Below are 277,966 nucleotides of genomic sequence, written 5' to 3' on the forward strand. Positions count from 1 at the left end.
ATTTCCGCCAGATTCCAGTGGAAGAATGTGAAAAATCAGCACTTTTCAGTGCTTTTTTTTGGGAGTGGGCGTTTGAACACGGTGTAAAAAATAGAAGGTCATTTTCTCGTGCGGTTTTTACGGTGGAAAGTCGATTTTTCTGGTAAATGAGTTGCCATTTAGACCTTTTTAACAATTCCTAAAGCGAGTGGAACTCATATAAATGATACTGCTGTGAGAAATGCGAGGGTTGTAATATGTGATGAAAAATTTCGGGTGGGGCGATTTATATGAGACTTAATAGTAGGTGGAAAGCGGAATGAGGGAAGGAAGTCGATTATTAAAAATACATTTATTTAAACAAACATACACTAGAAGCAGCGTAGGTAAAGTACATCGATGATTGGCTGTCGCAAACGAAATTTTACAGGTATGCTTGCTGCTGAAAAATATGCCCATATCGCATAATTTTCCGCAGCATTTATAATCCGCTATTGAACCCTTGGATGTACGTGGCAACTCCCTTTTCCACCTACATTCAGGAGTTTCGAAATTTTCCGCTCCCTCGGACAAAACAAACGAACAAACAAACAAGATTTGGCACATAAAAATCATAACTCGTTTTGTCCGAAAGTTTTGATCTTAATATTACGACAACTAGAGATTATTCTAAGGCATGTTGGTCCTTGTCATGAAAGCGATTAAGGCAATACCGTCTGTGTCTCTGATCACTTGGGTCATTCATCCCAAAGACATTGCTGTTTTTGCGACACGTAATACGCGAATAAATGACACTTTCTGCACGTTTTAATACCACAACGATACGTCATGACAGAGTTTTTAGATTGACCTTTACCCTTGCAATATTTTAACCCGCAAGGGTACCAACCTATGCACAGTTCTAAATGGCACTGACAAGGCGACCGCATTTTCTTCATGTTGGTGCAACTGGCCACACTTGGACGGTCGTTATCCACACTGTTGCTTAAGAAGTGGTTCACTGACGATGGAAACTTCTTCAACGCTGTGAGATACGTCGTTTCCGGGATGCCTGCAAAAAATCCAAAATTACTCCCTCATCAAATCAATCAATTAAATTCCCTTCGATGGGACTAATTATATGATTTACGACCGCTCTGAGCTTTGAACCCTAAATATGCAAAACTCTCATAAATAATAAGGATCAGCGCCAGTGGGAAATTTATCGCTTAGACAGCCCCTTTAGTGGGACATTTTTGCTTCTCCTAGGCCACACAATAGCTCCGCAAAGTTTAAATATCGCGTGGCATATTGATCGAAACGGCCAAATCTGGTCAAGCGCGAAAATTAATGAGCAGCACATTTCATTTTAATGGCGGGGCCACAAGTGCACCTCGTAAATTTTTAAAGAGGGATGCTTTTCATTTAACGGTTGGATGTAACGTAAACAATTTGTATATCGAGCTTAATTGGGACGAATGGAGAGAGACGAATGAGATATTTTTAAAAGAAAATTGGAAAGAGGGAAATTTCAGTTCGAATCAAAGAGGAAAATCGGATTGGGAAAACTGTGCAACGCACATAAAAACGCCGCAAATTAGTATTTATGATATGGGGGCGCGTTTTTTATGTTCAACTGATTTTTTACAGGGCTTTTATGAATGTAGTCACACTAAATAAATGATGGCCTTGGAGTCGATACCGACAAAATTTCAAAAAATCCGGTGATATACATAAGCTCGGTTTTTCCGGGTTTGTTCAATGTGTTTCTATTAAATTAATATTTATTTTTCATCAGACGCAATTTGATATGCTGGTGATTTTCGTGTAAAATTATACATGGCATTGTATGTTTTATGCCTGATAGAACAACTTCAGTGCGATTTTTCATTACAATTGACAGTTCAAAACGACAATAAAATAGGAATTTCATCTAGAGAATAATAAATATAGTAGATAAAAAATCTCTGGTTTATGGCTAATTTTCCGGGATATTTAATAGTTAAAGTCAAGATTTAGTTCATCATGACGTTAAAAATGCTAGCTATCGATACTCAAAATGGAAAACACGTCTACATTCGAGCTTTCTCCATCCTGTTTAAAAATTCAGAAAAGCTCCTGAAGGATATTACTCCAATCTCTTTCAGACGGTAGCTCAAAAAAGAGAGGGCCCCCAAGACGTACTTATTCTTATAATAATATTGTTTCAACATCGGAAATGCCGGAATGTTTCCAAACCAAAGTTGTAAGACATTACAGGTAAAATCTGATATAACAGAGAACCCTTTCTGTTCTTTTACAAATGGTTCTCAGCACAGGGACTTAAAACGTTTACAAGTGGGGGAAGTAAAGACCGGAGTTCTGCTACAAGTTTGAATTTGTCTCATAAAGAAAAATAATTGGGGGAAAAATTGAAACAAAATAAATAAAATAGTAACTTTGACAATGCGTAATCATAATTTAAAAATAAAGACAAAAGTTTAGGAAGAGATGTTTCTTGTAAATATTCAGATTTTATTGGCTCTTTGGAATTTATAATGAACAATATCTTTGTGGTCGCAAATATTTTTATTTCTCTAAAATCCATCGCGTATTAAAAAACTGTTTGAAGCTTTTTTTTCAAAGCTAGCAATCGCGTGTTTGTGATAAAGCAGGTTTCATTAGAAAAACGAGAATCGCCCCCAGTTTATCATTTTTTTATATTCAGCGAATCAAACGAGTTTATTACTGATACCTGTACAGATTCCACGAGTATAGAAAATAAAGTATCTTAGCATTTATTGGCTTTCATTTGAACCGAAGACAAGAAGATGCCTGGCGATAGCCCCGTCGAAACCGGGCTTTATTTTTTGGCGCTTTCGATAAGACCAAGCGTTGGCCGAGCAATTTCCCCGAATCTCTACATCAGAGAGGATTTATCCCAGATCCAAAGTTTGATGGATAGACGTTCCCGAGCATGTCATTCGCATAGGAATGAGAATCAGAGAGCAATGTTAACATGTTTCAAATGATTGATGTTTGCATTAGCGTGGGTCGCTACCACCCTTGACCAACACGTACGTTTTCCATGTCCCGGAAGGCATTAAAAAGACACGTGTTGATATAATAAATTATCCCAAAAGTATAGCCTGCCATGGTCTCGTGGATCATTTTAACGGTACCGGTCGTAAATTTTACAGCTTACGACGTCATCCCAACGAACTCTTCAAATATTAAAAAGTTCCAGGAGGAAGAGGACGAAGCAAGCTACTGCATTAAATGGAGCTTTAAACCCTCTGCTCCCGCCAATTTGACATGAAAACCGCAGCGATTAGAAAATGTAAAACGGCGAACGCCAGGACGAGAAGTTGGATTACGTTTCTACGACGCCGGCTCAAACTTGATTTTAATTAAAAATTAATGCAAGGATTAATCGCGACAAGTGTCGCCTTCCGTTTCCGGAAGCAACGACAAAAAAGGAGCGGCTATAAAAAATAAATAAATATTACGACTCCCATGCTACTGTCGTTTTGTAAGCTGGAGAAAATATTTACCATGGTGGGGAAGGTGCTTTTCCGGTTGAGAAAACTTTAATTTCTTTCTAACCGAAGCCGAACTGAATTCATATTCCGTTAAAAGCACGCCAGCATTCGAAATGTTATGAGTTTGTGTTCAAAGCCACTTATATTTTATTCCGACAGTTTCGACACAATGTATTGAAAACGTCCATTACGGAGGTTTAGTGTTACCGGAAATGGAACTTCAGATTCCCATTCTGACGTTAATTTCCGCTCAGCATGTAGCATAGCGAGGTAAGGGGAAATCTTTTCAGATTTCACATCCATTAGACACGATGTAGCGTTTGTTTCGCTAATTTTTGCAGAACCGTGCATAGGGAAATTCCGAGCTTTCATTAAGACAATTAAAGAAGCACAAGCTCATGAAATTTCGCACTTAGCTAGAGTGTTTTATTGCTAGATTTTAAACACACAACGTAACTCCCCAAAGATGTCACCATTTTGCAAATGCCGCCATTTTCTTGAATTAAACCTTCCTCAAATTGAAAGTATCTACCGCTCCCTTTCGCGATAACTCCACATCCAGCATTGTTTTATTTGGCGATATTTTGCAAATTCGACCATTTGTATTCACTGCCGCATTTCGCGCGAAGAACAGGAAGGAGTATGTGAAATAAATGGACCCTTTCTGTGTTTATACATAAATGCTGTCTTGTTCACAACGTCTGGACATGAGAGCAACATTCGTTGGGAAGAAAAATATCTTATAAATGAGAGCTGTTGAGAATTGCGGTAAAAGGCAGCAACCGAACGAAGAATGTGGGGGAGGCTTAAACCCCGAAAACTGAGAAATTCGTCTCTCTTATATACCGTCACGTTCTTTCTTACATTTAACGCGATTATCAGACTTCCACACACGTAGATGGCCACATACCGGTAATTATAACAAATTGGATACGTGACAAATAACAATAAATCGATTACAGGCGATATACCGCCCCTAGGGATGTTCCGGAAGCCACGGAAAGGAAAATGTAGTGTGCGTATAATTGGCTAAAGTCCTCTGGAACGACCTGTATGGAAATTACACTGTCGCATTACTCTACATCCGCGCTAATTACAACAAAGTAATCGATTTCTATTAATAAATTAAAACTTTATGCAAAGTTAACGAAACAGTGTATCAGTATTCCAACATTCGTGTTAATAATTTTAGGGCTGCCGCTTCCAAAAACTTTAACGTGGGTGGTAGATGTAGGTTGATTTTTTATCAGAATCCATACAAGTTTAATGAAAACCAATAAAGTTAGAGGTAAGCTCAAAAGCGAAAGTTTCAATTTTTTTTGAAAATTCTATCTGCTTTAACCGTAACGATAAGCTTCCCGAGAATCCACAAAACCGAGGATACTAAAAAAGACATTTAAATTTGATTTGCGCCTAATTCTTTGGAAATTGAATTTGCTTGAATATCAACAATTTCAGGTTTTATTAATCTCGGTATCAAAACCCATTTTGTATTTAATTCGAGATTTTAAATATAAAGTTATAATAAATATTGTGTTTGTAAGCAAATTCCGACTTTACATTCTTGATTAAATAACGTCCCAGTCACCCATAACTGACACTGATCTCATTAATTATCTCCTGATGTGTTTTTCACTCAATTTTAATTAGCATTAACAGGTCGATTGGAAACTTCGTGACATTGAACGAATTGCAGTAACGTCTTGAAGTTAATTGAAAATGTCTTCATTTGTGGTGGGGAGAGTGAAAGAACAAAAATGAAACAAATTAGAACCGGCCCGAATAAACTTAACTCATTTGATAAAATCGTCAGACTGAAATGAACTAAACGGAACTAAAATCGATAATTTAATCTGTCTTTGTAAATCAAATTAGTAACTTTGACATTTTAGAATATAAAAATATACAAATGTCTTTTCCTTTACCCCACATGTTGATGTTAATAAAATTATATTTTAATTTGTCGTGAAATTTAATTCTTCGAGTTTAATTACCGTTTTACTAATCTGCAGATTTTCAAGTGTTATTTCTTTTGTCTAAGCTTATAGCCGTACATTTTGCACTTTATTCCAACGTAAATGTCATCATCATAAAGTTAAATTTTTCTCGCTAATAAAATTTAAATTTTTATTACGCTGGATTTGTTGCATAAGTTTTTAATAGTTAGATGTGAAACTGTTTAAGATTTATGTTAATTCTGGTCCAAATCGACAGCATTTCCTACATTTAAAATTAAAATGGTGGATGCGCCTAAATCCTTGTTGCTGCATTTTTCTTTAAAGTGCCCGCGTCTTTAATTTAGCACTTTGTTTCACGACTGCAGAATAGTCACCGTAAACTGGAAAGTTTTATTCGATAATAAAATTTATTTCAAAGCTTTTTCGGCGTAAGTGCGGCGGTTTTCCACAACCAAGCAATCGGAAAAATGAAAAATAGCTTCTTAATATCCCGTACACTAATTGACCAGCACCCGTTTCAGCCCGAATTAGTTCCTGGAACGGATCTGCAATCTGTTAAGCGTCCCGTTTTGTGCTTTTTCGTGTTAACTAAAATTTCAGCGACAGGATCCGTCTAAACCATCATTTTCAGATGGTGCAGGAATCCTTTTGAAACAGACCCTTCCTTTTGTTCACGAAAGCGGAAATTCTTTAACAAGTTTGACGTTTTGAGAAGTGACGAAAAATGGTGAACATCCGACGGCGATGCTCTCTAATAGTCGTAGGTGTGTAAATAAATAAACGTTGGAATTCCGAGAATGTGAAAATGTTATGCGAAGGGAGACAAGTCTACTGTTACATTTAAATTAGTGGTCAGTTCTGAAGGACGAAAATATCCTGCCGTATCTGTTTGTACAAGTCGCATTATCCTTTCATATCCCGACGCTTTGTTACTTTCTTTTACATTGTTAAAGAACTTTATTATGAAACGGATGAAAAATCGTTATACGGTTATAATTCCAGCGCGGACGTGTAATCTCGTGAAATGTTTAGAAGAAACTTACAATTATGTTCGTTAAGTCTCTCATCTGAACGTCATTTTATAGATAAAAGAACAAAAAAAGGAAGAACCAAATAAGCGTCTCCATCGAAAATTATCTTCATTAAATTTAACGAACCTGAAGAAAGGATATGCAAGGCTCATTTAACGCTGAAAAATATTACTTCAACCATTCCGGCTTCGAAATAGTCGTTAAAAATGTGTTTTAATTTGTGAAAGACATGATGTGGCACAAACAAATTCTCTCAACTTAGCCACGACGACTTTCTTTGTTTGCAATAACCGTCAAATTCATATTTTTATCCCGGTTTTCGTGCGCATTTCCATTTTATAACGAACAGTTTATTGTTCCCGTTTGATGCATGTTTAAAGTTTCGTCGTATAATAACGACGCCCGGATTAACGGCGCCCATGCATAATTTAATCCTTTTTGCGTGTAAACAAGGACTTTATGGTTCGAACACATTCCGAAAAGGGGGAGAAAAAAAAACGTAAATCGAGCAAAGGTGATGTCTTTTGTGTGATCTTTTAAAAATAATCCAAGCGTTGCAAGTTTGGTGCATCTTATACTTCAAGCTGCTTTCGTCAATAAAATGAAATGATAATGGAGTGTACGTACCTGAGAAACTGTTTTATTTTTATGCAGATGTCTTTCGCTTGAAGCATTAACCACGCTATCTCGAATTGTTTCATCTAACTTATATCTTGTGTACTCTGTGACTTGATTGTCAGATTGCAATTTCAATTTCAAGGAAAGAGTCTTAGGATGGAGTTGTTTTGCTACAATGCCAAGTCGAGGAAAGCTTTGCGAAAAAATCTCAATTTTTACAACGTTCTGAAATTCCATTTCGTTGTTTAACGACGTGAGTTTTAAAGCAAAATTTTCCTCGACTTTTTTGATTTGTAATCAGCTTATTTGAATTTAAACAGTGGAACCTAGCACAAAATTAAAAATGAGAGCCCCGCGTTTTTAATTAACGGTAGAAACTAAAATATTGCTAAAAAAAGTTCGTAATAGTGAAATCCCACATTCGCTCTTTTAAAAACCCAACCTATGAATAGTCCTGGCGCGTTAATTCCCAGCGAATTAACGACGATTATTTTGCAAAACGAAACAAACGGAAAGTCCCGTCCCTCCGGAAATACGACCCATGCTTCCGGTTGGCGACCGCAGCGTCTTCCGGACCGTCGCTCTAATGCGCCTCTCCTTTCCTAAATAACGAAATTCTCGATCTTTCTTTGTTCGTAGTTAACAAACCGATCATTCCCAGCCAAAACATTTTTTTGAAAAATAAGAAAAAACGATAACGGCAGTGCTTGGAAATCCGGGATCTGAATCGGTAAATGAGGGTTATTTGCTCGACGTTAAAGGTACAGTCGTTCCGTAAATAAATCAGGCTCAGCTGATCCGTTCCGTAAATAGTGGAGAGCGGAAGGTGGAATTGACGGATGGTTCGGCCACTTGCTATTCAATGCCTGGATCGTCCATCCAGGACCTGTTTTGCATACATGCGATATGGATCTCGCGTCGAGTGATTTATGGACCACGTCACTCCCTGTTTGATTACCTGTATTAATATTAATGTCGTGTTTGTCACGTGCTTGACATAGGGCCGTAATAAGAGAATTCGCGACCGCGGAAAAATGACTAAATTACGGCGACGTGGAACGTATTTATTATGGCAGCAGACGGTGCATGGACGACACCCTGGAAAATATTCCAGAATGCATGTATGTGCAAGACATCTTAAATATTATCGACGTAGAAATGAAAATAGACGACCGACTCCCAGTGCTAAATTATTCATAATTAGAAGCATTTTACTATGCGTTGAAGAAATTTTTAGGTCAGACTGATATCGCAAAACAACGCGAGGAATTAATTTCATTCCAGGGAGTATTCGTGTTCATTCAAACCCTGAGGATGGTATGTACATGCCTGAATTTATCGTATTTAATTTAATATCTTTCATAACTGAATGCTGAAGAGGAGAAAAAAAATCTGAGCGAAATGGGTAAAGTAATGTGAAAACTAAATTACACGTCCCGACGAAAAAAATATTCATTTAGATGTAATATAAAATCTGTTCGCCGTAAAACTACTTGTGCTTCATTTCTGCTTTTGCCATTTTATTGCCTTTGAATATTACAGAGAATCCATCTATATTGACAAATCGAAAATGTTAATTTGTCAGCAATCAATATCAAACAACCAAAACAATATTCAATGCTTTTATGCATTAATAAAGATATGCGTCCTTTTGATATTTTGTACTGATAAGTGTATGATAATGAATATTGGGAGTATTAAAGCGTCAGTTATGAAATTTTTTCGGTGAATTCGTGACGTCAGTAATCGCTAACGGTTTGTCAACTTTGTGAAATTGGTGACAATTTAATTAATGTTTAATGAATTTATCAAAATAAATAGATATAAAAACTCGGCGCATTCGCCATTTTTGCACCGATATATAAACTTTTTGTTGTTCTGACAAAGTCGCAATCTCAGCTCGACGCGACGCACATTCGCGCCCGTTGGTGCGAAACATCAGCAAGCTGAAGAAGCTGACAACCTGATCTCGCTGACAATCCAAAACCAGATGATTAATGAAAGGAGACCGCACCAACTACGTCTTTACCGTCATCTGAGTCTCGCAAAGACATCCGGAGATTATTCTGCCGGACCGTTCATCCGTCTGATTTATTAACGCATTTCTCGTTTAACCGTGGATCATTGAACATTTACATACCGAACGATAATCAATATTTCATGGCAGATGGGAGAATAACTAGAACTGTTACATTATCGTTATCGGGGCCTATCGGATCTGTTACTATCGACAAAAAGGGTTCATTCATTTTTCATCTTAATAATTCGATTCTGTGAATTTCTATACTAATTCAAAATCGATGGAAGCACGTTTTCATTCCCACCAACCTTCTTGATTTTGTAATTAAAAGGGTATTATAGTTAAATCTGCAAAAACGAATTCGGCCTTGTGCCGTCCCTTCAAGCAAACAAAAACAACGATTTACGGCGTTCTCCACAATCCTGTTCAACTTTCCAGACTAGTTTTTACGAATTAACATTTTTGCCGACCACGAAAGGGAATGAAAAGTAACGTACTTTGAGTGAGAATTGGTTTTTCATTTAATGCCCAAAATTTACTTTCTACAAGAAGTTAGGACTCTCCTTTCTCGTATTTTTGTTTAATTAATTATATTAAAATGTTATTTGGAAATTACTGAGACGAATTTTCAGTTTTAATTTATTTTTCACGAAAAAACCTTAATTAACCGTCTGCACGTTACAACCAGCTTCCATTAAATTGTTCCTTCTAACATTAAAGTCAACGAGTCCTTTGTGCCTCGACTGTATGTGCATGAAGTACAATTGTACCAATGTTTTCGAAAAGGTCCACGTATTGAATTTAGCTTACATTGTTTGAAAGCTTAAATTGATTCTAATTTAGGCACTAAAAAGAGCTTTAAAACACAATCGATTGTGTCCACGATTCGGATCATAAATCCCGGTTGAAATAAATTTTGCATTCGGATGCGCCGTCCCTCCGTAATTTGGCCTTTGGGAAGTCGATTTGCTTTCACTAAAACCGATTTGTGATCACTTAACATCCTTTCGTCACAGAATCATAAGCAAAACGCTCGCCTTCTAAGTAGCAATTCGCATTTATGGTAGTCTCTGTGCTCGCAACTTGCTCCAAGTGGAGTATTTAAAATGATTATTAAGCGAGTGGTGGCCGTGTAGGGTTTTTGTGCATTCGTATAATTACTTCCTTTCATGTACTTGAGATTTATTAAGTCGTAAGTGCAGGAACTTCTTGCGGAAGTTTTTGGCTCCTGAGGTGAACGAAAGTGAAAGAAAATTAGTCTACCAAATTACCACAAAAATTTACTTTATTTTCAGTGATCTGTTTTGAGTTTCTAAACAAACAATGATTTAAATATGTGATGTGCTTATATTCACTCAGAGATGGTATATGAAAGTTTTGTTGATTTTATGAATGTTTACACAAGATAATTGGAGTTACTGACTTCTATAATTTCGGATAATTTAATTTGTATTGGCTTAGTTATGTTAGTTATGCAGCATCAAACTGTGGAATTATTCTGACTACACATCGAAAATTTCAGTTCCAATAACAGAATTGTATAGTTCGTACAGTGAGAGTTTGAATGACAGAAAAGTCACTAAATCTACGCAATAAAGAGTGTGACCATACGCGCGAAATTTAAAATAACAAAATAACCTCAGTTACTGACAACCCTGTCCACAAATTTTGCGTAAGAATTTAGTTTTTTTAGTGTATTTTGTAGCATAATTTGCTGCCAACCTATATGTCAACTGTCGAAATCTCCCAATCTCTCACCGAATATACTATATCAATTTAATTATTTTTCGTTTAGCCCTGAAGGTCGATGCACAAAGTAGTTTATTGATTTCCAATGTAAGTTAAAGACCTTGACGTTGTGCAAACCACATTTTCATAAGAATATGCCTGGAATGTGGAACTAACGTCTGATGTTATGTAAATCAATCGAAGGCGAGCCACGAAGTAATTCCAGTCGGTCATTTATATTCCATTACATCTAAACGTTCTCAACCCGATATGATCCCAAATAAAATAACAAAAGACCGAAAACTATACCTTGTTTTATTTATCGTGCGTTGTTTTGATACAGAGCTTAATTATTTCAGGCTGCGTTGTTTATACATCCTGTCCAAACAGAGATGTGTAAATATGAGAATTCTGACAAGGTATATTAAAATTGTAACCTCTGAAACAACCAAGAAAGTTATGGTTGTGTCTCCGCCCTCTGACCTGGTCCTTTGATTAATCCTGTTGACCTCTGAAAAGGGTCTCAGAAATAATTTCTCTTCAAGTGTCCGTCCAAGGGGTCGACGTCTTGGCCAATTTATATGCAAATGCGGCTCTTCCTTCTCTCAAGGTGCAAAGATGGTCGTCCGTTCGGGATTATCATCAAACGCGTGTCAACCACGACGATCAAGTCACGCACAACGTAGATTACATGGCGACTCCTTGGTTAGGATAACATGTTGATGTATTATCATAATCCTGTACGCGACGTATCTCCTGTTCGTTATAGCCTCCACAACCTAGTTAATTAGCTGCACATTGTATAGAATATATACGTGTTCATGCACCGAGGAATATATTTGTATGCAAATTGCTTCCCTGCTAAATTTGCTTGATGTGTGTTTAGAGAGGCAAGGAAGCTAAACCCCACGCAAGGTCGCAGTCAAACGAAAATATTATTTCTTAGCGAAATTTAATTATCTTGTTTAAATATACCAGTGAATTCGAGAATTTAATTTGGGGTTGTTGCTTACATGAACGTGCATGGAAATTCGCAGATTTGACGCGCGTCGCCAGTTATTAAATTAATGCTCAAAATGGAAAAAATGTACACCCAAATATGATTGAAATGTTAATCAAAACGCCCCCAATTTCACAGTTTGTTTATGTCTCTTTGACCCAGTGAAGTCAACAAAGCGAAGAACCGTGTTGGCTCATAATTAAGGGCTGCATCGATTGCTTTTTATCCCGCAAAATAATCGTAGGTGCGGCAATATCCTTATCTTTCAAAACATAAAATATAGCGTCTTCCTACCCTCGCCCCCTTTTTCATTTTATTTGTTTCTGGTATTCATCCCCGATCGCTTAACAGATAACGCGACATGGATTAGCAACAGTAATGAAGCTAAAGCAAACTGAAATGTAGGAATGAAAGCGTCATAGCAAACATATTAAATTAGTCGTACGAAGCAAGAGAATGAGGGTGTAGGAGGAGGCGAGAGAGAGTTTTGCCGCTAATTAATTACAGACACATATCTCCAGAGGAACGGTATTAGTACCTGCAGATAAGAGAACGAGCGACGAAAACGTTTATGCCCGTCACAAAAGGACTAATCTGAATGAATTAAATTCATCGGTTCAAGAGTTAAATGGAGTTGTGTTTTTTGTTTAGAGAATGGCCGAAGTTTTCCGGACATTTTGAAGGCGTTTTAGGCGACCGTCCGGCCTAATTGAGTTTTATAAGTCCTCCAAGATTGCCAGAAGGAACCATTAAATGATATAATACAGTGTAAGGATTATTTAGTAAGCCTCTGTCTCGGAGGAATGCGCCTCCGAAGTGATTTATCGTCCACTAGCTGAGGTTAGGCGTCGACTCGTATTCATCATCTGTCTAATTTTCTAGACTATTGCGGCGGGCTCGCGGCTTAACCAGACGAAATATGAAGTGCGAAACAGACGAAGAGACAAAAGAAAGGATATGCAAACGGCGGAGTTTAATTTCACGTAAACAAAATTTTTGATATAATGCTCGGACGCGGGAAAGGACCCCAAGACCTTTCTTTCATAGCAGGTACAAATTAGCCCATAATAAGAGCATTGTCTTTAAAGTTGGTACAATCAAATTAACAAATTACTAAATTATATCGAGGTTTTGACCTCAATTCCAAGTTTGGAGTACTAAAACTAAACTAACAAAGTTTTTCAGTGCAACTCAAATTTTGGTAATAACTCGTACCTGTCAACACAAAACTGATTAACTTCATGACCCCTCCTAAATTTCATGTTGTGCAAAAAGTAGTAAACCCCTTTTTATATTATTTTATACCCTAGAAAACGCCCTCTTATTATTTTTTCAAGTTGCTGAAGTCATAAATTCGCCAATCTTAGCATTGATCTTTACGTTCTGCTTTGCAGATTAGTTTTTTACGATCGAGTATATAATATTTATTCTCGAAAGCGAAAATTACCATGGAAAAGGTCGCTGTATCAGCGCGACATTAGCCTATTCCGAAACCAATAACGTTGACGATTAATGATCAAACCCGATGACGAGGAAATAACAAGGGTGGAAAAACATAAGCAGCAATTTCAGCCTCTGAGGTGATACGGGTATCAGCTTGATAATTTTAATCGTGACCGGGATATTTTCCCTGTAAAGTTTTTTTGTAATTTAGTTATTACGACTGTAGAACGTGTCGCGGAAACTATTCCCATTTCAAATAAATAAGTTTATTTAAATTTCCAGTAGGAATTCGATTTAGTGCGTTCTATCGCATACGAAGAGCTCATTAAAACGGGGACTTTGCGGCGGCCGGAGCAATTTGCGCATGTGTGCTCTATTAATCCCTGCGGTTGCATTACCGTTACATCCCTCAGTTATTGCCACATTACGACCTAATGCTAAATGTTTTAGATACCTACCGACTATCTGTAAGCTGAGTGCGAAATTATGTAGGAAATCTCGGTGTGTACGTGCCAGTGAAATCGGCTCAAATTTCAGAGGTCTTCCGCAAAATAAATATCCAGAGGCTCTACCGCACTGTTACTACCAACACTTCTTTCCAATAAGTTTAATTTGGAGGGAAATATTCTTCAAAAAGCAAAGGGAGACGGTAATTGATCCGATTTGAGAAACCAGCCCGTTGAGAATTTATTATTTAGTATCCAAAAATGATTAAGAAGATAAAGGCGAAATCCTTCGATTCTGCTTCCATTTTAAGCCCTTCAAAAGGAATCGTTATTAATGACGATCTGAAACGATTTCTTGATTTTATAATGAAGCTACATAAAAAGCTTCAAAGCTTTTATTCTGCGTTTTCTTATTAATTTTTCACATTTCCAAAGTTTTTGCACCAAAGCTTTTCAAATTTCATGAGATTCTAGGTGCGTCAGAAAACATTATTTTTATTCAAAATTCATTTTAAGCAGCCCATTTACCTCTTTTCCCGATAATACCTCGCCAGCATACTTTCTAATGAATAATGCAAACAAATAATGGGGAAAGTACAACACCATATTTGCATATAAATTTTCGCCTATGCAAGTTACTTTATTTTGCCCCTCGTATCCAAACCCAGCCCTCGCACTAGTTACAGTTTTACAAGCTGATCCATAATTCACCTGTGGAGTTTCAGGTGGTGAAAATTATTGCGACTACGATAAGATACCGCTTTCAATACCAGCAGACGTCAAATTGAGGTAACAATGTGCCCGTAATGATACTTAAATGACTTTTTAACTTCCAATAAATCACAACGATGCATCTGTTCCGTCTGGCACTAGGCGAAATTGAATTCGAATGCGCTTGGGCAGGGGAGGATTCGGGGTTTTAGCCGTAAAATAGTACTCAAACGGGGTGAAGTGCTGACCTCATCAAATCGAGATGAATGAGATGAAATTTGCGGCAGAAAGCAAAAGCTACATCGACCGCCATAATTACAAAAAAGTTCAAAAAAGCGAAACACTTTTGTAAAATCTAAGAAAGTTCTGAAGCAAGTTCTGGAGAAACATAACAATTGTAACTGCGTGCATATCTGGCATTCATTTGACCGTTATTAAGAAGTTACAACCCTCATTGCGAGAAACGTCACTAAGAGCGAACTCGGCGCATACTTTTCCTAATTGGATTGTTTGTCGTACAGTTTCGAGCAGACCGGGGGAACTAATCCGGGTTATGTTTCCCGGATTCGGTTTGATAACTAAAACCCTCTCCGATGCGTTACGTCAATGTTATCTGGATGCACTTTACGTTCGAGTTTCGCCTCAAGATCGTCGTAGCGGAAACTCCGATGCTTCCCGAAATTGTTGCATAGTTCCGGGTAATTTCATTTAAAATTTAGCGGAATGCTCCGGGTTAACGCTGTCGAATCCTCGTCGGACATTAGCAGATCCTTTTAAACTTCGCCAAAGTTTAACTGAAAAAATAAATTTGCCCCAACGAAGAGATTAATGCAAGCGAAGAGGGGGAAAAAAACGCCCGGAGCCGGACTCGGACCCGGATTCGGTCAGCTTCTCCGACAAGTTTAAAATTAGGATAGAGGCAAGGGATTGGGTTTAATGTGTCGGATGATTAGCCATTGACATTTATATTAAATTACATTAAAACTTTACGTGGAAGGCAATTAATTTTAATTAGGTTTGTGACGAAATGTAGGTAATTACAATTTCTAATTATGTTTACGGAATAATTAATACGGCACTAGCTGTTATTCGACAAGTGCGAACAGGTCCCTCGAGTCATACAAGCTAGAGATTATTTTTTATTAAAAAAAGAGATAACCGCCATTTTCCCAGCTGAAAATTGAACATCCTGCCTCGACGCAATTAGGAACCCACTTCATTAAGTCGCTAATTTTGACATTAGAGAAGTCTTGGAAGCCATTTGCGCCAGAAGGAGCTCTGTACGCAACCGACGGGAATTAACATTTTTTCCACAAAGAGGAATTCAATGAAATATTCAACGGCTATCTTTAAAATTAATTTAGGCTTTTCCGGTTTTCTTGTTGCCTCATAATTGTATAGAGCTATAAAAATAAAAACACTGGGCCAAACTCGTTCATTTTAAAATATTCCCTCCATCATAAGTTCGAAAACATAACTATAACATGCACAAAGTCATAGCGTAATAAAAATGCATTTTTATACTGCAACACAGCTTTTCCAACATTTTTACTCAGCAGCTGCATTTTTATTTAATAATTTGCCCGACTTCTCAAAAAGATAAGCTCGTATTTATAAGAAAATATGATGCTCAACTGAGAGAAATGAGACCTTTCTCAAATATATTTTCCAATGCAGTTGACACAGTTTCCGGATTTGTTATGCAGTTCCTCCACCGGATTTGTTTAACAAAAAAGCGAAATTCTAAATTGAGTAGATTTAGCGAATCGTACCGCGTTGGTCGGATTTGTGTTGCTTTTAACCATTTTATTCGCGACAAATTGCAAACATGTTGCTAAATTAAAGTTTTGTGGAACGTTTTAGTCCGATTTGAGCCTCAGGTAACGTATATTTTTTATTCCAGAATCTCGGTCGTGCGATTGATTTATATAAGTACTGTTTGCTTTAGAACTCCGATTAATCTTGAACCGCTAGTTTCATTAAATTTCTTGCAGTCACACGATAATTTTAGTGTAAATACCGGTAGCTTCTGCAATTATCTTCACGTTACTGCGACTTTTTCGCGAGTTGAAGAGTTTGCGTGATTACTTGAGTAGTGCAACTTTGATTAAATGTGTTACGTCAATATTATTTTATTCACTATGTAAGCTTGAAGTTTGCCCTAAGCTTGTCGTCTCCAGCAGTGTGATGGCACTAAAGTGTTCGAAATTGTTGAATAGTTTAGAGCAATCTGGTTTCAATCCATAGGAAATCTTGGCAGCCATCGAGCAAAACTGTTCTCTTTTGAATGAGGAATATTATCATTGCATATTAAAGCAACGCTCGAAACATTTAACAAATTCATGATGCCGCAGACCACATAGCCCATTTGCATACCGGTGTCATTTTCTAGTTGAATAATTTCAATAAGAATGTAATTAGTTCTGACCACGACTGCTCATCTGTTTAATTCCCGTGGAGTGAGAGAATAGTTAAAATACGAAGTGAGAACTCGGAATAATGTATGCGCAAACAAGCTGACAAGAAATAAAACAAAAGGAAAATAAAGGCAGTCGCTTTTTGGTGGAGGCGCCGGGACGGCCAACACGAAAAAAACATGACTATAAATTTTAGTTGAACGATTTCACCAATTGTGGGGAACTTCTAGCCGAAAAACCCATTCGGCAGGACTTAATACGCTTTCGGCACCGAATCGATGTTTAATTTCTGGACTGGAGGTTTAAAAAATGATCACACGTTGCGAGTTTCACAGGGTGAAAGAAAAACGTGATAATGTATATTTCAACGGTCAAAAAATGATAATGCAACCGTTTGTAGCTAATGAATGTAATTACGGTTAATTTTAGATGCTTGTGTTCCCCTTATTGACATTGATTTTCAAAGTGGAAAACTGCGATAACGCGCTGTGTTTATACCAAACAATCCCCAAATTCGGGCTCTCACCTCTGAAATGGAACGCTAATATTTGCCCCTCGCCCCAATATAGACATCATACATCACTTCGAAACACAACGTTGACACTTCTCTGGTGATAAGTTAAAACAGATGCCGAAACCGCGACGTTTCCTTCAACTTCTCCCAAACACACATATTTCATACTACACTCGGCGAAATGATGGATTTTTCCTGATTTACACTTTCCTCCAACTCCGGGTATAATTTTATAACGAAAATGATTTATGTTCTGGTAAAACCACTTACCTTGAGCAGCTGCCCATAATACCAGATCCGCGTGTCTTGTATATGTAGCTTCACCTGCTTCGGCACAAAGCTCACTTATGAACGGAGATATTAACCCGGAATGAGGTAAAACAACCGTATAGTCCATGGTATAGTTCGTCCGGCCGAGATCCTCTTCCGGAGTTCGGATCGTACTCGGATTTTTCTGACGGAGTTTGGACATGGCGTCGGACGAGATGAAGGAGTCTTTGTCGAAGTGGAAAATGAAACAAACGACTTGGTATTGGCTCTGACCCCGCTCTTCTTCGCCGAGAATAAGAGCTTTGAGGATCTGGACTTCCTGGAAAAGAAAACGGATTCTGCAGTTTATTGATTGGGTGACAAAAGCAGGTTTGCCTAAGAAAAGTTTCAGTGCCCTAGCTTACAGGAAACAAAGTAAAAAATTTATATATTTAAGGTTTATCCGTATCTGTTCTCGAATTTTGTGTGTTCGACACACTGATTAAACCAACCTATTAGTTCACTTAAAACAAAGCTGTGCACAACTCTTTGATGTTCTCTATTAGTTAATTGAAGCGTCTTTTTCCCTGGAGGCCAACAAAATTAACACGCATTGTACGTACAGACCCCAACAATAAAACTCATTACTATGGTGAGGATTTAACCTTGGTGCGACCACACAATACCGGCTCTATTAAGAATGTGTTTTCGAAACGTTCTCGCTTGGAGGGATTAGAGGCACTCTGCGTTGGGCAAAATCGGGCTCAACGGCCAGAAGTGCTTCTCTCTATTAATCCTACTTCTGTTACTTCGAATCCCTAGAATTATGGCGTGTTCGGTCCGACGGCCATCTTCACAATAGAACTGATGTGAATGCAAATACTAGGGTTCAACGTATCAGGTATTACAGAAGCATTTTTCCAGAGCAGGAAACAACAATAAATCACGACTGACTTGTTGCAATAAAAACAAAAAGACGATGGAATTGTCGTGTAGTTGAATATAAAAACTGCGATTCGATAGCTCGAGGTAATTATCCTGCATACATCAATTCCTGCAACTAATCATAGACACAATAGCACGCTACTGCTACTGTAACATCTACCCCTTGAATCAATACACGTTCGTGAATATTTGATAAATAAAGCAGGATAATTGCGAAGGCTGATTTCAGGCTTTCGGCGCTAGACACGACGGAGGAAGTTTATTACGTCATTAAGTCATTGGAAGTGGATTCTGAAACGGTTTCACTAACCCTGAGAATATGCTTGTTACAACGAGGGAGTATTGTATCCATTGTGTTCACGTGAAATCTCTAATAATATGGTAGTAAGCTAGGCGGTTCGAAATTTACTGTCGTCAAACGAAATTCGGTGTCTCGCACACCAGGATGATTGTTTCCTTGACGACTAATAATCGAATCCAAAGTACTCGTCCTTTATCCCTGATAATTACAATCATCCGTTATCGTGGAGATATTATTCCTGCCGTGCGTTTAATCACGTATTATATTGTGAATTAATCCAATTTCGGTAATTAAGTGCACCAGGGTACCGGTTTCACATTGTCTAACCTGCGGCAGTGCGAAGACCAAAAAGGATAACACAAGTGCAGGTGACATTTCCAAAATACTCGTGTACAATATTACCAAATGAAGGAAAGAAAAGCACAGAAATACTTTAAAAGATTTCTTAAAATTGCCAGTACGAGACTTGAATAAATCCCAATGAGAAGTTCTTCAGTGACTGACCAACAAGGTGGTGATATCACAACCAGTCGATACAGAGTTGTCACAAAGGCCATGAGAATTGATATTCTAAAAACGATTCAAGAGGAAGCTTCTAGAATAGTCGGAAATCCATGTTTGTTGATAAACCACTTGCAAATATGTTCTACCTGAATGAAATAGTGCCTCATATTTGAGATTGGTTGCGAAAGTTCGTTTCAACCCCTCACCGATTATGCGATCAAACATTTGAAATGAAGAGCACGTCCCCACTAATTTCAAAAAACCCTCACTCTAATCCAAAGAAAATATTTTCTAATTTTCTTTATTCTGCGCTTCGTTATATCAACGCATAAAATTCAACTACAAATTTCCATTTTCCGTGTAAAGTGTGTTACAATTTTCGCATCAAAAGAACTTGATTTCCCTGTGACTAATCCTAAAAGCGCCATCGCCATTTTTTCTCAAATATAAAAGCGACAAAGTAACCCCCAACCCGTCACGAAAATGTTTTCTACTCTTTTCACTTTTATAAACGTGTTCGTACCTTCTTTATCCGAATCAAATCTGATGAACGTTACACATGCATACACAGCGAGTGAACGAAGGACAAGAAAAAAGAAGAACAGGCGCTTTTTCAAAGTTGCTACTGCCATGTCCGTATGTAAATTCTTACTTTGTGAAGAATATTCGATGCGTGTGTGTACATGACATCGATTCACGATAGACATGCCTCACTGGAACTCTAAAGTGACAGGGCACGAAAAAGTTCACAATTCGGGAAGTTACGTTCCATCCGAAATTCTCATAAATTATAGACGAAACGGAGATCGTACAACTGACGCTTTAATTACAACGATTCGAAAAGTTGAAAAGTGAGAAGTTAACAATGACAGGTAGATAAAGATGGCGACCACGCAATTGATATAAAATTGCACGTGATAAGAAAATGGATCGAAAGCCACATCTCAGAAAGAAATTGCCCCAAGAAAAGATTACTGATGTCAAACGAGCTTTTGCCACGGCTGACAAACCACCGGCCATGTCGAATTTAAGGTATTATTTCCTGAGGGTTTTTAAAGATTGCCCAAACACGTAAAAGGAAAAATTAAATCAATATCAGAATGGTGGATGCGCCGGGAAATTTTAAAAGGGTAGCAATAAAAGAATCTTAATTATGCGAAATCATTACTATAAAACGTCGAGGATTATCAACAGACTTAATGTTCGGACCGATATCGCCGTATCTGACCCAAAAATATAGTAATTGATAACACATAAATATATTTCTGTCTGTCGTTCTAGTTTAATGTAATATGACGTTGTCATTTAGGGAAATTTCCAACAAATGAGTCGATTTATGTGTCCATAAAATAAAGTAGTTCTTGTTTATTTTGAATGTGACCGCTTAAGATTCCTTTAATTTTCCTGTTTTAATTTATTCATGTACTACCGATCACGCTTAAAATAATAGAAAGACTTTACAAGAAACTTTGTTAATTTACTCTGAAAACAGCAACAAACATTAATTTAACTACCTGAAATAAAAAAGTCCCGTTATTTCAAAAACGAGTAATTTATTATCGAATCGTCTTTTTACACCAAATAAAAAATAGTATATTATGAAACGCGTTTCATAATGAACATTTTGCCGCACGCACGTTTTTAGGACACGACGAGCGCAGCGAGTGCGGCAAAATGCATTATGAACAAGTATCATACGCTATTTTTTCTATTTCGCCTTATTTTAAACGAAAAAACTTGATTTCGAAATCTAGGGAATTTTAGGGTAGTTGGCATTTGCAAAATGTTCGGGAAAAAATTCGAAGTAGCCAAATTAAATTTCAGTCAGTTTGACAGGTGTGACGTTTTGAGGTTACCGGAGCCCAAGGGAGCCAAGAGAGCAAAGATGTTGATCATGATCATGATGGTTCTCTTGCAACCAAAGAGTTTTTCTCCGATGAATTACTAAGCCAAGTACAACAAGAAATAATAGTGTATTGATCGATTTATCATGGTTTTTCAAAACCAAAATCTAAATTGTCAACGTTGACGGCAGGTTGACGGTTTGTCTGCTGCAAACCTAAGAAAAATATAAGTTCCTGGAAATATTGGCACGGGATTGGTTCATTACGATACCGAAATACGCTCAAACGCGTATCGAAATATCTTCATTATGAACGCGAAATAAAAAAAAATTGTTTCGCAATTTGGTTGAGCTTCGCATGTAGATGAAAGGCGTCTGATTCGCTTCTAAGTTTTCCTGACCGCAATATAGTGATGTCCTGACACTAATCCTTTTAACGTAGAATTTCATTTCAGAGTAAATAATGACGAGGCCTGCGTTTACCCCAATATAGTAAGTGAATTGATGAATAATTTATTTTTCTTAATAAAATTTCGACCGGAAACTTTCTCCCGACCGTAATATAATCTCCCTGTAGGTTATGTAACGATTATTGCGAGTGGAACTGTAATATTTGCCTGCCACCTCCGAAGGCTGCAATAAAATTTTATATCATCATAGTTATGAAAAATTCCACGATCGATGGATATCCACTTGGAAAACGTTTTGTCCACATTTATTTCATGCATTTTACACGGTTTTAAGCCAGGATAAACCCGTGATAGTCCTGTTAAATTGTACTAAATACTACATAGTTTTCACTACGATATTACATGCCGTCTCAGGTTTATTGCAAAAGTTTAATTACACCCGAATTGTTCAACCGCATTTACATCCACAGTGTTGAATCCATCACATAAAATTTATATCTACTGCAGGTGCAGCTTCGTTCCTGCAACCGCATCGCCATCAGCTGAGAAAGATCATTATTTTTAACAAATTCCTGGTCCAATTCGCCCCAGACTTGGAAAACCGGTGAAGCGGAATAGTTACAAGTTTTAATTTATCTTCAACGGATGACCCTTTCATCTTGTATTATTGCCGCTCCAGGTGGGGGCGCTCGTAATTCCGAGTGAAATAATCACGGTGAGGTTTTGACAAAGATGATATTAAAATTTATTCGAGATTCTTGTTTTAGTCTAGCGGAATATATGACCTGAAGTGTTATTGTTCAAAGAGAGATATTGTTCATACTTGACATTTAAAGGAGAAATATTTCATTTAATAGAGGATTACACAGTTTCGAGCTATTTATTTGACTTATCAAACTTTAGAGCAGACATGCTGGAAGTGAGGGGTTGTAGCTTTTATTTGAAATTACACTGCGAAACTTGGGAATTAAATCGAGTCCGCTTGATCACGGGATAACGTTTTTATTACCGATTTCAAAGAGTTCACCTTGAAATATAAACGTTTTAATAAACGAAAATTCATCAGCTCTTGGATGTTGTACAAACATTAATTCAGTTCGCTGAGCTGAACAAAGTGGAAAAAAAATCGTTCTCTCATATCAAACATCGAATCACTTCGAATTAAAAATAATATAAAAAACGAATAATAATGTATTACAACGGTGACAACAGCACGCAACAATCCAGCAATAAATTTCCATGTGTCACATTTCGAGTAAGTAATTTGACAGCTCCGACAATTTATTCCCATATCTCTGCATTAAATTCCGGATTTGCAACGTCAAAAGTTTCGTTTTGCCTTAAAGCTTTCGAAAAAATTGGATATTTGACTGTATTACATATTTCAGTTGCATAATAGCGACCGGTATTGCAACAGAGTCGGTGGCAATGAAACTTCCGTTTGGGAGTTGCTTTTCGAACGGCAAATATCGTTCCGTTGTAAATTCAGTTAGAGTTTCAGTTGATTTGATAAGCTGGGTTTGCCGGAAGGGAACAACACATTGAATTGACGGACCCAGTCAGTATACGCCAACCGATGATTATGCGACAGATAGGTTTGTGCTAGATAAAGCAATTTGGTCCGAGATTCTAACCGGGATTAAGTCTAGAAAGCACGCGAATTTGCAATAATAACACTGATTGCTCCAAACTTGAGACAACACGAGGGATAATTGGCGAAAATGCTAAATAGTTGGGAGGTCCAGGTTTTGAATCAAGAGGGAATATCCCGGCGCATCCACCATTTGTGGAGGAATATTCTAATCTCGTAATTTATCATTAGATTTGACTTGTTATGATAAACTAGGTTTCTTGGGATGGTGCAAAACCAGTTCATGTGTGTTGTCTCAACACACCCAACTAATTTATTTATCCCATCTCAGTTTTCTCCTTCGCTTGCAACTTTATTTTGTCTTTATGTTTCTGCCGGGTATTAAAATCCTTTTTGGGCCTTTATTTTACCCCTGTCGTCGATTACATCCGTCCATCAGCACAGAACCCATGGAAATTATCTTCCCTGACCCGAATTGTAATGTTTATTGCGAGTCTAGGTTTTTGTGGGGTTCGCGTGATAGTCCAATGCCGGGTGTTTTCGAATCGCAATTACCTTGAAAGGCCGGAAATACAGGCCACTAATGTGTGTATGGGAAATTGATTTAACCACACGTTTCAACTCCGAGTTCGCCATCGTGTTAATTTAACAGATGAGCTTTTGATATTTAACTAGATTCATTAATTTCGTTGCTTGTTTGCCAACAAAGAACAGTAATTGCTTACACTTTCGAAAAGTCTAAAACGAAACATGTTGCCAAATGAAAAATTAGCTGCGACTCTAGGGATGAAATCACGGGAGTTTTTTAAAGCGCTTTATATTCATCACACTTGCATTGTGCTATATATTTTATCGGTAATTACGTTACTTAACAAAGCTAGACACGTTCACAAACTATTCGTGTTAAGAAACAATCCAGTTGCGACGATTTATCACCACCTGAATTTATATTATTTGTTCGTGTCCCTGAAAGTTAGACTAGAATTGGCCAATTCGGTTTATTTTATGAACACGCTATTATCATAAACTAGTTCCGCTATTTCCCATTTTAGAAGAAAAAATAATTGTCAGGCACACGACTTGACATGTTCATTATATTAACGTCTTTCAGCAGCGACACGCAAAGTGCACGGAAACTGCACCATTGAAAAAAAAAGCGGAAAATTATAATCACAAGACTTATCCTCTTACCCACAAAAAAACGTTAATGAAAATGTTATAAGTACCGGATTTTTAAAGCATCGTTAAAGAAAATAGTTTTAAATTATACTTTACAAAGAAGAGAATTTTCTCCTTAACAAACTTCTCTGAAACTAAATCAACTCAACTAGAAGGACTAAAACTTAAATACTTAAAAATTAAGTTGCCACTAGCAGTTTCGGAGATTCGGGGCGATTACAGCCGCTTTTTCGATTAATACTACCTCTTTTATACCTTTGAAATTTGTTGCGAATATATTCAAAGCAGTTGTAAAATGATAGCGTTCACTGATGTACAATGAAAAATCCAGCCTCTCCATTTCTTATTTTCCGCGAAAAGAAAATGCTTCCCCTTTGGTGTTGCAGCCCTAATAAATCATCTTTTCGTCAGATTTCGCAAAATTCCTCGGTTTCGTATGCTCGAGCACCATCTCGGTGATTTTAGCTCCCATACCTGTTGGTTCTCGAGTGTCACTCGACGTTTAATCATTCTTATCGTCCCTCTAAAGCTATATTTATTGACAGTGGAAATCCGATATGAATCGCGTCACAATAAAGCAGCAAGATGAGTTTACAAAAGAGACGTGAAAGCGTCAACGAGAGAATGTGCAATCTTCCGAAGACAGAAATTCGAGAAGAGGGATCAACATAATCCGACAAAACTATGAAGTATCGTAATAACGTGCAGTACATCATCAGAGGTGCCAACGAATGATAAATTTTGAAGGGGAGAATACAAAGAGAAAGTTTCCGCAATTCGTTCGCTGAACACAAACATTGTTTTATCGCTTTAGCATATATAAAAATAAAATATTGAATTTGAATATTATACGCGGTAATGCTGAAAGGCGAACACGTCTCGACACAGTCGGGAAAAAGTTTTCATTGCGAGCGTTTTATTTGTCTACCATACACAACAAAACTATGTTACGGCATTATATGAACAGAAAACTTTCCGCTCGGTTTCATCTTCCTTTTTATTGCGTTGTTATTATCTTATTTATTTCACGCAGTTCTTATCACGAAATGACCGAACTGCGATTAAGTTTACGACACAGGCGAGATTCCCTTAAATATTTTTTATCTAACACAAATTATCGACGCCGAGGGGGTCGTTCACCCACGGATTTGAACCTTGATCTACGTCGATGGCTGAAGATTAACACGCGAATGGCCCCTTTGTGCAGTTTGCTCAACACGTCTTGGAGACGCGCTCTCCTTTCGGGGAAGAGCGTTCATCGCTGCCGTTTGAGGTGAGGAGTAATTGGAGCTTTAGTATGTGCTCGGGAATAACTGCATAACAAAATCGAGGAAAGGTGAGATCAGCGCTCAAGTTGCGAATTGTGAGGCAGGATTTGATTTCCACGGTCTAGTTCCAGGAATTTAATATCCACAGTGCGGCAAAAATTCAAAGTCTGATCGCTGGCAGTTGCCAAACAAATTTGGGCTATGGAAAACAAAATACCCATAATATCAATAAAATATGTATTAGTATAAATAATAAAGAAAACGTGAAAAATCCAAAAAACTTGAAAATGTGCGAACCTGAATATAAAGCCAAAATGGCGAAAATGAAAATCTGAGACAATCCAACGCCCTTGGAAGATTCAGAATCCAATTACTCAAGAACTTGAGAATCCGAGAGACTGCAAACGTCCTTGTGGAAGCAGTTAAATTTTTCAGCTATTTTATCTGAATAAGTTGTAGATCAATATTTTAGTCGTAATGTATGTTTTGAGAACTCCAGAAATCCAACATTTCCGCTCTAAATTTAAAACGTGTATTTACTCATTCTCAATGGAACTTCTTGGGAAACAGAATTTTAGAATAGCTAAAAATGGCGGATGCACCAAGTAAATAGACTAATCGAAGACAAAATATAGTTTCCAGAAAATATCAAAGTTTCTGGAACTCGAGCTCGCTACTTTATTCCCTTCCTTTGATGTCTTTCCTTTTTAAAAATAATATTTTTTGAGAGCATTCTTTAGGTGGTGCGATTCTACGGAATAATTAAAAGCCTCTTTCCCCTGTTTTACCTCGTGATCCAATTTTTCCCTTCCCAAAGAATTAATGATTGATGAGAGAGGATCACGAAGTGGTAGCGGCATTGTTTGATCTAGTTTACTTTTTCCAGGCAAGTTCCGTCGAACCGGAAGGGTCCTGTATAAACCTGGCACATCCTCCATAATTCCCCCAATATGTTTAATATAAACACAGGTTCTCCTCAGGCTTTCATATCTTCGGGATCACCCCACATCCGTTCGCATATGAGAGCATGTTTCCTTCAACCCAACTTTCGTAATGAAAAACTCTGCATTTTTATACTTTAATCGTGACTTAAGACAACATATGCACTAGATGTTAACTATCGATTCTGGAGATAATATAGTCAAACATGACCGACATGTGTTTCCAAGTTAAAAGCGTTGTTTTATCGAAAAAGAGTTGAGTGATGGTCTCTCGATCGTATCTGTGTCAATAATCGTAGTAAAACGAAGAGTTGATTCCTTGCATGAAAGAGATTTGATTTGATTTTCGCTACAACGGGTGCAACGCGAATGCAAAGCAACTTTTCAATCTTCGATGCTTCGTTTTGCTTTCGTCACTTTGAATATTGTAAACTTGACGTAGCGGAGAAAAATAGAAAAATGTTGCTCTTATCCACTCAAGTGGTTAGAAAAGATTGCGTTTCTTCGAGCGTCGATCTTCGACTAAACGGCCGGCGATAAAAACTACACAATATTCAACTGTGTTGTGCTGAAAATAGTAATAAAATCCGTGCACTCTAATAATTTCGATGCGCATCCACCATTTTTAACGATATTGGCTTCGATATTGCGTTGTAATAAACTTCAATTATGTGAACCAGTTTTTCGCTCGTAAATTCATGTGGGCATTGCAATTTCATTTCTGTTTAAAATTTCGGTCAATTTTAGATGTGGAGCATGTTTTTAAAGTTTTGTTATACAGTAGTCACAAAATGACTATTAGTCTACGCTTGAATAAACCCAATTGAAAGAAAACTAACTTTATCCAGGTAAAAGTTTTATCGACTTTCATGTAAGCGCCACCACTGCTTTGATGTCGCCCCTGACTCGATAGAGACATAAATGACACTCTTATCAAAACGAACATTGCGAACAATTTCCGCTAAAATAAAAAAGCAACCAACTATAATCATTTATCTCGAGCTTGGGTAAACCCTTCTTTTCAATAATCCGCGCTGTCAATATTGGAGTTATTTCCGTTGAAATGCATGGAAAATACAACGCAAATGTAACGTGCTCTTTGCACAAATAAATTTAAACGTTAGAAGAGATGTATGAATGTCTAGGGACGACATTTCTACACTTTTCCCGAATGCATAATAATGAGTGAATGAGGAGAGCTTTTTTTCTTTACGTGCAGCTTTATTCGACAACAACGGGTGGTGCCTGGGGATGGATTAATCAAGCTCAACGTGATACACCGGTGGATGATGGAAAAATCCGAAAATATGACGGTATTTGTTGTCCCACGTGGGGAACGAGATCAAAGAAATGGGACAGCTTTAAGCTCAGATAATTGCTCGTGCTTTTTTATTTTCTTTTTCCATATATCACAGCACAAAATATTGCGTTCGGTAAAAACTCCAATAAACAAGTTATCCAAAATAGCTCCAAGTTATTGTATTATTTTACTGACTTCGTTCCTCCACTTTCCGATCACGTTCCACGCGGAATCTTCCGCGATGGCAATGTTCAAGTGTTGAGACCATCTGTCGTCGGCCATATTGGCGTAGTTATGCTTGTTCGACGTCGAAAATCGTTGATATTTCAAAGTAGTTGTCTGGGTATGGCATGCATCGATGAAAATGCGGCTTCGCCTCTTATTAAATTACCTTTCTTATTGGATGGAAAATGCTCCGACTTGTCACGTCGTCCGAGGAATCGATTCGGAGTTCCGGTCGAGATGTTAATTTTGATTTTGAGTTTATACTAAAAGTGGTGTAAAGTCTGGCGATATTTTAAAAGAATCTGATTTGGAACAAAGTAGAGAAGCTAAGGCAACGGCGACCACTTGTTGCCCTTAACCGCTAAAGTATGACATCAGTTTGCGACTGAAACTATAAGCTCAACCTACATTAAGCTGTGGAGCTTTTATTAACTTCAATCCGGTTTAGAAGAGAGATTTGAGAGTGGAAAATGGACCGTTGGGCGGGAGGTACAATTTTACGAAAATGGAAACAAAAACAAAAACATGTGTACAAAACGTATTTATTCTTTTGTATCTCTTGCTAAATGTAAATATTTATAAACATGTCCATCAATGTGAACAATGTCTGCTCTTCATTAGCCGGCGACATGTTGAATAATCATTAAATACAAATATGCTGAACATGGCAGTTGCAGATTAGAGCGAAAATTATTATATTGAACTGGGTCTCGTTTAATCCAATATTTTGTATTAGTAATAATAGATATGCATATACATCGCAACTGTAAACAGGGATAAATGAATAATCTAACTCTAAGTCATATATAATAGCTTTCAATTTGATGCATTATCATAAAAGCTTTGTTGGGACAATTTGACCTGTCCATAGCAAAACTGTTGTGAGCAATTAATCATTGCTTTTACGTAAATATAGACAGAAGGTTTTTCCACAAAACAAAACTTTAATCACAATTTCAGTCCATTAAATAGAATAAATACATCCTTCAAAGTACACCTGAACAAAATACCCACATATAATAATATAATGAAAATTCATACTTCGCATGACTCATATCTTCCACCGGCGAACGAGTTTAATTATAATTAAAAAGTTTGCATAATTTTTACTTTAAACTGGTATAAAAGCAGCCACGAAATTAGTTAATTAACGTCAATCCATAATAATTTGTTTAGCTTGTTCGTTTTGACTACTTTTCTGAAGATTACGTACACGATTATTTTTTTCCTAGTTCATTTCTCTTGGTATGAAACTATTATTACAACACGTAAAACGCGCCGTTTTTTCGACTTAATTTCGCGGTCTACATTATCGAGTTGTTTTTTCTTCGCCGAAACGACCCCTCTTAAAAAAGATCCAGTCCCAAGGGTTTCATCTTCCATTATTAATAATACCACAAACCCGTCTCTACTTTTTCGTTCCTCGGTGGCCATTTCCATCCTCGTCCCATAAATTTTTCACAAAACAACCTTCACGTTTACGAAATACTGCTAAATTAGTATAAATAACGATCGTTCGATGATACACAAAGCCCCTTCGCGTGCGTAAGTGTAAGCTGTTTTTTATGTGCGCCATTTTAGATCCTTGCAATCCTAAAAATGGCCAATAACTTTTTTATTATGGACGCCGCCGTAATGAAATTCGATGTTATGACGTTCCTCTGGGCAAAATTCAAATATGTTTTATGCCTGCATAATAAACTCGTGATAATGAAAGTTAACATGACCGTGATGCAGTGGGACGGATTCTGTTTTCTGCGGAACCAATTACGAAATGGTGCTTCCTCTCTGCTGCTGCAACAGTGGACAATAACGCATATACCGGTTTTCAATTATATCCCCTGCGAATGTTTGCGCTGATAAATGGTTATGCGGATTTGAAGGGATTTCAATTCGAATTACCAAATCGAGCAGCACAGCCGGCGATTATGGAGCTCTAACAGCCCTATCAGGAATAAACAAGTGTTGGTTAACGGAACGAGCCGACCAAAAAACTGCGCAGAAATGTGATGAATCGATCAGGTTTGATTTAATTAAAATATGGCGAAAACATGATAAAAGTTGCGGTGATATTTTAAGTGAATTTCGATGAGACGCTTCAGACGTGAATCGATGAAAAACCACTCGCGTGCTCACTTCCACCATTGAAAGTTTACAAAATACGCTATTCAGATATTCGATAAGAACTTTGAATTGATTTATGGATGCTATGATTTATAATATTTGCAGGTACCTGTATGTTTAACTTTCAGACTACTTCTGCATAAATTTTACAGCGTGCATAATGGAATGTTTGACTTTCTTGTCGTCGATATCCGAGTTTTACATAAATCCCAACCCCATAATTCACAAAGCGCCGAAATCTATAGTACTATATTTTTCCAAGTCTATCTAAATTTATTGCTTGATTAAAACTCGACAACTTTCAGCTGATTGATACTGCAAAAACTCTCACAAACTAAGATAAACTTGACGAACTTACTACGATAAATAACAACAAAACATTTTTTTGTTCAGTTCGGAAACTCAGATCGACCAAATTAATGTATTTGTTCCCAATATTGACGTTTGGTAGTTCCTTCCTGTTTATTTTTGAATAGAACGGTTTGGGAATACCTACCGAGTTTATTCAACGTAAGTGCGCGTCTCTAATTACACAGTTTGTTTCCCGGAATCGACATTTCTAACGACTATTTTTTTTTCAGTCCAACGGTTTATTTGCGTACTACTTTTTTATTTAAATCCTCGCCGACCGTTTCAGTGAAGGAAATTACATCTTTTTTGAACAAACAACGTTGAGATTGTTAATTCTCCAAGTTTACATTCGAATGTAAAATCGAATGGATCCCTGTTTAAAGAAAAAAGAAATTCAATAATGTCTGCCACAAGAAAAAAGAAATGTTTATTCAGGAAAAATTACGAGACTAGGGATCTATTTATCATCGGCTGATGGATAGGTCTTACGATTCCGTGCTGTTTTCATTAGTTTAATGCGTTCAGTTTGAATCTGGAGAATTTCTGTGTAATGTATGATGAGATGAAAGAAACCTGCTGTTCCCGGGAATATTGAAAGCAAAAATGGAATTTCACGAAAAATGTGCATTATATTGGATGTTACACAGTACATTTTTTGCGAGATTAATGTAATAATAATCAATCATGTCCATTATTGATAAAACAGAAACTTTGACAGTATCATTGGTCATCCAACTTTGAAAAATCGCCTCCTGCATCATTAACGGATATTAATACTCCATACGTTTCGCGCCTGTAGACACCACCATCAAAATTTCGTGATTCTCACAATAAACCAGCGCAACAAAACCCCATCGGTATAAAATTATAATCGATTCGTTCCGCTCTAGTTGCCACACATTAGATATTTTTTGAAATGCAAATTAACGCTTTTATTGCGCTCGAAAAACGTTTTTATACGCCTATTTTTTCCGACGCGATCGACATATTTATTTTTTCGGTAAATTGCCAAAGAGCCATCTTTTTTGTATAAAGCTCGTGTTTTAACATCATTAAAATGGAATCGCTTTGTTTGCAATTATTCAGGTCTACCCGTCTCTTTTTTTTGTGTCAAAGATTCGCTGGCACAGAGATATTCTGTTTGTATTCGATTTAATAATTGCGAAACGTCATTATACAGGTAAACAACAAAGAGAGCTTCGTGCGTGGAAAAGATGTTATTTTTAGTAAGGACGGGGAAAACCTCGAATTACATTTTAAATTGGAATAATTAGCTTTTTCGCTCGTTCGTTCTCACTAATCAACCGAATCATGGGTCGTTCGCGAAAATGAGGGTGTGCTTTTAAGGGGACGCAAAGCTCTGATGAAACAAAAGAAAAAATGGAGAGCGACGTAAAAATGCTATTTTGAAGGGTTTCTTTGAACCTGAAAAAATCCAAATCTGCAAGCAAAAGAAACGTAACTCGTTTTATATTTCACTTTTGAGTTGCCTCTAAAAGGATAATGAACCAACGCAAATCCTATCGCAAAAATTGCGCCTTTGTTGTGACTTTCAATTTTTGTAAAATCCAGTCTAAACCAGAGTAGAGTACGTGTCACTTTTCAGGGTAAAAATTTCCGTATTCCTTTACGGCATTCGATAAATTGGCTGCGCTTATCATCCCTGCTGTATTTAGAGAGAATTTTTTAAATGGCAGCTTGCATCTAGATGAATTGCACTTTAGATGATTTGCCCCATTTCAGACTTTGATCTAATTCTGTGAAACGTTTGCGTTGAAAGTCGGGCTAATTTACGAAACACATCGAGGGGACTGGGAAAAATGTGTATTTCGCCTTTCCACGTTTTATTACGGTTTTAGTGTGATGAAAACTAAGAAAATGGGGCTTGTCGTTACCCAAAATTCAAGAACTTCAATCATAAGTAATCTTAAATAATGAAAGAAGGTTTGGTGTATTTTCAGCTCGTTGGCTCCAATTTTTAAGTGTCTCATTTGCATAGTAATTTCAACCTTCGTTATCTTGTACCGGGCGACTTTAGCAATTGCTTTAATACTAGGTAATGCTTGTTTTTAATCTACTTTTTACAAAGTTTTATTAATAAGAGGCGATAAAATTAATTGATTCCGGTCGCTTTGAAATTCGTGCTTCGTCCCGCTAATTCCCAAGTTAGTTGTCGGTTAATCTTACGTACATGTGAGTCAAAATACACTTGGCAAAGTTTGCGACGAACTGTTCATAACTAATCGTCCACAAGCTCTCTCGAGTTACTTTGAGTCATTTGCTTTAGATCCTAGCGCTGAGAGTTTCCGAAGTTGCGACATTTTCGATATACGTTTTGGTAAAGCCTTTTGTAATTTATTTAAATAGAAAAATTTCCTCGCGTTGAAAAAAGCAACTCGAACTTTGTCTTTTTCCGAAGCAATTAAAAGCTGCATAATTAACGAGTGTAATTTAAAGTCCGCTCTAGTATAGTAGATCCCGCAGGATGTACTGTTCAATATTACAAGAAGGTTATCTGCGAACGTGCTCTGAGTTCTTTATCTTACTTGTTTTAATTACCCCCGTTACAACTATTAAAACGGGTTATTCTGATTGCTGATGAAAAATTCAACAAGGGAGGATTTTCCCCGGACCATAAAACATTTCAGGACGACCTGAAACGTTATCCGCATCCATGTCAAGTCATGCGAAAAGTCTAAGTCTTATAGTTCAGACTTATGCAGGATCATTTATTTATTGCCCATATAAAGAAACGGATTTTCAAAGAACTAAGACGAATGGCTTGATCTACATACTCTGACTTTTCCATTGGCTGCGAGTTTCTTTAAATTGGAAAGCGACTTTGTGCGTCGACAAACAATTTTTACAACGACTATGGGGAGAATTACAGACAAGTCGCCAGGCTTGCCTAAAATTGCCTCCGACTTCTATTCGCTGCAGAGCGGCAGTGTCAATTCCCGCCCTTTTCATCCACATATTTTTGGGATAGATAGTTTCGTATTCAATATAATAAATTTTGTGCTCTATATAAAAGGCTATTTAAAATTCATAACCACGCCGATAAAAATGCATTTAAATAATTCCCATTTCTATAAAAGCATCCACATAACATCATTACCCATGTAAATCACTGGGATTAACTGAAAATTCATAAACGAAGCTCAGTTATTGGTTGAATGACCAGATAAAATATGACAACTGTAAAAATTTATTGACCATTTTCAATTTTATGTCTAAATATTACTGGATTGCAATGAAATTTTAAGCTCTGATTTTTCAACCGCGCTCGTGAATCCAAAATCAGAGCTTGTCCGTTATTTGAGACGCAGTCGTCCCTGTATAATTTCATCAGTATATTTCATCCTTGTATCTCGCTGTTTTGGGGATCTAATTTTATGAAAGGGGTATTATCACCCGATGTTGAATAAAGATAACCATCTAATTCGTCAATTATCCTTCTTCCCTTCGGAAACTTTTTACGATCCAATAAACCGTGCTACACGCATCAGAGCTTTAATCATTCTCTATCCCAACCGTGATGAGAGCTAATTTAAGGTGCACCTCTCGAAAAATTATTTATCGTCAAGTCGATTTTCGCGCAGACACACACGGGAAAGAGACAAAGGAAAACCGAGAAGGCCATTAAGCCCAAACAGCTAAATCGTGCCAGCAATTGGCAAAACGTAATCCTCTAACACGGGTAAAATGTAGAAACCCGAACTTTTACAAACGCGCTCCGGATTAGAGTTATATGTTGACGAACATTTCTCGAACTCTCCTCGTTCTCTTGGAGTAATTGCCAGAAATCTAAAGCAATCGCAAAAATCCTCTCCTAGTAAACCGGATCACGCGCGGGAATTAGCGTCCCGCGATTAAAACCACATAGAAAAACGCAAAGAAGCTGATGTTTATCTTAAGGAGGATCTCTTGAGTGCGATTTTTGAAACCCACTTTATTTTCTTTGCTTTGTCGCGAACAAAGAACGAATCAAAATAAAACGCGAGAATCCTCGACAACTCTATCAAAGTACGAATTGCACTTAAACCGGTTCCTGACCCTCAACAATAATTATGTTCGTCGTGTTTAATTAAAAATTTGTTGATTGCTTACCTTGCACTCAAAACAAAACAAACAAACTTCGATCAAAGCATCTGAGGCTGCAATAATGAAAAGCGATTACTAAACAGTTTTCTTGTTTTTGCGAATTTGCAAACAGGACATAAATGAAAGTGACTAGCAATAAATAAATTGAAGACCTGTATTAACTCGTCTGTCGGCTGGATTTAATCAAATCTGACATTAGCATTATCAGGATCAAGTCATTGTTTGTACTAAATACGTGATTTTATTAAAAGATGTATTTCAAATTGCGAATTCTTTGTGTTTCTGTGTCTGGAAAAAGCTCTTTTATTGTTCCAATTAAAATCGCAGAAGAAGACCGCAATAATGTTTAATGAAAATGTGATGCGTTATACATTTAACACTAGTCTTGCGCATCCACCAATTTCAACTAATACTGCAATTTCGTCGGAAAATACACAAGGAATATGTCGTACTGCCATAATTAAAAGAGCTCTATAATTAACAACTCGTTATTTTTCTCCACAACTCGAAAAATTGGAATTTAAACAAAATAGTCGCTTCGCTCCCTAAAAATTAATTACAACATGCCTGGAGACTAATTGAATTAATTTGTTCTATGTAAAATTTTCAAAAAACTAACTTTCGCAAATTAATTAAAATTGATTAAAAAGTAAACAAGATCGATAAAGTCGCCTTCACCTGTTCGCAGACAATTCCCCCTCATTGGCTTCTGTGAAGAAAAAAAGCAATCGATGGGAACACGACTCACAATCCACCAGCTAATAATTTCGCTTTTCCTCTTCGTTAACTCTGACATAATGATTACCTTCACAAGTAATTTGGTGTTTGAATAATAAATAGGGCTGTTTCATGGACAATATAATAAACAGCGATAGGGTCGTGGAAATATTATGAGAAAGAAGTGACTCGAAGCAATTCCCCAATACTTAATTTGTTCCTTTCAATTACTCCGGCAAGTTCTGGAATCGATACGAACCGGTGCAATGTGTTTTATGTGGCGCATAAATATAGTAAAGGTAGTTGCAAGATTAATGTTGCTGTCATTTCCGCTTAACTTGAAACTACAGAGAACTTTGTCAGTGTTTATTATTTTTTAAAACGCAACAGCAGTTTGAATGGCAATGAGAGAGTGTTTCGAACAAAGTTGTACACAAGTGAACAATGACAGGGAAACTGTACATGCACTGGTCGTAGTTAATCATTTTTAAAATATGCCACATTGTAGAGTCGTGTTTGGATCTAAATGACATGTAAAAATACGTATCCACTGCCACCATTCGGTGAGAAAATTCCTTTGATCTGTAAATCCGCGCTAATCCCACCCTCTCTATAAAAGTTATGAAAGCGTTCGTTTTTATTTTCGCTCTTTGTCGTTGCATGCAAATTCGCAAAGTTACGATTCAGGTACTTCGGAATTACAGAAAGGCTAAGAAGTGAGAGGGTGACATTTATTAGTGGAGCCTATGGGGGCAGACGGTCGCAGAGAACGACGTCGTAGGACATAAGCTCACTTGTCGTCGGTTCCTGAGGGATCTGTCATCATCCTGGATGGGATCCGGGCCAACCGACCAGAATATTAAAGCAGTTTAAGCGCTTTATCACTTTAACGTTCTAGTTGAAGTTTACTTTATTGATTCAGTTTTTCTCTTCTTTATTTTCCAAAGTTCGGAGTACGAGATTTTGTGACAGCAACTTGTTTCGCTAATATAATTGGGGATTAAGTCTTAGTTTCGCTAATTCTCCCGCTTGTTTCTTTTATTTCTTGACTGTCCAAGCGCAATTGCTTTAAAACAAAATCAACAGACGCGAGATTGTGTTTTATTGTTTTCGACTCTCCGCTAATCTTCGCGGAATAAAGTTAATCCTTCATTTGGGTCGTGGCGATTATATCGTCATTGATTCCATTAATGGAGAGGAAAAATCCGGCGGCTTAATTATTATCGAGGAAGACAATAATTTATAACAGGCGACCGAGTGTAAATGCTTGATTAATTTGTTGTCAAGTCTCTCGTGTTTTAGGTTTCGGACAATTTCAAACTTGTTTGTTGTACTTGTTCAATGTGGAATTAAATCAGAATCGTTAACTCGAGTAAGCTCTACATCCCTCTCAATAATTGCAGTGAGATTGAACTATTAATTGACTTGAAATAGTTTAAGCGTAGAGAACCGGTAATTGTGTTCTCCTAATCTGCTCCAATTATTGTTCCAATCGGATTGAGTAGTGTCCCAGGTAATTCGATTATGTGATGGGATATAAACCAAAAACATGTTTTCCCACAATTTTTAAATCCCTACTCCGTTTTAAAGGAAATGTGAGCACAAAGGAAACTGAAAATCCTATTATCTCGGTGGCAACATACTGATATAACACCGACTGACAGATTATTGGAGGTTGTTAGTACACATGATTCATGTGCTTTGTATCTGCCTTCGTTCAACTCAGGTTGAATCATACACTGTTCTCCTTAATATTATCTTTTGTTGTCTGCTTGCACATGAAAGTAGTGATTCTATAAAAGTTCCACCAGAAAATATCCTCCGGCCATAATTCAATAAACTAGGTAGGTCTGATGAAAGTATGAAACTAGACAAAAATAAATCCACCAAAACCATTCGCTAGGTAGAAAATGAATCTTGAGGGAAAACAAATTAAGTAAGTAGATATAAAATACCTTCGAGACATTCCGAAGTTTTGAAAAATAAGGATAACGAAGTAAATAGAACTAAATTGACTAGTCTTTTTTACCTATTTACGAATTTGAATTCGAGTAGCTACTCATTTTGTACGGGTAAAACATGACTGCAATACTGTATAAATCGAATAGATTCCATTTTATTACAGAAGCTGGTGTATCGCTTTAAAGTGTTTTCTCTATTATTCACAGAACTACATAACACAAAAGAGTTATATTAAATACGTAGAACGGGGACAGCACAAACAAAGGTGGCGAATGCGCCGGATGAAATATTAAAAGTTTTTTGGGGCCACTGCACAACGTAGAAAAGCTCCACTTCACTAGATTCCAAATTAATGGTGCAATTAAAGGACAAACTGAACCTTTGAGAATTTAATGACATGAATTTAAAAACTTGACACTGACAGACAGACTGAAAAGATTTTAAGGATTTACATCTGAGAATTCGTCATTTATAAGCTTTCAGGATTTTAAAATTTGATTCTAAATAAGAGCCCTAGTTTTAACAAATTCAATGTTCGCACACCCGGCAACAACATTTCTTTTTCATAAAATCGTTCCTAACAATTCCACTGTATTATTTGTGAAATGGAGAATAGAGCCCTCGAATTTTCAATACACCTTAAGACCATTTCCCTAAATAATTTTTACTCTTTTTCCATTTTCGACTCGAGCAATTTCCGTGCTCCAAATTTTCTTCTTGTAAAGATAATGTGTTTGCGACCCACTTTTTCTTGTTTGTCCATTCTAGCGCGTCCAACAGAGCAGTTATTTCGGTTCCACAATCCCGGTAAAATCCCCTGATATGAAACAAAATGGCGTTTTTTTATCCCGATCAAAGATCAAATAGGACCTGTGTGTGCCATATCTCTCCAGCAACGTCAATCTTATCGTTTTACGCACCCTCCGGAAGACTCGAAATTTCTCTCATGAATTAGCTAGTTCTGGTTTTCCAAATTAATTAGATATAATAATTTCCCAGTGTGTAAAGGATGTAAAATATGTATAGCTATAACAGCTGGTAGCGGTAAGTCTAATTTATGAGAGACCAGTCTCACGAGGGAATACACACGGGGCAGCTCACTAAATAATGGGAAAATATATGCCCCCAGCGATGACGGTGGTGGAGAAAACCTCGATAGCCGGAGTGAGAACGGTAGGCGAGAATTAGGACGGTTGCGTAAAACACAAATTAAATATTGACCAACGCGTTTAGCGAGCTTCACTTAAAGGAAATTAAAAACTAATAGTTCGAACCCTTGGGAAAACTCTGATTAAAATATTCTCGCGTAATTGAGTTAGTCCCCCAAAATTTTCTTCAAGTATTTAAAATTAATTCCCAGTTTCATCCCCCTCGTTCGATTCGTCAAATTCTGGCAGCCGATCGAATTTTTCGGTTGATTTGTGCTTCTTTATTTGATTTGTAACTGGATCCGAAATTAATTATCTTTTATTTAATTAACTATGTTTTGTTATAGCTCGCCCGGAAATAATCCGGTTTAGTTGAATTGTTTTAAAGCAAAATTGGTTTATTTTCTGATGTAAATTATGACGCTCTGTTTATAATTTTATCAATTCCGATATTTCCCATGCGCCATGTAATTTCAATGCACCAAACATTTGCCAATGATTCAAATTTAAATAATCGGTAGAGGTAAAACTTTACGGAATAAAAATAAGCAAATAAACGTTTCCAAAACTAACAAAGCCTACGTTTGTTTAAAGTTTTGTTGTTCCAAAAACCGCCAGCTGTATTTTGATTTTCGATTTTATTTTAAATTAATCGTAAATAGCACACATTGTTTTTTTCATTGGAATGCAACTAAAACTGAAATTTATTGCGAGGAAAATCTGATGTTTGGGGTGATGTAAATATAAATGCAAATGAGTACGAGTCAAATTTTATTTTTAATTGGACATTCAAATCTCCGAACTAAAATTGAAAAATTGGAAATAGTGTACCAAAAACACAAGAACTATGGAATCTCTAAGTGCCAAACAGTGTTCATCTTAATCGTGGTGTGAGTTTAGTTTAGTATGAATTTGGACTTTGACAGTTTGCCTAATGTTCCGACTAGCACTTGATTGCGCGGACACAATGGTCGTTGTAACTTTAAAGTACACACTATAACAAAATTAATGTCTCGTTTGCACAAAAGCCGCTGCAATTAGTCGCTTTTTCGCTAGTTACATCTGACATCGCGCACTACTATTATGTTAACAGATCGATTTTTAAACTAGCAGACACAAAAAGAAGCGTTTGATGTCGAGAAATGTTAGTTCAAAAGACTTTACATATTACTTAGTGTTTATGAACGTTATGTTGGCACTTTGAGTGTACACGCCAACTCGCCATAATTATTATACACAGGAAAGCCATTGTGGCGCACTGAAATCGATAAAATGAGACGCAATTAGCACATGATATAATTTAACGTAATTTTCTTGGCAGCTCTGCGGTTTTTGCTTATAATAAAATCACACCCACGCAAACCACTTGAAGGTATTTTTGAATATAATGGAAAATTCACAGCGTCTGTTGTCGCAAATTACGCTCACTTACATCGTCGCAATTCCGTGATTAAAAACCGTGCAATTAGTGTGAAGCTAGCACAATAAGATAATTTCAACGGTAGAGAACTGCTAAATATATTCTCCTAATTGTCTAAAAAAAGGCAAGAGCACGAGATTGTTTAAATGATTGTTTAAATCACAATGTTGTTAAAGCTGTAGCTACCTTTAATATAATATTAAAACCTAACTACTTCATGAGCTGAAAACAGAAATAAAGTTTGCAATATCATCCACGTATCGTTTTTAGTACGAATATTCGTGTACTTACTAATTATTCAAACTTGAATAATTGAAATCAAAAATGACAGGCGAACTCAAAGCTAAAATTTGATCTCGATTTGATGGATTCTTTGTTTCCCCAATAATATTCAAATGAACCTACTCTAGATAAATGCTTATAAATCAAACGGATAAATATATGATGTTATATTTGTTAAATAAATTAAAACCGTTATTAAATTGGGCGTCAGTTCGAAAACTGCCTCAATTATATCAACCCCTGAAGGATAAAATACAACTTGGAATCTCAAAAGACGTGCTATTTTCGTAAAACAACATCGCTTTATGTAGATTTGCGAAGTAATTTGAATAAAGTTTCCAGCAATTTTACATTTATTTATTTTCCACTTTTTTCATTAAAACTCCCAAAAGGATTGTGTGAATGCAGTGTTTACGTAAAACTTCCAACGTAGTTTAATTTCATATTATTACAAATAATTCTAGATAACAATCCTCGTCGAAAGAGTAATTTTTGTAGTATTTGAATGAACAAAAATAAACACAGTAGCCATACATTTCAGTTCTGTTTGAAAGCAGAAAGCGCTTTCAAAAACCGATACAACATCCCCGTTTTTCCGGTCCTAAATTAATAAACACGTCAAAATGCATCTCCGATAAATATTCGCCATCGACATTCTAATCCTTTTAGCGTGACGTTTTTGTTGGGAAACAACGGAACTTTTATTAAGTTACAAGTGTTCGTTCGTTGGACAAATACAAAGTCTCTGAATAAACAGGTACGTGGGTATTACGTATGGAAAGTGCAAAATCACCAATCGATTTCTTTTGTAGAAAGAAATAACTGGAATCAAACCCCAGACGACAAAGTCTCTCCGGAGGACTATAGAGAAGTTAAGAAGTTCGTCGATTGAAAAAAAAAACGTGGGAGTTTTTTTTTATGTTTGGAATATAAGATTTTAATACTGCAAATGGTTCGCAAATTGGATACAAATAAATGAAAGTCTCAATTCGAGTTGACAATGGCGTCAAGAACAATAATCTGAGAAGAATGATATATCATGGATTTTCTTCGTACTTACGTTTCTGAAGTCTATAACTTGAGTAATTAGGGTTCCGTCTGACCTTTGAAACTCCAAGCTGACAGTGTCGTCGCTGACATTAGCGAAAATGTTTTCTTGGACGACGTCTCCTCCCTGCAACAAAAACCATCCAATTACAAATAGAGCAAAAGGGAAGTTGTATCGATTAAGCAATATATAAGAAGAAAATCCCTCTTGAGAGTTAAAAACTTTCAAAGTTTTTAGGGGCGCCAATTACCCTTAACACTTGTTTGATAGTGTTTCATTTTATCAAATAACAACTTCTTAAGTAGACTTTTATATTGCTTTAACACATTATCAGCGACTTACAGACTCCTGGCTTTAATAGACAAATTCGCAACTCTTCGCACGTTATAAATTTTTCGCTTTCCCGTCTGTCAGAAGATACTTAATTACGACCAAGTTGAAGAGGGTTCACTTTTCCATAAGTCACCTTCACAGCATCCATCAGCTCGGGCGAAAATGAACACTGAATAATTTAAACAGATTGTATTATTGAAATCATTCCAAAACTCAATAATTTGCAACAAATTGTAATGAATGCGGACAAAATGCGAGAGGAAACACGAACAAACTGCTCTAAATTACAACCGGCCGCTGGCTGACCGCAAAATAATAGTTCACTAACTAACAATTCTGGTTTGCGTCAAAACTGGGCGTCATTTTGTTGGGATAACGAAGAAATCAATAATGGTTCGAAATTCAAAGCAATTAACATCGACGCTTCAACGTTAGCGCTATTTGCAAACAAGGTTTCAATGATGGAATTGTGTCCTGGATTCCCGGAATTTATTAATTCATTTTACTCCCGTTGGTGCCTCCCCAAAATCCCGAAACCCTTTTTGTCATTTGACGCCGTAATTGAACAAAGATGCCGACGAGATATAAATTCCTCTTTTAAATTTGATTAAACTGTAATTCAATTGGATTTATTTAAGCGCCGTGAACAAGATGAGAATTTTTGATTGTTGACTGCGAATGCTAGCAGGCGTGACAAAAGGCTTCATTATTGCACCGAATACAAATTAAAGAAGCGCTTCCAGCCGCAAAAAGGCTGCTAGATGCGATGCGTCGCGACGCATCAAAAACATACAATGGGTGAAAGAATTCGCGCGAAAATTTCCAATTACTCCAGGCAAAATCGCACACAAATGTGACCAAATTTCATTTATTGCGACGCGCAAATTTATGTAGAGTTTTAAAACAACATGAAATTGCTTTCAAAGGGCGATCGACGCATTTTGTCAATATTCTGCAAATCCATCGATTAATAAATATTTCCTCAGTAGAAAATAACTGCCAATTTTATGTACTCATGTTCTGTCAATTTGTTAATCCTTTCGACTAAATTAATTCTTTCTGTTGAAGTTTGTTTTATATTACATAAAATGCTGACAATTTAATATGTGTCATTTGAAAATTACCCCCGTTTACGTAATCAATCTCAAGAATTACAGTTTTTAATAAATGAAAAATTGCTTTATTAAGTACTAATTTGGAATTTAGGTGTTTCCTACTAACCAATCAATATTAATCCCCCTGAATGGTCGGCGCTTCTGCATAGTTAATTCTATTTAAGAATTAAAGGTTTAATTCCTTTGACCGCGAATCAAAGCAGATCGATCGCTCGCTGCTTATTGAACTAGAAAGCAAACAATCTAATTATTTCGGTTCATTTCTTTATAGAAACAGGTAAAGACTTGCCAGGAATAATTTCACGGAATGATGTGTTTGCTTTGAGAGATCGGATTTAAATATTTAAGTGAAAGCTTTTTCGCTGACGAAGTTCGCACCTTCGCAACCGTGACCTTTATACAAGCGTCGTGAAACATTTTGACGCTTCCATCTTCAAAAATGATCAAGAAAAATCGTCTGATATTTGGATCTTGTGCTGTAGAATTAGAATTTCATGCTTGGATTAAAAAGCTCTTCAAAAAGAGTGCACGTATTAATCACGCTGACGCGATATAACGCGTTCATCCCGAGAAACTCCTCGAAACAAAAGCTTTTTGTTGGAGAGAAAAAAACTGCCAAAAGATGCATTCGTAGTTTTTGCACATTTTGTATTGTACTTTTTCTCGATATCTTCGCCCTATTTCCATCACGCGGAAATTAAACAGTTCTGACAGGAGATTCGGTGAAATTTTTTGATGGATTTCACGCCTCCACCTCTCGACTCAATCCGAGCTTTGTTTCTTCTGTCTCAACCACCAATCGATTTTGAATTGGGGTTGTTATTCCTTGTCGCCTGTGTGCCTTCATCGCACGTTGCCTGTTTCTTGATAACGACTCTATAGTTTGCCTACAATGGCTTCAAAGACGTCTCCTCGGGTCGTGCCAACCCCAAACATTTCGTCTTGCGATAAGTAGCTTTGCACCGTGATTCTATCGAGCCAACTAAATTAATTTGGGGGCGATTAATTGAGGGCTGACTTGATGAAAAACAACACTAAAAACAACACGGAATGAATTATTCAGAGCTGAGAAAGGAGCTTTCGGGTGGTAATTGTTCAAGATGGACTGAGCCGCAGAACTACAATCGATTCGATAAATCTTCTGGACCGACAGTTTGATGCAAACTAAAAGTTTTACTCCATAAATTACGAGAATTTTACAAAAAGTTCAGACCTCATGTCGGAAATACGAAAGAATAACATTCAAGGTACCAATGAAATTTGTAACACATAGTTCCTTGAAAACAAACACAGGAAGTTGAGGAAACTACAAATTTTAATTGCAAGAACATCCTTTCAGAGAAAATTTCTCTGAAAACTGCGAAAAACTATCAGCAACATATCACTGAACCTGAACAATGAACATAAATTAATGTTGCCTGCTGTAATAGAATGTTTGGAATGAATTGCGTCGCTCCTATCGATATTCTAGAATTCCAAATGGAAACATGGTTGTGACGACACATAATTTATTAGAGTTAAAAATGACGATAAACTGTAGAAGCGGTATTATACCGCGATAATAATGGAAGTCGTTATAAATATTAATGGTGAAACGTACAGGAACAAATTATAGGTCGTTCCACTAATCCATTACAACATATAAAGAGTGAATTTCATTCCGAAAGAGTTTGCTTCATTTTAAACATGGTGGATGCCCTGAAACCCTCTTCTAATTTAGCAAGAATTCCTCACGACAATAAAATAATTAGCCCAAATAATATCCCCTTTCATTGTGAATTCTAGCTTTTTACCACAACCGCAATACATCCGAGCCAGGAAATCTCATCTCCGACAACAACTCAATTAAGTTCGGTCTGTTTTGACCTTTTGATATACGTTATAATTTCATAGCGTTTAAGTTTGTTTTGGGTTGGGATTCACTATTGTAAATCGTTGGTTCGCATTAATTTCGTTTCATTACGCCGAAATCTGACCCATCTGCACCGCAATTTTCTAGTCTGTTGTGCCGACTGAAGCGAGAGGGCGAAGAGATGACTTAGGATTGAATTCCGACGACCAATGTTGAGAGTAATTGGTTTTTAGGGGGTGGCACAGGTGTCGGTGTCAATTTGCATTTTTCACGGGAACTTCTTGAATTGGATTAAAAATGTTAAACGACGAACAGGTGTATTTATTTCAAGGAAAAGAAACAAGACCAAATTCGATTCCGGAACCAATATAAATGTCCAGTTTCGGTCCAAGTTTTATGGAGTCGTTTGAAATTATTTTGCGACGATTCCGGTGACCCCGGAGGTATAAATCCAGGTTAAATCAGCATTAAAAATTCTTCATGCGGTAAGCGCGCTTAACCCTTTTATCCTGTAGCATGTGTAGAAACTTTGAAATTAATTACAGTATCGAGTTTTAGTTGTTATTAGGTTATCCGGATAGAGCGCGCCACTTGCATTTTCCAATAGTGTACCGGAAAGCGCCCCCACAGAAAAAAGTTTATTCGAATCGCCAGATTTTCGCATTAATTTGTTATGCAAATATGTTTTTTTTCCGTCTCGCGTCGACGTAATTAACTTTTTCCTTGGTTTAATAACGCATTTACACGTTATCAGCCCTTGTACATCCTCTCTCTTCTTGTCATATTATGCAAATTTTTCTCCAGAATTTGTCTTCGTTCAACACGCAGTTTTTATATCAAGGCGAGTCAAACTCGGAACGAAACTAAAATTAGGAAAGTTCCGCCCTTTCCAATTTCCATTTGTTTTTGAAGAATTTATTATCAAAGACAAGTGTTGGCCGGATTTTTCCGTGTGAAAAGTTCAGAAGTTTCATTGCGCATTCAGTATGGAAAATGCGAACACAGATGAAACGTTCCGACGATAAAACCCTGAATAGATGGTTTTAACTACTGCGTGTAATAATCCCTCAAAATTTAGTGACTAAAATAAACGATATAATTGTGCACCTAAACACGTTCCCTGAATTATTAACTTTTCCTGCTAGAAAGTTCCGACAGGTCGGGCCTTCACAGATGGATATCAACTTCAAACCTTAATGTATTAAAGATTAACAGAGTTCATCACGTCTGTCTCGTTTCGGAACACATGACGTGTCTTGGTTGCACAAAAAGGCACCGAAGATCCATTTTAAAACAGACCAAGGATAAATAATTTGATCACAGAACGAAAAAACTACAAAAATATGCCCGAAACAATTATTAACCAACATAAATATAAAACATATCAATTTTAATAAACACCAGTTTTCGAGGGAATGTTAAAATAAATATTAACGAACTGTTAAATTGAAACACAAAGAGACTGGGCCCCATTGTCGCTTATTCTACATTAATAATGAAACTCGTTTATGCATGCTATTTTTAAAAATAGCGCTTGTTTGCACAATTTTATTTAAAATTCATGGAGGATGTAATGAAATGTTTGAAAATGGAGTGGGATTTACAATTATTAAAATAAATAAAAAGGCAACAAGCAAGAATAATGTGCTCACAAAAAAGAAAGAACCAAAATGGTGGATGCGCCGGGCAATATTTTCTTACCTTGATATGTTTTAACATTTTTATATTCTCTATTTACCTTTGAAATAAAATAAAATTTACAACAGAGATTTTGAAGATTTAAAATTATTAAAATCACAATAGAATTAGCAAACTAATTAATTCTGCCCTATGCGGGCCAAATTTTGAAAAGAGCGTTTTTGCTTTTTGTTCAGTGGCGGAACAGAAAGGAGTCGTTAAAGTGAACACAATAGTTTCCAGTTCGCATTTTATACCAGTCACGTGCTTGCAACCAATAAGTGCAATAACATGAAAGAGTTTGACGTGCGCCACAGGGTGCATCCTTTAACCAGTCATGTTATAATACTCGGAAATTAGTTTCGCTACAACCTGGAATCTATATTATCCACCTGCGGGGGAATAAACTGTTATCTAAAATTTACAGCCGTATTATGTGAAAAATCGTGATTGTTCGAGTTTTTAATACCATAAAAATGATTTAGGAAAGTCATATATTGCGCATCGAAAACGATAATATCTGCAAGTGTGGTGTATTCAAAATGAAAATTTCAAAACGGGTTCAATAATAAATACGCGAGCCGTTACGTGGGACCCTCGAGTCGATTACTGCATGAATGATTTACCAATGCACTTTTGAAGTGACGAAGATCGAAAAGCACGTACTTTTGAAAAAAACATTAATAAGAAATGCTAACGTGGACATTATTAAACGTGCCCTATCGTCGAACCTCTGTTTGTCTTGTTATACTTCCCGGAAAATCCTTACTAATCAAATAAAATTTTCCTCCTGAAAACACGCACAAAATTCAATTCTCAACGAAACCCATTCCCGCTTTTATTTTCGGAGAGATCCACTCGGAAACGTGAAAGCATCTTTAATCAGATCTAGCAAAGATTTTATCTAAGACACCGTTTAGAGTTCCCACCACTTTACATAATTATACACGAATTAAAAAAGCGTCGGTATCAAAGTGTGAAGAAACTCCTAAGCCTTCAGAACTAATTTGGGCTTCGCTACATTGAGTTGGACCTTTAAACACGACCACCAGGATTTTCGTTTCTCTCATTCGGGCGCGTCAAAGGGAAATTTACACTTGGTTAAAGTTTCACCGGCATAACTGAAGGAAAATTGCCACTATCCGTGACGGAAAAAAAGCCTCCCAAGGGATGGAAATGTTTTAGGCAGCTCACGGATAAGCCGGCCTGTGGTGGATTAAATGACGCAGACTTGACACTACGCAACACCAAACATAATGGGACCGATGTTGCGTTCTAATTAAATTATTCGATAAGGGCGCGCGAAAGTTACAACGACGTAATGAGCTGACGCTCTGTTCGCAGTATGCCAACGGAAAAAATTAATCCAAAACTAATTGCAGCAAATTTCTTTGTGCAGCACCAATAACATTCGATGGAATTTTCCCGTCTTTGTACAGCATGCATTCCGAAACAAGCCATACAAAATGCGAGCTTTATTATTCAGCTAACACATCACAAAATTCACATGTGGCACACAAGTTACGAGTCGATTCGTGAAAATAAATGCGATTGGATCCGCTCTGCGTGTCAATTATCAGTAAAATTCAGTTTTGACACAGTCTTTCATCAAAAACGAGCCAAATAAAGCCTCACGAAAATTTAATGTAACTGGAGATAATCAGCGGCGGTCCGCGTTAAATGCTGAATGTTTAATACACTTTTGGTCGAGCTTTACAAATTTATTAGGTTGGTGTGTAAGATTAATCGTATCTGCAATATCACGAATTTTAGTTGGGATTGTGTTCGAATGTCCACCTGTCACAGCATCGGGTTAATTTCTGCATTAACAAGGCGAAGAAGAGAGCTCGTTACGGCAATAAGTCACATGTTGAGAGCTTTGTTGCTCATGGCGGCCCATTGATCTAACACAATAGCCACCAATCTCGATCAAACCGCCGCCGACGGATCCTATATATCACCTCGTGCCTGTAGGACAGTCAAGTTTCTGCTGTAAACCACGGCACCATTCCGCACTGTGCTTTTCATTCTGTCACGGACCTTTTAGCGACATCCGTCGTGGAAATAAACGAGCTTAAAATCTTTTCATTCAGTTCCCGCACATTAGTTCACGATAATTAAAATTGCTACTTTCAACCGATGAATTTTCCATGGCGCCATATTTGCGACACTTCTTATCGTCTTGAACTTGCCCAAGCAGAAGATATAAGACTACTTTTACTTGTTGGGAACTTGAGTCCGCGTAGTAACTTGCTTTGTTGTAACTTATAATAATCACAAATACCCCCTGGATTTCGCACGAAACTTTCCTCCGGGAAATTAAAACAACACTTCAAATTTCCTCGGTAATTGCTAATTTTTCCTTACAACACCACAGATCCGAAAGTAAACTCAGTCGATAATTTTTTGATGGAATCTTACGAAACGTGATAACGAGCAAGTCGGAAAAAATTTATGACGAAAATGAAACGTTAAGTTACTGAAACGCCAGTTTGGCTCAAACATTCCATTTTCACAATCCCGAAATTCCTAAGGCTTCGCTCGTAAAAAACTCACGAAACGACCCGATTCGATTTTAATTTAAACATATTTAGGGTTGCTTCATGCGGCCAGGCAAAAATGGCTTTCGAAGAGTTCATCCGGCCTAGTCTAAACATATTTCGTTAATTAAAAGTGGCGTTTTTAAAGCCAGCGTGACATTCCTTCTTATTTCTTGAAGAAGAATTTTTAATCAAACTTATTTATTAAAAATGGTGGATGCGCCGGGAATAGGATATTACCCAACAAGAATGGTAAGTAGCCAATGTTTATGTTTAACACCTAATTATCACTAGAGTTACGGAATATTGGAAAAGCGATAGAATTTTATTGTAGTCTAATTAGTTGATCAAAACGTAGCAGAGCGTAGAGGTGTGTTCATAAAGTGAGACGTCTGTTGGAGCGTGTGACGTCAGAGTGATGTGATTAACACTCTGAGATTCGCCAGAGTGTTGTTGCGTTTATGAACGGTTTCCGTGGTTATTTAAATGTTCGACAAATAGGTACATCACCTACATACAAAGCGCAATTTTCGCAAAAATTCATGACATAAACTATACCAAACTTCTGATATCGACATCTCGCTTTTTTTTCGAGTAAACTTAAGTTATTATCCATCACTGTACGCAGAATTTTCCGCAGATTCGAAATCTAGGATTTAAATTCAAATCCGACAACAAACAACTGAGTTACGGCCGATCAAAGTTTCGGAAAGTTGATTTTCATTTTTCCTCATTTTTCGTAATTTTTAAAGTTAAATATCTCGGAAACTATTTGAGATATTGAGATGCGGTTTACGCCATCGTTTTTCTCGAAATTTTTTACATAAGAAATAGTTCTTTGATTTTTTTACAGTCGATATTTGCAAATTTTCGCAAAAATTCATGACCAAAACTATGCCAAATTTTTGATATCGATATCTCACTTATTTTTTAGAGTAAACTTAAGTTATTATACATCAGTGTACGCAGAATTTTCCGCAGATTCCAAATCTGGGATTTAAATTCAGATCCGACAACAAATAACTGTGTTATGGCCGATGAAAGTTTCGGAAAGTTGATTTTCATTTTTCCTTATTTTTCGTAATTTTTAAAGTTAAATATCTCGGAAACTGTTTGAGATATTGAGATGCGGTTTGCGCCATTCTTTTTCTCAGCTCATTTTACGTTAGAAAATGTTAGCAAAAGCCCAAAATTCGATAGTCGATTTTTCGCGAAAAAAAATTCCGACTCAAACGATGAAAATTTTTCATTTTTTTTATTTTTGGCCATAGCTTGTAAACTATTTGTCCGATCGATCTCAAATTTAGCCACTAGATAGATTTCGAGCTCCTCTTTCGACTGATGTATAATTCAAAGCTATTAAACGTCGTTTTCATTTTGAAAACATTGATTGAAAATCACCCTAAAATTACGTTTTCAAAACAGTTTTTGACCAATGCCTCGTTTATTTATTTAGTAAACTCAACAAATTTGGGTCTCATTTTACGCAGAATGTCACGCTGAATCCAAAAACATAAGAATTTTCAATTTTCGTCAACAAATAACTGAGTTATGGTCGTTTGAATTTTTGGGTTGTCGCCAGAGGGCCAAATTTTTGAAGGTTCGAAACAATTCGTGCTCGATATCTCGGAAACTATTTCAGATATTGAGATGCGGTTTACGCCATCGTTTTTCTCGAAATTTTTTACATAAGAAATAGTTCTTTGATTTTTTTACAGTCGAAATTTGCAAATTTTCGCAAAAATTCATGACCAAAACTATGCCAAATTTTTGATATCGATATCTCACTTATTTTTTTAGAGTAAACTTAAGTTATTATACATCAGTGTACGCAGAATTTTCCGCAGATTCCAAATCTGGAATTTAAATTCAGATCCGACAACAAATAACTGTGTTATGGCCGATGAAAGTTTCGGAAAGTTGATTTTCATTTTTCCTTATTTTTCGTAATTTTTACAGTTAAATATCTCGGAAACTGTTTGAGATATTGAGATGCGGTTTACGCCATTCTTTTTCTCAGCTCATTTTACGTTAGAAAATGTTAGCAAAAGCCCAAAATTCGATAGTCGATTTTTCGCGAAAAAAAATTCCGACTCAAACGATGAAAATTTTTCATTTTTTTTATTTTTGGCCATAGCTTGTAAACTATTTGTCCGATCGATCTCAAATTTAGCCACTAGATAGATTTCGAGCTCCTCTTTCGACTGATGTATAATTCAAAGCTATTAAACGTCGTTTTCATTTTGAAAACATTGATTGAAAATCACCCTAAAATTACGTTTTCAAAACAGTTTTTGACCAATGCCTCGTTTATTTATTTAGTAAACTCAACAAATTTGGGTCTCATTTCACGCAGAATGTCACGCTGAATCCAAAAACATAATAATTTTCAATTTTCGTCAACAAATAACTGAGTTATGGTCGTTTGAATTTTTGGGTTGTCGCCAGAGGGCCAAATTTTTGAAGGTTCGAAACAATTCGTGCTCGATATCTCAGAAACTATCGTGTGATTCATTAAATTTCCATTCTAGGTAGGCCGTGTATTTTGGACGTGCGTTGACTTCTTGTTCGATAACTAGCAAATCTCGCAAATATTAAGTCGAAACTACTGTAATGGTGTTAGTTACGACATGATTTTTTTTTCAAAGCCAACTGCGAATGGAGATTTACGGAATCACACAATATTTCAGATATTAATATGCGATTTATGCCATCATTTTTCTCGCGATTTTTTACATAAGAAATAGTTCTTTGATTTTTCTGCAGTCGAAATTTCCAAATTTTCGCAAAAATTCATGACTAAAACTATGCCAAACTTCTTTTCTTTCTTCTCCCTAGTCCTTACGCACGGCTGTGCTTAATGACACACTTACAAGACAAGTAGTCTGTGCAAAGATGCCTACTTACGCTAGTATGAGTAGAAAAACTTTTTTCTATGTTAGTCCAAAGGCAGTTAATGTGTCCGGAAAAGTATTATGTCTGCGAATGACGCCCTTCTCTCTTACCTTAATTTGTTCTTCGTTTAAAAGGGAGAATAATTCGATTTCCTTTTCTGCAAACGCCATGTCCAGTGCGTTTGATCTCCTTTGAGACAAAGAACGTTTACATTGAAATTAGTAAAGTGCTTCTTTAATTATATTTCTTGTTGTCTGCTGTAGAGCAGTGTATTAGTTAAAAAGGGAGCACAAGCAAGATAAATTATTTAACACTACCATATTTGTCTGGATATTTTAAGCAAGTCTGGTATATAAATCAGGCGAATTTATGGAGTCTGTACGTACGAAGGCAACGATAATTTATTACAAGGCGTGTGTTGATTTCGATTTAGAAACCTCCAGTATAACAGTACGAATGTCTCGAGAGACTAACAAGTTAATAATTGGGGTTATCGTTTTATTGCCAAGATTCAAAGTTCTAGCAGCGATTAGTTACTAAGTTCGCTTTGTTGCTACTTCTGTAATACATGCGTGCGGTTTTTTGGTTAAGGGGAGTTCACGTTGGCGTTAATTTCGCCCGTTAAAACGCATTAGAGAAACAAACAGGATCAAAGAAAGTAAATTTCAAGGATCAAAGTAAGTCGTCTGCAAACTAAATCGCTTACTCTAAATCCGAACGGTGAAGCGGTCGTCGTTCTAAAAATAAAACTACGCGACAAAGCGAGAAGTATCAAACGTCTCTTTGAAAAATCCGAGGCATTTGTATGCGAGGATCATTAACCTGCAATTATCTAAGTGGAAACCCTTATAACGTATTAACTGCGGCGCATGCAACCTAATAAATATTCCGTCTGTGTTCAAGTGGTCTAGAGCCAGCTATTTGCCATCCATACGACCACCTAGGGATGTCGTTTTATGACCAGGAATCGTAAAAACATGAGATAAGATAACGGGGGCTTTCGCAGGACATGTGTTACATTAAATCAGCAGTGAACTTACGGGTACGGACCCTTCTAATGATTAAACTAGGAAAAAAGAAGCAAAATTCGATCCTGCCAGGATTCGAACCTGGAATCTTCTGATCCGTAGTCAGACGCGTTATCCGTTGCGCCACAGGACCGGACTGTTGGTTTAAGAATAGCGAAAGTCACTTTCGATTTTTGACCTGCTTTTAGAGCCCCCAAGGAACAAACACGTGCATACGACAGAACTCGTTTTGGGACAATTGAGAACACAGTTGAGTCAATATGTTTAAATTAATGAAATCGGATTTTTAGGACAGGACGCTGCCGATGGAAATTTGAAACCACTGACGTTGGATTCGATCACGTTTTCAATCCGCGATTTTCACGCTTTTTGGTGTTTTACGCGGGATTATTTCGCCATCTATGGGGCTTGTAATTTAACCAATAACGGTTATAATCATTTTATCGCTTCAGGCGATAACGACATAGAGTGCAGTTACAGATAATAACTTTAGCGTCGTTATTGCTCAAGGATCATTTTGTCCTTTAGAGACTATTCTGTTGCTACATACAAAACATAGATAGAACTGGAAAGAGAATCAATTCAACAGAGTATTATTTAATCACAACAATACGGATAATGTGTTTTGCGATTATTACCATTCAAAATTTTTAATTAAAAGCTTTTTCCCCGCGTTCCGTTTTAATTTTATTTGCAAATTTACTGTATTTGTTAATTTTGATCAGTACAATTTATACACAATATAATATAATTATGATCTGACTGAAAATGATGTAAACAAACGTACTCGAAAAATAAACTTTATATTTAATATGTTTTATAGCTATTTGGGTTTCAGAATGGCTCACATTACATGCTGGTTTTATCCTATAAAAAATCTCCTTATCTTTAAACTGAAATATGGACTAAATATTTGACGAATTTTCGAGAACTAATTGAAGACATAAATACAAATTATCAGCACAAAGCACGTAGAACAAAAAAAGTACCAAACATGGTGAGGGTGTTAACCGAATCAATTTTCAAGCTTTTGTCACAAACGTTGGAGATGCATTTTGCCTTTGTAAATTTAATATCAATAGTAAAACCGATGAAACGTAAAAAACCGCAATTCCAGGCCCAATAAAAATAGTAAATGCATGCATCATTTATGGAATATAAAAATCACATTCCAATCATTGCAAAAACGCGCTTTAAATTTCAAACTTTCAATATTAAATTTCCACATTCATTTACCCCAGTCCTGTAACGAAAGGTCATTAAACTAAGCACATACTGAAATCTTAGAAATCTCATAATTGCGGTGTCGGAAATACAAAACCAAAGCTGCATGCGCTTCTAAACAAATTCGTTACGAAACAAGAACCTGACACTTGCAGCTTTCCTTAGCACGCTCCCAATTTAACCCTTTTAGAGATGATAATTAATATTTCATGTGTTACACGTCAACATGACGCGGAAGAAGGTTCTGTTTCCATGTAAATTTCACGCGTATTATCAAATTCTAGTATCAATGGCACCAATTAGTTCCCACATGGTGGTGGTAGTCGTCTCGTGTTCATTTCACAGCTATACATAATTTACGCCTACACGTTTACGCTCTTGAAAAAATCCTCCGGGAATTGTTTAATGTTCCTGGAGATTTATGGAATACTGCTTTGACGTCATTGTTTTTACGACCGTGTCCCGTAATATCGAGATTAATGTGAGTTAATTTCCTTTCGGTGAAATTTGGACGGAATCGTTCGGATAAATCCGTCGTGTTTGGGGCCGACGTCTTATAAATCGTGGTTGCTAGACTAGACGACGGCGGACGTCGAGGCGCCTTCATATCGACGCCACTTTTTACTTCGCGATGTATGATTCCGCGGACGTAAACGACGGTAAATCTGACCTCTTACTCGAAATTTAATTTCGTCCTTTATTGGATTTGCTTGCTCTGGTAAGATGGTTTTATAATTTCGTAATCCTGTTATAGCTTCAAAGGTTTACAACTTGTTTACACAAGGTTTTATGATCGAGCTTTCGGAAAACAAGTTTACACAGATAAAAAAAAGCTACACTTTCGAGATTCTATAAAATGTGATCTAGTAATCAGAGAAGAACTGTCCTTCGTGTGGTTTAAACGCTTGACGAAATCTCGAATTCCGACGAGAATCTTAACACAACTAAGGGTTCAAATATCAATTAAAAGGACAAAAGATTGCTGCAGCTTATCGGACTAGGACCAGAGACAAAGCTCGGAGAATTTCACGACGTAATTAAAACTTTCCTATAAAGTTATTAATGACTTCAATTTACGATCATTAAATATTTATCAACAATCATTATCTTGCTTACAACTATCCCGAACATTGAAAAAATTCAAGGGAGAAGGAACGCATGCGGATCCTCCATAAATATTAATGGGCTCTATTAAGATTTCATCTAACCACCTGCAGCGCTCTAAAGCTAGACTAAAACGCTGCACATCCTTTGAAAATTAATTTCACCAAGTTTTAGAAACTGGGGACCCACAATGTTCCATAATTTAATCTCATGGGAAGAAAGTCAATAATTAACACGCCGGAGAATGCAGGGTTTCATCGACAATTCCAAAAGATAAGGAAATTCCAACGCTCACACTCTAATAAGAGATCCAAAATTCGGGAATTTGGGATAAGAATACATTCCGTGCAGTCTCGTATTAATACACCACGAGAATAATTAATATTCGCCGTTTAATTTAGGCTTCAGGACCAAATGTGGTCTCCCTCGAAGCATTTCAAATATCCACTTTTGTTTAATAGAAATTACAGTACACAATGAGATTTTTATCAGGCGCACTTTGTTGTCGTGTGGTATTTATTACCCAAAGGTCAGATATTCGAAGGTGTTCCCAATTTGTTTGTACAGGGAATAAATCTCCGCTCGCGCGGAATTTTTTTATATCTCAATTTGGCGGAGGTGCCGGTAACAGATACCGTTAATAATTCAAATCAATTGAAAAAAAATCCGAACAAATCGGCAATATTTCACAGAGGGCGAACCCTTTTCGTTCCATCTCGTTTATAAATACTAATTGCCTTAATAAACCGCTTCCGAGTAATAACGGCAACTCTTAGCGGCAACAATACACCATTTCTAACAGGAGTTGTGGCCATTAGGCATTCAGGATGTACCTATTTGAACATGGAGATCCTCGCCACAATTGTCTTAGGGTTGTTTTATGATAGAACGGGGCAGTAGCCGAGACGCTGGACAATAAAAAGCTCTTTCTGCTGTATTAAATCCATGATACAATAGTCTCTCGAGTTTTTTCCTGCGACGCTTTTTTACGACTCATTAAAATTTTTACGAAAGGACGAAAACCGTCATTTTCCCAGGTATAAAAATTATGTGAAATATAACGCGGAGCAAGCATCAGAGAAAAGATTTTTTTTAATTAGTGTCGTCCGCCAAGCGCCAAAGAAATGCTCAAAGTTTTTTCATAATCAACGCCCTAAAACAAAACTTGAAAATTGTTCTCTTATCGATTCAGGTGACGTCAACGAGTACCTTTTACTCGGAAAATTCCAGTATTTGTCTTGAATTGATGTTAAATAAAAATGGATCCAAACCCACGTCAAGTGTGACAGCATTTTACAAATAATACAACAAATACTTCACGTTCGCATGGCAGGAGGTCAATAATAAACCCTCCATCACGAACGGACGGCTCTTTATTTCTCCTATTACAATCTCCAAACTCTGAAATATAAAGCGGTTCGGATATTTCAAACTCCTCAAATTAAAAAGAGGTTGGCAAGAAAACTAAATGGAAATTCAACCCGGCGCATCCACCATTTCTAACAAACCCAAAACTAATATACTAACTAAACAGATAAAGATCACGAAATCAATTCCTTCAATTACCCTTAATAACTTTGTATCCACAAATGGCTCTTTCGTGTACTTGTTATCGCAATGGGAATAACCACATGTTTACTGTGTACCTCGTAAATCACTCACTTTATTTAGTTTATTTTATAGTAAAGAAAATTAAAATATTTATCAGCACCCTCGTTTAAAGCACGCAAAAAATGCCACTGAATAATAAACGATTTCAAGATCATATCTTCGAGTACTTGCTTTAAATCACTTGGGTTTCTAGCGAAATATTACATGTAAATATAACCGGAAATATAATTCAATCCACTTGCGCTACTTCTGGGCCGCATTTTAAAAATTCCATTTCATCGATAATACTCTATCTTTTGTTTTATCGCAAGATATAAATCGAAACATTCCACAACAAACAACGTTCTATAATCTCGTGTTTCCATCTTTTCCATCATTCTGGGAATATAAAATCCGCTGAATTAGTTGTTCCACAATGCATCCTTTTATATTCTTTTATTAATAGAAGAAAAAAAAACGGTCCGTAATCCACCCCCCGTATAAATAAAATAGAAAAACCGTGTTTTAAGAGAGTTTTATTTCCCCATGAAAACAGATAGGAATTGTATTTATAGACTCATAACAAACTCCCCGACGCTATCCTGGCTTCTGCCAGGACACTTTTAAGACCAAGACAGATCTCTTGATCCCGTTATAGATGGCACCACAATATCAATTTAACTAAATACACGAGAAGCTAAAAAGAAGTTTTATTTGACTTGCTGATAAGCCAACATCTGCGAATAAAGACAAAAGGTTAATTTTACTAGTAGAATGAACGTTGAAGTACGAGACAATACCAACTGAAACTATTTTAAATTGAAATGGAACGAGATAGTGAGGGGAAATTACTTGAATGAAAAGAAGTAAAATAAATAATCGTGCATTCAGAGACTAGCTGAGGAAATGGAATTTTGGTACGTTTTTTTCTCTAAAGGCTGTTATTTTTATTTCCGACTGAATAAAGTCTGTTATTTATAGGACTCAATAAATAAAACTCGTAAAAAATTATCCTGTTCTAAAGTTCATGACTGTAGGTAATTGTTTTGTCGATATTTCTTCGAAGTTTCTTTTCCCAACTCAAATTACTGTCTTCAGTTATTAAAAATCTAATTATTTAGTCACAAAGGTTAAGAGCATCAGATTATCTGTTTTTTTTGACCGGAAAAGTAAGCAAAACTTCTAGAAGTCAAATCATGAACATGTGCTGTGTAGTGAGCACTAAATTTTAGGTATCATTTTAATGTCACACACCGGAGAAAGCGGCGCTATTTAAACTATATATCATCTTGATTGACGTTTATATTTGAATTTTAAATTTTCATACAGACAAACATTAAAATTATGAAATGTGAGGCTACTTTTACATGAAAAGGATTTTAAAACCTCCATTAACAAAATGTTATAATCGCTGTCTGAAATTCAGCGCTACAACAGTATTCAACCTCTAACTGAAATATTGTATTTATTGAACTACAGCGAATAAAAATATAAAATTTCGAATTGAATAATTAGTTACATTTTTTTTGGTCGAAGATTTACAGACTTCAAAATATATATATATCCCGGCGCATCCACCATTTTAGCTAATGTCAAAATGCAATAAAAAAAATGAAAATGTTCTCTTTCCCCGATAAAAATTGATAGGTAAAATAGAAAGACCGATTAAATATGTTAAGCATCTTAATAGCAACATTACAAAGCGAGGAACAATCATTGAGAGAATTAGCAAACCTGAAATACGAGAATTTCATTTGACAAGTTAGTGAAAATGTTAATTGTCACATTTGAAGTTTACAACATCTAACTTTGCAGTGGCGTACGTAAAGCAGTTAAATACGATTTACTTTACCCAAGTCTTCAACGTTTCAGAGTTCTTTGAACAATGATTGATTTTCAAATATTGACACACCACTGGAGAGATTATACTCAATGTTTGTTAATAAAGTTGAAATTGAAAGTACCCAATTGCATCAAGAAATGAAAAATTGAATAGTTTCACGACAAAATTAGTTGGTTTGAAATAATGTAAATGTCAAGTATAAAAATGAATCAGAAAATATAATGCAGCAAACCGCATTTTACCAATAACAGCAGTAATATTCTGCCTGACAGTTATTGATTACAATGCCATTTAATATATCAATTTTGTTAATAATAAAACCTTTGTACGAGCACAAATATAATAATAAAAACACAATGACCGCATCAATCAACATCACACAAAACCCACTAAGTTTTTCCCCGAAAATGTATCAAATAAAATATTTCTTAACAAACCCACGCCTTGTGGCCCCCCAAAAAAACCCGTGTAAACACCACGACAAAAATTCTGATTTAGGTTAAAGCATGCCCACTCAAACTAACCTGATTTCTGACGTTGATCACCAGCTGTGTATCACTGAAATCGATAACGAGACACAAGACGATGACGAAGAAGTCGATGGAACATCGCCATTTCGTGATTTTCGTCATTTTTAGCGTGTTTTTTTCACAATTTTGACAGTTTCAAAACAACACCAACCATCACGTCAACTGTCAAACGTGCAATGCGGTGTGATAGGCAACACGCGTTTCATTTAAGAGTCGCGAGGTGGCTGTGGTGCGCACGATCCATACCATGAGACTATCGATTCGTGAAACTCCGGCTCTAATCGGAGGTAAATTTAATCGAGTTTATGAGGGAAGAACAAACAAGATTTAACATTTAGCGGAATGAAGCCAGAGGGACAAGAATTTAAATTTTAAATCGGGGATTTAAAGTTATTAGGAACGACATGATTAAAAAAAATGTGTTTAGATGTGTGTTGGCAACATTGACCAAACTGACAGAAACTCACTTTGTGAAGACAAAAAGTTTTTGCCGCTTGCATGCAGAAACAGGGGGTTTCTAAGGATAAATTTTTAAATAAATTACCACTGGAATTTAAAACTCTACAACTCCGCTCTTATTAAATAAAAATAATTGTCCCGGAAAGTTTCGTAATGTTGTTCTTTGAGAGTTTTGAACGCACAAGCTTTGAAATGTTTTGATGTATTTTACTTGGGAGGTAAAGGTTTTACCTTCCATCCAAAACTGTCATGTTCAGGTTTAGTAATTAATGCAGAAAAGATAAAGGGGAAATTTAGGAAAGAATATTTGAAAATGTGGCCCATATGAACTTATTAAATTTAAATTAACAAAGAATGTTTTGTTACGAGCGCTCTAGCGAGCAATTAGAGGATGGCGCTGAGATTAAAAAAGAGTAAATTCTAGTAATTGGATTTTGCTCAGATGTCTAATTAAAGCCTGGAAATTGCTATATAAAATATGTACAGGTCCTTGCAAATGGAACGTTGTCCGACTGTGCACTATTTATTCCGTGTACTTTGGGTTTAATTATTCACGGCAAAATCCTGAAGCGAACTATAACTATCTTCTCTTGCGACATCAAAAGAGGCTATTTTACTTAAAGCTGTACAAAAAATTATCAATTGTAAACTATACTTAATTATTATTCCAATTAAATGAGATTTTCATGACACCAAACTGTATTTTTTGAGATTAATTATTTCAGAACAACTCCGGTTTATAAATTCACGAGTTTGTGTCCAAAATACCTCGTAAAATATTCAATCCTCGAAGCTTCGGACCACTTCACTTTTCCCGAGTTTCATAAATTTTTTTGAATTAAAACACAGAGTCAGACCTTTGGCTTTATTATCATGATATGTACATCCATAACGTTCGTTCCAGTGTGTCCCGTTTTGACATGATGTTCCCCGTTTTTATACATGTCAAAAAAAGAATAGGAATCGTTGCTATTTAAATAATGTTCCGGTTTAATATTCTCCGCGAGACTATTATTAACTAAATCTGAAGTTCCAATTGCCCCTGCTGCGTCAGTTGGGCCGTCTATTCCATCTGTTCCAGCGCTCAGAAATGAAATATCAGCCGATTTTATGTTAAGCTTATTAAGTCGAACCGAAAGCTCTAAAGCTAATTGTTGGTTACGTCCTCCTCTTCCTTTACCATTGACCACAACCGTCGGCTCACCGGCGGCAATTACGCACGTTTCTTTGTTGAAATCAAAGTTAGACAATGTTTCCTCAAAGTCGGGGGAGATTTGTAAGTCGCAAGTTCTAAGGAAATCTTTTACGGCTTGTTTACTCGATGAATTGCAAATAGCGGAAGCCATATTGCGTGCCAAATCGGCATAAATTTGACTTATCTTTTCCACGTTGCCCTCCACCATCGTTGATAATATTGCTGATTGAAAACCTAAAGAAGATGCGTGATGGCATGCTGCTTCCGCCGCGATTCGATTGTTTCCGATTATGAAGTTGTCGACGTGTTCGTATTTCGAGTCTTTAATTGGCGGAAGAGAGTCCTTTTTGTGTTCGAGGATGGTTTTTATCGACGTAGGAAGAGTGTCATAACACTTATATTTCTGGATGACGGCGGTTGCAGAAGCGGTATTATCACGAGTGGGAGTTGTTGGACCACTCGCGATAAAATCCAAAGGGTCTCCAACGATGTCCGACAACACCAAAGATATCACTCTCGCAGGATAAGCTAGTTCTGCCAAACCGCCCCCTTTTAACACCGATATTTGCTTACGGACACAATTAAGTTCTAATATGTCCGCACCCCGACTCGATAATTCCTTAATCAAATTCTGCTTTTCCTCTAAAGTAATCGGAGCTTTGGGCAGTGGCAATAAAGCTGACCCTCCGCCGGACATCACCACCAACAGCAAATCATCGACCCCCAGTCCCTCTACCAACCCTTTAATCTCCAGGGCTCCGGCGAGAGCCTCCTCATCCGGAATGTTGTTTGTAGCCCCTTCGATAAACTTAATTTTCGAATTTACTTTGAACTTTGCGAGAATTCCCTTTGGGACTGTAACTACCCCCATCTTTAGTTTTTCTTTGAGTTGAGTTTCCAATTCTAGAGCCATGTCGAGGACCGCTTTGCCGAAGCCAACTACATAACAGGGTTTTTGGAGAGGGTAAGTTCGGCCCTGGATTGATAGATGGCCAGCGCTCACTTTCACTTGTTCTTGGATTAAGCGACGTGGTTGCACTGATTCTACAGATTTTATGAAGATGTCTTTTAGGACTTCAAGTGACATTTTTCTATAGTTTGACGGAGTTTTTAGTGACTTGAACTTGAAGTGAAACATGTCATGCCACTGCTAACTACACACTAACTTATCTGCGGGCACTGATAAGAGAGGGCCCCAAATAGCGAGCGCGTTTTAGCATCGTGGAGACATCTGGCGAAGTGTTTTATTTGGGATCAGAGAAAACTGTTTCGGCCCATTCCAACATTATAATGATTACCTATAAATCAGTGGAAGAAATTATGCCTGTTAATTACTTAGAATCAGCTGGATTATAATGTCAGAGTTGAATGAAAACCACATGCAAATCAGAATCGGAAACAAATTATCCAATTATGGTAAACTCAGCTTAACCTGAAAAATTCTTGGGAAAGTTGACTCAGATCACACTAATTACAAAAATTCTTAAGTGAATCGGAAGTAAATTGGAGGCAAATTAGAGCTAGACAAGTCAATGTCAACCTAATTAACTTTTACAGTTGATTATTTCTAGAGTGATATGTGTAGCTATATTTAAATGAACTTGCCAGGCAAATATTTGCATTTTATATTGTATTATTTGCATTTCTAGATATTTTAATATTTCAAAAAGGTCACTTGTAGGCTTTACTGCAAAAATTAAAATATCTTAAATAATAACAAATATAATCTTAAATGTCTCAAATTCATTTATTTTATTTTGAAATGTTTGAGCATAAAGCACTCTTCTCCGATAAAAAATTAAAGATATAAATAAAAAATTTCTTTAATTTATAACAAGGTATTTAAAATTTTAGTATCCATTATAATCTAGATTATAATTTAAATCGCTTTAAACTTTCGTTCAAAGGATTAAGGGATTAAGGTCAAACAAAAATAATTACATCTTAATTATTAAGTTAGGCATCAGTTTGTCAAAGAAGATTAGAAATTAAAAAAAAACTTTAAATTCCACGTCTTTGTCCTAAACTTTTAAGGGCAGAGTTTCCAATACTTTTAAGAGCAATTTTTTAAATAAATCGATCAGAATTATGTTAGTAGTGCAACGGCCTGTTAATTAATAATTTTATTAGTATTTTGAATTATTCTCAAATTTCTAGGATCTCTAATTCTTTAAAACTTGGATTCTTTGACTTTTTGAGCTTCTCTGATTTTAGACCCCAAGTTCTTGAATTTTTAAATATTTAGTACAATTTCAGACTCTCAATACAAAGCTAAGACCTCAGGTTTTCAGTTTTATTTTTGCAGATCTTCAAAATCTGTAGTTTCAGGATTATTTATAATTTTCTTCGCTTCATAAGTTTTTAGGTATTCAGTAATTTACAATGTAATCAAAAAAAAATTTGGAAGCCTATAAAATTAAAAACCTAAAACTTAAGTCAAAAAATTCAACAATCCAATACCTAGAAATCTTACAATTCTGAATTTAATTACAAAATAAAAATCTCAAATTGCTGTTTACTTGTAGACCAACAACTTTCAGCATTATTGATCTGTTCAGGAACCTATGGAAAGAGAATTTTATTAATAAGAAATGACAAGACTCCTATAATTTCTTCAGCTAGTCCGAAACGAATTTATTTAACAATTCTTACCCAAGACAACATTCTTGCTTCAATTACAATAATTTTGCGTTTAATTTTACGTTTACGTAATTGCGAAACGCAGAAACCTACCCAAAAAGTATCACTAATTACTATACTTTATATAATAGTGATACATAAACACATGTCATGTAATTCAGCAATTTCCAACAATTCCTGTTGTTCTTTGATAGTTAATTGAAATTTCCCAACTTCCTCTCTATCATCCATTGCAAAATTCCAACAAAAAAGTGTCGTTAAAAGCTGATTTTCTTGAGTATCGAAGCCGGAAGCCTCACATCCGCAAAAGACATCCATTATAAACAATACTCATGTTTGCGATATTAGCACCTCCACTCTTATGCAATAAAAAAATCCCCAAGTGTTATCAGAAATCCCCAAGTGAGAGTCACGATATAGAGGAGGTTGTAAAAGTGAAGGTACTTTTCATATCACGATGCATACAGCAATTGACCATCGAAGTCGCATGATCGACTTTCACTACTTGTGTTGTTAAAACAAGAAAGACGGCCAATGTTAAGATGATCGGACGAAGGCACTCGCCGGAATTTGTGGCAGTGAAACGGGAAAGTGTAGTGTTTATTGTTCTTTGTTATTATCTACTTTTCTTTGCAATTAGCGGTAAGTGAAAAATGGAAAAATGTGGGTGTGGAGGTTTCAATAGAATTGAAACGTTGCCGGTAGGTGAAGGTTAAGGTTGCCGCAATCAAAACACCACTGATCAGAATTAATTAAGTGGAGCGATGTGAACGGAATTTTGCATCTGCGGTGTCACTGTCATTACATGTCAAGGTATTTCCAAAAATCTTCAATTTCTCTTTTTGAATTTAACGTTGACGATAAATTTCGTAACTGAAGACAATAGAACCATTATATCCGTGATGGTTCTTAATATTGGCATCTTAGACTTTTTTTGCGACTTTCACTGAACACATACTGACACTTTTATCCGTTTGTATTACATTTCGGTTTCTAATTCGTCGCCAGAGAAGCGGTTTCACTTTTGTTTGTTTACAATTAAAACGTATCTATTTTTTTTTTGAGATGATAATAATATGTTACACGCACGTGTTACAATAATTGCGTAGAAATGTTACTATTCATAGATTTATGTAACACTTTTCCGTAAGATAATAATGACACTTGCCATTGTAAGAACCTGGAAGTTTAAAAGACGCAACAAAGTAACTATTGTTAGAGCTGACAAAAAGAAATTAAAATCAATTAACTATTTTTTATAATTATTATTGTCTTCAGTTTTCACGTAAGACATAAGATTGTAGGTAATCTGAGAATAAGGTTAACCATTATTGTTATTTCTTGGAATTTTCTTTTATACCTACACCGGTCTACTGTCTTGTGGGTGTCCATAACATTATTATTAATGCAACTTTCTACTGTCCGAGCAGTGGATTTACGTTCCTTTTTTAAAATAGTTCGCTAGGTTTCTTTATCCGGTATTTATATAGTCCAAAGTTCTTTTTGATTCTTTTAAGCTACGCACTTTCTATTCTAGGTGTTAAATTAATTGTTTACACGTTGCACAGTAATTTACGAGCCGTCTTTGAAAACACAGTGAAATTTTATTTAGTATTAGGAAAATTTCTGAAAATTTGAAACACGAAAAACTGCGACTTTCTCTTTCTCTTTCTGTGGTCCATGTTTTAGATTCTACATCGAGATTGAAGGTCATTGTCAGATGGGTGTTTAACAAAAATAGATTTAGTTCTCAAAGAGCAATAAATTATAATTTTTAACCTCTTATAATATTAAGAAAAAAAGTTGTATTGCCCTTTTTTTTTCTGCCTGTGAATAATGATAATTTGTATTATTATTTGATGCTTTCTGTGATTAAATTTAAATTTTCAGATAATTATTATTAAGTGATAATTAAGCAATTAGGAATTCTTTTACATCTTCTAAATTTACAGTCATTGAATTCAAATTTTGTCTTACATATTTGGAATTTGATGAATAAAATCTTGGTTTTTTATATTTTAAAATCTTAACATAAAACTTTTTCATTAATTTTATTTTTAGAAGTCCCATTAAATGCTGCGAGATGATTATTTTTTAATTTTATGCATCTTTTTATAGCTTTCAACCTTCATATGCCAATTTCTAAATTTCAGTGTTTTTTTTAGTTCCTTTGGATGCATCAGACCCTAGAATTTTTGTAAGCTCGTTTAACCATTTGTGGGTTCTTCTTTTTCTCTTTAAAAAAAATCTAAAAATTATTCCTAAATTATATTAGATGTGAAGGCATTTTTTCAAATAGCTTTTTTCAAATTACTTTTAAACGTTGCTAATTAAAGCAATTGACTTCAAAACACAAGTGCTAAATTAATTAAATATAATTAAAGCCAACACGACCTATGAACTTCCATCATGAACTCGCTCTAGTTAACTTGAAACTGAGTAATTACGTCTGACAACTGAAAAAGCATTAGTACATTACATTTGCATTTATTCTCTATTGTTTCGGTAGCATAAAATTTAAATAACTAACAAGAAGTAAATTTAAACAATTACCTATCTTACATAATATTACATAATTAGATACAAGTAGAACAGCATTCGCGCATTAATTGTAAGCAAACTTTATTCAATGACATCTGAATAAGTAATGTTATATTTAGGTATCAACAGCCAAAAAACTAAAGAAAAGAAACCGGAAACAGTTCAAGACCTCTTCAACACTTCTTCGTGCATCCCCAGACCATACAGATGCCCGCATAGACAAATCCAGTTTTACTTGTACACGAGGTAAGACTTGCGTCAAACCAATTTCTAATAAATCGAAAGTGTGTTTAATCATACACTTGAAATCATGGGACATCCGATGACAACGACAAACATTTTAACGTCCTATTAAGCCGAAATTACTGCTTTTAACTCGGCGTGTCTTCGCAATAAATCTGGTGAAATTGTTGTAGACGAACTCAAAAAACCCCCGACCTGTTGGATACCACCAAAGATGAATCTTTGTATAATAGTCAGTTCAACCGGAATTATCCGACGAAAATCGTCGTCCACGGCTTCGGAGGCGGAAGGAACTTGGCTCCAAGCACAGACATGAGAGATGCGTATTTTTATCAAGGGAACTACAATATAATTATCGTGGACTACGGAACGTTGGTTCGAGAACCATGTCTGAAGGTACGTTGGAAAGTTCTGGAAATGTCACTGTTACGATTTCTACACTTTCAGCAAATGGAGTGGGCCCCGAGATTCTGTGCCAAATGTATCGCCCAACTTGTTACCTACCTCACTCGTCATCCCAGGGGTGTCCGCGCCCACGATCTCCACCTCATTGGGTACAGTATCGGCGCCCATATTTCTGGTCTTGTAGCGAACTATCTTGACCCCGTGCAACACGGTAAACTAGGACGCATTACAGGTGGGAAAAATCCACACTTTCACATTCATTACTGTTGAGTTCCAGGTCTGGATCCCACTATCGTTTTCTACATGGGTACAAATCGATCACGAGATTTAGATCACACTGATGCCCATTTTGTTGATGTTTTACACACGGGTGCTGGGATTTTAGGGCAGTGGGGCCCCACTGGACACGCTGATTTTTATATAAATGGGGGCTCGAGCCAGCCGGGGTGCGGAAGCGACACTGTTTTCAGTAATTCTCTCACATTTCCTTGTATTATTGATTATTCAATCGTATTGTAGAAACATTGGCCTGTGATCATACTAAAGTGACGCCATATTTTATAGAGTCCATTGTCACAAAAAAGGGGTTTTGGGCTTACCCTTGTCCGACGTTGTTGAGTTTCATGGTAGGCTGGTGCGCTCCAGAGAACAACGAGTATGTTCTCATGGGAGAACACGTGGATACTAAAAAGTATTTAGAATTAGAGTAAAATTGTTGGTTTAATTTAATTTTTAGGGCTCGTGGTAGTTACTACGTTGCCACAAATGCTGATCCTCCGTATGCCCAAGGCCCTCCGAATGCCCAAAGAGGGAGAGGACTTTTCAACAGGTTCCAATAAGTTACCTTTTACCAGATCATAATACCAGTAGATTTGCTAGTATTATTAGAACTTTACCAACTAGACTTTAATAATTTATTGTAGATTAGATTAATATTAATAAAACCGCGAAACGAAAGGATTATCTTAATCCTATTTTCGGTCTTAATATAAAATCTTTTTGATGCCTTGTAACAGAATTTATTATACGTGTTTTCAGATTCTTACATAGACCTGTAAACGATCACATTTTCAAAATTCAACACATATGATATCCACTAATTCAACAAAAATAGGATGTTCAACATTATACCAGTTTTCTGTAGCATGCATTTTTAAATATTACGTTTTATTTGTCTTAGATTCTATTAAAACACATAGATATGCAAGGTTTTTAAAAAACACTAAATTTAACATGAATATTTGCATTATTTATTGCCTCTACACTACTGCTCTCGGCCCGAATCAAGTTTATTAAAACTAAATCGGTTAACAAACTTGATGCACGCTAAGAATGGTACGAATGGAAAACCAAAAGCCTAAAAGCAGGTATTGCTCGTTTTCAAAAGAAAAAACAGTAACATACTGCAGTTTTCCAATGAAAACCGACAGCCACGCAAACAAGAATACATTTTATACATTTACGCAATTATTGACAAGTTAGAGAGAGACAGTGAAGAAGTGGAAAGAACATAGAAAACATCTAACATTTACATTGCACAGTCTCACAAGATGGTTGCTGAACTAAACAAAAATATAATAGTCAGATTTCATCTAGGACTATTTACAAACCAATAAGCTTTCATTTATTGTCGGGATAGACAATCCAAAATACACATCAAGTTGTACGTTGCCGACTATGAGCAACACAATTTTATTTTGATAACGCGCCCTCGATCCGTTTTGTACTTTTTCAAGACTTCTCTGGTTCCTTTATACCATCCCGTTCATTCATACTTTAACCTAATTATTATCTCCATTATTATCAACGATTTGGTGGGAGTCCCACCGTTTTATTGTCAACACAGCCTTGAGGGTAAGTCCTCAAATACTTAACATTCTAAATATACTCAAAGTAATATAGACATGATTATATACAACTTATTATAGAATCTCGGAGAGAAAATTTCGGAGAAATTTTGAAATTCTAACTTTGGTGTATAGACCGGCGGAACTACTTCTACGCACTGTTTGTTGAAGCGGCGGAGGTTTTCTCCGAGAGTTTCTCAAACAGAGGAAACAATTTTAAATTATCTTAGAATGAAACATAACAATATTTATCTGTTGTAGTTTACTTCTAGCACAGTGCCAAGATAAATATTTTACTTATATTTAGTTTAAGTATCATACAGAAACAAATGAAATCTCTAGGAATATTTCTTCACCTAGTTAGTTGCTTTGTGATGGTAACAAAGTTCTATACAAATTGACAATTTTTTTTCTATCTATCTAAATATAAAGGGTAAGTTTTTAAAAAAAGTGCCTCGTCTAACAATTGCAGATTTTTACAAAATATGTTCCAAAAATCTTCTCGTTTCAATATTTTTTTCGCGCAAATCATTCGTAAATTTCTGTACAATAGTAAGTAGTTTCTCTTACGACATGTCCACAGTGCCAGCACGTGCAGATCATTATTAAAACTATTAATTCGTTTACACGAATAACTGAAAAAATGTGAACATGACGCTTTATCTACAGTTACCTAACAATTTATTACTTCTGGGAAAAGAAGAAGTTACAAAGTTCCCAACAAAAAACCGAGCTGAAGTTTGTTTTTCTATAGTTTCTCAATTAACGACTAAAGTAATAAATTATGCAATTTGAGTTTGTACCTTCTAATTTTCCTCCCTCTCTCCTAATCTACCCTAATAAGTGCGATCAAAAACAGTACCGTGCATGTAAGTATCCTGAGCTTGTGGTTGTACTTGCTCCTGCCTGAACGGATTATTTCCCGATAGGAACGGATTTCCCACCGGTACATAAGGTGCCGATGGCGGCGGTTGTGTCGGCGGTGGAGCGTCTTGTGGATTCCAACTCGCGGAAGGCGGTTGGGGTCTTTGTGGCGGCGCCGGCTGGCCCACAGATCCGTAATTACCTGTGCCACTAAGTTGCCGTTGCAACAAGCCGTTGTTCTGGTTCTGGAAAACGAATGGAAATGTCATGCAAATGGAGACTTTAATGATGGTGTGGCGACGTACCGGTGCCTTCACAGGCATTGCTTCGTTCATCTGGTTCCACTGCTTTTCTTCTTCGACGCGAGGATCGGCCCAGTCTTGCAATTCGCCAGACGCGAAAAAGCCGTAGAAGATTATGCCGGCGTAATGGATCATGGCGGAGAGGATGAAGACGTAGCGCCATTGCTCGCGAGTCTAAAATTAGAACACATTTTTTTCAAAAGTGTTACTCCTAATTGGTTTAATATCAAGAAACGCTTTAAAATCAATTAAATTGTGTGATTCTTAATTATGTAATTTAAGTAATTTATAATAAATTAATGTCATAATTAATTAGTATAAAGTAGTTATAGATTTTTCGAATTTTTCGGGTTCTTTTGGGCTCTCCGTTGCTGGCAATATAAACGCAGAATCGGGCGGAACATGAAAGCAAAATCAAAGTTGGCGTATACATCATCCCTATATCATATTGCAGCCACCCTTCCTTTTCACGCACGGCTGCCTCGATCGTCGCCGCTAAAATGAACCCTCTGCTTGCATGTCATTTCGCCCTTCATATTTCCAGATATGATACCATTGTTACAAAATTCAGAGGCGTTCGTGCGAAAAGCTACTGTAGGCCATGTCTACGCACCTGATTATTTTCTGTGATCAGATGGACAACATAGGGACAGATACAGCCAGCAATTGTTCCAATCCCATTGGAAATGCCCATGAGGATGCTGGCATATCTGGGTGCAATATCCAAGTGGTTAACATTGAAGCCAGAAATGGCGAACCCGCTGAATGCCACGGCGATGGTTAGAGCGGTCATACCCTGCATGGTGGTGTCGGAATAGGCCATGACGATGAAGAAGGTGGCTTCCATGCCAAAACCGCCGCAGTTGAAAAGTTTGCGGACTTGGGTGGTGTTGAGAAGGCCTTTTTTGCGAAGACGGTCAGCGAGGATGCCGCCGCTGGGGACGATGATGGTCATGAGGAGATGAGGCAGCGCCCCCATAAATCCATTCTACAAGTGAAGATCATTTGGAGCTTTTTTTAGTGTTGGTACTCACCTCTTCTATGTCGACGTGGTACGCGTTTGTGAAGTACGTAGCTTGGAACAGAACTAGAAGGTAGAAATTCCATGATCTGCAGAAATTCGCTACAAAAATGGCAATACATGGCATGGAAGTGAAAAAGGTCTTCCATGGAGTGTTGGATATATTTGGTGACACGTAGTTCTGGTTAGCACTCCCTAAAGAAGTCTCAATGTAGTGCAGCTCCTTCCTGTCGATGGTTGGATGGTACGCAGGTTTCTCAAATACCAACCACAACCATGCCGCGTACCATATTAAGCCCACGATTCCGTAGAAATAAAAAGGTGAAAAAGATCCTAACCTTTTGACGAGTTCGCTGGATATGGGCATCGAAAACATAACACCTGCATAACAACCACTAAATGCTAACGTTGCTAAACGGGAACGTTCTAAAGGGGGTGCCCAGTATCTCATTATACCATGGCATGCTGGATATGTCACTCCCTGAAAAAAAAGGTTTTTACATCGTTCACCAGAAGCCAACAAAATGTCGTACTTCTACAAGGCCTTGAAGAACTTTTACTACGATAAGAGCTTGAGGATGCTCATAAATTGCTGCCACGAACAAATTCAGGAACGAGGATGCCCCAATTGCCATTCCAAAGAGTTTGTTCGCTGGGTAGGCAGCAGCGATCAGACCTCCAGGAATTTGGGTTATGAAGTAGCCCCAGAAGATTGCCGAGTCTACGGCGGCGGCAGTCTCGCTTGCCCACGTTTGGTTCTACAAAATTTAACATTAGCTCTGAAGAGGAGTTGTCCGGATACTTACCTCAAACTGCAGCTTGACTACCCCCATGCTGGTTCTCATTCCAAACATAATAATAAAACCCAAACAACTAAAAAGCGCAACTGTGGCCCTTTTGGACAAACACGGGCAATCTGGTCTGAGGTACTTGTCGATGGGTCTCAAAGGTGGTGGATCATAATCCGGCATGCTTTCCGGTGAACTGACGTCATCTGCCCCCTCGCCGCTTTTTTTGATGGGAACGCCGAACTGTTGATGTTGAACATTCCTGCGTGACAACATCAAACTCCAATTAGCGCCTTCGACAAAAAATATCTTGCGTGTGATAGCAGGTAGGTAAATGACGCAAAATTGTGTCTTTTAAAGCGTTTTATGATAAATGTCCCCTAAAAGACTAGTATAATGCATTTTAACGCTGGCTTTCATAACATGTAATGACTAGCTCAGCATTGTGTAGGGAAGCATGTTAATGTATTTTAGTCATCAGCGAAAAGGGGAGAAAGGGATGGAGATAGGGAAGACCCGATCGAAATGGCCACCCATTAATAACTGTGTCGTGACAATTTGACGAATGTCTCTCGGAACACCCCCGACCCCCCACAAAGGGATGCTCATTCAAATGATTATTATTGGAAGCGGAAAATCGTAAACACGTTTTATTTTATTGGAGATTTGAATTTTCTATGAAGAGGATGTCGTTTCATCGATTCCACTCTAGTGCGGGATTCTAGAAACAGAATTGTAAGTGGCATATTTCATTTCTGATGCGAAATACGTGACCGAACCCCAATAGAGCTTCTTATTTGTAATCCACAGTTTGGTGCTCGGAATTGATATGTACTCGTGAACCAGAAACGCACGACGAGCCCGAAACACGTCATCATGGCGCTTTCATTTACAAAAACGAGAATAATTTACAAACTTTAGGTCCATAAATTGAAGTCCCTAGATCTAACCTTCCGAGAGTGAAACTAGGGTGCTTTCTCGGGAAATAAAGCATCGCGACGCCCTTGCGTCTTGGTGAGAAGTAGACAAGTAGATGGAGTAATATCTGAGACCACTTCACGTCACTTGCCAACTGCTCGGTATTCATGGGGTAAGTGGGACGCAATCAGAGGAATCATATCACAATCGAAAAGGGTGATCGATCAACCCACAACCCCCAGAAAGTGTAAATTAAAAGTCGGTTTGCCAAACTTATCCCAAAAAGCAGAAATTTCGAAATAAAATTGAAATGTGGCAGCAAATTAAATTTAATAACGATAATTAATAAAGTGCGAGATTATAGTGCCATTAAATACGAATGCGATCATTATTGCACATTACGTTCGAGTAATTTAAGATTATGACCACTTTTATTAGTTCCGAACACCAGAAAAGTGAGAATTGAATTTGTACGAATCACTTAAAATATCGAATGTGTTGTTCTTTCCAGAACGTGCCTCCCCAGCTTCTACTCTTGCTTAAGTTAGATTAAATCCCAGCCCCTGAATAAATACGAATTAAACAATTTACCTATTCTGGCGGTTTATCTCAATTTGGGGATTACCGCATCTCAATTACCGTTTTTTCCTTTTCAGCTTCTTTTCTCATCACCTGCTGCTCCACTCAACAGGTTGCAACACAAGTGTATTTATTATTTAAGGGGTGTTTAGGAGGGGTGATAAGTCACGTGAAGCTGACTCACCTAAACGTCATGTATTGAATTGATTTCACAAATTAAACTGGTTTTGTCTTAGCGAACACGAGCTTCCGTGACAATAAAGCGAGTCCGGTTGCCCGGAGTTCTCGTTTCTGACTGAAAGTCACGTGTCGGTGGCACTTCTCCAGCATCAGTAAATCTATTTTCAGGTCAATTATTCTGCGGAGAAAGAAAAAATCATGCGCCGGTCTAATTGGAAGTCGAGGACGTTACAGAGCATCAGGTGTCGCTCTTCACTGTTAACTAGGACTAATTTCTAGGTGACGTCCCATCATCAATCACATATTAAAGCACGATTTGGTGAAGATGACGGGAGGGAGGAAAGTTTTCTCATTAGTCTTCATAACTTAACGTCAATTATTGGGACACTTAAAATCCAGTTAGAAGTAGTGAAATTTATATGAAATTCTGACAATCCTCGATACGGGGGATGGAGACTTTGTCGGGGGATATTAAACACCGATATGAAGAGGGATGTTGACTTTGGAGATGGATTCGTCTATATGCGTGTTGACTACTCAAATATTTGCTCGCTTCTGCAGCAGAGCGCCAATATCGCGGCCCCAGGGTCAAAACATTTATCTCCAGCTGGTCGAACAGATCACGAAAAGTTAAAATAATCGATGAGGGGGAATTAGAAAGGGAGCAAACCGAAGAAGCTTCTTGATATTGCCACCGATTTTATTATAATGGTGGATGCGCCAGAACAAATTTAAAAATATTAGTGAAGAGTGCACTGTTGAGCTCAGTCAATTCAACTAAATAAAAGCATTTCTGAAGAACAAAGCTTGGGAAAAAAATAAATTCATTAGATAAGACAGTATCTCTGGATCACAATACCGTCCATTCGAGTCTGAGCCTGAAGATAAGCAGCCCCCATTCTAAATCCATTTCCTCTCATCGCCTCTGCCTTTACGTTTCAATTAACATTTGATTCTTCTCAACGATTAAAACCCATTTCTTCCACCCACCACGCATAGCATCCCGTCTGTAAATTTTAATTTAACGTAAGTGATACGGTTTCTGCGAAATAAATCCAAACAATGAACGCCGATGTATTGTTGTGGCGTCTCACGATTCCACAAAGGGTATCTCCGTACCAGTTTAATCATGTTAATGGAGAACACGTCTTTACAAGCAAAACATCCAATTTTTTCGTCATTTCCTCCGTATTATGCCGCCCCCGGCCCCGTTAAGAAATATTTCTCCAGAATGCACTTTTTGTGTTTCTGCCGATTTTCTTTATGCTGGAAAGTGCTTTTCAACATACCGTTCGAAAGGAAAACAAATGTTGGTCGCTTGGTCAACTCCGACCATCAATCAAGGTCGTTTAGCTTCCCTCAACGTCTTCACCCTCTCATCGATTTTTGAGGAAATCGAATTGAGGCCGCGGGATATAAGCGCTAATGACATCCGACGGTGCATCCTGGCTCCGGGTCGTTCCGGGTTGAGCTTTCAAAGCGAAATTAGATAAAAAAATGTTCGGAAGCACGAAGAAATATTTTGTAAATTTGATCTAATCCCATCAGGATGAAGAGGGAGCTTTGTATTGTTACAAACCGGAACAATATAGAGAGACGGGAACACACATCAGCTGATTGACGGAGATAGCTGTATAAAATGCGCATTAGAAGAAGGCCCAGATAAGACATCAGCTGACCCCGGAATCGCTAGAATGAAAGAAACGATCTCTTTAAGGAACGGGATTGTGCAAAGCCGGACGGCGACATAAATAATAATCAAAAGAAAGGATCAAAATAAAGCGCGGTCTCGCACGGAATTGCCGACGACATTTTAAACAGGATCGGAAAAATGAAGCCAAAACTACAAACTGAACGACTTGATTAAATTTCTTGCTCAAATATGATTTCCTTTCAATTAGCAAACACATCAAGTCCAGATAACTTGAACCATTCCATCATTGTCCTTTCTCTTCGTCGTAATTACGCGGTTACCCTCTAGTACTTCCCATAGCAAAAACCCTCGATGTAAACAGTGCATTGTATGAATGTAACTCAATTTACTGCCGACTCCCGACATTAGTTTGCATCTTTGGGGGCTTCACTTTCCATTAGTGAAGCTCCACTTTGTCGGTTTACATCTCTTTCGTCGTGAAATTAAATTCGATTTTTTTTGACGCAATTAAACGATCGCTATGGACTCTCCGTACGCTGAAAAGGTAAATAATTTGAAAAGCCATTAGTTAAATCTGAGAAAAATGCGAATGGAGCCCGCAACGACTGAGGTTTAGCTGATTTCCCAAGAGATCGGCTTCAATGCCTATCGCGGTCACACTTCAATGGCTACGGAAAGACCCGTTCACATCATTTCCTGATGGATTACTACAGATTCACTACCCGATTTCCACCGAATCCGACGCTGACAGGGGCTTTGCCGGGAATTAACAAAAATTGCTTAAAGCGGACGATAAATGGGCCCCAATCGAAAAAGTTGCAAGAAGTGCGAGAAAAAGTCCGCAGCGGCAGATTAGTTCATTGAACCACAATTTTTGATAAAATATGATCGCTAGGCTAAACCACTTTTTTTTGGCAGAGACTTTTTGTAAACGCTGGTTTGTGATTGGTCGTTGCAATTTCTGCGGAATGTCAAACACGAACTGTCACTCAGTTGTCACCAAATTGTGGGAGCATCAACAATAAACTTTTATGTCCGATTGTATAATAACCTATGTTTTACGATATCGTTTAGCGTCCATAAAGTCCGGCGGTAATGATAAAGTAGAACGGCCGCTCGTCGGTGTCAAATAATTATAAATAAAGTCAAAATACAATTGTACCTTCTGTATGTTCAAATTTTTTTACACACTTCTGGACTTGAGAGGAAAAAGAAATTCTTTAGCTTTTGACACTATTTCTTCTATTTTATGCACGATTTTAATTTTTTTTTACTTGCACTTCAAATGTAAACAAAATTTCAATGCCAAATCTCATTCTTTTAAAAAATAATGTCTTTACTACAAGTTACATAAAACTTTGTATGCAATTCGTACATAATTAGACTTTGTAGGCTCGCAGCTTGCTTTGCCATAAACTATAGGGGCTCGTCCAAAAAGACCTAGATTATATATTTATTACATAAATATTTTGTTATTTTAAGTGCAGGAAAAATGACGTATAAAATTTTCAGTTGAATTGTTTCTTCGGATTCAAACATAATCGGATCTGATCCAACTTTCGCAATGATAATTTTCTCTGCCCCTTTCCCTGCCCATTTTTCGTCATTTCCCGATTTGTCCGTCCCCTAGAACAAAAAATCGCGACGACACCATAAAAGCAACACACAAAGGAAGTACGAGGGTGGTTGCTGAAACGCCAGTATATTATGCTCTTCTAGACACAGCCACACATCATTGAGTTTACAAAGGGTAAAATGAGCAGGGGCGTTTCATTCATAAATTTTTCTTCGAAATCAATCGTGAAAATCCAAAAGTAATTTTCAGCGTTTTGAAAAAAATCGTCCGCCTTTGATTTTCCGCAGCGCATCCGGTTTAAACCCTTGTGGATCATGTTTGATATCTAATATTAGCGAGGGGATGTCTCCACCTCCGGTGATTGTTACAAAATGTTTTATTACAGTTATTACGAGGCGGGCACGAGTGCTTTATTAAAACACTTATAATTAGAGCGGGGTGGTTTGGAAAAATTGGAGAGTTTTTTGATGCTTTTTGTCTGTTGTATCACTTTTATTCGATAAAAGGGTAGTAAAAGAAACGTTTGGTAAAGCAGAGTGCTTTAAAACGAATCGTATCCTTAAAAGCCACGCTTTTTCCTTGTTCGCATACAATACAACGAATTCTATAGCGATTCCATGCAAATTGTACTTGTACAGCTCTGTCAAAACGATTTTTTTCGCGATTCGTGAAATTCGTACAATATTGGAGGATAGTTTGGGATAACGAAATTTTCGAGGGATCTCCAGCTAAATGCAATCAGGGCACAATCTGATATGGTCGGTTTAAAGTAGGGTGGCAACGATAACACAATAATAAGGAAATAGAAAGTAATCATAATTGAAAGTTTGATTAGTAATAAGGGCACGACTCTCCCTTTACGACCATTCTCAATAAACCGCACCATAAAATATAAAATCTGAAGGAGACGTCTGGTTTTGCTAGACTTGAGGCGCCGGGAGAAGGCGCCAGTCATCTTTTCAAACGGGCCATCTGCGTCGTGGCGCCGAAAACTTCCCGAAAAAACATCCGAATGTTATCTAGGCGTCTCGACGGAGGATCCGAAAACAGGGGTTCTATCGATTTCCCACAAATACGCTGTTGTCTTGTTCAAGGGCAATAAAAAATAACAAGCCATAACTGCCGATATGAAACACGAACCTGCTAATTATAAAGCTTCTGGGAGAGAATAAGGATATGGAGCTGGATCCCAAGATTTTTGAATAAAATAATATGATCGCCGCCCGATGTGGATGGGGTTTATTTTCGGGCTAGTATATAAATCCTGGAACAACGAGTATATGAGTCACAAGGACTCTTCAAACTCCTCTCAACAAGAAAATCTCCTTTATTGCGCTGCCGATCCTGGCAAATCCGCAAAGCCTGACTGCGATACACACGCGGTTGCTTAGCGATGAGGTTCGAGATGAATGCAATGTAGTAAACCCGTGCTTTTATTACACTTTTAAGAGGATGAAAGGCTGTAATACACACCTCAACGAAGAATGAAAAAATCGAAATGATCGATTGTTGGGGAGTTAGCGTCATTCGTCACGTCATTAGGAGAGCGGAGAACTTCCGACAAAATGACGTTCAAAACGCAACGGCCTTAATCCGACTAGTGAAGAGTTGTACATTGACAGTGACATAGAGGGGAAACGAGAAATACGAGAGCTAATACGATGGAAACAACGAATGTAATAGGCTTGAAAATTTTTTCATTGTTTTGGATTGGGGGCAGTTGATGGAAAGGCGATGAAAAGTGAAGCTGGATTTATTGAACAATAGAATATCAAGCAACTGGAAACTCTAACAAAATTCCGAACGAAACATTTTGCCACAAAGAGGGAGGAATTTCGCGTGCCATCAAAATCTTCAGCTTCTCATGAGCCAAACAAAATTGGAGAAACTTTTTTCGTTCTCTCATAATAAAACAATCTGATTTTGCAGATTTCAAGCTTCTCGAATTTTTGTATTGAACTTGAGACTGAAACTTAGTCTTAAGAAGTTCGATTTTTAATTACCGGAGTTTCAGTTAGCTGTTTAATTCAATTTTGAGAACTAGTTTTTACTGTTTTTTTGCAAATTTTATTTAATACATTTTTTTAGTATTTCCTTTCTTGTTTCAAAAAAGAAAGAAACATACAGAAAGCCTTAAAGCTTTATTGTTTTACCTTTAAAATGTTTCAACTCAAAAGTAACAAACCTGAAAGGGGACACCAAACTGCAAACTGGAACATTTTTCGATTAAACGTTCCCTAAAATCCCATCCCTCCTTGTAATACACCGTATCGACTTCAAAGCCATATCAAGTACTCCTTTGAGTCATTACCCTTAGTTATCCTTATTATTCCCGTATTTTTGTAATAATTACCAGACTTTACAGACTTCATTACCTCAGTGAATGGCGGTAACTGAATGTGATATTCGTCGTGCCTATTGATGCCTTCCTGCTGCGTAATTAATTCCTACAAAGCATTCCTGCCGCTATCGTGTTTCAAAGTCTGAGCTCCGAGCAGGAAAGGACGACCCAAAAAGATGCATCATGGTTTTGAATAATAACTTTTCCAGATCATGAAATATGGTCAGATTTAGTAGCGAGTGCTCTTTTTTTGTGTCTGCAGAACCGAGATACACCCTATTATGTTATTCATTTCGCAAATCCCCTTAACGAGCTTGGAACTTCACAAACTTTCTTGAAACATTATTAAAGCGAAATATAAAACGTGGTTTGAGAACAAATTTTTACATTGTGGCGATATTTCGACTGTCTGCACCTTTTTTGTAATTTACCCAACTGAAATGGAAATTTAATAAAAGATGCTTGGCTTGGAAGGCACGTCGGAGCTTATTTCTCGAATTATCGGTTTTATAGCAGCTAATTCGATTTCATTTAGGGTGTAAGAAATTACAAAGACGTCGACTCGGAATCAACCGGTGCTCCCACCGGAGTAATCCGGGTTTACCACCCGGAAAACACTACGTAACGCAGCCCCCACTATTAAAGAAATTGTGGCGATCGGTTTAAAACGTCGATCGTGTCTCGAATTTCCACCAAACTGATGGCATTTTTAGTATCACGTTCATCCCCACTTACTAGGTCTAATACATAATAACATTGTAGGGCTGTAAGTGGAGTTGTAGAGGAGAGGGTGAAAGAATGCGTCACGTGACCAAATTACTCAATGAACCGCGTATTAGCGTCTCTAGGAGCGAACGTGTCAAGAATCAAACGTCGGCGAGAAAAATGAACGCACGGAAGTTTAGAAATTTTTAAAAAATTCGGAACGAGGGCTTGTTTGACGCGTCTGCCATGCTGACAAGAAAGGGATGTATAATATCATAATAGGCTTTCGCGGGACTGCTTACCGAAGCAGATCCACGCTAATGGTCTGATTAAGAGATTGTGCGACAAACTAATGGACGTTTCCCTCGACGGAAACGGGCGAAAAAGGGGACAGGAATTGTTTGTGAATTATAAAATAGACTCATGACCAACATTCAAAAACTAGCTCAAAACTGTTGTTTATGCTACCTCTAATTTATTGAAAAGTCGAAACTATAACAGTTTAAAAAAATCGCTTTTCATATTTTAGGAAAACTACTGAAATATTATTACCATTTTGTTTGCGGCGTAAAACTACTCAAATCTATGTTAATGCCGTCATATAGTAATGATAAAGTTAGATATTTACATTTTATCAGCGTTAGAATTGAGAGCGAGGCATTTGAAATTTAAATTTTGAGAGCCATTTGTCTAACTGATTAATGAAAACATAAGAGTTTTTAACAATCAGAAAGAGGGACATCATTGAATTAGAAGTACTAAAATCGCACTTTTGATGGGTGAAAAACTGACAATTAAAAATTTCTTATGACACGAAAAATTGCGGTTGTTATTTTTTGTTGCAGAAAAGTGAAACATAACTCGCTCGACTTTCAAAAATCTTGAAGGCAAAATATCAGCACAGTCATGTCGACAGTGTCTTATTTCGTGGCGCTGTTTGGTCTGTTTGCCAACAAAATTATGATTGAATGGCATCCGTGATGAAATTTCAATCGTTGCCCATATCGGACATGTTGAAATTTGAATATCGATTGGGAGAGACTAAAGTTGAAACTGCAAGGGTATGGTATAATGCACCCAGAAAGGGGAGAAATGAATACATTATCATCTGTTAACACTCAGTGTAATTGTTCTAGTGTTCAGTTCGGCCCCCAGACGTTTCAATTAACTAAATGTTCCGCGATTTACCTCCAATGTATGCGACCATTTGTCTCAGCCATCACGATTTTAAAGTGGACTTAATCTAAATGCTAATTCACTTCCTGGGAATTTATTTACAAACCCAGCGCAAATTTTTCCAACGGCAAACATTTAGAGTTTTTGTCGTCGATAACAATTAGAAACTCCGCGAAAACAGGAAATCCATAAAAACGCGATATATCAAAAAAAGCATTTTGTCATTCTCGTATTTTATTTTCTAGTACTTTATCTTCCTTATATGTCCTCGTTTAGCCCCTAACAGTCTCACTTCTCCCCAATCTCACTTTATATTCGCCGTAACCGCAACCACCTCACTTATTTTATGAACACATTGATTTATGTCGTCTATCGTTTTTCATTACTTGAGAAAATTGAAATGAAGAAACAATCGGCACGAAAACAATCAATCGACGAAACAAAGTAAAATCTCTTTGTTGGCAATCAAATCGCAGAATAGGGTGAAGAAATCTGGAAATAACATAAATCCAGGATTAAAGCTCCTATCAGGCGAAGCCAGTGAACAGTAAAGAGGATGAGCTTTCAACATAAACGCTACAATTCCCAGTGATCGTTCTGCAGCGATATACTCTCGCCTGCTTAAAATTCATCACAGTTTTGGGAGCTTTTTTCCTGATTTTATTTGATTGCTGCAGGGGCAGACTGTTGTCATTAACAAGTGCGAGACTCAACCAGTAGCAGGAGGTCTTAATGCCTTTTCTAAACGCATCAAAGCTTCCACTTCTTTGACCAACATATTTGGAATTTGAGAGAGAAATTTGTTACAGTTTTTTGTATTTTAGGTTATTATTTCATACAAAGTTTTATTTTTTATTGCTTGTTTTTGTCGTTGTGGTCAATGCTTTTATGCTAATTTACTACCTAATGAATAAGGAAATGGGTAATTTTATTTCATATTTTCGTAACTACGAATTTCGTAAAAATTTTCCTTTGAATTTACATTCATTCTTTATACTTTACACAAATTTTTGTTGTTTTTAATATAAAAATGAAAACAAAGGTTTTCTTGTAACGTGTGTGTATAAATTGAATTATTAATTAATATAGCTTTTCTAATTAGTTAATTTGTTTTTAAAATTACTAATTTAATAGAAGTATTTTTTTTATGATGATGAACAGGAATTTTTGACTATTTTAATATTTCCAATATTTCCTTAAATTAAAATATACATGTTTTCGAATCTTTTAAATTTAATTTTATTTTACGACAGAGAAGTCAACTACGAATTCAAAGAAGCAAAAGTAGTCAATTTTATTGATTTATAACATGTTAGAGAAATTATTCACACAATTAGAAAAAAAATCTTTGAAGATAAATTTTCCGATGAAAGCATTCAACAGATTTAGGTAAAAACAGATTGAAACAAATTAAATATTGTGGAGTAGATAATAATAAATAAAATTTGCCACTTACCACCCTCCCCCCATGTCGTCGCTTTTTCTGGGTGCGAATCTCCCAAAGGCTCCAATTTCAGGCATAAACCCGCAAAACAGCGCTCACTAAACACTCAGAACAACGTGTCCGTGTTTGTTGGCCATCATCTGTGGAAAAAATAAAATTGATGAAAAAAGAAAAATAAAAATAATCGTGTACTTACCACAGAATGTAGCAGCATCAGGCAAACGACGTCAGGTCCGGGGTACGTGTGGTCCCCGGAGTGTTCCGGGAAGACCTTTTGGCGCCGTCTCCACGCCGCCCTCGCCATTGGAGCCCTGCCACAGTATCAGCTCTGACGTCTATCCGTTACTGTATGCCCCGAAATCGAGCCGCCAACCAAAGCTCGGGGGCGGGACTTGCCGCCAGATTACACATTGTTTCAATCACGACAGTTAAAAAAATTGCAGTTTCGGTATATTGTCGGCCATTTTGGAAATCACAAACGATTGTTTTCAAGATCTTATTAACTGATTTTGCTGACTACTTACAACTATTAGAATAGATGGGGGAGGATGAGAAGGAAAATGCAGAATTATTACGCGGGGGTTGTTTTTGGTTGTTTGTTATAATGTCAAATTAATATTGTACAGGGTCCAGCAACACTTGTGTCCACCCCCAAAATCGTCTTTAATTTTAAAAACAAAATTTTGAAAATTTGCATACGCTCATAGTTGACAAAGCTCTAGAAGCCGACCCAAAAATTTATTTTTTATCATTTATAGTTTTGGCGTCGCGACGCCTTAAAATGTATTTTTTATCTAATTATGAAATGAATTATAATTTAACTAATTATGAAGGTTTGTGAAATCAAGTGTGTTAAAAATATCTCAGTTGATATTTTAGATTTAATGTGAATTGTATTCAAAATGTGAGGAAAAAATGCTGTTTTATCAAGTTAGTTTCCAATTTCATTACGTCAAAATTGGGAACTACGTTTACACCGGTCTGTCAACATCTTGTGTCACAAATGACATCTATCCTTTGGTTCGTTTTAGATGGTAACAAAAGTCTTACTTGGTGAAATTGTCGCTTTGTCGATGTTAATTAACGATTTCTGGTGTCCATAAAGTGCAACATGCCCGAGTTAATCAAAATTCACCTTCATATGAGTGAATGAAGTGACTTGTGAAATTTTGGTGTAAACGTAGTTTGTCACTGCACCGTCAAAATGTTAAAAACTAACTTGATAAAACAGCGTTTTTTTCGCAAATTTTAAACACCATTTGCAGTAGATTTAAAATAAAAACTCAAATATTTGTATTGCAGTTATGTTGAAAAAAAATTGAATTCGCTAATATTACCGCAAAAACTCAAAAATCGCTAAAAATTATACTTTTTAGGCGTCGCGACGCCAAACAAACCATGATATAAAAACAAATTTTTATATCAGTTGCTAGAGCTTTGTCAACTATAAGCGTATGCAAATTTTCAAAATTTTATCTTTATAATTAAAGACGATTTTAGGGGTGGACACAAATGTTGCCGGACCCTGTAGACTGGATGAATAATAAGACATTTTAATAAAGTGCAAAGTTGCATCTAAAATTTTGTTCTGACGTAAAATATTCAATTTAGTTCTGAAATCAACCAGAGGGTAAAATTAATAACACTAAAATTTCGTAAAGTTTTATTTTTATTGATGTCAACTGCAACAAAATAGTAAACGATTCTAATAATAAAATTAAAATTTGCTTTAATAAAAAATCTTGCTTTTATCTTCGTGCACCAAAAGTGTTAACTTTTGCGGCTTCATTGATGGCGTAAAAGTGGCATTTTATAGACAAGTCTATAAGATTTAACGGATAAAAGAATAACAAGTTGACCAAAAAAGACTGCCATCCGATGTAAAATATCGAAATAAATGTTTTGGCTTTTGTTTGTAAACTTTTTTTTGATCTTTAGTATACTTAGCTACCTTGTGATCAAAAATTAATTAGACTGTGAGATCTGAAAGTATTTCAACTATAGATTTATACAACTAAATTGAAAACGAGATATTTGGTGCTTTTTAGACAGACGAACAAAGCTAAAGCAGTTCTGAAATAATTTATAATTCGTCAAAATTTTTATTCTTTGGAACGAATTCTGTAGTATTTATGCATTGGATTGTACATGAAAAGGTATATTAACAAATAAAAACTTGTTTTGGGTACATTTTAATAAATAAATCTTAAATTTTTGAAAGTGTAAGACTGTACAATTTTATTTCTTTACTCTGGCTTTAACTTTTTCTGCACAATCTAAAATAAGTATAAGCAATGAATAAGAAGAATAATTTTACAACATAAAGGTAGTAAGTAATTATTAAAAGTTTTTTTGAGTTTTCTTTGAATCAAAATCATCCTAGGAAACATCATCCTGTTACATGTTTGTATTAACCAAAATTAAGGTCATATTAAATATTTGTAAAATTTGGTTTTTCTTCATTTTTTGAAACAAAATTGCACTTATGCGTCTTCCTATTATAGACGCCACTGCTGTTAGTGACAAATTACTTATTACAATTACTAGAATTTTTGTAAAATTCAAAATTGGGTTAAATAGATATAATTGGACGAATAAAATTAAAATTATTACAGATTCTAAAATAGTTTAACTTCGTTGATTAGCCATTGGTATAATTGAGGACAGCGAAATGTATACGGCATAATTGTCTCTGATTTTTACCTTAAATCATAGAGGTACTTCTAATTGTTATTGATGATTAATAATAATTACCTAACAATATGTTAATTAAGATTGATACGGAAAATATGCAAGTTATTGAGTAGTTTTTTGGTCTTTAAGAATGTTTTTTAATTAAATTAATTTTTGTCTACGATCGATGTACCTATTGTAAAGTTTTATAACTTTAGATACTTAAATTAAACAAAAAAATCGAATGCTTACAAAAAAATTGCTGAACTTTTGTTTGATAAGGCAAAACAGATTTAAAATTCAAAATTAATACGCAGTTCTTTTACAAATGACTTTCTTTCAACATATTTTTTTTCCAAAATATGTTGTGATGATTGTTATTTAAATTCAAAAATGAGGTAAAACTTTTAAAATAATCGACACTGTTTAAAGACTGACGAAGAAAGTGGTTGGGTAATATCATTTTTTTTTGGTACTTATAAGTTTCTAAATATTTATAAACTTTTATTAGTAATATTAATTTAAAAAGCTACGTAAATACAAATAGGAATAATAATTATGAAACTTAGAAGTTTAAAGAATAAGAAATAAGAATCTGTAAGTACAAAGAAGGGAAAAACGAACATATTCATGATCATTTGCGTCGCTCCACATTTAGAATATGTATATCGAATAAATACAAAATAATATCGTTTTATCACTGTCTAAACTAATAATAACTTCAATATACCGACGATTTTGTTTCATAGGTAAAAAATGTCAAAAATAATTTATTTTGTATCGATCCACAAATAAATATACATTTTACTGTGTAGTTGGTAGCAAAGCGAAAAATAAATTCATGAATAAAATCAAACACTTCAAAATAAAATAGGGAAGATATAAAAGTTATTTCATTTGAGAAACTGTACAATAAAAGCTTAACTATTATTCTATATTCTCAGACTGCAAAACTCCTTTACAAATAATAATATTTCGTAAAATTTAGGATTTTTTTATCAAGTCGGCTGAGATACTTGTTGCTAACGGGTGTCGGAACTTGACATTTAAACGTCAAATAGTTCACAGATTGTTAGAAATGATAGATATTAAGACATACGTGCACAGACCAAACAGTCAACCAAAGTTTTTTTTTAACACAACACGTCAATCGTTCTCTATTTTACAACTGGCAACGTTGTCTAGGAAAATTTGTAGTGAAAAAATTAAAGTCAAATTAGTGACATATCTGAAAATTAGCCAGTTCTTCATTTAAAAACGTTTATTTTTCAGCCAGTTGGATTTTAAATCAAAGGATTAATAGTGAAAAGAATTGACACCGTCTAAAAGACTCTTATGTGTAATTAAATTGTCAATTAAATATTGTCTAACTTATTTTATTTTATCACCAGAAAATCATTTTAGGCAACTTTGCCGGTTGTAAAAACCGGTTGTAAAAAAAAAAAGGGAAATGCGATGGTTTAAAAAAAAAACTTTAGATAAATAATTCAATTGATCGCTTTACAGTTCATTTAAAAAAATAGTTAAATCTGTATTATTTACAAAACACAAATGCGGCGGAACGCAAAATTTTAGAAAAATCACCGTATACCCAATGCCAAATTCCGTATTTTATTTGTTGAGTCAATTCTCTATCTTTTCGGTTTATTTTAACAGGATGTTAAACTTGTAACCATGACACTGGTCAATCTAAACATTGTATTTATAATTTTACTTTAATAGCCTTTTAAAAATAGACGGCTAAAATGCCTCATTATGTCTTATTTTATTACCATTGCTAAACCTTGTAAATTATTGTCGTTCTGATATTTTATAAATTAATTAAAGTATAACAAAATATTACAATTAAATAATTTTTAAAATATGTAAAATTCTTACAATAAAACTTCCGATTACATGTATTATGGTTCATAACATTTTTAATAACTACTGTTCCTTCAACAGCGTCTTTCAATTTCTTTCAATTTGATGCTAGTTATTATTGTCCATTTTCAGCTCATTTCAGTTTCTAATTAGTTTTCTAGAAAAAAACAACTCCGCATTAAACTGCAACCTGTCTTTCGAAGAGTAAAATTAGCAAAATGAAAACGCAACAATAAATATTTGAAGGAATTAGTAAATATTGATTTTGTGAACTGATGCGAGCACATCCATTTCAAAACGCAAATGCGTGAAATGGAATTTCTCTTTCCAGCGTCGGGTCACAAATGAATTATAATAAAAATGATTTATGAAGTAAAACCTCCTTCATCACATCAATAAAATTTCTTTTCTTTAACGTCAAATTATTTGACTCCCACGTACTTAATAAACCTAATTAAAATCATGATGATGAACAAGTCGTTCCTACGCATAGCTCAAGTTAATTAAAACTGAAGAACAACCCTCGCAAAAAATGCAACGGCTATTTTCCATATTCACTTTGTTTCGAAATGAACTGTTTAGGCAATGGACAAACAGAGAGAGGAAGACGGGAGACTTGGGCAAACTCCCTAGGGATAGATCAATACCATCGTTTTACAGTGAACCTCGACCTATTTAACGACGTCAACAAATTTTCATTGTAACAATAAAAGAAAACGTGGGTGGGTGCAGAGAGGAGAGTCGTAGTCATAGTTTCACAAATTTTGAGAAATTAAATCCAGACGTCAATCGAAACAGTTTACTCGCGCTTGACTGCACGCTCGGAATTAAATCTGAAGTCCTGGCAACGGAGGTAAACCTGGGGGAAAAAGAGCTGAAACATTGGAAAACTGAAAGAGCGTTTATCTGTTTAATATTTCTAAGAGAAAAACGCCACTTAAACGAAAAAAATTCTGTTCTAATTGGGAAAGTCTTCATAGCTACGCTCCCTCGACTCTTCTTTCTCTGCGGTAAAATTTTGGGCAGAACCAAAATTTGCCGGGTAAAGTTACCCCCTTTCTCTCCCGATTTCATAAAAATCTTAACGAGTGTAAGAAGTTCGTGAACGAGAGAATAAAATTACCGTTCCCTCTTTCGGGCTAAAAGCTCATTTATTTGAAAATCACTGGAAAGTGATGAGTTCGCTTGACACCCCCTCCCGTTCGTGAATACTCGAGCTTTCCGATTAACTCTTGAACGATAAAAATGCACTCTTTTGTCTCGGACACAGCGGCAAACTCCGGGTAATGTTTATTAGCCGGAGATGATGAAGTCATTCGGTGACTTATCACGGGTGATAATTTCCACACCGTTACACCTCAACTTAAGCGCCGCTTAGCTGGGGTGCGGATTGAGGGGGCAGCAGACCGGAACCCGGACCGAAACACAAGGGATTGCCATTGTAATCAAACAGATTATCTATAAAAATATCGACGGAACTCTTATTAAGAGTAAAAAAGTTCTTCGCTTTTATCTAAAATTGCAGTGAACGTCTCGACTTTTTCCTATCTCGGTGTAATACAAATTCAATTAACCTTGTCGTAACAGCCTAGTAATAACTTTCGCATATGAAAACTCGCGCAATTCCGCAACATTTCAGGGCGTAAGTAATTCCGAGCCGTGGGCGGCACCGCCTCCACCTTCTCCACCTCCTCTTTCTCCCTTTCCTCCCCAACTCGTCTATAAAAAAATTGATCATTCCATTCAAAACCATGGTCTTCCTGGAACTAAACAAATTAATAATACGACTTAAAGGGTTGCTAAAAAGGGACGCTTGCGCTCAACTATTGTTCGACGTCAACACGTAATTAGATCTCCAAAGTCTGATTTAATCTGCGTTAATCTCGTCATTAAATCCGCTGCATTTCAACTAAATAGTCTAAAATCGATGGGGCTCGTATTGTTGGTTGTCTATGTAACGATTTACTTGGCTTAGTTTGTAAAAAGTCGAGAGGGTGCGATCATTTACCACCAATATTGACATTACAGTCTGTAACTAATGAGAAATTTTGTTTACACATCGCTTTGATTTCGTACAGGACTCAGGGGTTTCAAATTCGTCAAAAGTTGGATGGATGTGTGGGCGATCAATGGGGTGCAGGAGGGGGTAATTATTTTGGGGAAGTCTTTTAGTAAAAAATAGCCTTTAAAGCTGTAAAAGTAAGGCGAACAAGCAAACATTAATAATAAAAATATACAAACTAAAAAGTAGAGCTTTTTCGAATTCGCTTGTAAAACCTATGAAGAATACAATATTTAGTTCTAATAGATATCGAAAAACTAGAATTGAAGAGCTATTTTTCGAAACTTATATAAAATAAATCCATTTTATAAATTTTGACAAAGAGTTAATTTAAACGATAATTTGTTCAAATTATTTATTCAAATTTACTTCAATTATTTTACCCTAAGAGAGTAACACAATGTTTTTTACTAAATAAAAAATATACATTGTTAAATTTGCCCAAAATAATCCCAATTTTACATCAAACTGAGATGCCCGGGAATTTTAGAATAGATTTTTGGCATTTGAACTAGCCAAAACACAATTTTATTTAATATTTGACTCCACTTTTTTCATGTCACTATCCAATTTGTTCCAAAATACAAAATTTTATCCAATTTAAAAAATTTGAGAAGTTTGAACAGATTTATGTAATAAGAAATGAAAGAACTCTAAAAAAACAGTTACAATTTTTTCATCAGACTTTTTGTTTATTCGAAAAAGAGACCTCTCTGAAGAATTGAGCGAACCTCCCGCTAGATTTTCTCAGTTTCCATTTCTCGAACACCCCTAAATAATCAATAAGGACAACATTCACCACGCTATCTTTAGTTAAGTAGAAGAACTACAATTAAAACATAGACTTCTGAAACCTGAAACACGTAATTATAGAAAAATGACTTCCACCCAACCGCTTTAAGCAATTTAGCACAAAATTCTTTTTCTATGATCGTTTATTGCTCATGAAAATCTGGATTTTCCGCACCCAACTTTTTATTTCGAATCACTTATTTTATTCATGAGTTAATAGTCATAAACCTTTGCAATTGGTTAAAAATGATGTTGAAAATTAATTACGGAAGTGCTTATGCTTCTATCTAATTCATTGGTTTTATTAGCTCCAGCTGAGATATTTCTGCAATCTCATTTTATGAAACACGTCACATTCCTCGAATGAAATAGTCTTCGTATAAAATTTATGTAAACCTCCCTCGCTCGCATTTTTTAATCAACGATCAAAACCGAACAACAGTATTAATTTCCATATTGGCCATTTGGCAAATGATCCGCGACTGCAGCAGATTTTTCGGTTTTTTCTCCGGTGATTTATTCCCAGGATAGTAGCGATTCGTGGAACCATTAGTCAGGGAAAATAGACCGTATATTTCATATACCGAAACATGTTTTACGTGCAATTCTCGAAGTACATTGTACCTCCTCACACGTAGTAGAGTTTATCTAGCTTTATTGCTCCAGACATATTTATCGTCGCGTTTTCCGCTTCGGTTCGATTTTTAAAGAGCTGAATGTCAAGAATGACAGTCGCACTAATTCATTTCAAATTCAAGTACACAAAATGTCGACCAACGAAGAAAGAAGAAGTACATCCATGGGGAAACTTGTTAAGCCTCCTTCGGGAGACCCACCATCTCTTCGTTCATCAAACAGAAAAATGAAATCATCCAAAAGTGTGATCAGCATGAGGAGTTCACAGATACCGCCAACGGAGTCGGTGGATTCAGAAAAACATTTAGAAGTCGCCGAAAAAAAGAAACCAGAAGATGGTAAAACGAACTCGAGTATTGATAACTCCACTTTTCTAGTTCCACGAGAGTGTAATTGTGTTCCTGATTTATATACGAGAGTTTTGGGACCCACAGCCGATGAGACTATTCTCACAGGACTACAAACTGTTATTGATTTATGCAGTCGATTAAGAACTTGTGGCGATGGAGACGAATCCGCTGAGGAGGAACCCGAAAAAGAACAAGTGAATTCTTCACTATATCAAGAAGTCCCAGTGAAAGACATTTCAGTTCGGGTAAGCCCACAACTGACCATACTATTAAGTTGAAAATTTTGCAGTCGAAAAGCTCCAATAGTCCAACTCCATACCACGTAAGTCATTCCCGAAATTTTGCATCGCGGTAATTTTAATTTCAGTCGGTTTCTGCCGCGTTTCAAGTCACTCCAAGTGTAAGCAATGTGCAGGTTTTCAATATCTGTTAAAAAGATTTTAGGTGAAAACAGCAGCGACGCAGAGTTTGCCCTACCCGCAGGTCTTGAAGAAACTTTAAAGATTCATTTTTCAGCGGTTTGTTTTAGATGGTGTCTGAAATCTTGCAGACCGTCGGTTTAACACCAGAGGTTCCTATCTGCCCTACGCCTGTTTCTTAATTAAAGTTTATTTTTTCTAGACGGTTTCAAAAATTATGCAAACTTCTTTCGTGAGGTGCGCTAATAAAATTTTCTTACATCTAAACTTATTTATTTTAGCCTGAACTAACCGAACCGAAAAAACCAAGCGTAAGTTATTCCAGTCACAATTGTAAAATATTTAATGTTTTTTAGCTAACCTCCATGAAAATTCAAACTTCAAATGCGACGGTAAGTTCTGTACTTTTCGTCCAAAAAAACAAACTCCAATTTTAGCTGCGATCAAACTTCATGCAAACTTCTTTTCCTGACGTAAGTTTCTTTTTAACTACGATCTTAAAACTAACTCGTTTTTGCAGTACACGCTTGATACTGTTCAAACCGGCTCTGACCTCCTCCTAAAAGTAAGCAGGAGAGTTTGCAAAAATTTTGACTTGGGTCAATTCCACAGGTAAAAGCTCCGGTCTTGGAGTCTGTTAATACCCAGAAGGACCTTGATAAGGTACCAACCGACAATGTTTCGACTCAGTCCGATTTCGGCTCCACAGGTTAATCAGTTAAAACTTATGTTAGTTCGAATTCTAATTTTTCCGGTAGATGATGTCATGACTCAGTCCGATTCCATTAAAACTGAGAGCAAAATGACTATGCCTGATGAAGGTTCTTTGCTTTTACCACCAGTAAGAGAAAAAAGTATTCAAAGCGATGTGATTTCCGCCGTAAGAGAAAAAAGTATTCAAAGCGATGTGATTTCCGTCGGTAAGGGGGATGAACACAAGTGTATCTCTCCCCCGGAGCCTCCGGACGAACCGGAACAACCCAGTCTTAATTGTAAATGTTGCGCATGTTCTTCAAGTACTTCCAGAACATCTAAAAGTAGTATTACTAAAAAAACATGTGTTTGCGGCAAAAGAAAGTCCAAGTGCAAATGCAGCAAATTTAAACGATGTAAGAACGGTTCTGCTCGTGTATTTAATTTAATTTGATTTCAGCAAACACGCATATGGAGACTGGAACCAGACGTAAGGTTTGAATACCGATTTTCTGATTTTAATTTTGTAATTTTAGAATCGGCTTTGGAAGTAAAGTATGCTGTCACGAAAATCTCAAAATATAAAGAATTTACGACCTATGAAGTTCTGAAGTCGACCAAAAACAAACCACGACAAATTCCCAAAGGTATCGAAGGTGTTTTCGTTTTGAAGAAAAAGGGAGGATCTGATGGGGAGCTGAAACTGGCAAAAAACGGCAATGGGATTAAAAATGGAAAGATAAGCAGAGGGAAAAATGGAAGTGCGGAAATTTGAAAATAGTATTTTAACGAAATAAAGAAGTCTAAGCAAACGTTTCTTTCATTTACTTATTTATTTTTATTATTTTTACTATTCTCAGATCTTCAGGTTGGCTATCTCAATTCTCTAAAAATTGAGAACTTTAAGTTCAGAGAAATTTTTATGTAAATTTTTAAACCTCTTTGAGTGATTGCTAATCTAGTTAGTTTAACTTAATTAGAAAAAATCCTAAGCAAATTTTAGAATCTGAAACTTTTAAATATTGAAAAATTGATGCTTCAAAAAATAAAGAATTGAAATTTAAATTCAAATTTTAGGAATCGAAAGAAAAAAAAATAAGCTCAATAATTGGGAAAATAAACAAATTCTGTAGGTGTGCGAATATGCGTCTATAAACGGATTTAGAAACCTGAGAACCTGAAAATATCAAATTTGAAATCTAAAATGTACGTAAAATTTGGTCACAATTTTGTCATTTCCTCTACATATGCGCCACAGAATTTAATTCTTCTTATTAGACATCCGTTCAGCTGATGTGGTATTATACTTCCCTTTCTGAGAAACATTTTCGGGGATTTTTTTACTTTTTTAAAGGTTTACGGAGTTCTGTTAATTCCCAGCAATATGATAATAAGCAATTCTTAAAAAACGTGTCTAGGATGTTGCAATTACCAATGAATATTATCTATTTTTATCCGTTACTAGAGTTTGCTCCGGGACTAGACATACCTGTTTAGTAATTATGATTTAGAAAAAGCTAAAGTTTCTTGTCTCAAGAGTTGTTTGTTTAATTGTGTTAAAATGAAGATTAAAAGCGCACGCTGACAGAAAGATAATAAGCCGCCAACAGCTTCTTTTGTACAGCGTGCATTAATCCATTTGTTTTCACGAGATGAAGATTATGCAAGCGTGGAGATAAAGAGGCGCCGAATCCGCCTCGACTCGCACTCTTTATACTTATTAAGAAATAAGGACAATCGTAAGGCTATTTGGCTTAGAGCAACACCCATCTCCCGAATAAAATCGTAATAAAGTAGATAATTTGCATAAGTTGGCGTATTTGCGGAGTAAAAGGACGAATCCGGCAGCCAAGTTTCGCGTTTTAAACAAAATCGGAGATAATGAACGACGAATCCATCGGACAAATTATAAATTATGTAGCAGCAAATACCTTGCCCTGGTGGGAGTTTTCAGGGCGACAGCGTCGCACTCCAACTTTTCAAATCAGTTTACTCACATCCTGCAAGGAAAGCGCAACTGTGTTAAGCTCCCGGACTTGGACCACGTGCTAGTCGAAGTGGAGCTTTCGCTCTCGTCGAACCTGTGAAAGCTCAGAGGATGCGAGTGCTGTGAGTTTTTAATAAAATCAAGGTAAATACTTTTCAATCACTTTCAATTGAATTCCAGGGATACTATGCATACTTCTCTAATTGATTAATTATATAAATAGCGCGATTTAAGAGCAATTTTAATAACGCAGTTACGTTACATCAACATCCTGGTATGGATTCACCCATCAAAACCCACAAAAACCCATCCGGAGTTTATCCCCGCCCAAAACATGCTCGAAGAAAGCAAAGGCGGTTCAATCCCGCGAGGGTGTGAATTTTAATTAATTAATCCGTGTAAAGCACATTTCTGCGAATTTATAAAGGAAATTTTATTAAATCTTTATTTCAAGGTTTGTTTTGCACCACGAACAAGTGGGGACCCAAAATAAGAAACTTATCGGAAGATTTTAAACACCAGTCGCATTTGGTATAAATTACATAAAGAACAAGGACGGGGAATTTTCTTACGATTCCTAAACATGATTTTATGCAGAAATGGAAATTAATTTTAAGATGCTCATATTAAGACACAATGACGTATCAAACTCCATAATTATTATTGTAATATGTTATTTTCTTTATTTTTCAAGACGAAAACCGTGAAATTAATTTTCAACTAAGGTCTATCGGTACAAATTGAGATAGTTCATTATCTCCAACTCAATTAACTCTAAAAAAAGTGTTTTATTAAAATATCGTGGTTAATTATTGGTGCTCTTCTCCCAGCCTATTATTATCTCAAATGACTATAACTTTGAACGAGCCCTTTTTTTATCGAGCAACTTCTCTAAAATAGTTTTACAAGCATCGAAGCTGATGGCGGTTTACCTCGGACAAACTTTGACCTTGTTAAAAACTGCGAAACAATTTACATGAAACGCCAGTACCGATAAATCCCAATTACATCTTCAATTATGATGAATCCAAGCCCTGATTTGGTTCTATTGTTACACTTTTTATTCATAGATAATGTAACAGGAAGTAATTGGCTCTAACTAATTTAATTTAAAATACAATGGTCTATAATTTGAAGTCGTCTCCAGATCCATCTTGTTATTTGGGTCAAAAAGAAACCGTCCATAAATTCAGTCTGACCTACGTCGCTAAAGCACCTCTGACTCTTTAAAATATCAAAAGCTGCGACCTTTAGCTCGCGACCCTTCCAACAATAAATTTCGTGCGGTGATCGATCGAGATTTTGTTGGAAAAATCCAAGACATTCCTTAGCCGGTGGAAGCGATGAGGAAAACAAACATAAATTATAGTAAGTGACTAATTTCCTTATTAAAATGCAAACGATCACAGGTGCAGGATATTTAATACTAATAACAGCAATTAGCCACCACCCACAATATTTTTGTTTTTTCTTTGGACGATGGAAATGACGAACGCTCGGTATAAATGAGATCAGCCACAGGTGGTTGGAGTCCTTTGTTCTACATCGGATGACTTCATGTCACTTACGTAACGTATTTTACATGTAATTAATTAGAATTACAAAACTGTAGAAAGATTTTCGCGACACTCATACAAATCATGAATGGAGCGGACCCTGTACAAAGGGCGCCCACGCTCAACACTCCTCTAGACGACAAAGAAAAATCACACTCCGTGGCTTATATAATCCGGGAAAAATCGACAAGAGCAATGTTTATTCCATTCACAATGTTTACGGAGTGTTGCGGATAATGATACTCATAATTCTAATAGACGCGTGGTTTTTGATTTATTGATGAGCGTGGGACTGACTAATTTCAGACGCCGGAGGGTAAACAGATTTTGTTCTAGTTTCAAGAATCGCACTTCCGACTGAATAGGTGGAAATTACTGCTATAATTGCATATGGAGTATTGTCGCGTTGTCGCAGAGAAAGCCTGCAGCAGGGTCGGAGTCAGGGAATAATTACAATTTTTTATTATGTTTCGGACAGTTTACAATACTTAAAGATAGATTTACGGATAAAGCAATGAAGAGGCAACAAAGTGGTGCGATTACATAAACTATCCACAGCTTATAATTTCCATGAAATATTACCTTTGCGTTAGCGTAAGAATAATAGAACCGTCGTTTTCACAAACAATTCAATTTCCAGCCAACTGCTTATTTTTGAAGAGCTGCATGGCGCCCGCCACCGAAAAAACCGTTTGTTATTTTCGACCTGCATGACGTAAAGTCCAGACATGCAAATTCTCAGGTCCTAAATCGCGAACATTACGAGAAAATTCATTTTATTTAGTGCATATTTATCAGCATTGTTCCAAACTATTGTAAATGTAAACAAAGGCACTCTGCCAGAATTCCAACCGCTTTTCTACCTTCAGGTACGAAAAAACGCCGAAAATAAATACTAGTAGTAAATAGTTTCGACGCCATAAAGGCACGGTTGTAAATAAACCGAATTAGCGTACATGATGGAAGCATAAAACGATTCAATGCGAAGAATGTTGGCGCTTAACACCACGAAATGAGCTTCGGGAGTATAATGCACAGGAAGTTCGAAATTCTGTGGGGAAGAATAGAAAAATCCGGAGGACTGATCAACAATCACGCGTCGCCTTTTGTAGCAAATACGATGTCCATTCATTGGCGCCCACCACCTGCCTTTCACAATACCATCTTTCTCGCAGACGAACAGGGACGGATTTCGGCGCTTCGCAGACCAGAAGCAAAAGATCAACTGCAAATTTGCATTTCAAATTCACTGGGTTGAGCACGCTCTGTCGCCAGGCGCATTCTTCCTGTTTAAAAAGTTTGATTCTCCACTTCTGCAAATTTCGTATTCTACACTCTTAAATCTCGTCTCAATTCGCAATAATTCGGTGGTCAGCAAAAGCGATAAATAAACTCTTGTAACGTCTGTTATTTAAGAATAGCTGGGAAATCGATAATAAATTACGACTATTCGAAAACAAATTATTGAAAATCAAAATAAAATGTAGAGCCATCGATTCTCACTGATGCAATTACCCGTGCGGCTGATTGATGTTGTTTTGATGGAAACTCCAAGTTTTCGATTAAACTAACAAAACCACTAATATATCAAAATTGATGTGTAGTGAAAAAGTCCCCGATTGCAAACCGCTTTATTTTCGAATCCGTTCCTGGCTCTCACGAGTCTCCGCCGACAGCAGGTTAGTGCATCTAGAAATCGGACCCTACGCGCCACCCACCCATCAACCTTATAGGTGATCGCATACACCCATGGTCGTTCCATTCATGCGAGATGGTCCGCCAGATTTCCTCCGGTCACCGGATACTCTGCAGACACGCACTATCTCCACATAATTGGATGTCGGTGCCCAAGGGGGGCTAATCGACCTGCATAATAATCCTGTCATAGTCTTCGGTAAACGCGAACACGTGGGCCGCCACAATTTCTATTGGAGACATTTTACGACATGACTTCAGTCAATGAACATTTACATACAATCTCTTGGGACGAAAAATCTCAACTTTTGACGGAACGAATGGTACGGTGATTATTTATGGCGAAATTCACGCTCCTCTAAGGCGACAAAGAGGCGCATTTTCAACGTATCGACAAGATCGCGGACGAAAATGGTGAATTCAAATAAAAATTTTCTTGGGCGAGTGGGAGAGGTGACGGCTTTCAGATTTTATCAGCGGAGAAACATAAATTGACAAAAAGTTAAGCTCAATGCGGCAGATTTAACTAACCCATATTTGCTGGATTTCTTTCAAAAGCTTCGAGGCCACCAGCTCTTAAGAAATACAATAAACATGTCATAATCACGCAGATTTCCTTGCATGTCTTACTAAGCGAAGTTTGCTGTATGAAAAGTTGATTTCTTTAGAGATATTGTTTGTAAAAGAAACATTGTGACTAACGAAAACACGGGATGTTTACGCATCTCTTCACAGTTTCCGAATCACAACAAACATCTGACGAACCAAGTCAAGAATTCAAGTGAGGGTGTCATCCAATTAAAAAAACCAAAAATGATTCAACCAATTACGCCAACTCGCCCATCAACTTGAGAGGAGATTGAATACAAACCTGTCCGAATTCGTGTAGGCCCACTTGTAGAGCAAATATACAATTATACAGCCTTTAAATCATTCAAATAAACAAAAGTAGAAAAGTCACAATTTTCATCTCAACCAATTAAACTGGTGATTTAGGATGTTTAGTAAACTAGCTTCATAAACACAATGAATGATGTTTAAATTACATTTTTCCTTTCAGATGCTGCTGCAAAGTCTCCTTCTTGTCGTTTTTCTGTTTTTCGGATCTTCGGTGTCGCTCCGTAAAACTCCGAGTGATTCAATTTTAGACATCATCAACACGAAAGAAGTGGAGAGGTTAATCGCGGAAAAAAAACAGAACATATCGCGCGAGGAAAAGCGATATCTTCTACAAAACGAGCTCGATGAAAATTACATTCCTCCGGATCAAGAGTACGAGATCCAGAAGCTCAAACTTTTGGATGACGACCAGGTGATGCCGCGTCCTGACAATCCTCGTGTCGACTTAAATCTCTTCTTGCGACGTAACAATCACTCTGATCCTTATAAAACCACGGAGCTTCTTCAAGATCTTCGTGGTTACAACGGACGAAAGTTGCTGAAAAGTAGCAAGAACGCTCTTTTCGTGACTAAGAAGGAGTATTTGCAAAGAGATTGGTGTAAAACTGAGCCTTTGATCCAAAAGGTCAAAGAAGAAGGTTGTTTGACCCGCACTGTGATCAATCGCTTTTGCTACGGTCAATGCAACTCGTTTTATATCCCGAAGAACCCGAAGCGGCGCCACCGCCATATTTCTTCGAGTGAGGAAACGGAAGATGAAGACTTGAATGGTCCCGCGTTTAAAGCCTGTGCTTTCTGCAAACCGAGTAAGTTTACTTGGGTGACCATCACGTTGAAATGTCCCTCGATGGTGCCACCATTCCGGAAGAAGAGGATCCAAAGGATCAAACAATGCAAGTGTATTGCTGCAAATGTAAACTGAGCGCTTCGATGACGTCACGCTCTTGAACTTAAGGACGATTGTAAACTGCTTAAGAGATCTAAAATTAAAACCACAGCAATATGGCTTAGGATTTTTAAAAGTGTTTTTGTGCGGCGGTTTTTGCTGCTTAAGTGGATATTTTTTCTAAGTTGGTTGATTCACACGCGTTTGCGTCTAATTAGTAAAACTGGTTTATCTGATACTTTCTTGCAATTAGTTGCGTGTTGGGCGACTTCGCCGTCGAGACTGTGCGTACATTTTTCGAGATGAATGAGGAAACAGTCGGCGAGATTTACCGCCGGATAATTGTGATAAAATCAAAGGATGAGAATGAAATTGCGCGATGGTTAGACGCTGGTAGGCGACAAGTGCTAATAAACGTTCCCAACAACATTAATAAGTGTACAAACATTAACCGGCGCCACAAACCTACATGCTGAGTGGGTACTGATCATTAAAGTTATGTTGATTTCTATTTATACTTTTATTATTAAACGGCCTACATGTCCCCGAAATCGGACGTTTTTACGCGGAGTGCCGATTTCAGCGACGGAGGCCAAGAAGAAGGCTAAATGGTTGCGGCGACATCAGAGGTAGGCATTTTTTACCTTTGCCAAACTGAAAAAGTCGACATCGACTAGACAAGCTATTTTGCCACAAGTTATAATTGGCAGCTATTTTATTTCTCTCAAATCGGGCTGAACATTTTTACTAAACCAAAGAAAAACTCTCCCAATGTTTTCTTCTCTTTTATTCTAAAAGCCTACTTCTGATTCCTTCTGCTGCTGCTTCAGCAGAACTTGGAGGAAGTCAAAAAACCAATAAATAAACTAAAATACTTAGCATAACGTAACTAACTTCAGCTGTTCAAGTTCCTACTATTCTTAGTGCTGTAATCCATAAGAAGTTAGTGAATAGTTTGTAATAAGTAAATTATTCTTATTTATAAAATTAACACGATTACAGATGGTCTCTCCGACATATTTATTTAAAGGGAATGATGTAAAAGTTCCCACCTAATCGCTTTAAAGGCTATGAACATTTGTAAGTCTGAATGTAAAAATACTTGTTAGTATTAACATTTAACAGTGTTATTTTATTGTTACACGTAGTTCTTTATATCGTAAATAAAAATAAACAGATAGTCCAATATATTTTATTTATTTGCGGCGCCAAAACAGTACCAGCAGGACGTTTCCTCTACGAAATGTTTGTTTAGACTAGAAGCCGAGAATCCAAGATTAGTGCTTGTAGACACTTTTTCCCTTCCGCAGGAACTTCCATAGATCATAAACAAGTAGCGAGCGTTTAAAGGAGTTGTGCTTTTTAGTCTCGACTCGAAAAGTTTAGCTTCTGGGACAACTACAAGTTTCTGTCTGTCGACGAACATATCAGGTCTGGAGCCAGACCGACTGCCCGAGAGAACTTGAATTATCTTTCGGTGTGCCAAACAACCAACCTGCCGATAATATGGCAAACTTCCATGGAATAATATTCACTTTGGACGTATAAATCCAGAGACGATTAGACAAGCGTTAAGTGTTTCCGGGAATGTCCGGAAACGTGTTTGTTTGGAGCGTTCCGGGAGCCGGAAAAATCGACGGGAGAGAGTTTTTTATGGCTGCGATTATGCAGAAAACAAGCCATAAAACAGGGCCGGACACGACAGACCTGAGCCAATTTTGGCAGCGGACCCGAAAGAATACGCGGAAAAACAAAGAGCACATTCACACTTAATTATATTTCCGAGACAAAGGACATTCATCTCGACTTCCGGGCGCTCTTCCTGAAAATTTCAAACTCAAACTTATGCAACCAACAATTCTAAAAAAATCCGGGGTCTTATAAATGGTGACTCCGGACAGAACCTTCCAGTAAATAAAACTGCGAAATTATGTTATTACCGTGATATTTACATAACTATAAACGGTGGCAATAAATTAAATGACGAAGGTAGAATACCGTCAGGTGTCTGACAAAAATTACTTCTTTCTATAAAAGTGTGTATCCTGATCGGGAGATCTGGCCCACCAAATCTTACGCCCTCATTCGTAATTTAATAGATAAGTAGGATTTTAAAAACAATATGTTTATTGGTATAATCATGGTAATAAGACAGTCAATTTTGTAATTATTATACGTAGTGATCCTACGAAAGTTTTAAAGTATCACGTTTTATAAAATCGCATATTCGCCTTAAAAAATGTGCGCTTGAACGTGTCATTTTAGGTATTCATAATATTACCAGTATAGGCGGTAAGATAATAAAGTGTTTCAGCACATATCTGATTTGCAAATTTAATTTTCGAGAGCTACAGCATTAATTGGCTGATTATTTGCTTCTTGACTTAATTTGCTTAATTTATGTCGACTAAAAAGGTAAGATTTAATTTTTATTATCTCTTGCTTTTAATTTATGGGTGACACGGTTACGAGGTTTTCTCTATTTTAGATTTTATGAGGAAGCATAAAGTCGCTGCTTTCTTACCTATAGTACGTATTTTTTTATAATAATAAGTTAATTGTAATATGACTACGCACAAATATTTTCAAACATAAATCATACAAAATCAGTGAACATTTTTTTTAAGTTTCTGGCATTCGTGGAAGAGATAAGAAATAACATTAAATAAATATATTTTTGGCAAATAAATTTCATCAGCTGAGGGCTGACACAGTTAACTTACCACAGAAAATAATATTTTGATTCAGACGTACATTTTGATAAATCCAAGATTTATTGCTAAGTAAACAAAAAAGTTAGTCGTTCGGATTTTAGTCAACATAGATTTTAATTTTTAGAATTTGGCCAGAAAGACCATAAAAAATTGGCACGTAATTGAAGCACATGATTTACAAATTTAATTACGACTACTTATTTCTCTGTACTCCGTCTCAGTTTCCAAGTTTTATTTTTTGTTGGATTATCTATTTTTGTTTACTTTATTTCCTATTGTTACATAAGCAATACATTCAAGTTATTTTATAATTTGTTGATTTAGAAATTGACACCAATTTATTAGTTGACGGACGCGAATTACGAAAGATGGAAATTTAATAACTGCAAATGGAAAATGTTAATCTTGACAATAAAAGTGCTAAAAAAACGCAATTTCTAAATTACTGTAATTCTATTGATTATATGATTAAATAATGGATTTTAGAGGAAAAATGGGGTAAATAAAAAACGTATTTGCATTAAGAGAATACATTATATATTTTGACATCTGAAAGAGAACAGATCCATAATGTTGCTGTGGTCTGTTCAAGATAACATATTGAATACACATCTGATTAGCTATAAGCATGAGCGAAATGGTCAACCATCTCACAATCACACATATTTGTTAAAATCTTAAAACACCAAATCTTGATAACGACTGAACATCAATAAATGTCTTTAATAATAATTGTCAATAAATGTTTTATCCATTACTAATCCGAGAGATTCCAATTTCAAGGTAATGATACATATGAATCAATCACATCCGATGTAAGTCCCATCAAACCAGTTGATGGTAAAATGTAAGGTATTTTTAAGTCGCGCACTGATTTTACCTTGCCGTGTTAAACCACAGGAAACGTTTGATATAAACACGATTTTCATCAAACGTTCCGAAGAGTAGTCAACACAGCATTTGAAAACCAATAGGGCCTACTACTCGACTTAACAACACCGCGTCTAGTCCGATTTTGATATGTATTATCAGCTCTCAGTAACCGAAAAGACACAAACTAAAAACCGGGTCATCCGACGTCTCGGTCACTGAGAGATACACTTCATCTCAAGTCAAAATTTAGTGTTTGTAAACATGGCCAAGATACGCCATTGTGTACAAGAGAATGTTGAGTCCTCAGTTCTTTAACAGTATGGGGCCTTCTCAGGGTTAAAAAACACGATTCAAACACTTAAAGCGATATCTAATTATTTCTAAGTGCTTTCAAAAAAATGAGTTCATCGAATTAATCTTCAGCCTTTTTCGTTGCCGCGTCGGTTTTTCGAGTTCAGACTGTCCTTTACGTGGCGGCAGCTTCTTCGGCCAGCACTGGAAAAGCTGACGCCACTGGTAAGTCTTTGGGGGCAGACGAAGTTCAGAATACCACGTTGTTGCCCTTCTTTGCAGCCACTGGCAACCGCTCACCGTTAAGAAACGGGTTCACGCGAACACTCTACAACACCAAAATCAAAACAATTTTTTCAAAATTTTAACCAAACCTTCGATTCGTAGCCGTGATACTTCTTAGCAACCAAATTCTTGTGCTGGAGACCGGGATTCATCTGAAACAAACCACTCTACATTTGCACGCCAAAAACAATCCAGAGGAACCTGCATAGTGTGCTGCAAAAATCTGTTGAACTCGAGATCGTTGAAAGAGTCGATAGAGTTGTCCATGGAGTCACCGGGATTAGGGTTGGGGCACTCGAACATGTGCTCAGTATCGCACATGCAATCTTGAGCTCCCTGATACCGTCTGCTATAAGATGCCGTGTTTTCAAATTCTTCGATACATCCCTGCTCAGCTGCAAAAAATGTTAATCCTACGCTTCTTTCGTTGCGTTCACACCTGAGTATCCAACGGGACAAGGATTTGGAGGATTACAATACGCCGGAAGAGTTGAGTCCGACTTCACTTCTTGGATGTTCTTGAAGGAGCCTTGGGGGCGCAACCTCTGTTTTCCTTCTCCAGCGCCCCCAGACATCAACTGGCTTCCATAGAGACTGGAGTGTTCTAAAAACTCCTGGTCTCGGATGCTCGGGTGGATGTTAGGCTCCCCCAAAGAGTCGTAGTCTAGAGGAAAAAGAGGTTCTTCCTCCATCTCGCGACCTAAAGAGCGAACTCCGAGAGGAAGGCGGTTTTCGGAAAAGTCCACGTAAGCAAGATCTGGCAGGTCTTTATTCATGCGGTTTACGATCTCCCGAAGGAAAACTCCGGACATAAAGTTTTCCTAGAAACACGTACTTTACTTTAGCTGGTGTGGTAAAAACCTCCTTACTTTCCCATCAGGAATATAAGCAAACGAGGCGGTGACACTCCAAAATATTATCGCCAATATCATGGCGATAAAATTATCGGTACTCTGGAACAAAATCGATGTTTACAGATAAATGTATCCAAATAATATGCGCATCGAATTAAAGAATACAAAATTTGAATATTTTTTCTGATACGTGGGCTTTATGAATGCGAACTACTTCTGAATGAACCACCTGTTTTCCCGATCAATGAATCCAAGATGAGCGAGACTCGTTGTCTCTTTTTACCATTGCAAAAACGGAATTTCGCGTTAAATCACAAAATTTTCTAGAATTTTCCACTTAGGAAAACGTGCAACAAAACCGTGACGTGTCATCCCATTAAATATCTTCTCAATAATCAAGAAAACATTAAAAAAAATATATTTTCCGAAAGTAACAGTTACATTATAAATAAGCCGTTGGAAAAATATTGCAGTAGCAAGAAAAGTGTTTGTTTATATACTCACCCGTCACAAGTCGAAGTACACGAGATTTGAGAATGTAGGCTATGTGAATCAATGACGCCTTTGCGCAGTGAACGTCATTGGGCGTCCCGACGGCGACGTCAATTCGGATTACCTCGGGGAAATCGATCATAATTTAATCGGGTCTGATTGCAATGATTTTAGTAACGCATTTAATTACGACCGACTACAAAGAACTTCACTTGCGGGGGCGATATCAGCGAGTGACGTCAAAATCTTCTTTTAGTTTGCGGTCATAATATATGCAAACCATCCTACATTTAGTCAATTACTTTGCTATGAATAGCAGCATATAACTAACTATAGCTAGTAGCTAGAAGAAAAAGCGTCACTGTAGCAAAAAATAATTTGAATTCAAACGGTTCCCGTCGAGGTAAAGCGCTTGACTTTAAAAAAACAACCTCACCACTAAAATTCCCTAGGTTTCAACACTGATTTTTTTTAAACACAAATACAGCAAGTCTTGACTTAGTTTTTTAATTAAAAACGATATAAACGTTAATTTTTTAGTATTTGGGTATTTTTCTGTTCTTTATTTGTCTTTTAAACAATTAATTTTTTATCTTTCGCCAACCTATATTCCACAAAAACCCCAGAATTTCGCGCCATTGTTGTCCATCTGTCACTGCTGTCACCAATCTACGTTTCAGCCGGATTTTATCTAAATTTTCTGTGTATTCTTTTTCTTTAAGCACAATGGCTGAGGAATTAAACACTAGTGGTACCAGTGAGCAATCTGCGGAAGAATCTGAGGTCGTAACTCTCACTTTGAACGATGTTTTGGAGCTTGAAGATGAGATGATCCAAGATGCTGCTGCGGTCTTGGGGGCTTCAAACGACAAGGCTTGCTCATACAGCGACGTACGTATTGACATTGTTTTTATGTGGTTTCAACGTTGCTTTTTAGGGTTATCTCAAGAGACAAGCCTTATATTCTTGCCTGACTTGCATTCCTGAATCTAAAACTGACCCTGAGAAGGGGGCTGGGATTTGCTTGGCCTGCAGCTATCACTGCCATGATGGCCACGAACTCGTTGAATTGTACACTAAACGAAATTTCCGTTGTGATTGTGGGAATAAGAAATTTAATGGTACTAAATGTAACCTGAATCCTAACAAGTCTGAGGAGAATGATTTGAATTTGTATAATCAGAACTTCAGTGGGATATACTGTGTCTGTCATAGACCTTATCCAGATCCTGAGGATCCTCTTCCAGATGAGATGATCCAATGCATTATCTGTGAAGATTGGTATCATTCTAGGCATCTAGGAGTAGAAGTTCCTAGTGGTCCTTTTGCTGAGATGATCTGTGGAACTTGTGTTGGAAAACATGAGTTTTTGCTGTATTATGAAGGGGCCAAAAAAGAGGAGAAAGTGGAAGGAACCTGCAAAAAACCCACCACAAAGTCTGAAACTGTTGGAGCCAAATTCTGGCAAGATATTTCATGGAGAATTGATCTGTGCACTTGTACAGAATGTTTAGATATGTATAAAAAAGAGAATGTGATGTTTCTGATTGATTCTGAAGATCCTGTGCATTTATATGAAGAGAAAGGAAAAGCTAAAGCCAAGGAAGTTGTAGAGACACATAATAGGAATTTCATGAATTCTTTAGATAGGGTACAGCTAGTAGAAGCCATTGCAGGATACAATGACTTGAAGGAGAATCTTGCTGAGTATCTGAAAAAGTTTGCTGAAAATAAGAAAGTGGTCCGAGAAGAAGACATCAAAGAATTCTTTGATGGAATGATGGCTAAGAAGAAGCAGAAGGTGTCTGTACCCCATTATTGTCACTAAAAGTATTATTAATTAATGTCTGACCTTTGTAGCTTAGAATCAATGGGTGTAAAGTATTTTTTATTAAGAATTTCATTTATTTGGGTCTGCATAATTATAATAAATCATAATGAACAGCTCTTCATTTTCCTTTGAAAATATCAATTGGTGGATACAACCCGTTAAGGAAAAACGGTATATCCATACATTTAATCCCCGTCCCAAAGTAAAAGAACCCATGTCTGGGTGTCTTCACAAAATGATAAAAGAACATCCCTGGCCAGTACAAGGATTTCAGCACCACCGTATCTTCATTGCTGGTCAAATTAATCAACCAACATCCTTCTGGTTCATCAATATCCAAAGGATCCAGAAAATCCATAGCTAAATTGTAATCATCTCGCGTCAACAAGTTCGTGTTCCATTTTTGCGTGGGCACTCTATAATGTAAAAAAGTCTGAACTTCTCGCGCCTCCAACGCACTAAGCCCTTCAAAGGCCAAATTATGTACAATCACTCCATCCGCTCTTTTATACAACGCCCCCCTCGGCACTACCGCCGCTTCATGATTGATTAAATCAACCGTCGCTGATAATCTATCTTCTTCTTTAAGCTTCTTTACCATAGGTTTCGGTAACGGATCTCCGAACGCAATTTCATCTTTTTCCAACAACACATCCAAGACCAAAGCGGGATCTCCTTGAAACATCACCTTACATAAAGGGGTGAGTTTCTTCGCATATTCCGTTGGCAACGGCAACAACCCCCAGTCTCTACAATTCGTGCTGTAATAAAAAGTTCGGTCGTGAAGAGCATCCGTTCTGTAACCGAACACAAGGTAGTAGTCGTTATCTATCCCGTTGATGCGCCCCCAGAAGAAAATTCGTCGAAAATGATTTTCGTTTTGGAGGATCAAGAGGGAGTTGTGGAGAATAATTCCTTCTTCGGAGGTGAGCACGTGGCCGGTGTGCTCTGAGAGGTGGAGGGTGTCGAGGACTTCGGAGAGGTTCATTTTTGACTTTGACAGGACTCAAAGAAGGGGCGATTCGGGAAAGTGGACAAAATGCGAATAAAATTTATTGCAAACTATAAAAAAAGTCAATAAAGTAGAGAAAGGTTTGAAATATTCGATGAATTTAAATGATCAAAAAATGTGAAGAGTTCTGGAGGGTTTAAAATATGTTTTGCCCTTTATTTATGAATATGCAGACATTTAGTAGTATGGAGACTAATTAATTACAATAAGAAATTACGTCAGTGATCAGGAGAAATTAGGAAATGGTAGTTTTAAAATTGCGTTTGAATTTCGCGCCGGCGTCACGTGCGCGCCGCCAGAGGTCGCCGCGGAATGCAGTCAACTTGACATTTTGTGAGAATCAGCGCAACGTAGGTGAATGTTGTGAAATATTTTTATTTTTGCCCGAATTTTCCGTTTTTTCTTCCTGTAAATATAGATTAGTGTTAACTCGGAGTGTCTGTGATGATGGAAATGTGAAATAAATCAATCAAGGTGAGGTTCGCAAAAAATCCATTGTGAAGGTGCTAAAACTGTCTCTGCAACAATTCGCTTAGTAATTTGCGTCTAAAACATCCGTTGACCTCTTCCATGTGCTTCATTGTTTGATGTTGCTTTTTCGGCGATTTCCACCGATTCGGTCGATTAATCATCGTCTGGTTTTTCTTAACAAATTGTTTTTGTAGGAAATCTGGAGCTCGAGCCCCACGGGTGCCGCGAACTTGTCAAAGGTCAGCTCAAAGGTATGTGCTTTTTCCCTGGATTTGGCCGTTTTAAACAGCTGATCGCCTTCTTTCATTGTTCTCGTGACATTTCCAGAACGCATTCTCACGGCAACGTAACGTGTAAAATTCTTTGTTTAAATCCATTAAACTTAACGTCATTCTGTCTGTTCATGTGCTGGAAATCGAGACGAATTTTTGCGAACAAAGGGCGTGAGTATTATGATAGAATTTTTGACGTTGTACCGGTCCGCAATTCGCACCTCGTTTGTCGAGTTTATTTTGGTGGGCAATGACCCTCGCCCAAAATTTTTTTCCTAATACATGTTATGGGAAGTCGACGATTGTTGCCAGCTTCGCACATCGTTCAGACTTAGTTTTTTAGCATTCTTTATAAAAAGACAATAACCACAGACCCTTGGACGGGTTCCATCACACGTGGGCCCCAATTTGAAAAACGAGCTCGAAATTTAGGTTAGCAATTATGTTTTGTAATGAGCGTACATACAGACTGTTTATTTTACCCAAACACGACATTGCGTCACGTGTTTCAAAACATGACTCAGAAGAAACTATTGTCAGAATTCGCAAGTTTTTCACCTTGTTCCAACGAGCTTGTTTGCTTTGTATTTGGGTCCCAATTATACTGTGTGAACTAAACATTTTGTTACAAGAACTGGTTTCCCTCTACTTTGTGCTACAGTTGTAGATTTCGCTTTAAACAAAATCAAGGAAACTACTTTTATTGTGGAGGCTCAAAAGTGATTAACCCACTTTTCTAAAATAAAAACAAACATTTCCAAGAAATTTGAAACAATATGAGTCAGGAGAAACTGTCTGATTAGATAAGAATTTGGCGGTTTTGTTATGTTTGTTTCACGGAGTGTTTTCCTGCCTTGCCTCCTTCGTTTGAAACTTACACTTTTTTGGATCTCTCAGAACAGTATCGCCACTCATAACAGTAAATTGATCGTCATCATTTTCTAAAGACAGCTTTTACTACAGTCAAAGTTAATTTAATGGAGCAAAGTTGACTGGCACAGAAATTTATTGTACAAATACAGTCGTGGAAACAATCACGTTGAACAAAGAACTCTAATTTTTATCGCCAAGAAAACTGCAGTAAAGATAAACATCATAAAAGGCTTTCTAACTGTTTGCATGGATTCTTTGACAACTAAAAAATGGTAACTGTTTTGGCCAAGCTTTGTGAAAACAATTATCCCGAAGTAGAATCCTCCACGCAAACTTCCAACATAAACAGTTTTCTTAAAGCTGTGCGATCATATTTTGAGCAGTTTATTCGCGCCCGGCATGAATTTGCGAAACGACAGCAGGATACAGGTTTTTCTCGAACAATCAACATTGCTCAACTTGTCGTACATCAACTTGTTCAATGTACGATTTATTTTTTTAGATAAGATAGTGTTCTGATAATCAAACTAAGAAAATATTGACATAAATTCCATGCGGTAATGTTTGAGCTGGTTTTTAGAGCAGCCCACGAAATTAACTGCACTCTTGTAGCACGACAGTCGATGATCAAAAGTCCCGTTGCGCAACTGTAAATCCGTCTTGAAGATGTCGAAAAGAACCACCAGACGCAATTGTTATACAAGAGGCTCAAACCTTGAGTCTGTTTTGTTTACGATAAATCCAACCCACAACAAACAAGTGTCATGCATTTATTTAAATTTTTAGCCTCGTAACGTCGCGATTTTCGTGAGTCACGGCCGGATTTTCTATCTCTGGGTGAAAATCGGAATTCTTGGCTCTCGAAATCGTTCATTTATAAATAAAACTTTCAGTTGGCTCGTCGGTTTCGTCCCAGAAACTATGATTTTTCGTAATGACCATTGAAAACGATTAATATTTAATTACAGAATGAGTCGTCGTCGGAACTTTCTCGGAGATATCTAGACTTTCACTCCTACCGACCGTTACATAAACGATTTTTCTTTGATTTTTCACGGAAAAGTCGTCTTAAGCACGCTCAATTATCGATTCTTATCATGATAATCATGTATTCGATACACAAAACGCGCATTATCGATTCGTGTCGTTATTATTTTCTATGTCACATCTTTTTGAGAGAATGAATGGAACAAATAGTGTCGGAAGAGTCTCCATTCAATTATTCATGGCGTAAGCGCATAAAACTCTTACGAAACCAAAAGCGTAAACCAATTGAATTTTAATTTGCATGATACCAACTTGTTTGGGATATAAAGACTGATTGTTCCGGGTTTAAAAGAATAAAACTCGGAGCTTCGAAACTCATTGTATGGGTGTGAATTTGCAAAAATGTAGACGAGGCGCTCCCACCTCATTTGCATGATTTCTTTGAGATGTTATGGATGTTTGCTACACTTTTTACGTACAGAGACTTCACCTTGAAGAACATGCGGTTTCATTGTCAAATAAATGATTATTGACCTCTCTATTCCAGTCAGAAACATGACATTGTTTCGGGTGAATCAATTAAAATTGTTTTGAATCTTCTAGTTTTGTTTCTAATTTATACAATTGTTTTCGGATTGCATTTCATTGTAATCGACTAAACACGCACATTCCGCATTAATCGCAAAGGTGAAAATGCTTTAACTTATTTGTCATTCATTTCTACTTTCATTTGATGGACGGATTGCCAGGAAGTCGATTAAATGTCGAAAATAATCAGCGGTCTTACAATTCGAAGCGTCCGATTCTTGTATTGAGGGCAGAAATCGTCAGAAACATAAGGGAAATCCAAGTCAGGTGCGGACATGACGTCACTGTTTGACGATAAGAAATCGTTATGCAACCAACAGTGGAATTACTGTTTTTATTGCAGTTGTCAAGAAATAATCAGTTTCGGAGCACAAATGAAAGGAACTTAAGCTTAAATTTGCATTTTCTTAAATGTAAATGACCCTTCACATTAGTATTTTTGACTTTCCACTTGATTAAACACAAACTTTCAATATACCTCCAACATTCCAGCAGCAGCGCAAAATCTGCTTTTATTTCATTTCATTTTTTACAACATTAGCTGATTACATTTTCATTTTTCATCGTATTTGATGGTGACATAACTCCAACGGGATAAAAAATAACATTTCCCAATAAGCGTATTTTTTATTATCCACCAATATGGTCCGATTGGATTCTCTTATTTTTTCTCTGATGAAAAACGATGTGACAATAACATCGGCGGCGACAAAATCCGAAAAACAAACTACCGATTGCGTTCTTCAATAACCGTTGCGTGACCAGAGTCGAACAACATTATGAGTTTACCCAAGTGATGGAATAAAAAGTGGATTATCTGATAGTGGCTTTAGCGACAATCTGGACAATCCGTCAATACTACGGAAAAACTAGCCGTTTGGTAAATTAAACAGTTCTCGATACAAGAAATAAGTAGGTAAAAACGTAACATTAAGAACCAATTTGAAATGGTTTGTAATTGAAGGCCTCGATCGAAAAACGTTCAAGCGACGAATTTGTATGATTTATTATAGATAAGCATTAAAAATTAATGTCATAATATTATATTTTATAAACACGACAACAAAGTAAAATGTTTTTTGTTTTGCCTACGCGACATCAAAACTATTCTGGTCCAAAAAGTCACAGTCCAGTGGAAAAGTTTTTTAATCAGCTTCCATTAATCTTCCTAATGTGTTTTGTGACGTTCTTCCGGAGTTTTCAGTTTTTTACTCAATTATAATAGTTTTAAAACTACTTAAGTGCACCACCATCGCCATTTATGGGCTACCAACCTTGCTGTTCTGGGTCATATACTGCAAAGAACATTGAAAGGCATTATAAAAATGACTGTAACCTTCGCGTTTTCGCCAATTTCCTATACCTGTAACGTTCGAAACACTTCCATTACTAGAGCGACCGTTTGAATTTTTAACGGCACCTTTGCGCTGTCCTCCATCTACTCAGTTCGCCATAAAATACTATAAAATGTCAATTCCGATTTCAGATGGCAGATCCTGATCCTGAGACGCTGCTGGAATGGCTGAACAGCGGCCTGGGCGACGAACGGGACATGCAGCTGATCGCTTTAGAACAACTTTGCATGTTATTGCTAATGTCCGATAATGTCGATCGCTGCTTCGAAAGGTAACTTAACCCCCCGAAAGACTGACTGAAGCTAAGGTCGTTTGTGTTTGACAGTTGTCCGCCTCGCACTTTTCTGCCAGCTCTATGCCGCATATTTCTGGATGAACAGGCTCCTGAAAATGTCCTGGAAGTGACAGCACGTGCCATCACCTACTATTTGGATGTCTCTGCTGAATGTACACGTCGAATTGTAGCGATTGAGGGTGCGGTGCGTGCCATCTGTAATCGTCTTGTCGTCGCTGAGTTGTCTTCTCGTACCAGCAAAGACTTGGCGGAGCAATGCGTAAAGGTGCTCGAGCTCATCTGCACGCGCGAAGCGGGTGCTGTTTTCGATGCCGGTGGCTTAAGCGCCATCTTACCTTTTATAAGAGACAACGGGAACCGTGTCCATAAAGATACTCTTCATTCGGCGATGGCCGTGGTATCCAGACTATGCACTAAAATGGAACCTGCAGACGCACAACTACCAACGTGCGTTCAAGCTTTGAGCACGCTTCTTAGGCACGAGGATTCGCACGTGGCTGACGGAGCGTTGCGGTGTTTCGCATCCGTTGCGGATAGATTTACGAGGAGAGGAGTCGATCCAGCGCCGTTAGCACAGCATGGTAAAAACCACAAAGAACTAGAGCACACTTTCCTCAAATTTGGTAAATGTTGTCTTGTGGTCAGTGTCGAGGTCGTTTATTCACTTGGACAGGTTCGAGTTTCGTCACAAAAATTGTGCAATAGTGCCAATAATCTTCCGTCAATATTATACGAGGACCGTGCACAATGCATGAAACCCGAACCCTCCATTTTCTTGATTCACATGCAACTTTAAATATATCGCGATTACTGTCTGGGGAAATTCTGCTCCCGTCTTCCCTTCTCCCGTAGGTCACGGATTGAATTTAATTTTTTATGTTGTCGTAATAGGACTAGTAAACGAATTGCTCAGCCGCCTATCCAACGCCGCGGGTCCTGCAGTAGCTGCCGGGACCCAAAACACACCAGGAAAGGCGTCGTCCACAACGAACGCCACTGCCACAGTCCCGGACGCTAAAGCCACAGCTGCATCAGTCTCAACAATCATCAGTTTACTCTCAACTTTATGCCGAGGATCACCAGCCATCACACATGTAAAACTTCGAAAACTAACATAACTCTTCAATCTCACGCTTCAATTTCAGGATTTGCTCCGCTCTGAATTACCGGACGCCATCGAGAAGTCCCTCAAAGGCGATGAAAGATGCGCTCTTGATTCAATGCGCCTCGTGGATCTTCTTTTGGTCCTTTTGTTCGAAGGACGTCGCGCTTTGGGGAAATCCGGCGGCGCCACCACCTCCGGTCAACTTTTACCAAGAATACGACGGATGGATCCCGCTGCGGAGAAGTCCCACCGCCAACTCATAGACTGTATTAGATCGAAAGACACAGATGCGCTTATTGAAGCGATCGAATCTGGAGGCGTGGAAGTGAATTTCATGGACGATGTCGGTCAGACTTTGTTAAATTGGGCTTCAGCCTTCGGTACGCAAGAAATGGTGGAGTATTTATGCGACCGAGGCGCTGATGTGAACAAAGGCCAAAGAAGTTCGTCGTTGCATTACGCGGCATGTTTCGGTAGACCCGCCATCGCTAAAGTTCTTCTTCGTCATGGTGCTAATCCGGATCTTCGTGACGAAGACGGTAAAACACCGTTGGATAAAGCACGAGAACGTGCCGACGAAGGACATAGAGAAGTCGCAGCGATCCTACAATCACCAGGGGAGTGGATGATACCGATTGATAAAGATCGAAATAGAAAGTCCGAATCGGACAACGACGACAATATAGAACCGCGTGGTGATCCCGAAATGGCACCAATTTACCTAAAAAGACTTTTACCGGTGTTTTGTACTACCTTTCAGTCGACGATGCTTGCGTCTGTTCGTAAGGCTAGTTTAGGATTAATTAAAAAAATGATACACTATATTATACCTAGTTTATTGGAAGAATTATGCAACAATGAATCTAGTCCTAATTTCGGAACGCAGCTTGTCGAAGTGATCGCAACAGTTTTAGATAATGAGGTAAGTGGAATGTGGGGCGGATGCAAAGATTTGTGGTGCGATCGAGGAGAAGGTGGTTTCATGGCGGTGCATTTTACAGATGACTTATTGCTGGCCGAGCACACATAACACCACCACAGCACCCTTCACTTTATTTGTACGCAAGATGCGTGCTTTGGTGTATGATAGACGTGTTATTCCATATTCTTCTCCGGTCAGTTCTGTTTTTTCACCCTACTAACACACACAACCTATTTACTGTTTTAATTCTTCATAATAATACGTTTGTTGGTTGTTCTTGAATAACGTCTAAAGTTGAGCAAAGCCTCATTTTCAAAACAAACCAGGTCGACTATTACTCCATAATTACATTAAATAATTAAACTTCGTTCGTTTTGGAAGTGAGCTTTACACACTGAGAGGAATTACGATTCCAGCTGGACATGATCGATCATTACTCATTTAGCATCATGCTTTTATTGTCCAGCGAAACATTTAACTTCTCCCAGTTCGCGCCATTTTTAGCATGCAGTTTGTTTGCAAGCGTTCAGGACGATTTTAAAATGATTCATTTTCGGATTGAATCATTTCAAAATCACCATCGGACTCCTCACCAGAAGACTCTTATTTTTTAGGATGACGAGGACGGTCATCTGATCGTGCTTGCCGTCATCCAAGACTTGATGGCCAAATCCCAAGAGATCTTCTTAGACCATTTCGCTCGTCTTGGTATCTTTTCTAAAGTCCAAGCTCTGTCAGGTCCTCCCGAAGTACAAGAGAACGAAGAGAACGAACACACCACTGAAGGTAAGTCTTGACTTTGCCTAAAAACAACTTTTCATTGTATTTATTAGAAGTTACCGAGCAAAGTCAAGCCGAAGATGCCAAAGAAGTGTTACCTGGCAAAGCTTACCATTGGCGAGATTGGTCGATATGTCGCGGTAGAGACTGCTTGTACATTTGGTCCGATGCTGCAGCCCTTGAACTGTCCAATGGTTCGAATGGTTGGTTCCGCTTCATTCTGGATGGAAAACTGGCAACAATGTATTCTAGTGGCTCACCGGAAGGAGGCGCTGACACGTCTGGTAAGTTTAGTAATGACAAATTCCTGGTTATGTTGCACTGATGAACAAATGGCATGACTTTGTTTTTCGAAGATATTTTTGGTTGTTCACTTGATAAGCTTGAAGTTAGTCTTTTTTTGAAAGAATCATGCGGCTTTTAGAAAACCATTACGAGTGCGTTCATCTCCACGTTCACGTTTGATTTATTCAAAGAGTCGCTTCTCATTATTTGATCTAGTTTTATCATGTACTTGCTAATATTGCATTGTTAATATTGCTGAGTGGTAACACAAGTGATTGTTGATTTGTTTGTCTTCAATAGGCAAAGGACGAGCCGCAGACACTCTCACAACCGAAGGTAAGACGGCTTCACTTTATACAAAAAAGAAACATCCAAACTCGCATATTAGATGCTTCACTGCTTTGCCTTTTCTTCAAGTTCTGTTCTTTTATCTCCTAATTTGCAATCATAATTTCAGTTTTTACAATCATGATAGTATTGCGTTAGGATTTCCATAATCGCTTTTGCATCTGCTCATTTCTTTGAGTGTCACTGTGACTAACTTACGTAAACACAACGTACTAACTCTCGGTTTAAAACTTCAGAAAATCGAGGAGAGTTCTTGGAAAAGTTACAACGAGCCAGAGCAGCAGTACGAAGTAACGTCAATTCCATACCGATGTTAACGAAACCCGGACCAATGCGCCTTGTTGTTGGAAATTGGTCGTTGACTTCAAGAAAAGAAGCAGAGATTCACATACATAATTCTGATGGTCAACATCAAACCACGATTCTTCGAGAAGACCTTCCAGGGTTCATCTTCGAGTCTAACAGGGGAACAAAACATTCCTTTACCGCTGAAACTAGTCTAGGTACGTTCATCCCTTAATAAACTGTCCGCGTTACCATTCTTGTTCCCTCCCAGGTCCAGAATTTTCCGCCGGTTGGACCAACAAAAAAGGAAAACGCCTCCGCTCTAAAACTGAAGCGACCAAAATCAAAGTAAAATACTTGGCTCACTCCATCTACGAACAGTATTTCCGAGCGGCGCAAGCTCAGCCCAGAGGCGTCGTGGCAAAATTGGGCAATATTGTTGCCCAAATCGAACGCGCGTGTCAAAAACAATGTTCTTATGGCAATAACAGAGAGGGTGGAAATTCATGGAAAGAGATCTTGAGGAATGCGTTGGACGATCTCACTCAGATCCTTGAAGACGACGGTGTTGTTAGCGCTTACGAGTTGCATAGTTCCGGTTTGATTCAAGCTCTCTTATCGCTTTTATCAACGAGCTATTGGGATCAAGGTCTCAAATCTCATAAAATGAACAAGTACCAAAAGCAAAGGGTGCAAGTTTTTAAACAATGCTTTAAAAGTCGTGGGAACGAAGAGAAGAATTCAATTCATATCTTGGTTCATAAGTTGGTTTCCGTACTAGAAAGTATAGAAAAACTACCAGTGTACCTGTACGATACGCCCGGGTCTGGCTACGGCTTGCAGATACTCACCAGACGTCTGAGATTTCGATTGGAAAAAGCTCCAGGAGAAAGCTCTTTAATCGACCGAACTGGACGCGGGTTAAAGATGGAGCCTCTAAGTACCGTTGCTCAACTCGAAAGGTACTTATTGAAGATGGTCGCCAAACAATGGTACGATTACGACCGAAGCACCTTCCAGTTCTTGAAAAAGCTCCGCGAAGCCAAATACCAAACATTTAAACACAGTTACGACTTTGACGAGAACGGCATCATCTACTTTATCGGTACCAACGGCAAAACAAGCTCCGAATGGGTGAATCCAGCTCAGTACGGCCTCGTCACTGTAACGAGTTCAGACGGCCGCAACTTACCTTACGGTCGTGTCGAAGACATTCTTTCCCGTGATTCGTCGGCGCTCAATTGTCACACCAACGACGATAAAAAATCATGGTTTAGCATCGATCTGGGTCTTTACGTTATTCCAAACGCGTATACTCTTCGGCATGCGAGGGGATATGGGCGCTCAGCTTTACGTAACTGGTACTTCCAAATGTCGCGTGATGGTATCACGTGGACCACCTTGTATACGCACACCGACGACACTTCTTTGAACGATCCTGGGTCGACTAGTAGTTGGCCAATAGAAACACCACCTGATGAGTACCAAGGGTGGCGCCACGTTCGTATCCAACAAGCTGGTAAAAACGCGTCAGGTCAAACCCACTATCTTAGTCTTTCCGGTTTTGAAATTTACGGCCAAGTTACCGCTATTTGCGAAGATCTTGGCAAAGCAGCGAAAGAAGCTGAAGCTCATCTACGTAAGCAAAGACGTCTGTTGAAGACGCAGTTGCTCAAACATATGACTGTTGGTGCTCGTGTTGTTAGAGGAATTGATTGGAAGTGGAGAGGACAGGATGGAAACCCTCCTGGTGAGGGTACGGTGACGGGAGAACTTCATAGCGGCTGGATCGACGTCACCTGGGATCACGGAGGTTCTAATTCGTATAGAATGGGAGCGGAGGGAAAATATGATTTGAAGTTGGCTCCAGGTTACGACGTGGAGGCTGCTTCATCTTCAAAGAACACATCAACGAGTAAAAGTAAAGAGGGAAAAGATAAACAGAGTGTTCTGACTAGTCGTAAGAGCAGTTCGACGCCCAGTTTGCCTGAAGCCACCGAAGTGAAAACGTCAGTGGCGTCGACGGAACAAGCCGCGTCGGCGGATAATCTCGCTGCTAAGCAAGCAGCTGAGACAATCGCTGAGAGCGTCTTGAATGTCGCTAGAAACGAAGCTTTGGTTGCTGTGACATCAGAATCCCAAGCTGCTAGTAATGATTCTGAATTATCAGTGGTCGTACATCCTCTAAGAGATCCTCATCATGACTTAAGTACTATAAATAATTCAAGTGATTTAGCGACGATTGTCGAAAGTCTCGCCTTGTCCGACACAAAGCCAAGTAACCTAACTCGAAGACAAAACTCGGACGACCGGCCAAACACATCAGAAAAAACTTCAATGGTAACTAGTAATTCAACTTCTAATTTAAACAAAAGCTCTCATTCAAACCGTTCAAAGATTAACAATAGCCAGGTTGCTGCAGCCGCTGCGCAAACGTTCGTCGAAGCTGTGGAGGCGCTAGACAAACTCCGTGAAGGTTCGGACATGTTACGAAATAACACAAACAATTTCCTTTCTGGTGAGTTACTCCAAACGGCTCTCAACTTGGGCCAGAGTAGCCAGCAATCAATAAGCTCTCTAAATGCAGGTGTACGAATCGCGGTATCCGGTAACTCTGAACCAGACGAAGAGAAACCAGTGAGAAGGAAACCAGAGGAGAGTACAACCTGTGGCGAGAAAGACGAAGTGACAAATTCGAATAATGCCCGAAACAGTAGCAATAACACCATCGTCGTGACGAATCCGATGAGCGTTAGCGTACCAAATTTGACATCGACGGAATCAAACAGTCAAATAGAACCGACTTCAGCTGCTGGCCTTCTAGAGACTTTCGCGGCTCTAGCGAGACGAAGAACTCTCGGTTCTGTTACGACAACCAACACTTCTAACGCCAACACGAACAACTCCGGAACCATCGCAAACTCAAACGCACAAAACAATCAGAACTCGGGTTCTTTGTTCCCCAGAGGACCCAATTCCGTGTCGAGTTTGGTACGTTTAGCGTTATCGAGTAATTTCCCCGGAGGTTTGCTCAGCACCGCGCAAAGTTATCCAAGTTTGTCGTCGAGTAACAACACAGCTGCGCAGCAAGGCGGCATTTCCACCACTGCAGGAACTGTACAAGGTCTCAGCCAAGCTTTGACGATGAGCTTGACTTCTACTAGTAGCGACAGTGAACAAGTTTCACTTGAGGACTTTTTAGAATCGTGTCGTGCACCGACGTTGCTGGCTGAATTAGACGACGACGAAGAGATGGGCGAAGAAGACGAAAACGACGACGATGAGAACGAAGACGACGCTGATTACGACGAAGTTATGGTGTCTAGAAATCTACTCTCATTCATGGAAGATGAAGGCTTCGAGGCGGCATCCAGGCCAAGCAAGAGGAGGTCATGGGACGATGAGTACGTGTTGAAGAGGCAGTTCTCGGCGCTGATACCAGCTTTCGATCCGAGACCAGGAAGAACGAACGTCAATCAAACGACAGGTAAGGTGGTCGAACGATAATTTAAGAAAGAAACTAAAATGTGGTTACAGATTTGGAGGTACCACCTCCTGGACAAGAAGAAAACAGTTCCTACTTAGAACACGAACTTCTCCCTCAGCCCAAGTTGATGTTGGTGTTGCGAGGTCCGAATATGCCTGGAATTGCCGACGTTGAAGTCGAGTTGAATGATCAGTCGTGGACGATCTTCAGAGCCGTGCAAGAATTGATGCAGTTGACCGAATTTGGGTCGAAGCAGGAGAAGTTGCGTAGGATATGGGAGCCCACATACATGTACGTTTTGTTTTTGTAACTTTAATTAGTTTTGATGTCATTTTTTCTAGAATTGTATACCGCGAGTTAAAAGAAGATGGAACTTACGACTCTGAAGAGGGTCGTGCTACCCCTGTAGTTCTCTACTCTCGCAGTGGCAGCAGTTCCGTAGCTGGAACGACTCTTTCACCAAGCACTCCTGTACCTGGAACCCCTTCAGTGTCTAATTGTACCGTCGAAGACGTTCTTCAGCTTCTTCGTCATCTTTTTGTCATTACCACCACCAAAGAAACAGATCTGAACTCTTTAGACAACAATATGGAAATCACCCCCGATCAGTATACGAGCAAGAAAATTACCAACAAGCTTTTACAACAAATCCAAGATCCTCTGGTTCTCTCCAGCTCAAGTTTACCGACTTGGTGCGAGGAATTGAACCATTCTTGTCCGTTCCTATTTCCATTTGAAACTAGACATCTATACTTCAATTGTACAGCTTTTGGGGCGTCTCGCAGCATAGTTTGGTTACAAACGCAACGTGATGTGACCATGGAGAGGCAGAGGACGACTGGTTTGTCTCCACGTCGCGACGAACCGCACGAATTCAGAGTGGGTCGTTTGAAACATGAAAGGGTGAAAGTTCCTAGAGGAGAAGAAATTCTTAGTTGGGCGATGCAAGTGATGAAGATACATTCTGATAGAAAGAGTATCTTAGAAGTGGAGTTTCTTGGTGAAGAAGGAACAGGTTTGGGACCAACGTTGGAGTTTTACGCTTTGGTGGCGGCGGAGTTGCAACGTAGAGATTTAGGAATGTGGATTTGCGACGACGATGCCATCGACATGCAAGAGACTGTGGATTTAGGGGAGGGAGTGAAGCCACCGGGGTATTACGTCAGACGTCCCTCGGGGTTGTTCCCAGCACCGTTGCCCCAAAATTCGGAAATTTGTGATAAATCTGTCAAGTATTTCTGGTTCTTAGGAGTTTTTCTAGCGAAGGTTTTGCAAGACAATCGTTTGGTGGATTTGCCGCTGTCTCAAAGTTTCTTGAAATTGATGTGTCATGGAGAAATCCAAAACACTGTCAACGAGAGAATCGGTTTCGCGGGAGTTAAAAAGTCTAGCGAAGACGACATTATGTCGTCGAGTTTGATCTCGGAAGAGAGCGAGAAAGAGTTGGAGTTGGACCCGCCGAAGATTATTGTGGAGGATAAAAAACCGTGGTATTATAATATCCTCAACGAAGACGATCTCCATGACATCGATTTCATTCGGTCGAACTTCATGAAGCAAATTCGAGAGTTAGTGAAGCAAAAACATAAGATTATGCAAGAACATAATCTTTCTGCGGAAGCAAAGACACATCAGATTCAAAATCTGTGTTTAAATCACGCTTCTGGTCCTGTTTTATTGGAAGATCTAGCTTTAACATTCACCTACGCGCCCAGTTCTAGTTCATTTGGATTTTCTGCTGTTGAGTTGGTGCAAAACGGCGCTGATATAGAAGTTAACATAGAAAATATAGAAGAATATGCGGAACTGACAACGTCGTTCTCTGTAGACAAAGGTATAGCGAGACAGCTTGAAGCTTTCCATAAAGGTTTTTGCACCGTTTTCCCCATGGAGAAGTTAGCAGCGTTCAGTCCAGAAGAAATGAGGATCATGTTGTGCGGTGATCAAAACCCTCAATGGACGAGAGAAGATCTCATTAATTATACTGAACCCAAGTTGGGTTATACGAAAGATAGGTAAGCTCGGGAAATTTGCAATTTGTTGTGGTTTTAAGGTTTTTTTTTCAGCCCTGGCTTCTTGCGCTTCGTAAACGTCCTGGTGGAGATGTCGCCGGAAGAACGCAAAGCGTTCCTTCAATTCACCACCGGCTGCAGTTCTCTGCCTCCGGGCGGCTTAGCGAACCTTTATCCAAGACTTACAATTGTAAGAAAAGTGGATGCGGGTGAAGGTTCTTATCCTTCTGTTAATACGTGTGTCCATTACCTCAAGCTACCTGATTATCCCACCGAGGAAATTTTGCGACAGAGACTTTTAGCAGCTACTAAAGAAAAAGGATTCCATTTGAATTAGAAAAATCACTAACTAAATTTGTACCTTTTAAATTAATGTTTCATTTTAGGGTAAAAGTATAAAGAGATCTAAAAAGAGTACTGAGACTTTTGTATTGTTTGTATTGATTCTGATATTTTCGTAGCAAATCAAGCTGTACACTTGTAATGTACACTATTTTTCAGCGACACTCGTTAACGAAGCTGCTAGTGCATATTTTAGTGAGATAAATAGAGAATTTATGACCAAAATTTATGAGGATTACGTGATTTTTTTTATTTATTATGTGATTCAATCATTTGCAATATTTTCTGAATAATTAATAATTAGTGCTGAGCGCACGTGGGTATTTATGGTTTAGAGTAATTTCTTTTTTGCTTAATACTTGCAGCGTAACTTACTGTAGAAAATGTCTGTATGTATTGATGTTAAATTTAATGTTATTACTCCTAATAAACTACTTTAAATTCTACCGTTTTGTTTCTTTAGGGATTCGAGATTAAAACAACGTTTAAGCGCTTATAAACAATTTAATAATCTCAAAAAGCAAATACAAAGCTATATAAAAGTATGCAACAGTCTAAAATAACATATCCACCTCAACTTACATCAACTTGACGGAAACAAGAACGAATTAATGTGATTAAACTATATCTAACATAAATAAATAGCAATTAAACAATTCTTTTGCCTATAATTAATTTTATAACTATAGATATTCGTAGATGACTTGGTCTTCATACAATTTTTATTTTTATGATAAACATTTCATTCAATGAGTGTAAAGTTACACGTAACATTGACATCGAACATTAGTACGGTTTTACTCACGTTTCTTCGACGTCGAAGAAACAAATAAACTTCTACATTAAACATTATGATTAAGTGTTAAAATATAAACGAAATATACACCATCAGTCTATGACTGATTTTCATGTAACAGTCGATAATTTATAGTTTTTGCTTATAATATTATTGGCAAATAGAAATTGCGTGCTCACTCTTACTACAGCATCACATAAAGACAACACAATCACTAAAATTATGTTTCATTTGTAATAAGTAAAAAATTATATATGTTGTAAAATTTATACACGTGTAGGATATTATTTCGAATTTTTTAATCTATGAAAATCTTATCTTCTAGATTAATAGCCATAAAACGCTTCTTCAAAATCCACACGAACGAAATAAAACGAAAAGAAATCATAAAACGGTTTAATATTCCTTACGCTTAAATAAGAATCGTTTGTAATACATAAAGAAAAATTGAGTTGCATTGATAAAATTTATGTATTACAATACAACAATAAATAAACAGGGTGTATATACAAAAAGTATATTTTGGCTGAATTTATAATTTCAGGATGGAATTTAAGGAATAAATAGCTAAAATTTGAATAAATTATGACACACGTGTGACATCATAATCTCCCTTCTATTTTTCAGCGAATCAATTACTGCTCCTTCTTCTCTTCTACCGCTTTCTTGCCAATTGGAATGGCCGCCTTAACCCTGCGCCAAAAACCACTTAAAACAATTAAACCACGAAACTCTACTTACTTTGACGTGATTTCGGCCAATTTAGTCCTCACGATCTCCAAATTGGCGTCAATTTGCGTTTTGTTGGCTTCATACACTTTTGGTAGAGTAAAGAGGGCCACCCAAGCTACAAAACAGAGTTAAACTTCACCATCCCCACATCCAACTCTTACCTATGATGATGAGAGTCATTCCGTTGAACCAAGACCCCAAATAGGTGAGCGTCCACAAAAGCACGCCGAATTTGATTGAATCCACCAAATCCTCGACGAGGAAAAGTCTTCGCAACTCTACAACAGCCGCGTTAACATGGGCCACGGCGACTTCCGAAACTTCTTTAACTTTTTCTTGGGGGAGAGACACGTCCAACTCGAGAAGGTCTCTGAAATAGTCGTGAAGTGAATGTTAAACGTGGTACATAGTTTCGTACTCACTTGAATGGATGTCCATCGCCGGTTTTTTGCACTGCTTGAACTATGTTTTTGTAAATTCGGAAGGAAATTGTTCCTGTAAGGCCCAACAGCGACAAGTATGCTACCACGCTGATGAGAGAAAAGTAGGTGAGGGCCAGAAGGACAACGAGGACTCCTCCGAAGACGGGGCCCGACTTCTTGGGGTCTCGCCAGTAGATCAGGCTCTCCACTACAAGAAAAAAAGTTTTTGCATGAAAAATACCAACGGAACGAGTTACTTCTATTGACCGAGTCACCTGCGGACGGCTCACTGTCAACGTTGCGTAACAAGACAAAAATACTCGACAATAATGGCACGTTCGGTTTTCTGTTTGATTAACGCGTCACATCTCGAAAGATGACTCACGACAGGTACATTACAGGAAGGTCAGCGGGAAAAATAAGCTCTGGATTAGATTTCCGGGCATTGAATTTCAATGCAAAGAACCAGAGCGCTAAATAAATACAATTGAAGCAACAGACGATGAAAAAAACCGAAAAATAAAGCCGCCGTGGTCGTATTACCGGATTAATTACGCCGCGAGTAATCCGAGGTCGTTTAGAAAAAAAAAACGCAAAGCGCATTACGTCGCCTTTCGAGATCATCCACCTTTTAATCTTTTCAATCAGTTCAAACCCCGACGTCTCGTCCTTGCTGCATAGGCAAAAACCCTATTTTTAAATCTGCTAAATTTAAACGCATCCGCTAACCCATACATATTAAATCGAATCATTCCCAGTCGTTTTTCCCACAATTTTATTTTTATTGAATCTCCGCATTTTTTCGAAAGAGAATGTCACATAATTGGTTTATTGGTCTTTGGAAAAACTCCAATAATGACGTAATTTCCCGAGTTATTTTTTTATTTATTATTTGCCGTCCAATAAAAGGACCGAACATTCTTAATATTAAAGAATGAAAATTGGTTTTGACATTAAGATAGATACTCTGGGGAACGACACTCCGAAGATAATTAAAAACGAAACCACATCCTGAGATAGAACGCGATGATGTCAGATTTACGCCAGGATTTCAAATTTATTACGGCTAAAAATTAGAACTACCTACGTGTTGCATATCCGCAATGAAAAACGGCGAAATTTTATACTGCACTTTTGACGCGAAAACCTTGGATAATAATAAGGCAAATCATTCAAGGTAAAAAAACAAAGTGCCTCCAGATAAATAAATATTTCAAATGTGTAAACTAAAAATTGATTTTAACAATTTTAAAACAAATATTTTGCTTTGTTTTTAGCGCTAATAGCTTTTAGAGAGACTTAAATTTTATGTTTACTGTTGGGATTAAAACGTAAAAAGCACTGAACTGAATAAAAACAACAGGCTTTAAAATTTGAGTTGTGTTGGTGGACTGCTTGTCACCTCAAAACGTCTCTGACAGTTTGACAGGTTCAGAAAAGTAGGAGATACCAACAAGCAAAAAAGACAAAGCCGTCTAGACACTTTCGAGTCAATAAATAGCGACTAATCTTAAAATTGCCCTATGTAAAAAGTACAAAACTTTGATAAGATTAGAATGGAGAAAATCTAACATTCCAACACTTTTAATAGGCTTTAAGATCGAAATGTACATTTTACGAGTCGAAGATGTTAATTATAGTACATTCTGTTTACAGGAGATTCACTTCTAAGTAGATTTAGGTGTTTAAAGCTGAATTCCACTTTTTCCAGTAAGGTTAACAGATCTGTAAGATTTTTTTATTTAAAAGGTAAGTCCCTAGTGATATGCAATACCCAAATATTCAAAATTTTCTTTTAGGTTTGGACCACCTGCACAAGCTCGATTTGAAGAAATGCAAATTTAGACCGCTGGTTTTCAAAAGGATAATTCTCCCGAAATGAATTTTTGCAGGATCAACAACTAAATTCGAAATAAAAATTATCTAATTATACGTATTTCCATGAACTTTGATCTTACTCCCCGACTAACTCCTGAGGAAATTAGTCTCGACCCTAATCATCATGCATTAAGAAAGGATCCATCAAGGGAAGATTGCTTTCCTTTGGTCCTGAATCTCTACAGGTGGATGCACAATAGGTGATGACTAGGGCTTACATTATCAAAGTATTACAGATACGCTACATATCGATCCCAGAATACGAAATTTCTGCAAGACAGATAAAAGAAATTGCACTTTTACAACGTGCCAATTTAATAAATGGAAAAGGCGATTTCCATATTTACTGTTGCGTCTCTTCACTAATATTAGGAACTAATTTGGCGATGGTTAAATGTTTGCATAATTAATTAGAACCGCCACGTTTACAATTTGCAAGATCTCACCCGAAAATCTAAACTGTGCGAAAAGTTAAACGAATTTTGAGTGTACGATCCGAAAACTTTCACAATAACAAACCTTCCAACAACGCAAATCCACCTATACACGTGGCCGCCGCGTCCCGCACCATCCGCACTGCAATAAGTCAATACCCTCATCTCCATAGACCTATCGTCATCTACGTCTCTACCTCGCGTCCTAAACCTAGACAACCTCGTCGAAACAAAGACACGACTGGCATAACCCAACTCTACCATATGCGACAAACTCTCATCGTTTCTTACCAGGTCCTCGCTCGGGCAGAGGTTCTGAGTACTGTTGGTTCCTGCCGTACTGTTTCCGAACCATTGTTCTGTTATTTGTAAAAAAAACCACTACTAAATACCCTAAAAACAACCGCAGCACCTAACGCTTCGCGTTCACGAGGTGAAAGAAAGAAAAGGCAGAGCGGTACTTCGGTCGTACCCTGACTTTGGATTATGCAAGTATTATCCGTTCTCTTCCAACGCGCGAGGTGGAAAGGCGTTGGAGAAAGAAGGGAGACACGTCGGCGTGTCAATTTTTACGATTTCGGGAAAAACGAGGCAGTTGGACAGTGTTTCAAATATTATCTAATCTAATCATTTGTTGGTGTTTTATTGCTTTTCAGTCTATTGTATAATTACTTATGGTAACCGCGACGTTTCAATACTCGATAAATAGTAAATTTTCTGTTAATTAGTTCGTTTCAGCCAAACGGAAGTGGCTTTCAGTTACGTAAAAAAGTCGATAGGTACATCTGGTGTAGCACCGACTTAACGAGAAGGTTAAGGCTGGTGTGCACGGTAGCCGGAGCGCCGTTTTAAATCCAATTGGATTCTAACTGGAGATTTATTCACTAATTCGTGGACACGGACCTTTAATTTATCTGATAAATGCATGTTCAGTAATTCCTGCTAACCGAGCATTAATTAAATGAAGTGATAGTACCACAAGGGGCAAAGTTTCAACACAGTTTAAATGAGCTAAATTTGCTGAGCACTGAGTATTTTTGAAAATATCTCCAACAAGTGCATTGTTAGCGATTCATTTGGTTCCGGCTCGGCATTTTTTTTTAACTAAAAATGCTCTAATGGTATTTTTAGAGCTGTAATATAAATAAATAATTAACATTCTAAACAAATGATTTTTATGACCATTCGACACGAAGCTCACGTCTAAAATTAATAGGTCAAGGGTATGACAAAATTTTGTCGTCAGCGCTCTGGAGACAATAAAACCGCTTTGATCACCCTTTAAACACTTGAGTCCACTTCAGCTATTTTTGACTTTGAAGACGCTCCATAAAAATTAAAAAGGTTTTTAGTAAAAAAATGGTCCAACGTTTGACTTATGACTACTAAAAGTGCAATTATAATAGTAAAATCGGTTTGCTTCTTCAACGGATGCTTGCCAAAAATTTATCCTTGTCTTCAGGAGACAATAGTCCTCCTGTCAGGACGAATGCAAACGGCGCCAATAAATACCGCTTATTGTCCGTTTCAATATAAATAGCAGCCGATGGCATCGATTTTCTTTATTAGTAACGTGTACGACACATTAATTGTTAATGAACAGCGTAAAGCAGTCATGCCAGAATTAGTATCCCTAAACTACAAAAGATAATAAATAAGTTAGTTTTGTAAGTTAGCCCATATTTCTAAAATTAGCTACGAAAAATTTCCAAATTCGTGTCGAGCTGTTACCCAAAAAGCGCCAAATTGACAACAACAATTTTCTCACGTACTGTCGTCTCGGTCCAATTGTCAGTTGCACAACACTAAAAAATTTCTTTGGAAAATTCGAAAAAATCAGTCACGGTCCAGTCGCCAATGAACCGTTCGATTTTTCCCCTCGTCACACACACAGCGTAAAAACCCTCTAATGAAAGCGCAACTTACGCTCATCACGACGCAACACATCGAAGACGCTCATGGCGAAAGAAGGAGCATGCAGCCTATGGAGGAGAGGTCACCAAGTCGGAACGCGAATAATACGAGGAATCCCGGCCGACACACGGAGTCGCCTGGCAGCGTGCCCGAAGTGCTGCTAAATTTGAACCAGCTAGCGAAAAACGATTCGTGGATATCGCGAACGCACCAAACCACCCTGGGACGCAAGGGCTGTAAATAAATAAAACGCACTGAGACAAGACGGTGCGACTGCGCTTAATGCACGCGTCCGGATAAAATCGATCAGGTCCTTGTGGATGGACACGTGATTCACGTACGAGCGTGAAGAAAGCTTGTTGAGGGTGGTCGGATCGAATATTTATCGAACGCCTGGAGTGCAGGCAACCAACTATACGCTAAATCCACCGAAACTGGAAAAGTACGTTTACGATCCGCGTAATAGCCCACAAAACAACATCTGTATTCTGTATTTATATTCAAGACTGTTAGTTTGTCATGACTTTGGAAAAATAAACGTGACTTTACCTTTGGGATTCAGTCTTTCTGGATTGAACCAAGTGTCTGCAAAGAAAAAAATTGAGTTAGTAGAGTTAAAGCATTGTACATGCGATCTAGTTGTGCCTTTTTAGTTTCAACATTCAATCATCTGTCACGCATTCCTCCACATTTTTACACATGTGACACATACTGAAATTATTTACTTGCGTGATTTCCAACTGGTTTTTATAAGCACTAAAAATAATGTTTAAGTAGCGGTTATTCACATCAGTGTAAGCAGATAAGAGCGAGAAAGAAGGGCACAGGGGTTATGTGGAAACAATAGTTGGAAATTCTTCGTAGAGCTTCTATTGCGTCTTTAACTGAGCGTTGTGAAAAAGCTTGTAGCTGACAAAGTTTAAAATAGAATTAAAGAAATAACATAAGAAGAAATTCCGTGATTATTACCCACACGACCAAAAAATTATGTGCTGGTGAAAATCAACGCAGTTACATTGTTCTACTAAAGAGAAAAATTATATAAAATGTGATGCTTATTATAATCACAATTTTTTCAAGCTGTCAATTTAACGCTACCGAATTAGCTCAGTTTTCTAGGTAATTCCGACCTTATAATACAGTCATTAAGAACACAGAGTTTTTTAACTGTCCAAGTTTTATACTACTGTACTAAAAATTGGAAGAAATTTGTATTTTGATTTACTTTTAGTTATTTCATTACTCATTTCATCAACATCAAAGAAATTATAGTCATTTATTAAAGTCTCCTAAAAGCATTCAGTGTGAAAACTCATCGTGGAAAATTAATAACAGTGTTCATTATTAATAGCAAATTGAAGCGTGTCGGAAGAGAAGATGAATGACCACGTTTGACCACTAAACACATCCATTAACGGTTCCATGTCGGTGTTTTGGTCCTGTGACATACAATTAGCTCAAAAATTGAACAAAAGCGCTGCTATCAAGTAAAATCAATAACCCACTTTGCAAGCGCGTAAAAAAGATACACCAGCAAAGGTTATTCGTCTTTTATGCTAACTTGTTTATATTTTGCCAATGAAGTCTATTGCATTACAAGTACAGCTCAGCTCCTACATAAAGCACACGATAACAAAAAAACGTCAACCTTAATCACAAAGTGTTATCAAAAAATTAAATGACTTTTTACTAGAATATTCAATTTCCAGCTATTGAGTCAAACAATCGTCTTAATCTGCTCCGCCTATGTCAATTTAACCAGAGACCTTTGCCCCTGGACTTGAATGAACTCTTGAAACTACAACGTGATAAGACCGAAATCAGAACTGAGTGAATAAAAATAGATTACACCTGTCAGGTACGCCATCCAGCGGAATCAACCCCCACCAATTTTTTTTTAAGGGAGTAAGAAAAGTTGTGGTTTGGCAAGTCCAAAAAGCACAATTTTATAAAATTCCCTATTATTTGTTGGACAATAGTGGAACTTTGTTCAGACACTGCAAGGTTAGCGTAACAATAGAAGTTTTTCTGGTACCGTACAATTACCGACGACCATACATTTACATTAAGCTAAATTAACGCTTTGATAACAAGTCTCGAATGCTATTATAGAAAAGGGAAAACCGCCCCCACAGTTACGTAACCAAAGCTTGCAAATACAAAGAACTATCGCCATAAAGGGCACCTTCACATACTTGGAGTAAACAAAACACACAGAAGTGACCTCTGACTCCACTTGTCGCAGGCACCACCCTTGCTCATCTTGCTCGAAACCCCGTTCAACACATCGTCAACGACGTTATTCGCTACATTCTTTATATCTTCCGCCATCGCGGTCTCCGTATCCCGAAAAATCTAACAACAAAAACGGCACTCCGACGATTATTTACACACTGCTGTTATTTTCCAGAAGCAGGTAGGTCTTTTCTCTCACTCCGACAAAACAACGCAAGTGCTCTACACGACTGACGACGATTAACTGGGCAAGCGTTGCCGTTATCGACCGGACTGAAGGGGGCCGGGGACTCTGCCCCAGGACGAAGGACATGTTGACCTAGTCGAATATGCAGAGCGATGCTACCTGGAAGGGGGGCCATCATTCACATGTCCTTGGGACAATTGAAGCAATCAAGATGCATTAGAATGGAGGCGCGATGGGATTAGATTAGAGGAGTACCCAGTAATTTTAAATCACATGACAGAGATATGAATACGAGCGGATTGCTCAGATTTATTCGAAAATCGGGGACCTTGAGGTGTTCTACGATTAAGTGTAAAAAAGCCATCAAATATTGGTCGGAGATAAGATAACGCTTTTAGTGCGAAAGGTCCAAAATTGGAGCGCATGCAACTGCGTAGATGCTCGAGCAATCAAGAAAATGACTCGTTTAATTAAGTCAAACTAAATGTACAACTAACTACTTCTAAACTAAGGTAACAATATTACTGACTTCGCACTTTGAGAGACCAGATTACCAGATAAATACAGATCAAAGTGGAGGATTAAAGCGTCTCCGATACATTTCAATTAATTGTGAATACTGCCTCTCCAACTCTTTAGAAGGCGTAAATATAAATAAACGCGTAAAACCCCAACTTTTGTCCCTAGGTTCTCATTATCTGGAGATAAACCACACAATAGCAGTCTTGTCAGAAGCTGTAAAACGACACATGCCCATCCATGCGAAATTAATATATAGGGACTGTAATTGAGAAAAATGAGCCCGCATTTCTGGGGGAACCAACAAAAACTGCGCCTCTGTTTTGTTTCCTTATCGACATAATTTTGTCTCGGCTTTAGAAAATTGTAGCAAACTCCGTTAAGAAACTGAAAAGTATGAAATTTGAATTGTGTTGATAGCATTGCCTTGACAATTTAACATGTATTCGGGTGGTACATACCAACACGTCACAATAATAAAGCTCACTTGACGCAAATAAAATTTGATTTAATGAATGAAAAGCAGAAAACACAAAAATTCATTTAGGCCGTAACATGTAAGACTTGTTTTTCAGTGATTGATGAAATTCGTTAATTAAATTTGATGTCGCAACTACGGTCGAATAAAATATCGTATTGAATTCGTTAAAGTTGTGCCCGTTCATTTATTCAATAATTTAAAAATCAATAACAACGCACCCATCGACATTTATACCTAGCAACAAGAATTAAAGCTTTGTTTTTCCCATCGACTTTGATTTATCAACAACAAAAGAATCAAAAGATCTGAAAGTTTCGCTCTTCAGAAGTTGTATGATTTATTACACTTAAAACTTACTCAACGTGTTTTATAAAAGAATTTTACAGCTGGAAGCCATACTTCTCAATCTTCTTTACAAAAAATCGTTACAAAGCGACGAAAACTGTTCAATAACTTAAACATCGTGTCTCCATTTACTGGCGATGTCGCGGAAATTTTAGTTTCCACTGATAGTGCTGCCACGATGAAAAAAAAATGCACCCTTGTTTGTTTATTCATTTTGAGGCGTGCCTACACGGGTAATCAAGCAAATGAGAATTTAATAATTTAGTCGAAGTGAACTAAAACTCGCAGTTTAGATTACCGAGAGAAAAAAATCTGATAATGACCATCGGTGTTCAAAAATATCAAACAATAATTTAATTGTAGCAGCTATTAATCATTGATAGAGTCCGACGTTCAAGCAATTAGCATTGAAAAGTTTTATCACAAGTATGACTAAAGCCGCCATTGCTTGTCATTAGCTCATAAACAAAAGACATGTAAAAATTAAAACTAATCTTACTTTATCAAACCCATAACTCAGTAAAATAATAATTATTATTAAACATCAAAGTAGACTAATGAGAATGACAATAATAACATCGAATTTAGCCACCGTTAGTTGTGGCCTACTCTAATTCTTTTTTATCCAAACTTGGCCCAATTCGCGAGTATAATTGGTTGCCTACTTCCAAAACATTTTTCAAATTGGACACACTCCACAGACCACCGGACCTGTCGTCCATGCTCCAATAACTGCTCATCTTTCATTCAAATTCATCCTTCAATTACAAGTTTTTCGAAACGGTTCGATTTACAGCAAAAGAAAATTTCCCGTCTGGATCTCAGTTTAATCAATATTCAACGATAACGACAGGGGTGTACTAAAATTTATTTATAGCTCGGTAGTATATTGCGAGATGGCACAGATGCTTCGGGAGTAGTAAAATTATTGTATGAAAACGGTACACACTTGTTAGAAACCGGGTAAAATATAACACGGTTCGATAAATATTTGCATGATTGCACGTGACGTCATCTCAAGGAAAAAATGCGTGTTACATGACTAGTACAATAATCTTGTTATTGTAATAAATGCGCTAAATACAGCCAGGGAAAATGACATCATTTTTTAGCACTTGCAGGAAAGCCTTTGTTATTTCAAATGTGTTAGTACTTTTGTTGACGACGACTTTCTAGGAGTACCAACTTATTTAAAACTTCGTATTCATTCAATCATATTTTATTTTTGGGCGGATAATTTCGGAATGGTGTTTACATTGTTGGATGGAAAATTATGGATGTTTATTTCGTTCGTATTTCGCTTTCTGATGAGAAATGGGTGCACTTAGCAACAAAAACGAAGTCAATGGCCTCCCGAAATTTGTAGAAACGTATTAAAATACAATACGTCAGATGCTTATGAATTTTATCTTTATTTGTGGAGATGGGATAATTTGCAATCATTAAATAAACATAAGACTAAATTAATTAATAATGATAACGGTCTGTGTGGTATTTGTGAGGTGAAAGAATGAAAACGCATTGGCAAAGTGCATTTTGCTGCATTTATTGGTGTTTATTCAGGCATATTGTAGGTTGTACTTTACGTGCCATTATTTCCGACATCATTATTCATAATTGCATAAAGTGCATATTAAATTCTACTTAATTCCTTCATTTTAAATTAATTAACTTCTTCATCATAATTGATTAAACATTCATTTAACACCTCGGACAAATCTTGTGAAGCAGAGCAACTTTTCCATTTACAGTTATTTAGAAATAATATTTAAAGAGACAAAAAAATAGGAAAATGAAAGACTATACCGTCTGCCAAATCGCATGGCCATAAATTTAATATGTATTATCATATTTATATAGCTCTTAATAAATTTATTATGGGGATAATTTGTGTAAATTAAACAGTAATAAAAAAAAATGCGGCTGACATGATAACAGTTATGATGTCAACGCATTACCATATTTACAAAAAAAAATATTTCAAGAGGTTTAAAACATTTTGGATGGAGATACTGTATAGTAGAACAGTAGAAATTTCCATGCAGGGGTCGGGGTTTCTTTTCGTGCTCCTTTGTAATACGGGCGTCAGCTTAAAAAATTCAATAAAGACGTCCTCAACTCAAAACAAGTTGTCAGTAAAATAAAAATTCACAGAAATTGTTATAAACAAATTCCAAATGAATGTAAAATGCGTCATGCACCTTTTTTTGCGCTGATGATTCATCGTCACGCCGCGAATGTCACCTCGTCGCAAACCCTAATTTCAACCCCCAAGGACTTACCTAGTCCCATTCTGCAGAAAATCGCCTCTGCATCGATCACAGCCGATTTTTTCTTATCCTCTTCCGGCTTCCTGCAGATGACCTTTGCAGGTTCCGGCAGCTTCCTGACTGGGTCAGGCAACTTCTTCACAGGTTCGGGCGTTTTTTCCTTCACTTCTTCCACTTTTTCCACCTTTGGAGGAACTGGGGCTACTTCCGGTTCAACAGGATAATCCCTTTTGGGAAGTTCCGGTTCGATATCCTCCAAGTCTTTAAAAGTCTCACTCTTGAAATCAGTAGAGGCCGATTCAGGCAATTCAGCCTTTTTGGGGAAGTCTTGGTATTTGGAAGGTTTGAAGTCTTCCTCGGGTTCGCTGTCCGAATACCTCTCCAAAAGGTCATCAGCTTTCTTCGGATGACTCACTTCACGTTCAAAGTCCATGAACGTCTGCGTGGCAGTCTTGTCATCTTTATTTTTGATTTCTGGGGGTTCCTCGTGCTTGGGTGGCGCCGTGGGGCTGATGTCTTGCAGGAACTTGTCCAACTTAGCGTCTTCTTTGCGATCGGGAAAGTTGTCACCCATTTCTAATAAATTCGAGTCCATTTTTCGATCTTTTCTATCGGACTGGAGCGGGTCGAATGATGACAGTTCGTGAGGAAATGTGGGGTTGGCTGCAGTGGGTTTATCATCCCCTTTATTGATTACCCCCAGCTCGTCACGTGCGGCGGTTTTCAAGCCGGAAAGCAAGTCGGCGCCGTGGCTCAGGGGCGAAATATCGTGCCCCAGGTGCTCGAAGTCGTCCAAGGAATCCATTTCTCGACGAAGACTTCCAACAGCAGAATGAGATTGACTCTCCTTCAGAGCCTCCTTCACCTCCTCCAACGTTAATTCTTTGTTATCCATTTTTTTATAGTTTTTAAGTAGTAAAAAGTATCAAAGAGACGAACACTACGAATTTCACAAACACAACCGGCACAACTGTCAAACGTCAGAAACTTTGTGTTGTGTTGGTGTGCTGTGCTTTTGTTGCAGATGTTCTTTGAATGGTGGGGGAGCAGGGTAGATTTTCATTGGCGTAGAATGCAAGTGAGAAGCGGGGGTGTTCCACTTCACACGCCCAAAAACAAAGCTTTAATAAAGAAATGCATTGACCATTTGTCTCTTGGTCATTGGATTTAAGAATAGCCGCATATCCAACAACATGTAATGTTGCGAAATATGAATTACTCAGGGGTATTTTTAGACGAATCTCATTGGTTGATGGGAACTGAATCGAATGAAAATAACCAATCATAGGAAAGTTCCTTGAATTGCTGTGTAATGTTGGTCGTATAATTCTTACTAAAAATCAACAAAGTTTCAAATGTTTACATTGCAATAATTTGTTTATGTAATAATTTGGGTCTACAAACACAAAATCGCGTCATATTTTCTTGTCCCAAAATAATTGGGTTTTAGTTCCAAGGAATGAAAAGAAAATAAATTAATAAGGAACACATTTTATTGTTTTATTTTGGCTCTTCTTTTTCTGTATGCAAACCCACGGCTACAATTAGTTTTTATTACATATAATTAATTGGTAATTAAATAAATTATTGGACCAATTGTTTCCCATGTAGGCAAACTTACTTCTATTGGTTGGAAAGGACTACTTTTTCTTCTATTTTATTAATTAGCCAACGACTTTGGCATCTTGGTGTAATGTAAACATTTATTAAGATTTTTTTAATATTAAAAGAATTCTCATTTGTGGGGGCAAACTGATCCATTTTTTTCTTAAACTTTGGGTCCCTGTAAATTTTCCTATATTGTTTGAGAAACACTGCAACATGAAAAGCTATTCTTTGAAGAGGACATCTAATGCTAAATGTTTCAACTAAGGTAATTTCACAATTGCAGTATCGATTTTCCTTTTGCTGTAACACTTCGACTCAAGTAAGATTTCCATCAAAAAATTTAAATTTTTGCGCTCCTACTTTCATTTTTCTATGTAACGAGATTTCGGTATCCTGGCAATGTTTTGTTGTTGTTGCGTAACCGCAACAGCAGTGAGGTTATGTGAATATGCAACTGGTCTTTGCAGTAACCGTAACTTTAATTTCAAAGAAATCAAGCAATAATGTAAAACAAAATAAAAAAAATATATTTTAATTTTTTTACTCTAAACGTGTGTCATGTACATCCATCGAGTAGTTCTGAAATTCCATAAGTTTTATACCCCTCTGTTAACAATAATAAATCGATCGAAATGCACGGATATTAACTTAATAAAATCAAAATCACCAAAAATCGTCATCCCCAATCAATCTATCCATGAATATGTATGGCAAAATTTGAATAAATGGCATTCCAAAACTGCAGTGGTGAGTGTTTAGTTTAAAACAGATGTAAATCCCTCATAGATATGTTTTGAAACAGGAAAATCATACACTTTTGAAGAAGTTTATTTCAAAAGTCGATCTTTGGCGGGAGTTCTCCGCCACAGATTTGGTTTAAATAAAGGAGATGTCGTAGCTGTGATACTTCCAAATGTTGTCGATTTTCCGATAGCTTTTTTAGGCAGCATCCAGGCAGAACTTGTGGTTACCACAGTCAATCCTTTTTATACTGCAGGTACGATTTGTTATCCAGGATAAGCAATGATGTTGTTTTTTAGAGGAAATGGCTGTTCAACTTAAAGATTCGGGGGCGAAACTAATCTTCACTGTTAGGGACATTTTATCTGTTGTCACTACTGCTACTAAAACATTGAAGACAAGTATACCAATGATTGTTACCGATACCAACCATGTAAAACTAAACCTTTTCTGTTTATCGAAGTTAACGAGTTGTTTATTAGGCGGAATCTTTGCCGAAAGATTCTACAAAATTACACGAGCTCTGCGATATTTGTTGCGACGAATCGATACCAAGATCAAATCCTGATGATGTTGTTTTGTTGCCATATTCTAGTGGTACCACTGGTTTATCCAAAGGAGTCAAACTTAGTCACAGGAATGTAGTCTCAAATCTGTACCAAATGTCCTCGCCCGACTTTATCGTCAATTTAAAGACTGAAGGTACCATTATAGTCATAGTTTCGAAAAATTAGTTTGATTTTTAGGCAATTTCCAAGACGTAGTCCCCGTATTTCTACCTCTTTTTCACATTTATGGGATGGTGGGGATCTTCCTCAACTTCTTCGCCCAAGGTTGCAAACTTATAATGATCCCAAACTTCATCGGTTCCCAGTTTATAAAATTGTTACAGGAGTACCACCCCACATTATTGTTCGCAGTGCCTCCAATCAGTAAGTATGCGAACAAAGTTGGCACCCCTCATTCTTAATTTTAGTTATAATCATTCTAAACAATCCAAAAATCAAATTCGAGGATCTCAGATCCATTCGAACGATAATTTCTGCTGCTGCTCCTCTAGGAGCTTTCGCAGTGGAAAAATTCGCCTTGAAAAGTCAAGAAACTATCGATCTCCTCCAAATGTATGGAATGACTGAAACGTCCCCTTTAACGCTCATGCAAACCGCAAAACTCCCAAATGGGATGAAAATTGGAGGGAGCGGTTTCCTCATCCCCAATACCGAAGCCAAAGTCATACCGACTGACACCGACAATCACGGAGGTTTGGGGGCGAATGAGTCAGGAGAGTTGGTAGTACGTGGGCCCCAAGTAATGAAAGGTTACCACAACAACGTGACTGATGCGATGTTGGAAAACAATTGGTTGAAAACTGGAGATATTTGCTACTATGATGAACACGAGCATTTTTTTATAACCGATCGACTCAAAGAACTCATCAAAGTTAAGGGCTTCCAAGTTGCTCCTGCAGAAATTGAGGAAATCTTGAAAAGTCACTCGTTAATTGAAGACGCGGCGGTTGTGGGAATCCCACACCCCGTTCAAGGGGAAGCCCCGAAGGCTTTCATCGTTTTGAAAAACGGGGCGATTATAAAAACAGATCAAGTGAAGGAGTTCGTTGCTTCCAAAGTTGCAGGGTACAAAAGATTAGTTGGGGGTGTGATAATAATTGATAAAATTCCTAGGAACGCAGCTGGGAAGATTCTTAGAAGCCAATTACGGCAGTTGTGATTTTTGAGCAATAATTTTATAAATAAACGGTTAGTGGCCATCTAAACTCAGTCGTGATTTATGCGTTAATTGTTCCATTTGACCGTGGTACATCACGTCGCGGATTATCTTATTAGCGATGGTTCTCTGCTCCTTGGTCATATCTCTAAGTTGATGGCCTAAATTTCTGGAAATCGTATCAAAAATGTCTTCATCTTCAGTCGATTGACTAATATCCATATGGCAGACCTCTGGAGAAAGAGAGCATTCAGATTCACGTTTTATTTCGATATCATCTTGCGACTCCTCTGACGTACTCTCTCTTAGCCGTGACTTCCGCTTCTGAAAATGAAAAGCGTGAAAATAGTCACATCACCGAGTAGATTCTACCAAATTTGTTTTCCTAGCTGATTTCTTCGGATCCTCGTACTCGTCCATTAAAAAGCTCAACATTTCAAAGCACCAGAGAGTCGGTTTATAGACCTCTCCTTTACTTTCGCCACTTTTAATTTTTTTATATTCATGCAAAAACTGGCCTCTTATAAGTGAAATCTTTTTTCTCACATCTTCCGCATGGAAGGATTTGCCAGTAGTGGCCATCAACTTCTCGGTGATTTTTTTTACTGCGGTTTTCCGATTCCTTTTGTTTCGGTAAGAAGGGTCAGTGGTGGAGTAGAGACAAGGGTAGTTTTTGTAAAAGTTGATCAAAATGGCTGATTGTTCGCGGGTCCAAAACGGCGTTTTCTAAATAAAAAAGATCAAAGGAGTTCTAGTTCCTCAACTTTTACTTACCACCAAATTCCCATTTTCTACAACCTCTTCATTTTTCCCATATTCCTTTTCTTCCGCCTCTTCGCCCACAGTAAATAAAAATAAATCGTAATACCACAAAGAAGGCTTATAAACATCCTCTGGATTTTCACATGCTTCTTTTGATTGTAAGACTTTTCTTCGTTCTTTGCGAAAACACGATCGCATCGACTCTATTCTCAACTTAACAAAGTCTTCATCAGCGTCTGGATAATACTCTTGAGTTTTTGTAATTAAAGTTTGATGGGCCTCTGCCCTCGCTGCCTTGTTTCGATATTGGGGGTGGTTTTGTTGCCATAATACAGGTTGCTGCTTATATGCTGCTACCAAGTCCCGGATAAAGACTTCTCGTTCAGCCAAAGCATCCACTGTTTTCTCCATAAAATAATTTTTGAATGTTTTTGGGTTCAACTTAGGTTATGTAAACGTCCAAGTGACAATAGTCAACAAACAAGCGTGGCAACTATGCCTCCACCCTCCAGTTTGAAAAAACCAATTAGAGTTGCTGACTCGGGTAATCAACAAGGCGATTGGTTGCGCTTATCGTGAGTGACCAATAAGCGTCAAGAAAATAATGCGATGTTGCGTGCACCAGTGTCACCAACCTTACAACGTAACAAGTGTGACAGAGTGTGACATTAATGTCATTTAAAGACGTGGAGTGTCAAGTGTATGTTTACCTACATTTTGCTTGTTTTTAGCCTTGTTATTATAAATTAAGGTCATGTAGAGTTGTACGAATATAAACGTCAGTCATGTCTTCAATATTGTTATCTCTGCCGGAGCTTTTCCAAGCTTACAAATCTTGGGTGAGTCAAAATCCCCACGTTGCCAGCGACTGTGAAACCTCCGCAAAGTGGATTTCGTACTTCATAGCTGGTAAAACGAAAGCTCTTAGTATTGAAGTCTACAAAAGTATTTTTAGGTAAAATCAACAGTTCCCATGTTCTCTCAGAACTGGTTTACTGTCTTTCAAATTTGCTGGTCCTGTTCAATGATAGAATCATAAACAACGTGAAACAGATAAATTTACCTGGATCAGGAGACAATATCAAATTATGGCTCACAGTGGTTGAGTACTGTGAGGTTTTGTTTGAGTTAACATCTCAAAAAATTTGGGGAAATTTTGGGAAATGGTTGATCATTGTAGGTGTACAGGTTTTCAAGTAAGCCCCTCTAAAGAGTTTCATTGCAAAAACTTGACAGATTTTATTACAGATGTTTATCTAGATTAGTTTTAATCTACAGCCATAAAGAAAGTATCATTCAGACACCACCAATCCCGCTGTTGGATAGAACTAAATTGAATAAAGTCACCACAAATGATGGCACAGTTAGAGACATAGCTCAGGCTCAAATCGACTCTATATCTTTCACCCTCAAAGGCTCAGGGCGTGTGATTAGAAGAATAGACGCATCGCCTCCGATTAGCGCCCGCACTTGGAAACCATTACAAAATCAAGAACCATGTGAAAATAACCAAACCATAGAACAAGCTCTTGCAGGGCGTCAACTAATTGCAGAGACTCTTTATGTAGTCAAGCCATTGGCGCATCTCGCTTCTCTTGGATGTTTCGGCGAGAGATCGTGGAAACCATGGATAGTTTCTTTGATATTAGACTTGACAAGGTAATTAACACCACTATGAGCTCACCAATTCAATTTTTAACAGTTTGCAGCTTTACAACTCTTGTAAAAACACCAAAGTTAATTCATTGACGCCCAAACAGAAGTTACAAGTGTCTAAGAGGACTTTCGTTCTCTTGATGTATTTATTAAGGTCACCTTTTTATGATAGTTATAGTAAGGACAAATTAAATGCGTTGTTAATGTCGCTGGGTAGAAATGTGCCTCTTGCGAGATTCATCTGTAATCCTTTAATTCAATATTTGCCTTTCTGGCAAGGGAATTATTCTTATGTGTGGTCTACGTAAGCAGTTTTTATACTGGAGTTTTCTTTGTTGTGGTCTTTGGAGTAAGGAAAAAGTGGTGTTTTTTAAATAAAACGAGTGTTATTTCTTTTCTAATGTTTTTATTTGCCTATTGACCGAATTTTTCTTACTAAATCTTGTTATTACCTTGTTTTCCTTGAAACGATCACAAATTGGGTACAAAATACATAGATAAACAAATTGCAATGTCACGTTCAAATTCTACGATGATGTATTGTTGGTTGCCTACGCATGAAACATGTTGCTAATTTTCTCATTACTTTCTTCCTCTGCTGGAGCTCTTACAGAATGCGGAATTGAGGTAAATGTCTTTTCCGTTGCCACGCCACTGAGCTTTGTTTGTTCATGACTTTGACACTACTCACAGTTCATAGTCAAATCTTTTTCTTAAAATGGCAGATCTTTTCACCGTTTATAAAAATTCCTATTTGCAATCGCGCTCGAGTTCTGTGAATCCCCGTATTCTAGACAGATGCGTCACCAAAGGTATTTTCAGACGCACTTCTTCCCCTGAAACCATTTTTACTTTCAGCAAGAAATAAACTCGTTCCTTCTGAAGTTTTCGAACTTGAACCGTACGAACGTCTGACATCCGACCAACCCGATTTACCCACTCCAAATGTAGATGTTACCAAAAGACGGGTAGCTTTTGGAAGACTTGCACTACCCCAATTGGTACTTTAGGTATAAAATAAACATTTCAATCTTCGCTGTTTGTAGAGACGTGAAATCCACGACAAAGACGTTCTGGTGGTGGTAGCGGCTCTTTTGAGCATCGCGGATTTGGTGCGTGATCCGGAAAAAGGATACGAAGCCATTGATTTGAAAATTCCTGATAGGTAAAAAAACGAAAGTCTCTAAATCTGTTTAAGCTTGTTGTTAGATTGGCGGATAGGCTTCTCGATGAACAACTTCCAGTTCGTGAAGGTGCTGCTCTCATTTTGAGTATTTTGGCTAACTTAGCAGATGGGAAAGAAGCGATTATACGAAATCCAGATATTCTGGAAAACTTGTGCTTATGTCTGGGGGACGCTCAAACATCCGTGCGTTTGAAAGTCGCTGCATGCTTTGAAATGATAGCCAGAAGCTGGATAGGCAAGTTTAGTGAATGAGCATCATGTAAAACTGAGAGAATTTTTATAGCCGCTGATGTTTTGGTGGAACATGGAGTTATAGAAATACTTCTACAGATTGTGAGCAAAGAGGAACTAAACGAGATTTTAGAGTTTCATTTGGTAACCTTAAAATCACTAATATACGACTGTGGGAAGTATATCGCCCTCAAAAATGACGGTTTCTCAATATTTGTAAGTCAACGTCTCGCTAAAACGGTCTTTAATGTTCATTAAAGGTGAAATACTTGGACCATGAAAACCCTTCCTTTGTCGGTAAGTCTTTGGAATGTCTTTCCATCCTCACCACCACAAAGAAAGGGAAAGACCTCGCACTTCAAAAGAATCTCCTCAAAACGTTAAACAAGCTTCTACATTATTCTGTATCAGTTTCAAAACTCACTTTTCTTCAACTCACATTTTTTATCCTAGAATGACAAAGTATGTGAGAAAGCTGCTTCCGTCGTTATGTTCTGCACAGTGAAAACCAAAGCAAAATTCGTGGCTGCAGAAATGCCAAGTCTTCTTAGACGTTTAATAAAATTGACTAATAATCCGCTCAAAAGAACTGTGCAAATGTTTGCATTGAAGGTAATCAATTTTAGAGTTTCTAGTCATAAAAAGAATCTGTAGGCACTGACGAACATCTGCGAACACCCGATGGTGAGAAAGGAGGTGCTTGACCGATATTTGGATCGTCTTACAAATTTAGACGTGGATTCTAGTAACCAGGTGTACAAGAAGATTCTTTTGCAAACTGTTAATTGGTTGCCCGAGAATTTATATTGAATTGAAAAAACTAAATTTACGTCGTGTCAAGTATTTTGAGTAAAAAACACTTCTGATAACATTTTAAAACAAAATTTAATAAAATAATAATATAACAATAGTAGATAACGCTGAGTGTTTACGGCAGAAAATGTAATGATTTCGAGATAACTGTGATACAAAGTGGTGTACTAAAAAAATTGAAAAAGTAAACATTTTATTGTTATGTTTTTTTTTTATTTTATTTTAAAATCACAATGTATAATAAAAAAATAATTCTTAACTTCTGTGGCAATGGAGATGAAGCTCAGAACGTGAAAGGCCTGAAGAGCCTGATAATGCAAAAAATTTTAGTGAACTCTTCTTCAACTTTACAATTTTAATCAAAATTGGGAATATAAAATAGGACAAAACTAATTTGCAGAACTGACTTCTCCACGCAAATTGCAAATTTTTATCAGTTTTTAAAAATGGTGGATGCGCCGGTTCTAATTGTAAGTTATTTATGAAAGTTTGAACCTCTGTAGGACTTAAGTAGTTTCGCCTAAAAATCTACAAAATTGAAACATCGAATTGTAAATTTGGGAGCCAGAGAAATTGAAAATCAAAATCTTAAAATGTAAAAATTTCGAGAAACCGATAATTTCAAAACGGTAGAAATCTAACAGAATCAGAATTCATAGTAGGATTTTTTTATCTTTTGTTTTAGTATAATCTTTAATTTTAACAGTTGTTATGAGATCGTAATGCTTATTAATTATCACAGGATATTTAATACAATAAAATGCCCACATAAGATAACGAAATCGAAGCCTTGACAAATGTCTGTCTGTATTATTAATTATTATTGCCAGTAATTAATACATCCTTTCAAAACGATAAATACCTTATCATTTCCATAACCTTGACTTCGCTTTATATAATTACATGGAAGTGATTCTACTCAATAATTTATCCCAATTGCACTGTAGTTTAAAATTAAAAAAATGTATCTTTTTTCAAAATAAATCAAGCTGTTAAACGTAATAAATTCCAACAACAATGATCTCAATAAGCTCAATAACAATCTTAATTTTCTAATTATCTAGTCAGTGGATAATATAATTTTTTGCTCTATTGTTAGATCGTTCCAACCTATAATTACAGAGTAAAACAGTGAACTTGGCGGATAAGAACCTCTTTTTGATTCATCGTTCCAATTTGAAATAATTTAGTTCATCACGATATGAAAAGGCCGAGCATGCGTATGCGCCAACAATGGCAACGCATTTACATTTCCCTCAGTAGTATTTTGTCTCACCGATTCGTAAACATCACCATCTGAACGAACAGCTGATTTTGACACTGATATTAATAGAATGAAAACGGGACATTTCAAATAAACAAAAACTTTTAATCCCAAAAGTGACTGGCGTTTCATTCATAACAAAAGGATTGGAATTGACCTTCGCATTGAAACAAGAGAATCACAATGAGTATAAGTGCCGTGGCTCAGGTGGTAAGAATTTAATGATTTATGGTAATTTTTTGTAATGGGATTATATTTTGTTTTGATTTTTTTTTGTTCGGAAAATAACTGAATGACGCTCCTTTTGAATTAAAAATAAATTGAATTTTTCTTTGTCATTTCGTATTGTAGAATTGATTTGTTATGCAACAAAATAAGTATAAATAGACATTTTATTCTCGTTAATAAAAGATGAAATAATCAATAGGTTCATCACCTTGTTTCGTAGTCAATCATTGATTGACTTCGTTCATGGACATTTATCGTGAACAGCGAAAATTAACGTTTATCGGCGTCAAAAATTCAACTTTTGGACATTGTACTCGGCAACAATATTCGTGACTAAACAGGAATTTAAACGTTTCAAATGTACAGTTGAGTAATAAAAGCAATAATCATTATATTTCAATTTGCTACCAAAACAGACTTTTTTTGAACTCAAAAATAATTAATCTTATCACTTCAGATTTGGCTTGGCGTGTAAGAATATGTAAAAATATGATATTTTTAGTGAAGAAAAAACCTTGCGTGATGGCAAAAACGATTGCAATCAAGATAATATGCTAAATCTTACGTCAGAAAATTATTTCTTTATTCAAGATGCCTCTTTTTAATTTATTCCAAAAATTGCAATTCTTGGCACAAATTTCTGATTACTCAGTTGTGATTATAAACAATTGTTAATTAAAACTGCCACAATCTAAAATTCCTTCGTTCGTATTACAATAGCGACTACATCATTGTTTGTTTCTGCGTCATATTTATTACTTTGCTCGAATTTTGACTGAAATTGAGTCATTTGCAATTCTTTTTAAAAATACCATTTCTTTTTCATTCATATAAAACTAGCTGACCTTCAAAGGTTACATACTTTTGCTCATTTCATATCGAACATACAGAATAAATTTACGACTTGCTATTATTAGTCTAAGCAACTTAAAAGGATTAGTTAAAAATAAAATATTTGCGTGGGGAAATGTTCATAGGAGCTCGGTTTATTTTTTTTTATTCCGTAGTCTAAAAATTCTAACGAGAAAATAAAATGTTCTTAAAGAAAAGTTATGCGGACGTATACTTCTTTTCAATTCATAGCGAGACCCCCATTTTAATTTCAACTAGTATACATGAGTGACCAGTATATTGTATTATGTTAGTAAAATGCATGAAAGTTGGTACTAATTGGGATGTTTTGAAGAAGAGGGAGATATCGTGTCATACGTCAATTTGTCAAAATACATTTGTTTATACTAACCTACAAACTTAAATTTTTACAGCGAGATTTTATTACTTCACGACTGTTAATAACCACTTATTTAAAAACCATCTCAATTTGTAAGACAATAACTTCATATTTTCGGAAGAATTCAACAGTTTTTGATATTATTCCAACGCGAAATGTAAATGTTACATCAATGTTTACAATTATGAAGTTCCTGTCAAAATGCTGCCATACATGTCGGCAACTTTTGGTGTTTAAAAATGTCCCTATAAAGTACATTCCTCGACACAGTTTTTGGGTACAGTCCCAAATTTCGGGCCAGGTTCGATCTTTAGACCTCGCTAAGAACTGAAATGTAGTATAGAAACAAACGTGGTTTAGTTACGGTGTTATTTTAGCAATCATAAAAGTGCGGGGGCCCATATTTTAAAATTTTCGTTTTTATTACTTGTTCAACGTATAAATAGGTTTATCTAATTGGTTTTTTTTGACAGATTTCAGTTGTCAAAGGCACAATAGAGCAGGTAAAAGTAAAAACTTAGGGGCCACCGATAAATCTAAAAGCCTTTCGTTATCTAATTAGATCTTCAAAAATTTCCGCCAATTACAATCATTCGTACCATTTATTATAATTATTAATTATGAAAATTGTATTTGAGAAGAGATATTCAATGCAGGTCTTAAATGCAAACTAGCGGGCAAAATCATTGGTTTTAACAAACAAAATGCAAAACGCTTGTTTGGATAAAATTTTATGTGTTAAAAAAACGAGTGACTTGTTACTGAGGAAGATAAGCGGTTGATTACTATTATTATTTAGTACCAATAGATATTAACGAAGCTAGTCAAGTTTTTTTATTTTTAAAGTATCCATAATAAAATTTTTAGAATATTTCCGATATTTTGATAGAGAACTGGAACGCCCGGTCAAAATTGAATTCTTCATTTCTTTAGGTGAAGAGCGTGGGCCCCAAACTGGTCCCCTTTTTCAAGACTGTCGCAATTTACTTTGTAGTATTCTTGCCATACACCGTCCCATCCGTTCTTTCGACAATACTAAAATGTTTACCAATCCTGAGTTTAATGTTATTTGTCGTCCTCCACGGAATGAGTCTGGGAGATGAGTAAGTGTCAACACTCGCCCATAAATCCCGTCTTATTACCCTTTCCAGATACAAATACTCCAGAAGAATACTCATCGGACTAATCTTCTGTTGCATGGGTGACGCATTTTTGATATGGCCTGGCTATTTTGAACTAGGAATGTTAGCATTTGCTGTAGGTCATATTCACTACATCCTAGCTTTCGGTTTTAAACCATTCAACTGGCGTTTAGGACTGTGTTTATATGCCACGAGTGCATTGAGTACGTTAACCCAAGAGTTTTATTAGTTTTCATGATTTTTATTACAGACTTGGTTTATTTAATGCCTGGTTTACACGGTATTCTAGTTCCTGGTGTCACTATTTATACTCTCATCTTGACGACGATGATGTGGAGAGCCATCGCTCGAGTACAACTATTTGAGGTAACCACCAAACGACAAAATCAAAAATAAAACTGTTTTATAGGATCTCTGGACTTGGAGTAAACTATGTTCGTGTGCGGGCGGAATTCTCTTCGTCATTTCTGATTTAATTCTCGGCATTGATCGATTCAGATTTCCCGTTGATCATTCCCAGGTAATTGTTACTCATGTTTTCATTTTTTACGTTGTTTTTCAGGCTCTAGTCATGTCGACTTATTACGCAGCTCAGTTGGGCATTGCTCTTAGTATCGTAGATGCCAAACCACAATCTCGACGTGCCCATTAAGCCATTAGTCAATATCAACACTGTATATAAAATTGTGTTCAAGTTGTAGTAGTCTTCCATGTGATACAAAAAATATTTCATAAGACTTGAGGGGACTGACTTGCACTGGACACGAAGGTAGTTAGTTACTAATCAGTGCAGGGAATTTTGGGGTTTGATATGTTGGGAGTATTGTCCAGCACCACAACGATAATTGGTGCTGGACGATGGAAACTTTTTTGTATTCAAGACTAGAAATTTACAAAGTAAATGTTATTAGGTAAGAACAATAATTGCGGTGTTCGTGTTACTCGCATTCTTTTCTTAGATGAGTAACAAAATGACAAATATTCACACGTTGGACCACAAGTCTAGCGTAGTTAGGTAATACAGAAATAAAAATAAGGCTCACTGTGTAGTCTTCCTTTTTGTTTTATTTCATAACTGATAAGTTGCACACTGTGTCTGTGATTTTTAATGTACATACATACAACTTTGTTTCTAAACTGTGTTGTTATAAATGTAATGTAATACTTAGACTTATACAAAATAAACTGTTTAAACTTATCTAAATACATTATTTTACAAAAAAAGTTGTACTTCACCTAACGTTTCAAGGTAGAGGTACACATGTACTGTGTCAACTTTAAAATATCAAGTATAAAGATATCACCAGGTTCCGTCGAAGACAATAAATAAATGGCGGTTTATATACAAGAACCTGTAAGTATCAACGTGTAACTTTAAAATTCTAAGAGCGACCGTCTACGAGGTGTAACAAGAAACTGTGATAGCAACAACGTTAAATTTACACGATAGAAGTATCGTAAGTACCCATCAGAGCTCGTAGAAGTGAAAGTAGCTTCCTGAGCTCTTTGTCGGTTATTTCTAAATATATTTTACCGATGTGGTTATGGTACTACTTAGAAACTCCTCAAATTGCACTACGACTAGAATCACACTGTAGTAACCAGTAACCGCCGGTAAGATCATATTTAGAAACAAAGTAATAAGACGGAAAACTCTTCACAAAGCTGGAAGGTATCCACTTAGACGACAATTGTAAATTTGAATATAGAAAAAATTATTCAGAAGCTAGACTCTGAAGCCGCCCTGCCTGAGTATTGTGAACACTGCGAATTTCTAGAAATACAACTATAGTCTTTCTGCACTGGAGAGTTACCTTTTTCCAGGAGGACTCCTGCTTCCATTTCGTTCATTTCTTGAGAGTTGCTTGCACTATTGTTGGTATTTCCGCGCTGTCGCACCATATATGGAGTGTTATTCGGCGACGGCGTTTCGCGCCCCTAAAAACCACACTCATCAGTACTCCCACCATCAAAACAAACAAAGTTAGTCAATAAACTATGTCGGTTAAATGACTAAAATCACGAATTTAAAATATATTTCGACTAAAATCACATGAGGCTGAAGAGAAGATGGATTAATCAAACGGATGATCACAGCAGTTATGTTCACAGCAAACAACCAAAATTTAATACCCATTTATCTATATGCTTTCACTTTCAAAAGTCTTCTCTCCAACTGGGGAAAAAGCAAACATTTTACTCTAGCCGGTGTCAGTTTGGAGTTATTACTCGGAACTTTTGTTGATCAACTCACTTGTTTCGATGGTCCACAGCACGTGTTTTGGACGCAGTTCTCACTGTCGGTGGTCTTTGGACAGTCAAGAACACAGTCTTCGGTTTGGTCGGTGTCGGTTACTTCGGGAAATGCTCTAAACTCTATAAATTCTGGTTGGATTGTCGTTGAGTGAATTCCCTCGTTATGGAAGAACTCTTTCACTTTCTCGGCGATCTTCATATATTCGGATAAGTTGCGACATCTAAGAGGAAAACAAAAAATGTTTAATGCCAGTTTGCTATTAAAATCCGAAAAAATATTTTTTTTTGCGATTTGGGAAATCTAAGTGAAAAGTGAATTTATGCTTCTTCATTTATTTATGCAATAGCTGATTGGATTTGTTTTTTTCCGAAGAAGTCTCAACGGTTCTTCATAATTTAGATCTTATTGTGTAAGAATCCGTCGACAGATTTATCATATCAGCTCTAGTTTTTTTGATTTTGCAACTGTTTTTCCAAATTTTGAAGAAGCGATTTAGGCAACAAGCAAAGGAAAATCAAAAGTCTGACTGTCCAATTTAATCAATTTCAGTGTAAGTTTACGATTTCATCGATCTCTTTCCGGTGTCTAGTCTTAAATCATAAAAGTTTACATGTTTCTGGAGACCAATTTTTGCGTTTTCGACAATTGTCATTGCAATCTTCTAAGTGAGTTGCTCTAACATTTAATGGCATTGTTTGTAGAGTAAAATCGATTTTGAATACATTTAAAAACTCTTTCAAAAAAAACTTCAGAAATACAGTATTTTTTACAGCTGGTTTAGCCTAAAATTTGACATTAAAGTTCCTATTTTTTCGAAAACTAGAGCTGCTCTTTAAAAACCGATTACTGTTGCGTAATCAGAACGCCCTGTATATACAGAAACCGCTTTTACATCATTGAAAATAAAGTACTGTTGCGCAGTGTTATCATAGCAGTGTGCACTTCGTTGGATTTTCACAGCAAATTTTATTTAATTTTTAATTCGAAAGCGGAAGGTTTTCTGATTTTTTTTTGTAAGAAAATTTGTTTCAAATGGCGAATTCTATTACCAAACGAAGCAAATCAAATTTTATTCTGAATTTCAGTGATATTTGAGGAGTTATTTTTCAAAATTTAATAAATCCAATTTAGACTGACAGTGGGTTTGATGTGACTTTGAGAGTATTTTAATGGATTTATTGAGTTTTGAAAAATAACTGCTCATTTGATTCATTGTCTTTGTGACTCGAAGTCCAAAGAAAACTCACATATTTAATAAATTAACCGACTAAAATTAGAATTTTGTTTACTTTAAAAGTTTACCTTGAATATTCGGAATTTTATGCGTTTTTAAGGTTGTTTACAAGTAATCAAGAATCAGTAAATATGTTCTTTTTGCAATTATAATTACTAGCAAAGCGAACATTTTCTGCCACATTAGAAATAAATCTAAACGTACAACTAAAATCTTACTTAATATGCGCAGAGGCGATTATTCTGTCCCCGGCCAATTGCCAAACGTGAAATTCGTGGACCCCCACGACTCCATCGACTTTCGCCAGTAACCTTCTTTGTATGGCATCCACTTGTATATGTGTAGGTACAGTTTGTAATAAAATGAGCGCAGAATCCCTCAACAGTGGCCATACAGAGTTCATTATCAATAAAACCAATAGTATGCTCAACGCTGGATCTATATAATTTCTATACTTCCATGACGTCAACCAAAATACCAGAGCCGATATAATGACAATGACAGATCCCAGAGCGTCGGATAAGACATGGAGGAACACTCCTCGCATGTTCATTTGTCCGGGTGACGAAAAAGAATGACTATGTGACGATTTGTCAGGTGGAGGACTGGGGAAACTTTCATCGTTTTCGTTATCATCAGTCATTGCTAGTTGAGTCAGTCGGTTTCTACTGTGCGCCAAACGTCCATGGGAGTGGCCGTGACTGCTCCCATGTTCTAAAAAAGGACAATGTAAAAAAAAGTAAGAGTTATTATTATTATGTACCGTGAAACAAAAACAACCCTATGATGTTGACTAAGAGTCCCAGCGCTCCTACGATAACTAAAAGTTGTGGGTCGTGTATAGCTTCACTTTCGATGAACCTCTTGCACGCTTCCACTGTTATGGAAAAGCAAAGAGCTACGAGGAAGACAGCGTTGACAAGAGCACCAAGGACTTCAGCTCGGGCCCAGCCAAACGTATTCTTAGACCACTTTTTTGGAGACATCTAAAACATCCTTTATAATAAATTTCACAAATGGTAGTCACGTTCTTACCTTGACTGAAACGAAGGCTACCATTAACGCAGCGACATCGCTCAACATGTGAAAACTGTCGGCCACTAAGGCCATCGAATTTGTTATGTAACCTACGACGATTTCGACGAAGAAGAATGCCGTCGTTAGCCATAACATCGATAGAAGACGACATTTCTTCCCTGTGAATTTTCCCATTGTGCACTGAAACAAGATTATGAAATTTTAGAAAGGTTGATTGTTATTTGTTAGGTGATAAGCGGTGTTTAGAAAAGTGATAATGACAAAGGCAAAGCCGAAAGTTAAAAAGAACGGATTTACATTTCCATGAAAGATTTAAATGGAGCAAAAACAAAGGGAACTGCTCGATCTGACGCAGTTTTATCACTGTTTCACTCTAGGGAAAATAGTGTTATCACAATGCAGTCTTTAGACGACGTACGTTACTTTTATCAACAATGAAATTTAAATTTTTTATTGAGAAATATAGAATGCGATAAAATAGGTTTGTTTCGACACAGACATTAATCTGCAAGCCATGCGGCTAATAAATATGTCTCATTGTCGACCATATAAATTTTTACTCCTATAATATAGTTTTTGCAGGGAAACTCCAACTACTATCTAATCTGGTAATCTTAATCTATTTTTATAGGCGTACTCCAGACGTCAAATTCCTATTAATTAAACGACACTATGCACAATTCAAAGATATTCAAATTTAGAGGGTAAATAAATACAACAATGGCTTCTTTTTCAAGTTCATTGTTTTATAACATGAAAATGTGTTTAACGCACACAAGAGAAACATAATAGATTTTATTACAAGTCCGTGAATTTATTTATTCATTTTCTAATTATTGAAGAAGACAAAAGCGATATGCATCTTGGTATTTACAATGCAGATATACAAATTAGACAGATTTTACGCTAGGAAGTAAGAAAACAATTACGTAATGCTTAAGTTTAACTATGAGCGGAGGTCTTTAATTTTAAATGACATGGTTGAACACTTGGTAATTAGTATACAATTAACAATAGAAATGTGAAATTTACAACGATATTGGCTGATAGCGAAAATGCCTTTCCGAATGATGTGGGAGTCACTCGTAAATTATTATCAAATGCATTTTAGTAATTAGATGTTATACTTTACAGATAATTCTAATGGAGTTTCCACAACCAACACGTCCTGTACCTATGCATTAGTAAACAATAATTATGCGATAAAACCATTTTCTTTCCTGATAATCGTTGTTTATGCGGTTTCTTCACCGATATTATCTTTTAAATGCATTTATCGCCACGCGATTTTGTGAACAAAACAATTTTTCCATATTAAACAGACTTCGGAATTTAAAAACTGTTGGTAGTAATGTCACGTCTTTTTACCAGTTGAGCTAAAAATGTCCAATTCAGATTCAGCCCTGCCAACATATTAAAAAATACAATGCCTACTTGAGTGCTTGACATTTGCTCCTTGTGAACATGATAGACTTTTTATGTAACTACAATCTATTTATTTAGTGTTATATTTTTATATCTAATCAGTCATTCCAAAGTGATGTCATGTAAAAAAGCATCTAAAATCCTTAAATGTATATGAAATCAGATTAGTGCAATATTTATTTCTTGACTGGCGACAATAATTGTCGGGTTAAAAATAGTTTTGTCTGTTGCTTGGCAAAAATGAATAGATTCCTACAATCACCAGAGGAAAGTAATGGACGTCAATGCGATATTTTGGTGGGACTTATTCGAATGAATATAATCTCATATTTTCGCCAATTTTCAGAAAAGAATTTTGAAATTTACGAAGCTCATAGTCGCAAAATATGAATTTTTTTAATAGGACCATTTCCACATATTTTGTCTCACGAGAAATGTTATTAAGAAAAGTTGCTTACAATCAAATTTTGAATACCAAATTGGAACTCAAATTTCGATTATTCAGTAAAAGTCAATATAAAAATAATCAATGTACATTTAAACGGGCATAAAAATACTTGTTAACAAATAGACAATAAGCAAAAACATTTTTTCAAACACAAATAAACAGAATAATCAATTGAAGATTTAAAAAAAAAACGTAATGTTAATTTTGAATTGAAATTTAGTACAAAAACCTAAAATTTGTTTCTGAGCAACCTTTCTTATTGATTTTTTTGACATAATAGATACACAGTGCCGCCTAAACCTCCTAACATCAAGTTTAAAAATGCCATAAAAATTTAAACCGAACGAGTACAAAAAATTATTATAAGTCGTGTCAACGCGAACTGAAAAATTAGAGAAGAATACAACAAAAGTGAAGTAACTGTACCATGGAATGAACATATTCACTTCAGATTTTATCGTAAAAAGGAAATTATTTAATGGTTACGAACATCAAACTATCACACTATTGTGTAATATACTTTCGCTAAAATTATAAACACTCATTAACATGAATATTCGTTTTAAACAAATAGTTTTCTCTTTCGTCTAAATTATAGTAATAGTAAATTCTCACCACTGTAGTGTTTCTTATTTTATTCTTACAAGATTATATCTTCACTTTATCTTGTCTGTGAAACCCATCAATTCGTTATTATTGATTAGCTATTGTATTGTTTCCATAGATTAACGCTATCACTATAAACCCATGCTTATCAAATCTCGTTCCAAACTAGTTAGAAAAAACACATTTTCAGCAACATTGACCGATTTACTCTGCTGCTGAAGCTACTAATTTCTCAAGGTAAATGGTATTTTCGATTAATCATGCATAGTTCGAAGAATCCAGCTAAAACTGCTCTTCAATTTTATCAAAAAGTCCATTCGCGTGGCGGATTACTCCAAAACCATTGTTCCATTCTTAATTAAATTTCGTGATTGAAAAAAACTACGAGACAATAAGAAAAGTCCATAATCTTCTGAATCCCCTGGATTTTCATATCGTAGATTTCGCGCAATTCGCTAACCTTCGAGCCATCAGATTTTTCGAACGGAATTTCTTAGTCATTATTACCTCACGGTTTCTGGAAACGTGGGTGTATGAAAATAACCGCTGGAACGGATCAACCAAAAGACGTAAAGGTTTAAATGGATTAAATTTATACGGATAAACAATAATAGAGAAAGTTGATTTGCGAATTAAATCACCGTATAGTTAATAATGTGCGTAGAATATAAAAACTTTCAAGGAACTCCGAATTTCGGTTTTATTTTTTTGGGGGAAAGTCCCCTCAACACAAACGTGACTTGCTTAGGAAAAATGTTAAGATTGGGCTTTTGATTGATGAGGCTTTCCAGTTTGAGTGGTCACTAGGATCACAATAAATTTAGCATAACTGGATCGCTCTGTATACACAGCGCAAAATAAGAGGTCAAAACCACTCACCTAATCTTTAGATTTTCCAAATGTTTGTATTTGGACCAACAATCGATACAAAAGTAGGTTAGCGATAATATTTTTAATAAAACCACGTTGTTTATTCGACTTTTTCCAAATAAAAATGGGAAAAGACGTCAATAATTTACGTAATGTTTAACTCAAAAATGCAACTCACCTGTGTCTACTAAACGTGGAAGATTAAATGCAACATGTTCTAAAATAAAAGTGTTCAATTTCCAAGAATTTTGTAAAAAAGCTCTTTTGTCTTAACACTGTCCAGCACGATATCACAGCATATTTTCGTCTACTCGAAAATTTCGATAAAGGCAATAAAATGGTTAATAAATCGTACAACTAAAAGCACAACAACGTTTAATTGAAACGCTGAAGCTAATTATTATTTAACACAAAAGCGTACGTCACAAAATTAGTCTGACACTTCATAACTGACTACTTGACTTGACAGAACAACGGACGAATGATTATCAGAATTCTAGATCTGAAAGAAAACATACCGTGGTATGCAACTAGCGCTTTCTGTTGGAGCTTTTGGTAGGGGAAAACAAAAACGTCGCAGAAAATTCAACTCCAAATTCAGCTTTGTGCTCTGAGGAACAATAAACGACTCAAAAATTGCGAACTTAAATTAGTAACAATGAGAATTGAGGGAATTGGAAAGGTATGAAATTCGACAATCAAGTGTTTTGCCAAAAGTTACCCTCAAGTTAACAAAAATAGAAAAACAAAAACGGCGACGTCATATAAACGAAGAAAAAAACAATTTCTTCGGAGTTTCTTAGCTTTTATCCACAAAAACGACAAAATTTGCTGGCATCATTACAGGAAACTGTATTTTCAATCTGACATTTCTGCCACTTTTTATGACAGCTTGACATAACCTCTATTTCGAAAACAACATGATCCAAGGACACAGTTTTTTAAATTTTTTTCAACATTGCCATGTTTATTAAGAAAGTTCTTGGTACTGTTGGTTATGTAATACAATACGCATGTATAGCTCACTGCACTTTTGAATATTTGGGAGATCTCGTACTGGTAATTTTGAATTCTTCACATGTTAAGTCTTAATATCAAGGCTAATTTTAGTGTTCGGGACCTTCAATGGAGCCGACGATTTACTCAGATGATGTTCTTTTGACTGAACATCTGTCTCCTAGGTGGAATAAGATATCAAGAGGAAATATAGTTATAGCTAAGTGCCCCAGTAATCCTAAACAGAATATTTGTAAACGCGTGGTGGGACTTCCTGGCGATAAGATAAAAATTGGTTTTGCTAGTTACGAGATTGTTCCTAAAGGACACGTTTGGTTAGAAGGAGATAATTCTAGTAATTCTGCAGATTCTAGGAATTATGGACCTGTGCCACAAGGATTGATTAGAAGTAGAGCGTTATGTAAAGTGTGGCCTCTCAGCGACATCAAGCTTTTCTATAGTTGAATATTTATAGTAACTAGTTAATAAAATTATTGCTCAATAAATTAATTTAGCTGGGTAAAAAATGTACCTGTTTTGGTCATTTCACAAGGATGACATGTTAAATTATATCAGTTTTTCTTTTCATCTTTAATAAATGTTGATAAAAACAAAATATTTGTTTTTGATATTAAGTTTATCGCCAAAGCAATTTTCAATTTATTCAGTTATTGTTATTATATTGTAACAGCCGGTTATTTTCTCGGTCATGATAAGACCTAAATTGTACTTTTTTTTGACATAAATCTCGGATTTCTGCAGTTCATCGTAATAAAGATAATATTAATGATTCCGATTTCACATAATTCGCATATTAGTATAATATTGAGGCTATTACGTGTTTGAATGCAGTTTTGCTCGGTAAGTTTTTTTTTAAATTGCAAAGAATTAATTTTCTTCGGGAACTATATTGGAAATTATTTCCTGTAAAAACATAAGAGAGAGCCATTTTACTTATAACTTTCCTCCTGCGATTTTTGTAGGAAACTGAAGCATTATGCGTTGCTCCACCCTTCTGTGTTTTATTTCCATTTTGGTCTCAGATGCAAACACTGCAAACATTTTGGGTTTGTTCCCTTTGTCTGTAAAAAGCCACTTTGTAATATTCGAAACGATTTTGAAGCGCTTGGCGGAAAAAGGGCACAATGTAGACGTCGTAACTGCCATAATTTCAAAGGACGTCCCTCCAAGGTATTTATATTCCCACGCAACCTAAATAATTATCTTTCTTCTTAAGATACAACCAACTTAGCTTAGCAGGAAGTGTTCCTGTAACTACAAACAATCTCTCTATGGACATTGTTAGCACTTTTTCCACTTTCAACATGCTCCACTTTATGACACATTTCGGTGGAGTGGATGTCTGTGAGCTCAGTTTTAAAACTCCAGTGGTGCAAAATCTGAAGAAGACTAATAAGAAGTATGATTTGGTTATAACGGAAATCTTCGGTAGTGACTGCATGTTAGGATTTGGGCATTTGTTTCAAGCGCCGACGGTTTCAATGATGAGTAGTGCGAGTTTACCGTGGGCTAACGACAGGATAGGGAATCCCGATAATCCCTCATTTATCCCAAATTATTTCATGTCGGCCAGCATCGGGATGACGTTATTTGAGCGAATTGAAAACACATTACAACTGCTAGTGACGAAATTTTTGTAATACTCATTACGATGATCATTAATAATTCTCATGATCGGTTTTAAGGTACCACTTCTGGTCATCCGACAAATCAAACGAACTCAGTCAGAAGTTCTTCGGACCGAACTTACCACCATTAGAGGAGTTGGCTCTTAACACAAGTCTTATATTAACAAATAGTCATTTTAGTATTTTTCAATCTAGACCTACCGTGCCTAACTTCATTGAAGTTGGAGGCGTTCACATTCAAAAACCGAAACCATTACCCAAAAACCTGGAGGACATCATGACTTCAAATACTAAAGGGATAATCGTCCTAAGCTTCGGATCAATGGTTTTAACTGAAACTTTTGACCACGAAAAACTACAAGGGCTGTTTGATGCTTTCGCAGTGTTACCATACACAGTTCTGTGGAAAGCCGACCGCCAGAAGTTTGCTAAGAACTTGATTATTCCGTTAAATGTTCACTTCAAGGAGTGGCTACCCCAAATCGATGTTTTATGTAAACTTTATAATGAAATTATACGAGGCGGCTAAACGTTTTTTTAGGTCATCCCAACGCCAAACTCTTCGTTTCTCACGGCGGATTATTAGGAGTTCAAGAAGCTGTATATTGTGGGGTCCCTCGAATTGGAATCCCCCTTTTCGCTGACCAAGTACAGAATATTGTCATTTCTGAAAAAATGGGACTAGCAATCAAAGTTTCGTATCAAAATATAAATAAACAGACGATTCTCGAAGCTGCTAGGAAATTACTACAAGATCCGAGGTAAATTTAAATTTCATTTTACTAGTTTCTAGAGATTCCTTTTAGTTACAAAACGAATTGCGAACGAGTTTCTCAACAGTTTAAAGACAGACCAATGTCCCCTCTAGACACTGCAGTCTATTGGATCGAATACGTTATTCGTCACCGGGGGGCTCCTCATCTGAGGAGCGTAGGAGCTGATTTGATGTGGTACCAATATTTTTTGGTAGATGTCATTGCTCTTGCAGTTCTAGGGGGGCTAACAACGATCCTTGCAATTGTGTTTGTTTTGAGGCTGATCGCAAAAACTGCCTGTGGTGGGCGCAAACAAAAAAACGAATAAAAACAGTTTTATAGTCACAATGTTAAATAAATGTTAAAAACTCTTGCGATTTATTTTGTTTCCCATTGTTCGATGTTCGCGCGGCATGTTCGCTTCAAGTTGGCAACAAGCATGCGTGCGGTTTCCCGACATGAAAAACCCCAAATACCCACCCAAGACAGTTCAATACTCATGTACTCCAAAGCCTCAATGGACGACCATCGAACACCAGAATGGTCTTGCAGCGAAGTCCTCCAGTTAATCAGAGAGTATGGTAATCGTCCGGAGTTATGGGACCCCGAGTGTGAAGACTACAAAAACAGGTTCAAGAAACATCACAAATGGATGGAACTGGCGGCAATTTTCAAATGCAGCAAACTAGAAGTGGAGCGAAAAATGAAGATTTTGAATTCGCAGTATCGGAGGGAAAGACTTAAAGCTGTGAGAATGAGAAAGTTAGGTAAAACTCACAGAGTTACGTGGTATGGGTACAAGGCGTTTTCGTTCATGGGTAAGCAATGGGTGAGGTATAAAAACCGGCGTTTTCTAGCAGATTCTGGAGTCGTTAAACAGGTACGGCGGCTATTTTGAGGTGTAGGTTTAATGGTGGTTTTCAGGAGAATTCTGAAGAAGCGTCAAAAGAACCGTTAATTCCGTTTTTCGATGATGAAGACATCCAGGAGAACTTGTCTGAAGACCCGATTTCTGGCACTGATAGTGTACCCCAACAACCCCTTCCCGCCGTTAAACTCCAGGATGAGTGGGGCTTGTTTGGCGAATTGGTCGCCCACGCACTTCGAAAGTTTCCTGATGATAGAACTCGATGTATTATCAAACATAAAATCAACACCGTTATCTACGAGGCGGAACTTGCAATGTACGATAAATCTGATTGAAAAAATCGTGTAAAGTGTTTAAGTAGCCATCAACATGTATAATTCTTAAAAATGTCGTCATACACTATATACAGGTGGTCAGTTGAATAAATAAAAGTATTAAAGAAACCAATAACAAAGGTTTACTGTAGCAAACGTTTCACATTTCAAATAACGGGGCACCGTCGCGACGCTCCTTTTACCCTGCTAAGTACTGGTGTTAAGATGGAAATTTGAAACGTACGACGTTCGTAGCCAAGCCCCCTCTAAAATACCTAAACTTAAAATTACCCAACACAAAAAATTCATAAAAGTATGTGTACAACGGGGCTATCTTAATTTGGGGAAGGATCAACAAAAATGTTAAAACAAATGGAAGAGACTTAACGTTACAAAATGCAAATAGTGGAATTTAAACGTTCGTTATCACTTAATTACGAAGATTTTTGCATTACAATAAAAATTTCTCAAAGCGCACATTGATAAGTAACAATCACCAGAAATGCAGTACAAATTACACGCTAATGTACAAACCATGTTTTAAAATATGTTAAAAAGCCAACAAGATCATATAAAATTAAGGTATTCTTTCCACAAGTAGAAGAGCACACAGTCTTTCAGCCTTATCTCGTTTTTAATCGTCTTTACTCTTGTCGCCGGCGGCATTGGGGGTTTCGTCCTCTTCGTCGTCGGAGTAGTTTGTAGGTTGCTCACCCGGCTTTAGTAACTTCCCGACCAAATCGTACTTTTCTGAAAAGTCACGATGACTTTGATAACTTATCACCATGAACATTACCTTTGAACTGCGCCTCCCATTCCCGTACCGAATCCATCTCCATGGTGTTCAAGTCGCTCAAATCATCGTATTCGTCGGTTTTTGCTGATACCGAGAATGTAGCTAACCCCCTGGAGGCGTCCCGACCGCCGAAGGCCGCGTACGGGCCCCCTGAATTACAATATTATGACATCATCACGATGGCCGACGCTGCTAACTCACCGGGTCCGTAAAAGCGTTTTCCTTTCGTGACGTCGTACACATTGCCGTTTACAGCCACCAGAACCCTTCCGTCTTCTTGGTTCCCATCGTATTTCTTCAGTTCTTCAACAGTAAAGTCCCTTTTTTTAAGTTTTGGAAGTTCGGGTTCTGGTGGTGACGATGTAGGCACATCCTGGCGACTTTTCACTATTTTGTACACTAAAATTCCGATGAGACACACTAATGCAATGTTCAGGGGGCTCTGCACTATTTCTAAAACGATATTTGTTAGCAAACCGCCGGACTGCGCTTCGTTTTCGGCCATGTTGACTTGTGGAGTGCTTGACTTGACAATTTTGTCGTTTGTTTTGTTCCCGTCATGATGGCAGCGCTGCCTTCGACGCAAGGTCGCCGACTGATCCCTTATCTTTTGAAAACCCTACAGCCAACTTCATGCTAAATGCCTTCAAAACAAACCCTTTTCACTATTTTACAAATTCCTTAATAAACGGAATCAAAGCAAAAAGCAGAAAAATTCCGCTGCAATCAAGGTCGGGTCAAATGAGGTCAATATAAAATGTTTATTATTAAAGTTTATACAACGGTTTAGTCTTCGTCGGACGACGACGCCTCTTCCGCTTCCTCTAACCAGCCCGTGAACGGTTTCACTTGCGCGTGGAACCGAGTTTGGGAGTCCAACGTTTTGGCCCACTCCAGAATGACATCTTCAGAGACAAAGTCTTTGTCATAGAACCATTTTAAAACGAACATGACCCATTTGTCGTTGACATTTTCGTTCGAGATTGCCACATCCTAGAAAAATCCCTCAAAAACTCCTCAATTTTTCCTTTTTTCTTACCTCAATAGCTTGAAGGGTGTCCAACATAGCACTGTCGTTACGTATGTAGTTCTTGAGGATCGGAGCAAAGTATGACAGTAAACGAACAAATTGCGAGAAATATTGAGGACCAGTAGAGAATCTTAGCGACATATGCAAAATAGCCTTTATAACGTTGAAATTTACCTGGAAGAAGAATCTTGAAAATTCGACATCTCAGCAACGAGAGCTTTGAACATCAATTACCTCTTTTACTGTAACGTTATAAGCATAACGAGACGAATTTATCTCGAGAATTAGATTCTCACATCGTAATTCATCTTCAAAACCTCGAGTCAAGCTGTCAATAACTTCAGTAAAGAACACTAGAAGACACTGTTAGTTTGGAAAGTCGCCAGGGTTTCCTACTCACTCTTTGTATCATCAGGTACTGGAGACTGCGTGTAAGACATCTCTTCATCTTCACTATCGGAAAACGCGTCTTCTTCAGACTCCTCGTAATGCTCTTCGCCGAGATGCAAATGAGAGAGTTTTTTCGCCAGCTGTTTCCCTAAATTATCATCGTCGTTATCATCCAACTTAAGTCTAAAAGCCTTTTTTCCTAGCTTATCTTTCGCGTCGCAATCCTCAGGTTCCGTCGCTTGGATCAGAGCATTTTCAATAAATTGTTCTTTTTCGATAACAACACCTTTGCCGATAATACTGCCTGCAGTTACTCTACTCTTTGATTTGATCTCAGAATTCGGACCGATGACGCTATGAGAAATAACGACGTCATCACCAATGCGCGCATTAGCGAAAATAAAACTGTCTTGAATTTGGACGTTACGACCAATTTGAACTTTATCACCAATCACGCTGTTGGTAATTCTTTTATTGTCTTTGATTTCGACTCGGTTTCCTATCACAACTCCGTTTTTTAGGTTACGATTTTTCAGTGTTGAAGGCTGAAGTGGATAAATCCAGTTATTTTGAAGCTCGCGACTGTAAAAATGCGTGAATTGAAGCTTTAAAAGTTCTAATATTACCTCACGGCTTGGTACATCCGCCAACTTGTTACGGCGGCTCCGTAGTTGTTACCCTTTGTAATGTGACAATACACGGTGCTACCGAGAATTTCCTCATTTATTAGCAAACCTTTCACAAAATCGTCTTTTGTCTGGAAATCGAAATTATCGGAAAATAATGGTAATACTGAAGGAGAACAAATTGCGATGTGAGTGTCCTTGAGGTTGTGGTGTAAGAAGACACATGCATTTTCCAAGAAGATTTCTAAGGGAAATTCAACTTTTCTTTCTTTAGATTGGCCTAGTTTCCTGTGGAATAACACTCTATTGTTGTTGTTGTTGACAGCAACTAGAGCTTCTTCATTTGGGTCTCTTCCCAAGTGTCCAATTCCTGCCTCTTGAAAAATAAGTGTCATGGCAGCCCCCTTGTCTTTGTTTGCAATCTCACTTGAATTGAATCAGTTAGCATTAGGTACAAAGAGAACACTCTTAATTACTTGTGTTTTTTAATAATTGGTAGCAATTTTATATTAGAAAGAGTCCCTGGCTCTAATAGTATGAAAGTTCCTCTAAGAATCCCTTTTCTGTCTAGATCTCTAAGACAATCCCCAAAAGAATGACAACTTTCTGACACTATGATGTGAACTTTCATTGTTAAGCTCCATTCAGCTGCATTCTTAATGCTCTCACTAAAAGAAAGTGTAAAAAAAGGCTTGGCAGAACCTTATCTTACTTTATATGAGCTTTAATAGCGTCAGTGTGTGAGCAACAAAACAAGAAAGTCTCTTCTATTCCTCCAAAACTCAAAAATTCCAGAGTATAATCAATCAGAGGCTTGTTAATCAAAGGAAAGAGGACCTAGAATATAAAACTCATTATTGCATCATAATTATTTTTAACTAACCAAAGGAATGTCTGCAGAAAGTGGCAAAAACGCATCGGTAAACGTGTCGGCCACGACGATAGCCTGCACGATGTCATCTTTCAGCACTTCTTTCGTTTTTATTGACATTATTTTGAATTTCTTTACAAAAATTTGAGGTTATCACCATATGTCATCTCAATCAGCGAAAAGAAACTTTCGATCCGTTATGTTGACTGACTAATTCGGAATGATGGCGCAAAATTCAAATTTACAAATTTGCATTTATAACATTAATTGAAGAGGTTAATAATAAAGGTATTATCCGTCGTTTTTATTTATTATTTATTGTAGAATTGCACGCGAAATCCATAAATGGTCGAATTTATAATTGACAATCTTTTAACCCAGAACGGATAGGCAACCAACAATACAGCTGTCTATCATGCAAGTTACAGTCGAATTTCGATTCGTCGTCTAACATTTGTACTATCGCGGAATCAAAATTTCGAACATCACTTTTTGGCATGACAATGTGAAGCAAGCTTTATTGTCATTGTGACTGACATACAAAGTAAATTTCTGACACTTGCTTTGTGGTTTATAAATTTTAAGGTTATAAAAATAAAGGACAATTTACAATTTTTAAACATGAATCAATTTGATGTTTGAAATTTTGATTCCGCGATAGTACTTACAAGTTGGAATTTCTTCAAGAGCTATGGTTTCGCACATTTGTTTAAATTTTTGTGCGAAAATAATAACAACAATACGACGGTCTTAATCCACCGACGAATAAAAGCGAAGGGCAGTTTTTACCGAGGTTTCGTAATGACTTTATTCCTTTATTTAATCAGTTGAACGCTGCGACTTAAAAGAGACGGATGTGTTTGTGTATGTAAAGTGGTAAAGTAAAATAGTGCAGTTTTATTATTTGAATTAAAAGGTAGGTGCTAAATGAGTTTATTTGGGAGCAATGCAGTATATAGAAACTTTTCGCTTAGTTCATATAGTTTCACGAGTTAGCTTCTCTAGTGGATAGATACAGTAAGTTACAAAAAATATTGGGTTTAGTTCCTTTTAAGTTTCTTTGCTTTGGGATTTAGAAATATTTAATGACATGCAGTGTTCATTTGCGATCGTATTTACTTAGTCGCTCGAGGTGTCAATCGGATCGCGCTTTTGGATTTGAATAGTTCATGTGGGGTTGGCATTAGTAGATACTTTACTATTAGGGACGTTTCAATTTAGACACATTTTGCATTAGTTTCTCGGGACTTTTCGTTTATTAGTTTAAACAATTCAGCTTTTGTTTAAACTTGATATTATTATAGCACGCGTTAGCTCTTCAAGTAAACAGTAATTTACAGGAAACATTCGGTTTATTGCAAATTTTCATGTTTTTGGGAATGCAATACCTTTGTTAGCGAACATTTTTTTGCGCAATGAGAAAAACAATTAGGTAATCATGTAATCCTATTTAATTAGTTGGTTGGGATGTCAATCATTTAGTGACTCTCGTCCGGGCCTTTGTCTGCTACAATTAATTTTTTAGGAATTGATTAATTTTGTTTGTGTTTGTGTCTTATGTTCCCGTGGTCTCTTGTGGCGTGCGCGCTTACAACACCACAGTCTGCTGGGCCTCCATAAATCCAAGACATAAAAGCGCGTCGTCTAGACAGAAAATGTTTCTAGAGGGGCAAAACTTATTTTTGAATTATACTATGAATGCACTGTGTCCGAGTTAATAAAATTTGAACACAAATCAGATTTTTTTCTCTTACGTTAAAATTACAGTTGAACTTGTGTTTGTTCGAGATGTGAATTTTATTATTTACTTGTGCAAAATGGTGCATGCACCGAAATATTTTTTGTTATTAGAACAGAAATCTTTACGCCAGGTGTGACTTGGGGAATTTGGAAAGTAAAGATTGGCATAAACAACCAGAGCGCGGGAGAAATATTTAAAATTTTATTATAAGTACAACGGGGGCTCTATGAAGTACTGGTTTCCACAATTACGTCGTGAACTTTTCTATGCGCTGCCAATTGTCCGGACTGAACGTATCGTTTCCCGCAAATTCCACAAACGTATGGTTTCTCGCCAGTGTGTATCCTCATATGGCATTTTAGTGTCCGGGGATCCCCGAACGCCTTATCACAAATTAGACAAATATGATTTCGAACTCCAAGATGGGTCCGTTTATGTGCGGCTAAATTACTCGAAGTGTGGTACCGTTTAGAACACAAATCGCAACTGTAAGGCTTCTCACCTACAAGAATAAATAAAAAAAGGGTTTAAACTCTGAATGAAAATACCAGTATGGGAGCGCATGTGGATCTGAAGATCCGCCGCTCTTCCTGTTCGTTTCCCACAAATGCTACATTGAAATTTTTTCTCTCCTGTGTGTGTCTTTACGTGTGTTACCAATCCACAGTTACTTACGAAGCTTTTAGGACAAATCTTACACTTGTAAGGCCGCTCTTGAGTGTGTGTTCTTTTATGAATTGTTAAATACGACGAAGTAGCAAACGCTGCTTTGCAAAGATCACAAGAATACGGTTTTTCGCCCGTATGAACTCGTCTATGAGACTTAAGAACAGACGAGTGCGCAAATTTTTTTCCACAAATGTTGCACTCGTGTTTTTTCTCTCCAGTGTGGATTTTATCATGAGCTACAAGGCCGTGAGGATCTGAAAAGCGCTTTCCGCACTTTGTACAAACCAAGGGCTTTTCACCAGTGTGGGTGCGCATGTGTACCTTAAAAAAAATTCAGATGTGGTTCAAAATTAAGGGTTCTTACAGTGAGGTGTGCGGGTTCGTAAAACCTCTTTCCACAGGTCACACATAAATGTTTTCGTTCGCCGCCGTGTGTCCTCATGTGTTTTCTTAAACTTGTGGTCAATCCAAAGGCTTTATTGCACTTTGGACAGGGAAATGGTTTGTAATTATCGTGGATGCGGGCGTGAGATTCAAATTCTGACATCACTGAAGCAAAAATTTTAGTACAAATGCGATTTTTTACCGGACTTACAAGTAAATTCGTCTGGGCAAATATCACATTTAAAATGAAGTTTTTTTCCATGTTTGATGAGATGGGTTCTTAGGGCGCTTTCAAGCTTGAAGGTTCTATTGCACACTTCACATTCTAAAGGGATTTCACCCTTTTTCTGTTTAACTTCAATAGTTTCTACTTGCTCAAACACACTTGAATCATTTAATACTGTAATTACTTTTGGATTACTGTCAGAATCAACAGACTCGTTCTTAAATTCAATAATAGTTGATATTGTACCACCCAAAACCGTTACAGTCTTGTAATCACTGTAACTCTCAACAGTGGGGCTCAAAAGCCTCCTCAACTGTGTCTCTGACTTCTGACACTGCTCTTTAAAGGTCACAAACAAATTCAAAGTGAAAATGCAATCGTTACAAATGACTCCCGGTAAACCATCGTCTCTTGTAACCTAGAAATAAAACAAGTCACTCCAAGATCAAAATTTAGCATTGCTTACATTGATTTCAGTGAAATGGGATAAAACAGAGTCGAGCGAGTTTTCAAACAGAGAACACAAATCTTCGTTGTTTTTTTCAGTCATACATGTGCGACAAACTCTACTAAATTCAGTTATAAAGTTGACGACACCTGTCTCTGACATTTTCGGGGCTAAAACGGCCCCCAAAGTCCGATGTTTATGTTGTGACAGCTGTCAAAACTGAAACGTCAGCTGTCATTCTCGAGTCTCAAATTTAAAGCTAAAGGTAAGTTTACACACTCTGAGTTAGTAAAGGTATCTTCACATTATCACGTAACTGATTAAAAAGCTTTTATTAGAAACTTAACTTACAAATTAAATAAAATAAATATGTACAACAGCCTCACTGTAACATCAGTTTGAAGAGATTTCTATAAGAAACAACCGAAACTGAGTTAAAAACAATAGCAAAACCACATTTTTTTTCAAAAATGGGCTTGTTATTTAATTATTCTACGGTTCTAAACGCATTCCTCATGCTCTCTCTGACTTGCAACTCTCTATCTTCAAAAATCTGCGCTTTTCCGGTCATCTCAGTGGTGCACTGGTCTAGAGACTCATCAAAGAACGCAGTTTTGCTCTTCTTCTTCATCGCTGAAGTCTTGACGGAAAGCGTCACTAGGATAATAATAACGACGACGAAAGCCACACACGCCGCTGAGATCAAGCCGATGGCCAAAGGTGACAGCGTGTTATGGAAGATTCTTTGTTTCTTAACATCTTCATAGTCTTGCCAGTTGGTCCATGTGTTGTTCCATTTTGCAGGATCCGCGTTGGGGTCTCTCGGGACATTTATAATGGGTAAAGCTGATAGTCTGAAACGCGCAAGAGCTCTTTCCATGTTAAGAACAATCATTGGACGCTCCGCAGCCATATTCTCTCTTTCACAGGGGTCGTCTTTGATATTAAACAAACAGGGAGTTTCCATAGGGTTGCATCTCTTAGATTGGTCGATTTCATCAAAGTTTACTTTTGAACAATTGACTTCGGAGGTGCTGCGAATACTTCGGATAATCTCTTCGTCGAGGAGCTTCTTATGGAAGGTGTTACCAACGGCGGTTTTATCGTTCTTTTCTTTGATTTGTTGGTATGTGGTGAAACCCGCAAGAGTAGAGCCGACTTGGGAGGTCAAAACTGCTTTTTCGTCGTAGTTGTACTCTTTGTTTCTGCCTGAGGATCCGTACCAAGCGTCGCCTTTACCACCAGTGGTGGACCCGTAGAGATATTTCCAGTTTCCTTGACGTAGCGCCCCGTAGTTTTCAACGTCATCGATGTTGTGAAGAATCTCATTTCTTGGGCCTTCGGCACCTTCGGAGATGGCCTGCCATTGATCTACACCATCCATCTTTGGTAGTTCAGTTTTGTTAAGTCCCGCGGCTGAGTAGAAAGTCGGGAGCCAGTCAGAAATGTGCATCAAATTGTTAGAGACACGTTGAGGGTTCTTGATAAGGGGGCTCCAAATCGCGCTGACGCCACGCATTGCGCCTTCCCAAGCAGAGTTCTTGTTCTGTAAACCAACGATTTAGTAATTCTGAGGGTGTTAAAAGTTTTGATCTTACCCCTCGAAGTGGATAATTCGAGCCGTGGTTAGCATGGATTCCATCAGGTTTAGCACCGTTGTCGGACATAAAGAGGATGATGGAGTTTTCAAGCATGTGCTTATCGCGAAGCGCCGCAATTACGCTTCCGACGCTCTTGTCCAACATTGACACCATTGCTGCGTAGATTCTTCTTTCGGGGTCAGCGATGTAGCCGAACTTTGCTATTTCTTCATCGGGTGCTTGAAGAGGGTCATCGTCATTTCCTGAGTGCGGCGCCAAGTGTGCCAAATACATAAACATGGGATTTTCAGTGTTGTGTTCGCGAATTAGACGCACGGCTTCTTCCGTGAAGAGAGTCGTGGAATATTTGCCTTGGGCACTCCAGTCCACCGTCATATTCCTCCGCATGTCGTAACCATGCTCAGGCGTGAACTACAAGAAGATTAACTTGAGGGAAATACGACAAAAGGACGAAAGCTGGGTCGTTTGGAAAACCCCGAGCTCTCTCTGCTTTTAAACCGGTTGGTAACCGCAAGAGATACAAAAACTGTTGATTTTTTCTTACCGTTGCATGGACGGTGTGTTTGTAATAGTCTTGAAGCCCTTGCCAGTAGCCAAAGTGGCTGTCGAAGCCTCTGTACGTCGGAGTGTACTCCTTTTTGAAAAATCCCAAATGCCATTTACCAATCGCGTGGGTTGTGTATCCATTTCTCTTCAGATGTTGAGGTAGAAGAGTTTCGTTTAGTGGTAATCCCCAAGGTTCGGGCTCCAGAATCACCAAATGTTGCATTCCTGCGAAAAGCGCAAAATTATCAGCCGGAAAGTGAAAACCACGGCCAAAAAAAAACTTAGATGGAAGAGTGGAGTTTAACCGCAACCTTGGTTTCGCTCGGTTTCCTGTTTTAAAGAAATTTGAATAGATGCCCCGAATTAATCAACCTTATGTAAGAACGGACCAACAAAAGAATCCATTTCTGGTCTGAGAACGTTGGGTCAAATGATAAAGCAATTCAGAGCATTAATTACATTCCATCCAGAACTTTCAAGGCCGCTTTTTTCTCTTTGATTGTGTTCAAATTTTGCGGGTGCCATAAAATTGTAATTATGTAACTGTAATTAACCCTAACAGTTCCGCAAACCTTGATATTGGCCCGGTTTATTATTATTGAGAGTAATTCTGTATTCTTTGCCTTAAACTTGGACAATGTCACTTACCGAGGTGGATGGGATATTTCCCGGTCAGAAACGCAGACCTTGAAGGTGTACAAAGGGCTTGAGTATAATGACTGTTCAAAATTACTCCATTGTAGGCGAGGGCGTCAATGTTGGGGGTGGGAATTTCGTTGCTCCCGTGGAAACCGACGTCGTTAAACCCCTGGAAAGTTAAGAATTTATTTTTGGGAGAGACAGAAATGGTCGGGTTTATTTCTGATTGCATTTCGCGGTTGGAATCTTGATTTTATTCGACAATAAATTAAAATAACATGTGTAACGTGTGCCTAAATTCAGAAAGAAGTTTTTCCCTGCTTAATGTTTTGAACCCGGCCGATAACGCGATCCTTATTGTCCTCTTAACATAATAGGCTATTAAATACAAATTAAATTACAAATCCAAGTCAATTTCCTTTAATTTCACGTAGTTTTGTTTTATTCATAAAAAAAACTAACGTTAAAAAGCAATTTTAGGCTCAACGTGTCTTCAGGGCACTTCAGCAGAACCTGAAATCTTTTCCGGACTTTTTTTCGAAATTTTCGTCACAGAGATAAAAAAAAGAGATAAATAATTTAGTGAATTGAGCGTTTATGCATTTTTAAAACAATCAGATTTTTGTTCGTAAAACCTTGGATTTTGTCTCCTGTGCACAATTAGGTATTTTTTCCCTTAATTTACGATTATTTTGATCATTTTTGTGGCCTCGACTGCGCCGAGATTAACTGCATCGAAAACTCATAAAGTCCCAGTTCGTTGACTTTTAATTGGAAGTGTCTTAGTTATGTTAATTTGAATGTCAATGCTTAATCTCAGTAGCTAGAGCCGTGGTACTTTCAAGGTGAAGAAGTGAACTCGTTACTGGAATGTAAAGAAAAAAACTAGGCGATTGTGAAGAATGACTAACCGTCTGGTGCAAAAATGAAAAAATTGAGACAATGGCTCTAGCCCTGGACTTTCGTTTTGAATTTAGCCTCCGGTGTTAGAGAAAGAGTAAAAACTTACCATATCGTCTGCAACGATGACGATGATGTTTGGTTTCTTCTGTGCGACGGCGGCGACGATGGCACCAAGAACCAACACAACTTTGCAGAACATTTTACAGGGTGTCGAGCCTCGAGCTTTCGAAATACGTTTAAATGGTTAATGTTGCGGAAAAATTATTTTATACGTGTACCTTCGCGGAGTGGGGTGCGTTTCAAAATCACAATCACTACTTCTTTACGTCATTGGAATCGCCAGCGAGCGGAAAATCGCCTACTAGTTAGCCGCTGCTGGGTTTCCTTCGGACCGGATGTTAGTTCCCGCAATTCCAGCATTTCCTCCAGCGGAAATGGGTAAAGTTTTCCTGTCTTCAGGACTTTACAGGACCCACTTTCTTTTCAATGACGTCAAACCGTCGAATCTGTCGTAACAAAATTTGCGATCAGGTGTTTTCATTGAGATTGTCCATGCGTTACGTAATTGGTGTTAATTATTTCAGAATCTACAATCGGGACATCTGAAGTAGGAGGCAAAAAATTAATCGAGCTTAAATTTTTTTACCATTCTTTTTACGCTGAGTAACTTTGTTTAATCGAGAAATATTTCCATGTTAGTCAGGCGGCATTCTTTATTTTTATCTGGATCTGACAATGAGATCTCGTAGTGTTGATACATATTCAGATTTGGCACTACAGTGTGCCCGGAGCACAATTATAATTTATTAGTTTCCGGAGGTTTATCCTTGAAAGTCCGGACTTGCAGGAGCAGCCGGACTTCAAAACCGGAGGTCGTTATTTTCAAAATAATTTTCAAAGCATGTATTAGAATGAATTGCAACAATATAAGCACTCAAAGAAATGTTAAGCTGTTGACAACATCAAAAAACAGTAATAAAAGGTTGGAAAATAAATCAATAAGTTACACTAAACCGGTTATTGATAATGGTTGCATTATTTAGGAGTTAAAAATAATGTGAAATGAAAATATTTACGAGGAGAACAAAGTAAACACGTTCAATTATCCTCATATTAACGGTTTATTTGTGTTTTCTTTCTATAGAACTTGGATTTTCCACTTGATTCGCAGGAATCCCTAATATTTTCCGAAGAATACCACTGATAAAAATATCCACGATGACTCAAAATCTTAGAAATAAATCTTTCATGTTTCATTGACGCTTTATCGCTTATTAGAATAGACAAATAAAAGTTATATAAAACATTTTCTTTTTTTCAATTCGTTAATTAAATGACGTGTCAGTTCAATACCGCACTGATATCGATACATTTGAAAGATTTTTAATTGTTTTCAGGAGTCATTAGTTATAATAACGGCAGTAAAATTTAAATAAAACACTGCAGGCGAGATTTTATAATTATGTTTAATAAGAAAAGGCCGATTCTTGTAAATACAACTCAGAGTTGCGACCGCAGATACCAAAATACTTTTATAATCTGACGTCTTCTCGATGGAAATTTTTTCCAACGCGAGGCTCATGTAGAAAAAATTCAGTGGGTATTTGTGGTCAGTCTGATTTTAATGTACTGACCGAAGACCAAACTGACCATGACACTGACAGTGGCAATAATTTACCTACCATATTGGCAATGGATCTGGCATTGGCTAAAACCTCAGCAGAAACTGTTACCATTCAGGGGCGGGCTGGAATTTTTTTGCGATGTTGGTCGCCCAAAGGGCCTTACAATGAAAACTAACACAATTTTCTTAAAATATAGAGTCCAATTCTGCGTACTTTTCATTGTCGTGAAGGCGTAGCTACTGGAATAATTTTTAGATTTCACACCTAATAAAAATTAAAACCGAAATGCCTCTAGTTGTTTTACTATAATGCAGCGTAGAGAATTTTTAATAAATCATTTACTTTATTAGTCTGAACAAATGTGGACCGGGGATTAATACAAGGACAACGTTTTCTTTTAATGAATATTATTGAATTATTTATTTCCGAATTAGTTTCGGTAATTTTTAGGAACAACATAAATTAATTTTATGTACATGAAATATCTTGGTTAGTTCGATAATGTATCTACACAAAAATATTTTGAAATTTTGCTTCACAACTTGTTTTATTATTTTTATACAATATACACTTTTATAATAATTATTATGCTGTATTACAATCAAATCTAGACATTTTACTCATCGAAGGAAACTATTAGATCATTTCCAAGTGGTTCAAACCATAATTTTTGATTACAAACGGGTCTGATAAGATAAATAGTGGTTGGGTTTCGATAAAAATTCCAGAAACCTTCAAATAATAAAAATAATACATCAAAAAATAGCAAAAAATTCATATAACACAATGCGGATATAAATATTGATGAAACTGGAGTTTAATTGGGTGAGACAATCAAAGTCTTTCTTGATTTTGTTTTTTTTTTTTCAATACAAAGTAAAAAATAGTGTGAATTTGCATAGAATTAACTTCATTTATTTTAATTGTGATTAGTTTAATTACACAATTAGGTAAGTAACAAGTTGTTATTAATAAACAGTGTATTATAGAAACGATCATTACTAGGAATTTTATAGAAAAAAATCAAAAAAGTAAAGAGTACAATGAGGCTAGTTATGCAACCAACACAACTCACAAAATAAAGTCTGCGTCTTATGCAACTAAACTTACACGTTTTCTGTCAAATAAGTGTCATTAGTCCTGTCATGTGTCATCGCATTTTTTCAAACGTCACAAAAGGATAAACATCAGCTGATTGATTTTGAAAACAGCTTTTTTAAAGATTTGTCCAACAATGCTGTTATCACGATAACTTATAATGACTTAGAAGTGATATGTAAGTTCTTTGTTTGCCTTTGAGGTTATGTTAACCACCAACGCATTTCCCCAGGATGTACGTTTATGTCACAGCGTTAGCAACTGCATGCTTTGGTCTGTCTCTCGTCTTCTCAACATGTTTTTCCTATTTCCTCTTTGTATTTCTGACGATTGGAATGGTGTTATCGAGCGCCGGCATTGTTGTCTGGATCCATATCAAACTGTCTTCGCGTCATGTCTCGACCGTGGGGGCCGAGCAAGCTCTCAAAGATATCGAGAACTTTAGAATCACGCTGATGGTGAGACAAATAACAGTGTGGTGAGTCAATAAAAATGGATTTTGTAGAGGGACTATGAAGGGGGGAATGGGAAGGCAGCTCAGGCCCACTTTCCGCAAGTTTTCGGGAGAACTGTGGACAGTCTGTTGCAGCAACTATTGGATTTTATTGTGAGAGATTACATTTTGGTGTATTTGAAAGAATACGCGTATAATTGGGAGGCGTTAGGGGAGAACATCAAAGAGGATTTATGGGGGGCTATTGAGATCCTCCATGAAAGATTAGCAAGAGTGGACCACGCTAAACTCATCGCTTGTGATATTGTGTCAAAAATCACCACCCATTTCGAGAAAATCCGCGAAGCCAAAACTGTCGTGTTAGTATTTATTTTTTTTTTATTTATTATGTTGATAAATTGTTCTAGGGCTGACTCGGATCATCCCCCAATGTTCGCTCTGTCACCTCATGTCATGTCGTCCGACAAAGAACTAACGTATATTAGATCCGCCAGCGAGTTATTCATCATGTTTTTGTTGCCGCGCAGCTATTCATTGTCTCCTTCCAAGTACTTTTTAAGAGAAATCCTAGCGTGCAAAGGTAACATGATTGTAGCTACAAAGTTATCCACTATATTTTATCTGAGTTTAGTTTTTAAACCTTTCGTGGAAATCATCACCGACCCCGACTTCTTCAATCTCTACGTAATTTATTACATCGAGGCTCAAAAAATCGCCGCCAACGTCCACGTCAAAGCGTTCGAGTATGCTAAGAGTTTTGACGACATTTTAAAAATCATCTCGAAAACCGACGACATCGACGCTCTAAAATCGATAAGATATAGTTTAGTGACGAAGTTGATGCAAGCGACGACTTTGCAGAACTTGAATCGGTCGAAAGGAGTAGATTTGGACAACGAAAAGAGCGTTTTGGCGTCCGCCGGAGTCAATAAGTCTGATATCAACGCGGCGAAGAAGTTGAGGAAGTATATAAACCAACTGACGGTGGCTAAGAAAGAATGTGAGAAGAGGCTGACTAGTTTGGGGTGGGAGTTGGGGTACCAGTTTAACGACGATTTTAAAAAGGTTGGTAGCACTGTTTTGGGGCCCGAGTGTAATTTGTTTTCAGACTTTACCAATTTCGTCGATTTTGGAGCACGTGTTGGGTCGGAAGTATTTGTCTCAGTTTCTGGAGACTTTGGCCAGTCAGGATATGGTGAGGTATTGGATAGCTGTGGAGGAGTTGCGGACAGCTCATCGAAAAAACTGGCACCAATTAGGCGCGGAAATTTTTTATACTTTCATAAGAAATCCCACCTCTGAAATTAAAGTTGAAAAAAACACGCGGAAGAGGATGGAGGCTTTTTTATTAGGTTCGTTATCGCCGTCGTTTTCCGTCTCTAAAGAGTAATTTCCAGGTGATAAGGGACCAGAAGTTTTCTATGAAGTACAATGTCAGGTTGTACAAACTTTAGAAGATAAATACTACCAACCATTCTTAATCAGCGACTACTACAAAGAAATGGTCGCGGCAATGGAAAAAGAAGATGACATATCTGACCTCGATCGCTCGCTAGAAGAGCGCCAACTGTCTGGAGACTCTCTGTCTAGCGTTGATAGTACAAACCTGAATGTGGGCGACCATTCAAATTACGCCAAACTAAAACTCGACCAATTGGAGGAAAGACTTAATAACAAAACACAAGCGTTACAAGCTCTGAGAACATCGCTCCGCCCAGAATCAAAAGTTCTGAGCAAACTAGAGAAAGAAGTAGAGTGGTTACAAGGTGAACGCCGACAGTTGGAGGCCCATCTCACAAGAACTGAGGTTTGGGGGGAAAACTTGGGGAAATGGAGGACAGTAGTCCAATCAGCGGAAGTCCCGGACGAACGCGAACCTCTTCAGTTCGTCTTAGTGGTGCACATGGCGGAGGAGCAAAGCAGCGACGGAGAAGAAACCATCAGTACTGGTTGGGTCGTCTGTAGAAGTCTCACTCAGTTTCAGGAGCTTCACCGGAAACTACGACCGTTGTGCTCGGAAATCCGCAACCTGGAGTTACCATCGAACACTTTCAAGTTTCTCTTCGGAAAGAGCGATAAGGGGTCGTTGGAAAAAGCCAAGCAACAGATACAGAAGTACTTGGATGTAAGAGATTGAAGGTGTAAGTGCCGCTGCTTTTATTACCACTCTTCCAGTTTATCCTCACCGATGAGAGACTGAACCAAAGCGAAGCTGTGTACTCCTTTCTGAGTCCCAGTTCGGATCACTTGAAGCATTCCAGTCCGAGTCCAAAGAAGTCCCGTTTTTCTTTCTCCACTCTTTTCAAAAGGTAGACAATCTCTCGAAATTTTTTTTTCTTAGATTTTTTTTAGTGGCAGCGAGCAGAGCAAAGACAGTTCCTCCATCAAGGAAAGCGAAGAAGAAGACATATCGCAATGTTTGGACGCACCAGTTTCGAGCGACACCGTTGATTTCGTGAAAGTCAACGGCCACCATTCCAAGATTTACGATGATAACAAAGACACCATCGCCGAGCCTCTTTATGGTCTTCTGGGTGAACTTTTCGACATGAGGGGCGTCTTCAAGTACCTCCGTAAAACTCTCATCGGTTTCGTCCAAGTGACGTACGGTCGTAACATCAACCGCCAAATTCACGAGACAATCTCGTGGTGGTTTTCTGAACAGATGCTTCATTATTATATAACTTTGATCTTGAAGAATTTTTGGCCAGGGGGCTCGTTAGCTGGGGTTGGACCTTCTAGAACCGTGGAAGAGAGGATCGCAACGGCGAGAGAAGCACAGATTTTGTTTGTTAGTAATGTCCCGGAGTTGTTGACGACTCTGGTGGGGGCGACAGCGGCGAAAAACGGCGCGAAGAAGGTTTTTGACGCATTCCAGGAAAAGAATATGAATAAGCAGCTACTTTATGTGAGTTAGGAATGTAGAGAGGAATGGTTTTAAATTTTTCTTTCAGGAAATTTTTGAGGTCGTGATGGACGCCGCTTTTCCTGAAATCAGTTAACGAAATAACACATCAATTGTAATAGAGAAAACGATATTTTTAGATTGATTTTTTTGGAAACTCTGGTCATCAGACTTACTTCCTTCTGACTGTCATTTTTAAAAGTACGTCGTAACTTTGTCTACTAATGGTACTAGAAATGTGTACATAAATGTGATGTACAGGAAAATTACTAATAACTTTTTAGTGTGCAATTTTCCTAAATGGTTCTAACGTTTTTTTAAATTTAAAACAGATGGTTTCTAAGCGGAGCTTTAACAGCAATTTAGCACAAAAAGACATTTTTTTTATGTATTTCGATTAGAATCATTTAGGGTGAAATATTAGTACAGACCGTCTACTTAATTGCGCAGATTACTTGATGCCCAGCGGCAAATTTATCATGTTAAAAAATATAGAAAAATATTCAGAGCTCGTTTTTTATCTTCTGCGCTTTTTTGTTAGACGAATTGAAGGTGTTTCAGCTGCCGTGCATTTAGAAATTTAGTTTGTGTGCATCTCATACACTTAATGTGAATGTCTTTAATTGTGATAAGCTTTATTTAGTAACTGATAACGATAACTAAGGGCAGTATTAATTTAATTCCAAATATGTATTTATTTTTTGTACCAAAGAAATTTAACTTATTTTTTCATTTTTAACTGTGTACTTTGTATTCTATGTAAATAAATGTAAACGTTATCAAATAGGAGTACATAAAAGTAAGTTTTTGCGGATGATTTACTACCTGCGACGTATTTATTACTTAATTGGTTCTTTTTAAATTTCAAATTAACATAATTTTTTATAAAAAATGTTAATTTCTTCGTTACGTGTATCCACAAAGAAGTTTCAGGTGTTTCGCATCGTTAGTTTTTTTTGTATTAATGTTTTTAGGTCGAAATTATCTCAAGATTGGATTATTTTTGAAGCGGGCAATTTGCACTAAGGTAACGACCCTTTTTTTTTGGTAAGTCTAAAAAATCTGCTCCTGTCGGGTGAAAAAATAAGACCCCATTTTTCCACACGCTTTAATCAAATATAGTACATGATTATCATAATTATCTCGTAAATTCGGCATTCTCCGAACAGCGCATCGTCCATTTCGTTTCCAAGTTGATTTCGCTCCCATTCACTCCAAAATTTCTGTTTTTTTTGAAACACTTAAACATGTTAACAAACGATTTCCTAAATCCACAGTTCATGAAACAATAAGTGATCGGGTTGCAACAGCTAGAACAGTACGCTAACAATTGTAAAAATGTGATTGCTTTATAGCCTAAGTTATTGTAAATAACGGAGGGTTCAAACAGGACGATTGTATTGATGATGTAAAGTGGTGTCCAACAAATAAAGAACTCTAAAACGACAGCAAACAACATTTTGATGACGCGTTTCTTGTTGAGAAGACTTCTCTCAGCATTGGTGCGTCTGAGTCCTCCTACTAGTTTCTGCGAGCCTCCGATGGGACTGGTGGAGTCTTGCGACCAATTGTGACGCAGTTGTTTCCAGTCGGGGTTCGTTCGCCACCGACTTGTGGTGGAACCTTGGAGAGTGACGTAAGCGTCTACAGCGCCGTTTGCTGCAAGTTGTAGTTAGAGGAGTTTGGAGGTTTGAAGTACTTACTCGAATCTCTGAGGGTCTTTTCAGTTCGCATCCCTTTACAGAGGGTGCGAGTGATAAGGGAGTAAGTTACCCCCAGAACCAGGAGTGGAATGACGAGGAGGACGACATCGAGAAAGAGATTATAAGCCTTCTCGTAATCTAGCGAGGGCCAATCCTCGCGACATTTGTAATTTCCTGCAACATTAACAGCTCCATTAAAGTCTGAGATTAAAACGTTTTTTTTTCTTCCAGTTAAATCATACTCAAAAGGCTTTTAATCAGAGGGCGAGTCGCTTGATAATAGGATTTAACCATAAAGTTTCGGAGCAATACGATCCCGATATTTCACCATTACGGGGTCGGAGTGAAAAAAATCGGTTTAACTTTCTCTTTATCCGGTGAATTATTTAAAATTTCGGGTTGAATCCGCGAAAAAATGTGGTGGTGGTGAAGTTGCGGGTTTGTTTCGAAGTTCAATTGGCTGGAAAGGAGAGGTTTCATATTGATTTATTATTTACGCCCATCAGAACTAAGAGGATTTATTGGTCTTTGCTCTTTAAGAGCGTCTAAAAACACTAATTTGACCCAACCGCTTCTTACCTTGCTTGGTCGGCTTTAACTGACTTAGGAGTGCTATCGGGGCCATGCAGATTAGGCTTCCTAGCCATATGGCTACGATCATTTTATAGGCGTGACTTATGGTCTGCCATCGCAGCGAGCGAAGGGGGTGACAAATGGCGTAGTACCTCTCCACCGAGATAGCCACCAGCGTCCAGACGCCGACGCTCACGGAACACGCTAAAAAAAGAAGAAATAAAAATCCAATATTTGTCATAGCAAGGTCTTCGGCCCAATTTCAACAATGTTTATATTTTTCCTATTTTATTTATCTCTAGCGACAGGTAACTACCCCCTGGACATTTTCCTCGTCCTTTGGGGGTCATTAATCCGTCCCGATCGAAAGAACTCGTCTATATCGTCTAAAAACAGCAACGAACGGTGTCGCCCCACAATGAACTGAATTCAAATAAAGTTTAATAGTGCGTCTACAGTGGAATCCTAGACTGGAACTGGCGTTAATGAGACACCATTTGCGCTTAATGTTTGTTGCATAACCTTGAGGTGTCTTGGCGCCTCCACCACTTCCTGTCATGACAAATCGGGCGTAATTAACAAGCAAGCTTTTCCTTTCTGCTTAATTAACGGCGTTTTTTAAGCGACGTCTTCCCTAATTTACGGAATATTGTTCAGTTGTATTGTTCGGAATGCTTGTAAACGCAACAACGATTTATCTCTGGCAGTGGCGGCGAGAAGCGAGAATGATGGATAGCGTTTAGATAGATGGAGATATTATTTCTGGTGTAAGTTGAAACTTATTGAAACTCGCTTTACCGATCCCTTTCTCAATCATAATTAAATGGCTACTATAATGACCCGGCAGTATAGTCCCTATCAACGGCAATTGTTATTGATGGTGGTTGTTTAAGGCAACTTTGCGGTACCCAACTTTGTGCTATCGATTTCCTTAATTAGTCACGTGCTACCATAAATCCGTCGCCCCCTTGAAACAAAAAATGTGTGGTCACCGCGTCATATATCAAAATAAAACGACGTCCAACGATACTTCATCCAGACGACAGAAAAGAATTTGTTACAAGAGATTGGCGTCATTCATTTTCTTGAAATTACCTCTCGAGTTTCCGTAACTTTAACAGTCGCAAGATGTTAAAGAGTAACGATACAACGTGGAGATTATTAGAAAATGATTGATGAGAAGAGTTGGTATGCATGAAGCGCCGGGAAAATGAGGAAAATTTCTCGTGTGTGGATTCAAGTGTAAGCTGCAATTTCGCTGGAAAAAGTTGATGGGGGCTTTGTGTTTGCTTTGTCTATCTTGTCGTGAATTCATTGATATTTAAAACGCTTGCTTAAGCTTGAACGATGGAGAGGATATTTATTTTTGCAGTTTTCGCGCACATATTGACAATTAGTTTAGTGAAGAATACGCGGAGCTAAAAAGAGTTTCGCCTCAGCTTCATTATTAACCGGATAAGTCCTGCCATTTACTTTAACCTGAGGGATTAAATTTAGAGCACATTTTAAACAACGTTGCAAACTTTGTGAGTGACATTATACTATAATATTTACTGAGCTCTGCGTAAACTTAAGAAAGCAGCATCTTTTATATCGTTAGTTAAAATAAATGAGTTTAGCAGCAGAATAAAGCGTCCCAAACATGCTAGTTTTAAATTTCTACCGGCTATAAATTAGAAATTTTGCTTCTTGTAGCTCGCGCGGCTGTAAAATATCGCACACTTCACAATGCATTCGTAGTTGATAAAAGCCTCCCCTCTGAGTTGTGTGTTGAATTTCTTATTTTACTGTGTAAAGTAGTTTAGATCGATAATTAGATCTTGAAGGTATATTTGATTACCGCTCAACTTCTCGAAGTTTTAATAGTAAAATTTAACCCATAAATCCAGTAAAGAGCATACATTAGCGAAATTCCCCATTGCTAAAGGTTATGTAAGCTGTAATATCATTAGTAGGGGATGTCAGTTATTTACTGTCTCCGACATAATGATACATAATGGAAATTACTCATAATCACTCAAAGAGCGCCATTATTCAAGAAAATTACACCCCCGTCTTCATTGAATGGGCGGTGGTAAATGAAACCGCAGCATCTTGCTTCTGTAATTTTTCTTTCCATCCCTAAGAACTTATTAAGGCGCGTCAAGTCCTGTTGACAGAAATGTTGTCATGATATGGAGGAATAACAGATAAATTCGAGTAAAATAAAGTGGGCATTAAGTCTCGCCGGTAATTCCCCGCGATTCCCTCCCACACTTAAAAAGACAGATGCGTACCGTCAGAATTTTTTTCCTAACTTTCCAAGTTTCATTATAATCTCGACCCAAGGAACAAACGCGATAATATCGGCAGGATGGAAGAATCCGGGCGCGATTTTTTACTCCGGTGGAATTTATTATCTCGTGTCGTGAAGTTTTGCTTTTTAAATAACTGCGTTCTCCGTTTTTGCGCTTTAGTATCCTTTTAACTCCATCCCTGTATTAACAGCAATCCTGTTTTTGCTGTTATTATCGTCACACTACACGCATAAACGCGCCTTTACGCTTCACGCCGCAATTCGGTGTGAATTACGGCTTTAATTACCACAACGGAGTTCCTCAAGGAACCCGGTGTCCATAAACTCCACTTTGCGTGCAGAAACCCAACGTTTTTTCCGGAGACTTTAATAATTCATGTCCTGTCTGAGGTCTTCCATGATTACGCTCTTCAAATGCATACTACCGCTAAGCAATTAAATCCGCCATGGAAACCGTCCAGTGATGGATGAGAGGAGGACACGACCCGAATAACAATCTAAGAAAAATCAAATCGACAGAAATTGAAAGAGTAACCCGGAGCAGACTTATCGGCTCGTGGAGGCCGGAAAAAATATGTGGATAGAAACGAGGAAATTTGTTCGGGTGCTTAAAGCCGCTTTCTAGAAATGTATTAGCCGATTTACGGAGCTCTATGTTTGTAATCACAATAATTCACAGAAAAAGGAAAAAGTGAATGCGAGGACGATTTGTCAACGGCTTAAGGAGCTGCGAGGTTTAAACTTGCCGCCCTTTTACGGCGTTTTTTTCTATTATCACTACTTCAATCCCAGATTTTATTCCAATTGCTCCACTCCGTTTCATATTTTATGAGATGTGTGGACATGTTCCGGTAAAACTATGAAAAATCCCGGGCAAAAATGGTGGCCGCCCCTTCACCCACAGATGGCGCTTAAAAATTATGTCCTTCCATATAATAAAAATGTATAAACCATGTTAACCCAAGCTTTCCTCGTTTCTTTTCATGATTGATGTGACTCATAACAGCATTTCCAGCGTCTGTCCGATCGGCGCTCAGGAAATTGCTCCTTAATCAGTGTCTTTTTCGCTGTTATTTTTTCGAAAAAATCCGGCAGATGTCACGTAGCATGATGCGGGTTCAGTCCTGGAGGAAATCAGATCCTCGCATAATTAGGATTGTCCCATCTAAAATGATAGATTCAACTTTTTGTGCCTCGACAAACATTCAAATGGAATTATCGCGCCGCTCCGAGACGAATTAAAATATCAATCGTCCAATCTCCGAATGCAAATCAAAGCCGCCGTCACGCCGCCAGTGGCCGGTAATTTTCATTTTCGATTTATTCAGTATCAAGGACTCATATTCAAACTTATTGTTTTGTTAAACTTGGGTTTAGAGGAAGTTGAGAATTTGAGAGGGTTTAGGGGAAACTTTGTGTGGGTGTCTTCTGAAAGCTTGGATTTTTTTTGCGGGTGATTGCTTCTTTTAAGAGAATGATTTGTGGGCTGTAAATCAGCCTTGGTTTTGTGATACAAGATCTGACGAGAGTACAGACAATTGTCAGCAATTGAAAGTCGGAGCAGGAGATTTATCGCGTGATCTGAAATGCAAGCAACTTCACAGTGGAAATTAATTTGTATGTCGGGGATGGCCGCGCTGACAGTTTCAAATCAATACGTTTAAATAAGACCTTAAAGCTCCAGCTCTAATTTAAAACAACCAAAAAAATTAGTGTTTACCGAAATTTCATTCATAACAACTCGTAGTAAAACTTACTACGGAATTTTACTATAACTGATGACATCATGCGCTGGAGGTCGTCCATCAAGTTCTCGTTTCGCCCTTCCGCGGTGGTTTTAACCGGTTCATTGAAAGTAAAAGTGGATTTAAGAATTTCACTCAAAACCTGCACTCAAGGGCGACGGTCAAGTTTCAGTTTCGCCCCCAACCTAATGCTACTTTCGTTTTCACTTGTTTATAGTTAGCGAAGAAAATGTAAGAAAGTGGGCGACTTTGAAAGATGCGGGGGTGGATATTGAAAACTTGTTATTGTGGCTGAAAGTTCCAATGTTTTCGGTGTTAAAGGGTTACAAGGATCAGCCAAAAATAAAATAAAAGTGTCACTGAATTTCACCACCCGGCGCCTAGTAAACAATGCAAAAGTTTCCGTGTCGTCTCTCAATTCCTTCTTTAATTTATGCCTGGAACGAGTGTTTTATCTAAAATTCGCGGCAGGTGTAGCCATTCCAGGTTCGTTACGTGTCGCCTCAGCTCCATTGTGGTCTGTCATATCACATAGTTTGCAGCAAGTTTCGTAATTTTGCTCGTGGCAGCTAATTAAACCCTTCGTATGACAATCGGTAATTCTTTGAGGTACAGTCTCGAGGCAAATCGGATTAAAGTAAGAGCTTCCAATGCACTTTGGTTTTACTTTGTGGCGCACAAAGAGCAATTAATCAACTGTATGATAGCCAGCACCGGAAAGACTGCTCAATCAAGCGCGACTCGCAACAAAAATGCACTCCGGGATGCGGAGATTTCCAATCGCTTTCAGCCGGAGGAGAAAGTCGTGTCATAAACACATTTGACTTGCTAAAGAATAATGCTTTTTCGATATCTTTTAGGGGATGCTTCGTTCGGAATTTTGATAGAGTTCAAAGGACCATAATCCGGTGGAGGGTTCCTCCACGTCTTCAATAAACAGAAACACACTTGAATGTCATTTTGTTTTACGTGAAATGTATTCGGCTTGGCGTACACAGGTTTTTTGGGGGTTTCTGACAGCAAAAGAATGTAGCGGCTTGGATACATCAAAATTGCTATCATTTATCAAAATGGGTCGTTTTAGCCGTTCAGGTAACCGTGATGAATTGAGATACAGCCGGAGGATTAGGACTATAAAACGCCAAGCTAATGCAATTTCTTCAGAGTATCCATGAGGGAAGCTCTTTGTTAAAGTGCAAGCAAAAAGACGAGTTAAAACGAGTGTTGACTTGCCACCATATATTTTCGAACAAAGGTTTATTTTTCAGTTAACATTAGACGTGCAATATCGACCTACTTAGATAAGAGAGTTGTGCTATTTATTTCACCACTCTCTGGAGTTTATTACAAAGTATGCAACCAACAATACCTCAAATTACCTGTGAAAACTGGAATTAAAGTTTATGGAACAGCCAGCATAATTCTTAGGAGTCTTATCGCGACTAACAATAATTGGTATGCAGCGTTGTACTGGCGACTTTCCCCGTCCATTTACAAGTAAATTACGCCGTATTCAGTGAGACAGGAATAAAGGATTACGCTGGACGTAGTCTGGAATCAAAGCGACCCTTCACTTGACCCGATTAAGTCCTCTGGTACAAAGACGCCAAATTGTTGAATGTGTCATTAGTAGTTGGAAATTCTTTGAAAGTAATACCGATCTAAACCCATTAATCGGTTATTGAATTGCTTGTAATTGGAAGTCTAACCCCGAATGAGAAATATTTACATACAATTACTTATAAATCAATTATGGGTGAGATAATATGGGAAGCGTGGTCGTACATCGACTTAAACCCAATTAAACAAGTCCATTATCGCTGAGATAGTACACGCAGAATCGGGGCTTAATTTAGAACGCACACGGAATAAATTACAGTTTCAGGTGAGGTTTTTCATTTTCTTTCAGATCGGATTAAGCGACTGCTCATGCCAATATTTGTTATAGTTTATGGAGCTCTGAAATTTCATATTGTATGGCGACGGGAACTTCGATCGTGGAATGGAATTTCTTGTTACAAAAAGAAGGGTTGAGAATCTCAATATTGTAGATTTTTCCAGAACTTCCCCATCTTACCTGCTGTTACGCAATGTGTAAATTTTCCGGCGAGACTCGTGATTTATTGGATATTTCGAAAAGTTGGAGTTTTGCAAGACTCTTATTAATTGTTGGAAAGTGTTTAATTTTTTCCGTCTTGTATCGCCCATTCATTTAAAGATTTGTGTAGTCAAGTGCGTGCGTGTTGCTTCGAATTAAACTCCGAAATTTATTTCCAAACTCACGTGCTTAATCTTACTTAACAATTGTACAGACGTGATTAATGACCTATTATATTCCGATTGAGCTGAAATTGCTCCTCTCGCGTTTCCACCTAATCGGGATTATTTTCTAAAAAACTGAAAATTGTCGGTTGAGGCAATTAACGCTTCGTCTGGATCTGAACATAAATCTCGCAATGTAAACTCGACGAAAAATAAACAGATTAAGGCGTCGATTCAAAAATGGTGGATGCGCGTCCACCTGTTCCAAAAAACACTTTCAAACGACTCGTGACAAAAACCGGCGAAGAATCAGGCATTGAAGATGCGAGCCAAATTAGAGTTTCTTAAATCCGTTTTGTGGCTTCTCTTCGGCCGTTAGCCATAATTTCGCCTCGAAAAACTCCCAAGTTATAACAAGACGAAGTTATGGATTTAGGCGGTTTAGAGGGTATAAATGCACGAGATGAGTATACGAATAAAACTGCGATTATTGTACAATGGGGGCGGCCAGATGGTGCTACCAGTGTCTGGTTGGGATTTTTTTATTGTTATGTCATTGCGTTATTAGCATATCTCTGTGAGTTTTGCTTCAACGACTTGTCCGGGGAGGAAAGTCAATCAATCTTTTACAGTGGAGCGGTGTTGTTTTGTCAAATATTTTTCAACTGCTGTTTGGAGCGGCGCCAAGCTAAAAATATCGCCACTAACAAGAATGGGACGTAACAGTCTTTACAGTGGCGATAATTGAGCGCTAAAGGCACTTTTATCGCCAACTATACAATGGAAAAACACATATTCACCATATTATTATATCATTTTAAATTTATATAAACTCAACTCTCTTCGGGCTTTGAACTCTGCACAGATAACAGTGAAAGCATTTTTGAAACGGGTGGTTGCTTATTATTCCGCATTTTTATGACGTTCGTCCAGACACACCGCAAAGAACGCACTCATAAAAACGTAATTAAAATATCCCTCCAAAAGTGCCATAAACAAAGTCTACACATGATAAATAAAAACAGAGTCCCAACGCTCTCAGAAAATAATTTCAGATTTTAAGACCCAGGAAAGTACAGTTCTTACTTTCCGCAACTGTAAAGTTAAAAGAATTGTTTAACAACCGAGTAAAATTCCCCACTAAGGACAATCTTCGAAGCTACAAAATAAAAGAACAAAGTTCCCTAGTTTTATATTAGCATAGAACGCAAGTTCCGTAGTTTTATGGTAATTTAGTGCGCCATTTTGTTGCTTTTGCGGTCAAAAGATGTAATTAAAGTTTATCGTTGGCAGAAAATAAATAATGAAGCCAGGAGAATACAGAATGAATGGGAATAATTCAAAGCCACGGTGGAAATTTACAGTAAAATCATTCAGAGTAAAAGCACAAAAACTTTTACAATACAAAAGTTTGAAGCAATGCTATAAAAATTTTCAAGCACCTACTTTAGAATGTTATCCAAACGTGGTGATAAATTTGTTAATAAATTTCGGAAGCCCCGGAGTCGCCGGAAAATGATTTGTTGTCGGGAGCAGTTGTGCGTTTTAGTGATTGACTTGTCTGTATATCAATAAAAATCGCTAGAATTTTCTGTTAAAATTTACATTGAACTTTCAAACCGTTCAGATTTATGAAAACTGAACTTTTACGATAACTCACTATTTAATTCCAGTCCTGGATCGTAAATAATTCTCTATCGTTCGACAGGTTCCTCTTTGTTTATAACTGCTCATATTTTTACATTGCAACCACAACTTTGTCACTGGTGGATGCGCGTTTAGATTTAAAAAAATGTTGTAAAATTAGGGTAAATCGTTTTTAATTTGCGTTTCATAGTGTAAAACAGATTAGGCCTTTTAACGCGCTCAACTCGGCCCGGACTCTTTTTTAATTAAGCGCGGAATAAAACAGCTTTAAGTGTAAATAACGGCAGTGGTTTAATAGCCGTAACTGGAGGAAAGTGCACTTGGATTAAAACTGTATTATTTATGAGAAAAATTGTCGACTCGTTCCTTCGAGGACGAGGGACAATAATTGTTTGGAATCTAAACAAACAGCGCCGGCAGATCCTTGTCTAATTCCTGCGAGGAGCAACACGATACGTGAGACGACTTTCAATAACGAGGGAGTTAACACGAACAATAGACCATTATTTGTGGAATTGAACGGCGACTGAAAAATGAACTTTTAATATCTTTGGTGAACCGGTGGGATTTATTCGTTATTTCGTCTGGTACAAAATTTTACACCATCTGCTTGTGATGAGTGAAATTCAAATGAAATTAGAGGAGTTTGCTGCTACAGGTGAAAGGGGCAATTTTTCTTTCTTTTTGTTCTAATTTTGTTCTGATTTTTTGCGTGTGAGGCGAGCAATTTTTTCGCTCGTAGTCGAATGACAGTCTTAACAAGATTTCTCAAAAGTTTTCTTAATAAGGATTCGGCACTTGGTCTGAAAGCCGCAAGCACGTTATAATTCATCAGTTAGTGGAGGCTTATCCGGTGGCTGTCGGCGGAAGCAACTTCTTTGTTGAAAAATTAAAAGCCTACATAAGTCACGTGGGCACATAAAGAACAACTTTCTAGCAAAAAATGTAATGAGATATTATGTTGGGTACAAACAATGCAAGTTAAACTTCTTGTTTAGCTAGCCCAGCAGTGCAAATATTTAGAATTTACAATAACAAGCAGAATCGCGGCTCGTCGAAGGATGAGTTCTCTTGTTAAGACTTTGGAAGCTCATAGAGAAATTTTTTCACTAGACGTCGCTTCATAACTAACCAGTTTTGTTTCGGCTCTTGTTTTCCCGGAGGCGTCCCGAGGGAATGACTTTTATGTAACACTTTCTTATCTTAGCTCACTCTTATAATTATTTCGAGTAAAGTTTATAATGAAGTCTTTTGCACCTACATGCAGAAAGTGCTGTTAAACAAATTACCTTAATAATGTCGCCGGCGTCGGAAGCAAATGTAATTTAGTCCCTTCAAAAATCTGCGGCGCGAACTCGATTTTTGCGCAAATTTTTGTGTTGTTGGCAATGTAACATGTCTAGCTCCCGTCGAACGGCTCCAAATAATTTACGATTTGCAGGGCCGGGATTGAAATTTGCAGTAAATTTAGTGAAAGTATAATAAAGTCCAATCGTAGGTGGATGTGTCTACAGCTTCGCCCGCTTTGTAAACGTGGAGCTATGATTGAAGAGGGTTAAAAAGCGGAAAATCAACGTAAGTGGAAACGATGTCGGCTTGGATTACTATAAAAAAGAAAAATACGAGAGACTGTGAAAGATCGTCCTTTCAAAAATTAACCAAATCGTATTTTTTCGGTCGCAAAGATCGGTTTCCTTTATAACGACGTTCTTTGACAAGTACAATCAAAGTCAGAGTTCTATTTAAAAATTTAAATGAAGTTATTTACGTCAATTTAGTGCAGTCATTTGCCTGGTTAGCATATAATGGCGTTGTTTAACTTTATTTTATTTACGTCAAATGCCATTTCCATGTTCCGAGTTCCTCGAAATATTCCGTGCTTGTAATTAGTAATTAAGAAGTTTTTTCCAATCTTTTGCGATAAGCTCAAAATTTATTGTTACTGATAAAATTGATCACGAGAATGAGGGTCCGTCTTCGCCCCCAAGACATCTTGACGAAGGTCACTCTATTAGACGTCGCGACGCTGCTCAATTTCGGTGTCTAATCAGTGGAAAGCACGGATTTGATATTGTTCGAATTAATTGCCGTTTAAATTTATGAAAAGTTTGTTTTAATAAAGTCGACGAGAAAAAATTCAATTAGACTTGGAAATGGAAGACACAAGGTCGAAGGAAACAAATCGGAGACATTATTCTACGGAATGGGGGCGGTTTTTACCGGATTATCTATCAAAACCCGACGATGGGGTTGGGAATTCAGCTATACACCGGTGAGAATTAATTATTAGGGTTGAACATTTCACCCCTATTACTTTACGTAAATGAGACGTCAAAGGGGCGGTAAAGGTAGCAAATGTACAATAACAAAATTTTGGCTTTTTCTGCTGTCTGGAATGACTAGTGACAATTTTTCCGGCGTCAACAAATTCGCGACAAAGTAATTTTTGCATGCAAAATAATTTGTATTGTTGACATTGTGCGTGGAAAAAAACAACCGAATTTTCCATAGTCATTGACGAATGACGTTCAAGATAACAACACCTTATAGTACTTCGAAGTTATTTTGATTTTTTTTCGGCAATTTCCTGCAATTCATGCTTCGCCCCTCTATAAATCATCCCTATCTAACTTCCCGCAACATCCCCATTATAAGCGCAATAATAACACTCTCTCTAAATCACATCATATCTGCATTCATGGCTCTTCTTTTCCGTCTGGGTCGAAAATACGGGGTAACTTACCTTGCAGAAAGGGCAGAAGTTTGCACATGACTTCACCAAAAACGAAGTGTCTCAACAGGGTTCCAATTAACGTAAAGGGGATGCAGAGGACTCCCAGCAGGAGATCCGATACGGCCAAGTTCAGCAGGAACAAGTTTGTTATCGTTCGCATCCTTTGGTTCTTCACCTGCAGACACATACAATTTTAATTAATTCCTGCGAGACAAAAATGTTCAATTAGGTTCAGGATTTTGTTATTATCATTATTGCTCCAAGTTCGTTTGCCTAATTGAATCCGGGTTGATTGGATCTTGGGATTTTCTTAGGGCTTCTTCGGAATGTGGGGATTTAATTCAGTGCCGTAATTAAAGTTAATTTTGTACCAATTAAAACGAGACAAATATTTGTAATGTTGAAGGTCGGAATTTTTCCGCGGCGCTTCAATTTATTGTTTCGATATTTTTTCACGCGGCGATATGCAAAAAAAATACGAGTAATGAATCATCGAATTAGCATTATAGAGAGGAACGAGTTAAAAATTATCGATCTTTAATAAATTGTTTTTTTGATTGTAGGTCATGAATAAAACCCTTAATGAGGTTTTTCTCATTTGAATAATAATTACGAGAGTCGAGATTAATCCCAGAAAGAGTGCAGTTGGATTAGAGTTTAATTTATATTTGGTGACTGTCTTTGCTTAATCTTGTTAAAGCATTTGAATTGCTGAAATAAAAGCAAACATGGGGTTCAAAAGAAATAATTACCAGAAAAGAATTTAAATTGAGATGTTTCTAAAAATGGTGGATGCGCCGGGAGAATTTTATCTAAAATTTTATCCTGCTCATTTTAAACTCACGTAGGATTTAAAATTACAATTGCCGGTTTCTGGGATATATTTTCATTTAATTTGCGTTGTTTTAGAGTATGTAAATATCCATTCAAATCTTAATTCCATTGTTTACCAACATTGTGTTTTCCGTCTGCCTGCAAAAAGAACGAATAAAAAGACATAGCAACGTTATTAAAAAAATAAACTGCCGTGACCTAAATTTCAGGAAAAATAACATTGCCGGTATTTTTTCATTTGTGTTTATTTTCTTTTTCAATTATCCAGGTATTTTCACGCACTGATTACCGGTAGTAGTGTCTCTTTCACCTCTATCTCGCGAGTTTAAATCGAACTGCAGCACAATTATGCATTCGTAAAATGCAATTATCTCTAAGCCTCAACCCGCCTAGTGAAAATGTAAAAAGCCGTGTGAATGAAAACCTCCGACGAAATTCTGTCAATATACTTTGCATCAAATTTCTGCTTTTAGCATAAGCAGTTGGGACTCGTACTTTCCTTACGAAAGTCTAAACTGAGCACATACCAAGGTAAGAATGACGAGGGTGTTTCCGACGACTGCCAACATGAAGATGACCGCATATAAGGGTATTGTGAGTCTGCCAGTTTCGTACCATAGCGGGATACTTCCGGTTTTCGGTGGTGTTTCCGGCGTTGATATGTTCCAGGTTAGAGTAGTGTTGGCTTCTGTTCCATCGTCCATGGCCTGAAACAGATTTTCGAAATTGCAAACATTAAGTCGAGAAAGCCTGATTAATATCCTTAGCCAAATATTTTCACTTTCGGTGGAATTAGTGGTGGAAACGACCGCGGCTTCGAATAAAGAATTGGTTTTTTTGGCGGTAGGAAATTTCCGTTCGATTTTTCAGACAAATAAGATAAGGAATGGGGAATTGGGAAATGGGGCGGGAAATAAAGTGACATTTTGGCAAGGGATACTAAGCTAAAAATAGAGATTGTAGGCGCAAACCTGAGTTGCAATTATTCCATTTTGTTGTGCTCATTTTCTTATTGAAAGTTGCGTCACCTAGATAAACGAAATCTTTAAAACTATGTGATAATAAAACCGGCACTAGACGAATTTCAAAAAGCTCGTTTCATCCAATTGACTTTTTTCTTTGTAATTCTACGCGATTCCCTCGCTATTTTTTTCCGTTCCACTTTTTTGCAAGTTCAGTATAATCCTATTCTTTCTTTTGAAGCCCATCGATCATTTCTTCGTGTAGTAATAGAAATATCGGGATTTAAAACACAAAGGCGTGTAGTAGCCCGCGCATTCTTTAGAAACATGTTTGAAATTCCGAAATTCCTACTGTTTGTCTTAATTTAGTAAATTATCTTGGGGTATTTAATAAGTGGGAGCTTGTACCCTGGTAATTTAAAAACGCGTTTACTTTGCAAAAATGGTGGATGCGCCAGCAAGTTGTGCCGTCCATGTTCGTTTAATTGAATCCGTTTATTTTTAAAACAAGACTAACTTGTATTAAATTAAAATCAGCAGCTGCAGTGCTAGCTAAAAATCTAATTGCTTCCGTCTGACATGTTAGTGCAATTTCACGCAATTCCATCAGTTTTTTTCCACAATTCTATTTATCCCTTTTTTGGGTCCGTCGCTCATCCAAATTAAGTTTCCTCGTGATGATTGTCTCTTCGCCTCTTTCCAATAACCTCAGAATTCTCTTTGTCGTTGTCAAAAACCGGTTTCATGGCCGAATGCTCTTCTTCTCGCCAAATTTCTAAACAAAATCGTCATTTCCGCCGATTCTCAAAATGGCGCATAATTCCTCTCTTTTGATGTATCCCTCGAGACATTGATAATGTCCATTCTTCGCGCCATCCTTCTGCTTCGTTTACAATTTCGCTTAATTAATTGGCTTCTAATTGTGAATTAAAGCCGTAATGAATTTCGTTTGTCAGAGACGGAGCAATTAATTCTATGCCCACGGCCGACCAAATTGGTCCCGTGCCGATTTTTTTCTAGGCGTGTTATTGTTGAAATTCATTTTGAAAGAGAAAGGATTTAATTAAGTTTAATGCCCCAGGCGCGACGGGGTTGTTAAGATGAAGGAGTTTGTCGAGTATCTTTAAATCAATGACGAGAGAGGGAATTACGGTGATGCTTATTTTCATTATTTGAAAGCGAGGATTTGCATTAGCAAAACCGAAAGATAATAGACAGCGAAAAAACACCAGAAACAAATTAAAATCGCGAAATTCGGTTTTTGCCGCCGGGGTCTAAAAATAGAAGTTTGCGTAAATAAGGGAGCAAAAGGGCGCGGCTCACTTAAACTACAATAATTAATTTCACGCGAAGTAATTAGAAGCAAAATTTACTTACACCTGGAACTTGAACGATGGGGATTCTCCAGCGATGAACCAGTCAAGCCATGGAACGAGAGAGTGCACTTACTTTCGAATTCGTAGAGCGTGAAATACAAAAGCACTGCGCTTTACAAATGCAACGCGATTTACATCGCGTCAAACGTAAAAGCTCCAAATAGATGGAACTCAGTCCGGAAATTAATTTCAGACTCGTAATTGCTTTAGAAACTTAGCGACAGAAAATCAAGAAAATAGTTAATTTTTTTGTACGTTTGGAACTACTCCTTCAAGACAAGGAGTTCGAAAATTCGATTTTTTCGACGTAGCTAACTTTTCCCCACTTAGAAATTTCATTAACTTTTTTAGCGCGCGATCTTTTTAGTTCAACGCAACAGTTCCAAGATTTCCGTCTGAAACCGACGCGTGTACTGAAACGCTCAAGCTTTCAGAAGCAGACAGAGCGACGCCAGCGCTTCCATTCACAGGATTTTATCCTGACCTAGGATGCCATTCTGCACTTCTTGCATTGATTATTGTCATAGGTTAAGGGTTGGTCTTGGCAAACCAATTCGGAAGGGTTAGAGAGGTAATTAGGAAAATTCAGGTCCCAAGAGGAACGTTAATTTGAACCTCGACTTTTTTAAGGGAGAAATGCTAATTTCAATGGAAACAGAGCACCTGTTGAAGAAGTTAAGGGCCAATATGTTACACCGGATCCGACGTCTTTGAAACGTTATACGGCTTTTATTAATTAAAAAAAGCTTTCTTTGAAAAAATGACAGGTCCTGTAAAAATACGAGTTTTTCGGATTATTTTTACTCTAATAAAGTCAGAAACAGTCGCCGTTAGCAGAATTAATGAATGAACAAGAAAAAAATGTTATTAAAAGTTCTGCCCAAGATCGCGGCGAACAATGAAAGTTATTTCAAATTAATTAAAAACATCAGTTGTTCTCGCTGACCTCCACACAATTACTTGCTTATTATTTTCCACTTGGATGGACTGCTAATGTCTCCTCCACTCAATTTCAGAAGAAAAGAAGAAGCCACCTGTTGATTATCCCCAAGAAAATTGTCTCTTGCTCTCACGCGTTTCTGTAGTTTTGATAATTCGGCATCAATTTTTAAGCAGCTTTTTCTTGAAAGATTGTTATTCGAGTTGCATAGCTTTTAAGCTATTCTCATTGAGAAAAAGTCACTTTGAAAGTTATTTCTCATTGCAACCAGCCGTGACTGAAAGTGCGTCTTGTTTTCTACCGAAATTAATTTTCCCCGCCTGTTTTCTATTAAATTTACAACAAGAAACTTGGATCAATTATAAACTTTTCCGAATGATTAAATTTGGAAAAATTTGATTGATCGTCGAATTGTCGTCATCAATTTCCCTGGCTCTTGAAGGACTAGTGTGATTTATTCGTCCCGTTTAACCCTCGGGATACCAAGGGACTGCCCTGGATACCTATGGGTGCTCCGCTCTTAACTTAATTACTGGGGAAAGCACAAATCGATGAGACTCGTTATGTTCGATATAAATCCGGGAAACAGAATTATTTTTTATGAACGGTGAAATCGCGAAAGCCGAATCAAAGGAAAGTAACTGGAAAACGTCAGGAAAGATTTTATCGGGTTATGCTAATCCTGTATTAAAAATTTACGGACGGTCTTTAAATGGTAATGAGAAAAAGATTTAGTTTCGGGTTATCCGATTTGGAGTTCTTGAGGGTTTGTTCCCGCAATTATGACTTTCCCTGGAGTATTCCAGTCACACTTTTAACGACCAGATTTCACAAATATTCAGTTTATTTATTTTTTGGGATCTGCTTGGAACCTGCCTCAAATGCTTACGCTCTCATTAAACCCAAAGTATAAATTCGGAGATGAATATTGTACGGTCCTGGATAAACGGGAAAGGACGTAATATGGTTATAAATAGAAAATTCCTCGACAGCTTCCAAAAAAATCTCTCCAAGATAATAAAATTTCATGAATATACGAACTCTATGGTTTATAAAATTTGAAATCATTCCCAGTACAGGAAGATAAAATGAAAAAACGAATTTTTTATATCGCCTTGTCGTGTTAATTTCGCAGGATTTAATACCACTTATCTGGAATTGCTGGAGGGTTTTTTAAGGTCACTAGATCAAATTGTCTTTTTTATAAGGTACCGCTGTTAGTTTTCAGTGCGCAATGCAAGAGAGACAGACATAGTCCATAAATCAATGGGTTAGAACGAGACGCAAGATTCTAGGGAATTGTCATAAAATTGTTGACGTAAAATTTGTCATTGGCAAAATTTAAGGTTATCTTAAATTTATTTGTTTAAAATACACTTAAATAAACCGTGGGTACAAAAAGGAAATTGGTTCCAACATTATAACAGACTATGTGAATACGTAAGAGGTGAGCGAACCGACATTAGAACCGATTCCATTTTAGCACGTTAAGGAGGTGCAACACTCAGAAACGGTCTCGGACTTCAACCACTGTCTTTTCTAATCTCCAACGATTCGACTTGTATGCAGTAACGCCCTAATTAGAATATGCTATTAGCACTTATTCTATTGTAGCTTCTCCCGACCATGTAGTAACAATGATGAGATGTTAAAGTAACTGAGAGAAAGCATTGCACAAATGGAAGTAGCAAGTACATGAGCAGAAAATGAAGTACATGAGATATTTTAAAGGGGCTATTAAGAAGAAAGAATTTACAAGTTTGAAGAAGTAGACATGTTTAAGATCTTGAATGAGTTTATGCAAAACAACTGCAACAAAATGAATATCAAGAACAAATATTAAGGTTATGTTAAAATTATTTACTTAAATCACCCTGAAATACAAAATTACATCTATTTTTAACACTACAGGAGACCATTTGAATGCGTTTAAGGACCTTCGTAGGCCACATTAAACTATAGAACCAGTTTTGCATATCTTATGTATATTTCATGTCCCATTGCATTTTCAGTTTTCACATTCATTATGAGGAAGTAGCAGCGCCTTCAAACCAACCATCTTCTGCCGCTGATGTTGAAAGCGATGGTGTGTCTTCCTCATGTGACTGTGTATCTGCACTGTTCAAGTGATGAGTGCAATGACTGTGTCTTGTCCACCTGCTAGTTTATGAGGCCCCGCTGTTACATTAAGGATAGCAGTCAGTTGGTCCTACAACACATTTTGAGAACGTTTACCGTTGAGGCCGATATACTTACACTTTACAATATCATTGCTTGTGTTTTAGGCATTTGAAATAATATTTCTGTCCATAACGCAGGTGTTGTGATGTACCACATGTGAGTGGTGTTGCTTCTTCCATTTTCTTGCCCATAGATTTGATTTTCAACTCATAATAACAATAAGATGAACGAGTTATTCGCCTGAATGCAAGAAGTTCATGTTGGTATTGGGGCTATTGAAACACAAAAGCGATTGAAGACAAATTGGGGGAACATTATTTAAATTTAGTTCACGGAATTCGTAAACTAACAGGTACAATATTCCATAATCTTATAAGAAGTACTCAAGGGTCCATATACAAAAACAAACTTTAGTATTCCCCCAATACGTACTGCTTAAACAATGTCACAATGATTGTCGGCTTCGTTAGGGCTTCCATCTACCTTCTATTTGGAGTTTTCTGAAATTAGTGGAAAGTCGTCGTACATAAAACGTCAAATAGTATTTACTTACGGCGGAGGAAACAAATACACCATAACGATTCGTGTTGAGAAATCGCACATTCAAACCATTTTATTGCAAACGATATTTGACAAGAATTGACAGTTCATAAAGCAATGTGTCCACACAAACAACACAAAATATTTAGTGCGCATGTAGAGATAGACAGAAGATGTCGTTGTCTTTCTTTTTGTCACTAACAGCGGTACCTTACAAAACAGACAATTTGATCTAGTGACCTTAGGGTTTTTAAGATAGGCGCGCCATCTGGACGAGGGTGCTGTAATCGATAACTTTGGGTGAGGATTGCTGTTTCGCAGAAATTGATTAAAATATATGAGAACGACGAAAGGTTTTATATTATTTGGTGTTAGGTTCCGAATTTGTAACACTTTACGTGTTATCTCAAACCGACCCTCAAACAGTTTGAATTTAAATCAGGGATTAAGAAACTACGCAGTAGTTCCTAGTAGTTTGGTTAAGTATTAGGAGTTCATGGGCGAGACATCACGCTTCTGAAATCTGAAACTTCAATAACAGTGCTACCAACATGTAGTGTTTAAGCTCTTGTTTGAAATTGGATTTGATAGTATGTACAGTCCGGTGTTGTATTTAATTTATTCAATAAAAATTAATAAAAATAGCAATACCGGAAAAATAAACCCTACAAAAATATTGGTTCGTTCGTAAATTTTCAAAAAAATATCAAAAAGTTTTTAAACGTTTGTTTTTCGAAAATTGTATCAGTTTTTTTTTAATATTTTGGCAAATACTACGTAACTCTTCCGGCGACTTCTATAGTTCGTTGGGAAGGTTATTTAATTACCTTTCTAATGATGTATTATAAAGTTTCATGATTTTGGAAGTTGTTAAGCCAAACTGAAAAAAAACAAAAGTGAACGCAGTGTATTAAAAATAAACTCATTTTACAAGTATCTCTGGACAATGACCTAATGGGGCAAACCGGACTTCGGATTCAGAATCAGGAAGCAATTTCATTCAAAATTTGTTGACTAGTGAAATAGATAATCATACATCGAGTCCGGTTTTGTTCGGTGGTAAATAAAATTTATCATTAGAACCAATTTGCAATTGCAAAAGTTTGTTATTTTTATTGTCACTCTGAATAAATAAAAACTGCACCTAAACAATCAATAATGCATGTACAGTACATAAACAAATCAGTACTTTTCTCCTGCTTATTATTCTGGAATATCACAGAGTTTTTGTTGCCACTTTTTAGTTTAATAATAAAAAATAATAACTGTTCACCAGTTATTAGCTAGTTCATTGACTTAACTTTATTACTACCTAAAATTTTGGTCATTCTACCAAAACCTTTCCTTATTTAAAAACCACGAAATATTGATTATGAATATTCATATCCATTGTAGTTGCACTCTATTTATAGAGACCCCCAACACGAAAAACCTCAGTTAACCCGCGCAATGACGACAACGATAGTTGAAGAGTCTCTAATAAGATCCCTGAACTTGGGATCATCGGTCGCATTTTTCCTGGTTGCCATTACAGGAATTTTGACTGTTTATCATTATTGGTTCCAGTCGTTGCGATACGCGAAACTAGGAAACAAAATTCCCGGACTTAGTACCTTACCACTGCTTGGAAATGCCCATATCGTCATCAACAAGAGCCCATCAGGTAAGACAGAATTTCCTCCATGTCGTGCTTCTCATTTTTTCCGTAGAGCTCTTCCAAATGGCCGTTAAGCTTGTGCAAGAAACAGGCAGTGTTGCGCGGTTTTGGATGGGACAGAAGTTGATTATAGCACTCACAGATCCAAGAGATGTTGAAGTAATAAACCTCTTCATTAGAAATTCTTGTTAAAACCATAATTTTTAGTTAATTTTGGGAAGCAGTTCTCATTTGGAAAAGAGCTCTGAGTATGGTCTGTTTGAACCATGGCTAGGTGATGGTCTTTTGATCAGCAAAGGGGAGAAATGGAGGTCCCATAGAAAGATGATTGCGCCAACTTTCCATCAATCCATTCTCAAGACATTTATGCCGGTGTTCAATAAAAACGCTGATGATTTAGTCGATTTGTTGCGAAAAGAAGTTGTAAATAATATCTGCGACATCCATGACTACATGAGTGGAGCTACCGTTGATGTCCTCTTAGGTAAGCCCTCCACCCTTTAACTGTGGTCTTATTCTTTTTTCCAGAGACTGTTATGGGCGTCAAAAAGACGAAAGAAGCGAAATCAAGCTTCAAATACGCGAAAGCTGTTATGGAGTAAGTTAAAATTCTACCAAAAAACGAACTTATTTCTCTCTGCAGCATGTGCGCTATTCTTCATTTCCGCCACGTCCGACTGTGGATGCGTCTCGACTTCCTCTTCAGCTTCACCAAAATGTTCAAAGAGCAACGGTCTTACTTAAAGACCATCCACACTCTCACCGACAAAGTAATCAAAGACAAGAAAATCGCATTCTTCGAACGTCAGAAGAAAGGCGAAGAAAGTCTCTACAACAACGCTGTTAAAGAAACAGAGGAAGAGACTAAAATCTCTAAGAAAGAAGAAGGTTTGAGTTACGGAAGCGCCTTAAGAGACGACCTCGATGAAAACGACGAAAACATCGGAGAAAAGAAGAGATTAGCCTTCTTAGACTTCATGGTCGAAGCGAGTCAAACCGATGGAAACAAACTCAACGACATTGATATTCGCGAAGAAGTTAACACTATCATGTTCGAAGGCCATGACACCACGGCAGCTGCTTCTAGTTTCTTTATTTGTATGTTAGGAGTTTATCCGGACATCCAAGAGAAGGTTTTCCAGGAGATGAAGGACATCTTCCATGGAACTGACAGACCTGTGACTTTCGCCGATACTCTTGAAATGAAGTATTTGGAGAGGGTTCTTTTGGAGACTTTGAGGATGTACCCGCCAGTACCCATCATCACCAGAGTCATCCGCGAAGAAATACAATTAGGTAACAAAAACGACTTTCATTGGCATGGTTGTAATTTCGTTTTTTAGCTTCAGCAAACTACATTTTGCCCAAAGACTCGACTGTTGCTATCCCCCAACTTTTGATCCACCGGAATCCTCAATTTTATCCCAATCCTGATACATTCGATCCTGATAATTTCCTACCGGAGCGTTGCACTCAAAGGCATTATTACAGTTTTATTCCGTTTAGCGCGGGGCCCAGGAGTTGTGTCGGTACGTTATAAAAGTATTTTAGTGCTTTCGTAATTTTTTCTTATTAGGGAGGAAATACGCAATGTTAAAACTTAAAGTTTTACTGTCTTCAATAGTCCGCAACTTCACGATCAAGTCGGTGGTAAGCGAAAAAGAGTTTGAGTTACAAGGAGACATTATTTTAAAGAGGTCGGATGGCTTCCGAGTTATCCTAGAAAACCGCGTCTAGACAGTGAAATACATAAGACATGGGGAAGAGTTTATTGTGTGGGCTAAGTTAAGCCATAATTTATTAGCTCATTGTTTAGATACTAAGTTTCCAATAAACTGTTAATTGACTTTGTTAGATTGTTTTCCAATTTCATCGTCTTTTTCCTCGAAGAATTGCATTCGGATTATCAGCAATTCAATTTCTAGAACTTGTAGAAACCACTTTTTTATATTACTCTGACATTTGAACTCTGTACGTTTGAACTTGATTAATGCACCTTTAGTTGCAACAATGTAAAGAGCAAAGTTGAAAATAATAACAATGAAATGAAATTTCCATAAACATTTTTATTTTTAACTTGATCGAACGCATTGTTAATAAAATTTTAATTGCAAATTCTGACTAACAAAGTCGTGCAATCGAATGACCTCAACATTTAGAACTGCCTTTTTCATTAAAGAACCAAATTTCAGCTCCATTCACGCACAGGAAGCTGGTAATAACCAGTCACGTCGTAATTATTTTAATGACGACGTATTTACTCCAGTTTTTTGCGAGCCGCAAATGTCCAAACAAAAACCACCGGCGATTATCAAAAAACCAAAAGGAAAAATTCGAGTGAAGGTTGGATACCATGCTTGGGGTTTACCAGGCCCGGAGTAGATGTCGCTACGATATACAGTGAGTTAGTGGCGCCCCCAGTTGCGGGGCTTCCAAGTTCTGGGATTAGACCAATTGCGGGAAGCTCTTTTATTGTTTTTGAACTTTGGATAAACTACGACCACAGGATCCATCCAAGTGTAAATAAATCACGTTCGACTGATCCTTTTATGTTTTCTGGCGGCGCTCAATCGAATTTCAATGTCTGAGTTTGTGGAAGCGTGACAAAAAACGATTTAAAGAGGACGAGAGGTTGTTTAATTAAAGCACAAACATGCCGCTTTCATGTTTGAAATTCGATTTTTTTACTCTTGAAATGGTACAGTATCCGAGTTCGCCCCCACAAAAGAAAACCGTTAGGTCTGAGAGCTTACAACCCCCTGATCTAAATCACATGACCTGGGACGATGAGTGTCAAGGACACAATAGCGAAATCCGAGGATTTTTTCAGGATAAGCTCCATGGAAAAAATCGAGCCGCGCCGTTACTAATTTATCAGATAAATTTAATGTGGAATTCCACTGCTTGAATTCGAGCTTTTCCAGTTCTACTACCCCGACTGGTTTTTACTTTTTTCTTGCACGTGTTTGCTAGGGGTGGTTCTCCACCGTGAAGTTTTGACGGAAAGACCGGAAACACTTAATTTGACTATTAGATCAGCGACACACTTTTGATAAGTCCGGTGAACCGGAACGGGGCGGATATATGAATTATTCCGGTAACTTATGGAACTGCGAGTTCTAGAGTTGGAGTTAATGGGCCGGAAGTTTTGCTATTATCGGACACGTGGCTGTGCAGTACTGTGGAACGTCACGTGTGTGACTTTACAGGTGGTGGTTATCGCGGAAAAGCTTAGTCATGAACCGTTAGAGGGCGAAAATACGAATGATTAGTAGTGTTGTTGTTTCTCCCTTTTTTATTTTTTTGTAAAAAAATTGATGCCGTCGTCCCCGAGGGCTATTTTCCGGTGCACGCGTCGCGCCGCTCCAACAAACTCATCCACGCTTCAGTAGTCGGACATTTAACTTTTTCTCAGACAGGTGTCCATTTAAAAATGGCCCCAAACATTCTTCAAAAGGACGAAGAACTGCAACTTCAATCAATTAGACACAACAACAGTCAGTTGCACAACTGAAGACTTTGATTTATGATGGACGGCCCGTGTACAGTCTTGGTCACTTGTAATGATGGGAGAACCACTTCAGGGACTTTGGATTTTAGGAATGTGTTGGTAAATCGATGCTTGGAAGCCGAGACATTGTTTCTATCCAAGTGCGCACAAATCCCTGTGGCAGTTACTCCCATAGAAAATCCCGTTTATTGTTGTGCAAATCTGAATTCAACAGTCGCGTGGCATGAAGCGTGTCTGCAGCCGCCCCTCGCCCCCTGCCACCAAGGACCACTTCCCCTCGCCAGGTAGAGGGACGCCCAACCCCGACAGCTGAACATCTGGCAGCTCCCCTGCCCCTCAGACCCTTTTTTTCAATTTAGCCCTTCGGGTTCGATAGGCAATGCCAAGGTTAGAGCGAATCTCGCGCCAAAATTTCGGGGAATTTCGATACATTTTGAAGCATTTTTTTTGTAATATTGTTGGTTTCACCAAATTTTTTTTTATTCTTGGAACACATTTAAAATTCAAATGTTTGATTTTTGTTTTTTGTAAATTTATGTAAATTGATGTGAACGAAAAATTAGTAAAGTGTCTCTTCGGCCACCCTGCTGGAGCCCCCGCCGCGCTTCTTCATGCGGGCTGGGGGACGCTAATTATGAAATCGACAAAAACTCAGTTGGTGATTTATTTCCAACTCTTTCCAATCGAAGTATTGAGGGGCAGATGCGAATTTATCACTGAATTACTCTGTCGGGGATTTCTGAATTTAGCGCTTTAATTCGTGTTTTCGTCGAAATCCGGCTTTTATGTCCGAGTCATCTCAACGTCTTTTTTCGGTGAAATTGGATGACTTTTCCATTTTTGGATAAAAAGGGCGTCGTGCAGAGTCCTTCTTCATTTTAATGAATTTGTACGGTAAATTTAGAGCAGCCCTCGGACTAAAGGGTGAAAATTAGGAGGGAATGATCTAAATTGAGTTGTCGGAAACGGTGGTGAACATCCACCCGGGGGGTTATTGTAAGCAAATAGATAAATTCGATGAGCTTTATTTACAAAAATTGTCTAGTAACAAGTCTGATGAGATCATTAAACTAAGTTCTTACACCTTAAAAATACTACGAGAGTCGACAAAGCACCAGCGAGATATCAAAAGAAGTTGCTGGGGAGTTGGCGACAAGGCAATTAAGGCACCTTATTTCTTAAAAATCACAATATTACCCTAGTTCTAACCTCTTTACAGTCTTAAACGAGTATAAAAATAAATTAACTATTGTACATAAAAATTCTCTAAAAATACAAGAAACAATCTTAAAATTCGTTTATAATATAACAGTTCTTTTTTTTTTCGAATTTCACTAAAATCACAATCGGAACTGGCATTGGAGGGAGGCTGTGGCAAATCTGAAACAAAAAGTGTGCTTAACGATAAACACGTGGTGGCTTATCAAGGCGGCTTGGGGTACAAAACGAGCCGCCTTGATGGTTTTAGCATGCTAGGTAAACAAACGCAAAGTGTCACGAACAAATAAATAATGGCGAAGAAATCTCTGAAATTTTAAGAATTGGCGTGCGTGACCGGCGGAAATTTGAGCAGAGGACGTGTAAAAGTTGATTTACATACCGCTGCAGATATCTGATCAAACTGGGAGCTTTTCGGAGCGCCGAGCTTGAGCAAATAATTATCAGGAGGCGTCTGAGATTGACAGACAGAAATGAGTGTATCAGAAGACGCACGTAAAGAGTGTAATGCAGACAAAAAAAGATGCTTTTATTTTGTTGGTCGACATCGCAGTTGCGCATATGTAATTAAACGTATCCTGCAAGTGGCCAAACAGAACGTCACTTTCCGTAACGAATTACGTTATTCTCGCCATAACAGTACACATAACATCGATCATTGTCTTTAAGTAGGCCTCGAGAATCTACCGCCCTCTTCGTCCCACCCCTCTGGTAATTAATTACCCGACAAGGACATAACTTAAATGGACAAAATGATAAGTGTTCTCAAATGCATGCGACTTTATTAATTATTCCGCACGCAACAAATCAGATTGTTATTAAATATATTCAGGACGTATCTGGATGCATTCATTATCCGCCTGATTTATGGACCGTCAGCGCTCGCGAAATGTTTAAATAGTTTACGTTTTTATCGGCACGTCAGGGAGCGACGTGCTTCTTGGAACGGGGGCAATTAAGAGGGGTCACGGACATTGCAATCAAAAAGGGAGTTATTTTGGTCTTCTCTCCCCTAGGAGATTGACACTTGGCGCTAAATAGGTGGTGCCATTAGTTGGTGCTTCCGCGAAGGAAGGCGGCCACATGTGCCCATCACTCTACCATCTGGCACACTTCTTCCCTCTTCATTGCCACTTGTTCGCGCTAAGTCTAATGTATGGGTCAAAATGTTATGACATGTACCAGCGCAATTAGACGGTGACGTTAAGATCCTGATGTATCGGCACCTCCTACGATACGAAGAAAGAGAGATTAATGGGATTAGTCGCGGATGGGCGATCTCAAAATCTTATTTTTTGTCCGAATTGAATCGTTGGGTTATTTATGTGCGGATGGTAGCGACGTGAAATATTACCAGACACATGTACCCATAAACCGGGGACAGATTATGTAATGTGGAAATTATGGTAATTTCGGGGCCTTTGAAAGGGTGCCCAAGACGTCGTTCTGTGAAATTTTCATTGAGCTTTTAATTCCGAAAGCCATTGTAAGAAACCCACTTCATTATGAGTTTAGTCTTCATCATCGCGACGACGAAAAAAGTTCCCGTGGAACTGTCACAGGTAGAATCTATTCTTCGAGCTTTTATGCCATTCCTTCGTGTTTGTGCAACGTTACTCTAAATCAACTTTTGTTTATGTAGCTCGCAACTGAAATCTTCGAGCTTTGCTCTCACAAAAGCTCCACGTCCTTCGAGGCCAATTTAATAGGATTACTTCTTAAGAATAGCAACGTTGCACGTGTTTATCTATCCCATTAGGGGCCCCGAAATCGGCTACCGCAAGAACCTAATCAAACAAATATTTAAAAAAAGCAATAAAGTTTCGCTTGTCGACCCCCAGTTCCAATATTTACTTCCTGGCTGCGACTAAGCAAGATTTATTTGTTTATCGCCCATTGTCTCCCACAGTCGGACTTATTTCCCATTGGCTCTCGTAAATCACAAATTGAATACCAATGACATGTATGATTTAAGCAAACGTGAATTTATTATAGCGCCACATTTCTTCAAATCAAGCTTCGCGAAATAAATTTTCATTACTCGAGATTTATTGAGACACTCGGAGGCAGCTTATTCCATTTTCTGCTGCTAGGTTGGTAGCCGCGCTTTTTAACGTCATTCATCAATTGAGGAAGTGGTTTTGTTGAGCTGGGAGGAAATTTTCGAAATTTGCAGCATTGCTATACCAAGACAATTCAGGTTTACTGCTTTGCTGAAAAATTCTTAACAAATTTCAGAATTTTATTTCCAATGGCAGTGCTAATAATAATAATTTGGCATCACGTAAGTACACTCTTTCAACAGCCGCCGCTCGCGACAAAAACTGAACTTTTGGCGATCTTGGTAGAAATTCTTCTGTTTTAATTCAGCTGTCACAGGAGCGCAATCCATCATCTCCGAAATGAACTCCGGTTTGGTTCGATGATGATTATATAAAACCAGAATAGGTCGGCCGTTATGTAGAAAATGGAGCATACAACTGAAGGCCCTTAAGATTTTACCTGTTCGTCGAAAAACAAGTTCTGTGGGAATATATTCCCGTATGGGACGGTGAATAAATAAAGTACCATCGCGAGGACAAAAGCCAGTTTGCGCCCTAACGAAATCCTCGATTTTTAACGGACAAAACCGTCCACGTTCCGCTTCAGCGAGCACGAGAGTTTTCAGGAAAGTGGAAAAAAAATCTCGTTATGTTAATGACGACCGTTAACCGGAAATACAACGGGAAAATGTAAAAAATGAGCTTTCGCACGGAATTATTATAATGTTCCGTGGCGACATTGAGCCCGAGTCTGCGACCTTTGAATGAGGCTTATTCCGCAGCCAATTCCTTTCATAACCCAGACGGACTTGAGATGCTTGAAGACGCGAACATGAATGGTAAGCCAAGTCCGGAAGAAGAATGGGAACGTGTTTTTTCGAGACACGCGCCCTTTTCCGTTGCGACCGTTGGCGGTTGGATTTTTTTGCGTGTTTCGCATGAATTTTGGGAGAACCACTTCCTACACAAAAACAGGAACATTCCCATGGGGGGGTCTTGTAGGTAATAAATTCGGCGCCCTTCCGATACCATTGCTGATTTATTGGGGGCTGGATAAGAGATCAAGCACGCTTGCACGGATTCGGGGCGGGGGGATGATACGGAAATATCTCGTTACTAAGGGGTTGAAGAATCAAAGAAGGCTAGTTAGGGGTGAAAGGATAACACATAAATTCTCGGCGCTACGATGGATGAGGATCGAATTCCACAGGTTACGAGGAAAGGAAGCAATTTTTTCTGCTTTTCTTTTAAATATTCGAAACAACAACTTAAAGCTCATTTCTTTATCTTCTAAGATTAAATTTGAATTTGAAATTAATTTGGAGTTGGCCATCAAACTACAATTCCGTTCCCACCGCATTAAAGTAACGATGCTATGAAGAAACTCCGTAAAACCGCCATTTTTGCTCAATTATTAACTTTTAACGACCTAATCTTCTCGGAACTTGAGTGCATCCTTTAAGAAACCGCTAAGTAACTACACTCCGCTCATTCTGTATGTAAATATAACTGTAAAAGCTCTATTATATTAGCAACGTCAATAGAAACTTGCTGTCTCACCACTCTTCATCAATGAACTGTTTTTTTTCTTTTCTTACCTAATTCACTAGCTGATGGTAGTATGCGGTGACTGATGCTGCTCCCACCACTGCATGACATCCATAACATTACTCTTATGCTGGTGTGGTAACTCGTTTTCGGTCTTTAACGAAATCACCGGTACATCCTCACTTTTAATATCACCCCCAAAAACAGTCTCGTATCCTCTCTGATCACTACCCCCAGGTGATAAACTACGTTCACTGTACATCCCCGGAGATAAGGAGTCACTTGGATGCATGTTATTCAAAAGCGACAAATCTTGAACACCTTTGAAGTCCAAATCAGCGTCCATCAAGCTCGGATCTGCAAGAATGTGTTCATCAACGTTTAACGGCTCCAGATTCTCACTATCATCGTAGAGATGATTTGGGATGATTTGGTAGGTGTATTGAGGAGGCGGCGTCGCATCATCATCATGATACGTGGCGGTGGATGGAGACGGCGACGAGAAGGACGAAATCGACGAGTTGGAAATCCCACTTTCGTTGGTTTCTTCAGATAGTAGATCCTCCAGACTGCGAATATACTCCACCGCCATCCGCAAAGTCTCCACTTTACTCAACTTCTTGTTCCCGCCTCTAGTGTTATTTTCAAACGCCGCCGCTATAAAATTCGGGATATGCTGCCTCAAATTCGCGAATCCGTTGTTCACTTGCTTCACCCGATTCCTTTCGCGAGCATTCCTTCTCGCCACGGCTATCGGTTGCGGCGCCGCCTTCACTTCCTTCCCTTTCTGCTTCTTCCGGTTGTTGGTGATAAGGATGTCGTCCTTCGGCAGGATCGGCTTCCGCAGGATAATAATCTCTCTTCGTTCGTTTGTATTTGTTTGTTGCAAGACGCTGATTTTGTGAGGAGAGACCACGCCGATGCCGGCCATCGTCACTGACTGTGTCAGAGTTCACTTCTTTAAGTGGATGACGCGAAGGACCGGATGTAGTAATTGGCGTGTCGCGTGCGCGTATTTCTAAAGATCGAACGCAACTACGAAAAATTCTCAACGTAGTTTCGCACATGGCACGAGACCAGTAACATAAATCGACCCCTCCCTGATCGAGGGGTGGGTTTTTAGATCACAGCTGTTGGGCATAGGGGACGATGGTAAACAGGGGGGGACGGAAGGGGGGCGGGGGATTACAGGAAACTTGGGCTTTTGCGCATTTTATACAATTTCGATGACGATAGTGCAGCTCAGGGAAACACGTGGGAATTTCACACGGAAGCGGAAGGGCGACAGTGCCCTATATAGACCCTGACCTGGACACAATTGTAGGTGAAAAGCTTAAATGGCTCGAAATTTAATTGTTTGTTGATGAAATTGATTTCAACAATCAAATCAGTCAAATTTCGTTTTCTCGAAAAGCGCTCTAGGAGCCAGGCTATGATTGAAACCAATTTTCGTAATCTTCGACTTTTACAGTCATCTTTGACGCTATAATTATTATTTATAGACGCCATGAACTTGAAACATTGTAATAACCTCTAATTTTCTTAAGCTGGGATAAATCAAAAGGTGGCAGTAGTGCTTAGAAGCATTAGTGACATCCTCCGGTGAAGACATTAAAGTAACATGCGACGGTCATTTGCGCTAAATTGTTGCACAAATCCAGAGGACGATTGTTAATAAACCTATAAACTTGGACAATATGCTTGTAATTATGTCATCATTCCTGGAACATTGCCATAATTTCGGCTTTGCATTTTATTTTGGAAAAAAGTAAAGTCGTACAATGCAAAAACATCTGTATAATAGAGCCTCTTAAAGATCGTTTTCTCTTTCGCAAATTGTTATGTTTAGCACAAGAGCCGTTAGCGCCCATAAACCTGTCAATACAGGGCGTTCTAATAGGACCATTACCATTTTGGCAAATCGGTCCGAAACAAAGCCACCGTCAATAAAAGCACGCGTCTCTGCCTTTTTAAAAAGTCCTAAATGAAAATTTACAACAGAACGCGTCTCGAAGAATTTTATTTTGCACACTTTAAAAAGCCATTCGAGCCACAATTATTTTTATTTTTAACGGTTACGATGCGTCCATTATCTCCGACAATTAAGTTTAACATTCGTGACATAAGTTTGAAGGAATGCACGACTATTCCGAATGATGGATTAATTAATTTTGTTTGTTGTGGGGTTTTTAGTGGTGACGACCTTTCGGGCGACGACGATTACTGAAGAACTCGAGACGCTCTGCCCTTGAATTCGCCACAATTGAACTTTTTGCTTCTTGTTGGATGAAAGTGATGCTATTAATGGCTCTTTAATTCATTATGGCCGCTGTTAATGAGGATGGCATGTTTCTTCGCGGCATGCAAGCCATAATCCTGAGGAAAAACAAAATTCACGGTTTTCTCAGAAGAAATCTTCCACTGTTCAGTGTCAGCTTAAACCCGTGATGGCTCTTTTCACGTAGAGCACCACATGTTGAATTCTGAATCGAACGTGCAATTATGGCACATGTGGCACTCACTCGAATTTCTATTTTTACGTCGAGACATTGCTTTTGATCTAACATTTGGCAGCCATGAGAGCGGCTTCAATCAACGTTGCATTTCCTTAGCGAAACCACCGACCCATATGGTCCCTTATGGGCGGAGTGGCCCAACCGAATCGTCACCATCAAATTTTGCCGAAAATCTAACGGACTTCTGTATAAATCACACTGATAATTGATGCAGTCGCCTTAGAAGTAATTAGAAAAAATAATTTGTAGACCACCTGTTAGACGGCCGTATTTCGCGTTAATAACGAATACTTAATCAGTTTCCACAATCAACTGATTTGAATAATAATTAAGTAAAGCTAAATTTCAGATGACCGACTGGTAGCTGTGATTTATTCATCGGTGCCGTATCCAGCAGAGCCGCCACGAAAAAAATTAATGAGACGTTTAATGGAAAAAGTAATCGGCCATTATGTAATGAAACTAGTACGAGCTGACCATTTGGACTAATTGTCGGATCAAGCGTTGACCTGCGGCTAATGGAGAGGAGATGGCGACATTGTTCATGGAGAGGTCAAAGTGGACCTTAAAGCATTCTGAAGTTGCTTTTATGACAATCTCCAACATGCAGAGAGTTGAATTATTTATTTAGTAGGCTGGGACTTTGCAAAGAATGACAGAAAGTAGCAGCCAACTTGATAAATAATTCAATTGACGGGAGATAATTTCCAATTTAAATCAGTTCACCCCGTATTTAAAAATAACGGGTGTTCAAATAACTATAACTTTAAGCAGGTCAACCTGATTTTCAGACGTTGGAAGTTTGAAAGTGGGTTAATTCGTATCATACGCGCCTGACAGCTGTCAAAATGGTTTGATTGGCACTTCAAAGGTCTTGCTTACATATCCATGTACAGCAAAGAATGCCTTTCAAACAGGTAAAATAAAATAATATGAAATAAATGCATTATACGTTGGAGGTATTTTATTTAGCGCTCTTTAATAAGAATTTCAGTTATTTTTTTGTGGCCAAAAATTGTTCCTGCACCTGATTAATTTAATCGATCGTGGCTTAATGTTTGAAATCACTTTTTTTCAAAGCCAGCGTCATTCCAGACACTGCTCTCATAATTTTAAGATTGATTAAGTTCTCCTCTCGTCCCCGCTCGTGGTAAAATTCAACAACTCTTCCTAGACTTGTCAAAAAAATCAATCACTCTAACAAGCCTTTAAATCTCGTCTCTTTTTTACCTTACGCCATCGTTTTTTGCCCATTTGACGGCACTAAACTCTCGCAAGCTCAGCAACCTTCCCATTAGAAACTAGATGATCGACAGGAAACATATATCAAGGTCGATAAAACAGATCTGCAGCATGATCTTCCATCACATCTTTCTGGATGTTTAACAACCCATAAATCGGGGGAGCTACCACGGTGGCGAGTAATCCTTTCAATGATATCGATATTTCCAACAACCCATGAGGTTACCACGAATAGAAGCCGAAGAAAATGCCGAGGAATGAAGTGGATGACTGTTAATTTCAACAGGTTGGTAGTGGAGGCGCTATATCAAATTCGTTTGATGACACTTCATTGTTGTGGAGTGTAATAAAAAGACAGAAGAAGGGTCTCAACGAGATGGTGTGATAACACGGAGAATTTCAGTTTGAGGCGGTGCTAATTTTCGTGAGTGTTTCTTTCATAATTTCGAATTAATTAAAATTAATTGCACTGTCGTTACGTATCGCCTGATCAGCTCATTGCATAATTAAGATATAAATCGGTTAAATCCGACAATAAATAATTTCGTCTAATTAGCAAGACTCGTAATTCGGAAGAAGACATTGGTCCCCATTAATCCTCCAGTTAAAAATTCAACGACCTTGACAATTAAGCTCATCGTAACGACATCGGCTTTCTCGCAATTGCTTAATTAAAGTCAAAACCAACGCCCCCGAAAGTTCAAAAAACCGCATTTTCGTCTCGTGCGCGAATTTTTGCACCTGCCGATTCTCGCTTGATTTATCACAACTTTTTGCAATTATAATTAATCCAGTGCGCAAATTAGCTCTCGATTAGTTAATCCCAGGTTTAATGGGTTCAATGAGTCCTGACCCAAATTTGGTTCAGAAGTCGTTTGGGAGGTGGCTAAGGAGCCGCCGGTCGGAGGTGATGAGGCGCTTCCTGCTGTGCGAGATGGGTATCGAGCATCCAGGCTTGCCAACCACTCGGAATTTATGCGTTATTGCTGTACTTTGTTAAGTGGGGAGTAATGGACGCATTGTGGGTACGAGATGCCGATTTTTTGGTGGTTTTAGCGTTAGCGGACAGGACTGTCAAAGAAAAGACTAATTAATTCAAGCACTATATCAACGTTCTTGCAACTTAGGCGCAACTGGTATTTTTTGGGTGATTGCCGACCGGTCTTTTACACCTGTCTTCCTACTCCACTAATTTACTGTCGAGAGGCCGCGTGGATGGCACAAGTGCGACAGATTATGCAAAGTGGGCGCAAAAAAGGGTACAAAGTTTGGGTCAACTCCACAAGAACTGCCAAAGACACCCAACGTTCTCACATTACTTAAAAATTCCTTTTTTGTCTCTCCCATCTCTCCTCCATCCTAATCCGATCTAAATTAAGCAAGATCGAGATGATAACGCGTCCGGTAGCCAGTTTCGGTCATCTCTACAATAATTAACTTCAAATACGGAAGATTCTTCCTCGTTATTAAAGTCGGGGTGTCGCATTGACCAAATTCTGTAAATTCTACAAGAGAGTCGGTAGATTTTCTGATCGACCCAGCACCTGTCGAAAATGCACACGAGAGACTTGATGCCGATAAGGATGTATTATTTGGGCAAGGCAGAACTTTCTTGTATGCATATTCATGAGGGCACATAAACGGATATATTTGCAGGTGCTCGACGGACAACAGCTACGAAAAATGAGTTTTGGAATTGGAGAAAGAATTCGCAAGAGCTCTTGGAACTGCCCGGAGAATTACCAACAATTGTGTTATTACTGAAATTTTTAAAATAAAAAAAATATTTAACTCTTACTGAAGCGCATCCACCATTTTGAAACAATTCTATCTTTTATTGTACAATTCTGAGAGAGCTCAAAATCTGCATAGATTATTGTTATTGTTATTGGAACGCTGACGTCCAAGAAAATATCGAGATCTTTAAAATATTCATTATTTAAAATTTAAAATTCACAACGAATCAGCTGTTTCTTAAATAAAATTAATGTTATCTTCTAATAATGGGATTAGGTCCATTTTAATACGTGTATTCTAAATTAATAATGAACCAGACCAATAAAAGATAAAAACCAATTAAGCAAATCCTCATCGGTCCATAACTCCAAATGATGGGTTTAAATACCATATATTCCCACAATTGCCATTTTATTTTTGTCACCAACAAAAAATTGTTTATCATTTTAATTCTATGCATAATGCTAATTAAAAAAATAATTTATAGATTTGTCTGTTATCTGTTCTCTGTGAGCATAAACCTCTCAGTTCGCTATTGGTATGTTATCTATTTTCATATTGCTATTCTAATAATTTACTGAATCTACCTCAACAGCTGTCGGCTAAAAAAAATACAAAAGTTGTCTGCGAATCTCAAGAAACGTCAGAGATTATTAGTTAAACAAACTGTAACATAGAACCGAGATATTAGTCATTATGGAGCGTAAGTAAACACGCCCGGAGCGCTAATAAAACGAAAAATTTAGATCACAGATAAAATTACGTGCTGAAGCGTGTACTGTGTTTAGATGGTACGATACGGCTGTGACGAGAACAGAAAATTGTTTTTTAATCTGTAGGTGTTAATTACATTGGCCCAACTTTTGAATATAGGTACACATTACATTATGTAAAAAATTCAGTATGTATGTTTATGCGGTTCGGATTTGATATGTAAATGAGTGTTGTCGTCCACGTGCTTGAAATTGGAATAAAATGTAAATCGTTGGACTAATCAAAAAAACGTTGGTCACATCGATTTTTTGCCTCGAATAAATCGGAATTATGTCGGAGGCGTTTCGAAAATTCAGACATTGTGTTGATGGAGCGACGTGAGAAAAACTAATTTATTCATAATGAAACTTATTATGGGCAGGTTTCTCACGCCTTTTAACTTAAAGTACACACAAACACGTTACCATATCATTAATATTCAAACAGAATTGACGTTATAAATCTAGCAATCTCGAAATGTACAACGAAGAATGTCTTCTTTACGATGGCCGGGATCGGCATTTGTGCTTTTCTCAAGAATTTTTACGACAGGATTGATAAATAAGTTTCTAACATTTTATTTTATTCATAACCCTTTCCCAACTATCGCATCATTTATTCACCAACTTCAGAACTATTAAATTATAAGTACCACATAATAACCGTCGAGTGCAACAATAAGTCGTAGTCACAATGACGAGACGGGGCGACATTTTCCCCGTTCGTGATCCCATTAAAAAAACGCTTTTCATCCCGAAACTCCTTCTGGAAGCCACGAATTTCTGGCCGGAGAAACGCTCACTTCTAGCTAAGACAACCAACTTCATAATGTTAACAATTTGCGTTATTATCGAAGCCGGTCAAATTGCCTTTGTTGTGGCCAATTTTAGCGACATCAGCAGAATAGCACAGGCGATGTCGACAGTGTCCACAACTTTTCAGGTAAGTTGGTGATGTTGTAAGCTCTGAAAAATTCCGTTTTAGGCGATCACGAAACTCTCCGCGCTTTACTTCTACAGCTCCAAACTCAAAAAAGTTCTCTCAGTGATTTGGTACGAATTTTGGCCGGTGGAGATTGCCGGTGCCAAAGTCACCAAAGATTTGGTTCTCTTCAGCAACCTTGTCATCGCCTCAGCTGTCACCATGTTCGTATGCGCATTTTGCTTCGCTTTTGGGTTTTTGAGCTCACCTCTTCGTTCCGGAAATCGAATTTTACCATTCGAGGCGATTTATCCTTTTGACTGGAGCACGAGTCCTTTATATGAGATTATTTACGTCGTGGAGTGGATGACCAACATTGCTTTTATTGTCGTTGGGATTTGTGGTCACGACTATTTATTTATCGGGATTTCGAGTAATATTGTTGGTCAGTACGTTATTCTCAGTGAAGTGGTAAAAAATTTGGGGACGGAGAATGTGGAGGAAATTAATCAAAAGTTGGGGAGTACGACCGATACTGAGGATCCCAATGCGAGATTGCTGAAACGTTGTATTGTGCATCATGTGGCTTTGACGGAGGTGGCCAAGAGTACTGCAGAAGTTTTTAGTTTTACTTCGGGAGTTCAATTAATTTCGAGCGTGGTGGCGCTTTGCGTCGCGGCTTTGATAATGACTTTCGTAAGTAATTGTGTTGCAATTTTAACTTTATCAAATAAGAAAAGAACACAGCAGGTAAAAAAGAATTCTAAATGACCTCGCAGCTTTCACTTTTTCTCATAATTTTAAGAGACAATTCCAAACGCCACCACATATTCCAAACATTTTTTGAATGCTTTCAGGCCGAAGTGGACATAACTCTCTTCACCGTCGTCTCTTCCTACATGTTTGGACACTTATTACAACTATTTTTCTTCTGTACCATGGGCAATGAAGTGATTTACCACGTACGTTATCCAATTTTATCTTTATTAGTATAGAGAGTTAATTTCAGGCCAGCAAGTTTTCAGAGGCTATTTTCTCAAGCGAGTGGTATAATATGGACGTTGGAGTAAAAAAAGACCTGTTGTTTGTCCTCGCAAGAGCACAAAAGAACGTGAAGATTTCAGCCATGGGCATAAGAGATTTGGACTACCAAACATTTACCGGAGTTGGAACTTTTGTGCGTTTTTTTTATGATCTGACTGTTTATTTCAGGCTTTGAGACTCTCATTTTCGTTCTACACCATGTTATCGAAGATTGGTAGTTAATGACGTCAGTATGAAGTATTGATGCAGGCAAAGTTGGATGTATTATTACGGGACAGAGTATTAAATGTTAAATTAGATTGTTCGTTTTCATGATAGTTATTTGCTTAGACCAAAAAAATGATAATAATGATGATTATTTTTTTCTTTAATTAAAACCTTTCATCATATGATTAGTTCTTCACTTTGTGATTTTTTTTTCTAAAAGCCCGGAGCTTTCCGGCGCAGCTTGTATCCCATTTTTGTTGGCCCGGAGTGCACGTGTCTCATCATCCAAGCGTAAAAACCTTCAATAATTAATCCCATTCCCGTTAATGAATCCATCAAAAATTGGGTGAAATTGGACCGGACCACAGGTGAAGCGTCACGTGTCTTTCTTGCGTCATACTTTCGATTTTGGCCGATAACACCAGTCGAATAGATTAATTACTGGCTCGAGCCACCATTTTAATTAACAGGAATTTTAAAACGACTCAAGTTATCTTTCCGAAAATCGAGGAATGCATAAATGCCTACTTTTGGCCTGTTTACCATCCGAGATTCGTTGTAAAACATTGGCTTTAAACACTCGGACAAGTCATCATTCAAGTTTGGACCACCTTCAAACGGTTCTGCAAAAAGGCCGTGTCGTAAATTCTGCTATTTAAGTTCTTTTGCGACGTGATGTGGCGGTGCCGAAACAGGGACGGATTTCACGGAGAGACCTGGGGGCGGGAACGCCTCGAACACCGCAAAATCGGTTCGACGTAGCGGAAGCTTGAAAGAAGCAGAAATTTTCAATGAAAGCGAAGAAAATCTGATCAGTTTCCGCCGAAAACGCGCTTTTTATTCGACACGAAAAGTTATGGAAGAATATTAAATATTTAAAAACTCCCAGACTCATAAATAAACTCATGAATTTGAATCAAGTTTTTATGTGTAACGAAAATGTTTTGATTTGTGGCTCATTATAAAGAAGATGTTGCTTTGGCCGTCGCATAAATAAATTCACCCACTGATATTTCGTATTATTTTAATCCCTGAATTTATAATGCTAATCCTAGAATGATTTTTTGAAAATTTTAACCGAAGTGAGAAAACATTGAAAAGACATAAATTTGGGTTCTGAAATGTTTCATTCTTGACAGGCCAACGTCCTCGGGTAAATAAAAGTTTATTACAAACGTTGAAATGCAAATTCCGGCCGAGCGGCGACCTGCGGCTCGCGTATCCATCCATTAAATCATCAAAATTATCCTGATTAATGCAAAAATCGGCGCGTCGGCACGCACGCACGTCGTAAAATTGCGCAGAAAACGGTAAAATATCTCTCGTTTTGAATTTCAAGTGGAAATCGAAAAAGTCGAGTTCCGTGCTCAGCTCACATTATATCTTGACCCAGAAGAATTTCGTAAGTCGAATTTAAGAAAATTCGAGTAAACATTAGGCATACAGGAGTTAATTACCACGGTCTCGTTTATCGCCCATAAAAACTCAAAAGTTGAGATCTAATTATTTATTCTCTTTTGAATGTGAAATTCATTAGTCGAAGAGAAAATTGTGATGTTATCAGCTCGGAAACGAAATGACTTACGACCCGTCGAAGACGACATTATTTATTACGAATTGCAGTTCCATTACTCCCGTTATGCGTGATGCCTTCTCGTTAAGACTTTTTGGGCAATTTTTCGACAGGATCTCCCGTAATCGCGTGGACATATCTCACGTAGAAGGACTGATTGGGGGCTTATCGGAAGCGAAAGCCATTTTCGACTCTGTTATTATACCGTTCTGTCAATTTTCGAAAAACCTCGAAATTGCGCTTCGTGAAATTAAAAACGAACCGGTTATCATAAACGGTGCAAAAGTCGCACATTTACATAAATTCGGGACAAATTTATGCATAAATATTTCACGTTTATTTTTCAAACAAGTCGCAAAGTCTGAAATCGAAAGTAAGCATCGGGAACAATTCGTTCCAAGAATCTGAAGGCCGGGCCAAAAAAATTCAATAAAATTCGAGTTTGACACTGCGCATATTAAATGATATGTAAATGATTATGAAAAAATCGGGCGTAAATCCAGCGAATTCTTCCACTTTTTTCCTTGTTAACGCGATTGAAGATTTTTCGGTCTGTTTTCGAATCATAAACAAATCATTTCAAAAATGAAGCCGTCGACGGCTTTACGAGTTTTGAACGAAATTATGCAAAAACGTAGATCCGAAACAATATAGACGGCAATTTTAAATATAAATTGCTCAATAAATACTCTATGCATCTGCTGTTTTTGATTTTCGAGGGTTGATAAGCTGCGATCCGGACGCTGTCTATTTTTTATACCAATTAGTTGAAATTTTTTAAAAACACAAATGGAATTTATGTTGGAACTATTATTATTCTTAGATATTAAAAATTTTAAAACCGTAAATTCCACACCTGACGAACCAATTTGTCTAGCATGACCTCTAATTAATTTTTATATTTATCGGCAATTCTTTCTTGGCAATTTAATTAATTCGAAATGAAGATGCTCCGACACTTTTCCGGAGCTCTCACGAATTATGACGCGCTTTTGAATATTAAATTTCCTCAGATTCGTTAGAAAAATTACCTGTGATTTAGTGGGAAATTTCGACGGTCGTAAAACACCGATAAATAAAAAACGACAAATTTCCATCGTACATCAACGCGATGTATTGCTGGTTGCATCCCTTGCGAATTCAGGCTCCCCTATCTTTTTATTTTCTTCCCCCAAAACTTGACACCTCTTCAGCTAACTGTTCTCTCCTCGATTTCGTAACTTTTCATCTGATAATGTGTCCGCGCCTGACCTTGTTTTGCTCGAAAAATCCAGATAAAAGTCACTTAATCAATTTAAGTGCCGCCGCCTCTTTGGTGAAGCCGATCGAGTCATAAAATGTTTGTTTTAATTTATTTAAAATCGTTAATTAAAAAGTAGAAAACGCGTCGCATAATTCGCATTGTGGTTTCTTCACAAGTCGTGGCGGTGTCAATAACATTTCATAAACTGCGTTATCAGAAGTTGATGATCAATCATTTTAACACGTCTTACTATAATAATAGTGTGGACCAAGTTGGTTGTCAATGGAAATGTAATGTGGATACAGACAATGGTTGTATGGATTCATGCCTATTTTAATTTCTACAGTGGGATTGTTAGTTATTAGCCTATCAGCTGCATCGATATGTGTAGATTAATGGAGTTTACTAGCGGTGGCCGCCCAGTTCGGGTGTGTAATTATAAAAAATATAAGGGAGGAATTTACAAGAGTTTTAATTAAAGTCTAATGTTACAGCGCTTGCACATTCTCTTCAACACTTTGCTCGGTTGTAAATTGAAGAGGACGCAAAAAGAGTAAAAAATTAAACAATAAGACGATAAGAAAATGTGATCCAAGCGATGATACCTTCCTTGGTAAGATAAGATAACATGAGTAAGAACTAATAATAGAAGTTATTTGTACCGCGGCACATTTAAAACAAAACGTGCGAATCTTTCCTATTGAGTCAGGATCATGAACCATTTCTCACGTTTTCGTATCTGACAGTTTGAGTACATCAAGTTTCTGCTCAATTTGTATTGTGGCTCGATAATAACGACATAATTTTCTTCCGTCAAGTCAATTATGTTTTAGAGTCGTTTCTTATCCTGACGCCGGCCCTGCTCTGTTTAGCTTCGTGATAATCATGTTTTCTCAGTACCTTAAACTTTCCAGATCCGCCCGATATCGAAGTCAAGTGCCCCATTAATTGCTTTTAGAATTTTCAGTATCAGTTAGTTTTTATGTGGTCATAAAATGTCGGTTTTTCTAGAATTTTCTTATCTCTGATCGCCGCCCGGAATTTTGCGCAGGGTGTGCTTCTGTATTACGATTTGAAGGGTGTAGCTGCGCGCTTAAAGTGCATTTATTTGAGGGGGTTGAATCACGGAACGTGCCGCCAGTCGTAGTGCGTTGCATGTGTGTTTCTAGTTATACTTGTTGGATTAGGGGTGGTTTAGACGCTTTGTCATTTCACGTGCACGGTTCTATTGTGCACTAACTCTATTGTTATTCGCATTTATAATGATAGTATTCTTTATTTCAAAAGACCCTCGAGGTAAAAAAGCGTTAGATTAAACCAACCCCTCGTCGCAAAACGAAAAATCCACGCCTAAATTTTCAATTACCCCGACCTGTGATTAAGAAAACGAGATCATTTAAGCGCCAGCGTGTTAGTTTTTACTTTCTCATCTCTACCTCCCAAGTAGCATCCTTTAGTAATATTTCATAAAAATTTTGACATGTTCTATTTGTTTTTTCCCGAAGGTAATTGAGGTTTTTACAGCGTTCCTCACCTGGATCAAGTGTCATTGGTGCAGCTGCGCCCCCACTACGTGGGTCAACAACCCTAATCGGGGTGCATTATTTTGAATAAATGAACAAATCCAACTTGTTTAGAATCGCACATGTTCACCCACCCCCTTGCACGAGTGCGGCGGCATTTAAGGGGTGCACACGTGCCGCCAAACGCCGGAATTTCGCTTTCAAATCAGACCTATTAAATTGCTCAAGACAAGGGTTGATAGGCTTTTTAGTCGCTTTTGTTTAAAAAGGGTGTGAGCGACTTTGGGGATGATTTTTCGTTTTTATTCCCGAGCAGATGGAGAAATAATTCGCGTGAAAAAGTCGGCAATTTCCTGTCATCTCGACCGTGTAAAAGACACTTAAGATTGACGTTTCACAAGCGAGAAAAAACCGAGAGAATTATTGTGCAAACAGTGGGCGGCTCATACCAGCAATTTATCTTCAGAGGCTCTGGGAATTTATTCTGAGGAGGCGGAAGACGAATTTTGAGTACAAATTTTAGTAAAGATGCATGGTCGCCGGCCCCCTGCTGCCCCCGATTTTATCTCTTAATTAGCTACCCTTTCACCCTGCGTAATTCAATAAAATAAATTCCGTTGTTCTAACATTTGGGGGCTATTAGAGTCTCTGCTGGAGGCGGCGACGTGTGTGGCATCCAAATATCGCTTTTATCGCGTCGACAATGCCCATAAAAATGCTTAACAACAGCATTCAGATCGCAATTTTTTAATTAAGAACGACGTTATAAAGTGACGGATTTGAAGAGGACCGCGAAAGAATTTTAATTCGAGGACGATGGGAGAAATTGATAAATTCCTAAAATGTCGCGGATTGAATTTCACGATATCTTAATCGTGGTTAGCTACTGGACCACGGCTCGAATTTCGAGAACGGCATTTTTACAGAAGCCCTAAAAATGGGGGGACAATGAAAAGTAAGCGATACAGCGACGAAATCGGCGGTCACTACAGGTTTGTGTTCAAGAAGTGGTAATTTGTAGTCCAACTGTTGACAATTTTAAGCACGGTCGCTCAAGCAAGTTACGACCAACGTTTTTCTCATCTGTTGCTTAACTAAATTCCCTTCGTTATTGCATAAGAAAATACGGAAAAGGTCCTAATTAATTATTCCAGAGGATGCATTCCGAACACTGAATTCAGGTGTCCGACGCTAATGGGATTCTAAAAGTCTTTTAATAACTTAATACGCAATATGTAAATGCTAAACACTGACAAAACCGATAATTGCCCAAAGCTCTATAATTATACAAATGGGGGCTCACTTAATACGTCAATTCGAGATTTATACCGGCGAAACGGGGCTCACGGGGTGGCCCAACTTTTCCAATAATTACCAGTTTACCTAAAGATGACTAAATAAAAAAACAACAACATGTTATTTTTCGGTTTTTCGTGGATTTCTGTGTCACCTTATCAGTTATTGTTCTTTCGGTAAATATAAAATCGAGCACCGAATCAAGTTCAACAGTCAAAGACCGAAAATGAACGTGAAACTTCTCATCCTCGTCGCAACCCTCATCCAGGTATGTCTCTCCTATAAAAACTCCTCTAACTCAACATTTACAGGGTCATCGAGCTGAAACTATCCAAGAAGTCATCGCTGATTTAACACCAAAAATCATCACCGTGAAAACAAAAATAGACACGGCGATTCAAGACGGTGGACAACTTATAAGACGAGCTAGAGCGACCATCGGTCAAACCATCACCGATGGAGAAACCACAGTTCAAGACCAGTTGGACCAAGTAGACGACATCGTGGCGCAGGCTGAACAAGAAGCGCAAGAAAAAGGAGGAGATGTTAGTAAATGCGTGTCTGAAGTTACAGAAGCGGTTGCTGAAGTTGACTTCGGGAAGCTTCAAGAGTGTGCTAATAATCCGGAGCTGAATCTAATTGGCATGGAGTTTGGGAACTTGAGAATTGTGAAGAAAAGTCTGGCCACTGCCATTCAAAGGTGAATAAATAAATGCGAAAATTGGTAATAACAGCCGGCGACAGGCATAAAATCTAAAACAATTTCAATCATGGATTTTTATACAGTATATTTGATTTTAATGATTACAATGAGACTGCCGGTTTTTGTTATTAGCCCTGTAATTATCGTCTCCCACGAGATAGAAACAACGTTTTCAATCATTATTCGTTAATTAATTAAGAATAAAAATCAAACCACTTTGAAGAATGTGTGCCATAAATGGTAAGACTTTTGTATTAAACCTCTTGGGGTAGTGAAATTCAATTTCTGGGCAACTACACTCGTGCATATTTATCATTTTAAATTTACCTGTCAGCACAACGAGGTCGTACTATTAATTTTCCCAGAATTTTTATTTAGCAGTAATTAATAATACGTGTTTAATTAATCAAATTAAAAAAAATATTTCACGGTAATGTTAACTTGTATTTTATTTTGTAGGTGTTTATCCGCCAATCCTCAAGACGCCCCAGCTCTCAGAACTTGCGTCCAATCCGAGATTAACTCCGCCGAGGTTAAAGTCACAGACATCCAAAACAGATTGACGAAAATTTGTGAAGAAGCTCCCGGAAAAGCATCCATTTGTGTCGAAGAAGAAGTCAACGAACTAGACAAAATTATCACAAGTGCGGCTCATAATCTCAAAAATTGTTTACAACAAACATTGTAATTTCTAAAAATTATTATTGACACGTCCTCACGTTTCATTTTATCCTATTTATTACCCACACACTCGCGAATTCGCAGTCACACGATGGAAAAACTCTTGGTGTTATCTTTGGTGTTAAGCGTCTATGGGTTAGAGTGCCCCGGAAAACTTACGGTGAGTTGCAAACATCGCGAATAATCGTCGCTATTTTAACAAACTCAGCCCCCATGGTCTCACGTATGCACTTATCGTGGTCTTCGAACAGCTTCTTCTTTAAATCATCGAACTCGCGGGTGACTAACACGTTCTGTTTTCGTAAATCTGCAATCTTCAGGAGCTCACATTTCTCCAAGACGTCACGTTGAGTTAGTAGAGGATTTAGTTCTTCGCAGAGCTCGATAGTCATACAGGCGACTTCTTTGAGTTTTGTGAATTTCGCTCGGGTTTGGGATAAGAGGTCAAAGTCTTGTTCCATCCGGCAGATATTTCGAGTGGTTTTGTTGACGGCGTCTAACAGTTGGAGGCAAGTGGCGTTGCCACGATTAATTTTGACGATTTCTTGGTCGATGGCGTCTTCAACGAATTTCGCGTTGACATTGATGTGCACTTTTAGAATCAAAATGTCGTAGTAAGTTGCGCCGATTTTCCTATCAAACTCCTCGTTGAGGAAAAATATGTCGTAAGGGGCGTAGTTGATTGGGTTCAAGTCGCATTGGACCTAAAAAAATGTTAAATGTCTTTCGGACTTTTTAATTTCACTCGCCTGTGTTAAAAATAAAAGACCCACAAGCCACAACATGTTTCACTTCTGGATTGAGCAAAAAAAATCAGAAATGGTATCAACAGTGCGTAACTGGATGCTATCTTGTATGAAGAGGATGAAGAGGTAATATTATAATCTTGGAGGCTCAGAAGGAGCATTGTCTTCTAGTTGCGCTGGTTGTTTACATGTTGCTGATTCAAAAACTAACTTTAGTTATCAAGTTCTTTATTTTTTAACATTACATGACGTTACAAAGGCGTCAAAAAGCAAACATTAATCTGGTAACTGATAACACTAATCTGCCCCAAGATGCCTCCAACTATCTCCGTCAAACACTGAATATTGGAGTTGAGAGTCACATTGCTCAACTGTTGATACTCCAGCTCAACAATATTGATCTGTCGATTCAAATCAGGAACCTTATCCGCCAAACACCTTCCATAAGATTCCAGTTGAGTATCCAAAGGATTCAGCGATTCGCAATAGCTAGCAGTGTTGACAGCCACTGTTGCCAACCTACTGAACTTCATCTTACTGTTGTACAAAGGGCTCGTTCCACTAAGACACTTATTCAACGGCGTGGTAGTCAACCGATTCGAAACCGTTTCTTGATTTCGAATACAATTCAAGACAATCGTTGTAACATTGGGACTTTTTCGCGCGTCCGAAATTACCTTCTTGATGTTGTTAATTTGAGTCTGAGTGGAGTTTTTGCTTCTTGTTTGTTGTTTATTGAGTTGGGCCACCATAGTGGTGTACTCACGGTGAGCTTCTGCATATTTAACATTAGCAAGATCACGAAGACGAAGCAGAGTTGGTTGGAACTGCGATTTTATTTCAAGCCTTGTTGCACTTTCTACGTGCTGAAAGCTTTAATTGAAAAATCGAGCGATTTTTGTTGCGGCTTACCTGAAGGACAAGAGCTGCGAAAACGAGTGTCACCACCTTGAGAGACATTTTGGTTGTACGAAAACATCGCAAAACCGCGTATTTAAGCGAGAAAAGCGTGCAAATATTGAGTTTGTTAAATCCTCATGATTGTCGCGCGGCTAGAATTATAAAAAGATTCTGAGAAATGCATCTTGACCTAATAAAATTGCGAAAATTTTGCTGAAATCTCTTTATTTAAGATTAGGTGTTGTAGACTTGTTATTTTCCGCATTTTAGGGTTTTCCCTGTTTATCACCAAAAGACGTCGTCCGCGAATACCAACCGACTATAGACAGTCTAAAGGCGAAAATTTCCACAGTTTACAAATCAACCGGAGACTCTTTAATCTCAACCCGAATGTTAATTCAAAGCAACATCGCCGACGCCAAAAATCTCACCAACCGCAGCCTCTTAAAAATGCGCACTTTTCTCAATGAGGCTAACATTGAGGCATCCCGAGCAAATCCAAGAATCCGGACTTGTATCTCTGGACAAAGTATAGAACTGAGCAAAATACGTCCAGGGATCTTCACCAGTTGCAACGGCAACTTTACCACTCTTCTAAACTCGCGGCGACAGATTTTACTTCTGGAGAAGCTTTCCATTGAGTTGGTTTCGTTCTGCAGCCGCTTAAATCCTCTCAGTAACGAAGTGGCGAACTTCAAGATGTGTCTTGAGAGGAAGATGAACGAGTTGCAACTACAGTTGGTTATACTCGAGCAAAATTTTACCAGAGGAATCAAAGAAGTGGTTAGTTTTTCCACAAATTGCGTAATGAGGGAGAGTGCGAGAGTGCATGAGAAAATCGGAGCGATCGAAGGAGGTGTACGCAACTGCAGAAATGTTGGGGTGTTTTAAGGGTAATTCTTGTATTTTTAGTTTTGTAATAAAAAGTTTAAAAAGATTAGCATGTTGTGGCAAAAAATCGCCACGGAATTTGTGTCTTTTTCAGTGCTTTTTCCCACACGGAATTTGTGTCTTTTTCAGTGCTTTTTCCCACAAATTGAGTTTGACGGCAACACTAACCTCGGCTTCATATTCTTCTGGTTTTGCGCCCAGATCTTGAGCTAATATCAGATAACCATTCGGAATTTACCGCAACTGCCATCACCACATAACTATCGGCTATTTTACAGATTACACAGATCAGCTACCTAGAAAAACGATAATAATCTTTCAAATTCCATCGAATAAAGAGAATTTCCATTGCACCCGGGTCCGGCTTTAACAATGGTCTTGTGAATAAAGCCGTGAATGACCATTCCACGTTTTGATATATTGCACAACTCCTTTGTCCACCTAACGTCTCCTGCCATCAAGTTTTTTCACGTAAAATTCGAATAGTATGCAAATTCTAGCTATTAAAATTAGATTACACGTACCTCACATAGAGATATTAGAAAATTTATTCAGGCGAACCAATAATTAGTTTTTTGAGCGGTAGCACATTAGTAAGTGAAATAATGATCGAGTTGACGTAGCCTGGAGACATTATGAAGATGTTTATCTACATTCTGACACATTTTGAAGGATTTTTGCCGAAAAAAACGCCACTTTGGAGCGTTACCCTCTATGAAAATTAATCAACCCCGTGGAGTATAATCAATTTCGAATTAAAGCAGCCGATGGGATGAACACAAAAGAATCGCTGCAATTAAAAAATTGTTGCTTCCTAACTTAAAAAAATCTATTAAAGCAGATACATAAATCATCACGCGGTAGTTAAATGATCACTTTCGGTTAACGGACTGTCAATCGAGGGATGGGGGATCATCATTCAAAAAAACCTTTCGAGTTTTATTGTTTTTAGAACGAGATTAATTCGAAAGGAATCTTTTGTTTTGTCAACAAATCTCGAATACTGTGACGTACTTTACTAGTACCTCCGCAGGGGGGCGAATTTTTTAGATAAAATCATTTTTTTGCACACTTGAGGAGCGATAGCACTGTATGATAGCGGCAAACTTAAGAAAGTGTTGTTTTCTATTATCAAGTTGGCACCACTGATAACAAACCGTGAAAATTACAAAAATACTTTATTCCTGTTTCAACACAGATAAAAACAACTTATCTAAAAATCTACGACAGTGATTGGCACAAGTTCACCTGGAAGATGATCTGATTAATGTCTATAATAATCTGCGAAGCCTGCGTGGACAAACACGTTTCTAGCGTCTTCAGCGTCGCCGTCTTCTCATCGTCAAACCTTTTCTGCACAGAACTCAGTTGCTGTTGCAAATCTAAAATCTTCATCGTGATGCAATTCAGAAACTGATCGTCTTGACTCGGTAGAGGATTCAAAGTCGTACAAGCATCAATCGTCTTGCTTGGAATTGTTGCCAAAACCGTAAAATCGTCAGTCGCAGAAGCAAAGTCCGGATAAGTCACTCCGAAGTAGCAAGTCGTGTTGAGAGGCTGCGAAGTTAGTTTTGTAACGGCAGCGTCTGTCTCAGCCACACAACTAATTATAGCAGAATTGTTAGCCGACACATTTCTGATGTCAGCAATTTGGGTTTTGAGAGATGTGATCTGCGTGTTTATTTGTTGCATGCCAATAAGAGTTGTGTTTTCAACTTCTTCGAGGACGATGGCGTAGGAGGTGTTGGCGAGGGAAACATTGCCGGCGAAGCTCTTGGCTGTCTCATCAAGGATTGGTTTGTACTGGTCGATGATTTCTTGGCGGTCCAAGAAGAGGTAACCCTGAAACGAAAGTTAGTTTTTGGAGTTTTGTTTGAAGATTACTTACCTGGAAGAGGCAAGCTAGTAGAAAGACAGACAGAGTTCTGAACATTTTGTTGGATTGTGATTCCTCGAAAATTGGTGGGTTTATATAGCACAATAAATCCATGTAAAGTGGATTCTACAATTGATAATTTCCAAGAACACTTAATTATTACATGACAGACCTTGTCGGTTTTATCGGCAATCTGTAGTTGCGTCATGAAATTCGCAGAATTTTTTATCTGAACTATGTGAAATACTCTCGTAATATTCTTTTTCTAATTTCATTAAATGAAAAGCTCAAGATTGACAGGACCCTTCGAAATTTGTATGTTGAAACGTTTAAATAAATATATTTCTGCTACAAAGATTCATAATAAGATCATTTTATTACATGGAAGAACTCTGCAAAACAACTATTCGAGAAAAAAAGGAAGAAGCCAATTTTATATCTTTGATCCAAGAAAATCAAAATGTTTGTTGTTTTAGAAATTTTAACATTCCAATGAGCAAATGTTCAATGTAAATAAACAAACTCTTGATCTGCTTTATTGTTTACCGCGTTCAAAATACAACAAAGGGGTTTGTTTGAATCGTTATCAAATCAATGTTGTACTCAATCTAAAAATATTTAGATACTCGAGCATTAGCTCACATTTAAATTTAATTTCACAAGTGTATTTTGTCGCTCTAAAGTTGCATTATTTCCCTCTTAAAAACCTCTTATCCAAAGTCTGATCTTAAATCTACAGACGTGATAATATTGGAGTTGTACGGTATTGTTTCTCTATTTCGAATAGAAATGATCTAATTTCGTAATCTTTTAAACCATCCAGAATTTTAATATTTATATTTATGTAATCTTTTTTTTTGGGTCAAGAGAGCATCTCTTAATTCCACCTTCTATATAAAAACCGTTGTCTCTTTCAACACCTCAAACTCCCAAAATGTTTCTCAAAGTGTTTCTCTGCACAGCTCTCCTCGCCCAGGTAAAATCTACCCCAAGCGACACTTCTGTATTTCCAAAATTTCAGCACGGAAAGTGTGCCTCAAGATTGCAGATCCGAACGGAATTCCAATCAACTCTGCTACGTCTTCACGACCTGGCCAGTAGTAAATACGCCGATGCTGGTAGTGCTTACAACACTCTGGTGGATCATCTCAATAAACAACAGGCAAGAACTAAAAATGTTACCGAGGCTCAAATCGATAGTCTTAAGGAACTCGTCGGCGATGCGAGCAACAACTCTTGTGTTAAAAGTCGCGAGAGTGTAGTCAATGGTTTGAGTACTACTTCTTTAGATGAGTGTCTAAAAAGCGCAAATGTCTCTAATTTGAGTGCGAGTAAGGAAAAATTTAAAATACTTGCAGATGTGGCTGTGAACACTGTGAGTAACTGCGAGTTTTTGAATCCTTTGGATACACAACTGGAGAGTTATCGGAAATGTTTGGCAGACAAAGTCCCAGATTTGAATCGACAGATTAGTCTGGTTGGTGTTGACTACCAAGAATTGAGCAACATCACGTTGAATTACCATACGTGGTGTTTGGCGGAAGGAGCTGGTGCTATTTTTGGCGAAATCAGTGTTATAAGTTACGAGGTTAAAATATGTATGTTCTAGAAACAAATAAATTAATTTAGGTAAATGAATTCTTGACATTTTTCCTCCAGGGATTAGCATTCAATTCAATAAATCCTTCATTCGCAATGTCCGTCACTTGTGTTCTAGTTCTACTTTTTCTCAGCTTGGTAAGATTTGAGTTTCGCTTCTTCATTTTATTTGGGGATTTTTAGAGTTGGGGTCACCATTGTAACCCTGAGCTGGCAAAAATCAAGAATGAGCTCAGTAAAAGAATCGACCAAAGTTTGTACCGTTATTACGACCTTCAGGCACAAACCAAAACGAATTTCAATCAGATTAAAAAAATGATATCAAAAGGACGAACGCATCCTGTCCAGATCCCAAACTTTTGTAAAGTCGACCGTCAGTTGGAGTCGCTTTATAAGATCATTGAAGAATACCAACGCCTCTGGCTAGTGGTACGGCCTGACCAGAATTACCACCAACTTGCCACCAACTTCGAGAAAACCGCGAGCGAAGTTGAAGAAAAAACCGCAAGGTGCATTGAAGTAATAAAAATCTTATGTTCTTAACTTCACCTTTGAACGTCAAGAAATAAATTACCTTGTACTTTCTAAACAACGTGAGTGAATTTCTCGTACTTTACGTCGCTTTTGTGGCTTAAATCTTCGCGACTGGCGCTCTTATTATTTATCTTTCGATTTGGAACAAGAGTGCGTCTGGTAGCCTCGTGTGCGATCGTTCGATATTTTATTGGATCGTACTTCTCGGACAACAACATGAACTTTAGATCGCTTATTTATGGCTTGTCTTGAATTAAGTTGTTGCTGCTGATTACCTTTCCATTTTGACAGTGAATATAAATACGGCTCGAACATCGCGGGCAATTAATGCCCCGCCGTCGTTGCTGGTAAATGGACACGGAATTCTGTGAGAAAGTTCTGGGACGGAGATTGCAATTCGTTAGCGTGAGGGACACCAATTTGGGGCTATTACCCGACAGAAAATGCTTTCAATACACGAGGTTCATCTCACAACCTACAGCAGAGATCTTGAAAATTTTCTTAAGGAACCAAAATAATTATTATAATTATTACGTTCTTATTTTGTGTCCTATACGGAGAGTTTTTATTGCAGACTTGAATGAAAAATAGTCTACAAATGAAAGAGAATGAGTGATTTAACATTCCCGCCTACGCTCTTGAGCAGCATCAAACTCCTTCCTCGCAGCGTTAATTTGGCTTGTCAGCGTGGACCAGAGGTCTCATAACTGTCTCCCCCGCCCTTCATTTTCGTATAAATATTAAAATCCACGACTTTAGTACTTAATAAATAACAACAGTGGCTTCGAGTCGGCCAGCTTTGAAATAATTAAACCCGCCAACATTTATGTGGCACATAAAATATTCGAAATAATTCACGTTGACTCCTTAATTACGTCGGCAGTAAAACCCCACATAATAGAACAAAATAACTTAATAGTGGTCGATTTGATAAGAATGTTTAAATTCGCGCCTCGCGGGTCGCCACCCAAAAGTCCAAATTTTGAAGGGCTCACTGTTATTACACCAAGTTGGTAGTCAGTTATTAAATAAGAAACGAGCGTTCGCAGCATTAATTAAACAGCGTTCATTTATCTAATCTTAGATCGGAATCGCAAATTTTAATCAAGCGGGGCTGGTCGAAGGCATTATTACTGCTATCATAATATAAGTGTATTGCTCCAGCACAATGATATATTTTATTGGGTCTCGAGCATCGCGTCCGATATATAATTACAATTAAAACACAATTTATTTCTTAATTAAAGTGGGGACGGCGAAAAACTAACCACCATGAAAAGACCGAGAGCGATATCGCGCTGTACATGTTTTCTGCTGCAGCGCCGCCATACGACACGAAACAATAAAAGTAAAAGTATTGGATCACGAAACTGTCGACTCGTTTATTTTCAACGCCTCGAACAGAAGAACTTATGAATAAGGAGCGTGCCTTACCGTCACGTCAATCAAAGGTGTAAGTAGGCTTTGAAGCCGGGACCGCCCACAAACACCTCCAACGCCGGCGACGGATGCTCGATCCGCATATTTTAAACATCATCCGCGAAGATACTGCGAAATTTTCTCACGGTTTTGCCTTCAAGACAAACAGGCGCAAGGCGAAGTTCAGGAGAGTTCTTTACTTTTATCACCAGCCTTGAACGGGTTGCTTCTATATCTTCATCTCCTTTTGGCGATGTTTCCTCGTAGTCCTTTTTAAAGAAATTCAACCGCGCGGAGTAATAATAACTTTTGCTACCACGGTAACATCCACTTCGTCACGATTTTGCAATTTATTACCTCGAAAAATTACCAACAAGCAAAATCGAGTTTAAACTCCCCGCCGTCAGCGCCCGCTCTTCATTGGCGAATTGGGTGAGTAGTGTCGCCGTTTGAAAAGTGGCGGGCCTAGTTTTTTTTTGCGTCAACAATTTATCAGATAAGTCATGACATTCTTTAATAACTTGGTAATACTGACAAAACAACTGAAAAATGACGACCGAAATGACATTTCGCTGCATTCGAATGACACGTAGATTACACATAACCTTAAATCACAGTTGCATGTATAGGGATTTACTGTTCCAGAGTCTAGGGATTTTTGAAGTCTAAGAGGGGAAAAGAATTTTTTTAATTTCAGGGGAAATCTAGAGGAGTTTCAAGATACCGTTAATTATGTTTGCCTTTTTTTAGTTTTTAACCGATGATTTAAAAAAACCTATTTTAATCGAAACGAAAGAATATTGTGGAAAAATAGTAATTTGAATCACAAGGCCGCAAAATGCTCTTTTGGAAGTCTTCGTGTTGCTACGACTCGGCTCTTTGCAATTTCACTCAGACTTCCATTTTCGGACGTGTGATCTACACTATTTTTTAGATCAACAAAATTTAAAGAATCAAAAAAGATCAGCTCTTGTCAGTTTTACTCTTTAAAGTTTGCTCTCCTAGTAACTATTTTGGAAATTAAACATTCTAATCTCAATTAAAATACACAGTTCTGTGTTAATTGATGACAGTGCGATACCAACCGGTGAACAAAAAAAATATCTAGTTTTATATCTAAAAATGACGGCGGCCTAAAAAATACTTTGGCATATTTATTTAGAATTTTTGGAATGTAGCAAAATCTTTCAAACTATACATTTATGTTAAAAAAATTGACTGCTTTTATAATTCCCAGAATATTTCATTTTATTGTTTTTTTCAAGTTTATTTTTGTCTTTTTTCATAATCTTCCTTGTGTGCCTATAGTATATTCACAGAGACGAGTCAGCGCGTCAAAATAAACAATTCTGTGTAAAAACCGCCCAGTACAGATTTTGTTGCATTCCCATTGGATGCTTTGGTGCAGTCACGCTTCAACTGAATGCAGTTTGCGGAATTTTTACAAACAGATTCGGAGTGAAACCTTCACGACACCTTAAAAAAGACTAAAAAAGCTCCTAGTATCAGAAAAAATATCATATAACTTATTTATAAAAGAATATAATTTTTTTAAACAATTTTACGCAAGTTGCAGCTACGTGAAGTTGAATTAACACGTACTAATGTTTTGACGCGCTGACTCGTCTCTGTGAATATACTATAGATAGGGCACAATACTTCCGCTAGGGATTTTTTGGTTTAGAATCTAGGGAGTATTAAAATTTTAATTTGGCATCAGTGCCTCAAATGGTTTGAAAGTTCATCGATTGACTTTTAGGGTTATCTGGTTTATGGCCAGCCTGATTTTTACGTAAAAATGCTTCATTGTAGCATCAAAAATGCAAGGAAGAGTGTTAAACTTCTTAAGCTTGAATGAAATTTAGTCGTGCGGTTTAATTTATTATTATAGACAATCCCAATATAATAATTCAAGCTGAGGAATGCTAAAGGCAGGCAAACCGAAGAACGTACGACTCTCGCACTTCATAAAAAATTCCTTCATCCCAACCCTATAAAAGCTTCCGTGTAACTTTCATCTCTCTGCGTGAAAAGAAATAATTTTCGAAATATAAAATCTTCGATGATCTACGATCGTCTTTATAGTAGCTCTCGACTTTCAGTAATTTATTTGTTAATAATCATCACCATTCCATCGAAAGTCGTAAACCTTTCTCATTGGGTAATTTGATATTAGCAGTACTAACCCGAGAGCAAAAAATCCAGTTCTTCATTAAAAACCTGAATGTTATTCAAATTACTGTCTCAGCTTTATGAACCATACTGGAGAATAATTACAAGGAGGCCGCGGGTGATTCCGAGGACTTTTCCCTTCGCCATTCCAGATTCTTTAATTGAATTGTCTGGGACCACCAACATCCTTGCTGAAAGTATTTATTCCCTAATCAAGAGCCATTGTTTATGTCCAATCACTGCTGTTTTATTCGATCGCATCGACTGCCTGATTTGAATTGCGGCCTCGGAGGACATAAATCCGTTAACACTGAAGAACGGAGACGTTTCGGGATGGGAAGGAAATTGAGCGATATTTAACAGACGCCACCGCTTTTTTATGTTTTTTCTCATGGAATTTCATTTAAATTTACGGATGCGTGGAATTCGGAATTTGCGAAAAACTCGTTCCGAGTCGGCTATTCTCCGCCATTTTCCCGCGTCCCCTGTATAACAAAAGCCCTTTTCACACAAAGCCGTAAAACCTCGAAAATTCCGACACCATCGACTTTTATTACAAAAATCGCCTGTAAAGTCTTTATATTTAGGTCCTTCCTGGTGCAGGTCAGCGTGAGGACCGCGGTCAACGTCGAAATTTATTGACAGCCTTAACAGCATCTCCGCACTTTTTATATGCATTCCCCAAAGAAATATCGCTCGAATTAGCGGAAAGCACGAAAAAAATCGATTCGATTAAGTTTTTATGCAAATCGGCGTTAGATATCGACTGAGTGATTGACGATATCGGGGCCTTTCGTGCGAGGAATAAATAATCGATAAATTTCGAGAATTGCGCAAGAGGTTTAACGAGGCGCGCTCTAGTTTAAAAGTGTCCAGAAATTGATTAAATTTGAATATAAAAAACATTACTGCATGCTCTAATTGTTAATTTGTTTATCTAAACTGATGATTTTGGAAAATTGGGAATTTTAATTGGACACTGAAAGGACGGGATGATCGGCGGCCCTGTCAATTATTTTCAATTGGAATCCACTACAGTCTAATTAAATAACGCCCTTTCACCGAGGAACCATTTCAAGCGATAAAAAACGCGTTGAACAAATCGTTGCATTATTTTGAGAAATTTGTCTCCTGGGGAGACCCCTCTAGAGAAGCTCTTTCGGTGACACGTAATAAAATTTTCGCAGTTTTGAGTGTCCTTGATGAGCCCGCAGCTTGTCCTTGGATAACGACCGCGTAAAATGTGTCGCCATTAAAAGTAGAACAAAAAATGCCCATCATGGTAAACCGCCTTCTACCCATACGGGCGAAATTAAGTAAAATTGCGCCGCCGCCGCTGCACGTTCCCGCGAAGCGGTCTAATAATGATATTGTCACGTTGGCCGAAAAATCAAAAGTCTCGCTTGTAACAATAACAATTTTATTGTGCACTATAAACACTCTCGTACTTCACAATTATTCACTTTACAGGACTTCCAGATACTAGACTATCCCCAATCCTATCGCTACTCCCCTATATACAGATATTCCCCTACTACTAGCCTAATGCTGGAGCGCTGCGAGAATATTCGGGAGTTCCGCCTATGACTCAGCGACCTTCTAGAAACGGCGATTCTCGAAACGCACGGAACATTCCAGCGCTGGCGCTCGAAGCTTCTAGAATCTTCTCGTAACACTGCCCCCCTCTTAGTTCTGATCGTCCCGATCAGACCAAACACCTGATTCTCCGTGATATTTACAAAGTCTATTTAGATGAACCACTTTCATCTTTGAACGGGCGCTGCGTTGGATCCGATACACCACGTCGTTGATCCTCTTGATCACCTTATACGGACCCTCCCATGTAGATGTCAACTTCGGAGATAGGCCCTTCTTCCGTTGGAAGTTAAATAACCACACCAACTCTCCCTCGTTGAATCCTTCACGATTAGCCGTCACATTATACCTGGGCCGCATTCTGTTGTCAGCTAACTTCATCCTCTGTCGCATATGATGATGTGTTCCCAAGAGGGTCTCACCATTCGTCTTCGGAAAAGGCCCGGGCACATTCGTGGCAATTCTCTCAATCGGAACTCTCATGTTGTAGAACGGCATACCACCTTCCGTTCGCGTTCGAGGTCTTTCACTTGCCCCACAACCCGTACATCTCCTGCACCATCGTTCAACATCTTCACGACAGCCAATCCAGTAATACCGTTCTCGAATCTTGCTCAACGTTTTGTTCACTCCGAAATGAGCGCCTGATGTCCCGTCATGGGCCTCTCTAAGGACTCGGGAAACTCTACTCCTGGGTACTAGTAACTGCGAGGTTATCTTCTTCCCATCTGCGCTTTCCCATGCCCTTTTCAGCACTCCATTTTCTACTAGGAGGGAGTCCCATTGCGCCCACAACGCTTTCAACTCTGGACTTCTTTTCGAGATATCTTTCCAACACGGCCTTCCGTTACCCGCTTCCTTCCACTCCAGCAGTGGCCCAATCTGTTGGTCTGCTTGTTGATCCCTTCGAAGATTCCCAGCAGTCCAATCATCATCACAGCCCATGACTATCCTGTTTACTCGTATTGGTCCTTCGAACTTCGAGTATTGCTTGCAGTCATTGGAAAGTCTACGAGAGAGTGCGTCATCATTATTGCGTTGCCTTCTCGTCGGTTTCGACTTGTTGACGGAATTCACGGTTTTCTTTGATGTCTGAGAGGCGTTCTGGTCGTTCCCGAAAACAACCCTGCAGTCACGTTCAAAATGACCTGATTTGCCCCAACGAGAGCAGGTCTGGCTAGTTCGTTGTTCCTGAGACTTCAGTAACTTCCTGAGCTCCTTGAGGATGTCATTCAGGTCCGTATTTGTGGTTGTGGCCGAAGACGTTGTCTCTTCTTTATCAACGGCTCGGATTTGTTGGCAGTCGGGAACATTTACAGAATACTTCAAAACGGCCTCCATCTCCAACGCGCACACCAAAGCTTCTTTTGCGGTGTTGTATCTGCCAACACGCACGATCCTCTGTAACTCCGGATCCCGAATACCTTGCAGGAACGTATCCATGGTCATTCGTTCGACAAAATTTTCCGGCGCCGAAGGATAGGCCAGCAAAATAAGTCGTTTAACACTTGCCGCAAATTCCTGCAGCGATTCTCCAACCCTCTGCCGACGAGTCTTGAGCTCCCAGGCATATACTCGCTGAAGGTGTTGGTCCCCAAATCTATCTTCCAACGTCGCCACCAATTGGTCGTAGCGCTCCCTGTCTCGACCAGGAATGGTCTTTAACAAGTCGAGAGCTGCACCTCTCAATGAAACTATCAAGAATGACGATTTTTCTTCTTCCGACCATCCATTGTGTTTAGCTGCAACTTCAAATTGCAGTTTATAGCTGTCGAATGAAGTCGACCCATCGTAAGTCGGAGGTTTCATTTCTTTCATTGTGGTCAGGCCTGTCCTATTTGGAGCTTGACGCCTTAAGCGCAGTAACTCGTCTTCCACCTGCTGTTTGAATCGCTCCAAATCTTTCACTTCCTCTTTGACGCCTTGTAGTTCTCCCTCAACGCCTCCTAACCGCTCTGTTACCTCTTTTTGAATTTCGTCGACTTTAACCATAATAGTTACGTTCATGTTTTGTTCCATATCTTTAAGCTGGTTCAAGATTTCTGCATTCTCTCTTTGTCTTCTTTCTTCCTCTTCTAGTTTTTCTCTTTGTCTTCTTTCTTCCTCTTCTAGTTTCTCTCTTTGTCTTCTTTCTTCCTCTTCTAGTTTCTCTCTTTGTCTTCTTTCTTCTGTTTCATGTTTTTCATTTTGTCTTCGTTCTTCTTCTTCCAGTTTTTCTCTTTGTCTTTTTTCTTCTAAATTCGTAATCAATTTTTGTTGTGTGTCCATTTTCGCCATCATCGAAGCCATCAATTCTTGCAGCGCCTCCATTTCTGCGGCTTGCTGTCTGGTTTGAACAGGCATAAAAATTGTCCACAATCAAGTAACAATGTCACAGTCCGGTAATGTCACGAATTTTCCGATCGAAAATTCCAGAATTTTCTCGATCACAATGCTGGACGGGATCCCACTTTCTGACACCAGTTGTCACGTTGGCCGAAAAATCAAAAGTCTCGCTTGTAACAATAACAATTTTATTGTGCACTATAAACACTCTCGTACTTCACAATTATTCACTTTACAGGACTTCCAGATACTAGACTATCCCCAATCCTATCGCTACTCCCCTATATACAGATATTCCCCTACTACTAGCCTAATGCTGGAGCGCTGCGAGAATATTCGGGAGTTCCGCCTATGACTCAGCGACCTTCTAGAAACGGCGATTCTCGAAACGCACGGAACATTCCAGCGCTGGCGCTCGAAGCTTCTAGAATCTTCTCGTAACAATATATATTTCAATTAGGACGTATCCTGTAATCGACATGTAATGGGATGATGGGCAATATTGTGTCGGCTCCACAAAGGAGCGCCCATCCAGTGCCTTATTGAGTATCATGCGGTATAATGAAGGTATCTGTGAAACTCCGACGACATTCTTCGTATCGGGAACACTTCCCGGAACATTTTATAATCTGAACAACCCTTTTCGACGTTCAAGTCGCTAGACAATGATTAAGAGCGGCTTAAAAGACTTGGAAGGACATAAATTTCGGTGGCGATGAAAGGAAAGGATTTATGAGAGGGTGGAAATGCGGAATCATTGCGGGATAAATATGCATGGAGGGTTAGATACGTGTTACGCACTGATTTATAGCGTAAATTTTGCATAAAAATGCGAAGAGAGGCTCCGGACATAAATTTCAACGACACTTGATACTTAAAAAATCCGTTAAGAATTAATTACAAATTCATAAACTGATACTGTATCAACAAAACTGTTTCTTCCTTTTCTTTCTCTTCACCTTGACTGTGATAACAGTTCAACATTTCGTCCACCTGATTATGGTAATCACCTCTTTTATTTGATCTCGTGCGACTGTAAATTGCGTAAACTGAATAATTTATTTCAATTTAACGCTGTTTACATAATTAATCTCAAAAGATCTCGTAATTTATTCTAAAGCACATACGGTTTTAGTTAAACGCCCGTAATTAATAACAGGATTCATGTTTTTACGGCGTTTAATACAAATTATTCGAGATGTTATGTCGGATTGCTTCGCCGTCTTATTTTTAAAATGATTTATGGTCCAGATTTGCATCAAGAAATGACGGGAAAATTAAAAGTTGATGAGGACGATATGGATTGGAACAGTTAGCTGAGAGAACTACATTTTCTAATAAGTATAACAAATTACTATATTGATTTAATAATAACGAACGGAAGAAACCCACATCTCTTAAAATGTTTCGCTCATCTCGCTGCACTTCTGAAAATTAATTAAAATAATTTGAATAATTGTAATACAGCGCGGTGATTTAAACCTGAAATTTATAATGATAAGTGATGACTGGTAATAATCGATCGATGTCTCCGATAATTGTTAATTTCCAATAAAGAATCGATGATTAAATTTTATGACAACTATTATAAATTGCCTGATCTATTATTCATGATGATAATGTATAGCTCTCAACCAATAATGATCCCCGTTCAATCAGAATCTTGCCATATTCGCGGAATTTAATTGGTTCTTATCTCGCCGCTAATAGAATTACTTTAATTTAATAATTTTAACGTGATTTAATTGGTAATTATACCGTTTCGGTAGCAGTGAAACTCTTTCAGCAACAATTTCTAATCAAGAACTAAATTAGTTTGAAAATTACACATGACATTCTAATGTACAGCTTAAATTAGTGTCCATTAAAAGCGAACGAAACCAGACACCTCTTTCGAGCAAGACAAAGATAAAATCATTAATTGCAACTTAATAACATATCGCTTAAGTGTTAATGTTATTAGTTTGCATTCGGCACCGTTAACTTAATCGTTCAGAGAATTTCTTCGGAGGTCTGAGCGTATTGTTTAATTTCGGAGGCAATTTTCCGAGTCGCCGCCTCTGAAGTAATATAATACCCATCGTGGTAAATCCGACACTTTTCAAAACATTATTGTGATTCCAAAACCGGGCCGTCAACGATGATGTTTCAATATGTTTCATAACCCTTTACGGACAATGACTTTCAAAATTTTGACAAGCAGCAAAACGTATCCACAAAAACGATTTAATCTCATCGATTCGGTGCAATTATAGAAATTTCGTCTAATTTGTTTAAAAATATTTGGGGCGAAAACCATCATTAGGTCGGAAATTATAGTTGGATGCAAATCGATGGGTGATCTTCCCACGAGTGCACTTTCTCACACATTGTTCAACCCTTCTATTGTCGCTTTGAGATGGGTCAAAACTTCAAGATCCCACCTGCGTTTTCTCAAAATGCAGAATTTCGTGGTGGCTCCTTTTTTTGCGACGATAAATCAAAGGGCTTTTTGTTGGGTCCGGTCTCAATTAAAACACCCGCTGAATATTTATAATCCTCGTTTCGTGGGTAATTTATGGGGTATTAACAAAACTGAATAGATTCTAAATAAGATTTAGAAAAGTTACTGGGCTCTTTAACATTTTAATTTACTCGGGCGTCTATTAACAAGGTATTTATAACAATCTCAGGACGATATCTACATAAAAAACTGAGCCTAAATTGCTTAATTTACTCCTGGACAGGGTCGGATTTGCCCCGATTCCGGGCATCGGTAGTCTAATAAGCTGTTGTGATTGGAATTTATTGCCGTAATCCTTCGGTACCGTAACACAAGGGATTATCCTATTTGTCACGCAGGGTAACTTTTTAACGATATAATTTGCGAATTAATTCGTTCTTTATGACCATTCGAACTTGTTTTGATTGAAATTTATGGGGATAATGTGTCTGCTAATTCAGGATTAAACGACAGTGTCAACGCACATTCTGAAAAATCTCACGCATTAAGGAATGTTGGATACAATGAGATTAGAATATTCTGTCCGAAAATTCTCGTTTTTTGTCTCCTCTAAATAGCGACATCCCCATCCACATATTCGCTTTTTGTCCCTAATTAGCCCAACCGCAATTCCCAAAGTCGGAATTTTTTCGGCAGAGCCACACGCCGCAGTCATTAGCCTTTATCAAACCCAATCTGGGAGTTTTTTTATAATTCCTAAACGAGTTGTGGCCATCTAACATCGTGCAATTGTTAAAAATCCATCAAAAGTAGCCAGCTGCACGTTTTTCTCCCAAATTCGTACACGTGATCTGATTTTTATCAATGGATGTTGTTGTAGTGACCCGAGAAGGGTTGCCAACCGTCAAGTGGAGACGCTTGTGTAAATATCTGTTTATTTTTAATTTCGTCGTGGGGCTTCCGAGAAGACCCCATCGATGGTAATTTCGGAATCAGTTCTTGGGCACTTAGGCTAAATGCCCTTCATGTTTATTCATAACTTGCAGGACTCAACAATGGCCGAAACCTGTCAGGACCTCTTTGATCTCTTCATTATCGAGAATGGGCGCGGCTTTCTTGATTACAAAAACGCCCGATCGCCTTTTACGGCGTTGAAGGGGCAAGAGGGGGTGTTATTAGCCGAATTCAGTGTCAAACCGCAGCGGCTGTTATAAACTTCCATGTTTATGTTGTTGTGGTCCATTTAGATACCGTAATGATGAATTTTATCGTTTTATTGCAGCGTCTTAATCGGAGGTAATTTACAGTTCTTTTGTGATTCAAATTTCGGGAGAGCTCGATGATGGGAGATGAAGAGGGCAGGTGAAGAGATCGATGTGGCTACAGCTGACCACCGATGTAGTTTACTGGACCATGATGGTACAAGGCCCAAGGGCAGCGGCCCGTGCATGGATCGATGCAGGCGTTGGACCGTGAAAAGACAAAATCGGCACAGGCAAAGTTTCGAGCCAAAAGAAAAAAACAAATCATGGGAATAAAACGCCAACATTCTTTTAATTTTACTCGCAAAGTTAACGACCCCCGCCCGTAATAACACAGGAACAAAAGAAATCCCCCCATCATTAAAAAATCCTTCCAGATCGAACCCTTCTTCAACTCCGGTCCTAATTGCAGGTGCGAATGCACATAATGGCATCTCGGTCCAAATTAAATGTCGTTTTTCTGCACACAATTCCATACATTTTCGCCGTCATTATATCGTCTCGATGACGACCCTGAGGGGCGAAGGGGATGTGATTGCGCAACACTTTTACGACAGGTCTTCCACCCACACTGTGTGTCAACATGAATCGCGTGCCCCCTCGCAAGTGATCTTGTGTCAACAACAAAGTGTTGTCAATGGGGACTCTGTAGATTTCTTGAAAATTTGTTCAAGGATAAGGGAGTTTTTCACGTTCAAATCTAATCTTGTTTGCTTAAAGCGGAAATTTGACAATGAGGGAAGTGAGATTTTGATGATGATTTCCGATGGCGGAGGCGCGTTGTTTTTTTTACAGACCCCAATTGTGTAATTAAGCAGTTAAATGATACCATCTCTATCGAAAACTCGAATTTAAATTTCTAATCCAATTTACCTCCCTGCTTTGTCTCTAGGCCTGATCAGTCTCCAGATAAAGGACCACCATATTGCACCACGTTTGCGAAAACAACGCCAACATTTAAACCATCATTACCGCAGATCGATATGTTTAGAGCTTCGGCTCTCTTTTTTGCTATTTCACACCTCAACCCTCGATTTTCTTTGGTTGCTGATTTGTAGCTGGTTTTGTTCCTTATGAATGGAGACAAGGTGCTATAATGGCATTCTTTTTGTACTTCTGGGGACGCTTTTCGACAATGATGTCTCACGCCTCGGTGTCAATGAATGCAATTAAACGTCCATTCTTGTGAGGGCTTTCATGCCATTTTACATCTCGAGTGATGGCCGGATCGCTTTCGGACTTCCTCGATATTGTAGGAGTTGAAGGCTAGTGGAAAAATATTGTTCTACAGCTTTGAGAAATTCCTATTCACCAGTTTCTACGAATCAAAGGAGCTAGATAAACAGAAATTTCAATTTTCTTCTCAACTTAGAAGAAGTTAAAAAAATGTTTTTTTTTCTACAAACGTCAAAAAAGATTACATTTTTACATCACTATTGATTCGCGAACGGTCTTTTTGTACATTTTCACATGTGAAAAAAAAAATAGAAAAATAAAAAATAAAAATATAGGGCAAACATATTTTATATAAAAATTTATCAGAAGCCTCTGCCGTATCACTTTCACTCTCCGACTCTATTTAGTTGAAAAAAATTGAAGAAATTGCAGCACCAAAAATTGTAACAAAAGTCAACTTTTTTCATTACAAGTCCTGATATTTTGATTTTATTTGATAATGTATTTCAACACCAACGAAAAGGTGCTTTTTTCGACTTGTAGAAAAAATAATGTTTGTATTTAGTGGCTCATTCGTGTCTTTATGGCACTTTCAAATGTCTTTGTAGTCTCGACCCAAATTAACATTCTCCAGCGCCATTAAAAATCATTTTTCACACTTAATACAAAAATAACTACATGTTTTGAAAATCTTTTGTTTTTTAGAGAGATAAAATATTGTGGAAAAACATTGTTCTACAGCTTAGAAATTCCTATTCACGAGTTTCTGCGAATCAAAAGAGCTAGATAAACAGAAATTTCAATTTTGACTCAAATTTGGATTTTGGTTTATAGAGAGATATTTCCTGTTTAAAATGTTTACAAATCGGTCGTATCACTTTCAAGGCTTCTAACACCAACAACTTCCCGAGTTTATTAGATATTAATAGAAAACACAATCGTCAACAAAAAGACCCTCGACTCCTTTATCGTCAAAATGCAAACACGGATCTCGAAAATACATACAGCTGTGTCAATCCCCATTTAATTGGAGCGAATATCAATGACCTTTTTCATTAGAAGAAATCTCGTCTCAACCCTCTAAACAATCAATCAATTTTTTGTTTCACGACCTTATTAACTCTCTTCTCTATCTTTAATTAAGTTCATTATCGACCATTTAACGGTTAATTAATTTTTTGCCTCTGGCGGCCCTTTTGTCCGTTCTCGGAACCAGAGTAAAAGCACCCACAATGGCCCATATTTCACGCTCCCAAACTGTGTACTAATACAATTTTAATTGTACTGGTAAAGGTAGCGCGTGTCGTTGTATCTCACTTCCTGTACAAACAATGCGTTCCCGGAGGCGCAACAAAGAATGGTTCTGTTCTTCAGAGGCGGAGGACTGGAGTGTTGCGCTCGACAAAAATCCAGTTAACACTCGATCGACCATTCCTTTAATTGGACGGCGTAAACGATTCACACTTGACGATTTCTTCGCTTTTAATTGCCCGAATTTGCATACCCAACGACGATGATTAGGACGATAAACGGAAAAAAATCGGGCGCTTTTGTGTATCGTCTTACGGATTAATTAGAATACCATCGCTCGCTATCATGCAAATTATTCCGGAAAAAAAGAGAGCCGACCGGTGCAAGGTCAAGGAGACGAAAGCACGTGCTGAAGAACTTTAACAAGAGTCACTTCGACACTTTCTTAAAATTCCATTAGTCTCTCTGGGACAGTTTTTGTGGACTGGTGTAATTGCGACCTTCGCGTCGCCTCCGATTATAGCCAACAACCCTTGCGTCTTCGCGGCGGCCCCTGTGTAATCCATCAAGAGGTTTATTCGGTCCGTCTAATGTATACTCGGAGATGAATATCGGCTTAATTCTTCTTGGTCTAATGTAAGTCGCTCAAGAGGGTACGCCCATCGACGTGTGGCTTTTCCACCGAAGGGTTATTAAATTACGAAATTGGAATTTACTGTTTCGATTTCGGGGAGGTTGAGGTTAAACGATTTTTAAACTCTTTGGGCTTGTTTAGACGAAATTCAATTTTTCCCGAGAATAAAAAAGTGCAAGGAGTAAATATCCAGCTGTTTTGAAGTCGTTATAAAAATTGGTGTTTGCTTTTGAAGCTCATCGTCCTTGCGATGTCTAACGCCTGCATAAGATTTATGTCAAGGTCCTCGTCTTCGCAGCAAAAGGAAGAGTTGGTTTCACACGGCGTCGGAACATAATCGCGACATCCTTTCTCGATTTATTCAAATGAACGCATAATTGCTCCCATAAAACATAACTCGATTATAGATGAGGCGTGAAAGCTTGTGTACCCATCCCAGCAGTAATACCCATTTCCATAATTCATCCAATCACATAACTCACTTGGAGCGCAATTTGTCTCCCATCATTTTTTAATCGTCTGTCCCGGACGAAATAATTAAAAGCGTCCTGTTTTAAAGTGGCCAGGATAATTTCACGGTCGATCGGAACGTAATAAACGAAATGTTTGCTATAAAACATTTACGGCTTTACGGTAAACGCCCTAATAAAAATATCCCCGTCGCCGATCCAGCCAGTGAATTGGGTTAAAAAGGATTCCTCCGGTTAACGAGTCCTTTATTGTTTATCGGTGCAATTATTCGTTTTACAGCCTTCATACATTGTATTGATAATAACAATAAAGTAAATTAAGTCGAATCAAGACGTTATTAAATTTTTTACGGACTCCGTTATCGAATGATTGAGATAGTGGAGCCGTGAGCGACCATAAATTTGCGCTTTTTGACAGCTTTTATTAAACAAACGTAATAAAAGTGAATTTTCGACAAATAATCTTGCACTTGCTCACAGTCATGGGCGCCGAACACACCAACTTTTTATACGAGCTTCCAACGAACGAAGTACATACATAAGGTCTGATAAAATCAACTGATTAGTAAATGCGGCAAATGTTGAACAAGTTTCTTGGCGATTTCTTGCCACAACCGACAATGATAACATCGACGGGAAAACAACGTCATAATTCAAGTATTAAATACAGCCAATATCGTATAAATTTCGTTTTAAAATTGTACCGTTGCAGCGATGGGTCCATTGTCTTTAAGTGCGCTAAAAACGCCCATTTTATTTTAGGTGTGCATAAAATGAAAGAGCAGACGAAATTAGATGTAGATTTGAGTCTGTATCTAGATTCAGGTTCTCTAATATTTATTACATCAGGTGCAATTGTCCGGTTTGCAAATAACCGATAATTCCGGCTTTGCACTTTAATTTACAGGTCCCTAGTGCGTACTTTCCCATGTAATTGCACATCAAAAATAGAATTGTATCATTAAATTATGATTGAAGAATGCAAGGTCTTCTACATATTATCATTTGGGCTATCAGATCGTGAGAATATTTTTATTAGCACGTCTGCACCATTTTTAGCCCCATCGATCTCCGTGCTCTATCTTCTTTTCGATCCGCGACCATTAATTACCATTGAAATTAAATTAAATCATCAATCTCCCATGCTCTGGTATTAATTTAAGCCATGGTAGGCGTAGAGGACATGTTATCACATGCCTACTTCCAGCGATTCGCCTCCCAGTCATTAAGATCGAAGCCTACAACCGATTTGTTTGTTATTGAAGATGAAATTGTACGATGTTGTGAAATGGTAGCCAACGCAGCGAGCACGTGTGGCCACCCTGTAATTTCGTTCTTGTTGCAAAAAAATCCAAAAAGCGAATTGTTTGTCGTGCTTTGCACGTGCCTCTGGAATGGGTTCGTGCACGGGGAAATTAGATTTTTATGCAATTTTTATTGCACGAGTGTATTGAATTACCAGTTTGGTACTGGACGCTAAGTGCGCGACTTCAATTGCTTTTTCAAGGTAGGTAAAGGTGCAGACGGTGAAAAAAAAGAATTGGAGAGCGATAATAGGGCGGCCAACGCAGACTTGACGTGTCGAGGAAATTAAGGACGAAAAGAAATTGATTGCAGATTTTTTACCTCAAAGAAAAATGTTATTAGTTCATATACAACTTTGAAAGCCTCCACTTCTTCCGCATTGTTGCAGCCACTCTTTATCTCTTCACAGTCCTCAATAATTTACCCACATGTCTGCAAAAACTTTACAGATTAATCGACATGGTTGTTCCGTGGAAAAAAATCGAATTTCTGAATGGTACGTACGTGATTAACGCCACTGGTAGAAGCCAAGAGCTCCGCAAAAAGTGGACGATTTACGATCCCGTTCCTGTGTAGTCGCAGAATCGTGTCGACGTACAAATCGCCTCATTTCAAGCGATGTATCATGAATGGAGAGAAAAATTCGGAAAGATGTGCACACGCTGGGAAAAAATGTCCAGACGAAAAGAGCGTTAATGGACGTTGTAAATCCGTAATTATAACCTGGGCGCTGCGACTTTTACAGCGGTTAATTACTTATGGTAATTATAACACTAGCGAATCTAGAACATGCACAGATCGCCGCATGATGGGCATTCTGGGCGAGGTCGGATGGTAATATAGAGGGTACTTGCAGATGGACGCCAAATTTATCGAGCCAAATGAACTAAACTTCATTTTTTCTAGAACCCACGTTAAAAATGCGGCTTTGTGATTGGTTATTTTGCGATTAGTAAAAAACTTGACGGTTGCTTGTGGTGCCATCTATTAGTCAAAATTGACATTTTTGATTACAGGTATCTAACTTACCCCTTTTCGTAAATCGGTAAATTCCCTGTAGGAAAAATCATTTAAAAAACAATTTCCATTGTCGACAATAAAATATATATAGGGTGATGTAAAAAAAGCGCTCATCTCCCTACCATGTTGCACCTAACTCTTTCCTGAGCCCAAAATTGCAAACCAAAACGTAATTTTTGCTTTTTTAATTAAGATATAAAAGATCAAACTCTGTTTGGATAAACTTTTTATAACAATTTCCTTGTTAGACATTAGATTTTTTTACAATTAATGATATTCTGTATCAAAAAAAGAATAAAAGTGCTTTAAATTAAGTTTCTTAAACTTTTAAAAGTACCATTTCTTAGCTTTGCAGAAATGTTTTCAATGTTGCAACATTGTAAAGCTCTTTAGTATTGCAGTCAAATCTCGACAATTTGAAACTCAAGGGACCAGAGAAAAAGTTCAAATTAATAAGATACATTTCTGTGTAAGGTATTTGAGAGAAAAAAAAGAAGAAAATTCAAATAAACGAGAGTTTGATTGAAAATTTATTTTATTTATGTACATAACTATTTATATTTTAATTTTTTAAAACCATCGATAAAGTGGAAGCTAAAATATCGAACTTTTTCGCTACATTTTTTTTTAAAGTTTGCTCTCTACAGATTTTGATGAATTTTGATGAATTGAAAGACATTTATTGTTCTTTCTAGAGTTCATAGCACTTTAGTTACAAAAACATAAAAACAATACAAATTTACGAAAGCAGACTAATACAGGCTGAATAAGATTGTCCATAAAGGCAAACAGACAATAGTCAAAATAAACAAACAACAGACCAAACAGAGAAGAGAGCTTAAAATCTAACTAACTCCACTTTTAAAAAACATATAAAACTGAGGTTTTGTAAGTTATAAATTTTCAGAAGTTTTATGTTTTTCTTGTACGCCAATGTGAGAAACTTCAAATTAACGAGAGTTCTGGAGAAAAAAATCAGATTATGTATAGTGTTGGCGAAAAAAAAAGATCTCAATTCCACTTCAAATTCCCGAGGGGACCAAAATGCATTGAAATTTTTCAATTTATCGAAAGAAATCGGGGGACCGGGAAAAAACTTCAAATTATCGAGAAATTCAAGTTATCGAGGTTCAAATTATCGAGAGTCTACTGTAATTGCTTAATTACGGAGAGTACCAAATGTAAAATTTTATTAGAAAGGGTTTGAGCAGCATTGCCAAACTTTTCCCTTGAAAAAATCCATATTGTGAAAAGGAATGGGTATAAATTAACTTTGCTTTAATTTCAGACATGGTTTAACTGAAAAGGACAAAGTACTTCCACTCATGGGCGCCTTTTTTCATCACTCTGTATAAATTAAAGAAGAAAAATTGTAGTATAATCATATTTTTTTGCAAACTTCCTGTGCATTGTCGATGAGTGTCAACTGAAAGCCCAAAAAAGCGTTCTGGCCTATGCGGTCCAAACCAATTTCGAGGGTATCAATCAAGGCAAAACAAATAGTTTGGCCTCACACGCGAGAGTGCTCTATTTTGCCCAAAAATGTCACTGTCAAACCCGAAATTACCCCGTTCCGAAAATTACCCCAATCCAGCTAAAAGCTCCAACCTCCGCACGCAAGTTTGTAGAAGTTTCGAGCCATTTGCTCCTCTTCTCGGTCATCTTCAGCCCATCGTGTCTCGCTCAAAACTTGCTTCCCCAGCGGCGCACCGTCTGCATCATCGGTAACGTGTAATTACCGATGTCTATCGGAAGCCACCGCCGAAGCCGACTCGCGTCCAATTTTCAACCACGATTTCAATTACAATAACCAGCCATCGCTAATCACGGCTTCACCCGCGTCTCGTTAAACGTAAATAAATTGTAGTGGCGTTTGCGTCACGTACGTAACGTTTGAAATCCGTGAAGACTTACCGACAACGTCTGCGTTATGGAAGGTGGATCGGATTGCAATGGATGTTTGTTTTGCGCTGCGTGGGCTATGTAGGTCGACATGCCCTTTAAATTTAATTAGAAGAGTTATAGGTTTGCATGGTCAGTACCTAAACATGGAAGGCAAGTTTGTGCGCACGTAGGAGTTTTTCTGACGCCACGCTAATATGAAGCGACGAAAAAAGTGTTCTAGCTCGTCGTCGGCGTCCTCGGCCGGCACGCGTTCTTGCGGTATTTCCTGCACGACTTGTCGCCTCTTCAACACGCGACCTTGTCGGTCTCGCTCCACCACGCGTCTGTTTATTTTGTAGCTTCCGTCGTCGCTCCATGATAATAAAAGTCGCAGGCCACCGATCTGTGAAGACTCCGATTTCTGATTCCGACACGGTCTATCTGTAATCTAAGTGGTAACTGCGGTAAATCTTTAATCTCCTTGTTGTTTAGCGCTCGGCGGCTACCTGAAACTTTATCGAAAAAAATTACAATTTCGGACGAAATCTTCCACTTCTTTGCGCTGCCGGTGGCCTGACCGGTCCCACCGCAAACTTCTGTTTACCTCGGTCATTATGGCACTATTTGTATACACTTAGGCATTGTGTGCGCCACTAAAGAGTCTTTAAATACCGTCTTTTGATTGATATTTTCATTTCTATTGAAAATTTGCTCGCATTCATGTCATTGTGGGCAAAGAAACGGTGTCGGAGAAGGCGTGATCACAATTTCGGACTGCCTTGGTTGGATTTTAACGTCGAATGTTGTAATTTGTAACTTTACATTCGTCACGGTGGATAACTGTAGTAATAAAGACCAATAACTATGTTTAAAGGGGGCGGACGCTCAATTACGATTAAATTCCGAAATCGAATTCGGCGCTGACTATTAATTAGGTGGATCTTCGGGGTACAGACTTCCCTGTGTCTGTGAGACAATTTTTTCTGGTTTCAGCCCTCTTCTGCCTTTGGTATAAATCGTGTTCAGCTCGTAAAACATTTCATCGCTAGTAAAGATTTGTAATTAAAGTCCTAACAAATTTTTGACTGGTAGACGATATTAAGATTAGTACCGGCGTAAATCTCTGTGAATTTACGGCCACGTATAAATTATATGAAATATATAAAAGTGACCGCAGTAAAAATGACGATTCCTTGTTTTAATTATCGAAACTTCTTGTAACTACTGTTTCTCACAGATTAGATCTGTTGGTTTATAGACTTGGGTTATTATTTTTTATCTGTTTCTGGTAATGGCGCAGTTATAGGTCGCCGGAGGGAGGCGAATCGAAGAGTGTGTGTGGTAAACTCTCTGCAGGAGAGTGGTCTTGTTTTGGCACATCCCATTGATCGACTGATAGTTATTGTCATCGTTGACAATTGCTGCCGGACAGTTGATGTCTGCATCAGTGTGGGTGGTAAAATCCACGAGTGGGAAATTTCGAAATGTTTGCTCTTATTCCTGGTGAAATATCGGTGGACATTTTTCAACCAATAAACATCAATCAGATTCCAGATGGACCGCGCCACGTGACGAAACTCGAACTTATCTAAAATACAACGTCATTATTCGAACTTATTGCCATAGCATTGTAAATTTAATCTCGTTGATTAAAATCCAACATCTGTGCGTCTTCAGCCCGTTATTATTTATAAGTCTAATAAACCTCGCATATCTTGCATCAGACGAATGGCACTTGTTAAAAATTTATCGCCACGCTATGAAATTTTTCCGACACCTAATTTCGACCACACAAGGTGTCTATTACATTAATTGCGTTCAGTAGTTGTACCACGCTGAGAAAGAGAGTCATGTCGTAGGGCGAAAAAACCAGAGTTCGAGACGTTATCTCCAGAGACCGGTCCCGAATCTATCACTCTCGGAGTCTGTGATAAATCACTGGAAAAGTGCAACGAAGTGTGTCTAAGGGTAGTCGAACCGTTCTTTGCATACTTGAGACTCTTTCCGCGTCCCTTCACATCCAAGAAACGATCACACGGATCGCTGACGTCGCCGGCAAAGAAAAAGCGCCGAAACGTGGAGCATGCAAATCGATTTACTAATCGAGAAATTGGCGCGCAAAGAAAAAAAAGACAAATATCGTTTTGGTCCCGCCGGCCCACAGGAAAACCCTCAACAAAAGCGTCTTTTTTCATTCCCGAAATTATCAGATCATGTTCCTATTCCGGCGCGCGAAGCCACGCTTCGGAAATGGGCGTCTTCGTCCCGCTTCCGTTCGTTTAACATAACAAAACAAAATGATTGTCGTTAAGACCGCGCCACCACGCGTCCCAAAATCGGAGACTTTAACTAGCAATCAAGCGACAAGCCGCCGATAAAAACTCGTTCTAATTTACGAATTCTCGGCGTATTTTCAAACATTCCTTCGCCCTTTTTGAAGGGCCGCCGTAAATAATACACTCTTTCTGTCCAATTAACGATGTCGTCAATTTGTTCGAAGGCCGACGACTTTATCGACGGGATTTTTCGCAAAGGCGTGATTTATAGTCGGCGCAGTTATTAGAAAAAATCGTCCCACTGGTGAGATAAAGGCACCAAGTGACACAGTGCGAATTTAAATGTTTGTCGAGCCCGTTATCTATAAAAAATTCGCGAGCAGCTGAATCTGGAAAGTCGTGAAAGCTCCGAAAATCCGCTATGCAAATGCACGGTATCATCTGCTCAGGAAAGTCCAGCTTCCAGAACCGCTACCTTATTAAAAATTTCATTATTTTTATTACTCTGAAACTTGAGGTACCATCGTCCATTCTTCAACTATCCAATTTAAAAATTCATAATTAAGATAAGAAGCAAAATCCAAGAACTCGATATAGCTGTCAATGGTAATTAATTTCGGAGCCTGAGGCTGCGTAAGTCTGCGTAAATAAGCTCGAGGAGAGAAAGTGTCTGTAATGGGACTAGAGCCCTTTCGTGCTTACCTATATTTTACCGGTAGTGATAAACAGTGCTATAAAGGAAAATATTGGAGAGGGGAAAAGGATTTTTTGTGGTAATAACATTAGCATATCGACATGTGTTTTTGAGGCAGGTGCAGCAGCACGCGCCACAACACCTTGGATTTTTTCCGACATAGAAAAACAACGGTTCTAGAACTCGATCGTTTTATTCGTTCAGTACAGTGTAAAAAAGTAGTATCAAAAATACTTAAATTAATAATAACTTAGCTTAAGTCATGGAACGTTGGCTTACACTGTTAAACTTAACTAACAACTGGGCTCAGTACGAAAAGTCGCTTTTTGTGTATTGCAACGACTGGGAATGTCTCAACTAACCCTAACGTAAAGTAACGCTATTTACAATATGTACAAACAATGACTAGAACAATAATAAACTATGATAAAAAACTTGTATAAAGAGAGAAAATATCACTCCTGAAGGCACTGGGTCCATGTAGAACTGGCTATCTGTAACAGAAAAAGAAACCGTTAAGACGGTGAAAATTTTCAGGTTCTTTTCTATACACACACGATTTTTTCTACCACCGGCAATTTCGCAGACACTATTGTGTTTTTGAATGGACCCCTCACGGTCGCGACTCTTTTCATCCCGTGAGGGTAAGAAATCAAAAGAGGAAACCAAGAAGGGGACCGACAGGTAAAAGCAGGTTTCGTTCTTATCAAATCGCGATAATACGACCTCCGGAAACTCGTACTTGTGGCAAAAATCGCGACTACCTGCGGTGATTTCAATGATACAACAGACGACAAACCTACCTTATTCGTTTTGTTGCCAGGAGAAGATGGCGTCGAGGAGCTCCTCATCCTCTGGACTTTTGGGCTCGTAATTCTCAAAGTTCTCCTGGTGGTAAATAGTGTTGGTGTAACCTGAAGACGCCGAAAACGAGCTTTCAGAACTGTGGGAAGGTGAGGGTGACGATGCTTCTGAGCACGTGGGGGTCTGCAGTAAGATCGGGTATTGATACTGATCCGGACTGTTGGTGTAATATCTGTTGTCTTGGAGGCTTCCGTCACCGACTCCTCCAGTTCCGTCGCCTTCGTGTTCTTCGATCATCTGTTTCAAGCTCCTGATGTACTCCACCGCGAGTCGAAGTGTTTCCACCTTGCTGAGCTTCTTCGAGGCGCCTCTTCCCGTGGAAGGTCCTTGTGGTGCGAATGCTGCCGCCACACTTGCCGGGATATGTTGGCGGAGTGTGGCGAAGCCGTTATTGACTTGTTTCACTCTGTTTCTTTCGCGCGCGTTCCGCCTCGCCACCGATGCCGGTTGCTGCTGGGGCCCTCCATAGGGCATGAACTGGATCTTCCTCTTACATCTCAAATCCGAGTTGTTGGTGACTAAGACGGAACCACGTTCTGGCGCCGGCGCCAGCGGTCTTTTAGTCTGAATGACCGTCTTCGTCGGCTGCGTGATGGCTCCTGAGACAATGATAGACTGTTGCGGCGAGTGTTGGATCACGTTGTACATCTTGTTTTGCTGGCCGAGGGTCATGGCGAATGGGGTCTGGACGACTGCCATGGACGCGCACTAGAAAGCACTGGGTTAACGCTACGAAAGCTACTCCCGGTATGCGTCGCGCTTCCGATGGACAAGCTCTTTGTAGCTAGTACCGAGCTTCCCCACTCTGCGCAGGGTAAATGCGCGTGGGGTTGAGCGCGTGCCGCCGACAAGCGGCGTGAGGCTGCTGCTTCTTCTTGCAGGACCGGAAGCTGTCACACAGACGAGGAGCGAGGCGGCGTACAGACTTCCATAAACAGCACCAAAAGCTCCACCACAGCACCGCTTCTTGCAAAAGCTCAAATCCACAAAATTACAATCGAACGATCCTCCGGGGTTGGTACTTTGTCTGCGACCTTCGAAGTACTCGCCCCTGCCGATAGATGGAGCTTCTGGACGTTGGGCTTTGATGAAAGTAAAAGTTGTTTGCTCGGGGATTAGGCGCCACGCATTTTCTATTGTTCCAGTTTCCATTGTTTTGTCTGGGTTTCTTCACACTGTGGAGCTGGCGTGGAGTTTCGGTGTCGAAGACGCTTGATAAATTTGATTGCCAAGGTCATCAAGGCCAAGGTTAATGTCTCGAGATGAAAAAAATTGACTAACGAGATTAATTCCAGCGATTTGATCCTTTATTAGAAGATGTAACTTCAAATTTATTGATTTTTTAATATTGAATTCGTTTTTTTTTTCTTCGATCAGGTGTGCTTCCCATGTTGTCCAGTTCTTGAGATATTATATATTTTTGATTCATTTAATTAAGTTTCGAGTTTCTCAGGATTGTGTTCAAGATTTTTTTTATTTTGATTTTCCTGTTTACTTATAAGAGTTGGGGTTAACAACTCTGCTATCATAGAATATTTTAACAATTTTGAAAAACGTCTGCAACTCTAATCGTAAAAAATGGAGTAAATCAAAATTGACGTCTTTATGAAGTTTAATGCTGTCTTTATCCCGTCTCGTGTATTTGCAATCAATGAATGCTTTTTAGAACACTCACATTACAATTTACAATGTAGATTTATTATGTTTACGTCTGAACATGAAATTCTCACCTGCTTTCTTGGTGAATTACGTAGAAACAGAAATTACGGCGCCACCAACTAAACAATCTAAAATTCTCCTCATGCTTTTAGTCTTTCAATTTCTTTCATTGTAACCTTGATAACGTATAATTTAACATCTACTGGTTTTAGAGTCTACAAAAAAAGATTTAAAAACCTGAATTTGCCACAAAATGTCGAGTAATCATTCAAAAAGCATCTTCTAAATCGAGCACCCAAACTATAATTCTGGTAAAATCAGGAATACATTTCTTCGCCATCAAACAAAATTTAAGTTCGTGGTAATAACGGTTCTCATTTTCTCATTTTATTTCAGTGGAATGGTAATTTCAGATCGGATGCAAATTGTGGCTTATTTAGAATAAATGATCAATTTACGCCCAGCGATTTATGACTACCTGGAATTCATTACAGACATTGATTCTTGGTACAATTATGCGTAAATTTTTCTCATTGTTATTTCAAGAAAAATGAAACTAGTCCAACGTAGAGATATCTGCCTGTCTGCTCGTTGATATCTCCTCAGTGGCGCGGTGTATTCCAAGCAAGAGTATGAGAATCGACCTAAATCTAATTTAGGTGCTCCAGACGTGTTGATTTTCGACCGTCTCGTCGTCGTTAATTTTGGAAAAAGCGTAAAATAGCCCTAGTTGATGGATGAATGTGCCGCAAAACATTATTCATTCGTGTCGGATTTTTTCAAACTCGCCGATAACAATGACGCTTGTAAAAGCACAAAGGATCACGGTTTGATACGACGCACATTAACGATCGGCTCGTTAGCGGCTCGCCTCGATACAAATGGGGTTTTGTGCCAAGGAAACGTCGAAAAGAAACCCAAAATTACCTCAGGAGAGGAAGAAAGTTGATAATTGCGGGCTTGTTTCAAAGATAATCGATTTGAATATCGAGTGAACAATAGGAGATGGGATCCGAAGAAGCCGCTACTTCATCATCGGATCATCGAATCATCGATATGCCAGTCAACTAATTTAACTATTCACTAGCATGTAATCCATTAGATGGTATTGTCATTCCATCATCGCATTACATCACGTTTCTTCGATTATAATGGATGATGAAATTAGAAGAGCCGACGTCTTACAAGAGACGGTGGCATTACAACCACGATTTGTGGTTAAGCTGCCGGTTAAGAGCTTGATGGTTTCATTTATTATATCGTCGGAACGTTTTCACGTTTGAGCAAAACGACCAAGTTTAGAGCTAGCTGTGCGTAGCATTATTCAAAGCCCGTGAGGCGCGTTTTACATTTCAAACATGACTTAACCCTTCTTGTGAGTCCAGGTAATAAGCCGAAGGGTGGTTCGCCCCGACTCGAATATCTAACATTTTTCTTCCGAAGCTGCGCCGCCAATTAATGCTGTTTGTTCTCGGACAATCACAATAATTAGAACCGAACAAATTTATAGTGGAATGCTTCGTTTTTAACGAGATTTCAACGCTCATAAAATCAAATTGATTTAGAAAGAGCGCTGTAACTACTGTAATTGACCAATAAAACCGTTTGCGTATCGATTTTGTCCTGTCATTCGGGATAAGGAGGAAATGAGATATAAAATAATATCGTTTTTGTCTCAATTGCTGATAAATTGGAAAAAATGATATTTTTACTCATAATCTGAATGGTGATACTTATTTAAATATCAAAGGCGGGAAGCTCTTTTTATAGGTCAGAGATAATATTATCGGAAACCACTAAAAGCACTTTGTGTATGTCATGTTTTTTAATTTTTCTCCACGATGCAAATTAGTTTCAGAGCAAAAGTAAAAAACTGTTAAATTAAACGCGCCTATAATACTTATGTTTACATGAATTCAGTCTGGTCATTAGCGTAAATTGAATACAGACTTGTTATTTATCCGAATAAAATATCATTATTAAACTTAAAGTACCTGCTTCCGTTATATAATTAAATAACGAAAGTAACCTTTAATTAATCAACTGGAAAGTGATATCGCGAAAAATCCAATTCATCATTAAACCAGCGACTTTGGCGCAATTCCACTTTTTATTTTCCCTTCATCTAAGCCTCCAATGACCGACAACTTTCTTAATTTTTCCGCGTTAATTTAATTAAGCTCTCGAGCTTCGCATAAGTTACTTGAAACTTAGCGCGAAGCCGATAAAATCAGCGCCTTGACTGACAATTTCATTAATTTGAAGGTGAGTTTGCTGGAAAGCTCTCCGCACCGGACAGCTTTTAATTAACATGACTCTTTGATCTCCTTCTGATTGCTACAGAGAAAGAACCGTTGCGAAATGTGTAAATGGGTTTGGACGACAAGGAAAGGGTAGAACTGGTTGATTGGAAACGGGGTAAGATTGGATCGACACGGCTTGGACGTGGCCTAATTTTCACGGAATGAACCTACATTTTTCTTGCGTGCATGCCGACCCTCAGGGGCCGAATTTCGGCAAAACTACCCACAAATTAGCACCCGTGTGGAAACCACAAGAGTTTGAGTAAACGTGACGACATTCCTTGAGGACAATTAACGAAATTAGTATTCAGTTGGTGAGCTGGAAGTCCGAAATCGGCCTTTGGCTGTCGATGTCGGTAGATGCATATGTATGACTATTACCGAATTCAAGAATGTGTTAATCGAGATCAGGCTTGGGGGGTGGGAAAGAGTTATTGATGCCCTCGGAAACAAGAGTAATAGTATTGCCAAACGGTTTGCATATTTTTGAAATAAAATTTAATTGAAGATCCGTTACCCCACAAATGCCCTTTTTTCTCCGAATTAGTCTCAAATGTGAAGAATGTACAAATATTCCGGGACATAAAAAACCCATTTAAATTAGCCCGATAAATTCCACCTCTTACCCCAAAGCGTCCCATTATTCCTACGACACAGAGACACGAAATGACGTCTGGGACCACCAACGAGGTCCTTGTTATCTAATTCCGAACAAAATGATATGTAATTAGAGCCGTTTTATGAAATTAATTAACTCTAATATTATAGCAACCCTCGCATAGTTAAAAAGATCGATCCGTCTCACCATCTCCTTAATTACTTTATCAAGTCGAAAAAAAATTCCAACGACGAAGGAAAAAATTTGATTCGGATGATAAAGCAACGTTGGTTATTATTTTCTTGATTTACAACAGCCAACGTGGCGGTTTCGGGGTAATTATAATTATGGAACGAAGCAGACGCCGTTATCAAACACGAAAAATGATGGATTTCTCGAGAAAATCCCCAGATATGTATCGGAAATGATGAACGGGTTAAAATGTTAACGCCTCGTCGGACACGGTCGCGACAAATTGTGACACCTACGCTGTTGAAGATTGATGGCGACTGGGAAAATTAACATTTTTACCAAAGTTCTCACCATTTACCATCCGCAAAGTCTACAATCAGTGAAGGTTTTTCGCTTGTCGTAAAACTCTTAACAACCGCAGACTAATTGAGAAGTAGCCGATCGGTTATATTTGTTCTGTTCAATTTTTCCACGGTACCGCCGCTCATTAACTTGCCAAAAATAACCATCAAAAATTTAATAACGACAAGTAGCAGCAACCGCTAAACTCTTTAGCGGAAAGGTTAATAGCGATTTAATATTTTTGGTGCGTGTCGCAATTAACGTAGAATAAAAAAGCGCTTAATGCTAAATGCCCGTGATGGAAAAGTTGGAATAACGAGTGCCCATCAAAAACCCTGAGGGGTAATTTTCTTGTTAATTTAATTTAATCAATTAGTTTAAGCGAGACTAAAATTGGGGTTCGCGACCTGACCAAATTCCTCTACCGCGCGCAATAACTTTTCCTGCTCATCGAAGCCGCGGACACCGGATAAAGTATATAAATAATCCGTTTGGATAATCGTCCCCTCGAGTCATATCGTAACTCATTTAATTAAATTCAGGAGCCAAATTGCGTAAATCAATAATTGAATTAGCGTCTCGTCGTCTGCTCTCTCGTTGCAGTCTCCTGGTATCATCAAATCTTAAAGCAATTAGCCGCTCTGCAACGGACCTCCGAGACAGTATTAAGAAATTATCCCCTTGAAATGGTCGAGTAAATCACCCCTTAGCCGATTTCCTATAATTTAAACATTAGTTCTTCGTTTCTAGGGGTCTATTAATTCGCACAAACGTTTCACACCTTTCGGAAATACATCAAAGATAGCCCATCTCGTGTCTAAAAGAAATTATGAAACTGTTGAAATTCGATTCTACCCTCGAATTATCAAGATGGGAATAAATTGCGATGGAACGATTTTGTTTATGAGGAAACGCGAAATCGGGCTCTTTAATATGTGGATGACGTCGAGAAACAAGTCGAAGAGGTCATCGCTCTTATCCTGGACGATATTCAAATCAGGACCAATTTAAGCGAATAAATCATATCGAGAGTTACAATTAATCGATGAAAATAATTCCCATCATTACCGATCAATGCAAATTTAATTGATTAAAGTCGGGTACAGTCGCTTAAATTTAATAAGTGCCGAAGAGCTCGTGCGTGCATAAGAAGCACGTGTTTGTCATTTTTTACATGGAGCTTTGTTTTTTTTTGTGGTATATAGGGAGATATTTTGATCAAGCAAGCGTAACTGTAATGTTATGGGAATTTTAAATTTAAAGTTCCAATCTGAGGAGAGATACCTGCTTAGACAACTTTAGCTGATAAAAAATTAGTTAAAAGTTACAACTGAAAGTCCCTCGCGGCGTTTGACGTAACGGTTCGGCCGGTAATGAAGGTACTAATCGATTTTAAAAGCTCGCGACAGTAACGAGTTAATCTCGTTAAATTTGAGCGTATGAAACACTAGGACATATTTTTCGACCAATTAAGTACTGTTACGTCGAAAAATAAATATCGTCCCAATATAAATTCCATAATTATGTTTTCGCATGACGTCGTTAAAATAAAAATTTAATTTATGCAAATTCTTGTTTTCAAACCCGTTCGACAATCAAAGTAATGTCCGAAAGAGTTTTGCTCCATATTTCGGACAAGTTTTCCTGTAACTGTACGTTTCGCTTAGAGCCACAATTACCAAAGTTTGGATTGACTTGGTCCGTCAGAATTCGTGGCAAGACGTTTTTTGCTTTCACGTAAATCAACGGATTCCGAAGAGAAAAAATCGACCGGAGATGTGACAAATAACCTGTTTTTTCAGGCAAAACGAGCCGTAACGGAGTCACGGTTTTATCATTGTCGTATGTACGCATGTTTCGATAACAAGATCGATTTTTTAGCGGTAACATCGGACTTATCATAAATTATGCGGAATTATTTCATTAATCGATGGCGATTATATCATTAATTCTGCCGATCGAAAAATTATGGCGATTAGTTCTGTATTAACAGCAGGAAAGGTACTCTAGCATTTCATTAATCTCAATTTAACATCATTTTAATGCACTAATTACATAACAGAATTACACTAGAATTGCCTCCTGATTCTAAATCAGAAGCCTCTTTTGCTCCATGAGGTTGACTCAAAAGTAATTTTTCCAGGCCTATTACTATTACTATTTACTACCACTAAAAATTGAAAATTTTAGAACAACCGTGTAAAATTGTATAATTTTTGTATACAAGTCGAGGTCAATAATTTCGAAAATTGTTCTTCAAGTGTTTTCAAAACGCTGTAATTTTGTTGTATGCATACTGTTTGAAGCCCTTTTTTTTCATTGCACTAAATTACAAAATTTTTGAGTAACTGCGTCAAATTTAAAAAAAAATTGTTTTTAAGTCCAAAAAATTCTCCAAACTTGTCTTTCAAGACCTGTAATTTTCTTATCTGTGGTGCTACAACAATGTAATTTGATGAGTAAACTATTTCAAGTCCATTCATTAACTTCGCCAAATTATAAAATTGTAGAACAATTGTGTCAGATTTTGTAATTTTTGTATTCAAGTCGAGGTCAAAAATTTCGAAAATTGTCCTTCAAATGTCTTCAGAATGCTGTACTTTTGTTATTTGCAGTGCCATACCAAATTAATTTAAGGAGGTTACTATTTTGAGTCCTTTTATTCAAAAGCACCAAATTACAAAATTTTAGAACAATTGGGAATTTTTGTTTTTAATTTAAAAAAAATCTCCAAATTTGTTTTCCACTTGCTGTAATTTTCTTATCTGTGGTGCTACAAGAATGTTATTTGCTGAGTCGTTTATATTTTGAGTCCGCTTATTAACTTCGCCAAATTAGAAAATTTTAGAACAACCGTGCCAAATTTTCTAATTTTTGTAATTAAATTGAGGTAAAAAATTTTGAAAATTTTCTTTTAAATGCTGTACTTTTGTTATCTGCAGTGCCATATCAATGTGATTTGAAAAGATTACTATTTCGAATCCTTTTATTCGTTGCACTAAATTAAAACAATTTTGAGTTACAGAGTCAAATTTTAAAAATTTTTTATGTCTCAAAAATCTGTTTCTCAAATTTGTTTTTCAAGTCCTGCAATTTTCTTATCTGTGAATCTACCACAATGCAGTTTAGAGAGTCAACTATTTTCAGTTCGTTTATTAACTTTACAAAATTAGAAAATTATTGAACAAATGAACCAAATTTTGGAATATTTTGTATTCAACTCGAGATCAAATATTTCGGAAATTCCCCTTCACATTTATTCAAAGTGCAGTAATTTTCCTATCTGTAGTACAACAACAATGCAATTTGGTGAATCGACAATTTTGAGTCCGTTTATTAACCTTATCAAACTGGAAATTTTTAGAACAACCCTGTCAAATTTTCTAATTTTTTGTATCCAAGTCGTGGCCAAAAATTTCTAAAATTGTTTTTCAAAAAATATCTCTGAATCCGGACTTCAAATTCGGAATCAGAAAAAGCCTAAATTATACAATTACCAGTTGCAATGATATAGAATAATTATAAACATGTATCCAATTATTTGCAATGATAATAATTTATATAGGTAATCAATATTATGCGGTCGTAAATTATCTTAACACAGTGCAATTTATGCATTTCGTTATCGATACTGATTCCATCACTGATTAGCGAAATAAATCGTTGCTCCCCAAACATTTTAATTGAGATGTTTTTGCGTGCCATAATTTTTCGAAATGGACTTTAGGCTTGTTTTTTCTTGTTGCTCTCCCAATTTTTGACGTTCTTTATCTTGGAGCTTCGCTTCAGATCTTTTTTCGTCATAGAGATTTGTTTTGGCCGCCCAAGCAGTAGATCCATCGTATCTAAGACAATAAGATAATAACAATTTGTTATCTTTTCGTCCATAAGTCAATCTAAAAACGAGCAAAACTCCGTTCATTGTAAATTAGATAAGACTCGCTGATATAATTGTAGTACTGGTACCGAAAGTTGGAGGAGAACGGACACGTCTATCAATACCAACCCGATTTGAATAAAATACACCAACTGCTTTACATATGAAGAAAGCCACCGAAAATCTCCCACGTTGAATCCTTCGACATGCAAATCGCCAAGGGAGAGCCAAAATCGACGGATAAATCGTGGTGACAAAACAGATGAAACCGAGATAATTTCAACTATCGAAAAATGCGCTTCCTGTTAAAAGCTCGAGAATCAATGTAACGTCGGTGAAGGCAGCCAACAAACGGTTAGCCATCGGACCTGTTCTTTCTGCTTCATTAGTATTTTGAAGGCATCAATCAGTTTATTGCGTTAAATAACAATCCGGAATGCAGATCAGGTCGATGGCGCAGATTCGAGAAGTTGATGGTGGAAGAGAGCGAGTGCTCGTCTGGACGTCAATTAGCACGAGCTATAATTAGCTGTGCAACCTGTTAATAATAAAATATGCTGATAAACGTGGACCAGTTTTGTTAAAAAAAACAGTTTATGTGGTGGCAAAATTGAAAAGGCATAAATCCGGGGAGTTTTATGAAAATGTCAAAATGCGCTCATTAAAAGAATTTATAACAGCCGGGCACCACTACCACGCACTCGGCTCATTAAAAGCAAAATCGAAGGCTAAAAGTTTCCAAATCAATAATAGAGCCATGTGAAAATTATTTTTTACCAGAGAATACCAGTCCTTAAGACAACTTTAATTAATCATCGTTACAACTTTTTTTACACTTTTACTTTCATTGCTGGCTGTCCCGCCCAGATCTAAGAGAAACACTTTAAACCGCAAGTCGCGCTTCTAATTAATTAAAGTATGTTTGAACAGTTGAAGGTCAATAAATTAATTATAATTAAGTTGTGTGAAAAATGTCTTCGTATTATCCTCATTTTTCTTTTCTTTCCAAAAAGACTTTTAGATACAATATCCTGTGCTTAAATAATGATTATGGTAATTTCAATGATCAGTTTAATCAAGGTAACAACCCGCATAATCACGAGCTCTTCTGGATCTCGAGCTTCTTTAGGTCAGTGCTAAAAAATGAAAAAACGTAATTATCTTGTTTGAATAACATAGACGAAAGCCGTTGAAGTAATGTGGTAGTTTACATTTCCGATAGTCGTTGAGGCTGTTTATTTTAAAGTTCGATTATAAGTGGCAATTAGCATAATCAGAAATCGATTTACCGCCAGAAGATTTGAGCGGTTTTCATCAGGAGCATGTGTGCTTCTTTTAAAAATTTAAGGTGTGAATCTTCCGTAATTACACCCTGCATATAAATATCCATCACTCCTGTTGTCCCAGCAATCTAAAATGAAAATTTATGTCTTAATTGGTGTTATGCAGATCGATGGCAATTTTCAACCCGCTCGATGCATCGATGCAATTACCAGATAACCTTGATGCAGACGCGCGACTTCATCATAGAATTTCATATTTATGTGAAAGTTTAACGTCCGCCTATAACTATGGCAATCTATAAAAGAAGTTTTTTCCGGCCTCCAGCGTCTAGCAAACTTGAGCCAACGAATTTTTATAAATATTTCAATTAAGCCGCATCGAAAATGATCAATCAGAAAACCCTCCAGTCATCTTATCTATTAGTTGGCCTACTTAAGTATTCACAACGAAATTGATTAAATTATAATACGATAGGTGAAGATAATACTTTAAACAAACACGGTCCGTGTGTCTCGGAATTAATTCCGGTAACCGACCATTAGCTCGTGTTTGTTCTCTCGAAATAATACGATTTTAAAGTAATGATAAATTGCTCGTTTATTTGATGTGTTATTAAATGTTATTAAATATGTGTGTGTTGGCGTGCTTTAAGTGCCGGGTGACTATAAAATTATTTTACCCGAGCTGTCTAAAGTAATGAGACACGATTTATCAAACTGGATGCTTCTTCTCTTATTTGCATGACAAAAGTTGCGGCGGAGGAATTGACGGCTAACAGCGGACGATACATTTTTCATCAAATCGCTTACAAATATCTTCACGGGGATAAAACATTCAGATTCCTGTGCGAAAAAGGCGTTTAGGAAGCTCCAGGTATTTTTCGATGTTGGCACCTCTCGTTTGGGTTCGAAAAGTTGATGTCCTAATCAACCACAAAATAGATAACACTATTTTACAACATTTTTTATTTGTTTAGTTTTACTAACAATTTAGTTTAATTTTAAATTTTACTCTCTGCACAAAACGGTTCTATTCCAATTCTATTTTTTAGATATTTCTAGGACTACAAATAACTGAAATAAATAAACACTGCTTAGGGATAAAAACTGTCAAAGCTACGATTTTGTATATAAAACGATGTAAATTTTTGGTTTGTCTTCAAAATAATTTTTTTAAATAATTCTGATTCTTGCTCTAAAATTTTTAAATTTGACACAATTAATAAACATGTCAAAAGTAATAAACATATTAAATTTTACTGTTCTTTTATATTTTTATATAAAAAAATTTAGTTTGTCCTCAATATAAAAATTTCCAAAAATTCTGTTTCTTGCTCTAAAATATTGAAATATGGTACAATTAGTAAACATGTCAAAAGTAGTAAACCCTGTAAATTTTTCACTGTTCTAAAATTAAAACTGCCAAAATTACGATTTTTTATATAAAACGACGTAAATTTTTGGTTCGTCCTCAAAATAAAAAATTCCAAAATTTTTGTTTCTTCTTCTAAAATTTTGAAATTTGGCACAATTCGTAAACATGTCAAAAGTAATAAATCCTCTAAATTTCACTGTTCTAGGATTAACAATGTCAAAGTTACGATTTTGTATTCAAAACCATGTAAATTTTCGGTCGTCCTCAAAATGAAACATTACAAAAATTATGTTTTTTGTTATAAAAATTTTGATAATGGACACAATTAATAAACATGTCAAAAGCCATAAAACATTAAAACTTTACGGTTCTAGAATAAAAACTGCCAAAGTTAGGATTTTTTAAATAAAATGATGTAAATTTTTGGTTCGTTCTCACAACAAAAATTTACAAAAATTTTGTTTCTTGCTCTAAAAATTTGGAATTTAGCGTAATTCAAGAAATCTATTTCTCCAAATTTTACCTTTTTTGATTTAAATTACCAGAAGTACGGAGTTAATGCAAAATTTTAATTACTCTAAAAAAAAATTCTTGTTTTGTTTTTGGTTTAGAATTGTAAAGTTTGGTACAAAGTTGCACGAATCTTACATTTTAGGGTTGAAACTACCAAAGTTAGTTATGTATAAATCATGCATTCTGGTACAGGTTTTTCCGGAAGTAGGATAAACAGAAATATACGCATATTTCTATAAACTAATCATTAAAAAATCAATAAAAAATTTGTGTAATTAGCTTAATTTTTACACATGTTTTGAATAGATAAAATTGCCCAGCAGTGCATTGTTATCTCCCCAATTAATCGGGTCATTTCCACTGACCACTCAGTTTCTTTCCGGTGCCGGAACAGGCTCATAATTTCACCGGAACACCTTCTATTTTGAAAATGTCAGTCTTAGTCCCGTGCCGCTCTAGTACCATATGGGTCGTGTCCAGGTGGTCCCAGACACCTGCCTCGAACGCGTGGCGGATTTGCCATTGAAATCGCGACACTTGTACCTACCATTTAGCTCAGAATAAGCGCCTATGTTCAACAGGCTAGCACGTTCCTATTTTAATTCGCGCGCTACCGATAAATTGGAGCCTGAGGCGCTAGTTTCTGTCAATTAAAATTTTTAAAATGCAGGTGACCCGAACTTGAGAATTTCATTTACATGAGAGAACATGATCTAATGAGGGTATCATTGAAGTTTTTTTGGGTGTTCGCAGCGGTTTGCGTCCCCGAAGGCGCTACGAAAAGACTGTTGCAACTTTGAATGATGTAGTACACGACAAATCGACTAGCTATTAGGCAAATGGAGCTCTGCAGTGGGTACTTCAAAAACCTGACAAGTTAAGTTGGTGTTGCGCAACGCATCAGCAGCGTCCAATAAAAATGTTTTGTTGTTTCAAGTCGGGAATTGTTATTCTAGCATCGTCGCGCTCTAACGACGTGTTTCGGCGATACCATTTGAATAATCCTTCGTGGTCCTGTATAAATTGTCGTTAACGAATGGCAAAAAGCCCCCATTGACCGCCTTCATTCATAACTGCGTTTGTGTAAAAAAATTTGACAATTAAAAATTGTTCTGTGGCGTTCCTTTCAATTAGCGAGCTCCAAAACCGAAACAAGAACAGCCGTTTATTTTCGTTTCTGTTAATGGCAGGGTTTAATTGATACGCGGCCCACAGAAAATTTACAATGTTCAATACAATTAGCGCAAACGTTATTAATGGACCGATCGATAAAGAGGAACGTCTCACTGGGAGGATTTATCGATGAGATCCGGCGGCGCTGTGATCCCGATTTTTCGGGACGGAATATTCCGGGACACGTTGTTTTTTGCGCGAGAAGGCGGCAGGTGGACCAATTAACGGTACTTGTAGTCGCGATCACCTGTACCGACACACGCGCGCTAAACATGTTAAAAGTATTCAAAATTCCAGCGGCGTTCGTTATTATGGATTGCCCTTTTCAGACCAACATGCCATAATTAACCAGGAAGATGAGCCAGTTTTGACCACTTTTTTTTCATAATTCTGGTCGGCCTACAGCCTTAATATTTCACAACGGACTTGCCCCCGGAATTCTTTGTTTTCAAAAATACAGATTAATTGTTTACACCGGAATATCATCGTAAATTCCGGAGTTTATTACCCCCGGTACATTAAGTTTTATGCTAATATTTTTACTACCATCGCACAAAAATGATCAAAAGCCAGAAGCTCTAAGAATTTTGAAAGTTGTGACAGCGTCTTTATAGAGCCGCAATCAACATTTTATTGATCAGAGTTAATTTAAAAGCTTTGAGAAGAAGCGACCAACCTCAGTGATAATTATGTTGTTAAAATATCATTCCGCGGTGTTCACTTTTGACAATTTCCTCGAAGTGTATTCTCGGCTGTCTGATTGCACTTTTATTTCTTCATTTCTGTTTCCTCCCACGCCACTCCGCCTCCAGTGGTCTCACAATCTCTAATTACAGTCCTCGATTAAAAGCGAGCGGAACAAATTGGATTTTAAACACTTTCGGTGGTTTACAACTCGCTAATTAAATATTCGTTCGTAAAAAATGTTGGCAACCCATCAGACATGTAATAAACCATTTTTTGTTTGATGTAAAAATTCATTTCAGCGCGCTTGCAAGCAATAATCGGAATTAAATAATAAAATATTTCTTAATCAAAAGGAAAATACTGTTATGTTTCTGTAAATGGAGGCAGATAATGATCGGACATGACAACATTCACTGTCTTTTTATGTGCGCTATCACGATATGAAACTTTAAAAGCAACCCAATTAATAAATGCTTTCAGCATTCTAAAAGTATGTTCACGTGGAAAGAAATTACCAATTACTCGCTGGATGTACGCAACGGCGCCGGACATTTCCAAAATCGTATCTCGGACAGACATCGACGATTTTTACAGACGTTGCGAGTGTTGAATGAAAACAACGAAAAAATGGGGCGTCTTTTCATAGAATAAAAGAATGAGAGATCGAGATATTGCTCCCTTTTCATGGGCTGACGGCGGAATTAAACGATGCAACAATTCAACTCCCACATGAAAGTGCCTCCGGCGGCATCTGCGGAGGGAGAAAGGTGGGCCACGGGGTGCGACAATTCACCCCTTTGCTGAGAACCAATACCCCTCGGAATTCCGCTAGTGTTTCATTTAATGGGACTGCAAATTCTGCGGTATGAAAAATGCTCGGCGGCTTTACACACTTCATCATGATGTTACTCTGACAAGCATGAGTATGGAAATAAATCATAGAAATTAAACTCAAAAAAAGTGTACATAGATTTCAGACCATTATGAGCCTACGTGACGCCACGTCTTGAAAAAAAATCAATAGAGCCGCCTGTAAACAGAAGTATCGCTTAGAAGAAATACTTTTTCTTAAATTCCAATGTAAGAATTTCCGTCAATTACGTGGAGCACCTAGTTAAAATTTATTTTGTGAATTGTGTCCTGGGATTCAATTCTGACGATAAATCAGAAACGCAGTCCTGAAAATCATTCTGAGATTCCGCCTGAAATTTATGAACGTACGTGACACTGCAACAGTTTTTTAACTCGGATTTCTCACCGTGAAAACACAAAAGAGTGCGAATGTCGAGGAATTCGACGCATAAAAAAAAGTGAATAATCATGTTATGAATGAAGAATCTGCTGCTGTTATCTTGAAATCGATAACAGCGGTACCAACTCCAATAAAGCAAAATCTCTTTTTTTCGAAAATCGATTTAAGAATTCCAACTTTGAACTTTTTCTCATCACCGCTGATTAAATTTAATACTCTAAATAATTATCGTTTCGCCATCCAAATTGACAGGATATTGATTGTTAACTGTTTTATTCATAAAAACTTTACGAGATTCCGACCCGCGGTAAAAAACGCATATCTTTATCTACATTTTCGCAGTGGTTCCAACAGTAAAACTCTTTTTTTGGTTGTTCTCGATTCAAAATCGAAATTTCCTTTTGCCCTCGTTCTCCCAAAAAGTGCATGGTGGGGTGGTTCTCATCCAATGGAAAATTTCCTTTCGAATTTGGGTAAAGGTGTCTCTTTATATGTGCGGCAGGTGGTTCGAGCACCGGGCGCCCTGTCCAGGACTCCCATTGGTTCGTTGACACGAGCCCAACATATTCATATAAGACGCAACGTATATTTTCGTATCGAATTAATTACAGCAATAAGGCGAGAGAGTATAAAAAGCCCGAAAGGCATTCATTTGCACGAATTTCTTCCGAAGACGGTCACATGACCGGACGTTGCTCCTTTTCGATGCGGCCATAGATAACAAAAAAACAAAAAAACATTTAATGTACACACTTAATTAATTCAATTAATGAAAGCGAAAGCAAACTCGTTTGAGGAAACCATGAATCGGCGGTTTCGGGTAAATTCCTGCAACCCCATTTTTACACTTTGGATCGAAAAATTCTCCACGGTTTAATTCTATTAGGAGTTATTATTTTTGATAGATTTCAGGGTGATGCAGCAGGTCATTTTTTGTGGCCTCCACTTTACACCTTTTCGAAATTTATGCGTCTCTTCGCTACGTGTTTTTACTAAGAATGTCTAAGATAATTCGCCAAGGCCGCGCTGAAATTTTCTTTCAGTGAAAGTAATGAAGGGTGGCCTAGTCTGCGTGCCAGACTGAAGCTAATGAGCTGGCACGTGTGTCTGGACGTTAGAAACATCTTTTATTCAAGCAGCTGGCGCTACGTACTCATTATTAATACACACATAAAATACTCTTCGTCTGATAGTGTGAACAGACGACCTTCATGTCGTATTTATACCAATGCAGGATTCTTGCAGGAATTTGGTGCTTCGATGGAAACAATACCTGCTGAGATATTTACATACAACACTGTTGAAGTATCTACGAGGCGTGAGTGTATGGAATATTTAGATTATACTGGCAGTAAGATTGATGTGTAATGTCGGTCCATAAATGTTCAGGATTATGTCGTGTGTCATAAATATAATGAACACTTTTTGAAGACGTCGCAGGCTATTGTCGCTGTGACAACAATAAGCCCTCAGAATTATCGTGATTTAGTGACTGGTATTAGCCATAAAATACTACCGTTTAAAAAGTATTTTTAAGGGAATGCAAGTAATTTTCTTCTTATAAAATACAGCACAGACTCGATAGTCTAAACCTGCCATAATTCGGATTTTGCAGTATAGGTAATCCGAAACAAGTTTTTTTCTTGTATAGTAACCCAAAGAAAAAAGATTTATGGAAGCAACAATTCTGAACCAAAATTTCAAAACAAAAATTTTTTAGCTCAAAAAATAATCGAGTTAAGATGAAAAAACGGTAGCCAATCCAGAAGCAGAACAGTATTTAAATAAGTAACTATGGACACAAACTAAATCATTCATTGGTCAGATAAACATTACACTCTCGTTGCCTAGAATATTTTACTCCATCTCTAGAATAAGCTTCCGGGATTGGTTGTTAATTTTTTATCCTTCCTCGAATTCTATTAAACTTAATCAATTTTTGTTTCGAAATTTACCATCTGTATTGCTGTCGGCGCCCTCCCTTGCTCTATAGGTCATGAGTTCTGGGACACCTGTATATTTTATAATCCGGAAATTTAACGAATTTGCTGATCACAAATTGTACAAATTGTAAAATAACACGTCTCGCTAATCCACATCTTTCGATAAATCGGATCGTGTTGGTTTTAATTGGTTCAGATTAAAGCGACACTACTGCACCAACAATTTTGTGATAAAAATAACCCTAAGTTCATTGCTTCAGCATCCCATGGCCAAATTTTTGATTAATGAATTACATTTGAAGCGCAGCTCCGTAATAAATCATCTTGATTAAGTAGGAAGTCCGGATTTGTCTCAGAAAAAAACGTAAATTTAAAAAAGTCGATGTTGCATTCTGAAACTATGAGGATAATCCGATTAGGTGAAAAGTAATTGAAGGAATCGATGCCGGAATGTGAATCGCTAATCGGATTTTTTGTTTGGTGGAGTATTTATCGCATATAAAATTGTCTTCATTGTACCACATTAATCTGAAGCGGTCCGAAATGATAACCGCATCTTTATGATCCGTTTACTTTGGTCTTTATGTCCTCCTGTTGTCGGACACGTTCTGCGCCACTGGCCGTCTATGTCGTTGATTGCTTTATTTAATCGTCATTTTATTATAACTTGTAAATCGAGGCAAGAGAATGCCCGTCATAACACAAAGAAGCTCCTAAATTGCCATCAGTCGCTCCTCTACCACAACAGTGTATACATATCGCTTTACGCCTTTATTTATGGCGCTTTATACGACGCGACTATAATAGCTTTTATGCCGTTTACGCAACAAAAGCATATTTATTGCTCCGCGCCGCCATCAATCGCTTCAACTAATTAGTCCACGCTTGGATTTCGGCAAAGACGCGAATTAAGTCATAAAGACGTACGTTGACGGTGTAACGGGTCATGCAATAATTTGAGCGTTTTAGAAGAGGATCGAGCTTGTAAAATTGAAATCAACGTTGGGATTATAACTTATTACGGATCTGATGCTAATTTGAGTGCCGTTTCAAGTGCGAATGCGATTCCGATGTCATGTAAAACCCAACTGTGACTTCATTAGCATTTATATTTGTCCGTGTCGCCAGTCTGGGCTTTGATTACGCCGATAGGGGATCGGAAATCGGTCGGTAATTTTGCTTAATTCGATTTCGTGTGAACACATGAGCACGACGAAGACGGAGGCCACACCAAATTCCAAAGTCTTGCATTTTCATTGACACAAAAAGTCCGCGTTCGCTTGTTAGAATCCGCTTTTTGCTTTCATCTTCTTGTAGTAATGTGGTAAAGCTGCGCGGTCGGTGCTTTTAGCGGAAGAATTATAGCAATAGTCGTAGTGAGCTCAATAAAAATTTGTAAACGCTGGAAGTAATTTCTTGTCGGTAATTTTTTCGAGGCTGCTTCAGTAGTAGGGTCAACAATAATTACGGCAGTTGGTCGGTCCGTCACGTGCAGCCTTAGCAATTTTCTTTTGATTAATAGGAGCGATATATCAGTACCTATCAATATTGTTCGAGAAGCGGCTCCGAGCTCTCAAGATATACCACCGACTGATTACTGCAATTACTCCGACGTAGGTGTTAAAACATTCCGGTCTCTTTCACACGACCATTAATTGCCATCCACGCTGCTGGACAAACTGAATGAAATCCGGTGCAGTAGTTATGAATCGGATGCTTCTAGTCTCTTGCAAGTTTTTGTGCATGTCCGCTTTTTTCGCGTCTCTTCCAACCAACCGGTATGGAAATGTCGCTATTTTTAACACAATTAATCCTAATGAAAGTTATAGATGTTATTGAAGGGTGGCATCCGGCCACGGTGTTCGTGTCTCGATCTGACGTTCGAGTCTCCGGGTGCGGATTAATAAAAAATTAATAGCTCGCACCTCAGGAAAAAATAGCAAATTGGCTAGTAGCACGGTTAATTAGTTACATCAAAGCCACCCAACCGAAGTGAATTTCAAGCTGAATTCTCTACGGTGCCCCTCGAAATGAAGGGTGTCGGCACAATCCAGTCTCTTTGAACCATAATTAGCGAAGGCGTGCTATCATTTACCTAATTATAAAGGGTAGGTGAGAAAAAATATCAAGCACACTACTGATAATTAAACAAAGGGGGGCGGTTGCTACAGTGGTTCTCCTGATTTCGGGGCTACTTGATCGATGGCGGGGGATAATGATGATTGTTTGGCTGAAAAATGATGATTTCTTCTTTTATTACTTTTCACATGAAATCAAAGTTTTGAGCCTTCCGTGGTTAAAACTAGAAGCTGGGCCTCTTCCTGCTTGATGACCCGTTTTAATTACTGTTGGTAAAAGAAGAAAACGACAACAATGTAAAATTTAATTGATTTTCTGCCTGCACTGGCTGTTACAGTTTGGCACGGACAATCCTTATCTTGATTCTTTTAATCTTAAAATCTGAAGGCCTCTGCGTTAAACTTCAAGATGATTATCATTTTTAAACATGAGGATTACATAAAAAGGCATTTTATAAAAAAGATATTTAAAATTTATGGTCTTCTTTGTTTAAAAACTAATTTGTTTATAATTTTTAATCAAGATGACTATCATTTGATTTACACTAGCATTTCTTGTATCGTTTAGCAATAGCTAATCTATGCGCTCAACTCCCATAAAAAATGAAATGAAATTCAATTCGATCAATCATATTCCAACAGTGAGAACTCACAGATAAGGAGATTACCATCGCATAGCTAGTCATTAATATGCTCATAAATTTCAAACAACATGACAATTTCTCCGTTTGTTTAAATCGTTTTCGATTCTAATTGATGATGGCGCTGTTTCTGAAAATTCAGCGCAATTGGAATTTTCGACTAGTTGACATAATTCTGCTCTCTTTCAAACCGGAAATTCCACGAAAGCATTGGTAAAACACATCACAACCGTCGCTGCATCTGCCTATATTTCTGAATATTGGAGCGGCAGGTGTGCCAATCGCGATTATTAAACGAAATAAAACACTCGACCATATTACGTAAGCTCTTTCTTCGGCTTTCGGTCGCAATTAAACATTCGCTGTCCAATTATTTTTACGTCGTGTAATAACAACAAAATTCTCGTCGTATTAAAACCGGGATAATGACATTTCCACGAGGATGACGGCCGTCAATTACGGCACCTCTTTGAGACGACTATATTCGGCGCATTTGCGAGACAAGCAAACTTCGACACTAGGAAATATGTTGTTTCCTCGCTCGATCTCGCGTTGAAGTCTCCGGTTTCAACACCCAACCGTTTAAACGCATATTTATGTAATTGATACGTTAAAGTGTCGATTTTTCACTTTTCCAGGGATCATTAGCATAATGGAACTTTCTAGAAAATTACAAAGCTCTCGTCGCATGAGAAACTATAAATACTCAATCTGATTATTGCAATTATGCCAACCTTCTTTTCGATTTTATGGGCATTTTAAAATACGTAAGCAACGACGGGAGCACTCAATAAACATGAGACGTTCTGCTGGAGGTCCGTTCCAAGGAGACCTCCTCCAGGCGATTTCGTACGAGGTGGCCCTCAAGAACTCATCCGGAATGAAGAAATAGAACGTGCGTGCAATTGGAACACGCCACGAATTTTAAAGAATTCAACCCCAAACAATGTTTCTCTTCGTATTGTTAGAAGTAAACAAAATATACAAGAGTGACAGCGGCGCGCTTTTAATTTACATCTGCAGTGATGTTATCAATCATATCATTGTCGGGTTGAATGGTTGAAGAATGTTAAACTGGTGCCGCGGACAGTGATGAGTGGAGAATTGATGGTTGATCTTTGACTTAAGTCCGAGTTAAGCTATATTAAAAAAGCCACCTACAAAGAACCGAAAGCTGATGCGGAAAATAAATTTGTAGTGGCAGTTATTTAAAGAAGAAACCATTACTTAAAGCACTCTTTGTCTTACTGCAGTAAATTTTTAGGGTTTTAACAAAGTAACGAAGAGATGTGTTGCTCAATTTTGCATCGGCCTCGCCCATGAAAATGGTCCTGTTAGAAATGGTGTAATAAAAAGTTTTGTTTAAATCGTGTGACGCAGCTGCGCCCATTTCCAATTTCCCAGCCGTATTTCTAAGATTATTCAAGTAAATCTCGAATTTTATCGTCGTCCCATCACTGTCCCCGTAATCTGTAAAAGAGAGCTTTGGTGGCTCATTATTTCTCGTTGGTATAAATTTATGAATGTCGTCCGTGATTCTCGTTTTCTTAATATGGAGTAGCCACCGATGCACTCATAAATTCCCGCGTCATCTAAGCGTATCGGATCTTGAGAACATACACTTCGGTAATGTCCTATAAGCGATAAAACCCATAAAATAATTGTTAACAAGTCCGTCTTCGCCGCAGGAATTGCCTTAACACGGCCACTAAACGTGACAAATGGTTTTCATCGACGACCGCCACGATTTATAATTTCCCAGCTTAACGTCGATACGAAAAGTTTCGAAAAAATTGCACGTCTTTGTACGATCAGACTCGTCCCATTTATCGCAATGGTCAAGCGCGAACGTTCACACTTAAGCAAAAATCTCTTCTGCATTTTTGCGGCGATACGTACAAGGAAAGCGTATTACCGCCTTTATTTCTCTCATTACGATTCGACCACAATAAAAAGGGAATTAGTCAACTTCGTTCAGTAATTAATAATAAAGCGGGTCGAAGAACGGCATTCACAGCAGGATTAAAGTAAGATCCTTCGTGATCGAACGCGATAATCGCTTTGGTATTACCATGGGCGAGCGTTAAGTACGATGGGAGCAAATTTTAATTGCGGACAACCCTCGTTTATTTTTTTTTCTTAAGTTCGGTGTTATTACGCATCGTTATGGGCACGCAACAGGGAAAGACGAGAATTTTTTATGACTGGCGGTAAAGCGACTTTCGCTGGCGAAGGGGTACTAAATACAAATTCATAAATTGCTGATTTATAACGACGGATATTTTCTTTTAATTGAGTCCAACGTGGCATAAACGACGAGATTGAGAAGTTAAGTGTCAGTGGCTCGAGTCAGGTTTCACAGACTTCGGTGAAACAATCTTAAATTTAAATAAGCCGCGATTTCACACCTGGAATACAAAATCAGGCCCAAGAAATAAAAATGTAAACAGACTTTTGGAGTCGAAATCACAGGTTTTTTATTCAGAAACTTATTTATTCATTTTCGTCAATTACAAAATAGTTCTTAGTTTTATAGTCCGAAAAATTTGTAAATAAACAAAAGTCCGATAAATATCTGACGTTCGAAACTATTTTTTAACATTTTTAAAAATTTCTTGAATGGATGAAAAATTCTAACATCTCTGTAGCTCATTCAATAATAAAAGAAGCAAATTTTAAGCATTATTTTCAGATAACCCAATTAATAACCGATTTACAAACGCTTTTTCCAATTCTTTAAATTTTGCATTATTTAAAGAAAAAACATTCTGTCTTCTATTTTGAAAAATGTTGTATTTTCACAATTGCAATAAACAAGTTTTCGACAGTATTTTTGAAAAATGTTAAGGTTTTAGCCAAATTAATAAAAGTTTAAACAATGTTGGTACTTTCATTAGAAATAAAAATGGTACTTACACAATTTTTAGAATCTGTTTTACTATTTGAAAAGTTTGTAATTTAGCAAGACTAACAATCAAAATTGAAGAAGAAATCTCCATTTCAAGGTAAAAGTCTAATTAATAATTGTTTTAAGAAATAAAAATTTTCGTTTCTTTCAAAAATTCTATATTTTGGAAGAATCAATAAGCATGTTTTAGGCAGTATTTTCCACAAACTTCAAAATTATAATTCAAATAATAACTGATTTATAAAAGCCTTTCTGAAATTTTAAAATTTTGCTTCTTCAAAGAAAAAAATTCTATATTTGGCTCCTACTTTCAATAATTTTTGTGCGCCTCCGTCACTTTTCATGACATTTGTGATACTCATTTGCGGCAAGAAAATCACCTTTTGAATGTCTAGGCAGTCAAACGTGACATTTCGTATAGTTGGTTTTATTTTGCAAGTTGGCATCGCTGCATAAATGTCAATTGTGTCAATTTGTGTGCCGATTTGGAGGCCAATGACCTTCGAAAATAATAAAGGTAAATTAATTAAGTAAAGATACCACAAAAATTTGCTGAAACACATTTGAATTTAAATTATTTTGCAATCGTTTGATTTGAATGGGGTGCTACCAACCTCTATTTCCCAGCCTGATGAAATTCCCCTAAATGAGGGAATGACGTTTCAAATTCAAACCAAAGTCAAAATAAATAACTATTAATAATTGTCGGCGCACAAAATTTCGTGTTTGACACGGCTAGAAAATGTTTTGGAAATACTCGGAAATTGAAATCCTCGCCCTCCGGGCTCGGATTTCAATACTTTCCTTGCATTTCCAAAAGACCATTTTCTAGCCTAGTGAAACAAATAACTATGTATTTTACCAATTCCAATAAACACGTTTTAGTCAGTATTTTTCTGAAATTTCAGGTTTTAGACCTAATAATAATAATTAAAAAAATTGATACTTTTATTAAAAATTAAAATTGTGTTTCCTCCGGTTTACTCTAAATAAGAAATTTCAAAATCTGTTTTACTATTTGGAAAACTTTTAATTATTTGGCAGATGGTAATTTGGCAGATCTGACAATCAAAATTGAGGTAAAAATTTCCAAGAATTTCAAGGAAAAAGTCCAATTAATAACTGATATATAAGAATTTTGGTTAATTTTACGAAATAAAAATTTGTTTTTTTCTATCAATAATTCAAAATTTTGGACAATTCAATAAGCAGCATTTTCTACAAATTCTAACATTATAAACCAGTTAATAACTAATTTATAAAAGCGTTTAAAAAAATTTCAAATTTTGCGTCTTGGAAGGAAAAAATGTATAATTTGTCTCCTACTTTCATTTTGCCAATTCCAATAAACAAGTTTTAGGCAACGTTTTAAAGAAATTAAAAAAAAATTACATTACTGTGTGCAATTTGGTTAAAATTAAATTAAAAATTAATTAAAAATTAAAATTAGGCTTATTCTGAATAAAAGAAAATTGAATCTGTTTTGCTATTTGAAAAAGCTTGCAATTTGGTAGACCTAACAATTAAAATTGGGGTAGACAAATAAAAGTCTAAGTAATAACAAATTTGCAAAAACCTTTTAAAAAAATTTCAAAATTTTGCTTCTCAAAAAAAATCTAAAATTTGTCTCTTACTTTTAATAATTCAGTATTTGAGCAATTCAAACAAACAAAGACATTGAGGCACTATTTTCCACTTATTCTAAGATTTTGGCTCAATTAATTAAAAAAAATGGTAAAATAATTCAAAATGAGAACTCTGATTAAATATTGCAAGTATAATTTTTTTTTAAATCGGTTTTACATTTTCAATAATAGTGGTAAAAATTAATGTTAAAGTCCACAAATTGCAAGATTATAGTTCTATCGATAATTAATTTACAAGTGTTTACAAATGCTAAAATTTTAGTTATTCTAGGAAATAAAAATTTGTAAAATTTGTCTCCTTTTTTCAATAATTTTATATTTTGGAAGAACCAATAAGCAAGTTTAAAAATTTCAATGTTATAACCCAATTAATAACTGTTTTAAAATTTCAATTTTTTTTTTTATTTTTAATTTTTAAAATCAGTCTTCTACTTTTAATAATTTTATATTTTGGAAATTTCTACAAGCAAGCAAGCGGATTTTCCACAAAATTTTAAGATTTTATTTCAAATAAATGCACTTTTAAAGGGGTGCGACAACAATAGAAAAAGTCTTCATAGGGATCTACTTCTTGGAACTTTTATTCAGACTCCAAATCTGATGAAATAAATCGCATACACCACAAATTGACATTTTCGAATTTTGAAAACTACAAATAAAGATATAATTTTTACACGACAGCTGTAGCCGTAGGTATAGAAATCGACTTACGTTCAGTGCCTAAAAAGCCGGTGCCTCAGGTTTTTTTAAATTAAATGCTCGTTACTTTCGTTTTAATAATAATTGTAATAAAGCACCACATAATTGAAGACCGCATCTAGTTTTCCAAGAAAACAGCCCATTTCTAACTTTTCCTCCATTCATCGTTTCCACCTGATTAAGAAGCCCCATTTCAAATCAATTAAATTCATGTCCCGATAAGAAAACAAAGATTTCGTGACAGATGTCACAACACCGGAGCCGAAAGTCCGGTGTCCGCTTACCATCCGTGGGCGACTCCGGATGAGTTATTCTGATCTGACAGATACTGGTAGATTCCAACAATACGCAAGACATACGTTCGTACGTTACGTACAACACATTGCGGTCGCGTTATTTGAATTGCAAATGCGTTCAACAGGTGAAAAGCGAGGGTGGACTGGCCAACCGCGGGCTATAAAAACCAAAACGATCACAGAGAGTAATAAAAGAAACGTGAGCTGAGAGAGTCAAAGGAAGGGTTGAAGGGACAGTAGCTACCCTTCTTGACATAGCGTGGGAAGATTTCAAGTCACGCGCGCTTCATTAAATATTAGAAATTAATTCGAAAATTTGGTGAAAGCGGGATGGAACCGTACGGTTCCTCTAATTAAAGGGAATTTGGGCTAACGAGTTATAAAGTGGAGGAATTTTGATTAGGTTATGAATCAAAATGGTATTGTTGGCGCGGTGATGGTTTTAGGAGAAACGCGGCTATATTTTAGAGATTTCCACATTCTCGGTGTTGACTAACAGAAAGGGAGCTAAGACGAGGATTTATAGAGCCGACGCAAAAATTTTAATAAAGAGTGTTAATTGTATAATAAAAAATAGTCTGTGCTTCTGAGTCTTGGTACGATTTATGTAGGCTCACCCACGCGCGTCAAAAGTCATCATAGACGTCCGTAATAATCTCGCAGTATCAGATTTCTCATTAAATCCGACTCTATATTTTTTCTTCGCGACTACCTAATGCTTCTGTCCGATGTTTAGACACGCTTGTCCGTCTAATTTCCTTGCTTCTTTTTCTGACGCTTGTTTAGATTTATGTTTGATTACATTCGTTGTCGGGGGGTTAAAAAACGTACCCCCGGATATGTATCACTGACCGAAATCTATTCGCTACGGTCCTGTGCGTTGTCCTTTGATACTTCCTGTATAATTACGTTGGTCATAAGACAGGTGATGGGTCGTGCGAACCATGGAATAAATGAAAAGGTGCCATATCGGCTTTTGTGTTTTTGGTGGAAATGGAGTTAATGGTCGAGCGTGAGAATGAGTTTTATTTCGCGCGTGAGGCGTGGGATTGATTTCAACATAAACAATAACACCACAGAAGTATAACGAATCGGTGATGTACGTCAAGGAGCGAGTTGGAAGGCTATTTAATGGAAACGGTTGTTAATCTTGGCTCGGCGGAAACTTTACGACTTCTTTTAATTATTATCATTATGCGATGGAAAAATTGCCACTTGGAGCGGAATTAATCGGACTAGCCGAGTTATGAACGTGCTTTGTTACCGCATTATGAATATGGACGAAGTGGTAATTGGAGAAATGACTACAGATATTGATTTGGGAGGCGCCAAAGGTAAAACGAACGAGTTCTGCAGTTCTCCTATCTAAATGACTTTTTAAATTGCGGAGAGTCTTTAAAATTTTTGCTTTTAATGTTAAAACATTTCATTCCTCCTCAAACTGGTTTTCACACTTAATTGTTTGTTTGAAACAATGTAAAAATGCGTTTTAAGAGATAACTTATTTACGATGTCGTTAATTTCTGTGTAGTGCGTTGATATTTTCACTTCATTATCTACAAATTAAACGAGCACAGCCTGCAAAGAGGAATTGGTTTGTTTATTTGCAGGAGTATCAGTGTCCGTTATCTGCAGGTATGCATGTGTGCAGACCTGCGCCCCCTCCTTTAACAAGTTGCAAAATCACACAAGGGGTGGCACGCAATCCGAGCCTACACCACCACATTTTGATTGACCGTTATTCATTTCGAGTAGTGCACACCCGCTCTAGGGTGACGCATTTTATCTAACCGTTATTTCCCCCTAAATCAAACACATGTCCTAACTCACTTGTTGGAGTTTTTCCCGTGAAATTTCTTCATGCTTTCGAATAATGCGAGTAAAAAAGACATCGGAGCGGAAATCGGCGATTATTATGAATTTTGAGAGATTTCAATGAATAGTGAGGGTCGCTCCTACTATTAGTCTTTTCGACAATACAACTGACCGCAACAATAGCAAAGATGTCATTTCTGAAAGGGTTGAAACGTCGAATGCGATATGAATGGATTTTTGTAGAAAATAGAAACTGTCTTTGTGAACGCCAAACAACCCAACGTCGGATTTTAATCTCTTCATCTCGCATCGAAATCACTGAGCGATGTAAACATGTAAAGAGAAAAAAAAACACCCACGTTCGTTAATTTGCTAATAATACGTCGTGATGAATAGTTTTTGCACCGAGTCGGTCAATTAGAATTATCTAGTGGAAGCAGGTGAAGTCTTTTGCATCAACTATTAAATTGCTTTAATAGAGATTTTTATGTTTGGACCATGTGGGATTGGTAATAGCCGCGCTGCAATTTTCAGGATGCAAGACGTGATTATGAAAACAAGTTTTTCAGCGCGAGTGCACGCGTGTACAGAAAAAAGCAAACTCGTAATGGTAAACGGTGACGAGACCGACCCGCAGACATAAGAGCATAGTAACCTAGTGCAGGCGTCGAAGACGACATATAAAACCTAGTTCTGATTAGTGGACGGACGTTCGATCATGAGGGTACCTGCTGTACGTGTGTAAACGGGGCAGATGCAGCTCTACCTGGAA

The 277,966-nt window shown here is 37.7% G+C and overlaps 35 protein-coding genes, 2 long non-coding RNA genes and 1 other non-coding gene across 51 annotated transcripts; 18 read left to right on the forward strand and 20 right to left on the reverse strand.

Moving 5' to 3' along the window:
* Positions 1–312: 312 nt before the first annotated feature.
* Positions 313–59,230, reverse strand: oaf (BRICHOS-like domain-containing protein out at first). The gene is made up of 4 exons (XM_088044360.1): positions 59,003–59,230; positions 41,290–41,403; positions 17,636–17,954; positions 313–1,030 (listed from the first exon to the last, which is right to left on the reverse strand). Exons 1-4 carry the CDS (start codon positions 59,108–59,110, stop codon positions 717–719), a joined length of 855 nt encoding a protein of 284 aa, XP_087900486.1. The 5' UTR covers positions 59,111–59,230; the 3' UTR covers positions 313–716.
* TRNAR-ACG (transfer RNA arginine (anticodon ACG)) lies at positions 52,778–52,850 on the reverse strand. Its single transcript has one exon. It is a non-coding gene; the product is annotated as a tRNA-Arg (tRNA).
* A 1,088-nt stretch (positions 59,231–60,318) lies between the features above and the next one.
* On the reverse strand, positions 60,319–61,847 carry LOC148170217 (glycerate kinase). Its single transcript, XM_088044347.1, has one exon. The coding sequence runs from the start codon at positions 61,798–61,800 to the stop codon at positions 60,319–60,321; it is 1,482 nt and encodes a 493-aa protein (XP_087900473.1). The 5' UTR covers positions 61,801–61,847.
* Positions 61,848–63,759: 1,912 nt separating this feature from the next.
* On the forward strand, positions 63,760–67,451 carry LOC148170218 (phospholipase A1 member A). Its single transcript, XM_088044352.1, has 7 exons — positions 63,760–63,944; positions 65,963–66,089; positions 66,260–66,482; positions 66,534–66,723; positions 66,769–66,960; positions 67,011–67,182; positions 67,228–67,451. The coding sequence occupies exons 1-7, from the start codon at positions 63,845–63,847 to the stop codon at positions 67,328–67,330; spliced, it is 1,107 nt and encodes a 368-aa protein (XP_087900478.1). The 5' UTR covers positions 63,760–63,844; the 3' UTR covers positions 67,331–67,451.
* A 36-nt stretch (positions 67,452–67,487) lies between these two features.
* VGlut (Vesicular glutamate transporter) lies at positions 67,488–82,227 on the reverse strand. Its single transcript, XM_088044333.1, has 8 exons — positions 82,083–82,227; positions 81,899–82,026; positions 71,332–71,575; positions 71,059–71,283; positions 70,539–71,006; positions 70,118–70,492; positions 69,508–69,678; positions 67,488–69,447 (listed from the first exon to the last, which is right to left on the reverse strand). The coding sequence occupies exons 2-8, from the start codon at positions 81,961–81,963 to the stop codon at positions 69,175–69,177; spliced, it is 1,821 nt and encodes a 606-aa protein (XP_087900459.1). The 5' UTR covers positions 81,964–82,026; positions 82,083–82,227; the 3' UTR covers positions 67,488–69,174.
* Positions 82,228–89,553: 7,326 nt separating this feature from the next.
* LOC148170220 (uncharacterized) lies at positions 89,554–92,324 on the forward strand. The gene is made up of 19 exons (XM_088044266.1): positions 89,554–89,574; positions 89,649–89,787; positions 89,830–89,896; positions 89,943–90,507; positions 90,552–90,584; positions 90,630–90,662; positions 90,707–90,745; positions 90,792–90,833; positions 90,884–90,913; positions 90,963–90,992; positions 91,038–91,073; positions 91,119–91,154; positions 91,202–91,246; positions 91,294–91,390; positions 91,440–91,810; positions 91,852–91,864; positions 91,911–92,135; positions 92,183–92,242; positions 92,287–92,324. Exons 1-19 carry the CDS (start codon positions 89,554–89,556, stop codon positions 92,322–92,324), a joined length of 1,920 nt encoding a protein of 639 aa, XP_087900392.1.
* Positions 92,325–93,346: 1,022 nt separating this feature from the next.
* Positions 93,347–98,546, forward strand: LOC148170221 (DAN domain family member 5-like). The gene is made up of 2 exons (XM_088044362.1): positions 93,347–93,505; positions 97,673–98,546. The coding sequence occupies exon 2, from the start codon at positions 97,673–97,675 to the stop codon at positions 98,432–98,434; it is 762 nt and encodes a 253-aa protein (XP_087900488.1). The 5' UTR covers positions 93,347–93,505; the 3' UTR covers positions 98,435–98,546.
* A 3,792-nt stretch (positions 98,547–102,338) lies between these two features.
* 7B2 (Secretogranin_V domain-containing protein 7B2) lies at positions 102,339–104,034 on the reverse strand. Its single transcript, XM_088044361.1, has 6 exons — positions 103,920–104,034; positions 103,431–103,514; positions 103,001–103,382; positions 102,763–102,956; positions 102,651–102,713; positions 102,339–102,604 (listed from the first exon to the last, which is right to left on the reverse strand). The coding sequence occupies exons 2-6, from the start codon at positions 103,491–103,493 to the stop codon at positions 102,527–102,529; spliced, it is 780 nt and encodes a 259-aa protein (XP_087900487.1). The 5' UTR covers positions 103,494–103,514; positions 103,920–104,034; the 3' UTR covers positions 102,339–102,526.
* Positions 104,035–104,500: 466 nt separating this feature from the next.
* On the forward strand, positions 104,501–105,851 carry LOC148170223 (putative E3 ubiquitin-protein ligase UBR7). Its single transcript, XM_088044353.1, has 2 exons — positions 104,501–104,798; positions 104,845–105,851. The coding sequence occupies exons 1-2, from the start codon at positions 104,634–104,636 to the stop codon at positions 105,733–105,735; spliced, it is 1,056 nt and encodes a 351-aa protein (XP_087900479.1). The 5' UTR covers positions 104,501–104,633; the 3' UTR covers positions 105,736–105,851.
* A 5-nt stretch (positions 105,852–105,856) lies between these two features.
* Positions 105,857–106,726, reverse strand: Rsph9 (Radial spoke head protein 9). Its single transcript, XM_088044359.1, has one exon. The coding sequence runs from the start codon at positions 106,724–106,726 to the stop codon at positions 105,857–105,859; it is 870 nt and encodes a 289-aa protein (XP_087900485.1).
* Positions 106,727–107,060: 334 nt separating this feature from the next.
* Ufd4 (ubiquitin fusion-degradation 4-like) lies at positions 107,061–121,603 on the forward strand. 10 transcript variants are annotated; one of them, XM_088044306.1, is made up of 16 exons: positions 107,061–107,224; positions 107,416–107,472; positions 111,428–111,567; positions 111,622–112,172; positions 112,483–112,685; positions 112,737–113,618; positions 113,698–113,811; positions 114,233–114,404; positions 114,452–114,682; positions 114,984–115,019; positions 115,268–115,534; positions 115,588–118,440; positions 118,519–118,803; positions 118,854–119,094; positions 119,145–120,818; positions 120,870–121,603. In XM_088044306.1, the coding sequence occupies exons 3-16, from the start codon at positions 111,428–111,430 to the stop codon at positions 121,150–121,152; spliced, it is 7,932 nt and encodes a 2,643-aa protein (XP_087900432.1). In that variant the 5' UTR covers positions 107,061–107,224; positions 107,416–107,472; the 3' UTR covers positions 121,153–121,603. The 10 variants fall into 10 exon arrangements, with proteins under 10 accessions (XP_087900432.1, XP_087900431.1, XP_087900430.1 ...); XM_088044305.1 differs by having other exon boundaries at positions 115,588–117,834; positions 117,904–118,803; XM_088044304.1 differs by having other exon boundaries at positions 115,588–117,656; positions 117,714–118,803.
* Positions 121,604–122,335: 732 nt separating this feature from the next.
* On the reverse strand, positions 122,336–134,399 carry LOC148170226 (uncharacterized). Of its 2 annotated transcripts, XM_088044343.1 has the most exons (6): positions 133,383–134,399; positions 127,883–127,918; positions 123,108–123,315; positions 122,847–123,055; positions 122,695–122,800; positions 122,336–122,646 (listed from the first exon to the last, which is right to left on the reverse strand). In XM_088044343.1, exons 1-6 carry the CDS (start codon positions 134,263–134,265, stop codon positions 122,589–122,591), a joined length of 1,500 nt encoding a protein of 499 aa, XP_087900469.1. In that variant the 5' UTR covers positions 134,266–134,399; the 3' UTR covers positions 122,336–122,588. The 2 variants fall into 2 exon arrangements, with proteins under 2 accessions (XP_087900469.1, XP_087900470.1); XM_088044344.1 differs by lacking the exon at positions 127,883–127,918.
* Positions 134,400–135,309: 910 nt separating this feature from the next.
* On the forward strand, positions 135,310–137,493 carry LOC148170227 (uncharacterized). 2 transcript variants are annotated; one of them, XM_088044336.1, is made up of 6 exons: positions 135,310–135,725; positions 135,765–135,975; positions 136,019–136,152; positions 136,202–136,421; positions 136,466–136,651; positions 136,696–137,493. In XM_088044336.1, exons 1-6 carry the CDS (start codon positions 135,537–135,539, stop codon positions 137,445–137,447), a joined length of 1,692 nt encoding a protein of 563 aa, XP_087900462.1. In that variant the 5' UTR covers positions 135,310–135,536; the 3' UTR covers positions 137,448–137,493. The 2 variants fall into 2 exon arrangements, with proteins under 2 accessions (XP_087900462.1, XP_087900463.1); XM_088044337.1 differs by having other exon boundaries at positions 135,609–135,725; positions 135,781–135,975.
* Positions 137,442–138,703, reverse strand: LOC148170228 (uncharacterized). Its single transcript, XM_088044354.1, has 3 exons — positions 138,219–138,703; positions 137,817–138,170; positions 137,442–137,768 (listed from the first exon to the last, which is right to left on the reverse strand). Exons 1-3 carry the CDS (start codon positions 138,615–138,617, stop codon positions 137,478–137,480), a joined length of 1,044 nt encoding a protein of 347 aa, XP_087900480.1. The 5' UTR covers positions 138,618–138,703; the 3' UTR covers positions 137,442–137,477.
* Positions 138,704–138,866: 163 nt separating this feature from the next.
* Pex16 (peroxisomal biogenesis factor 16) lies at positions 138,867–140,258 on the forward strand. Its single transcript, XM_088044355.1, has 4 exons — positions 138,867–139,115; positions 139,162–139,402; positions 139,455–139,865; positions 139,909–140,258. The coding sequence occupies exons 1-4, from the start codon at positions 138,992–138,994 to the stop codon at positions 140,168–140,170; spliced, it is 1,038 nt and encodes a 345-aa protein (XP_087900481.1). The 5' UTR covers positions 138,867–138,991; the 3' UTR covers positions 140,171–140,258.
* Positions 140,259–140,475: 217 nt separating this feature from the next.
* Positions 140,476–142,089, forward strand: LOC148170230 (radial spoke head 14 homolog). Its single transcript, XM_088044268.1, has 8 exons — positions 140,476–140,674; positions 140,721–140,863; positions 140,909–141,027; positions 141,072–141,283; positions 141,332–141,495; positions 141,540–141,683; positions 141,733–141,891; positions 141,934–142,089. The coding sequence occupies exons 1-8, from the start codon at positions 140,581–140,583 to the stop codon at positions 142,087–142,089; spliced, it is 1,191 nt and encodes a 396-aa protein (XP_087900394.1). The 5' UTR covers positions 140,476–140,580.
* Positions 142,090–143,303: 1,214 nt separating this feature from the next.
* LOC148170231 (lysoplasmalogenase TMEM86A) lies at positions 143,304–147,155 on the forward strand. Its single transcript, XM_088044363.1, has 6 exons — positions 143,304–143,566; positions 145,749–145,918; positions 145,967–146,160; positions 146,208–146,323; positions 146,367–146,477; positions 146,520–147,155. The coding sequence occupies exons 1-6, from the start codon at positions 143,540–143,542 to the stop codon at positions 146,607–146,609; spliced, it is 708 nt and encodes a 235-aa protein (XP_087900489.1). The 5' UTR covers positions 143,304–143,539; the 3' UTR covers positions 146,610–147,155.
* On the reverse strand, positions 146,997–154,395 carry ZnT63C (solute carrier family 30 member 1). Its single transcript, XM_088044348.1, has 6 exons — positions 154,014–154,395; positions 150,484–150,666; positions 150,212–150,434; positions 149,667–150,162; positions 148,212–148,434; positions 146,997–147,895 (listed from the first exon to the last, which is right to left on the reverse strand). The coding sequence occupies exons 2-6, from the start codon at positions 150,658–150,660 to the stop codon at positions 147,677–147,679; spliced, it is 1,338 nt and encodes a 445-aa protein (XP_087900474.1). The 5' UTR covers positions 150,661–150,666; positions 154,014–154,395; the 3' UTR covers positions 146,997–147,676.
* A 17-nt stretch (positions 154,396–154,412) lies between these two features.
* On the forward strand, positions 154,413–155,360 carry LOC148170233 (mitochondrial inner membrane protease subunit 1). Its single transcript, XM_088044370.1, has 2 exons — positions 154,413–154,894; positions 154,946–155,360. The coding sequence occupies exons 1-2, from the start codon at positions 154,799–154,801 to the stop codon at positions 155,294–155,296; spliced, it is 447 nt and encodes a 148-aa protein (XP_087900496.1). The 5' UTR covers positions 154,413–154,798; the 3' UTR covers positions 155,297–155,360.
* Positions 155,361–155,455: 95 nt separating this feature from the next.
* LOC148170234 (UDP-glucosyltransferase 2-like) lies at positions 155,456–157,607 on the forward strand. Its single transcript, XM_088044342.1, has 6 exons — positions 155,456–155,692; positions 155,815–156,022; positions 156,069–156,488; positions 156,538–156,974; positions 157,022–157,241; positions 157,287–157,607. The coding sequence occupies exons 2-6, from the start codon at positions 155,829–155,831 to the stop codon at positions 157,561–157,563; spliced, it is 1,548 nt and encodes a 515-aa protein (XP_087900468.1). The 5' UTR covers positions 155,456–155,692; positions 155,815–155,828; the 3' UTR covers positions 157,564–157,607.
* Positions 157,608–157,675: 68 nt separating this feature from the next.
* Positions 157,676–158,537, forward strand: LOC148170235 (uncharacterized). Its single transcript, XM_088044365.1, has 2 exons — positions 157,676–158,115; positions 158,160–158,537. The coding sequence occupies exons 1-2, from the start codon at positions 157,735–157,737 to the stop codon at positions 158,436–158,438; spliced, it is 660 nt and encodes a 219-aa protein (XP_087900491.1). The 5' UTR covers positions 157,676–157,734; the 3' UTR covers positions 158,439–158,537.
* Positions 158,538–159,770, reverse strand: LOC148170236 (membrane-associated progesterone receptor component 1-like). The gene is made up of 3 exons (XM_088044369.1): positions 159,415–159,770; positions 159,214–159,363; positions 158,538–159,167 (listed from the first exon to the last, which is right to left on the reverse strand). The coding sequence occupies exons 1-3, from the start codon at positions 159,716–159,718 to the stop codon at positions 159,052–159,054; spliced, it is 570 nt and encodes a 189-aa protein (XP_087900495.1). The 5' UTR covers positions 159,719–159,770; the 3' UTR covers positions 158,538–159,051.
* Positions 159,771–159,955: 185 nt separating this feature from the next.
* eIF2Bepsilon (eukaryotic translation initiation factor 2B subunit epsilon) lies at positions 159,956–162,325 on the reverse strand. Of its 2 annotated transcripts, XM_088044331.1 has the most exons (8): positions 162,143–162,325; positions 161,972–162,096; positions 161,736–161,927; positions 161,260–161,685; positions 160,644–161,215; positions 160,478–160,596; positions 160,253–160,417; positions 159,956–160,206 (listed from the first exon to the last, which is right to left on the reverse strand). In XM_088044331.1, exons 1-8 carry the CDS (start codon positions 162,248–162,250, stop codon positions 160,000–160,002), a joined length of 1,914 nt encoding a protein of 637 aa, XP_087900457.1. In that variant the 5' UTR covers positions 162,251–162,325; the 3' UTR covers positions 159,956–159,999. The 2 variants fall into 2 exon arrangements, with proteins under 2 accessions (XP_087900457.1, XP_087900458.1); XM_088044332.1 differs by lacking the exon at positions 160,478–160,596 and having other exon boundaries at positions 160,116–160,206.
* A 1,733-nt stretch (positions 162,326–164,058) lies between these two features.
* Positions 164,059–165,841, reverse strand: LOC148170238 (uncharacterized). The gene is made up of 5 exons (XM_088044345.1): positions 165,617–165,841; positions 165,136–165,568; positions 164,905–165,089; positions 164,420–164,861; positions 164,059–164,373 (listed from the first exon to the last, which is right to left on the reverse strand). Exons 1-5 carry the CDS (start codon positions 165,758–165,760, stop codon positions 164,096–164,098), a joined length of 1,482 nt encoding a protein of 493 aa, XP_087900471.1. The 5' UTR covers positions 165,761–165,841; the 3' UTR covers positions 164,059–164,095.
* Positions 165,842–165,903: 62 nt separating this feature from the next.
* On the reverse strand, positions 165,904–169,566 carry LOC148170239 (arylsulfatase B-like). The gene is made up of 5 exons (XM_088044330.1): positions 169,394–169,566; positions 168,394–168,553; positions 167,744–167,970; positions 167,197–167,610; positions 165,904–167,144 (listed from the first exon to the last, which is right to left on the reverse strand). The coding sequence occupies exons 1-5, from the start codon at positions 169,484–169,486 to the stop codon at positions 166,086–166,088; spliced, it is 1,953 nt and encodes a 650-aa protein (XP_087900456.1). The 5' UTR covers positions 169,487–169,566; the 3' UTR covers positions 165,904–166,085.
* Positions 169,567–172,026: 2,460 nt separating this feature from the next.
* snz (sorting nexin snazarus) lies at positions 172,027–176,601 on the forward strand. The gene is made up of 10 exons (XM_088044325.1): positions 172,027–172,188; positions 172,243–172,468; positions 172,516–172,823; positions 172,872–173,044; positions 173,096–173,529; positions 173,573–173,816; positions 173,862–174,589; positions 174,640–174,773; positions 174,817–175,372; positions 175,419–176,601. Coding segments are annotated over exons 1-10 (2,853 nt in total). The 5' UTR covers positions 172,027–172,186; the 3' UTR covers positions 175,467–176,601.
* On the reverse strand, positions 176,470–191,910 carry LOC148170241 (cholecystokinin receptor-like). Its single transcript, XM_088044349.1, has 6 exons — positions 191,503–191,910; positions 189,691–189,870; positions 188,339–188,504; positions 177,652–177,849; positions 177,073–177,246; positions 176,470–177,028 (listed from the first exon to the last, which is right to left on the reverse strand). Exons 2-6 carry the CDS (start codon positions 189,865–189,867, stop codon positions 176,508–176,510), a joined length of 1,236 nt encoding a protein of 411 aa, XP_087900475.1. The 5' UTR covers positions 189,868–189,870; positions 191,503–191,910; the 3' UTR covers positions 176,470–176,507.
* A 2,649-nt stretch (positions 191,911–194,559) lies between these two features.
* On the reverse strand, positions 194,560–195,401 carry LOC148170242 (uncharacterized). The gene is made up of 3 exons (XR_015770654.1): positions 195,176–195,401; positions 194,698–195,122; positions 194,560–194,650 (listed from the first exon to the last, which is right to left on the reverse strand). It is a non-coding gene; the product is annotated as an uncharacterized LOC148170242 (long non-coding RNA).
* Positions 194,882–198,666, forward strand: LOC148170243 (cytochrome P450 4g15-like). The gene is made up of 8 exons (XM_088044338.1): positions 194,882–194,974; positions 196,575–196,825; positions 196,872–196,978; positions 197,027–197,303; positions 197,348–197,417; positions 197,463–198,115; positions 198,163–198,348; positions 198,396–198,666. The coding sequence occupies exons 2-8, from the start codon at positions 196,612–196,614 to the stop codon at positions 198,554–198,556; spliced, it is 1,668 nt and encodes a 555-aa protein (XP_087900464.1). The 5' UTR covers positions 194,882–194,974; positions 196,575–196,611; the 3' UTR covers positions 198,557–198,666.
* A 2,967-nt stretch (positions 198,667–201,633) lies between these two features.
* On the reverse strand, positions 201,634–206,139 carry LOC148170244 (uncharacterized). Of its 2 annotated transcripts, XM_088043426.1 has the most exons (3): positions 205,541–206,139; positions 205,189–205,495; positions 201,634–201,710 (listed from the first exon to the last, which is right to left on the reverse strand). In XM_088043426.1, exons 1-2 carry the CDS (start codon positions 206,067–206,069, stop codon positions 205,197–205,199), a joined length of 828 nt encoding a protein of 275 aa, XP_087899552.1. In that variant the 5' UTR covers positions 206,070–206,139; the 3' UTR covers positions 201,634–201,710; positions 205,189–205,196. The 2 variants fall into 2 exon arrangements, with proteins under 2 accessions (XP_087899552.1, XP_087899551.1); XM_088043425.1 differs by having other exon boundaries at positions 205,189–206,139.
* Positions 206,140–212,209: 6,070 nt separating this feature from the next.
* Positions 212,210–213,617, forward strand: LOC148170245 (odorant receptor 83a-like). The gene is made up of 5 exons (XM_088043436.1): positions 212,210–212,328; positions 212,371–213,003; positions 213,165–213,269; positions 213,317–213,472; positions 213,520–213,617. The coding sequence occupies exons 1-5, from the start codon at positions 212,215–212,217 to the stop codon at positions 213,571–213,573; spliced, it is 1,062 nt and encodes a 353-aa protein (XP_087899562.1). The 5' UTR covers positions 212,210–212,214; the 3' UTR covers positions 213,574–213,617.
* Positions 213,618–216,875: 3,258 nt separating this feature from the next.
* Positions 216,876–218,388, forward strand: LOC148170246 (uncharacterized). The gene is made up of 2 exons (XR_015770638.1): positions 216,876–216,987; positions 217,899–218,388. It is a non-coding gene; the product is annotated as an uncharacterized LOC148170246 (long non-coding RNA).
* Positions 218,389–219,351: 963 nt separating this feature from the next.
* Positions 219,352–220,606, forward strand: LOC148170247 (uncharacterized). Its single transcript, XM_088043616.1, has 3 exons — positions 219,352–219,461; positions 219,505–219,893; positions 220,356–220,606. The coding sequence occupies exons 1-3, from the start codon at positions 219,420–219,422 to the stop codon at positions 220,582–220,584; spliced, it is 660 nt and encodes a 219-aa protein (XP_087899742.1). The 5' UTR covers positions 219,352–219,419; the 3' UTR covers positions 220,585–220,606.
* Positions 220,607–220,618: 12 nt separating this feature from the next.
* On the reverse strand, positions 220,619–221,362 carry LOC148170248 (uncharacterized). Its single transcript, XM_088044269.1, has 3 exons — positions 221,327–221,362; positions 220,737–221,281; positions 220,619–220,706 (listed from the first exon to the last, which is right to left on the reverse strand). The coding sequence occupies exons 1-3, from the start codon at positions 221,360–221,362 to the stop codon at positions 220,619–220,621; spliced, it is 669 nt and encodes a 222-aa protein (XP_087900395.1).
* A 212-nt stretch (positions 221,363–221,574) lies between these two features.
* Positions 221,575–222,283, reverse strand: LOC148170249 (uncharacterized). The gene is made up of 2 exons (XM_088043909.1): positions 222,236–222,283; positions 221,575–222,189 (listed from the first exon to the last, which is right to left on the reverse strand). The coding sequence occupies exons 1-2, from the start codon at positions 222,281–222,283 to the stop codon at positions 221,575–221,577; spliced, it is 663 nt and encodes a 220-aa protein (XP_087900035.1).
* Positions 222,284–222,532: 249 nt separating this feature from the next.
* On the forward strand, positions 222,533–223,327 carry LOC148170250 (uncharacterized). Its single transcript, XM_088044270.1, has 3 exons — positions 222,533–223,099; positions 223,136–223,207; positions 223,244–223,327. The coding sequence occupies exons 1-3, from the start codon at positions 222,614–222,616 to the stop codon at positions 223,325–223,327; spliced, it is 642 nt and encodes a 213-aa protein (XP_087900396.1). The 5' UTR covers positions 222,533–222,613.
* Positions 223,328–224,273: 946 nt separating this feature from the next.
* LOC148170251 (uncharacterized) lies at positions 224,274–225,112 on the reverse strand. Its single transcript, XM_088043647.1, has 2 exons — positions 225,003–225,112; positions 224,274–224,956 (listed from the first exon to the last, which is right to left on the reverse strand). The coding sequence occupies exons 1-2, from the start codon at positions 225,102–225,104 to the stop codon at positions 224,336–224,338; spliced, it is 723 nt and encodes a 240-aa protein (XP_087899773.1). The 5' UTR covers positions 225,105–225,112; the 3' UTR covers positions 224,274–224,335.
* Positions 225,113–249,224: 24,112 nt separating this feature from the next.
* On the reverse strand, positions 249,225–250,690 carry LOC148170252 (achaete-scute homolog 1a-like). The gene is made up of 2 exons (XM_088043271.1): positions 249,854–250,690; positions 249,225–249,544 (listed from the first exon to the last, which is right to left on the reverse strand). The coding sequence occupies exon 1, from the start codon at positions 250,611–250,613 to the stop codon at positions 249,855–249,857; it is 759 nt and encodes a 252-aa protein (XP_087899397.1). The 5' UTR covers positions 250,614–250,690; the 3' UTR covers positions 249,225–249,544; position 249,854.
* Between the last annotated feature and the right edge of the window lie 27,276 nt (positions 250,691–277,966).

This window comes from Gnatocerus cornutus, chromosome 8 (genome assembly GCF_029298725.1).
Source record: "Gnatocerus cornutus isolate USDA-ARS CGAHR chromosome 8, icGnaCorn1.1, whole genome shotgun sequence".
NCBI lineage: Eukaryota > Metazoa > Arthropoda > Insecta > Coleoptera > Tenebrionidae > Gnatocerus > Gnatocerus cornutus.

What these genes read in the sequence shown, in the direction of transcription:
- LOC148170238 (XM_088044345.1), bottom strand. Translation starts at nt 165,760, where the DNA reads ATGTCAGAGACAGGTGTCGTCAACTTTATAACTGAATTTAGTAGAGTT. An exon ending in TTGCCCAGACGAATTTACTT is followed by an intron (nt 165,090 to 165,135) that starts GTAAGTCCGGTA and finishes TTTTTGCTTCAG; the next exon opens with TGATGTCAGAATTTGAATCT. An exon ending in CCACATGCGCTCCCATACTG is followed by an intron (nt 164,374 to 164,419) that starts GTATTTTCATTC and finishes TTATTCTTGTAG; the next exon opens with GTGAGAAGCCTTACAGTTGC.
- LOC148170244 (XM_088043425.1), bottom strand. Translation starts at nt 206,069, where the DNA reads ATGGCCGGCATCGGCGTGGTCTCTCCTCACAAAATCAGCGTCTTGCAA.
- eIF2Bepsilon (XM_088044331.1), bottom strand. Translation starts at nt 162,250, where the DNA reads ATGTCAATAAAAACGAAAGAAGTGCTGAAAGATGACATCGTGCAGGCT. An exon ending in CCAATTATTAAAAAACACAA is followed by an intron (nt 161,686 to 161,735) that starts GTAATTAAGAGT and finishes ATTCAATTCAAG; the next exon opens with TGAGATTGCAAACAAAGACA. An exon ending in CGGATGTACCAAGCCGTGAG is followed by an intron (nt 161,216 to 161,259) that starts GTAATATTAGAA and finishes GCATTTTTACAG; the next exon opens with TCGCGAGCTTCAAAATAACT.
- LOC148170243 (XM_088044338.1), top strand. Translation starts at nt 196,612, where the DNA reads ATGACGACAACGATAGTTGAAGAGTCTCTAATAAGATCCCTGAACTTG. An exon ending in TACGCGAAAGCTGTTATGGA is followed by an intron (nt 197,418 to 197,462) that starts GTAAGTTAAAAT and finishes TTCTCTCTGCAG; the next exon opens with CATGTGCGCTATTCTTCATT. An exon ending in GGGGCCCAGGAGTTGTGTCG is followed by an intron (nt 198,349 to 198,395) that starts GTACGTTATAAA and finishes TTTTCTTATTAG; the next exon opens with GGAGGAAATACGCAATGTTA.
- LOC148170239 (XM_088044330.1), bottom strand. Translation starts at nt 169,486, where the DNA reads ATGTTCTGCAAAGTTGTGTTGGTTCTTGGTGCCATCGTCGCCGCCGTC. An exon ending in AACACACCGTCCATGCAACG is followed by an intron (nt 167,611 to 167,743) that starts GTAAGAAAAAAT and finishes ATCTTCTTGTAG; the next exon opens with TTCACGCCTGAGCATGGTTA. An exon ending in CGAATTATCCACTTCGAGGG is followed by an intron (nt 167,145 to 167,196) that starts GTAAGATCAAAA and finishes GTTGGTTTACAG; the next exon opens with AACAAGAACTCTGCTTGGGA.
- LOC148170218 (XM_088044352.1), top strand. Translation starts at nt 63,845, where the DNA reads ATGATCGGACGAAGGCACTCGCCGGAATTTGTGGCAGTGAAACGGGAA. An exon ending in ACTTTTCTTTGCAATTAGCG is followed by an intron (nt 63,945 to 65,962) that starts GTAAGTGAAAAA and finishes TGTTATATTTAG; the next exon opens with GTATCAACAGCCAAAAAACT. An exon ending in TTCGAGAACCATGTCTGAAG is followed by an intron (nt 66,483 to 66,533) that starts GTACGTTGGAAA and finishes CTACACTTTCAG; the next exon opens with CAAATGGAGTGGGCCCCGAG.
- VGlut (XM_088044333.1), bottom strand. Translation starts at nt 81,963, where the DNA reads ATGCCTGAAATTGGAGCCTTTGGGAGATTCGCACCCAGAAAAAGCGAC. An exon ending in TAGTCAAGCTGCAGTTTGAG is followed by an intron (nt 71,284 to 71,331) that starts GTAAGTATCCGG and finishes TAAATTTTGTAG; the next exon opens with AACCAAACGTGGGCAAGCGA. An exon ending in ACCACGTCGACATAGAAGAG is followed by an intron (nt 70,493 to 70,538) that starts GTGAGTACCAAC and finishes CTTCACTTGTAG; the next exon opens with AATGGATTTATGGGGGCGCT.
- LOC148170250 (XM_088044270.1), top strand. Translation starts at nt 222,614, where the DNA reads ATGTTAATTCAAAGCAACATCGCCGACGCCAAAAATCTCACCAACCGC. An exon ending in GTGTACGCAACTGCAGAAAT is followed by an intron (nt 223,100 to 223,135) that starts GTTGGGGTGTTT and finishes TTGTATTTTTAG; the next exon opens with TTTTGTAATAAAAAGTTTAA. An exon ending in CGGAATTTGTGTCTTTTTCA is followed by an intron (nt 223,208 to 223,243) that starts GTGCTTTTTCCC and finishes TGTCTTTTTCAG; the next exon opens with TGCTTTTTCCCACAAATTGA.
- LOC148170234 (XM_088044342.1), top strand. Translation starts at nt 155,829, where the DNA reads ATGCGTTGCTCCACCCTTCTGTGTTTTATTTCCATTTTGGTCTCAGAT. An exon ending in TCAAAGGACGTCCCTCCAAG is followed by an intron (nt 156,023 to 156,068) that starts GTATTTATATTC and finishes TTTCTTCTTAAG; the next exon opens with ATACAACCAACTTAGCTTAG. An exon ending in AAATTACTACAAGATCCGAG is followed by an intron (nt 157,242 to 157,286) that starts GTAAATTTAAAT and finishes GATTCCTTTTAG; the next exon opens with TTACAAAACGAATTGCGAAC.
- LOC148170235 (XM_088044365.1), top strand. Translation starts at nt 157,735, where the DNA reads ATGTACTCCAAAGCCTCAATGGACGACCATCGAACACCAGAATGGTCT. An exon ending in ATTCTGGAGTCGTTAAACAG is followed by an intron (nt 158,116 to 158,159) that starts GTACGGCGGCTA and finishes GGTGGTTTTCAG; the next exon opens with GAGAATTCTGAAGAAGCGTC.
- LOC148170247 (XM_088043616.1), top strand. Translation starts at nt 219,420, where the DNA reads ATGAACGTGAAACTTCTCATCCTCGTCGCAACCCTCATCCAG. An exon ending in TCGTCGCAACCCTCATCCAG is followed by an intron (nt 219,462 to 219,504) that starts GTATGTCTCTCC and finishes CAACATTTACAG; the next exon opens with GGTCATCGAGCTGAAACTAT. An exon ending in CTGGCCACTGCCATTCAAAG is followed by an intron (nt 219,894 to 220,355) that starts GTGAATAAATAA and finishes TTTATTTTGTAG; the next exon opens with GTGTTTATCCGCCAATCCTC.
- LOC148170231 (XM_088044363.1), top strand. Translation starts at nt 143,540, where the DNA reads ATGAGTATAAGTGCCGTGGCTCAGGTG. An exon ending in GGAATGAGTCTGGGAGATGA is followed by an intron (nt 145,919 to 145,966) that starts GTAAGTGTCAAC and finishes TACCCTTTCCAG; the next exon opens with ATACAAATACTCCAGAAGAA. An exon ending in CTCGAGTACAACTATTTGAG is followed by an intron (nt 146,324 to 146,366) that starts GTAACCACCAAA and finishes ACTGTTTTATAG; the next exon opens with GATCTCTGGACTTGGAGTAA.
- LOC148170223 (XM_088044353.1), top strand. Translation starts at nt 104,634, where the DNA reads ATGGCTGAGGAATTAAACACTAGTGGTACCAGTGAGCAATCTGCGGAA. An exon ending in AGGCTTGCTCATACAGCGAC is followed by an intron (nt 104,799 to 104,844) that starts GTACGTATTGAC and finishes GTTGCTTTTTAG; the next exon opens with GGTTATCTCAAGAGACAAGC.
- LOC148170251 (XM_088043647.1), bottom strand. Translation starts at nt 225,104, where the DNA reads ATGGATTTATTGTGCTATATAAACCCACCAATTTTCGAGGAATCACAA. An exon ending in TACTAGCTTGCCTCTTCCAG is followed by an intron (nt 224,957 to 225,002) that starts GTAAGTAATCTT and finishes CTTTCGTTTCAG; the next exon opens with GGTTACCTCTTCTTGGACCG.
- LOC148170221 (XM_088044362.1), top strand. Translation starts at nt 97,673, where the DNA reads ATGCTGCTGCAAAGTCTCCTTCTTGTCGTTTTTCTGTTTTTCGGATCT.
- LOC148170249 (XM_088043909.1), bottom strand. Translation starts at nt 222,283, where the DNA reads ATGTCTCTCAAGGTGGTGACACTCGTTTTCGCAGCTCTTGTCCTTCAG. An exon ending in TCGCAGCTCTTGTCCTTCAG is followed by an intron (nt 222,190 to 222,235) that starts GTAAGCCGCAAC and finishes TAAAGCTTTCAG; the next exon opens with CACGTAGAAAGTGCAACAAG.
- ZnT63C (XM_088044348.1), bottom strand. Translation starts at nt 150,660, where the DNA reads ATGGGAAAATTCACAGGGAAGAAATGTCGTCTTCTATCGATGTTATGG. An exon ending in TAGCCTTCGTTTCAGTCAAG is followed by an intron (nt 150,435 to 150,483) that starts GTAAGAACGTGA and finishes AGGATGTTTTAG; the next exon opens with ATGTCTCCAAAAAAGTGGTC. An exon ending in AGGGTTGTTTTTGTTTCACG is followed by an intron (nt 150,163 to 150,211) that starts GTACATAATAAT and finishes GTCCTTTTTTAG; the next exon opens with AACATGGGAGCAGTCACGGC.
- LOC148170233 (XM_088044370.1), top strand. Translation starts at nt 154,799, where the DNA reads ATGTTTATTAAGAAAGTTCTTGGTACTGTTGGTTATGTAATACAATAC. An exon ending in ATTTGGGAGATCTCGTACTG is followed by an intron (nt 154,895 to 154,945) that starts GTAATTTTGAAT and finishes GGCTAATTTTAG; the next exon opens with TGTTCGGGACCTTCAATGGA.
- LOC148170220 (XM_088044266.1), top strand. Translation starts at nt 89,554, where the DNA reads ATGCTTCTATCTAATTCATTG. An exon ending in TGCTTCTATCTAATTCATTG is followed by an intron (nt 89,575 to 89,648) that starts GTTTTATTAGCT and finishes CGAATGAAATAG; the next exon opens with TCTTCGTATAAAATTTATGT. An exon ending in TACTATTCTCAGATCTTCAG is followed by an intron (nt 92,243 to 92,286) that starts GTTGGCTATCTC and finishes CTTTAAGTTCAG; the next exon opens with AGAAATTTTTATGTAAATTT.
- LOC148170248 (XM_088044269.1), bottom strand. Translation starts at nt 221,362, where the DNA reads ATGTTGTGGCTTGTGGGTCTTTTATTTTTAACACAG. An exon ending in GTCTTTTATTTTTAACACAG is followed by an intron (nt 221,282 to 221,326) that starts GCGAGTGAAATT and finishes ACATTTTTTTAG; the next exon opens with GTCCAATGCGACTTGAACCC. An exon ending in CGCGATGTTTGCAACTCACC is followed by an intron (nt 220,707 to 220,736) that starts GTAAGTTTTCCG and finishes TCTAACCCATAG; the next exon opens with ACGCTTAACACCAAAGATAA.
- LOC148170245 (XM_088043436.1), top strand. Translation starts at nt 212,215, where the DNA reads ATGTTAACAATTTGCGTTATTATCGAAGCCGGTCAAATTGCCTTTGTT. An exon ending in GCAATGAAGTGATTTACCAC is followed by an intron (nt 213,270 to 213,316) that starts GTACGTTATCCA and finishes AGTTAATTTCAG; the next exon opens with GCCAGCAAGTTTTCAGAGGC. An exon ending in ACTACCAAACATTTACCGGA is followed by an intron (nt 213,473 to 213,519) that starts GTTGGAACTTTT and finishes TGTTTATTTCAG; the next exon opens with GCTTTGAGACTCTCATTTTC.
- LOC148170230 (XM_088044268.1), top strand. Translation starts at nt 140,581, where the DNA reads ATGGCAGATCTTTTCACCGTTTATAAAAATTCCTATTTGCAATCGCGC. An exon ending in GACTTGCACTACCCCAATTG is followed by an intron (nt 140,864 to 140,908) that starts GTACTTTAGGTA and finishes CGCTGTTTGTAG; the next exon opens with AGACGTGAAATCCACGACAA. An exon ending in TGCAAATGTTTGCATTGAAG is followed by an intron (nt 141,892 to 141,933) that starts GTAATCAATTTT and finishes AAGAATCTGTAG; the next exon opens with GCACTGACGAACATCTGCGA.
- LOC148170236 (XM_088044369.1), bottom strand. Translation starts at nt 159,718, where the DNA reads ATGGCCGAAAACGAAGCGCAGTCCGGCGGTTTGCTAACAAATATCGTT. An exon ending in AAAACGCTTTTACGGACCCG is followed by an intron (nt 159,364 to 159,414) that starts GTGAGTTAGCAG and finishes ATTGTAATTCAG; the next exon opens with GGGGCCCGTACGCGGCCTTC. An exon ending in ATGGGAGGCGCAGTTCAAAG is followed by an intron (nt 159,168 to 159,213) that starts GTAATGTTCATG and finishes GTGACTTTTCAG; the next exon opens with AAAAGTACGATTTGGTCGGG.
- LOC148170252 (XM_088043271.1), bottom strand. Translation starts at nt 250,613, where the DNA reads ATGGCAGTCGTCCAGACCCCATTCGCCATGACCCTCGGCCAGCAAAAC.
- snz (XM_088044325.1), top strand. An exon ending in GATGGAGGCTTTTTTATTAG is followed by an intron (nt 173,817 to 173,861) that starts GTTCGTTATCGC and finishes AGTAATTTCCAG; the next exon opens with GTGATAAGGGACCAGAAGTT. An exon ending in TGAATAAGCAGCTACTTTAT is followed by an intron (nt 175,373 to 175,418) that starts GTGAGTTAGGAA and finishes TTTTTCTTTCAG; the next exon opens with GAAATTTTTGAGGTCGTGAT.
- 7B2 (XM_088044361.1), bottom strand. Translation starts at nt 103,493, where the DNA reads ATGATATTGGCGATAATATTTTGGAGTGTCACCGCCTCGTTTGCTTAT. An exon ending in CTTATATTCCTGATGGGAAA is followed by an intron (nt 103,383 to 103,430) that starts GTAAGGAGGTTT and finishes ACGTGTTTCTAG; the next exon opens with GAAAACTTTATGTCCGGAGT. An exon ending in ATCACGGCTACGAATCGAAG is followed by an intron (nt 102,605 to 102,650) that starts GTTTGGTTAAAA and finishes TTGGTGTTGTAG; the next exon opens with AGTGTTCGCGTGAACCCGTT.
- LOC148170217 (XM_088044347.1), bottom strand. Translation starts at nt 61,800, where the DNA reads ATGTTTCACTTCAAGTTCAAGTCACTAAAAACTCCGTCAAACTATAGA.
- Pex16 (XM_088044355.1), top strand. Translation starts at nt 138,992, where the DNA reads ATGTCTTCAATATTGTTATCTCTGCCGGAGCTTTTCCAAGCTTACAAA. An exon ending in GATTTCGTACTTCATAGCTG is followed by an intron (nt 139,116 to 139,161) that starts GTAAAACGAAAG and finishes AAGTATTTTTAG; the next exon opens with GTAAAATCAACAGTTCCCAT. An exon ending in GTAGGTGTACAGGTTTTCAA is followed by an intron (nt 139,403 to 139,454) that starts GTAAGCCCCTCT and finishes ATTTTATTACAG; the next exon opens with ATGTTTATCTAGATTAGTTT.
- LOC148170227 (XM_088044336.1), top strand. Translation starts at nt 135,537, where the DNA reads ATGTACATCCATCGAGTAGTTCTGAAATTCCATAAGTTTTATACCCCT. An exon ending in CAATCCTTTTTATACTGCAG is followed by an intron (nt 135,976 to 136,018) that starts GTACGATTTGTT and finishes GTTGTTTTTTAG; the next exon opens with AGGAAATGGCTGTTCAACTT. An exon ending in TTGTTACCGATACCAACCAT is followed by an intron (nt 136,153 to 136,201) that starts GTAAAACTAAAC and finishes GTTGTTTATTAG; the next exon opens with GCGGAATCTTTGCCGAAAGA.
- LOC148170226 (XM_088044343.1), bottom strand. Translation starts at nt 134,265, where the DNA reads ATGGATAACAAAGAATTAACGTTGGAGGAGGTGAAGGAGGCTCTGAAG. An exon ending in TTTCTGCAGAATGGGACTAG is followed by an intron (nt 127,919 to 133,382) that starts GTAAGTCCTTGG and finishes TTTTCTTTGCAG; the next exon opens with ACACTTGGTTCAATCCAGAA. An exon ending in GGCGATGGACATCCATTCAA is followed by an intron (nt 123,056 to 123,107) that starts GTGAGTACGAAA and finishes CGACTATTTCAG; the next exon opens with AGACCTTCTCGAGTTGGACG.
- Ufd4 (XM_088044300.1), top strand. Translation starts at nt 111,428, where the DNA reads ATGGCAGATCCTGATCCTGAGACGCTGCTGGAATGGCTGAACAGCGGC. An exon ending in AGGAGGCGCTGACACGTCTG is followed by an intron (nt 114,683 to 114,983) that starts GTAAGTTTAGTA and finishes TGTCTTCAATAG; the next exon opens with GCAAAGGACGAGCCGCAGAC. An exon ending in TTGGGTTATACGAAAGATAG is followed by an intron (nt 120,819 to 120,869) that starts GTAAGCTCGGGA and finishes TTTTTTTTTCAG; the next exon opens with CCCTGGCTTCTTGCGCTTCG.
- LOC148170241 (XM_088044349.1), bottom strand. Translation starts at nt 189,867, where the DNA reads ATGGACGATGGAACAGAAGCCAACACTACTCTAACCTGGAACATATCA. An exon ending in CCCTCGTCATTCTTACCTTG is followed by an intron (nt 188,505 to 189,690) that starts GTATGTGCTCAG and finishes ATGTGTCTGCAG; the next exon opens with GTGAAGAACCAAAGGATGCG. An exon ending in GTTAAAGCCGACCAAGCAAG is followed by an intron (nt 177,247 to 177,651) that starts GTAAGAAGCGGT and finishes TTAATGTTGCAG; the next exon opens with GAAATTACAAATGTCGCGAG.
- LOC148170228 (XM_088044354.1), bottom strand. Translation starts at nt 138,617, where the DNA reads ATGGAGAAAACAGTGGATGCTTTGGCTGAACGAGAAGTCTTTATCCGG. An exon ending in TAGAAAATGGGAATTTGGTG is followed by an intron (nt 138,171 to 138,218) that starts GTAAGTAAAAGT and finishes TTTTTTATTTAG; the next exon opens with AAAACGCCGTTTTGGACCCG. An exon ending in CAGCTAGGAAAACAAATTTG is followed by an intron (nt 137,769 to 137,816) that starts GTAGAATCTACT and finishes TTTCATTTTCAG; the next exon opens with AAGCGGAAGTCACGGCTAAG.
- Rsph9 (XM_088044359.1), bottom strand. Translation starts at nt 106,726, where the DNA reads ATGAACCTCTCCGAAGTCCTCGACACCCTCCACCTCTCAGAGCACACC.
- oaf (XM_088044360.1), bottom strand. Translation starts at nt 59,110, where the DNA reads ATGACGAAAATCACGAAATGGCGATGTTCCATCGACTTCTTCGTCATC. An exon ending in TGATCAACGTCAGAAATCAG is followed by an intron (nt 41,404 to 59,002) that starts GTTAGTTTGAGT and finishes TTTTTGTTGCAG; the next exon opens with GGAGGAGACGTCGTCCAAGA. An exon ending in ATTATGGGCAGCTGCTCAAG is followed by an intron (nt 1,031 to 17,635) that starts GTAAGTGGTTTT and finishes GATTTTTTGCAG; the next exon opens with GCATCCCGGAAACGACGTAT.